The sequence below is a fragment of the Agelaius tricolor genome, unplaced genomic scaffold (genome assembly GCF_023055355.1).
Source record: "Agelaius tricolor isolate 1412-34295 unplaced genomic scaffold, bAgeTri1.0.p SCAF_18, whole genome shotgun sequence".
Taxonomy (NCBI): domain Eukaryota; kingdom Metazoa; phylum Chordata; class Aves; order Passeriformes; family Icteridae; genus Agelaius; species Agelaius tricolor.
This window is the reverse complement of record NW_027269278.1, coordinates 18,762,765-19,048,299: the sequence shown is the minus strand read 5'-3', so window position 1 is coordinate 19,048,299 and position 285,535 is coordinate 18,762,765. Positions and strand designations below refer to the sequence as shown.

Sequence of the window (285,535 nt, the reverse complement as noted above, 5' to 3'; positions counted from 1 at the left end):
AGAACAGAGACATAGGGAGAAGACAGACAAGACAGAAGGAGAGGAGACAGAGAGGAAAAGACAGAGAAGAAAATAAAACAGGAAGACAGAAAGACAGAGTGAGACAGGAAAAGGAGGGTGGGAGAACTGAAGAAGGACAGGAGTTGAGGAAAAGGAAAGTGGTTAGGATTAGAGTGAGAGTGAAAACTTAGGAGTGGGGTGAAAAAGGAAAAGACTAAGAGCAAAAAAAACACAAACCAAGGAAAAGGAGAACACAGAGAGAAAAAGAAGCAAGAAGACTGAGATTGAGATTGACAGTGATAAAGAAAACAGAAACAAGGGGTTAGAGATAGATGGAAGTTAAGTTAGAAATAGAACAGTAAAGTGAGGAGCAAAAGGAAGAAATACAGTGGAAAGAAATGACAGAACCACACCAAAAAAAGACAGGAGCCACGGTGGGGGAAGGAAGGGCAGGGGGTATCTTTATTAAGGGTGACTCAACTTTATTAAAAGAATGCTTTTATTTATACATCAGCAAATTACATGGAAACAGTGTATACAAATGCAAGTGCAGATAGATAGAATGCACAGACACACTGGTAAAAGTCTAATTTACATATAGAGCAATACAGCAAAATGCAGCAGTTAATGCAAATGCAATACAGAGCAGCAATACAGAGCAGCAATACAGAGCAGCAATACAGAGCAGCAATACAGAGCAGCAATACAGAGCAGCAATACAGAGCAGCAATACAGAGCAGCACAGCAAAATGCAGCAGGTAATGCAAATGCAATACAGAGCAATACCCATACTAACACAAAGCAATAACCTTTTTCTATTTTCATTAGATGTTGATTTATCGTTACAGGAAACCCAAAACAACAAAAGCACACAGAAAACAGCACTCATCTCCCATTAACACCCCCTTCAGCTTACACACAAACTCACCATCACTGCCATCACAACTGCTAAATTACTCCCCAGCAATCATTGGTCCTCAGGAACATGGTTCCCGGGAGCCTCCAAAAAATCCTCCTGCCTGACGAAAACCCCGGTCCCTGGACGGTCTGCGCCCAAACTTTGGTGATGAATGTTGCCTCGCAGACCGACCGGGACCCGGGAAAAAAAAAACCCAGCCGGGGGGAAAAAAAAAAAAACCCCCCGGCTGGGGATTTTTTATTCTAAATTTAAAAATTAGTTGAAAAACCTGAAAAGCAAAAGTCATACAAGGTTACAACCCTAGAACCCTTCAACACACACACACTTCCTTCAGCTTACACACAAACCCACACTGACTCACACCTCAACTGCTCTGCTAACCCCCGGCACGCATTTGCACCGCGCCTCGGGAACACGGTTCCCGGGAGCCTCCAAAAAAATCCTCCTGCCTGACGAAAACCCCGGTCCCTGGACGGTCTGCACCCAAACTTTGGTGATGAATGTTGCCTCACAGACCGACCGGGACCCGGGAAAAAAAAACCCAGCCGGGGGGAAAAAAAAAAAACCCCCCAGCTGGGGATTTTTTATTCTAAATTTAAAAATTAGTTGAAAAACCTGAAAAGCAAAAGTCATACAAGGTTACAACCCTTCAACACACACATACACACACACCTCCTTCAGCTTACACACAAACCCACCCTCGCTCACACCTCAACCTCTCTGCTAACCCCCGGCACACATTCGCACCGCGCCTCGGGAACGTGGTTCCCGGGAGCCTCCAAAAAATCCCCCTGCCTGACGAAAACCCCGGTCCCTGGACGGTCTGCGCCCAAACTTTGGTGATGAATGTTGCCTCGCAGACCGACCGGGACCCGGGAAAAAAAAAACCCAGCCGGGGGGAAAAAAAAAAAACCCCCCGGCTGGGGATTTTTTATTCTAAATTTAAAAATTAGTTGAAAAACCTGAAAAGCAAAAGTCATACAAGGTTACAACCCTAGAACCCTTCAACACACACACACTTCCTTCAGCTTACACACAAACCCACACTGACTCACACCTCAACCTCTCTGCTAACCCCCAGCACGCATTCACGCCGCTCCTCGGGAACGCGGTTCCCGGGAGCCTCCAAAAAAATCCTCCTGCCTGACGAAAACCCCGGTCCCTGGATGGTCTGTGCCCAAACTTTGGCGATGAACGTCGCCTCTCAGACCGACCGGGACCCAGGGAAAAAAAAACCCAGCCGGGGGGGAAAAAAAAAAAAAAACCCCAGCTGGGGATTTTTTATTCTAAATTTAAAAATGAATTACAAAACCTGAAAAGCAAAAGTCACATACACAAGGTTAAAACTAGTCAGCATGTACTCACACACACAGAGACAAGTAGACACAGACACACACAGTCATGTGCTCTCACACACACTCACACGCTCTTCCTGCTTACAGGCTCGCTATGGCCCTTACTCGAGACGCTGAAGAACGTGCTTCGATGCGTCTTCTGGCTGCCGCTCCTTGACGTCGAATGGTAGATTCTGGGGAAATCGGTAGCCTCGAGGACCTGTGAGATGACAGGAAGTGGTCAACGAGTGGCCGACAGCTAGGAACTTTCCCCGCTCTGGACCAATAAATTTTCTACCCAAAATCCCATAAAAGACAGATGAACAGTAAAGTTTTTACAACTGTTCTACCTAACTATGACTACATGCCAGGGCAGGGCAGCTCCAATCATAAGTGGTATAATATAAGTACATACAATATAAGCAAACGCATACAGTGCAAGTGTACATACAGTGTAAGCATATACAATATAAGCCGACACAGGTACACGCAATATAAGCATATACAATATAAGGATATACAATATAAGCCTATAGAATATAAGCCAACACAGGTACACACAATATAAGCATATACAATATAAGGATATACAATATAAGCCTATAGAATATAGGCCAACACAGGTACACACAATATAAGCATATACAATATAAGGATATACAATATAAGCCAACACAGGTACACACAATATAAGTATATACAATATAAGCCTATACAATATAAGCCAACACAGGTACACGCAATATAGGCACATACAATATAAGCCAACAAAGGTACATGCAATATAGGTACACACAATATAAGCCAACATAGGTACACGCAATATAAGCCAAGACTTGAGATAACTCTGTGGAAGATTAATTGTTGGGCCCCATACCCTTTGAGAAGATGGAACCTACAGAACAACTGCAGTCACTTGAGGAGGGTGTAAGACGCTCCCTCTAGAAGTCCAAGATAATGGCATGGAAAAAAAAGCACTACCAAAGCTGGTAGTGAGAAGGAAGATGGATGAGAAAATCTTGTAATCCTTCCTGTCTCAAAGAGTAAAAATGTAAAGATGCCAGAAAACGCTATATCTGGGAAGGAATGTGAGTAAAATACTGCCTATATGACACAAAATAGTGCCTGTAAAGCGTCAAGATGTAACAAAGGCCTATGACACGGAATAGACACAGACTACATAACACGGACGACACAACATAGACACGGATGGCATAACACAGAGACAAGAGTAAACTGCCTAGCGCTTTCAACTTATGGACCCGAGATTCGTAGCGCAAGATGAGCCAGAGGCCGATGATACCAAAGGAAAGAAAGCCCTATGACAATGGCACGTGATGATGAAATGTAACTCGTTAAAAGAAGTTAGTGCCGAAGCAGTTAAGAGGATGCTCGAGAGGCTCGGCGAGCCTAGAGAAGGAAGCCGACTGCCGGGTGACCGTGGCCGTAGCTCCGGACCTGAAGGCGAGCTCCTCGGGGGAAAGATCCGTGACGACGTCGAGTCGAGGAAGGCGGACGACGCAAAGTTCCCGAGAACGTGGAGATGGGTTGGAACTGCCCTGCCCGGCAAAGGCTCTGGCGAGGCTGAGGAGAAACCCTCTCCCTTTACTTCCAGAGAGCCTGTCCCGCTACAGACCTCTCCGCTAAGCTGACGTGAAATTGCCCCCTGTGATAGTAAAGGTTTTTCCCCTTCTCCCGACCGCTGGCCCCAACACTTAGCTTTTGGAAGAGGAGCGGACAAAATCCATCCTCGGTCGCACATGGACGTTGAGATGTTCTCCGCGTGTGCTTCGGTGTCGCCGTTTCTAAGCTTTGGCTAAGAGCCTCCTCAGGGTACCTAAGACAAAACAGAAAAGGTGACTATTGCCCTCAACAACAGTAATCCCCGGGACTCCTCCGCACCCCTGCCCCGGCTCACCTCAAATCTTTATTTGACTCCGGAGGCTGCCCAGAAGATACCTGCAAAGAGAAAAGGTACACACTTAGCATGCTGCTGTGTAATGCTCACCTATGGGTCAGCCTGCCTAAACCCCGACTCACCTGCCCTCCTCCGTTCCTTGGCGTGCCTAGGGCAGCGACAGCACCTGCAAAGAAACAAAGCAGAAAAGCATGCTGAGATACTGTGAAAACACAACCTCCCAAATCTGACAAGTATGCCACACCGATACCTTAGGCTCGCACCCACCTGGCACAGATATGCTCGGCTAGGATAGATTGCAAGCGGACCACCTAAAATAAAATAAAAAAAAAGAGATGCTTAAAGCTGCACCAGAAACTGAGACCTCAGCAATAACAATTGCTTCTGTACTGTAGTCAATGCTCACCTCGCCCACTTGGCCTTTGCTGCTCTCGGCCTTGACTTCCTGAAAAGAAAGACAAAGAACAATGCTGTAACAGCCACCATTTATGCTTCCTCTACAGAAACAAATACTGTCTCACCTGCTCGGGGGAATCCCCTCACCCGGGATGGGGCCCTCTGGCACGGATTTAATCCATCCAAATCTGAAAAAAAAGTTAGGACAAGAGTTAAACTGTTGCAGGATAACTTAAGAGCTCCAGATAGCTTGTGTCCATCTACAAATCCCATCTAGAGTCCAACTACACCCCACATTACAAACTTCAAGTCCCCGGGACTTCTCCTATTGCACCGGGCTATGCGGCAGGGCAGAGCAGCTCCGGCACAAATGTGTGCGGACACCCGTGACACGGGACGGGACAAACGACGGGGACGCGACACGGACAGAAATCTCCTGGCAAGGAAAATGGCTGCGAGGACTGAAAAGATGCAAAAGGAGATGACCGAGGTGAGACCGATGGTGAGCTGATGAGGCTCAGAGAAACCTGGACAAAAGAGATGCTAACTGAATGATTTATTCCAAGAACTGCAAAGATGGATGCCCAAGAATCATACAGCCAGAAGCCTCTACCTGCCCTCACGTTCCTTCGAGTCCTAGTCCGCCATAATGGATCCTGGCGGGGTATAGCTGTCCATACAGCTCAGAACAAGACCTGAAAAGACAGCTGATTGGATGCTTATAAAAAGAGATGAGGGTCTGATGCCTGTCTGAGCTCCCGAGTCAAAAGTTCTATGGCATGGGTGCCAGGCCAAGGAACGCTGAGAGCACAGATGCTAAGACTGGTGCCAAGGTTTCTGGTAGGCCCCTCAAAGGGCTAAGATAAAAGACATGAGACACCCAAACAAGACATAATGCACAACAGACAAGTGACACAATACACACCAGGACTGCTCTGCCCTGCTCACCTCAGCACTGTGATCAAAAGTGAGACTTTGCTTTTAGGGGGCCTAAGGGGCCACTTCTTGGCTACCCTCATCTCCAGAGCCAACTCAAAACCTCCCCCATCCCAGGAGTGCCGACCCAGCACCTCGCTTTCATCTCCTCTGTGGGTCGTGGCCCTCTACTTATCTCTCAGACATCCGGGGATGCCGGTCCGTGTCGGGTGCGAAGAAAGGCCGCCTCGCCAGCTGGGAAGTTGTGCTGTCACCGGGCTGTTGTCTCTTAGACAGCTATATTAAAGAAAACCAAACATCAACGCCTGACCTCGGCACCACATCGGCCAAAACCCCACAAGTCTGCTACTCACCATTCTCCTAAGAAGGCCTAGCACCTCCTAACCGTAACCCTCTGCCACAGATGTAATGCATTTGCACCTGAAAGAAAGTTAGAACATATGTCAAACACGTGCACGATTACTCAAAAGCTGCAAACACCTTAGGTCAATATAGGAATAGCATCTAGAGTCCAAGTACAGCCCACATTACAACTTTCAACTCCCTGAGGCTTCTCCTATTACACCAGGCTATGCGGCAGGGCAGAGCAGCTCCGGCACAAATGTGTGTGCTGACACCCGTGACACGGGACAGACGGGACACGACAAACAATGGGCACAGGACACGGACAGAAATCTCTAGGCAAGAAGGATGACTGCTAGGACTGAGAAGATGCCAAATGAGATGACTGAGGTAAGACAGACCGATGGAGAGCTGATAAGGCTCAGAGTGCCCTGGAGAAGGAAGATGCTAAACTGAATGTTTTAGTCCAAGAACTGCAAAGATGAATGCACAGGAGCCCTGCGGTCAGAAGCCTCTACCTGCCCTCACATTCTTACAAGTCCTAATCCACCATAATAGAACCTTGCAGGGTGCAGCTGTCCATACAGCTCAGAACAAGACCTGAAAAGACATGACTGGTTGCTTACAAAGAGTTGCAATTCTGATGCCTGTCTGAGCTCCCGAGTCAAAAGTTTTATGGCCTGGGTGCCAGGCTAAAGAAACGTGGAGATCATGGCTGCTAAGAATACTGCCGAGGTTTCTGATAGGCCCCTCAAAGGGCTAAGATAAAAGACATGAGACACCCAAACAAGACATAATGCACGGTAGACAAGTGACACAATACACACCAGGACTGCTCTGCCCTGTGCACCTCAGCACTGTGATCCAAAGTGAGACTTTCCTTTTAGGGGGCCTAAGGGGCCACTTCTTGGCTACCCTCATCTCCAGAGCCAACTCAAGACCTCCCCTCCCCGACCCCAGGAGTGCCGACCCAGCACCTCGCTTTCATCTCCTCTGTGGGTCGTGGCCCTCTACTTATCTCTCCGACATCTGGGGATGCCGGTCCGTGTCAGGTGCGAAGAAAGGCCGCCTCGTCGGGTGGGAAGTTCCTGCTGTCACCGGGCTGTTGTCTCTTAGACAGCTATATTAAAGAAAACCAAACATCAGTGCCTGATCTTGGCAGCCCATCGGCCAAAACCCCACAAGTCTGCTACTCACCCTTCTCCTAAGAAGGCCCGGCTCCTCGGGTCGCACGCTTCGGGCACGCTCGGAGGCCGACGCCCGTCCTCGGGGGGTACGCCTGGATTAAGAGGACAGGAGGTGATGTGGCGTTGCTGAAACCTGAGTGGACCCTCGGTCCTCCTCCCTACTTCCCTGACTCACCGCAACTCCTCGGCGGTTCCTGACTGCTACCCGGAAGACGGGGCTCTTCAGGGTGGAAAATTCGGTCCGTCGGCCGGTTGGGGACGGGAGCTTGGCGTGCTCCGAGTGGATTGCCTAAGGCACAAAAATGAGAATGGAGACTTAGACTTGCCCCCTTAGAATTCAGACCTCAGCAACAAGAAAGGCTACTGCTCACCTTGCTCTCTTGAGCTTGACTGCTGGGATCCAGCTATACTTCCTAAAAATAAAGGCAAAAAACAGCGCTGTAACAGGGTCACACTTGACACTCCCCCTGCACAGACAAATGGTGACTGACCTGCTTGTGGGAACCCCCTCACCCAGGATGGGGGGCTCTGCCATGGATACAATGCATCTGCACCTGAAAGAAAGTTAGAACATATGTCAAACACCTGCAGGATAACTCAAAAGCTACAAACACCTTAGGTCAATATAGGAATAGCATCTAGAGTCCAAGTACAGCCCACATTACAACTTTCAACTCCCCAGGGCTTGTCCTATTACACCAGGCTATGTGGCAGGGCAGAGCAGCTCCGGCACAAATACGTGCAGACACCCGTGACACAGGTAAGACGGGACGTGACAAACAATGGGCACACGACACAGACAGAAATCTCTGGGCAAGAAGGATGACTGCAAGGACTGAGAAGATGCCAAATGAGATGACTGAGGTGAGACCGATGGCAAGCTGACGAGGCTCAGAAAACACTGAAGGAAGAAGATGCTAACTGAATGATTTATTCCAAGAACTGAAAAAAATGGATGCCTGAGAATCATACAGCCAGAAGCCTCTACCTGCCCTCACGTTCCTTCGAGTCCAAGTCTGCCTTAATAGATCCTGGCGGGACATAGCTGTCCATACAGCTCAGAACAAGACCTGAAAAGACACCTGACCGGATGCCTCTAAAGAGAGAAGAGGGTCTGATGCCTGAGCTCCTGAAAGTTCTATGGCATTGGTGCCAGGCCAAGGAATGCAGAGATCACAGATGCTAACAATGATGCCAGGGTTTCTGACAGGCCCCTCCAAGGCCTAAGGTAAAAGACATGACATATGCAAACAACACATAATGCACAAAAGACAAGTGACACGATACACACCGGGACTGCTCTGCCCTGCATACCTCAGCACTGTGATGAAAAGTCAGGCTTTCCTTTTATGGAGCCTAAGGGTGTCCGCTCCATAGACACCCCCCACCTCCAAAGCGGACTCAAAAACCCCTCCCAGTGATTCCCAAACCAGCACCCTGCTTTCATCCCCTCTGTGGGTCGTGGCCCTCTACTTATCTCTCGGACATCTGGGGATGCCGGTCTCCGGTGCGAAGAAAGGCCGCTTCGTAAGCTGGGAAGGTCCTGCTGGCACCGGGCTGTTGTCTCTTAGACAGCTGCATTAAAGAAAACCAAACATCAGTGCCCGATCTTGGCAGCCCATCGGCCAAAACCCCACAAGTCTGCTACTCACCCTTCTCCTAAGAATGCTCAGCTGCTCGGGCCGCACGCTTCGGGCACGCTCGGAGACCGAGGCTGTCGTCACAGGGGGTGCCTGGGTTAAGAGGAGAGGAGGTGATTTGGCATGGCTGAAACCTGAGTGGAACCTGGCTCCTCCTCCCTACTTCCCCTACTCACCGCAACTCCTCGGCAGCTGCTGAAGGCCACCTGGATGGCACCTTTAAATAGAAGAGTTCAGGGTTTCATCGCCAGGTCCTGTAATGCATCCACAGGGCTCACACGTGCAGGGAACCCGGTGCATTGGCCGACTGGTGACGGGGGCTTGACAGGCTCCGAGTGGATTGCCTAAAGCACAAAAAAGAGAATGGAAGCTTAGAGCAGCACCAGAAACTGAGACTGGAGCAATAACAGCTACTTCTCTCCACTGCTCACCTTGACTGCTGGTATCCAGACTTAGTTCCTAAAAAGAAAGACAAAGAACAGAGCTGTAACAGAGTCACCACATACACTTCTGTTGCAGAGACAAATGGTGCCTCACCTGCTCGGGGGAAACCACTCACCCAGGATGGGGCCCTCTGGCACAGATTTAATCCATCTGAATCTGAAAAAAAAGTTAGGACAAGAGTCAAACTGTTGCAGGATAACTTAAGAGCTCCAGATAGCTTGTGTCCATCTAGGGTCCAACTACACCCCGCATTACAAACTTCAAGTCCCCGGGACTTCTCCTATTGCACCGGGCTATGCGGCAGGGCAGAGCAGCTCCGGCACAAATGTGTGCGGACACCCGTGACACGGGACGGGACGTGACAAACGACGGGGACGCGACACGGACAGAAATCTCCTGGCAAGGAAAATGGCTGCGAGGACTGAAAAGATGCAAAAGGAGATGACCGAGGTGAGACCGATGGTGAGCTGATGAGGCTCAGAGAAACCTGGACAAAAGAGATGCTAACTGAATGATTTATTCCAAGAACTGCAAAGATGGATGCCCAAGAATCATACAGCCAGAAGCCTCTACCTGCCCTCACGTTCCTTCGAGTCCTAGTCCGCCATAATGGATCCTGGCGGGACATAGCTGTCCATACAGCTCAGAACAAGACCTGAAAAGACACCTGACCGGATGCTTCTAAAGAGACACGAGAGTCTGATGCCTGTCTGAGCTCCTGAGTCGAAAGTTCTATGGCATTGGTGCCAGGCCAAGGAATGCAGAGATCACAGATGCTAACAATGATGCCAGGGTTTCTGACAGGCCCCTCCAAGGCCTAAGGTAAAAGACATGACATATCCAAACACACATAATACACAAAAGACAAGTGGCACGATACACACCGGGACTGCTCTGCCCTGCACACCTAGGCACTGTGATGAAAAGTCAGGCTTTCCTTTTATGGGGCCTAAGGGTGTCCGCTTCATGGACACCCCCATCTCCAAAGGGGACTCAAAAACCCCTCCCGGTGGGTCCCTACCCTGCGCCCCTCTTTCATCCCCTCTGTGGGTTGTAGCCCTCTACTTATCTCTCGGACATCTGGGGATGCACGTCCGTGTCAGGTGCAAAAGAAGGCAGCCTCAACATCTGGGAAGTTCCTGCTGGCACTGTTGTTCAACCACTCCCTGTTGTTTCTTAGTCGGCTACATGAAATAAATCCAAATATCAATGCATGATCTCTGCAGTACACTGGCCAAAACCCAACAATTCTGCTACTCACCGTTCTCCTAAGAATGCCCGGCTCCTGGGGCCGCACGCTTCGGCCAGGCTCCGAGGCTGATGCCATTGTCACGGGGTAAGCCTGGGTTAAAAGGAGACGAGGTCATGTGGCATTGCTGAAACCTGAGCGGACCCGAGCTCCACCTCCCTACTTCCCCTACTCACCGTGACTCCTGACTCCTCGGCCCGTGCCCAAGGCTACCCTGGTGACACCTTTAAATAGAAAAGGCAGAGGCTTCATCGACGAGTCCCGTGATTCTTCCGCAGGGCTCGGGAGAGCGGCGCACCCAGTGCGTCGGCCGGTTGGTGACTGGGGCTCGGCGTACTCCGAGTGGATTGCCTAAAGCGCAGAAACAGGAACGGATGCTTAGAGTTGCACCGGAAAGTGAGACTTGAGCAATAACAACTGCTTCTGGACGCTACTCAATGCTCACCTTGCCCACCTCATCTTGACTGCTGATATCCAGCTTTACCTCCTGAAAAGAAAAAGAACAGAGCTGTAACAAAGTCACACTTTACACTCCCCCTGCAGAGACAAACGGTGACTGACCTGCTCGGGGCAACCTCCTCACTCAGGATGGGTGGATGGATTTTGCCCTGGATTTTATCCTTCTGCATCTGAAAGAAAGTGAGGACAAAAGTCAAAGGGCTGTGGGATAACTTCACAGCTCCAAACATCTTCTTTCTATCTAGGAATATCATCTAGAGTCTGGCAACACCCCACAAACTGCAAGTCCCCGGGACTTGTCCTATTGCAGCAGGCTATGCGGCAGGGCAGGGCAGAGCAGCTCCGGCACAAATACGTGCAGACACCCGTGACACAGAACGTGACAAACAGGGGGACACCAAACACAACACATTATGCTTGCGGTGAGGGTCTCGAGGGGAAAAGGCAAAAGGGACCCAAAGACACACTAGGTAACACGGTACACCGGACAACACGACGTGGACCAGAACTGTTCTGCGCTGCCTGCCTGAAAGCTGCCATCAAAAGTAGAGCCTCTCCCTTTAGCTGTCCTAAGAGGCCCCTTGGAGAAGATTTCCTTTCCCTCTGCTAATTTTTAAATCTGTCCCAGGAACTCCCAACCCGCTACTCTCCCATCATCCCATCTCCAGGCCGTGGCCCTGACTTATCTTTTGGATGATCGGTGATGTGGGTCCGCGTTGCACCTGAAATGAGTCTGCCCCGGAGGGCCCCGTGATCGCCTGTTAGCCTCTCGGTCAGCTACAATAAAGAAAAACAAAACCAAAGTATGAGTACAGAGTTATGTGGGCCAAATCCCAGCGAGTCAGATACTTGCCCTCTCCTGAGTGTGCCTGGCTCCTTCAGGCTCCAGCTTCATCCTGATTCCAAGGCTGTGCCCATTATTATGAGTGGCACCTGGGTAAGAGAAAGGCAAATTGAAATAGCATTCCTGTGAGTGCAGTGGGTGACCTTGTGTGCTGTAAGACATGTGAATGCCTCTGCCTTCTGAAAAGCCTTGGGGTGGGGGGGGGCCTCAAATAATCACCCTTTCTCACCCTGCTGCCTTCAAAACCACCCCCCTCAACAATGACTCCTAACTGGATACCTGCTCAGCCTCCCTCTCCTAGTCACAATCCTCAACTCACCTGAAGCCTCAATCTCAAACATTTTCTTTGACACTGGGCAGATCCCTCTTGTGACATGATGAATCTGCTGAAAAGTGTTGTAGTTGACACAACCTGGAGCCTCTGGAAGCTGCGCTCTTCCTAAAAAAAAAATACAAAACAAAATACGAACAAAACCAGAAATTACAAATGCACTTTACCACCCCTAAACACAAAACCCAAAATTGTGAACTTAAATACTCCCTGTTCTATTCTATGCTGTTTTCTTCACAATATCTTCAAAGCCTCTGTTGCTTTAGATGCCCAGAAACACCTGCTGAAAACAAGCTGAGATAAGCTGAAAGAGCCTCTTCTCTGAAATGAGAGGAAAGCTCTTATCCTAGCACAGCCCAGAGAGGGAATGAACCCCCTCAGCAAAAGCTGGGGTTAATATACCCCTGATGGTGCCCGCCTCTCGTTCCCATGGCACCCAGGAAAAGGGAGGGGGCGAATCCCACCGGGCATAAAAGCCCTCAGAGAAGCTACAGCTGTTTGGCCCCTCTGACTCAAATTCAAGGGGAGCAAAGGGCTTGTTATAGAAGAAAACTCTTCAGAAAAATAACAGTGCTTTCTTTTTTGCAACAACTACTTGGAGTAAAAGGGCAGAAAACTGGTAAGAAATATAACTTTCTGTTTAGGCAGCATAACTAGATAAATTGGGTAATTTGCTGTTACCTTACGTATAATTATTCCTTAGTGGCTGCTAAGTAGTACTTCACATGTGACTAAGTCCAGTGGAGAAGAATGCTTATGATATGAATAGTCTAAGTCTCCTTGGGACCTCTAATTAGGCCTATCTACATTATAAGTACAAATAAGAAAAATAAAAGCTTCCCAGGCAGTGTAAGGGTTAAGTGTATGCCAGGCTCACCCTGCTCTGAGGTACTTGGTCCTACGGCACAGAAAGAAGGGCCCTGAAATGTAGTTTTAAACCCTTAAAATGCTGAAAAAGGCAGAGCTTCCTTCCAGTGCACCCCTTAAACAGAGGAAATGGGGCAGTTACTTCTACTGAAACTAATACAATGGTAAATAAATAGCTTCTGCCCTTTAATTTATTCTCCTTAAGTACTGGGAAAAGAGGGGTTTTCATCACTTTAAATCTCTCCAGTGATGAAAAAAGAGGGATTTTTCCCTCAGTTCAAACTCTTATAGAGGGATAGCTGGGCTTCTCCCTCAATTTAGGCCTCAGGACAACAAAAAGGGGCCAGCTACCCTAAATTCAAACCCATAAGAAACATTTTCAATATTTTTCCTTTCTACTTAAAATAATAATAGAAAATGAGGACTCCCTGTCAATTAACACCCCTGACAGCATAGAAAAGGCAGGGATTCTTTCAACTGAGACCATTAAAATTGCAGGGGAAGCAGAGTCCCTCCCAGTTTGAACACAAAAAATAAAGGAAAAGGAAGCTTTTTGCCTTTTTTCTAAACCCTTTTTCTCCTAATAACCCCTCTCCTTTCTGGCAGTGCTGTGGAGGGTCTGGGGGCTCTGGGGAGGGACTGACACAGTAAAAGGGGAAAGTCGAAAGCTCTCTCCTGGAACCCCACATGCTGCCTGGCCTGCTTGGATGCTGACCCTTGGCAAAAGGGCTCTTCCCTTGGCGTTTTCTCAAAGTGATGCTCCGTGCCGAGGTGGGTCTGGCTGCTCCCTAGTCCGTGCTGGATGCTCCGACCGTAGTTCCTGGAGGGACCCTTGGGATGCCCCCGTTAGCCCCTCTGGACTAGCGACTCCCTGTGCGGGTGTGCCTGGGTAACCCTCTGAAAGCAGCTGGGCACACGGGGGGCTGCTAGACCTTGGAGTGGGCTTGAGGTGAAGAAAGGTCCTGTGAGGAGTTCCTTCCCCTACACAGCCCTTCGTCTGCCCCTTAAACCATGGGCTGCCAGACTTTCCTTTCTAAGGAAATTAACCGTCTTTCCTCTATGTGTGCCCGTGGCCGAAACTGCGATTCGGCCTCCAAAACCGCAGAGAACGATTTCTCACGGACTGCGGCTGCTGACGCCGAGAACTCTCGCCGCCCTTGGAGTGCCACGTGCCTCCTGTGAACGGACGTCGACACGCAGCGGGGGTGAGTTTGGCTTTACGGGGAAGAGGGCCGGCGCAGGATTTCTCCAGGAGCAAAGCTGCCTCCGCCGAGAACTCGGGCTGCCCTGGCAGTGCCGAGCACCTCCTGCAAACTGGCATCGGGAGACGCGGGGGGTGAGTTTTTCTGTGCAGAAGTTCTCCCAGACCAAAGCTGAGAGCATCTAACCCTAACCACAACAGCTTAGCTGGGTCTAAAACTTACAACCTTCGGACTGGCAGCGTGGGACCCAACCCGCTGTGCCGCCGCTGGCCCCTTGCTCAAGCATTCTGCTGCAGTCCTAAAACTCTGCCTTTTTGGAGGGTGTTTTCTCTGACCCTGACCATAATCTTCCAAATATGCTAAAGACTCATAAAATGGCTTTGAAAAAGCCCCAACAATACCCTAAGTAGTCCCAGAAAAGTCCCTTCCAAAATCCCCTAAATACCTTTAAAAGTCCTGGAAAAAAAAACTCAAAAAGACATGCTCAGTCTCCAAACTCTACCTCTTGCTGTCTAGCCCACAGATGTCGTCCCTACCTTTTTGCAGTGGGTCTGTTGTCCTCTGAGGGTTCTGTCCTTGTCCTGGTGTGTGAGGGTTGCTGTCTGGTCTCGCTGTTAGGGTTGCTATGTTGTGCTGCTGTTGGGGGAAAAGGCTGTTTTTAGGGGGGCTGCTTAGGCTGAGGTTAGGGCTGGGGTGAGGGGTGGTACAGCTGTACCCTGTACCCCTGATCTCCACTGGACTGTCCAGCCCTCAAGCCCTCTCCCTTTACCCCTCAACTGGTCCCTCTGCCCCCCCAGCCCTCAGCTCCTGTGTGTCACCCTTAACCCCTCTCCTTTGCCCCTCAGCCCCCAGCTTCTCTGTGTCACCCTACAGCTGCCCCTGCCACCCTCAGCATCTCTGTGTGTCACCTGCTGTCCCCTCTCCCTGTTCCTCCCTCAGCTCCCAGCCTCTGTCACCCTCAAGCCCCCACAGTGCCCCTCAAGCTGCCCCTCAGCCTCCATGTGTTGTGCCATGAAAAACCCTAAAAAAACCTAAAAATTCCCTGAAAACCTCCTAATCTTCAAAATGTCCTAAAAACCCCATGAAAACCTAAAAACAGCCTCAGAATGCTGTTAGAATACACTGGAAATATCCTACTTTTAAAAAAACCCTAAAAATCCCCAAAGAATGTTTAGAAATCCCTAAATATACCCTAAATAGTCCAAAAAGAGCTCAAAAAATACCCCAAAAATCCTTAAAATGCCCTGATAAGACCCTAAAAAAACCTAAAAATTTCCTCAAAAACCCTAAAAGTACCCTAGCCCTAAAAAGTCCTCCACATACCCTCAATAGTCCTAAAAAACCCCCAAGAACACCCAAATCCCCCCCCAAACAATTCTTAAAAGTACTAAGAAAGCCCTTAAAATACCCTAACAAAATCTTTTAAAAGCCCTGAAAAAGCCCTAAAAGTATCCTAAACATTACCAGAAAATTCCTGGAAAACTCCTCCAAAAAAGCCCTAAAATATCCTTTTAAAGCCATGAGAAAAACCCTAAAAAAAACCCTAAAAAACTGCTCAGCACCCAACTCCTACCTGTCACTCTCTAGACCACAAACATCATTGCTACCTTTTTATTAGGGTTGCTGCCTGCAGCTGCTGGGAGAGTTCTGGGGCTGTCCCAGCATTGGGGTTATTGCCTTGTGCTGCTGTTGGGGAAAACTGGGGTCCTAGGGGTGCTCTTTAGGGTGACCTTGGGGTTAGCTTGAGGGCTGCTGCACCTGTACCCTAACCCTACCTGGTACCCTGTGTCCTTTGTACCCCTAACCCTCAGTGTGAGCTCTCCATCTGTCAAGCCTCCCCCTCCTTGCCCCTCAGCCCGCAATGTCTGCGTGCCACCCCGAGACCTCTGACATTGTCCCTTGGCGCCCTGGCCCCCACCGTGCGCTCTCCACCTGGTTAGGGGTGGTGTGAGGGGTGGTTCACCTGTCACCCTCAAGCAGCCCCCACTTTGCCCCTCAAGGCATCTGCTTCCCCTCACCCTCTTCTTGTCACCCTCAAGTTCCCCGCTCCCAGCCTCTCAGCATCTCTGTGCCACCCTGGAGCCCCCCAGTTGCTCCTAAAGCCCCCTTCTGCCTCTCAGCTCCCCCCATCCTCTGTGTCACCCTCCAGCCCCCTCCCCTCAGCCCCCAGCCCCTTGTGACACCCTGCAGCCCACAGACGTTGTCCCTGCCTGTCTCGCTTGGGTGTTGTCCTGCTGCGAGAGCCGCGCCGTCCTCCGAGGGTTCGGGCTCCTGCGTGCTGCTGCAGGGGACTCACGGGTGGGCGGTGGGTGAAGTAACGGATGGAGCGGGAAGTGTGGTGGGACGGGTTAAGGGCGGGCTGGAAAATAGAGTAGGGTTAGGGGCGGAGAAGGGGACGCAGCAGCAGGGGGCTGAGGTGAGGAGGTGAGTGTTAGGAGGAAGCGTAACTCCATAATTCCAAGACCGAGTCTGCAGCCAACGAGAACTCTGAGTGACCTGGGAGCGGTGAACGTCTTTGGCAAACTGATGTAAGGAAATTGGGGTGATGAATTTTGTTTCCCTTGGAAAAGGGATGGCATTTGTGTCCATGGGCCTGCACCCTGCCCAGGACCTTTGATCTCCAAACATCGCAGGTGTGACAGGGGGTTGGAAATTTTACTCGGGGTAGAAACCAATTTTGGATTTAGCTGAAGTCTGCTGGTGAAACTTGTGTAGTCTGTTAATTGGTGTGCTTGCAAAAAGGCCTGCAGAGAGAACAAAGGAAGTTCGAGGCTACTGCTGGAAAAAGAGAATCTGGGTTACAACTGAGTGCACAGCCTCGTCCCTGTGTGAGTAAAAGTTTGAGGTTTTGCTGGCAGTGTCACCGAGTGCTGAGGGGTCCCCTGGTCAATAGGGCAACTTGTGAGGGTTTGCTTCGGGCTTTGCTTGTGAAAGGTGTGAGAAAAGCAAGCAGCTCTGAACCAGATGAGCCCCCTCGTGCCTGTTGAAGTGTTGCATAAATCAAAGATAAACCTCAAGGTCCCTTCCCACCCAAACCATTCCGTGATTCTTTGCCCTGGAGGCAAGGGTGCACCTGTCACCCCATTTCTCTTCACAGAGCAAAGCAAGGCACAATTCTTCCCAAGAATATTTCTGGGATTCACATTCTCTGAACCTCAGAGGAAGGAAAAACAATTCTTATCTCATTTTCTGTGCCTGTCTTTGTGCCGAAGTAGAATGCAATGTGGAGATTGTTCACCCAAAGTGATGGTGTTTTGTTTCCTTGGCCTGTCAGGGCCAAGTGTGTGTATGTGTCAGGACTGTTGGGTGACAGTCACGAGTAGTGTGTGGTGTGTGCGGGGTTGAGTACTTGGCAGATTCAGTTTAGATGTAATGTAATATAGTATAATAAAGTAATTAGCCTTCTGATAAGGCAGAATGCAGATTGGAAATATTTGCACATATGATATTAAAGGACACGTGAACCACCTTTCTGTGAGACAAAGACACAAGACTTGGCCCATCCCTAACTTAGGACACAGCTAAAAAATAATATATAATTTTTAATCTATTTTTGAATAACTCTCTAAAACTAATGGCAGATGATATAGCTATTTTATCTGGCAAGCTTCCGTGCAAAATTTCCTGCTGATGCTGGCTCAGACGGATGGAGATTTGGGAGGAGGGGGAAGAACCAAGTGCCACAGGGTTTTATTGGATAAGCCTTGAAAGGTTTCTGCAAGCTTCTATTGCAAGGTTGATGAACCTTGTGTTTGTTAACTTCAGTTTTGCTCAGTGTTTTAACCCTGCTGTATCTCCTGTGGTCCAGATGACACATTTACACATCGTTAGAAAATTCAGTGGGATGCTCTTCAAACAACATGTGACTTTGCACCAGTGAGGGCAGAAACTTGATGGTTTTACCTCAATCTATAGTTTTTCAATATTGCTATAGAAAGTGCTTTTCTGTGAAATGTCTACTTTGGTTAGATCATGCAAATTGAGTGCTGGCTACTTCCATAAGTTGAAGAGTAAGAATAACTCAGGAATGTTTCATCATTTGTCTCTGCACTGGTCAGAAATGGTAATTTGAACTCCAATCTGTAGAAATTTAGCAAAAGAAGTTGGACACTTGGAGGATAAAAATAGAAAAAAATGCTTTGGAAGGATTTTTCCTTGCTAGTGAGTGAGTTTCTACCTGTACGAGCATCAGGGGGTAGCACGGTCGGGACGGACGGAGACGAGAGATCTCTGAAGCCAGGTCGTGGAACTTGGGGTTTATTGCAAAGGGCCTGGGTGCAGGGGCCTGCTGGGAGCTGCCAGCCACAGCTCAGAGCAGGCCTGAGAGAAGAGAGGGGTTGAGAGGATGAGAGGGTAAGAGCATAAAAAGGTAAGAGACCAAAAGCATAGGAGAGTAAAAAGGGGTAAGCGAGTAAAAGGTCAAGAGAGTGAAGTTCCCATTACAATACAATAAATCATCTTCTGTGTTGAATATTCTACTTCTCACTAACCAATCTAGTACAATACACAAATCCTATAGCATTTCCATACGGCCTATAAGAATCACTACATTACCATACCGTGTTACATTTTAAACCCTAAAAGCTCCTCTTTGGACCCCTTCTGCCAAGCTGGCAGGGTCTGCTCGGCCCCTTGGAGCTGTCTGCAGGCAGAGGGTGTTGTTTCATCAAAGGGGATTACCTTCAGCTGGCCACACCATTGTTTTCCTGTTGTTCAGTAACTGAGGGATCTCAAAGCTCGCTTTCATTTCAATCTTGCTTATAGAAATATTACCTCATCCCTTCCCGTTTGTCCCCCCATTCATTCGCGGCTGCACCCCCAGCCCCTGTGCCGGCTCCGGCCCGGTCCGTCTGTCCCGGTCCGTCTGTCCCGGTCCGTCTGTCCCGGTTCCGGCCGCCTGGCCCGCGGCCGCTCCGCTGGCCGTGCCGGCGGAAGGGGCGGGGGGTCCGTCCCGCCGTGTGCACCGTGGGTACCGCGCTGACCGCACCGAGGGGGGGTCCCGTCTGTCCCATCCCCGGCTGCCCTGGCTCTGCTCGGCTCCCGCCGCTGCAGCCGGGGTCAGTCGCCGGCTGTCTCTGCCGGATCAGCCGCCGTGAGCCATGTGGGGCCGATCCACGCTCCAGCTCGGTCTGCACCGGAACAGCCCCTGGGGCGATCCCCGGCTGCAGACCCCGCCTTTGGAGGACCGAGACTCTGAGCTGTGCCGAGCGCCTCGGGCGATCCCGGCTGCAGACCCCGCCTTTGGAGCATCCAGACCTGGAGCTGTGCCGAGCCCCTCGGGTGATTCCCCCTGCAGACCCCGCCTTTGGAACACCCAGACCCTGAGCTGTGCCGAGCCCCTCGGGCGATTCCCCCTGCAGACCCCGCCTTTGGAGCACCCGGACCCGGAGCTGTGCCGAGTTCCCACGTCCCGCCCTGAGCTCCGTTTTCTTGGTAACCACAACTCCGGCTGCTCAGCGGAACTCTCTAAAGGGATCACTTTATGGAAACACTAAAAGTTCAGGTAAAAGAAAGCCCTCTCCTGATTCTTCCTAAAAATACGGGAGAAAAGCTATAGAAGATAAAAATCCAAAAAGAATGGGATAAAGGGATTGGTCTATTTCCATTAAAAGAGCTTCCCATAGGAGGGGGCGGACCAGGGTTTGTAAATGCTCCTTTGACTTCGTCTGAGGTCTGAAATTTTAAGAAATAAATAAAAGGGATATTTGGAGGATCCCATAGGCATAGCTGAACAATTAGACCAATTTTTAGGTCCAAACATTTATATTTGAGAAGAGATGAGGTCTGTAATGAAAATAATATTTTTCTCAGGAAGAAAGGCAATTAATCAGAGCAGCTGAAATAAAAGCTTAGGAAAAAAGATAATCTTTGGGGACCCTCAGAGAAGACAAAATGCCAGCTGTACCTCCTGAGTGGGGTAAAAATAATGAGGGGAGTAAACACGTGAATAATTATCGTAATTACATAATCAAAGGAATAAATGAGACAGCATATCAAAGGCGAAATGCAGGGAAAAAAAGAGTTTTTAAGGGACAGCTTTTAGAGGGGAAAGAAGAAACTTCAGCTAAATAGATAAACAAACTTAAGAGAAATAGGAAAATGGTCCTAAGTAAGTGGAAGATCTGAAAATCTTTAAAGAGATGGGATCAGAGGAGGAATAGGGAGGTCATAAGTCTAATTTTTTTGGGGGGACAAATACCATCTGGAGCCTGTGATAACTTTAAAAGTGGGTCCCCAAGAAGAAGAATTGGAATTTGTAATAGACACAGGGGCAGAGAGAACCTGCCTGTTAAATATTCAAAAAAGTTATAGTGTGAGCAAACATATAGTGAAAGTAACGGGGCAAAAAGAGAAAGTTTTACATTTCTGCTCATTAAATATGTAGTAATTGAGGGAAGAAACTAGAATTTGGATGGGAGATGTCTTATTGGTCCCAGGGGCAGGTAGCAATTTATTGGGAAGAGTCTTACAAGTGCAATTAAGAATAGGAGTTATATCAGAAAATGGGAAAATGACAGCTAGAGTTTTAAAATTAGGTGAAGAGGATGAAGAAAAAAAATCAACAAAGAAGTTTGGGCTGGAGAAGGAAATAGGGGAGGATTAAATATTGACCCCATAAGGGTTACAATTGAGAGAGAAGATTGTCCCATACATGTACGTCAGTATCCTGTATCTTTAGAATGACGGGAAGATTTGAAGCCGGTAATAGAAGGACTAATAAAGGATGGGGCATTAGAACCTTGTATGTTTCCTCATAATATCCCTTTTCCCCCAGTAAAGTCTGATGGGAGTTATAGACTAGTATAAGATTAAATGGAGGTTAATAAAAGAACTCAGACTCACTACCCAGTGGTAAAATATCTTAGACACTTAATAAATAAAAGTAGCTAGAAAACCAACCATGAGAAAATTGCAAGAATTTTATTCATTCTCCCTCCCTCTTCAAAGAGAGAGATCAGAAAATTACCTAGATTATTGAAATATTATAGATTATAGATTGAGGGGTACGCACAAGTAGCAAAATTCGTGTATGAAAAAAATTGACAGAAGGAGATGATGTAAAACAGACCAAAGAAGATATTGTTAAATTAAAAGAGTTAAGTTAAAACTAGCCTAAGTACCAGCTTTAAGCTTACCTTTGTTAGAAAAATCCTTTATCATTTATACATAAATACAGAAAATGGAGTAGCTCATAAAATTTTAATTCAAGAGTAAGGAAGAGTAAAAAAATATCTAGTAGCTTATATATCAAAGATGTTAGACTCAGTAAGCCACAGCTAGCCAGTAGGTATTTAACAGCTACTGCAATCCTAGTAAAATAAAGTTGTAAGCCTACTTTTGGAAGTAATTTAGTTAGGTTCACTTCGTACCGTCTGAGGTGTGTTGAATCAAAAAAAAAAAAAAAAAAAAAAACCAAAAAAACAGGTAAGAAGAGAAGAAAGAGAGAAGTGTTGAAGTAGGGAGGTGGTTATCAAACTCTGAGATGTTAGAATGTGAAGTGATGACATCTTGGTGCTAGAAGAGAGCAGAAGTGTGAATGCGGGGTTTTTGCACGAAAGGCAGGGAAGTGTCTTAACACACAGTTGTTAGGAGGTTATTCAATGCTGAACTGAGGTCCAGAAAGGGTTTAGCAGAATGGGCTCTCCTTGACTTGAAGGGAAAAGAGGATAAGTTGACTAGAGAAAGGAAAAGAATGTCAGGAGCACGTGGGGACGCCAGGTTTGGGGTTGTCAAGGTTGGGAGGTGTCTGACCGCTCCCTACGAGCGGCGGGGTCTCGGAGGCTGCGGCAGGGACCGATCCATGGAGGTGACCCGGTGGCGGTGCTGGCAGCAGAGGACACACGGGTTTGCCGGCCAGGAGCGGGCTGGCTCCGTGGCGGAACTGCCGGGGTGGCTCCCAGACTGTCGGGGTCCCGAGTCGAGGATGGCTGCGTCGGCCCCAGTAAGTGGGCCGAGACAGAGAAGGAAAGAGAAAGAGAGAGAAGAAGAGAGAGAGGGGGCAAAAGGGACCCAAGGCTGCCCCCAGGGTCCCCATGCCCCTGGCTGCTCTCCCCTGCTCCGGCCCTGCAGCGAAGTGGCAGCACGGCATTGACAACAAGGCTGTGAAAAGAGCGGGAGGGGGGCTAGCACTAAAAGATAAAATCAAAGCAGAGATTGCTGACTCTCCAAACCTCACAAAGTGGTTTGTTTTTCTTAAGTAAGAAGGTTTTTGGTCTTTTCTTTTGTGTGTTTTGTTTTACTGTTAAAAAGAAGTTTTTTGGTTTTTGTTTTTTTTTCCTGAAGAATGGGTTTGTAAGGCTAAAACAATTAAATGCTGCCCAAAAAGTAAAAAGCAATAGATGTGATACATCTCGTGTTAAAATTGGTCTAGCTTTTCTTATTTAACTAACTGTAACTCACAAAAAGAAGAATTTGCCTCTGCAGTTATTAGCACAGCTGGATAGAAGAAGAAGAGGCTGCTGTGGAAAAAGCTTTTAGCTAAACCCAGAAAGTTTGGAAGAAAAGTGAATGGTAAAAGTTAATGCAGTATTATCTTACTTTTATTACTATGCTATTAAGAAGTCCTATCCAGGTACTACCGAAGCAACAATCAGAACCATGGAAAAAGGGTGAATTCATGCCAGCAGAATCTAAGGACTATCACATTTAAACCGGGTGATACCAAACTGACTTTCCAATGGGGACTGAGTGGTAATAGTTTGGAAAAAGCCAAATGATCCAAGAAATGTACAAAGAATAACACTGAATTCAGAAGTAAGACAATGCTTATACCACTGGTTTCAAGCACTGCCTGAATAAAACATCTCCTTAGGGGAGAAATACTCCAGATAGAAGGATGAAGACTGTTTTTGTGTTCTGACCTTAGCCTGAGAATTGTACAGGGGAGAAGGGGAATTACCATTTCCATCAGTAAACTTTATTTGATTCATTCCAATAGTGGACATGCTAGCTGGGTTATAAGTAAATGCTTGAATTGTGAGAATAATTAGTATTGTAGTTCACAACATTTATGCTCTTATTGCAAAAAGTGTTCAAGTAATAACTTAGCTTTGTGGATGGGAATTATTAGTGCCTGGTGAATGAGAGATACCTGAAGAACGGTAAGAGACCACAGTTAAAGGGTGTCCAAACCAATTTGCCTGGAAATTAGTTAAGAGAAAGTGACAAGGAAATAGAGGGCAAGACCAGATTGGCCTCTGTATTTTGCCACCGAGAAGATCAAATACACCTGCTGTGGGTTGCAACCTCACAGGCCTGGGAGGTGGGAGTACAAGGCATACTGGACCTCTGTTATTCCTGCTTCTGGCACTCATTTGTTCTCTTTTCCCTTTCGGGATACCAGCAAGATTGTGTCACAAATGCTGCAGAAAGCATCACGTGGAAAGAAACCAAAGTTCCTCTTTAATTACACACACCTATGTCAACAGCCACTGTTATAACCCATCCAAATTAAGAACCTGTAGGCAAAACGGAATAAATTATTGGATTACAAGAAACTTAGGAAAATGTGGTAATAGATTTGGAATTGAATGTCTAAAAGGAGAGAGATGGATTTGTTTTAAATTTAATCTTGAAGATATGGTTCAAGATTGGGTAAAAAAACCAAATAATAAACAAAAAAGTAAAACCAGCACAGCAATTGAACTCTGTATTGACCCCAAATTATCTATTGAGTCGTATTACAAGATTCCAAGCAGTTATGGAAATGATAGCAAATGGAGCCGCCCAGGCTTAGAGTTATTATCAAGTCAGCTAACCCAAACAAAACCTGTAGTGTATCAGAATAGGTTGGCTTTAGACTATATATTGGCCAAAGAAGGGGGTGTTTGTGGAAAGTTTAATATATCAGATTGTTGAAAATTGATGAGCACAGAAAAGTCATTCTAGAAAAAGCAAAAGAAATCAAAGAAGAAAAAAATATATATGCATATAATAACCGAGGTACCGGTCCAAAAATTAGAAAACAATGTTAAAACCTGGCTGGTAGGGTAATGTATTAGAAGAAATTAGGATCTTTCATTTTATGTGTTACAACTGTTTTTATATTTCTTCCTTGTGTAATCCCCTGTTTTATTTTGCCAGCATAGTCCAGAAGATGCAAGTAGATAAGAAATATTGCTCAAGCCAAATGATTTACAAAGAATAGGAGTGGGGATTGTGAAAAATGCATGTATTTTATGATTGGCTTTTCAGAAATAATAAAATGAATATTATATGTGTTGTGTTAGAAAGTAATGCTGTATTAATTCTCTTAAGTAGTGTGTTAAATATAGTTATAGGTTACAAAAACTGTTAAAATAGAAACAATGCTATGTAAGATACTTTTTTTAAAGAAAGGACTTGCAGTGAGATAGCGGCCACAGGACACCTGAATCTTTCAGAGAAAAAGAATTTATTGCCCTCTTATCAGAAGAAACGAACTTCTCCCCGCCTCCAAGGCACTGTTAGGATTAGAAGGAAGAAGCTGATGATGAGCAGACAGAATCCTGTGTTTGAATGGAATTTATGCATCATGTATGAAGTGTATGACTATGCAACAGGCTATTGCTTTTAAGGGTTAATCCTTTGTTAACGGGGGTCCTTTTTCGGGCCCGTGCTGCCCAGAAAAAGGTACCCTGATGTCCGTAACTCTTTGTTTTTGTTATCTCATATTGTCCTAATTCAAATTGTCCAAATTATTATTACTCTGATTGTATTACTATTTCTATAACCATTTTATTACTATTAAACTTTCAAAAATTTCAAAAACAAGTGACTGGCATTTTTCAAACCAGTCTGTTAGTTGAAAATTATCAAAAGATTGTTGTGAGTTTTCTAACTTTGGCATTAATGCTGGCGAATTTTGAGGATTTACTGTCTCATTTTGGGTTGAGAAATCTGTCCCAAACACTGGGGGGACTCTGGAGCTATTTGGGAACGGTTATTTATCAAAATTCTTTTGTGTTGGGATCAAAGGGTTGGCATTTGTAGGGGCAAAATAATTCTGTCTGTCCTACATTTATTAAAGCAGCTGTCATATTCCACCCTCCTCCTCCTCCTCCTCGTCACACGGTTTGTGTGCATGGATGTGGCTGTGCAGACGAATCATGACACAAAGTAGTCCCACTGGGTGCTAGGAGTGTGAAGGCGAAAACGCGGAGGCGCACCAGGTATCGGTTGCTCAGGATGATGCGCTTGGTGCCCAGCAGAAGGAGAGACGTGGAAGGCGCTGCAGTTTTCCCCTGCTGTGGTGCCGTGTGTAGACGCAGTGGTGGCAGAAGTGGCGTGACAGGGCACCGGGATGCCAGCTGTGGCTGGACACCGGCACGCAGCGGCTCGAAACCGGGACCGGGCTGTACCAAAGCTGCAGCAAAAGCAGTGGGCGGTGGCTGCGGGGCCGTGGAGATGGGAGGCTGGGCTGGAGCACCGCGGCGCCGGCACGGGGTGCCTTGAGTGGCTGGGGCGCCCCGGTAAGACAGTCATTAAAAAATTATTTTAAAAGCTCTGAAAAAGCCCTAAAGGTATCCTAAACATTTCCAGAGAATTCCTAAAAAACTCCCGCAAAAAAAACCCTAAAAAATCCCTAAAAATCCCTGAAAAATCACCTGAAAGACCTTAAAAAACTGTTTAACCCCTACCTGTAACACTGTGGCCTCCAAACATCATCTCTACCACCTATTAATCGGGGTAACTGCAAGACCCTCAAACACCACCACAATCACCAGCTTGAGTTGGTCTGGACAGCACCAAATAAAATTAAAAAAAAATGCTTTAAAAATTAAAAAGAAAAGGAAAAAAAAAGAAAAAAGAAAAAAAGAAAAATTAAAAGTAAAAATTTAAAAAAAAAAAAGCTTTAAAAATAGAAGAATCAAAACTAAAAATTAAATAAAAAATAAAATTTAAAAAATAAAAGAAATGCTTTAAAAATAGAAAAAGCAAAAAATAAAAATGAAATAAAAAATAAAATAAATAAAATAAAAATAAATAGTTTAAAAATAAAAAATTAAAACTAAAAATGAAATAAAAAATAAAGTTTAAAAAATAAAATAAATGCTTTAAAAATGGAAAAATTAAAAATAAAAATTAAATAAAAATAAAATTAAAAAATAAAATAAAAAGCTTTAAAAATAGAAAACTCAAAAATAAAAATTAAATAAAAAGTAATTAATAAAATAAATGCTTTAAAAATAAAAAAATCAAAACTAAAAATTAAGATAAAAATAAAATTTAAAAAATAAAATAAATGCTTTAAAAATAAAAAAATCAAAACTAAAAATTAAAAAAATAAATGCTTTAAAAATAGATAAAGCAAAAATAAAAATGAAATAAAAAATAAAATTAAAAAAATAAAATAAATATTTTGTAAGTAAAAAATGAAAACTAAAAATTAAATAAAAAATAAATTTAAAAAATTAAATGCTTTAAAAATGGAAAAATTAAAAATTAAAATTAAATAAAAAATAAAATTAAAAATTAAAATAAAAAGCTTTAAAAATAGATAAATCAAAAAAAAATTAAATAGAAAATAAAAAAATAAATGCTTTAAAAATAAAAAAATCAAAACAAAAACTAAGATAAAAAAAATAAATGCTTTAAAAATAGAAAAATTAAAACTAAAAATTAAATGAAAAAGAACATTTTAAAAATAAAATAAATGCTTTAAAAATAGAAAAATTAAAACTAAAAATTAAATAAAAAAGAAAATTAAAACAAAAAAATAAAAAGCTTTAAAAATAGAAAAAATTAAAGCTAAAAAGAAAAGATAAAAATAAGAAGCTTTAAAAATAGAAAAATTAAAACTAAAAATAAAAGATAAAAATTAAATTTAAAAGAAAAAATTAATTAAAAATTAATAAAAAACAAAACAAAATCCATAAAATGCTGTAAAGTACTGTAAAAGTTCCATAAAAGGTAGTGTCGGAAAGCGCGACCGTCGTAAAAATACACGTTTTACGACAGTCGCGCTTTACGGCACCTTTTACGACAGTCGCGCTTTACGGCACCTTTTACGACAGTCGCGCTTTACGGCACCTTTTACGACAGTCGCGCTTTACGGCACCTTTTACGACAGTCGCGCTTTACGGCAGTTTTACGACAGTCGCACTTTACGGCACATTTTACGACAGTCGCGTTTTACGGCACCTTTTACGACAGTCTCGCTTTGCGGCAGTTTTACGACAGTCGCGTTTTACGGCACCTTTTACGACAGTCGCGCTTTACGGCACCTTTTACGACAGTCGCGCTTTACGGCACCTTTTACGACAGTCTCACTTTACGGCAGTCTCGCTTTACGGCAGTTTTACGACAGTCTCGCTTTACGGCAGTTTTACGACAGTCTCGCTTTACGGCAGTTTTACGACAGTCTCGCTTTACGGCACCTTTTACGACAGTCTCGCTTTACGGCACCTTTTACGACAGTCGCGCTTTACGGCACCTTTTACGACAGTCTCGCTTTACGGCACCTTTTACGACAGTCTCGCTTTACGGCAGTTTTACGACAGTCGCGCTTTACGGCACCTTTTACGACAGTCGCGCTTTACGGCACCTTTTACGACAGTCGCGCTTTACGGCACCTTTTACGACAGTCGCGCTTTACGGCACCTTTTGCGACAGTCGCGCTTTACGGCACCTTTTACGACAGTCTCGCTTTACGGCACCTTTTACGACAGTCGCGCTTTACGGCACCTTTTACGACAGTCGCGCTTTACGGCACCTTTTACGACAGTCGCGCTTTACGGCACCTTTTACGACAGTCGCGCTTTACGGCACCTTTTGCGACAGTCGTGCATTACGGCATTACCTTTTATGGATCAGTTACGGTTTTTATTTTAGTTTTATTTTATTTTTTTAATTTTATTTTTTATTTAATCTTGATTTTTAAGTTTTCTATTTTTAAAGCTTTTTTAATTTTTTAAATTTTATATTTTATTTAATCTTTATTTTTAGGGTTTTTATTTTATTTTTAATTTTTCTTTTTATAAACCTTTTATTCTATTTTTTTTTTATTTAATTTTTATTTTTAATTGTTTTATTTTTAAAGCTTTTTATTTAATTTAATTTAATTTTTTATTTAATTTTTATTTTTAATTTTTCTATATTTAAAGCTGTTTATTTTATTTTTTATTTAATTTTTATTTTTAATTTTTCCATTTTTAAAGCTTTTTATTTTATTTTTTAAATTTTATTTTTTATTTAATTTTTATTTTTAATTTTTCTATTTTTAAAGCTTTTTATTTTATTTTTTAAATTTTATTGTTATTTACTTTTTACTTTTAATTTTTCTATTTTTAAAGCATTTTATTTTATTTTTCTAATTTCATTTTTTATTTAATTTTTATTTTTAATCTTTCTATTTTTAATCTTTCTATTTTTAAAGCTTTCTATTTTATTTTTTATCTTTTATTTAACATTTATTTTTAATTTATCTATTTTTAAAGCTTTTTATTTTATTTTTTATTTAATTTTTAACTTTTACTTTTTCTATTTTTTAAGCTTTTTATTTTATTTTTCTAATTTTATTTTTTATTGAATTTTTATTTTTAATTTTTCTATTTTTAAAGCTTTTTATTTTTCTAATTTAATTTCCTATTTAATTTTTATTTTTAATTGTTTTATTTTTAAAGCATTTATTTAATTTTTTTTGTTTAGTTTTTTTTTAATTTTTCAATTTTTATAGCTTTTTTTTTTTAGTTTTTTTTTATTTTTAATTTTTCTATTTTTTAATCTTTTTAATTTTTTATTTTATTTTTTATTTATTTTTATGCTTAATTTATCTATTTTAAAAGCTTTTTATTTTATTTTTTTTAATTTTTAATTTTTAATTTTTCTATTTTTAAAGCTCTTTATTTTTTATTTAATTTTTTTAAATTTTTTTATTTTTATAGCTTTTTATTTTATTTTTCTCGTTTTATTTTTTATTGAATTTTTATTTTTAATTGATTTATTTTTAAAGCATTTATTTAATATTTATAATTTTATTTTTTATTTAGTTTTTATTTTTAATTTTTCTATTTTTAAAGCTTTTTATTTTATTTTTCTAATTTAATTTCTTATTTAATTTGTATTTTTAATCTATTTTTAAAGCTTTCTATATTATTTTTTTAATTTTTTTAATTTAATTTTTATTTTTTATTTATCTTTTTTTAAAGCCTTTAATTTTATTTTTTTAATTTTATTTTTATTTATTCTTTATTTTTAATTTTTCTATTTTTAAGGCTTTTTATTTTATTATTTTAGTTTTATTTTTTCTTTTAGCTTTATTTTTAATTTTTCTATTTTTAAAGCTTTTTAAATTTTATTTTAATTTTTATTTTTAATTTTTCTATTTTTAAAACTTTTTTTTTTTTTTAATTTTTAAAGCTTTTTATTTTATTTGGTGTTGCCCAGACCCACTCAAGCTGGTGATTGTGGTGGTGTTTGAGGGTCTTGCATTACGGCTCTACCTTTTATGGAACTTTTACGGCACTTTACAGCACTTTACAGTTTTTATTTTGTTTTTCATTTCTTTAAAATTAATTTTGTTATTTTAATTTTATTTAATTTTTATTTTTAATTTTTCTATTTTTAAAGCATTTTATTACATTTTATTTGGTGCTGCCCAAACCTGCTGTAGTGCATTTTGATACTTTGTAATACTTTGAAGTAATTTTGTTTTGTATCCCCATATTTTTCCCAAATGGTTTATCCCAAACTGTACCCCCCTCCTTTTACCTGTGTTATCCCTCTCCCAGGATGAGATCATCCCCAAACCCCCACCCTGGCTCTCTGTCAATCACTCAGCCTCCCATCCCCTCCATCCAGAAGTTTCGGTCCAAGTCATCAAGTGATTAGCCAGAGGTTAGGGGTCAGCCCCCCGAGCCTTGCCCCATATGCTGTCCTATATGTCTATTCCCCAGCATCCATCCCTTAGGGTCACTTAATGGTTGGTAGGATGTTATCTACTTTTGGTTTCCACCTCCCTTTAAATGTAACCTTGGCACATCTCCCGGGCCTCTTGGCAGGAGGCCCACTGAGGTGCACGAGCTCCTTTGGGACTCCTAATAAAACCTTGGATTAACCCCTGCTAAGAGTTGGCCCTTTATCTACTACCGATGTCTCTGGTGTCTCTTCTGCTGCAAAGGCGACCAGCCCAGGTGCTCTCAGTACCCTCGGGGCACAGAGAGTGTCTCCCCCCAGCCCAGGTGCCCTCAGTACCCTCGGGGCACAGAGAGTGTCTCCCCGCCAGCCCAGGTGCCCTCAGTACCCCCGGGGCACAGAGAGTGTCTCCCCACTGTCGGCCGTGTTGGGGCTGCCCCCGCCCTGGTGTCTGCCGACTCAGGACTGGCCCAGGGTTACTGAGAGGCTCGCACAAACCCGCTCGGCCGCTGATTGTGGTGGTGTTTGAGGGTCCCCAGCACAAGGGAAGAGATGAGAATCTTGACTCCACCTTTCAGAAGGCTGAAATATTATTATCTCTATCATATTAAAAGAAAATGAGATATTAGAACTATACTAAAAGAGCAAGGAGACATCAGAAAGCTGGAAAGGAATGAATAATAAAAACCTGGGACTGCTCACAGCCCCGACGCAGCTGGACCATGATTGGTCATCAAGTAGAAACAATGCACAGGAGACCAGTCCATGATGCCCCTATTGCTAAACCATCTCCAGCCCACACTCCACAGCCAGCAGATCGTTATTGGTTCCATTTCTGTTCTGAGGCTTCTCAGGAGAAAAATCCCAGCGAAAGGATTTTCATCAAACACGTCAGTGCCAGGTGATGGCACAGGCAGCATCGGCCGGCCGAGGTCACTGTGTCATCCCTGCCAGCCCAGGTGTCACAGCAAGGAGGAGAGAGTTCACCCTGTGCTCACCCTGTGCTCACACAGCCCTGCAAAGGGACCGGCTGCCAAAACAGAGCCATGCCATGCATGCCAGTGTCTGCATGGCAGAGAGAGGACATGAAAAGCCACTGAGGAAGCTGCCACCTCCTCCCTGAGCTCTGCCCTGCAGGCCGGGTCATGGGCAGCCACTTTGGGAAGGCTGCATTTGCTGCCCATCAGCTGCTCTGTGTCTGACAGGAATTGAAATAGCCCAGTTTTGGGTTGGTGCTGAGCAGAGGGCAGTGAGGAGAAAGGGAGAAGGCTGTGCTGCAGGGCAGGTGGATCCAGGCAGAGCCAATTTGGGGAGCAATAATATACTATATATTATAATTTTTTGTATTTATGTATTTGTTTTCTATATTTATGTTTACCACTATAATTTTATATTTATTTTTAAATTTATATTTATTTCTATTTCAAACTATATATTAAACCATATAAATTCATTAACCTAACACATCAGAACCACAAAAATACTGTACCTTCGTCAGCACCAGTACACGCTCATCCATCACAGCATATCAAAACAAAACCTATTTCTAACAGAACAAAGATTCCACAACATTTAACCCTAATAAAAACTCAAATAAACTTAACTGTAAATAAATTTTAAATCCCACTATAACTAGCCCAAAACCTCCATACATTCTAATCATAAACTTACTCCTAAAACAATATCTCAAAAATACAAAAAACTCAAATACGCATTGAAAATGACATAACTGCTAATAAAAACAAACACCCATTAAAAATTAAATCAAACCAACTCACTAAACTCAAAACTGTACAACTGACCATAAGCATTACTAAAAAAGCCCCCAAAGCTCTACCTTTATGCTAACTCACAAATAATAACCAATAATCTAAAAAAATTATTTTAAAAATTGGAAAAAAACTAATTAAAAGCATAAAAATAAAAAATATAAACTATTAAAATACTAAAAAATATCACTACCCAAATTAAAAAGCATATTGCCTATAAAAACCCACCATATAAATGCCTGTGTCCCCAAAAATAAAACTAAAAAAAACCCCATTGAACGAGAAAGAAATCGGAACTTAGGAACACTAAAACCATAACATTCAAGAAGTTACACCATATCCCTTATCATACACCAACTACAAACAACATAAAACAATACAATCAATTCTTAAAAACCACCTTAAAACCACTACATTAAAAAACCTTTCAAAAATTAAAAACTGCAATTAACAAAAGCCATCTAATAAATTAACACCCAAAACTCCAGCAGCCCAGCTGGCCCTACCAAATCTCTCTGTTGATACATACAGTAAACAAAACCAAAATCCCAGTAATACCTATCAGAAGTCTATTAAAGAAACCTATTGAAATTAATCCTACCTCAAATACAAACCAGCCCATCCATAAAGATAGCTTCACTCAAAAAAAATTTACACAGAGTTAATAATACCAAGAAATAAAACAACACACAATATACCACCAATGAATATAATAGTGAAGGAAAAAAAACCCGTATTTTTTTCTTTTTTTTTTTTTTAACTAACTTCTTTTATTAGCTAGAACAAAAGATTTTGCCAGGACTGTAGCAACAACTTCTTCTTCTCCTTCTCCATCTGAAATGTCCCTTCTCATTCCCAAATTCCTTACAACTTCTGAGTTTAAATCCAAGCAAAAAGCAAAATTTGTGCACTCGTGCGTTCCATGCTCCTGTCAGATTCTCTGTTTCACTCCACATCTTATTACACTTTCAGTCTGAACGCTGTCCTGCCCTGATGAGTTTGACAGAATTGGCACATGGTAAGAGAGGATTTCCCTCCTTCACTCCCTCCCTCCCTCTCCAAAGCTGGTTTCCTTAGCACATTTCAATCAATCCCAAGCCTGTAATGATGCACACTCACCTCAAGGCTCACAGCAAGCATGCAGCAGCTCAGGCTTTCTTGGTTCCAGGGGTCTGTGACTTAGATAGCTGAGAAAACTTCTGATGACCCTCTGTTCCAATAAATTGGAATGCAAACTCAGCTTCATTTCAGAGCCTCAGTGACCCCAGCCAGCCCCTTCCTCACTCCCTTGTGTCACAATGACTTGCAGGCAGAAGGATGCAAAGCAGGTTTTTGTCTTTTCTCTTGAGTGTCAATAGGTAAAATATTTAGGCTTTGAAATAACTAATGACCCTCTCTATGAACTATCCCAGGGACAATTTTAAAGAAAAGACAGAAGATTGCTGGTAAATCTGTATCGGATAAGGAAGAAAGCAGCAAGGATCCGAGGCCAAGAGTGTGGCCAGGCAGTGTCACATCCCTGCCACGTTGTGACAAGGCACTACAGCTGCAAAGCCCCAAAGCCTGCAAGCCCTGGAGCTGCCACATGGATGGACCTAGTTCCCTTCCCAGGTGCCCAGAGGGACACCTGAGGGCAGGTGTCCCCCCCGAGGGTGCACCCAGAGCCCCGGGCAGGGACTGAGTCACTGACTGCTCTCTGGGGACGAGACCCTCCCTGCAGGTGACACTGGCTTGTCCTCTCCCTGTGGGACAGGACCTCCAGTGTCTATGACCAGCCTTATTTTGTCAGCATCCAGGTGCTGTGTTAGAGCCAGAGGGGTCAAGGCTTTCCAGAACCATAGGATCCTTTAGGTTGAAAAAGTCTTCTAAGGTCATCGAGCCCAGCTGTTGCCCAGCACTGCCGAGCCCCTCCCAAATCAGGTCCCTAAACACCACATTTTGACATCTTTTAAATGACTCCAGGGATGGGGACTTCCCTGGGCAGCCTGCTCCTATGCCTGACCACCCTTTCAGTGAAGAAATTTTCCCTCCAATCCAATCTAAGCCTTCCCTGCTGCAAGTTGAGGCCATTTCCTTTTGCCGTGTCACTTCTTACCTGGGAGACCTCGGTACTTCAACCTTACCTGCTCCTTCCCTAGGCGGTCTCTGGCTTGGCTGGGTGAGAGGAGAAACACTCCCCACAGGAATGGGAGCTCAGGAGGTCCCACACCAAGGCCAGGGGGAGCAGCCGTCCTCGCCAGAGCTCGCACGTCCCTTCTCAGAGATTGGCTCTGCTTTTCCTCCCGGGCAGATCTCTGCTGAGCGCTTCAAAATTGGCTGTTTGTAGGAGGGGGAAAAATAGGTTAGCCAAGTTTTTTATCTGGACTTAGCTGATGTCCTTGCCTGCTTTGCCTCTTCCTGACTTCCTTCTGCTAAGAAAACAGCTGCCTTTGGACTTCTAGGGGCAACTTGCACGTCATGCCTGAAAAGGAGCTACAGAAAAGCGCCTCATTTTTAAAGCCTCAGCCAAGAAGACAGATAATTGCAGCTTCTCCATCCCCACTGCCTGCAGAGCTGGCATGCACCAGGCCAGCCCTGCTCCTTCTTCAATTTGTTCCCAAATCTGCTGGAAGAACTGAAGGCTACTTTGAGGTTCCATTGCTCTGCTTTTCCCGAAAAGATCTTTGAGTGCTGTTATCTCTCCATGGGAAGGGCCTTTCTGTCTCACACACTCGGTGACACAAGGCTACACAAAGCTGCAGCAGCCTCTGCTCCAGGTGGAAAGGGCTTTCTTTCTCCTCTGGCACCTGGCTGGCACAGGTTGCTCAGAGACGCTGTGGCTGCTCTGAGATGAGGCTCTGAGCAACCTGGTCTAGGGAAAAATGTCCCTGCCCGCGGCAGCAGGCTTGGAATGAGGTGATCTTTAGAGCCCCTTCCAACCTGAATTATTCCATGATTCTATGAACTGAAAAAACCGGGGAAAGAAATCTGTAAAGGTCACTAAATACATAAAAGCACATCCCCATTGATCCAATACTCACCAGCCCATCCGGCCAAGGTCAGAGCTCTCTGCCCACCAAGGACACGGCAACCAGCAGGGACCTTTCTCCCACTCTCCAGCATGAACCTGTGAAGCCAGAGAGAAGTTTACAGAGACCGGGAGGCGGTGGGACGGGACGGGATGGGACGGGCAACTGGGCTGACCTTGCAAAGCTGGCGGCAGAAAGGACGGGGAGCGCCACGACCCCGCTCCGCCTCCTGCGCCGCCTGCCCGCCGCCGCCCCGCCAGGATTTTCCGGCCCGCCGTCACTTCCACCGCCTGGAGAGGGGCGTGCGCGGGCTCGGGGGGGATGCAGCCCTGTTCCGACGCCGCTCGCCCGCCCCCGCCTGCTGCCCCCGGCCTGCGGAGCACTGCGACCGCGCCTCCGCCGCCCGCCGAAAGCGGCCCCGCCGGACCGTCCTGGCCCCGGCCATTTTTCTCAGCCATCGTATCCCTTTTGCACTCCGGAATGTCCTTCACCCCTCCCGGCCACTTACCGACCCCGCCCCGCCCGCCCCTTGCTCGGCAGCCGCGTCCTTCCCCCGCCCCCCGGCAGCCAGCGGCGAGGGGCAGGGCGCTGGCTCGGGGGGACTGCAGTACCGCTCTCTGGCCACAGGGCGGCAGACTTACCGGGGTCTGAGATTTTTGCCACCACCTTGAGAAGGTCAAGCAAGTCCGCGACATCTGCAACACGCCACTCCCAAAATGGCGGCCTCTCGGCTGCCTGTCGGTGGAGGGCTGCACTTAAGCGCTCTACCCACAAGGTGGCAGCACTGCCGCCCACCCCAGCCAGGGGTGCCGCGCGCCTTGAGGCTGCAGACAGGGAAGGTGGCAAAAAAGAACAGGGGCGATCCCCCCCAAAAACTCCTCTAAAACAAATGCCAAAAAAAAAAAAAAAAAAAAGGAAAAAAAAAAAAAAACCAAAAAACTGCTTCCAGCCCATTAAAAACAAACAAAAGAAAACTAACCTTTTTTTAAATAATATTTAAATATTTTTATTTATATGTTTCTCATAATTATATCCACATTTATATTTATAATGTATATTGACGTATAATGCAATTTATATTCTATATTACATATATTCCTATTAGCTCATTTGTATTTCTTCTTTTATACATATCTTTATCTATTGATTATATATTTCTATGTTGAGATTTATATTTATATAGTGCTTATATTATTTAAAATAAAACTCCTGCTTCTACCCAAATAAAAACCAAAAAAGCCCTTTATGGAATATTAATCCCAATATTTCCGGGTGGGACTTGCCTGGCCTCATCTGACCCTTGCTACTGGGCCAAAGGCGGCAGCTGTGGTGTTTCACCTCAGAGATACATTTGGCCGGCTGGATGCTGCAGCTAGGTACTCGGAACAAATCCAGGCATAGTAGAAACTCAGTTTACCTCTGGTGGAAAAGGTTCAGGCGACGGTGAAGAGAAACAGGAGAGGATTCTAGAGTTTTATTCCACGATGATAGACCTCTGAATCTTGTAACAGCTCCCAACAGAATCCAGACCGCATGGTCCCGTCTCCTTTTAAGCCCGGGGACAGGGGGAGGGGAAGGCACAGGTGAGCCACCAACCAGGTGGGAGGAGGGGAAGGCTCAAGGGATAAAGACACTTGGACAGGCCAATGAGCCCGGACCTGAGGGGCATCTTTTGAACTTCTGCCAACCACACCACGACCCTGCTGGAATGTTAAGATTGATGGACAGCACTTAGCAGGAGGGCAAAGGGGAAAGGAGAGGTTGGCACACCTGGGGGGGTTGGGATAGGTGAAACAGGAAATGGCATCACACTGCAACAGCCCTTTCTTTTAAATATTTTAAATATAAATTTTAAAAATTAAATACTTACATTTAAAATTTAATTTTTTTAAAATTTTCATATTTATATTCACATTCACATGTAAAATGAATATTGATGCATAGTGTTATTTATATTCTATATTACATCCCTTCCTATTACTTCTATTTATTCATATTTTATATATTTTTTATATATCTTTATATATTGATTTTATATTTCTATATAAAAATATATAGAAATATAAAGTTATAGTTCTATTTAGAACTATATAACATTATTATGTATATTCATATTCTTTAAAATAAAACCCCTTCCTCTAACCAAACACAAACCAAAAAACGCCCTTTCTTTTCAACTATATTTAAATTTATTTATATTTCTATTTTTCATAATTATATTCATGTTTGTATTTATAGTTTATATTGGTGTATTATATTTATAAATGTATATAACAGACATCAGAATGTAATAATATATTTTTTTATTATATATCATATGTACTGCTAATACTTCTATTCATGTAGATTTTTAATTTTTATATATATCTTTATGATATTTCTATACTTAGATATCTACCTTTATTTATATTTATAAATTTTATAATAAAAAATCTCCTTATTACCATATAAAAAAAACAAAAACCCCCTTTATTTTAAACTATATTTAAACATTTTTATATTTATATTTTTGATATTTTACATCCCTAAGTAGTTGTATACTATATTTACTATTATATATTACTACATTCTATTATATTTACTTTTATGTGTCCTGTATTTAGATATAGAATATATATGACATATAATAAGATACATACAGTATAATTTGTAATATGTATTGTATGGATTTCTATTATTTTGTTTTGGTATATTTATATACATAGTATATATTTAAATACAATATTTTTCCCTTGCCATTTAAAACCATTTAAAATAGAACGCAGGAATTCCCTGTCAACCCTGTGATACCCCTAACAGCCTGGAAAAGGCAGGTTTTCCTTCAATCAACACCCTTGAAACCGCAAGTGAAGGGGCATCACCCCCAGTTCAAACATAGACAATAATGAAAGAGAGGAGTTACTTCCCTATGTTTAATTTCTTTTGTCCTCATAAGCTCTTTTTTTTTTTTTTTTTTTCTCCTGGAGGCACCGGGGAGTGATTGGCAAGTTGAAATTGAAAAGCGAAAGGACAAAAGTCTCCGCTCCAATCCACACGGGCTCACCTGTTCGGCTGCTGCTTCCAGGCACAAAGATTCGTCCCTCGGCACCTCCGTTAATCAATGCTCCGCGTTTTCAAGTGCGTATCCAGGTGCTCCCCCAGACCCTGTGAGAAGCTCTCGCAGTCCTTCCATGAGACAGCACCGGGAGCCCCCCATGAACCCCTCCACTCAGCATCTCCATGCAAAAGTGGGCTGAGGCACCCAGCATGACCCCCCCCCCCCCCCTCATTTGCCACCCACCTGCTCCTCCACCACAGTGTGGCTCCCTTTCCTGGAGACACTGGAGTGCCCGAAATGACATCAGTGCCCCAAGTCTTCACCCCCTTTTCCTGACCCCCAAAGAAAGCACAGAACGAGTCCGACTGCCCTGGACAGCAGCACAGCGCTTCCTTCAAGCCCTTTCCACATGCACATCCCCCCGGAAAGGGATTCTGCTGCAATAAGAAAGGGAGGGCAGCCCCCAGAAGGATTGAGGTTCCTGCCCAGCCTCGCTGTCACGGGCCAGGGGCAGCGAGAGGGAGCGGCACAGACAGCGGGGACGTCACGGCAGAGAGCAGGGGCCGATCTCAGCGCGATGCCGGGAAAGCCGCAGCTCCGGCGCTGTCGGCCGGGGTGCTTGACCGGCACGGGGGGATCCGCCGAGAGCCTCCGGCCCCGCGCGGGGACTCCTGCAAGGGCCGAGGGGCGCCGGGCTCCGGCCCTCGGGGCTTTATTCTCCGGCAGCCCGACCCCCGCGGCTGCGGGGGAAAGGAGGAAAAGGGAGACGGGAAGAGAGGAGCGATAGCAGGGGATGAGAAAGGGCAGGGAGGGAGGTCAGACTGTGGAGGAATGCGGGAGGGGAAGGGAAAGCCCGTGGTGGGGGGGGAAGAGGGACGGCAGACAGAGGAGGGAGAGAGGGGGAACAGAACGGAGTAGCGGGGTAGGGACAGGACAAGAAGAAGTGGCGGGGACAGGGAGTCGGGATTGGGAGGGAGACGAGAGCAGGGTCTCGAGGACAAAGAGGAATACGGGGAGGAGGAAAGAGAGGTAGAGGGACAGGCGGGGAAGCCTCACAGAGCCCCGGCTCCACCCCGAACCCGCCCCGCCCTGCCCGTGATGCTGCGCTCGGCGAAGCTCGGCTATTATCGGCTGCATTCGCCTCTTCGGCTCAGCTCGGCTCCGTTCGGCCGAACTCGGAGCCGCTCGCTGCGTTCGGCTCAGCTCGGCTCGCTGAGGGCGGCGGCGCCGCCTCCCGCCCAACGCGCACAGCTCGCCGTGCTCCTGCTGCCGTCCCACGGACACCCCCCACGGAAGATTAGACAAAGCAGTTTCTATGTTAAACCCTTTTTATCCTATAAGGAGAAAACTTCTCTACCTCCTTCGTTTCCTCATTTTTCTACTTTGATGTCAAAATCAGAGTTTCAAAAACCTACTCAAGTACAAGAGTTAGTAAATAGTCAATAAAGTAGTCCCGTAAATTTCATAACCTACGGAAAAAATTATACTTCTGTTTCCACAAAAAAAAAAAAAAACACGAGAGATTCCTACTCACTGTGTCAAACCTTATTTAAAACACACAAAAAAACCCAACAAAAATAGTTCTACAACCAAAACAAAACTAATAAGCAACACTAACTAAAACCACACATCCAAATACAGTGTTTATCAGTCACCAATCCTAAAAATCCATTTTCTACATAGCTTGTTAGTATACCTCTTAACAACTAACCTTACCCCCTCACAAAATTTAAATTGTAAATCAAATAATCCAAAACATAACATAAACTTAAAAAACAATTTATACACTCTTACCCAAATTAGTTAAACCACAAAAACTATAATTACTAAAAACATCACCAAAAAATACTTGTATAATATTTAGTTACCAAAAACCTCAAACAAAAAAACACAAAAAACTTACCTCAAAGTATCAAAACTATCATTTAAAACAATTAACATGATTAAGACTTAACATAATAACACATCAAAAAAAAAAAAAATACATAATCACTCAAACACAAATTTACTCCTCAATAACAATTCTCATGGAAGCGACGAACTGGGTCTGTTGGCCAGCTGCTGAGGGGGTATCAGCGTAATACTAGTGGACCACCTAAAGCACACAAACGAGAATGGAGGCTAAGAGTCGCACCAGAAATCGAGAGCTGAGCAATACCAACTGCTTCCATCCACTGCTCACTGATCACCTTGCCCACTTACCACATTCTGGTAGATAACCTGAGAGCTACACACACTGGTGCAGTCAAACAAGTGCAGTAATTACGATAAACAGATTTCAGATATTCATTATAAAACATGTTTTCATGAGCTTCTAAAGCCATCCCCAACTACCCTGGTCAGATTGAAAAACAGCCACAGACAAAAAAAGTAATGCTGAGTCTGTTTTAAAGTTTTAACTGCATCTTACCAAAAGGATGAAAGCACTCTGTGCCTTTTAACAATCAAATTGAAACTCGTTCTCCCCATCTCCAACTCTGACGTTCGCAGATCTCTTCCTGATCAACAGTTGTACTGCTACAGGAGAAGCCCACTATCACAGTAGCTGGCATAAGAGAAGTCACATCATATTACCCAGGTCTACCTAACAGAGGACACAAATAGCAGAACTTTCAACTATCAACATTTACCAGTAGTATTATTGTCTAACATCATTTGTGTTTGGAGATATAAAAAACAGGGCACGAAAAGCTCACAATAGAAAAGAATAAGCCTTTATGCTTGTTAAAAAAAAAAAAGATCAGAAAGCATACTTTGATAATGCTTTTTGTATTTACAGAAGTGAAATATACACATTGAAAATACTTCTGTATACCCACTATTTTTGTTATGACAGCAACGAAACATTATCACAAACTGAAGCCTGGAAAGTGCTAGAGATTATGTCTAAGCAACAGCCTCAGCTATTTAGAAGACAGAGTTTCATTCAAGACCATAAATCATTAGGCTATCAGTCAAGGCTGATCTTTGATTATAGCAGAGAAGCTTAACTATTTTTAAAGTTCTTGGTCTTTAGCTACCTCTCACATTTCATCCAAAAGTCTTTGTGCACTTTAAAACATGCAATCTCTTTTCTACGTTTAACTAGTACTTATTAGGGCTAAATTACGATAATGCACACAAGTAAAAACATGGGATGTTTAGCTCAACAATCACACCACCAAACCCTCTCCATAAATTTATTATCTACACTCAAAACTCTTCAGGATTCTAAAGTCTAGTGGGCCACAAACAGAAAACATTTGAAATATACAGTCACTTATAACAAAAAGTCACTAAATATGCTAGCCCTAGTTAACAGTGCAATTTGCTTTAGAAGGGGTCAATCCTAGTTACTAGTTTAGTTCAGAACGGGTCAAAGACACTCTTCATGAGCCAGCATTCAGCCGCTACACTCAGCTTTAGTCCAACCCGACAGTGGTGAGCACCTACTTGGGGGACAGCCCTTCTAAGGGCATCTGCCACAGCTCAGATCACCTTCAGTCTGCCAGCTATCAGTTTAGAGTCTACGAAGTTATTTTTCTTGGGGCTACCTGAGGTCTTGCTCAAATGCTCAAAGTCCGGACATGTACGAGTGAAAGCCCTAAAGGAAAGAAAGGCCCATGACCACATACCTCTTGACTACAAAGTCTCTGCCTACAGCTCTTTTCTTCGTGCTATCTCAACTCTCCAGTCACGGCCCGTGAGCTACTCAGTAAGTGCAGTTCGCAGTCGCAGCAGAAATATCTGTAACAGTTCATTTTACCAGCTTTACAGAAAGTCTCCAGTGGCATTTCTAGAATGCAACAGGCCACATAGCGTACCACACCAGATAATGGGCTCCGAGTATGCTCGAACTAATTTTTAGCTCCTTATTTCTAAGGGGGAAAAAAAAAAAACCGAACAATCGTTTTTCCTCTAATGCAATTAAAGTGCAAACCAGCCACCTAGTCGAGGACTATCCACACTTCCCCACGTAAAAAGTCGCTTACGGAAAGGGTCTCTGGCCTCTGCAGCACTCCCCAGGCCAGACGATATCCTACCTATTTCGGAGGCGTGTATGAAGAACGACTCAGTCCCCACTAAACGAAAACGAACAGTAACCAGCAGCGAGGAAGCGCTGATGGTCGGCCTGTGCTCCGGCGGCCTTTGGGAGCCCCACGGAAAGCCGCAGCCCGCTGCTCGGCCCACTGCGGAGCGGAGTTCCGCTGCTTGCAGGCGCGTGACCCACCGCCGGCGCGGGCCCGGCCTCCGCCGGAAAGGGCCTCCCGAGGGGAGGGGGCGGAGGGGGAGAGCTGGGGGGAAAGGGGAGGGGGAGTGCGCTGCGGCATCACGGCGGCTGCGCGGCGCAGCCCCGGAATGCCTGAGCAGGAAACTCCTTTTTTGGGCCGCGGAAGCGCCATAAAAGGCATGGAGGAAATGCCAAATATGGTCGGTGCTGTTCCGGACGGGGACAGCGGAGACGGTGCTTCAGTTTAGCCGGGGCCGCCCCCGGCGCGCTCCCGGCGCTGGCGCGGCACCGCGACCGCTGGAGGCCGGCGGGGGGGGGGGGGGAGGGGGGTGGTCTCCTTCGAGCCAAGCCAGGCGGCCGTTCCTGTCGCTAGTGGTCAGACCTGAATTGGGTTTTAAATCACAAACAGCTGAGGTTTAGTTCCGAACAAATGGGTCTTCTGCGCGTAAGCGCAAAAGCAAGAGGTTTTCGCTTCCTTCCTCGCCGCTGCACTTCCTGCAGGGGGAGGGTTTTCCCCGCCAGTGACAACACCTGCTGTTTCCTTGGGAACAAACTCCTTGAAACCGACTCATCCTACTAATTGGACTAGAAGCAAACTTTTTAAGAAACAGAAATCCTGTCTTCAGGCCAACACCAAACGAAAGATCTTGCAGAAAATGTATGGGCAATGCTTTCTCATAAGGCATTTTTCTTCCCTGAAATTTGTTTTCAATTTATGGGACAAAGGCCACGAAAGTAGTGGATGCAGAAGACCCATGCATTTATTTCCTCTGTGTTACGCTAGCAAGGGTGCACCGCCTTCATTCCTGTATAGCCAAGCATTACTCCCTTACTTGGACTGCTTTTCACACAATGCACCAAAGAGAACCTATCTTCTTTTTTCCTCTTTGGGCATGAAAATTACTCATTTCAAAATGCTCTGGAGAACCTGGGGCACCCTCAGGCTCATCAAGCATTGCTTGACAGCCTACTTGGTCAGTTTTTAGCACAATCAAAATTCCAGAAGGCTAGACCAGGAGAGAGTAATTGTGGCTACTTCAAAAGAGGTGGTGATGCACCTAATGCAAGGACATGAGTCCGCCATCCATGTTTTTTGAAAGCAACCAGACATAAGATTGATTTTGTCTCCTTTCTTTAAACAGGGCTTTTTTTTTTTTTTTCCTGGAGACAAGTGGTTACGTGTTGGCATTGAAGCAACTAAAAGAGTTGGGATTGCTGTGGTGCAGTCTTCCTAAGTAGTAATTTCAAGGAAAGTGTAAGTCTGCACAATTTGATGTTTTATTTATTTTTTTTCTGAAGGGTATTGTACACCAAATATCCCAATGGCAGAAAAGCGCATTCAATGTGTTTAGAAGCCAAACAGTCACTTTCATTTTAACAAACACAATTACAAAGTAAAAATAAACCACAAAATAATGAACTGCATGTTCATAACATACAAAAATCGCTGCCTACTCAGTAGGTAACTACAACATTCCAACTCCTGAATATATATATATATAAATTTACATTTTTGTAACAAAAATAGACTTTGAGAGGTGGAGGGGGAGAGGGTCTGGGGTTGGTTTGTTTTTTTTTTTTTGTTTGGGGTTTTTTTGTTGTTTCTCTGATTATTTGTTTTTGGGTTTTGGTTGTTTTGTTTTCTTTTTTGGGGTCTTTTTTTTTTTTTCCTTACATTCCATCCCCTGGCCCTTTCTCTTGCTCCTCTCCCCACCCATTCCCTGCTCTTCCTTACATTCTTTGAGTAACATCCCTTCCACTTTAAGGCAAGATGCAAAGCATCCACTCACACAAACGCATGACGTCAGCAAGGCTTCACAAAAAGGCACCAAGACTTGTAACTTTTAAAACAAAACTTCTGCCACATGTGAGTGTCTCATCAGATGATAATTACATAGCATCACTCCAACATGCTCGAATACAGTAAGTGCTGTTCCCAAAGAAGTTTGAAACGCATTATAGCATTGTCACTGAAATAGAATTAACATTTACAAAATATGGCCCTGCAAACTCCAAATTATACAATATGAATATGCAAAGATTTTTTCCACATCAATAGTACCTAAAGGAAAGCAAAACCATGGCACATGTACAATTTACATTAGCTAGATACTTAATCAAAAGTCCTTTCTTCCTAATAAAAGACTATTGTTTACGGGGAAAGTTATATTGAACTTATATCCACAGTTCATGCAAATTAAGTCATTCAACAGAGGTGGAAAACTTAAGCAGCAGTCGATTCAGGCAGCTGAAGTTTAAACTAAATAGCCTTGCAACGTATGGTGTTGTGGGAGTAATTGGAGACTCCACGTCTGATAATACCAATGGAAAAGGTGAATTATCCTGTTCCAGAAGGTAGTCTCAGCAGATCTCAATTGTCCTTGGAGAAAAGGCTGAGTTCATGTCTGAAAGTGCTGAGGTTACCTGTGAGCTGAAATTGTTGGTGACTCCTGGAGATGAGAAGGAAGTAGTGGCCACTTGGGTCTGAAAAGTGGCAGTGCCAGAGGGGTAAGTGGTTGCTATAGAAGGAGATGGGAATGTGGTGTGTGCAGGGGAGGGATAGGAAGAGGGAGCAGGAGAAGAATACGCTGTGCGCACTGGGGAGGGATAAGTGCTGGCGATGGAGGAAGGGTAGGATGTAGTCACAGCAGATGAATAGGCAGGAACTGGGGAAGCAGTTGAGGCCGGAGCTGCCTTTTCCACTTTCTTGTCCTTCTGCCTAAGGTGGATTTTAGTGTGCCTCTTCCTCTCATCACTTCTGGCAAACTTTCTGCCACAAATGTCACAAGCAAATGGCTTCTCTCCTGTGTGCGTGCGGATGTGTGTAGTCAAGTGATCACTCCTGCTGAAGTTCCTCATGCAAATGCGGCACTGGAAAGGTTTCTGTCCCGTGTGGATGCGTATGTGCCGTGTTAGCTCATCAGATCGTGAAAACCTCCGGTCACAGGACTCCACTGGGCAGGCATAGGGACGCTCATGAGGAGGCGTCTTGCTGGGACGGTTGGGGTATTTCCTTATCCTGCTGGGCTTGATCAGCTGGGACTGATAATTAGCATTGAGGGTCTTCAGCTCTTGGGAGCCAGTCTGCGTAGCAAATGCCTTGATGGTGGACAGTGGTGTGAGGGAAGGCTGCTGTGCTCTGGTCTCAAGAGCTGGGAAGGGCTTCTGATCAGCTGGAACAAGACTGAGCTCACCCTGTTGCTGAGGGAACAAGTAATCCGGGATCATTGGCACCTGAAAGTTGGTTTTAGCAGTCGGATAAGCTGGAGGTGGATACTGGATGGGGGCTCCAGAGGGGTTGGGGAAAGACTGGGTCTGGGATTCAGGAAAAATGTCAGAGCTGGAATTAGGGAATGTTGGTGCAGCCGAATAAATTGGATTGTTCTCGCTGGCTTGGACAGAACAGCTCAGTGGGGAGCTCTGCGAGGAGGAGGATGGTGATGATGAAGTAGGCGTAGATGTGGGAGGTGCATTAGCCATGCCCACCAGCCCACTGACGAGGCTGAAGAGGGGCTCTGGCCATAGGGGGTTGCTGCTGCTGGGGGCCGGCTCTAAGGAGAAGCGCCCCGTGTAGGTTATCGGTGGCAGTCTCGTCGTTTGGTTGGGATAGCTGGTTTCTGGCAAGGTTTTCTCGTTCAGGGAGATTTCAGGAAAAGTGTCTGCAAAGAGAGGAGTAGCGATTAATTCTAGCAGTTACTGCAGCTGCTGCCGGGGCTTCGCGAGCAATCCCTCTAACAGCGCAGCCCCAGATTCTGGTTAATTACTAATTGAGCGTAACATATTGCAGCGTCGCTGGCAGGTCTCCAGCCGCAGCTAGTCCGGAGCCGCTGACGCACGCAGGAGAATCCCCCCGCGCGGCCGCCGGGACAGAGGCGACGCTGCAGCGCGGAATTCCCGCAGGCGTCGCTGCCCCCGCTGCAGACCGGGACTCCCCGCCCGCCTGGGCGAGGTCAGCGCGCTTACCTGCCGCGAGGTGCTCGAAGTGCTGCTCTCCGGGCTCCCCGGCGGCGCCGAAGCCCCCACTCTCGGGTGCCCCGGGCGGGGCAAGGAACTGCGGACCCCCGCCGCTGAGCAGCATCATCTCCTCCAGCTTGGGATAGTGAGTGTCCATGGCAGGGGGCGAGTGCGGGAAGGCGCCAAAGGGGTCAGAGATCTGCAGCGGGGGTAGGAGCTGCATCTCTGCCTTGGCCGCGGCCATGAGGGCGCCGGGCTCCGACTCTGACGGGTGATGGCGCTGCCACCGCGGGGCCGGCGGACGGGCCGGCTGCGGCGAGGCGGCCGTCGCCTGCTCTGCGCCCTGCGCCGCTGTTGCCCCGGGTCTGCCCGCTGGAAGCGCTCGGCTCCCCGCCCGCTCCGGCACCGCCTCTATATATCGGGTCTCACTGGCCGCAGCCCGCCCCAACCCTGACGTACATGGCCATATATGGAAAGCAGGAAGCCCTTATATGGATGCGGGCCGGAGGACCCCTCCTGGCGTCAGAGCCTGGCACAGGGGAAAGCCGGGCCGGGGGGCCCCGCCCGCCCCGGGCTGAGGGCCCCACGCCCGGTGCAGGTCTGACCCCCGCCATGGGCAACGCCGCCGCAGCGCTGCCGCAGCATCGCCGGTCCCGGGAGACGGGGTCCCCGGCCCCCGCCGGCTCCGGCCAGCCCGCCGGAAGCACCCACCGTACTTTCCATATTAGGAAACAACCTTATAAGTCTCGATTCCGGCGGAGGCTTCCCGTTCCTTATATGGCGATTCCGGCCCCGGGTTGGGGGGGCGCAAAGCCCGTCTGCAGACGGGTGCGGGCCCGCCCCCTGGCAACAGAAGCGCGCGGAAGACCCGGGCCACGAAAGAGGGAGGATGCTGCCCGGGCGGGTGGCACAGGAGCCTCGGGGAGCACCCGACAGACCCCGGCGTCGCCGCCGTGTTTTCGCGGGCAGAGCTCCCCCTCGTCCCCACCCCGTGTGCTCAGCTCGCACTACTCGCCTCCCCTCCGTCTCCGCGGTGGAGCCAAGCGCTGCTCACGGCGGCTCCCGCGGCAGCCTCGGAGTTTCCTGTGGAGTTTTCTGGGTGCTGGCAGCGCGCCCAAGGCAGGAGCTGCCCGCTCCCGGAAAAGAGGAATCTCCGGGATTCCAGCGGCCTGCCGGGATGGCCCTGCTCCGCCCGCTCCAGACGGAGGTCTGCCCATAGCGCCAGACCGGGACAGACCCCGGCTCCGTGCGCCTCCTTCACGTAGCGGAGAACAGGGCGCTGATAAACAGAGAGCCCCAGGTACTAAATAGCCACAGCCACCACTGACTTCAGCGCGATGAAATGTGACAGCGCTCGGGGACTCTACTCTCGCGGCCTTAGGACTGTCCCCTGACGCGGCTACAGCTCTTTCCTGCCCACCCCGCAAAGCGCTGGCTGCACCCTGCACCGGCTCCGCATGGAACCCTCGGCCGTCTGCTCGACGCAACACGCACGCCAAGGAGCCGCGGAACATCGCTGCCCGGGCCGGGGGAGCCTCCCGCGCTATAAATAGTCGCTCGCCGCGGCCGCCGCCCCGCCCCGCCCGGGCAGCCCCACTGCCGGCGCGCGGGGCTCCCCTGGCGCCGGGCCAGGCGGCTCCGGCGACGCAGTGAGGCCGCAGTGCGCGTGCGCGGCCATCGCGGCGAGGGCTTCCCCGCAGTGTGCGGGGCTCCGGGGGCGGGGTCGGAGCCGTCGCCCGCAGCCCGGGGCTTAGGCGGGCCCGATGCCGGTGACGGCGCCTGAAGCTCCGCGGCGCACGGTCGCCCCATCGTCGGGTGCAGTGCGGAACTTGCCGGACGGCCGGCTCGCCGCTGTCTGCGGCTCCATGTTCTGTCGCGGACGGGGCTCCCTCTGCCGCAGAGACGGAGCGTAAAGGCAGGCGACTTGGTTCCTCTTCTGGTCTGGCTCGGGGCGCCGCTCGCCTCCGGGCACGTCCCGCCACTCGCGGTCGGTTGCAGGGCTGGCTCTTCCCCGCGGAAATCCCGGGCCGAGCCGGGCCGGGCCACACAGGGCTTTATGCCAGGCGGCCTTCTTTTGCCGTGGGAAGGCAGCTGCATAAACCACTAGCCTCTACAGCCTTTGAGATTTATATTCAAGTTGCGAGCCACGGCAGGCCTCTGTCTGCCCGCTTTTTTAGAATATTTAGACTTTTGCCATGCATACGGTTTTTAACTGAGTTGCTATATTTAGGACAGTGCCTTGCCAGTAACACTGTGCAGTGCCTCCTACACCGATGCATTTCCACCTTAAAATCAGTGATGTACTGTAGCACCACAATCCAGGCTTTGGAGGATAGCTTCTGCTTATCTGCAGCTGCTGTTACTCAATGGCAGCTACTACACATGTGTTCTTTGGTACTTACCCTTTATGGAGAGAAATCATACTAGTTTTCAATGCACCAGGCCAAACCTCTATTTTGAAAATGTGATTTGGAGCTTTTCCTTTTTTAATAGATACCTACTGCAGGTTTTGTGACATCCCATACATAATGATTTCAACTAGTTTGATTTTCATCAGCATGTCATGGTTTGGAGCTCTGTTAGAAAGGGATGAGTAGCAGAACTTGACTTTTTCTACCAAGCCTGTGGTTTGTTTTGGCTTCTGAACATCTTACTGACATCGCATCTGCCTTGTCCTCTTTTTTCATTCTATTCCTTTTCAAGATCAGAAGGAAGTGCCAGTTTCCTAGAGAATTTCATTCATACACTAGGAGGATGAAGAAATACCATAGACCACTCTGAATGATAGGCCCAATATTCCTTTACAGATATCGAAGTGCATCATTCAGACAAATTTGGTTTTTTGTCAAAATCCGGAATCACAGATGGAAAAATCTAATCCTCTTTTTCTTTTCAACTACCTTAATTTTAATCAATTTGTATAAGATAAAACAAGAGACCTGCTTTAATAGTTGCAGACAGAGCAGTGTAACTAGCTTGAGCTGCACCTGTGTTACAGTAATAAAGACTGTTTTGCAACGTTGCACTGTTCTGGTGAGGCTTGCTGGCTTCAGGGAAGTACTGGAGAGGCCGTGGATGACTTACAACCTGTGCACTGAGCTAGGAAAGTGCCTGTTGTTACGAGTTTTCCAAACTCCTCTTCTGTGTTCAATTTTCTTTTTCTGAATACAACACTAGGTATGTGGGAATTGCATTAAAGTTGTTACATTTTTACTATTGACATCCAAGATCTGTTTAGGTCAACTAGCCAGACATTTGGGTTTTTTTCTAGGTAGTATGATTTGAAGGTCCAAAGAATTTGCTACTATTGACTAGAATTTGAAATGTCTTTCCAAAATGGCAGTATTTTAATAAATTTGTAACACTTCCTCTTAATGTTCCTAGTGAAAGCACAGAAATGTAATAAGACACTGCCACTGGAGCAGCCACAATTTTATTTGAAAATTTAACAGTTTTGGCTCTGATTGTCTACTGAATAAACATGCGCAATACACTGGGTCTCCTTGAAAGTCCATCGTTATCAAATATATTGTCTCTCAATACATTTCAGTGACAAGAAATGTATTGACAGAACACAGAGTGCAAAATGCTATGGGGTCAGGGAACAAGAACATGGTTTCAAAGTTAAAAATTACCTGAGATGAATCCTTGGTTTTGTTTTGCTTGCTTTATTAGTAGAGGCCGGTACAAACTATTTTATAGTCAGCCTCAACATACCTTTCAATGTTTATTTTTTCACTGGTTTTTTGATTCAAACTAATCTGTTGTGAGATTGTGCCAATAAAAGAATCACTGTGCCTTTATGAAATATGTTTCCACACAGTGGAATTACATTTTTATCTCTGTTACTTTCTGTTAACTGCTGCTTTCATGATGGGCTTACTTCTAGGTTTTTCCAACTTGTACTTTAAATTATGCAAGTCACTTGCATTTCTTGTACACAATTTTCTAGGTAAGGGGATGGTATTTTTTGTCTCTAAGTATTCCTCAAATGTCCATCTGTCTTGAAATTTTTAATTTGCAAATATGGAATACAGAGCAGGGGGGACAGGGGGGCAAATCCTCCTTAGGAAGCAAGCTTTAGGGAAACTAAGCTTGCAGTTGCTGTGAGTGTCAGTGCTGCTGCTGGCTCGGTATCCATGGAAACTTGATTTCCCATCTTGCTGCAGGAATTAATTGAAGATCCCAACCCACTTGCTCAGGGAATCACCGTGATATTAACTCACATCCTGCCATAAAGCTCGCTTTAATATCTCAGATTCTCTTTTCATCAGAACAAAAGGTTCAATTAGCTTTCACCAACTTTAAAAAAAAAAAAAAAAAAGGCCATCGAAATCTTTACTGCCTCAAAACCAGGGCAGAGAACATAGAGCTACATCTTGGAGATCTACATCTTTCAAATGGAAAATGTCAACAACAGGAGAGGGCACAGAGTCAGGAATGCTCTATGCAAATCTCATGTCCGACATCATATAGTTACCTCTATTTTTCATCTATGCCAGTAGCTGTATTATCTTGTGGGAAAAATTCACTGTCCATACTTCAGTATCAGAACATAACTTTGTCTTCCACAGTACATTCTTAAGATATAGTGTGCAAAGCTTCAAAGAGAATAAGCCAAAAGGGACTTTTGCTAGGGAATATTGTTTCCAGACTTCTCTTTAAAGACTTTTCATTAATTACAAACATAAGCATGTCAAGTTCCCACAAGGTCTGCTTCTGGATCAAACATCTCTGATTATCTACCTTGTAACTTTCTTTCCTCTAATTTCATGTTGGATTCCCTAGTTGCTGCCACCATTCCCTTTCTTTTTTTCCGATCCCCAAATAATCTTATCTGCTCTGCAATCTTTTCTCTTAGGACACTGATTTTCTCCATTTTCATCTTTCTAATACTTTGTATTTAGCACCTGGTCCTTTTGTAACCATGACAACTACATCATGATATCAGCAAACAATCTCACTATTATCTGAGGAACCCAATCTCATTAAATGCCAGCTTGAACTGATGTTTAGCGTCCTCTACCCGGGGGACAAGTTTTGTTTGGAGTTTTCTATATTTTATATGTGAGCCAGGAAAGGCCAATTTCTTCTGTTAACCGGTATCCTCCTTCACACAATTGTCCTCCATCTTTCGTTTCCATTCTTGACACACTGACTCTCCCAGAAATGTGGACCACTGAAGGAATGTTACCACAGGAAAGACGTCGAGGATATTATCATAGACTGAGCATAGTCTTTGGATTAGACCAAAGAAGTTATGTTCTGTTGCTCTGTTACATCTCCAACACTGACAGTTTATAAGCAATTGGTCTCAAACTGTTAATTCCAGGTGCTGCAAAAACTGCCTATACTTGTTACAGAACAGTTTTGGATTTGTGGACATAGCTAAACACCACTGTTTTCTCTGAATGGCAAATGCAGGCAGGGGAAAAGTGAAAGTAATATTTTGAACTGACTTGGTAGTAACTCAAGACATATTAGATAAATAGCTAGGAGGATGAAGAAATACCACAGACCAGTGGAAGACTGCTGAAGTACAAGGACACCAGAAATCATTTCCCCTTCTAGCTGGACTTCCAAATTACATGCTGTGTTGTATTGTTACTCACCACCAAGACTGAGAAATCCATCTGTGGTTAATCACAACAACAATTCTATGAAATGCTGCGTTATGTAGAGTACAAATATGCAGTAATGCATCTGTAGAGTACTACATGCACGCTGGATCAGGTCTGTAGCTCAGACCAGGTAAAGTTGCTCCTAGAATTTTTGCATTTTCCAGGTGAACAGAGAAGGGAGGAAAGAGCAGTAGTTTTTGTCTTGGATTTTTTTATGCTTTACCATAGTATTTTTAGTTACCATGTATGCTATGAAACAAATCAAATACTTGAATTGAAATCTAATAAACACATTAATTTTAGACATGTCACAACAATGAATCCTACAAGCTAGCAATTATGGTGTTACAGACTCATGTCTTGGAGACAAACCTTCCGCTCTTGCAATGAAAACAGGTCAATTCACTTCTTATTCCCAGACTAAGGAAGCCCAAGGAATTGATTTTTATAGAATACAAGAATTTGACAACACCTCCTCTTGTACTTGTTAAATAAGAGGAAACATAATGTGCCTATATTGAACTCACTCTGTTAACGTTCCCATTTGCACTTCCTTTTATTTCTAGACATTCAACTTCAGTGGTATGTAAACGGGAGTTTTTTTCCATTGCACTCAATAAACATTAAATCCTTTGACAAAAAAAAGTCACAGACATATTAACTACCTAATCTCCCACCCTACCTCTTCAGTAAGTTACTGTTCCTGAACATATCTTTTTTTCCTTTTATTTCTCAAGGTTGATCTGTGACAAAAATTTAAAACTAAAGCAAAAATCTTGCTTCAAAGAAAATTTGAAGGCAAAATTTTCTTCCAAGTATTGAAAGATAAACCAATGCTTAAGTATATAGTAAGCTAAAATTCACAATCTTCCAATAGGAAAAGTCTCACAGTAGTTAAAATAGTCATAGACTTAGAGGATTTTCTTCATCTTGATTGTAAAAGCTGAGGAAAGGAGTGTGATTGTAATAACACACAAACACATCGCTAGAGGCAAGGTTCCCCTCCCACTTCATGACTGAAATAGCCCAAATCTGGATTGTATCCTTATCTTGATTTTGGATTTGCTTAAACTGTTCTATTATTGAATGCTAAGAATTGTTATTGGAAGCTGAGCAAGAACTTTAAAATCAGCATGACTGAAAACTCATTGCTGCTTCCTCATTAATATGCCAGAAGGACTGTCTGACATTTCTATGGAATGTCTGTGCTCTTGGGACTGATGATTCAGTGCAGAGCTGTTTGGAATTTCTACAAAAGTTCAGCCCTCCTCCCTTCTCAAATGGCTTAATTTTACCAATCTGTCAAGTAATGCTAAATATAATGAGTTTGTGTGCAATTACAAGGGGAAGGATGGAAATTTCACTGCAAAGTGTATTAGGTAACTCATTAGAAAGCAGAAGCTGCATTTTCAAAAGCAGTGTGAAATATATCTCCCATGCTTAATTATTTTTTTTCCACAGTTAGAAAAACAAACTATGATAAAATTTTAAGGTGCATAGTAATACTCAAACTAAAGGACGATGCAATTAAGATTTCTGTGAGGTCAATTTGATGAAAAGTGTTCCTTGGCTTGTCAGAGTTTCATGAAAGATAAGGAAAAAAGTGATTAGGGTTAGCAACTCACAAATTCAGTGGTCATTTCCACTGGAGCCTGCTAGCCCAGGAGAAGAAGCAGCTTAGCCTCAAGAACTGCCAATGATTCTAATAAACAGGTAAACTCAAAGTCCAAACCCAGTGCAGCTGTTCCTGTAATCATTCTGCACAGGTCAACTGCTGTTGGAGCAAGTGGGGATATAAAATGTCATAGACATATACAAAGAGCAAAATAACCATATAATTTTTGCATATGCCCAGAAATATAGTCAAACACTTTCTATTTACTATATAAACATTTCAGGTTTCAACTGCTGAGTTCAGGAATGGCCAATCTGAGCTGGCTGAAACAGAAGAGAATCTGCTTCCTTCACAAGGACATCCACAGAGTTGGAAGGATGGCAGTAAGGGTGGAACTATTTGATCTTTAAGGGTCCTTCTAACTCAATCCAATCTATGGATTCTTTGATTCATTGCATTGGCAGGAAAAACTGACAGCCAGGGGGTAAAAAGAGAAAGGCTGCACCTACACAAGAGTCTACTTTGGGGAGGAAAAAAACTGCTACGCTGAATTTCAAAGCCAAAAAGGATTTCAACTCAATCCAAAACAGACTCAGTCCATTACTACTGTTATGAAGTTCCAGCTAGAGACCACAGTTCATCAGCCTCAGACATATGTTACCAAAACACCAAATATAAAGATGCCACTAGAACCCTGCTAGCTGATTTCCTCTCTTATCCCAGCCACTGCAACTGCTAGCTCCCAGCTACCCACTTTACCTGCTAGCTGGGCCTGTGGAAGAACAACGGTTACTGGTAGCTACAGAAAATTCTTCTCACAGCTCATTTTTACCTCTTAATTTCACATACCCTCTGCCAGTTGTCGGTAGCACAGGTTTTCCAGTAAGTAAGCTGAGTTCTTGCAACCCGGCTCTGCAAGACAATTTTTATTTCCTGACCACTCTAATGCTTCATGCCTAGGTATAGTAGCTATGTAGTACTGATTAAACATCTGTGCTTCTGCACATAGACCGAAAAAAAGATTCTCTATTCTCTAACATTGCACACATGAATACTTTCTAACCTCTGTCCTCCCCAAAAGTTATTTGCCATTACAATTCAGGTAGGTCTCCTAGATGCTTAACAGCAACAGTATTCTGCAGGAACAAAAAGGCCACCTAACAAATACACTTGTGATAGGTATCCAAGTCCTCAGTTAACAGCTGGGAAGCGGACACAACCTGAGAGTGAGGAACATTTATGTTCCTGTATAATGCCAGGACAAACCAGATTCCCAAAATTTGCCTTATTTTTAAGGCAAATAGCAGAAATAGCAGGACTTTGTGTTCATTTTCATATATTTATTCATTCAACAATGGAGAGGGGGAAAGGCAGAAGACTAAACACATAAGACATGAAGATAAACTAAAATGATTTAGGAGCACAATTTGAAAAGACAACAAAACAGCATTTTTTAAAATAATATCCACAGGCATCAGTAGCAAGAAACTGGGGCATGAGGGGGGAGAAAGGTATGTAAACTCACTAAAAAAGAACAAAAAGCCATACTTTCAACTAATAAATCTATAAGCCTATTCTGATGACACATAGAGATTTAAATTCAAAGTGTCTGAGACATTTATCTGTCAAAATAAACTGGAAATAAAAAGTAAATAAATAACTTCCAGAATCTTTCTCCCTCACCCACATCAATAACTAAACCTTACCACAGCAACTTTTTCTTTAGAGGTGCCATCATAAACTTGTGATCAGTTGTTCCTGGGAGTACCACTTACCAGAGAGACCCACATGAGACAGTAGAAAGAAGTAGTGTTCAAAATTTAGTCTTTAGATGATGCCTTTTTAGTCTCATCAGCAATCTTCAGCAAGTTGATAAATAAGCCTAAATAGACATAGTAAAATGAGCTTTTCCAAATAATCTCTAACCCGAACAGAAGGGCTGTCTTTCCATGTGTATGGCCCCGATACGTCAGAAAGGAACTTAGCCAGGATAGCCACTTCTAGTGGAAATGTCAAAATAATTGAGAAGAGAAATAAGGACTACTTGCCACACTGTGGAACAAGAGCACATCTGCATTGATAAAACCTTTTGTATTATACTCTGGATAGAAATGGAAGATAAGCAATGGGCCCTTTAAAATAGGCACTTCAAAAAAGACTGTTAAAAGATACCTAAGAAGAGTCTGGGTATTAAAGAAAGCACAACACAAGACTTAGGTTTTGTATATTTAAGTCATTATACTGCAGAAAGTGACCAGACTTAATGACTACAAAAATTAGAGATAGATTTTCAACAACTCCTCCTCTCAGGAAAACTCTATTAACTCAGTCATTTAACACCACAGTGCTTCAGCACGTGGGTAAAAAGGTCGTAACAGTGTCGTAACAAGGCATTTTCCAATGTGTGTTTAATTCCAAACCACCCTCTGATCATCAAATAAACTGAGTAGTATCAGAGACAGGAGACTGCACTAGCTCAACTAATTCAGTTTGCGTTGGCCTTTTCTCTGCTTTCCCTTTTTGGAGGTAATAGCCTTCCTGCACTACAATGGCTCCAGGCATCAGTTACCATATTCTTGTAGTAAATACAGAATGGTCACAACAGCTGTTTACAAAATTAATTTTACAAAAATTTAACTATTAAATGCTGCTTAATTCTATTCAATTCAATGTATTCATCGCCCCAAATAAGCAAGCGATAGCAACAATGTTATAATTTCCATTCAGTTGCTAGATTCCCCAGCAGAACCTAGGAAAAAGGAAAAGGTTGGAAAAAAAAATCTGTGCTTTAGTTTTGGCTAAACTTACATCAGCACACTTCCTATAAAACCAACACTGAGTGTTGACAGTAGGGAGCCTTTATGTTAGCTCTATACAGGCAGAGATAAATACACTACATACAAGGCTTAGCCACAAAAGCCCTTTCCTACCTCCCTCAATAATAAGTTAATTTCTTATGACTCTTTAAATCATTACTAAATGTTTCGTACAATGCACTACATGCTCTTGGGATGGGGCATGTCAGGGCAATCCATAACTTGTACTTGAAATTAAGCACCTGCTCAAAAGCACTGTGTTAGTTTACCTAAGGCTGATCATATGATGGGAAAATAGAAACATACTGAATATATACATTGAAGAATCCCCAGGATTATTCTAGATTCTGTTTCTCTTTCCTACAGAAACCTCCTGGTATGTCCTGGATCCTCCTTCAGTCTGCAAGTCTCCATCTATGCTGTTGCAAATAAAAGAATTTCTCAACATTGGAAAGAATCTCATACTGTTACATTTTGTTCTAACATCAGCTTTTCCATGTAAGAATGTCAAAATCCCATGGACTCATATTATCCTGTATGGTTAACAAATATGAAAAGTCAAGTTTATTTTGTGAAATGCGTGCACCATTAATTGACTTAAAAAAAAACCAAAACAACAAAACAAACAAAAAAAAACAACCAACCAAAAAAATCAACCAAATCTGTGTCTGTTCTTCAGAATGCTAACTCTCTGTTGCCATGGTCACAAATTACCATAGTAACATTAGATACATCTGTATTTTTAGATAAAAATTGCTTCTCTTTTCAGAGAAAACAGACCCAACTAAAAGAAAATACTCATCCTTACCAGGAAATACTACTAAAATTCAGAGTATAAAGTAGCACAGCAATTGGTTAATTGCAAAAGCTGGCAGGGGGAAGAGGGCTGTGGGGAGGGAGGGAATCACAAACATTGCCATTTTCAGAGCTGCTTCCTACAGATAGAAAATGGTTTGAATATACAACAAAAATTAAAAAGTGAGGACAGTTATTCTGTAAGGCTATTGTCTCAGCAAGCCTTACTGGATAGTGGCTCAATAAGAATGCCCAGAATAGCCTTTTCAGTCAGAGGTTAATAGCAGTATTATTTCATGAAATATTTCTCCATTAGAGCCCCAGCTTGTTTTCCCCCTCACTCCCATGGAGGACCTTCACTCATACCTAGGAAATATTGCTGTTTAACTGCCATAATTGAACTAACTGTTATGAGACATGTCTCTGCTCTCTCATGTTCAGTGGTTTTATGTTATGCTTTTACCCTCTAGTGGACAAAAAGTAATTCACAACCCTCCTAGTGCCGTACTGCCTTTAGATCAGCACTGTGCTAACGGGGACTTGAGGATGTTAAAATGCTGAGTCAAACCCAAGCATCTCTAATTTGAGATTCATTACAGAAATAATCTAAGACAGGAGTCAGAAATGATGAATTAATTAATGCAGTGCTTTCCCAAATAAGGCAGCAACACAAACACAGAAAGTTTATATTCAATACTAGGTTTGACAATCAGGAAAATTTCTCTTCATTTTATAATTTTAGTCAACTTTTTTACTTCTTTCTTTTTGGTAAGTTACTAAGCACTACTTGTGATAAAAACTTAGTTCCTTGGTATGTAAAACTTTATATGCTTGCCATCCTGACTAACTTTCCTCCCAAACCTGCTACAAAGACCATGACTGAATGCCCTACCTTTGTAAGTCAGTACAGCAATGCATTTCCACTGTGGCCAGAAATGCTTTACTGCTTTACATAGTCTCAGACAGTCATATATTACAGAAGACTTGAGCTTTTGCTCCTTTAGTGTTCACTTATTTTTGCATTATTCCCATAAATGCTACTTCTAACATGATCTGGTTAAACGCTGACAGAATGCTCTTGGTCCAAAGGGTCTGCAGTAAGCACATTTCAGCCAGAATCCACTGCAAGAAAAGGGAAATATGTCAAACTATGCTATTTGCAATAGATACTTACATTCCACCTGGGAATCTAGCCTTAGGCCTTGTTGTACCAGTTACATGTATCAATCTAGGTCATAGGTTTAAATAACAAAAAAAGGCTAAATTACAGCTCTAATACAGTATATTTCAAATCTCCACAGTCAGTAAAATGGAAGCCAGCCCTTGCTTAATAAGAGTAAACATAAAAAACATAACCAATTCACAGAAGAACAGGAGCTCTGAAAGAGCAAGAAAGTAACAGATAGCCTGCAAGGGGCTTTAGGCAAAGATTTTAGGCATATAAATAGCAATGACCTAAATCTACCTGCAAAGTTGCAAAAAAAACCCAAACAAACAAACAAAAAAACCCCCAAACACCCACCAACTTGCAACTGTTTCTTTTCACTTAGTATTATTTTAATTCCTATTATCATCAGAAATAGAGCACAAGAAATTCTGACTTTGAATTGTGGGATTCTACAGATAACTGTGTATATGAGCATAGCTAAGTCCAGCATTTGGTTCACCCAAAAATGCAGGCTTTGGCAGGGGACAGAGGGTAGAATTTCCCAGGCAAACATATCCTCTGAAGCTTCCTGCTACTGCTTCTCCAGTGTAACACATCTACAAAAGTGACGAGAGATGCTTGATGTTCATCTGGTCCTCCCTGCAGATCAGCTGCCTGCTGAAGTAAAAGTAAAATTTTATTGCTCTGAAGGGATGAAAGTTTGAAGAATCTTAATGTATGTAGCTCAAGCCCAGTTTGAAAGGGATGGGGAGGCGGGGGAAAGCAAAGGGGGAAAGAGGGAGACAGACAGAGACTGACTCCAAGAGAGAAATCAGGCTCAAAAAAGAAATCAAGCTCTCATCTGTAGAATGCACAGTTAAAGTGTTGCTTGAGGCTCATAAAGTTAGCAGTATTTACTGGACAACTCTGTAACATACACAGCTCATTTTCTACCCTAATGCTATCTATCTATCTATCTATCTATCTATCTCACAGGAAAGGTTCTTAGCTGCTATGCAGTTATTGTCTCCATTTACTGTTGAAACCAACTGTTTTCACAATTTACTCTGCATACCTCAAGATCTTTTTTGAGACCTCTAGGCTTTTTAACAATATCTATAAGGAACATAAGAATGGAGTTATGTTTATAGTGTCTTGCAACAGAGCCAAATTCCAGATGAAAAGTGACCAGGAAACATTTCTCCTCAGTAACACCAGAACGCATTCCCATACAGCATACGCGTTTCTGCACATACTATCAGCACTAAAACGCATTCCCATACAGCATATGCATTTCTGCACATATTATCAGCTCTTAAACACTAAACTCAGCAGATTCCAGACCAGAAATAGCACACAGGAACTGGCAGCGGGTGGCTCTGACTGAACTGAGTTGCGAGGTTGAACCAGATGACCCCCAGAGGCCCCTTCCGACTCTGACACCTCTATGGTTCTACAAGCCCATGTAACTTTGCAGTGCTTTCCTGGTTTTTCACATCTCTGACTTTGCAAGACAACTCACAAAGCAGCACCTCAAGGTGTTTCAGCCAGCATTACAAATTCCTAGTGGCTAAAGCAAGAAAAGCTATAGTACAGACCAGTTACATAGACATGTCATTCAGCATCTGCCCAGCAAGCAGTAATGTGACAATATAGCGTCCCCATTAGAATACAACTTTTTTCCCCAGATTTCTCTCTTAGGGAGCAATCCACACTTTCCAGCATTATATGCAACTTTGGAAGACAGAAAGGAAACAGCTCAATTCAACAGCTGCTCTCAAACACACAGTGACACTTCACAGTTAACTTGTGAGCCTCCTTGATACAATGCTCTGTGTGGACCAGAGAACCAGCACAGTTCTCCATAGATATCTTACTTTTCTCCTAAGGCACTAAATTTCCTGCTGATTAAGATGGCACAGAATAAATAACCATTTCTGGAAAGTTGTGATTCTCTTGTTTTCCAAGGAAGTATATTGTGAAGGAGTCATACTTCCAAGAGCGATGTATAAAAAAAAAAAAGCCCAGCACTGCAAAAGCACAATGAGTGGAAATCAATGCACTAAAATGAGGGAAGGTGAAACTTCCCCAGAACAAGCTTTGCAATTTTAAGAACACCAGCACCCCTCTCTATATATATGCTCTACATACCAAGGAAATCATTCTAGTCTAAAGGAAATCAGTCCCAGAAATGTAAAGCTGGAGAATCACAAACTCCATTTAAAAAAAGTAGGTAACAATGTTTAGGTAAAGTGTAAAGGTCTAAAACCTGACAGTTGTCTCCCCTGTATTTTCATATTTCTTACCCACCACGGAGGATTATTGCCAAACAAGAAAACGCTTTCCCTTTTATGCAACAAATCATTAAGTTTCTTACACAGGAAACCCCATTTCAGTATTTTCTTTTCCAACAGCAAAACACTGACTCATCCTACTACAAAGCATGAAAGTAAAACATTTCTTTTCAAAAGGCAGTCATGGCTTCAACTTTGTATGTCATGGTACAGGTATTTTAGGATAACCTTTAGGCACACGACCACACATACCACCCTCTTTAGCCCCCACCTTCAAGTATCATTTTTGATTACTGCACTTCTCTCTATGGCCAGGCAGATTAGGAAAAGGCTCTAAACATTTACCAAACACAACAGGGTTCTACTGCTAGGTGAAGATTTAACCATTTGCTTAATTGCATGATGAAGCCCACAGATGATACTGAAGAGAAATTACATTCCAGCATTTCCCGCTGAGAACACCGAACAGCAGCTGATAAAAGCATTTTATCAAAACAGCACATTCAGCGTTCTCATTAACAAGAGAATTTCTGTGCAAGACAGCGCATCCAATGCAGAACTAGATCTAGAAGCTCACTAAGAGGTCACGTGGGTGGTGGGAGATCTGCAGTGGCTTTGATCAAGCAAAACACAATCTAGCAGTCACACTTGTACTACAAGAAGAAAACAGTATCCATGCTAAGACATTGGTCTTGCTCTGGGTAAGTTCTGCTCCTTGACATCATCAGCTTCATATCACACACTAGATAGTCCCTGACTCTAATGTAGACTCCCTCTTGCAACCAAAAAGCCAATTCCCTTGTATAAAGAAAACTCAAGAGTAAAACTGACCTGTATTTACCCACAAGCTAACGACATCAAGCATCAATGCTAAGTAAATGCTACTTAGCACAGACCCCAGCTCAGGAAGACAAAGACAAATCCAAATACCAGAACTGAATCTTCAGAAATTCTTCCTGTGCTTCAAAGCAGAAAAGCCATTACAAACAAATGAATTTTAGAGAAGATTCTGGAAAGTAGCTCTGTGGAAACGCAGTAATCATAGACTATCACAGTGCATGCACAAGGAAAGGGCAAGAAGAACAGCACAGGGGGAGACTTGGCTTTCAAATCAAGTCCCTCACAATGATTTACATAAATAATTTGCTATGCACAATTTTAATTTTGAAAAAAAAAAAAATCAAGAAACATGGTCATAGACATACTTGGTATCTTGGTATACAGAGAACAATGGTTCTCTCTTGCTCAGTACAGTAAAGTCTAGGACAGCAATATCTCAAAAGTGGATCTTCCACGTAACCATGAAAGATTTTATCTGTTGTCTGGAGAGAGGAATTTCCTTTGGAAACAGCAAGTATTCCTGCTTCAGGACATGCATTTGCATGTGCTAGTAAGACACGAATATGAAGTTTGCTAATAAACTTAAAAAGAACAAAATAATTGTGGTTTTTTTATGAAATGCAGAGCCAAATCAAGCATTTTCTACTGGCTTCTGGATAAGGCCTCGTGGATAATTTAGGACAAATATTTCTGACAAGACGCAAGTTTCTAACATGGACTGTAAAGTTTAAATTTTTTAAAGCTGCAAAAAATAGTAAACCCAACTTAATTGGCTTCCTGAAATAACTGGCGAATTCAACAGCAAACAATTTGCCAACAAGACAATGGAAAACAAGAAAAAAATTCAGTCCTAATCTTCAACTTTATAAACTTTTGAAAGGCTATTCTCTAGGACAGAAATACTTGTGGAGCATTAGCTGCAGAAGTGCTTCTATACCTTGTCGACAGCAAAATACTGGGCTCTGTGAAGAATTCACTGTCATTTCAGAAATGTGACAACAAAAGTATGGGATGCAAACACCTGCATGTAGGAGCCAGGTTCCTTTAATAACTAATTTCAGTGAAAATTAAGACCATCAAGTATTCATTCAGACATCCATGTCTAAAATGGTGCACCTTCATTATGGATCTTGATAACAAGAACCCTGCTCTTAAATTTTCATAGGCTCAGCCAGCATGTGTACAGGGGTTCTCCCCTTAACAACGTTCAAGGGTCTAGTATGGCTTGTCATTATGCAAATTTTCTCTCTAGCACTACAATTTCCCTCCCACAATACATATTCTACGTTCCTTGTAGTTTTCTGTCCCAAGCGTTAAGTATTGCTCGAGTCTCAGGACGCCGATAAGCACAGCACATATCAGACAGAAAATCTGTGCAAGGGCTGCAGCAGGATAAAGCAAGCGGACAGATTAATCAGTATTCACCAGTATTGTGCCCTAGTGCCCGCTTTTTATCCCCCAGAAACGAAATCCTGAAGTTAGAGGAACTCAACTTCAGGTTAATAAATCAACTGTTTCAGTTCTTATGTCCTGAGGATTGACTCTCCTAAAGCTGAGAGGTGAGGGCTTCTGAAATTCTCAAGTATGTTCGCAGACTATTTTGAGACAGATTTTCCCCAGACATCTGCTAGAATAAAAGAATTTGTCTGAAGCAACAAGCAACACAACGACATGAGTTCAACCACTAAATGGCAAAGCGAGTATGCTTGCCATGGAACTGCATGAGACTCGCCTCATTCTGATGCTCTCAGAGGAGTCAAAGTGAGCATTAGAACCTGAAATAAAATTCAAGCAGTTTAAAAAAGAGCCAAAATCTTAGAGATGTCACACTTTTCTTCTCAACAGTAACTCCTACCTACTCCATCATATAATGTGCATGTAATAGCACATTTCCTTTATCAGTTTTTCCAATGATCTCCCTTCCAGAAAAAATTATCACCTTCCAGAAAAAATAAAATTAAACACAATCTCTTCATCTTCCAGTATGAGTAGTGGGAATCTAGCATATACCTCCCATGAGCCAGTCCTTTATGTTCAAAAGCACTCAGTATACATCACTTTAGTCACTTTCTCAAAGGCAATGGACATATCAGGTATGGTCCATTCTTAAGGAATGTGACTCATGATGGGCACTTCTTAACAACACACAGCTGCAGGAGAATACCCAGAGCAAGAGAAGACATTTTTGAGAGCCACCCACCCTATGGAACTCCAGTGTCTAGTATTTTTCCAGCTTCTGTGCAATGGATGTCTCTAACCCTAGTCAGTTTTTCCAGCAAAGATTCTCAACTAGAGTTATACAGTGGGAATTCCAAAGCAACTGGCTATGTACAGACATATCAGCATTCCCTCCAACAGAGAGATGAAAAGGAGAAAATTCCTGAGGATTTGTATCCTCTTCTCTGCTTTCTGAATCCCAGCCTCCCCCTTGCCTTGGAATGAGCTCTGTAAAGCAGTATCGGTTATGTACAAGAATCTCAGCTCCCTTCCTTTGGAGAGTTTCCCCATAAAAAGCGAAAGGCAAATCCCAGGACAGAGACAGGTGCTGGGGGGGGACAGGTCGCCTTAGGATGACTCGCCAGAAGCAAGAGAGCCAGCAGCTTTCTTCTTAGGGCGGGCTTTTACACTTCTCACTGGAAGCTGAGGAGAAATAAAAAGAGGCATCTTAGGCTAGTTTATTTTAACATCTAAACGTGTAACAGAAAGATGCAAGAATGCAGAGTGAAAAATAGGACAAAACAACAACAACATGACCCTAATAATGTCATCTGTTGTCTCAAAATGTCTGTTTAACCATTCTTTTTTTTTTTTTTTCAATAAACAAATCACTCAACATATCCATCAAATAGCGACCAGAAAAAGGCATTCTAGAACAAGGTAGGTACAGTAGTAAAATCAAAGCCAGCTGTCCAAACAAAAGGTTAAACACAGATATTTCTGACTGGTAACATTCACATAACATTTCACTGCTCTAACTTTTCTGCTTCTTAACTTCCATCACCAGTGCAGTTCTCTGAAAGCTGTAGAAACAACCTGAACTAATTTGCACACTTTACTTCTGTGTCTTACATTCTAGATATTGGTAAGAAGAGCACATTTATTCATCTGTGATGCATTCAGCCCTGGCTGGCAATCTCAGAGATCTCAGTCAAAGACCTCCCACAAGTCCTGCATCTGACCCAAAGACCCAACAATCTGAGCATAAATACCAATATGCCTGCAAAGGGCTTTATCAGTACTTCCGTATTCACAACAAACAGCATAGAAGAGTTCTTTCTGTCTTTTCATAATTTCACTTTGAAAAGCCCTCACTAGGAAGCTTCCACTCAAATTTTGAGCCTCTTGTTTCCCTGCTCCTGTCTAACACAGAAGACAGGAAAGAAGAGGGGTCAACTCCAAAACAAGCCATAGAAAGATCCCAGTTAAATTAAAATGCATCTTTGGACAGAGATGTCCGTTTTTGGAGAAAATCAAAAGCCACCTGGACCTGGTCCTGGGAACTGGCTCTACACAAGCAGTGGGTTTGAACCAGGTGAATTCAGAGAACCCCTCCAACCTCAATTATTCTGTGATTCTATTACAAGGAGCACTGAAGCAAATGCAAAGGTTTCCCATACACTGTAAAATCAGGTTAACAGTACAACTTAAAATCACACCCTAAGCAATTACTTTCCTTCAAACTATTTCACATTTAGCCTGAATAGCTCGGCAATGTGAGTCAGTTATATAGCATTCTTTATCTAAGATAAAAATAATAACATTAGAAGTCCAAGTTGAATCAAGCAAATAGGACACATTTTATCATGTACAAATCAAACCATAAGAAACACGTAAGCAAGTGTCAAGACCTGGAAAGTAGCACCTCAAAAAGCATTTTCTACAAAACACACCTGAAAACACCTGGAAAAAAGATTGCTAAGCTCAAGTGATTCTTGGACACAACTGCATCTACTTTCATGTATGGTTTATTTTAATAATAAGAAATCAGGCATCTCATGTCCCACTGAATGGCTGTAAATACCTTGGATCATCATGTGAACAGAAGGAGACAACTGAGCAATCACTAGTTACTCAAACTTTGAGAACAAACTCCAGGAATGGGGTAGGTAGGACTGGTGTAATTTCCCACACCTAATGTGCAAAAGTCAAGGGAGGCCTAAGAGGGTACACAACTCCTGCATTTAGATTAAGACAAAGTGGCTGTCCCAGGGATAAATGTCACTATTATGTATTCAGACTGTAGCAGATAGGAGAGAGGATATTGTCAACAAAACATGTTAAAGATATCTAATGCTCCACCCTTCAATACAAAATCCAGATGAAAGAAAAGCTGGGTTCTGGCTTATGACAGAGGCTTACAGGCATGATAAAAATGCAAAAGCTAGAGACAAGTATAGCAAGTAGACAACAAGTCCTCTGATATAGGACTCAACTAGAAGAGACAGTCCAACAAAATTTATATATATAGCTTCTAAATGCTGAGACTATAAATCTAGAGCCTTTCAACCAAGCTCACAAATCAATGTCAGTGCTGGAAATTATTTATACACCAACTCACTTCAGCTTTCATCACCTTTTTAGGAGTTTTGAGACTCTGGGTACGTTTAGGAAGTTTGTCTCCTGCATCTTCATCTGATGGGTCTGTTCTAGTATCTGACGGGGTTCCATTAGACCGATGTGCCACACTGCTCTCCTCTCCTGAGGAGTAACATGAAGCTAAGGAACAAGAGCAGAAGTTTTAGCAAATACTTTTAAAGAATCTCATGAGGTTTAAAATGGCCCATCCTCAAGGAACACATGACAGAGAGACCATCTTGAATAATGATTATGGGATAAGTATGGAATAAGTACAGAGATGCATATTAAATGAGAAGGCTCTAGGGAAGACAATGCAACTTCTCACAGATAATTTACAATCTTGGACTCCTTTCTGAGACCCAAAGCTCAGGGAAGCCCTCCTGGCTCACAATCAGAGGTCTCATACAATGGCGAGCAGGTGCTCTGTACCTGAGTCTTCAATAGTTTCCAGAAGACTTGCACCAGAGGGGTGCAGCTGTGGATCACGGCTTCGCATATGCACAGTATCTTCATCTCGGATCAGAGTGAGATCCTGCATGCTGAAACTTCGAAGTTTCTCAGACAAAACTCCCTGGCCCTAAGAGGACATAAAATTAGGGCGAAAGGCACCTCACTCCACTCCCCCTCTACTTTTTCTAAGTCAAAGGATGGGATTATCTGCAGGGCAAACTGGAAGGAAGGAAAAGTAGGTTGCTGCCAAACAAGTACTAGTATCCCTAACAGACCCACAGCACCTAACTGCTGGTACACAAAAATAAACTGCTGGAGGATTCATGAATATTACAGAAGGCACTACATTACCTTTGCAGCTGCAGTAACCGCTGCATTGGCAGCAAGGTTTAACCCTCTCTTGCCAACTCGCATCATGGTTTCGTAGCTCTTGTCACAAGCCTGAGTAATGTATTCATCAATTTCCTAGGAATGCAACATGGAACATGGCATTTAGTTGCTCATTACAAACATGATCAAAGTTTCCCCATTGTCACCCTTAAAAACACAAAGCTCATTTCTTTTTTCAGACTATTAGCATCAGGTGTCATTGATCACATAACTTGAGCTTCTCTGCTAATTACAGAAAACATGTAAATGAAGCTTTAAAATACAGTATGCTATTTCCAAATTATAACTACTGCAACAAAGCAGTTGCTTATACCAACAATGTGAAAAAACAGACTGGCTACAGAACATGCTCCTCCTATCGTGATTCAAGAGGCTTAACTACTGACAGTGACTGTAAGGGCTCATGACACTGGGTTAGCCAAACATGCTTTCTAAGCATTAGGCAAACTATTGGCTACACTGCAGTCTTCAGTAAGCTGCAGTATGCCATCGTTGTCAGACACAGAATCATTCTACATTCACTAAGGTCAGCACAAGCAAGATTCACTGATTTCAGTTTTTATTGTGGCATAACTGAATTAGAAGTCAATCAGGTCCCAAGAGAGGTCATTATCTTCCAACAAGCAAGTACCTTCTCCTTATTGGAGAGCGTTGGGTGCACAAACTTCCTGTAGAGGACACTGGAGCCCTTGGTGTAAGGGGAGAGCAGCCAAATCACAAATGCGATTTTCAGCTCGAAATAAAAGGGAAACCTGAGAGAAAGAGGAAAAAAAAAAAAAAAGAAGAAGAAAGAGAAAGATGGAGAACTGGAATCAAGATCAGCACAGAGACAGATGGAGATAACTAGCAGAGAGCAGCACAGGCAGAAAGAGTGTAGGCAAGGTAAAGGCTCAGAAACAAGAGAATCAATTATTCAGGTCAGAAAAGCAGAACCCTTTTTAGAATCCTAGGACATACCTTCTTCGAGTATCATTTAGTCTTTCATCCATAGCCATGAAAACTCCATAAACAGGGCATCTCTCAGCCCTGCAAACACACCAAATTACAATCTGATAGCTACTCTCATCATTCTGAAGTTTCTTCAGAGAGCATCCACTGGATGTTAACATCACATTATTTTCCCTTCTCAATTTTCAAAATTTTCAACTATATATCTTAGTAATGTCACATTGCTGCTAAAGCTGATGGCTGTTTCTGAAACTTCCAACAGGTACTCCTCAGATAAGACACAAAAGCAGGGCCAGTGTAAATGAAAAAGAGCAGGCAGAACATATGCCTGTCCTCTCTAACCCTTACCCAGTAAAGTCCGAGAAGATACAATAGCAGAGATTGAAACAAGTGAATGCAAATTCTCTACTGACTCAATTAGTAGGAAGAAACTCCTGTTTTCAGAAGTCTTTTATGTGAATAAGCTGAAGTTCTTATACTTTTTCGATCTTTGTCTGCTTTTCAGATTTTATGCAGGTAAAAACAAAGCTGCTGAGCACTTTTGTATGGCATGTACAGTACTTCATGGCTCTTAAGAAGATGAAACTCTTGACTAACATTGTTTCAGAGGTGTATGCAAAGCTCAAACACTAAAGCAATGAGGCAACTGAAGATACCCTGTTTCAAAGTTGAAGCCCTGTAACAATGAATTGTCATTTTTGGAGGCCTCCATATTGCCAAGCATGACACAGAGCATTGAATGGAGTAACAATCTGCTTTCTTCTATTCCAGTCTGTCCCACCCTTCCTAGGGAAAGCCAAGTTCATCATGCAAACCACTCACAGCACTGACATGCGTGTGATCTGTTCTTCCACATAAAAGGCTGTCAAAGCAAAATAGGTCCCTTCCTTCTACCATTTTTAAGGTGTCTTTTAGACTATCATTTTTCAAACTGTACCAGTTCACATTAACAGCTTCTCAAAAATATTTCAAGTTATGAATGGATGAAGATCCTTTTACAGATACTGTGTATTTACCCTAACTTTGCAAGCAAAGGAGTTGAAACAGCTAAGATGGCAGCTGCTACCCACAGTATCTCGAAACCTGCTAACTCTTCACAGGGACTGAAAACTCCTAAAGGAGACAAGAGTTGATTTTCTTAACATCCTAACACTTCTCCTCTCTGCTTAAAAAAAAAGGCAAAAAACCAAAACAAAAACACAGCAATGACAAAAAAAACCCCACAATGTGCCACTAAGGAACTCACCAAGAAAGAACAATGTCTGTGAGTGTTTCTGCAGTGGTGAAAAAGGCAAATACAATCCAGTACATCATCCACTTCACCTGCAAAAGAGCAGTCACTCAATGGGAATACATCAGAACCCAGAAAAAAAAGTAAAATGTCTTCTCAGTATAAATGACTCATCTCCACATATTAAGACGGATTCAAAAAGAAGGCATATATAATCTGTAATGGACACATACTAAACGGTACATTTTGGTCTGAGAAAACATGTAGGATTACTGTGCTCTAAATAAACACATACAGATACATTGATGAATGCATGCCCTGGAGCAACATTATGGTGCAACAGCGTTAAGGTCCCAAATGACCTATCCAAAAGGATTTATCCATTCACTTTAAGTAAAGTTACACTCTTCCGTATTTCATGAATACCATAAAAAAATATATACACGCACATATGTAAAAGCTTAAGTTTCAGCTGCAGCCCTGTATTTTCCTGATGTAAAGATTTTCCTTAGGAAAAAAAGAAAAACAACAAACCAAGAAACATATTATTTTGTGCTAACTCACTAGTAAGCATTCTTTGCCTTAATCATTACTCCCAGAAATCACACGAGCAATTAATTTTTCTTTTTAAATAAAGGCTCACTGAGAGAGGTATAAAAGCAAAGAACATGCCACATCAACCTAATCTTCTTGTTTAAGGTTTAGAGTAGATGTATGTACTATTATGACACATTTGGACACCTTTTATCTATCTCTCTACTTCCTCACACCCTTATCTGGGGCAGTATTTCTTTCAAAGCACAAAATAATTCCCCCCTAACAAACACAGATACACACTGCTGTTTTGGTAACTGGTTTCTCAGCTACAAGCTTAGAATTCATTCAGCTTACTCCTCAAGAGGAGTCAGCTGAATTATAAGGGAAATTGCTAGTTTTCTATCCTGTTGAGAATTTAAAAAGAGCATAAGTAGCAGATAAATGAAGAGGACACCTCAATTAAAAGCAATTTAACACCCTTAGTGTCATCAAGAATGGGAAAAAAGGACTGAATCAGGGAAATGCCACATACTAAATCCATACATTAATCAATCTATAAGAATTACACGAGCAATTATGTTCATATAATAATGACTTGTTGACAATCCTTGCAAATACTATAAAAGCAGGTATTTCCCCAACCTTGCATGTGTTGGAAAATTTGGTGATCTGTTCTTGATTCTCCACAAGTTTCTCATAAAAGAAAATTAATCTGCCTCCAGCTGCTCTAACACAGTGAATGAGTAGTTAATAATCCAAATTATTTCCACTTTACTGCAAACTCTTTCAGAACAGAAAATAGCAAAAACTTGTATTGTATGGCTCTCTCCTGCCTTTTTTTTTTCTTGTATCATCAGTTTGGACAAGACTAGTAGCCATTCAGCTGATCTAAAGCAACTTTTTGGAAAGAATGATTAAGTCCTCAGTGCAGCAACACGAATCAGCTCTTGTATGAAGAAGTGTGTGAATAATGATAAATCTAAGTTTGCAAAAAGGGATCCAAAAGGGTGAGAGATTTCAGAAAGCCTATACACCAGTAAATCTTACTTCAGCATTAGGCAACATGAAGGTAATAATAGTAATAAAAGCAATTAGCAAATACCTACATATATATAACAAAACAAAGATTAAGGTCTTTTTTCAGAAAAAAAAAAAAAAAAAAAATCACAAGTATAGCAGAACTCTTAGGTTTCCATAAGACTCTGCTAGCTATCGTGCTTTCCTTACAGGGCAAGGGTATATTAAACTTCTAAATAGTTTCTAACGGGTCTATACAAACACTTAAAGAAACAAAATCGTCAGGGATAAAAATGAAGGGACGATTGAGGATTAACAATTGGTTAAAAAAAAGGAAACAAAGGATAAAAGTAAATGGCCACTTTTCACAATGAGGAAAGTTACCAGTGGAATCCCACAGGAATCTGTTGAGATCTGTGCTGCTCATCTTCATGAAACATCTGGAAAAGGCTGTGAATAGTGAGATGACAAACTGTGCAGAAGATACTTTTCTATCCAAGAGATTAGATAGGAGTTGATTAAAGAATTCAAAAAAGGATCCTGATTGATCTCCAGCTGACATTTTGTCTCTAAATGGGATTAAATACAAAGCAATGAATTTACAGTGTCTCCTTTTTCTTAGTGAAAACTATTGCATTTACATATATTAGTAGATTTCACTCAAAAGAGGTCACTGTCGGCAGCCTTAGTGTAAGCTTTGTGCTTATTTTTCACTCTCCTAACAGAATGTTTGGAGTATGAACTGAGAACAGAAAACATTGTTTTGTTACTGTTTAAATAAACTTCATGTTCACATCTTTGATATTGGACACATCTCTTGCCTCTGTCTCCTTCTGGCACCCTTCACCCTATGCTTTAAAGCCAAGGAAAAAAAAGAAGTATAGCTCCTAAACAAACTAGAAGGATTCTACTTCTAGTTTTAGAAGTCCCTGCAGATGATCAGAAACTAAAAGAGCAGAAAGCAGATGGGAAGAAGCCCTATTTTTTTTCTTACAGATTACAAACACCTTCCAAAATTGTGGGCTGAATGAGGCTGCATTTTGTTTTTCAATTTACTAAAAGCAGTCAGGAGTCATTTGCAGCTCATCCTGATGATGACTGGCTTCAGGCACATATATAGTCTCCCGAACTTGCACCAAGAACCTAAACAAATTCAGCAAATGCAAAAGCAAAACTGGAATGTAGACTTGACCAATGCTGAAGACAACATGTAAAAAGAAAGAAATTGCTTTTAGGACAATCTGAGCTACTAGAAGTAGTTTGCCACAACTGATCAAGGATTTATCCTGAATTTTTATCATGGTGGTAGAGAACAGTAAATTTGCACTGTACTCTGGTGTCACTGATGAACTGTTTGTGGTAGCTTTGTCCGTGTCAAGTCAAGCTTCACTACACCACTTAAGCACAGATACACCTCTAAGACCTTTCACCACCACCAAACCCTAACCAATGCTGGTTCTTAAGCACTATGAGCAAGCAGCAGTACATAAAAAAGCTACATTTGAAAATGGGCAGAACAGCATTCAAGTTTTCTGCTGACTTCTCACATGAAGAGCATTTTGTACAGATATTGCCCCTTCTGCTATGTTTTCTCCTGTCTTTCTACTTGTGTTGAAAAGGAAGAAGTGTTTCAAATGTAACTGAATTAGACAGATGGCAGTCCAACATCTACCTGCTTATGTCTGACGTGGTCCTCTCAAGGAAAAATAATTAATATGCAAGTTTTTGCAGTTCAAATAAATTTTCTTGAACCACTCTGCTGCAGCAATCCAGACCAACTACTTCAGGAAACCTATACCATTGAATCACTAAAAAAACCCCAAAAATTAGTGCCATACTTTTCCACATCATAGGTCTTGTCCCAAGTGATCTACTCAGAATATTGCTTCTGTAAGAAGGCAACACACTACCACAAAAAACACCTGGTGTCGTAAGTATGGTAATTGCAGCAAGGGTGTAGACGGAGAGAGGGAAACGGTTTCAGAAGGGAAGGAGAATGAAGTTTTAACCAACATAAAACACTGATTGCAAGCAAAGTTGATAGGAAGCCACAAACTAAGCAGGATTATTCAACCCTTTGGAAGAAAACAAAAGTAGTACCGAAAAAGCAGTAAAGGACACAAAGCAAGGATAAAGTTACAAGAAAGAACTTGTCCTGGACTTTCCTGTGCTTCCAGACTGCAGTGTTTCCCCCACTTTCCCCTCCTCATTTAGCATCGCCTGAGAAAATACAGCCCACATTTACGGGTTGAAACCTCCCATTTCAGAAAGCGCCCATCCTTGGCAGCTTTTCCAGAGACGACTGGAGCTGCTGCTCGGGCGGCCTGGCTGACCCGAGCCCCTGCGGAGCCGGAGTGCCATCGTCCCTGGGACAGGCCGGGGGCTTTCGAGGCGGCCGCGAAGGACGAGGCGGGCGCTGCGCCGGCACGGTGAGCCCGTACTCACATATTCCTTTACGTTTTTCGTCTTCACGGCCTTGTAGGAGGAGTACGCGGGGTAAAGGGTGCCGAAGATCAGCCTACGAGAAGAACAGACCCCTCAGCGCCTCGCGACGCCCCGCACCGTCCCCGGCCGCAGTGGCGGGCACTCCCCCTGGGATGCCGGTGCCGGCGTGATGCCGATCTCCGGGCGGGGCTCAGCCGCCCTCACCGCGGCACTGCCCGTGGGCCGCAGCAGCCCGCGCGAACCCGCCCGTCTGCGGCCGCAGCCATCCGCGAGGGCGCCCGCCCCCCAGCCGCCCCTTCCCGGGCGTGGGGTCCCGCGGGGCAGCACTGACGCCACCGCCAGAGCCCCGCTCTGGGCCGCGGCCCCCGAGGGACCACCGAGGAAGGGCCCCGCCAGCGGCCCGCACCTCCCCGCGCCCCGGCCGCACGCACTCACACCACGAGGCGGGAGATTATCCAGGAGACCATGGCGGCACCGGGCGCGGCTCAGGGCTGAGCAGCGTCGGGAGGCGGCTCTTAAAGGACAGGTTCCTGCAGCAAGCGCAGCTCCGCCCCGTGTGCTCGCATGGGAGGAGCCGACGCGGCGGAGGGAGAGGCCGCAAGGCCTCAGCATCCTCAGCCGCGCTGCGGAGCCCCGCGAGCCCGCCCCGCGCTGGGGGAACACTCCGCGTTCGCTCGCACCAGGTCGGGAGATGCGGCGGGATCCCGGGAACGGAGCCACGGCAGCGGAACGGCAGCAGCGAGGCAGACAAGTGGCGTTCTTGGAACGATGGCAGAGAAGCGATATGCGCAACGTAAGGAAAATTACAGGAGAGTGCTGAATTGAGATCACGAGCACTTGGGAGGACAGAGTAAGAGAGACAGCAGAAGAAGCCATCTTCCTTCCAGTTGCCTCCTCCAGGGAAATCAAGACAACAGCTATTACATGCTGCAAACAGGGTACTTAAGTGTAAAAGCGTTTCAGAGTTCCACGGCTCCGAGTTTCGCCCAAAACAAAACTCAACTAGCCAATACTGACGTTTACGTTATCAAACCAGAAGAATAAAGGCTGTTACTTGTAGTTTCCAGGTAATTTCAGTGTTGCCAGATACTCTTCCTCGTAAGCTGAGAGGTCAAGGATTCCTTTGCTAGCTACACAAACAAGGCTGAACAGTGTATGTGTTGGAATATCCTTAGTGCAGGGTGGGAAATGGGTATAAATGTGTATACTTAAGTATACTGGAGTACCGGAAACTGTTGTATTTTAACAGCTCACCAAGGAATACTGTTAAAAGAATCTTCCTCCTCAATCAATGCCAGAGTTCATTACTGGGTCCCTGGGAGCCTGTAGTATATTGCAGTCATGGATTGATTAGGCCCTGTACACAGATCTCTGAATCACACTGAGATAACTATTACATAAGTTGGTTTTTAATGGAAAAAAAAAATCACTAAAATCTACCATGGTTCTTCAGCTAACAAAAAAAAAAAAAACCAAACAAAACACCAACAAACAAACAAACAAAAACCCCCACAAAAAACCCCCACCACTAAAAACAAAAAAAAAAAATCAAATTTAAAACCCCTCCCCCCAAAAAAATCTCACAAAAAACCAGCCAAACAAAACAAAACAAAAACGGAAGGAAGGCACTACAGCAAAGTCTCATTAGTTACCGATGGTTGCTGAAGAGTCTTTATGAAAAGAAATGAGACCAAGGAAAGAGTCATAACAAAAACAAAGAGCTGTTTGGGAAAAAATTTCTCATGAATGCATGAAATTCAGTATAATGAGCAATGAGACAAATACAAAACATTGACAACTTCCCATTACATGCAAGAGATGAAAACACAAATGTCTCTACAGACAGCGACAAAGAACATTTTGTCACAGTCTGCTTTTGGATATGAATGGCCAGAAAATGATTGCATAAGGGACTCCACAATTTACACCACTGATGGCATAACTGACCTACTAATAGGATAAAAGGAATCTGCTTTCACATGTCCAAATAACACGCAAAACCTTCAACAAAATGACTACATTTCTAACTGCATCTGTTTCCTACTGGTGACCAACACAGCAACAGGTCTGTTACTTGCGTAATTTGTTCATGCTTGGGTGAGTGGAAGACACAAACAGGAGGGGGAAAATGCAGAGATCTGGTGAGTAACACACATGATTGTGCGAGAGCGCTAAATAACTGCAGCATGGGTAAGTTACACCTAAATAAAATGTGCCTTAGTGTTTTAAGCTATTTAATGTGCCATGGGGCATTATGAAAATCTACAGTGCATTAGACACAAATGGTGGCAAGAACAACAGAATCTCAACATCGTTAGAGAAGGTGGTGTTGTAAATGTAGTGCTAGCTCACTGTTTAGTAGCATGTTAAGCTTTAGAACAACTTCAGAAAAGGTATTTTAAGCCAGCAATTTACATTAGCAATAAGTTGTTCAATTTTTTCCATATCATAAATAAAAATGAAAGATTAATTAATTAACTGACCTTTCCACAAGAAGAAACTACTGGTAGTTTAAGGGCTATTTTTGCAATAAAAGTCAGCTGCAGGTTAAGTGAAAATAAAAATATTTATTTGTAGTCTTCTTTTTATTAAGTTATTAGTAATACTGTATAGTGCTGTGTAAATAAGACCTAACCAGGAAAGCAATTCATCACTTGTTTTCAAATTAAGGCTGTATGGGGTTTTTTTGCAGCTATGTTACTGCTGAAACAACTCATGATAAACTTGTGTTCTACAAGTAGTCCAAATAGGTCACCAAATAGCTATCAATCTGCTATGGCTAAACAACAAAGCATGGAAATCAAATAAGCTGTTCCTCGAATAAAGCAGCTTAAGCAAAGCTACATTAAGAAAAATGCCAGGTCAGATTCAGAGATCCTGCTGAAGCTGAGGTTCAGGCAGAAGCTGCAATGATGAAGAAACAACAATTCATCACGGCTCAAGAATATAGGATTCCCTCTGGAAAAGTTTAGCAGACTAAATATGGGTCTTAGGAATACAGGTGAAGTGGAAGAACACAATGGGAACCCTCTCTGAAGCATTAAAGTGCAGATTGTAGTGGAAGAGTATCAGAAGTCGAAAGAAGTAAGGAAAACAGAAAAAGTGCAAGCTGACAGCCAAAAATGACACTGGAAGAGCTGGAAATTGTTCTGAGAACATTTCTTTAACAGTTTTGCTTTGCGACTGAAAGCTGTTCTTTTAGAAGATACCTTCCTAGAGGAAACAGCTGTATTTTGTTGTATCCAGCTCTTGAAACTTATATTATCATTTTCCTATTAGACTATATAAAGGCAGAGATAAATAAAAAGCTCCCCTGCAAGGCGGGGGAATGAGGGACATAAGAGAGAAAAGTAAGATGATTTCTGCCTGGTTATTTTTCAAATACATGGTGGGAATGTGCAGCTCTTTTTCAAAAGTTGAGAATAGGAATCTTTAAGACACTGCCAATTGAGAGGAAAGAAGCTGTGGGCTGATTTTAGATTCTGAGATGCACTGGAAGATAGTAAACACAAGAAGGCATTGGCATGCATACCAGCTATTGGGGTAAGTTTGAGGAAACACTGAAGTTGACAATCAGAAGATAAGATTCATTACTGTGACCAGAACTGGGAAGATGCACTGTCAACATCTCCTTCTATGCTATGCTTCACTCACATGCTGTGTAGTTTCACAATCATTTTCCACTGAATCAATGCTTACAAGGTGTGGTTGATACATGAATAAATCACTAGTGTGTCATACACCTCAACCAATACCTCAACTGTAGAAGCTCAGAGCTATCCAAGGGCTATCAGGAGTGAGGAAGAAGGAAATTATACATACAGGGGAGCAATAGTTTTAAATAATATTCATGCCTCATAACTTCTTTTATCTTATTTGGATTGTAATTAAATTCCAGTTACTGCTTAGCATCGGATTTCACTGCTCCAATTCTGATTCCACATCTTCAGGTTTTACAAAAGGCTGTCCAAGAATCTTTCACAGAAACAACACACGGAACATAACTTTAGATGTGTTAGGTACTTATTTTTTTCCTGTATTTATGTTGCCTGGTACAGTTGCATCAGAGTAAAGATTTAGGTTTTGTAAAATTAAACCTTGCATGCTGCTACATTTTTATTCATTATCAAGAAAAGGGAGGCTTTTGGTTGAAAAGAAGTGAAATCTTCAGGCTGGGGACATTATGGGGACATTACACCTTTACACGGCTGAGGACACACCAACTTTCAGTATTGTGAATGCAATCTAAATTCACTAGGGCAGGCCAACAGCCATATATTCCTGAATTCTTGCTTCATCTTGTCTGTAGTTAGAGAGGACATTGGCTAAAAGGCATCAGAGTTTAAAGCCCATATTCAAAAATGGTGCTGCTCACTGTCCCATGCTCCTCCATTTGGTAATGGCAAGAGAGCATTAGAATAAGTGTGATGGCTGCAGCAAACTATATTAAGTCATGTAACTCAAGTTTTTATTCTCCCTCTGCTAAAGCCTCTATGATTTTATGATGTCTGCTTTAATCTGCTTACATTCTATGTAACATACCAGCTGCCCGTTAAAATCTTGATCTAGAAAATACTGTGATAAAAACTACTGAGTTTATATCTTAAGTCAATTTTATAACCACTTTGGCTGGCTACTTGTGGTATAATCTCTGTATGATACGTCAGAACAATTTTATGAACTTTGAGATCTCTTCCAAGGTAGGCCATTTTATGATTCTATGGTATTTCTTAATTTTAGTAATCCCTCTGATTTTGGCTGAATATTGCTTCAGGTTGATTGTACTCCACGATTAGTAAAAAAGAAAACTCAAGAGACAGAAGCAGTACTCAATAGACTCAAACTAAACAAAGGTTTAGAATGAGACACAAAACCCTTATTGTAGATCACTGGATTCAAAATTACTCATGCTACTGTATTAAGATATAGCTAAGTCTCTACCTTTTTGATCTTTATCCAATTCTAATGCTTATATACACACACACAGAAATGAGGGAAACATCTCAGCTATAATTAATCTGTATGCACAGAGTACAACAGATGTGCACAAGAAATTGTACACAACAATTATACAGTGAAGAATACAGTGAAGCTGAATGATTCATGCGTCTGGAATAACTCTTTTTATCTCCAGCAGATAAATTAGCCCATATTCACAGGATAGCTGCAAGGGTATGAGGCAGCAAAAGCCTGTGACTGGACTTTGCACCTAATAACCAAACTGAGAGGCTGCTAGAATGCCACATGGCAGCGAACAGAACTGCTGCTGCCATCACAACCTCCAAGGTCAGAAACCACAGAATTTTTACCACCCCATCCATATCTCCAGTGGAGAGGGCATCTCTGGACCTGCTGGGAAGATAGAGATGGGAAGCACAGTACAAGAGATGTTTTTTATGACAAGACAAATCCTCTACCCAAACTACCTTGAAGAATCAAAAATTAGCAGGCAGCTTGGTGTGCTCCCAGCACATACTTGGCACGCCAGGCTAAACGACATGAGCCTTCTGGTCAAGCACACCAGGTCAAAATTAGCAGACAGCCTACACTACCAGGGGCAGAGGCTGAGACAACCTCAAGGCAGGAAGATCAGTGTACAGGTATGAAAAAAACTGCCCAGGCTGTTACAGTAAATGACTTTTATTTTTTAAAAAATGAAATAACCGTGAACATATTAACAGGCCTGCAAGTGGCACTACAGTACAGCTGGAGATAAGGTCAATACATTTCCCCATGTACCTGGACAATGAAATCCATTGCATCAATGCTGACATTAGTAAATTTTGAATACAGTTCTATCAAGCAGGAACATTTTACTTAAAATAGTTCTGGACAAAGTTGACACCAAAAGTTAACTTTTCCTTCACTTTGGAAAGGATATATGTTTTATAGATGTTTTCAGGTAGCACTGGTATTGGGTGAATATTGCCTGCAGTCACCAGTGCAGGGAGAGATGTACAACATCTCCTTGTGAGAACAGAGTTTATACTCCTTTTTTACTTTTCATTCTGAGGAAGCAGGGTGGCGTAGAGAGAGGGGGGAAGATAGGTGAGGTAATGTGGGCAAGGGAGGTGGGATGTCAATTTCTATTCAATTCTCCTTTGGCTGTTTTTGTGCTATTTTGGACTGCTTTTTAAAAATCACTTCTTGATTTTATTGAAAGGAAGACTAAATGTAATACACCTTTCCTTGAAAATCCAGGAACAATTGTGGTACTTCAAAAATACTAAAAATATCTACTTTCATGAAATATTAACTGTTTCACTACAAACCTATTTTTTCACTAAATACACAATTCTCTTATTTCTGGAGTCTCCCTGGGGAAAAAAAAAGTGGGTTCTCCCTTTAGTTCTGCAACTCTACAGTGTATAGAGAAACAGCTAGAAGAATGGGAGTGCAGAGAATAGCTTTATCCTTTTCCTTGGCCAGTATCTCACACAGGGAGTTTTGAATTTCTGCAGTTGGGCTACTGTTGGTCACATTCTTTCAGCAGTTATCAACCAAGTCTGCAGTAGGACAACCCACCTCCAGCACGTTCTGTCTAACTTTGTGGAGACTAAGTAGGCATGAGGGAAAAAAACATCCACACTCTTTCTACCATTTTTGATCGTAATATGCAGGAACACCAAGTGGTTTCCATATTCTTTCAATTTGCAAAAGGCCACAGGAAAGGGATATGGCACCTTTTAGAATTCTGCATTTAAGAGTGCAACCTTCCATTAGACCTTCGGTGTTGAGGCAGCGTAGAAAACAGTGGCTGAAGAGTGTAATACTGACCACACCAGCTCCCAGTGAGAAGCTTTTGCTCCTGCAGAGGCAGTCATGTGCAGTCCCTGTATATACGGTGAGCAAAAGGCCTACTTGACAGGGCATTTGGAATTAGCAATTCCTACGATCTAGCTAGTTTAGATTCATGAGCTTTCAGTGTGCCAACAGCATCTTTCACTGCATGGTAGATAATGTTCTTCACCTGCAACAGGAAAAAAGAAAAATCAACTTCTACAGACTAACAAGAAGAGTATTACATAGCTATGCCATCAGCTTTGACAACTGAATTTGTAATAGTTGGCAAGTATACATAAAATATATACTATTTTGCTTCAGAATACCAACAGCACAAATTTTAATTGCCACAGATGACAAGTATCTTAGACACCTGCACTGATTTATTAACTCATTTTCTGGTCACCCAGCAACATATATTTACTTGTGTTGTTTTAAGATAATTCCTTCTCTTGTGAGAGCTAGGAGGAAGTGCAGTACAAAGTTTTATATATATATAAAAGTTTATTTTGAAAAAGTCCTTGTGATCGAAGTCACTTAGAGACTCACATGAATCAAATCTAAAAGCTGCAAGAAAATTATATGGTTTAATCCTATGAAGACTAATATGATGCAACAAATCATCTTGTTGTCTTTGCATGGAGGCTAGAAATACTTCAAATTTGTGAATCTTGCAGAAAGACAAGCCCAAGATGAGAAATCCACTAGTACTCACTGCTATCTTTTTCACAGATACCCATTTAAGAATCAAAAGTTCTGTCTAGTTTCTGATTTTTTCTGATCTAAGATTATCTGAATTCTGTTTCCAGGTGCTGAACAGAACAGTTTCACCTCCTAAGTGAGTAGCTCAATTGCACTTGCTCAACTAACTAGCAACAACTATCATCTTTTCCTGATGTACATGTGACCTCATTTTTGGTAGAGTTTATGCAGCTGTTACTGTCTCTGTGTATTTTAATATATAAAAATATAGACAGAGGTTTATATAAAAATATACATTAAAAATGACGAAGTTTTTTTAAAAAAAGATGGAGACAAATACAACCAGTATTCCTTTTCACAGGATTACTGAGTTGCACTTTTCTTGGGGTTTTTTTTTTAATAATAAGCATTATTAATTTGCAACTTTTTAATTTACAGAAACATTTCTGCATTTGTATCATCACAGCTGAAGAGGTACAGTGTTAGATGCCAGAATGAGAGTTGATACTACTTCTGCTTTCCTTTATAATCCCATGAAAATTCACATAGAAATTTATAGCAAACTTTCACTGAATTGGTATGACAGAATTAACATTGTAGATTCTGACATCCTTGGGTGACATTCTGGAGAGTGACCATAAACTGTATACTTCGATGAGGACAATCATTCTGCAGATCTCCACCCTCCTTCCTTTCACATACGTGTAATTACTGATACACAAAAAATGCTGACAACAAAATCTGCAAACAGAGCAGTTACTAAAGTTGCTTCAGAAGCATTAGACAAAATCCAACACAATATTCTATGGTCTTCTCTCTGTACAACTGACTGTCTTACATCCAATGTCCTTGTGTATCTATTATGTTCTGTGCATAATTATTAGTTGAAGCAGTCACGGTTCCTCAAACCAAATCACATTTAATTTTAGGACTAACATATGTTGGATAAGACCTTTAAGATCATCGAATCCAACCACACACCTAACACTGCCAAGTCCATCACTAAACCATATCCCTGACTTAAATAAGCCGTTCGCTTTCAGAGGAGTTTTCCTTTAGGCAATAAAGAAACAAATGTAAGAGTACTTGCTCAAAAAACCATCTCTCTTCAAAACAAAGCACTGCTCTTTCCTTTTTAAGATTTTTTTTTCTTCTGGTCTGCTCTGCTGTCATTAGGATTCAGCCATTCAAAAACTTATTAACACCAATGCGTGCATTAACCTAATGGGGGAAAGCTCTCTGGAAATGCAGAAGTCTATTACTAATTTTTGTTTACATAATACTGTAGACAGAAGTACTTAATTTTTAAATAATGTACCTATCAAATGAGAACCTCCAGATTTGTGGAAAGTCGTTACTCTTTCCTTAGAGATACATTTCTAGTACTGAAGTAAGCTGGCCAAACACAGGATGTATTTAATGTTCACTGACATAAAATGGTTACCTGCAGTTTATCCTCATGGTTTGTATGAGTATTAGACAGATGCCTGAACTCCTGGGTCAGACGGAAGCAGTGCTTCACATGTTCGGGAGATACAAAATCTTCTGCCACTTTAATGCAGCTGTACAAATTATGGACCTAAAAATCCATATCAAATGACTGATATATAAAGACAATGAACCATACAAAACAGAACAAATAAAACCCCAACACCCAAAAGAAACATCAACAACAACAAAAACCAAACCCTCAGAACCCCCTCCCCCACATATTTAGGCTCTGCTACATTTACTGATCGAAACCAGAAAGTGACAGAGTTGTATCTAATAGCAAAATGAGAACAAAATACATGACATCTAACAGGTTTCCTGTTCTCCCATATATATTAGTGTTCCCTAAAGCAAGTTCTCTTAACCTTTGAATTTGGTTTCCTTGGCTGAAGTTTCACTACACAGAAATGCTTTCCCTCCATTCATCCCAGCTTTTTTTCCCCCTGTAATTTCATCAGTTATGTACACATCGTGCAGATATTTACATAACTTTTAGTAATGTAAGAACTGCATATGTAGAAAAAGAAACCTTAAGTGTGCAATATTAATTACCAGTTATTTTAAAATAACTGTAGCTGTTGTGCCTCCAATTCAATTCTATCTGTCAATATGGCCTAGAGTTGGTATAGTTACCTGATGGGGAGCACCTGCAGGGATGAAGACGGCATCGCCAAGGAACTGCACTATTGCCCAGCCTTGCACACCATACTCATCATATAGTCTCTTACGTAAGGTCTGGTCCAAGTACCAGCTTTGGTCATGAATGGGGTCATGATCTGGAGGATTTTCTTGGCCTTGTTCTTCTCCAACCTAGGGCCAAGATATGGGGTGGAAGGAAACCATGACACAGCACCTTGATATTGCTGGCTCACAAAATGGTCTGTATCTAAAAATTTAAGAAACTATTTCAAGGTAGAACATGATTTTCATCAAGGTCATTTAGGTCTTAAACAGCAACATGCATTAGTATGAAGATTCCAGACCAGGCTGCAAACCTGTGAACATAGTAACTATCAGTGCCCTCAAAGACAGGAAGTGCAATACCTACACACTTGATGTTGATAGCAATTGGAATCAGTCAGCTGCTATAAGCAAGCTAGTCAAGGAACCCTGTAAGCTCCAGCTTTCTTTGCAACCAGCATACCTTCCGGAGAAGTTCCCGTATCTTTTCAGCATCCTTGGCAGCATAGATGTGCCACAATGCTCCAGGTTTCTCTCTTCCTTCATGGATTCGCTGCTTTGTTACATCATCAGCATCTCCCTCATCAATTGTTTTCAGAACCTCTGAAAGGGGAATCCATGTAAAAACTGCTCATTTTTTGACACAGAGAAGAGGAAGGAGCATTTTGAGCTACTAAATTCAGTCACACTGCAACTGTTGCATCATATAGTGCCCTTCCTAAGCCCATCACACTTCATCTTAACAGAATTCAGTGAATGTGTCAATTGACAGCTAATCACAAAGCTCACTCTTGAATTTAAACTAAGCTACAATTACTCAAATACAAGGAGAAGAAAGGGGAGTAATCTACTCTTTCTTCTCTTTTCTTCAGGAATGTACCTAATTTCTAGCAAAACTCTGCTGCTCACACAGTTGGAAACTAATGAAGCATTACTGCACTTTTAATTATGTGCTGCAAATGTTGCAAACTGCCTTGTATATTTGAATTATGTATCATAGAAATGACAAGCTTAAACAATAAAAGATACTCTTCTTACAAACACAATTGATTTTTAGTGTACAGAAAACAGCTTTCCTTAAGCATTACCATCGTCATGGCTCCCTTCCCCAATGGGAATCCCAACATACACCATGACGTTAACAGCATCAGACACATCCAAGTGCAGGTTTGTGGTACCAACTCGTCTGTCTTCTGCAGTAATTAGGCCTATAACAGAGTGCAAAATAAAATAAAATTCTGTGACTAATCTCTTATAGAAATAACCTAGCTGAAAAACCTGTTTAAAAAGCTAACTTTGTACGGCAATGAGAGCAGAAAACGAAGTCAAACAGCAACTGAAACAGGTATATTCATGTCATGTGTAGCGTAAGTAAAAAGTTTACTGATAACTAGTATTTTTATTTTACAGAAAAACAGAAGCAAACCTAGTTTACTCAAGTCATGAGAAAACAAGCATTTTAACACCAAAGCCATAACTTGTACTTTACAATTTTCTCTCTGAGAGTCTTTTATACAGCCTGTACTAGAGAACTTAGCTATCATAAGCACAAAGCAAGTCTTCCTATGCTTGGAGGCAAGAGAGAACTGCTTTAAATGGCATTAGCATCCTACTATGTGCAGCAAGTCAATGATCTGTTAGAAGTATAAGCCTCCAGCCATTTTTTATTTTCTCATACTAGCTGTAAAATCCATGACCAGCTGAATTCACAGCAGTTAGTGATCAACTCATCATTAACAATTCAGATTACAATTCAGTAAGGAGAAACACCTGCAGACTCAAGTGCTTGTACCTTTGCATGTTGAAGGAACTTATGTCTCTCTCAAGTGACTGTAAGTAATGGAGAAAGATTTCAAATGTTTGCTTCTTAACTCTTTGACCTTCTTATTAACATGTTCCCTTTTTTTTTCCTCTAGCCTTTCAATAGCACCCTCTCTTTTCTACCTCTGCTCAACCATCTCTAGCAAGGAACATGGCAGGGAACCAGAATATTAAAAAAAAAAAAAAAAATCTTTGTATCAGCAAACAGTAACAGAAGCGTGCGCCCACAAGAGTTTTCAGGATCACCATCGTATTTATTTTTTGTTTAAAATACAAGCTTCTGAAGGTAGGAACTCAACTCACTGAACAGTACCTATCATAAAAGACCAGAAACAGGTCAAAGTCCCCAGAAAGTGGGTAATTTTCCTCTTAAATACTTCAGTTGCTCTCAAAAACATACTAACTTTTCCTTGAACCCTGTATTGGTATTATGCCTGTTATATGTATTAATAATTGTTTGCAAACTTAATTTACTGTATGTACATCTCTTGGATACACAAGGCAGAAAAGGGCACATCTGACAGAGAGAGAGCTAATATAAGAATAGATTTGCAGGACTAAATGAAAAAAAAGAAATAGCAGGCTCTAGGATAAGCACTGTGTTTTGCCACAGCCACAGCCTTGTGTAATGCCACAGCCTTGTATTTACCCTAAGTGTAATAAAGAGTCACAAACACCAGTATCTGCAGACCTATACTCACATACCGTATGCATTGTACATTTTAGGACCCAAGTCAGGACGGACAAAGTAGCTTGGCAGCCTCGAAGCCAAATTCAGTCTGCCATCTCTCTTGGTATATTCAGGAAGAGGAAGATTTTCCATCAAGTCCTCAAACCTAGAGAATAAAGACAGACAAAGGCAGGTTATCCTCCTGTAGCACCTACAGCAGTCCTGTCAGCACTGATACTAAAGGTTACTTACCTTGTAGGCATCATATCTCTGAAGTCCTCCCCTGGAGGCCAATCCTTTAACTTTAGTACCATTGGCTGACCATCATCTGACCTGAGCCGTTCTGCAAGAAACAAATTAAGATTTCTTCATGCAGTACCTTTTTACCACAGCCCACTACCTTCTTAAAGCTGCAAGGGTTTTTGTACCTCTTACAATTCACAGCAAAATGGATCCTGGTTTTGTTTTGGGCTTCCAAGCAACATGATAGTATGATCAACAACAGTTTACCAACTATATAAGTATACATACACAGATATAATCACTGACAGCAGAAGTTTGACAGATCTTGCACAGCTGCTAAGTTTCAGAATAGTTTTTATTCAGCTTCAAAAGCCTTTCCAAAACATTGTTCCTTACTCCTTTTACCAAAGTCTATGGGAGTTTTATCATTAATTTCAAGAGAAGCGGTACTTCTATAAAATTAAAGTTATTGAAATCAATCCTAACTTCAGTGCAAAGCAAGAAACCATCGTACACTACATTCAAAAAAGCTAAAGAGCAGGTGGTCACAAAGGAAGACAGCCTTTAAGTTTCTTTAATTCTTCTTTGCTGAAGGAACTCAAATTAGCAGAGTGCCAAAACCAAACATTTGTTCTTCACTTTAGGAGTTTTACACAAGTCCTGACTGGAAACAGAAACTGAGCAGCACAGAAAGATGGCATTACATATGCAACAGTGGATGTATGCTATGACAGTACTGACCATATCAACTGCCGTTCTACCTCAGATCTTAGGGCTAAGAGAGTCTATCTGGAAGTGGTACGCAACTAGCAGAGAACTCACTGTAACATTTAGAGAAAACCATAGCTCACTCTTCTACGAGATTTTTCACAACTCTACATGAAGCCACCAATTAAAAAACTAGGTGTACAACAGTCTTAAGAATTTAGCATGCCCATTTCCCCAGAGAGTAACACCCTTCACTGCTTCCTACCTTACTGAGAATTGTCAGCCAAACTGATCTAGCAGAGCTCCTGACAGCATTGGAAGAGAAAGCATATCTAAGAAATTAGGACTTGGAGATCTGTGAATCACATCTGTGTTACATATCAACATGCTACAGAAGACAGCCCGAGTTTGCAATATAAAAAAATATTTTATTGAAATTAAAAGGAATTAAGAACTGCAGATATGTAGTGACTGAAGTGACTGATTTAAAGATAAACTTTGATAAGCTACAGATTTTAGAGAGGTGAGTGAACTGAAAAGCTCAAGGACTTGAATTTCAAGATGTTTCACAACTTCCCATATTCAAGATTTTGCATTTGTGAAGGATCTTTGATCTAAAGAAGAAGCAGTTTGTAGGGAGGCTATTCAGAAAGGAGAGAGTGAAGAAATACTTGGATGATAACACAGATCTGACAAATTACATGAAACTGGACAAACCCCAGAAAATATCAGCAAAGAAAAGCAGGTGTAAAAAGGATCAAAACAAAAAGTCAGACCTTTCAAAAGTCTACTTTGAGCCCAAAAATATTAAAAGAAACAGCAAAAGATTGAAATTAATTAAAGTATCATATAGAATAATCTCAGTAACACCTCCAAAGTCAGTGGCTGTTCTACATCTCCTTGGTAACTTAATGTGAGAGCAGGAGCCAGCCACACATTTAAAAAATTTAGAATTCATGTAGTGCAGAGAAGTCAGAGATATTAGGTAATTTACCAACAGTTTTCATAAGAATTAGAATGTGAAATATCTGGACTAGCAGCAAATAACATTTCTCTATACTAGGGACTGAACATGGCTGAAGAAACTCTAAATAAAATGTATTTAAAAGAAATTATCAAGGGTGATAAGGTTTTCCAACCTAGGTCATTAATATTTCTCATGTATAGTGCGGTAAAGGCTTTGTCTAAAAGAAAAGCCAAAGGTGATTTTGCTGAAAGAAGCATATCTGTCTGGAGACAAACTGCAAGTAACATTTCTCAAAGATAACTTGACCCATACAAATTCACTATTTTCATTCTTGACCCCAGCACAAAAGTGAAGAGTTTGTGAACTTTCCCAATTACTGTCAATACACAAAGACCACACCATTATATCCTCCAAGGCCATTTATTTCTGATTAATAACAAAACCAGTATGAAATTTAACAGTACAAAATACAACACTCTGTACTAACCATATAAAAAAAAACAAGTCAAAAGCAGGGAGTTTATTGATTGGAAAATTACTAGGAAAGGAATATTCTTGGTCTGCAAATCTATAATTTTGTTGACTGCTGAATGAACATTCCAATAAGTCATCCAACAGTTCACCATTTCTGCAATATGCACACAGCAATAAATACAGAAAACATTTTATACACAACTCTAAAATCAGCAATACTGCAATGAACTTTTACAGCTCTAACACCTGTAACTATAAGACCACTCAGATCTAGGTATATACAATCTAAAATGGAGCACTCAGCTTGTCAGAAGCTCTTTAACCTGACCTATTATGTCCTCAGAAATTTTAGTTGGTTAGTTTTCCCATCCACACTTGACAGAAGGTTTTCTCAAAGACCTTGAGCATTAAACAAAGTGTTATCATGTGAGGCACACATATAGCATTGCTATTCATAATAGATATAAATTTGCATTTGTATGTCAGATTTACTTGACTGATGTATTCCACCAAATCCAAATTTTCGTACTGAAAGTCTCCATCTGTTTTAGGAGAGCAGGTTCCCTTTAGTTTTACAATAAAACCTGAGGTTGAAAGGAGAGCAAAGGTAGACACATTACTTACTTTCTTAAAAATGGAAACTGAGGATTAATTTCACTGGGAAAAGTTAAACAAACAGGCAGTTTCCCATGAAATGGAGCACTTTTTGACACATGAAAGTTACACACACCAACACACTGCAGTAGACAGTTCTCTTGGACAGTCCTGCCCTAATCTCCACCAATAAAGCATTTTCCAGGGTGTGCTACATATAAGGAACAATAGCTTCTTTGGATGAGACTGATAGGTATTCAGATTTTTTCTTCATTTATTTTTTAGGAAAATAGGTAGAAAATTAAGAGTTGAAGATAACAAGACAGACTGCTCAGTTAAACTAGTCAGCCATAAATATTACTTACTAGATATTATCTCAAAGCCATCCCAGAAGTCACGCACTTTCACGTCTGAAATTATGGCACAGTTCCTGCAGTTCACCAAATCTACATCTTGATCTCCAAATTCCAGGCTGAAAGCTTCTGGTTTCCAAAGTTCTGACTTCAACTTCTTATGGACACCAGATACCAGCACGGGCTGAGAATACAAAGATGAATGCTTACTCCACCATAACCAATTATCTTACATATGCAGCCAAACTTTCTTAAGAGAGCCAAGACTCCTGGCTACCACCATATAAAAGACACCACAAATCTATTTTCATCATGTCTGGCTTTTGTGCATCAAGCAAATTACCAGAGTCAAAGCAAACTTCAGTTCCACGCCACGTGCAGTTGCCTTAGAAGTGGCGTTGGATTAGACTTGCCGAGGCAAGTGCATTAGGTCTCCATGGCAAGGTGTTGGCAGCAGGTATAAGCTCTGTCAGAGGAGGCTGGGAGCTGCCCCATGGTGGACACAGATGGTTCCACCGGGCTCAACAGACCCATCACTGGCAAAAGCTGAGCCCACAACTGATGCTGGTAGCATTCTCTGTAATAATGAGAAAGGGTATAATAAAGTTCTCCACAGCTGACGCATGCACGCATGTGTGTGTGTGTGAGAGAGAGAGAGAGAGAGAGAGAGAGAGAGAGAGAGAGACGGGGACACACAACACGCGGATGGCAGGCAGGAGGGAGGGAGAGACACAGTTCTGCATACACCAAGGTCAGTGATGGAGGAGGTGCTCACAGCCCATTGAAGAGCATGGTGAGGCAGGCTGTCCCCTGCAACCTGTGGAGGACCACGGTGAAGCAGAGATCCACCTGCAGTCTACTGAGGATCCACTGCAGCAGAGGGATATTTGCTGGAGGAAGTCCATGGAGAGCCCATGCTGGAGCAGGTTCTGGCAGAAGCCGTAGGGAGAATCCCACTTATAAGCAAACTTTCCAGCAAAAACTGCCCACTGGGGACCCACGCTGGAGCAGCCCATGGAGACAACTCATGTTAGAGCCATTTGTGAAGGACACTATCCTGTGAGAGGAACTCCACACAGAGGAAGTAGCAGGAAAGTGTGAGGAGGAAAGGGCAGCAGACACTGTGTTGTGAACTGACCACAACCCCCATCATCCCCCCTGCAGGAAGGAGGTAGAATAGTCAGAGATGAGAGAGTAAAGTTGAGTCTTTAGGAAAAAGTTGAAGTGGGCGGGGAGAGGTAAGGTGTTTACTCATTTGTCTTTCTTCTCTCCCAGCCTACTCTATTTTTAATTTGCAATAAATTCAACTCCTCTATCACAAATGAAACCTCTTTTGCCCATGACAGCAATCCCTAATGGATCTCCCTGGCTTTATCTTGACCCAGAAACTTCTTCACCTGATTTTCTTCCCGTGTTCTGCTGAGAAGGGGGAGTGAGAAAGCAGCTGGGTAGAGGGTCTGGCAGCTAGACAGGGTCAATCCACCTGTGGCAGTAGAGTAGGTGTAGAATCCCACCACCTGACCTTTTTCTTAGGCACACATGCAACTACCACTAGAAACAGCATTTGTAGTAAAGCCTTCTCATGTGAAATTTTTGTATTTTAATATGAATTGTTTAACTATTTCACTTGTTATTTATGTATAATCACAGATCAACATCAACTCTGTAGGACAAAACCAAGCAGTGGAAAAAAGGCTGCTCACTTGCAAAAGGGGTTTTAAGATGCTTAGGCTAATGACGTACATGTATTCCAAACAGATATTTCAGTGGCCTCTCCCCATAAAAGCATTTAAAATGCTTTAATGAATTAATTAATATAATCAACCTCAAAGCATTTGCTAAACTGACAATTGGGAAAGTTATACCAGACAAACCTCCCAACACTGCCAAAACCTTTTCAGTTCCTCTCACCCTGCTATCTCAAAAGAGAGTTACCAAACTTGAGAGAAAATGAAGAGGGTATAAAGTGAACTTGCACATGAACTATTTCCACCTGAAAAGCTTTACTTTTGTAACTGCTACCTATGTTCAAATGGCAGTTCTCATGGCTGTGCAAGTTTGAATTAATTCCAAGCTGTGCCCTATACATTAACAATGTATAGTGATGGTGGGTCTCGGTTTATTCACATGAAGAGCTCAGCACAACCCTGAGAAGCACACATGACCCTAGATGTAATATCAGCGTGCTAGGCCAAGATACCTACAGAGCTATATACAAGCGACTTCGAAGTTCTGCTGCTTAAACACACTCCAGTAACTAACTGCTGCTTCTTTTGTATTGTCCAATAGCCTCTAAAAGGTCTAGTTTTGATTTTAGTCCCTAAGTGAGGACAACTATTGACTCAGAAATGACTGTAAAAATCCCAAGTCTGGGGATAACGGAAATGGCCTTGGTTTTCAAATACAATACAACACAGCCATTAAGTTCTAGAAGGCAGCAATGAAACCTCAACTTCAGATGAGTGAGATTTAAGAAAACAAAAAGGGGTTGTTTACTTTACTCCTGTGAATTTCAGGGGAATAGGGGAATGAAAAAAAGCAAAAAAGCCCACAGAAACATTTAAACTACCTTCACACCAAAAAAGAGTATTTTCTTGTGTTGAGGCTGAACTTTCTGCACCCACTCCCACTTCTCCTGCCAGTGGGCACTGACAAGAAGAGCCTGACTCCCTCTTAAGATTTCCTCCCCACACTCTCCTGAGCCTCCTTTTCTCTAGGCTGAACAGTCCTAACTTGCTCAGCCTCTCTTCAGCTAAGTGATGCTCTAGTCCCTTCATCATCTTTGTGACCCTTCACTGGGGGTCCCCCTCCCCTCCTTCGAACTGGGGAGCCCAGAACTGAACACAGTAAGAGGAACCATGACTTCCTTTGACTTGCTGACAACCCTCTTTGTCGCGAGGACACATTCTTGGCTCATACTCACTCCCTTGCCCACTGAGACCCCAAGATTCTTCCAGGCAAAGCTACCTTCCAAATGGTTGCTTCTCAGCAGCTGCTGTAGGATGTTATTCTTCCTTGATGTACAGGACATTGCATTTTCCCCTGCTGAACATCACTAGATTCTTCTCGGTCCAATTCTCCAGCCTGTTCAGACCCTCTGAATAGCAGCAGAACCCATCTGCTGTATCAGTCATTCCTCCTAGTTTTGTATTGCCTGTAAACTTGCTAAGGGTGTATGAACCCTACCCCATCTAGGTCACTAATGACACGACAAGTACTACTCACTGCAGAAGTGACCCTCTATGATATACCACTAGTGATAGTGCTCTCACACATGGCATTTCAATCAGTTTTAAGTCCATCACCCTGTTCACTTACCAAGTCACTTTGATGACATTTTGACAGTGTAAAAAGCCTTTATTAAAGTTAAGACAAAAACAATCCACTACTTTCCTTTCATGTACCAAGCCAGTCATATCATCACAGAAGGCTACAAGGCAGTTTAAGCATGATTCAACCAGTATTCCTGAGCTCCTTTTCTCTTCATGACCATATCCCCATGGGATTCTTCCAAGCAAGTATCTGAAAAGGCAAAAGCCTGCTCTCCCAAAGCCCAAATTTGTGATCATGATTTTTTGTTTTGCTCCCTCCTCTCAGAATCTTAACCTGAATGCCACCATCTAATAGTCACTGCAGCCAAAGGTGCCCCATATCTCCACATCAACTACCAGTTCTTCCTTGTGTGAAAGCACAAGGTCCAGAACAAGTGCCCTTCCCTAGCTGTTTCCTTGATCAGCTGTCTCAGAACACTGACATCAATGCACTTCAGAAAACTTCAGGACTGCTTGTGACCTGTTGTGTTGTTCCTCTAGCAGGTATCAGGGTGGTCCCATGAGGCCCAGGAAATGTGAACACAGGGCTTCCTCCAGTTTTCTGAGGCCTTACCACATTTTTATGGTCAGTTGGTCTGTAGCAGATACTTGCCATAATGTTGTCCATAATTGCTGCTCAATAATCCTGGCCCCCTAAGTTCTTAGATGGCTCATCATCAGTTCCCACACAATTTCAAGCATTCTAGATTCTTCCTCACGAAAACAGCAATGCTCCCTGCTTACTTTCCTGGCTTGTCATTCCTGTGTTGTCCTTCCTGAACAGCCTCTACCTATTCCTTACCATGCTACAGCTGCATGAGCTATCGCACCACTTTGTCATACCAATGAGATCACAGCTGTGCAACTGCACACTAATTCCTTCTCTTTGTTTAATGTGCTGCATGCATTAGTGTACAGGTACTTCAGAAAGACATCTAGTCATGTTGATTTCCAGTGTGAGAGCTTTCTTCACAATGCTGTGATGCACACAGATCCTTACTTACATGCATATACTTGAGGTGGACATCTTTCATCCTTTGTTTCTTGAGTACGGGATTATCCCTGTTCACGTCACCTCACACTGCTTGCTTGCCAAATCAATCAATTCCTTCCTTGATATCACTGGTCATGCTCTCCATCCCTTGCTCCTGCTTATAGCTTTTCTCATAAGGTTGGCCAGCCTGTTGGCAAAGATCCTTTTTTTTTTTTTTTTTTGCTTAGATAGATCCTATCTCTTCCACACAGCCCTCAATCCTCAAAGAGGTTCCCATGATCACAAAACCCTCTTGGTTAAAAATGGCTGTGCAAACCATGGTTGACATGCAGGATCTGTCCATTCCCCTACCCTTCACTGGCAGGAGCAAGAAAACCATGAGGGCTCCATGGCCTTGATTAACACTTCCAGAGCCATACAGCCACTTTTGATACTTTCCCGGTCTCCCCAGTAGTACTCTGCGTGCCAATATGGAAAAGCAGCAGAGGGCACGTGTTTGAGGGACAGATAAGCTTTGGTAGTCTTCCCACTATGTCCCAAATGTGACACCCTGACAAGCAGCAAACCTCCCCAAGATAACAAACCAAATACAGCAATCTCAAATCTGAATATACTCCCTCATCCCAGCAAAAATGGTAGCATTAGGGCAATTAAAAAGTTTAAGCATATTCTACAACAAACACTAGGGATCACCTATGAGTGAAATAACTTTTCACAGTACCTTTCACAGGATGTGTAGAAAGCATTGCCTGGTAGACTTTAAGCTGATAGCTAAACCAGCTGCCTTCAGTGCGGAAAAATAATGACATTTTGATCCCCGCTGTATTCACTTGACCACTTGTAAACAGCAATTAAAAGAAACCCCAAAACAACCAAACTGCTTAACTTAGTAGAACCCTTCTGGCTATTAAGCAGCAAATTTGGAATGGAAGAAAAAAAATATTCTCTCTAGTGAATAACACAGATAGGGCTCCAAGATAAAATGACAGTGGACTTGCCTGGTAGACATCTCCTGCCAAATCTGCTCTCAAACTACAGGGAGATAAAAATAACAAAAAAAAAACCCCAAAAACCAAACCAAACCAAAAAGCTCCAGCACCGTACCATATTTTCAGTGTCTCAAAAAAGAGAAATCCTAACATGGAAAGTCAGAAAAAGTCAGAAAATACCAGGTTGCTATAGGATGAGGATCCTAACAGTATACCCAGATGAGCAAAAACCATTTTCAGGAGAAAAAAATGCTCTTTAAAAACAACTTCAAGAATTACTCTTACGGTCTCAGTGAATTCTGGGATAAGACGAAGTTTAACTAGTTTCTGACAATTTCTAAGATGAAGGACTCAAAACATGTTGCTCTTTTTGAGTGACACTGAAAGAGTGCCATTATTATCTAAGCATTAAGGGAAAAGAATTTTCTCTTTTAACAATTTGGGATGCCATCATATCCAACATCTTCATATGGCACAGACCTAGTGTACAGTGTGCATTTATTGTGCTGGGGAGGGTGGCTAAGGGGTTTTTTCCAAATAACCTTTCCCAAAACACAAAGCAGGAAGGGGATTTGGGGAATAGTGGTAGAATTAATGTTCTTTCACTTGACTTTTAAAGGTGCAGCTGGGATGTACAGGAGGATGTAAGCCAAGGAAGTACAGTGACAGAGAACAGTTTCTTCAGAGAGTCTCTGCTTGAAGAAATTATTTTTAAAATACTCTTGTTGAGACAGTAACACCTGCCTGGGTCACATGCTCTCTCTTATGCAGGAACAAGGGAGGTTGTTCAATTCCTTTTCTCATTTCAACAGGAAACTCCAATGACTGCAACACCACCTTGAGGACTGCTGAATGAGCAAAGGACTTGTCCAGTCTGTTCCTATTCAAGGGGTCCTCTGAATGATTAAATGATCCAGAAGCATCAATAGCATACCTTGGAGCAAAGGCTAAAATAGCAGGTCACAAAGTACCTGCTATTTTAGGTACACAAGCATGGCAATTGTAGCCAGAGCCTCAGGGTGTACACCAACTTGGATGGCGCTGCACACTGCAAGCTACACATCGGACACAAGATTCATAATCACATCTCTAGACTCCCTAAGCAGTCTCTCAAGACTCATCGCCAGTCAAGAACCACACGGTCACAAGCAGCATGTTGCACATGGTGATTAACCAGTCTCATTGGCAAAGAAACTGACAAGCACATTTTTTGTAGGCATTCCCAAGATGTTTAGGATCATCCTAGGAGAGGCAGTAGTATTTCCTGACAGAAAGTGTTGAGAAAATTATCAAAGTATGCTAACCAGAAACTAAGAAGCTCTTAGCAAAGAAAAGCAGATGATGGACACCACAGCACTGCAGAAGAATGATCTGAAATCTCTCATAAATCAGAAAAATATAACAGGACGAAAAAGAAAATAAATAATAAAAAAAAAGAGATTCCTATGTACCCCAAAAAAGTCAGGACAGGTAGGCAACTGCACTTAGTGGGAAGCTGGCAGTGAAGTTTCTAGTCAGACAAGCGAGGGTGTGCTGCACAGTACCTTCCTCCAACAATTAGGAGCTGGCCAGAGGAATCATGAACAGAAATGAGGCATGTGGCACAACAGCCATCTTTGCAGTTCTCACAGCTATGTGCTAGCTGTGCTTGTGCCCAGGCAACCCAGAGAATGTGCAATTCCATGGGACTACATTTAAATGAAAAGTACTCTACTTCTGTCAGGAGTAGACTCTGAGTGCCAAAAGAGGTATATGCAGCCTGTTCCCCCACCACACCTCAGCGTCTTGTGAAAAACCACAAAGAAGCATGGAATATGACTGCCAAGCGCACTGTAACATAAACTATCCGACAACAAGCACTTCTCCAGAAAAGATGATGACAGACCTAATGGTCGAGCACTAATGGCCTCAATTCTGAGTAGTTAGTGAAGGTAACTGTGACAGAGGCAGCTGCAGAACCAAGTGCCAAGAATACAGTTTGAACAGCAATGGCCATTATCCTCAGTTAGAGCTGTGGGTACACTTCTTTGCAGCAGCAATTACTCATCCATTTTTTAAGATTCAGGTTGTCAGACCAGGCTGATCTTACTGTCCCTCTGGAGAAGTCTAAGCTGCAGCACTACAGACTGACATCTGAAAAAGTGGCTGTGCTGAGAGCAGGTCTAAGGTATAATCTGTTGTCTGAAGGCCTAACTGCTTGATGGCACCTCAGACAATCCACGAGAGCGCTCCATGCATGAGTTGCTGAGTCCACAACAATACTTGGGTTCCCACCGGCTGTAGGGCTCAGGGTGAGACACTCTATCAAGTACATCCAAAATTCAGTAGATTACTGCATGCAGCATTTTCACTCTTGTACACACTGTAGCTGGAAGAAAACGCGTCTTTCCCTGAGGCTATATAAAGCATCGAGTGTGGGGTAGATGCCAAGGTGCACTCAGGAAATCAGAGTGGATTCTCTACTGGGCTGTAGTAGAGCAGAGGACGTTCAAAGCACACTAAGCACACTACAACTAAAAGGGTTGTCGCAGCAAACACTCTCATGATGGTAAGCTGAGAAAAGCTCAACATGCAAGAGGACATGGACCCAAATAAATATAGCATAAAGTGAACACGGCTGCTGTGTCCCCTCTTTATAAAGCTACAGTTGAAGTATTCATTCACCATATTCACTCAGGAGCCAAAGTTTGAATAGACTGTTTTTACTAATGTACAGACTGCAATTTCAGGACACTAATAAGCAGTAAAGCTTGGATACTTATCACCCACCTGGCCTTGTTTCCAGCATTCCCTGAAGATCTTCCAGTTGTTTTTATTGCTGGGATCATGAAGGCAAAGAAGTCTACCATCACACAGCCAAGAGTGGGAAGTGTGTGGATCCAGCACATTTAATCCCATTACCATTTCCTTCACCTCTTTCTGTGTGTCAGCTAAATTACTAGCTCGTTTTGCAGCATCAGACGTCTTCTTATTTTCCACCACAGAAGCAATGATATGGTCCAAGAAGTTTGGCAGGCTGGCTTTACCTTTGACCCCCTAGAAGAGGTAAATCCAGAGGTAAGTTTAGTCTTGCAACAGTATAAGTATTAAGGTATATCTGCTCTCCTTCAGACTTTAGCACAGACACCTTGCTACCAGGAAAACATGCATCAGAAACAAACTGGCTCAGAGACAGACATGTATCCAACACAACAGAACAGAGATGGCTAGGGCTCTGTTTTACAATGGTAGAGGTTAAAATAACCAGCAAAAGGCTACCTATAAAAATATTATGCAGACATAAAATAGAAAACTTTAATGATCTAAATTCAGCTACTTTGATTGTAAAAATAGTTCATAGTTTTTCCAACTTCATTAATATCTCAACTCCATTTCCCCATTTTCCTCATCCCATTACTAAGGAAGTGAATTCAACCTTGGGACACATAAGCTGTTCACGTATGTGAACACTAAGTAAACATGGACAGAGAAATGAGAAAGTGCTTCCTGTATGTTAGTGGAACCACTAGTAGAGAGACTCTCTGGTTCTGGTAGCCATGCTCCTCAAGGGACATTTAAAACTCAAGGGGTGTTTAAAATTCGTAACAGGTTATCAACACAATCTTAAAATTTCGTTTTAACTTAAAAAAATAAAAAGCCTGCCTATAGACCTTGCTTATAGCAAAATACTTAAGACATTAAATAAATGTCATATATTCAACAGAAGATAAACACTTATTGGACCTTGTTTCACACATTTGTGGGAGGAGGCAGAGCAGTGAAAGATTTCTGGTAGAAAAAACTTCTCATTCAAGTGAAAAACAAAACAAACATAGCAAACCAATCAACACCACTCTCTCCTCCCTCCCAAAAACTCCCATCATCTTAAAAACTAAAGTTCAATAGATAAAAAATTCACCATATATAGAGCTATCAATCTAAAACATAATATTATTCATTACTGAATATATAATTCAGTAAAAAATAGCTATGGAATTGTAGAAGAGTCTCGGTCCAACAGAAGTTCTAGAGATCATCTGCTGTAAATTTCTGTTGAAATTAGGTTTTGTTCCCCTGGGCTGGGTCATGCCAACTTTAACTTCACAGGAAAGGAGATTAATTCACTTCTTAGGGCAGCCTATTCCACTCCTTGAATGTAAAGGGAGAATTTTTCCTTAGATCCAGATAGAATTTCTCCTAAATGAAACTTGTATTGACCCTTGCCCTGTTAACCATGCATCTTTATGAAATGAGTACCTCCATATTCCCTACAAGCACCTTTTAGAAATGGTAAGATTGATCAGATCCCCAAAGCATTCTCTTCTCTAGGATGAAGAGAACCATTTTCTAGAGCCTTTCTAAATGTGTCAAGCTCTCCAATGCTTTAATCATTCTTTATGGCCCTTCACTGGATCCCATGCAATTTTTCACTGTCATTCTTCACCCGGGGAAATCAAAACTGGAAAGTGTTCCAGGTGTAACCGGACAGGAGCTGAATGAAATAACCACATTCCTTGATGTGCTTCGGCTGTATGCTTCCTGATACAGCCCAGGACTGTTTACCTTTGCAGCTGCAGGTGTGCAGTGCTGGCCCAGGTGCAGCTTGTTGTCCTCCAGGACCCTGGGCTCCTTTAACAGGCACTACCTCACTGCTAGTCTGATTCCACTCTCTACTGCTGCCTGGAATTATGTTAGTTTTCTACAGCCTGTCTTACCCAAATAAGACTAGATCATAACATCATCCGCTTTGGATGGTCTCAAAAATGTACCATTACTCTGACTCGCTAGAGGCTGTAAGATAGATGCAGCTTAATTATTAAAGATAATGCTTATTATTCTTCACAACAGACTATCAATGCTCCAGAAAGATCAAGATGATTCTCTCCATGAGCAGCAGTCTTACTTCTCTCAATTTGAGTAACACACCTGTTTCTCAGGTTTGTTTTGTTCATTCTATATGAAGCATCCAGACATTTAAGTCAGGAGATGGACCAGAGTTCTCCATAAGTTCTTTAAATCTAAATTACTCAGTGAAGATCAGAAGCCAGGAAAGTGAAAAAACACATTACACAATACATCTGATTAGATGTGGTGAGACAACGCGTAGAGTTGCCAGGACAGGGATACAAGTTCAGACAGGCTATCTCAAGCCTTGAAGGAATAAGTTGCTTTAAAACAAGTGACCACAATTTCTTTGCCTGTACTCAGTGATGAGAGGCAGAAGTATTCTTAGATTCACTTTCCTGGATTTAAAACAAGTGACCACAATTTCCTTGCCTGTACTCAGTGATGAGAGGCAGAAGTATTCTTGGATTCACTTTCCTGTAGCAGCATCATATTTTCACGTACAGTTCCCTCTCCCAAAACCAACCAACATGAACTATTATCAAGGTGCTAGCCAGCTGGCCTGCCTGTCAGAGAGTTAAAAGAAAATCCACTATGAGACAAGCCATTTCATCTTCCTTCTTACTCTATCTGCCTAAGCTTTTGGAGAAAGTATTCACCAAAAAGAGCTAAGTGTTGATAAATTCCACAGAATTTATCCTTCTCCTCAAACGAAATGCTTCTAACCACTCCAAACAGCATTGATTAGTTCAGGTTTTTTTTCAAAGTTATTTCTTCCAAAATCCTTATTCCAGAAAAGGCATTCAGAAATAGCAACTACACCTTAAACTCACAGAATCACAGAGCCATAGAATATGCTAAGTTGGAAGCGACCCATCAGAATCATCGAGTCCAACTCCTGGCCCTCCATAGGACACGCTAAGAATCCCACCCTGTGCCTGAGCACGTCGTCCCAATGTGGCTATTCAGCTGTCTGCTGGACATTTTGTCCAGAAGGATATTTGGAGAGACATCATCAAAAATTTACTGAAAGATGACATCTACTGGCTTTCCCCGATGAATGAGGTGGTGCCGTCATAGAAGGAAATCACATTCAACAAGTAGGACTTTCCACCCACACTGCTGGCAGTGACCAATGACTGCATTGTATTCCAGATGTTTTCAAATACTTCCCAGAATAATATTTTCCATTATTTTACTGGACACTTAAGTGAGACTGTCACGCCTGTGGTTTCCATGGTACCGCTTTTTGCCCTTTTCAGCTCTCTGAAGATTCTTGGATTAATCCCATCAGGCCCCATAGATTTGTAGTGATGCAGGTGGAGCAGCAGATCCTGGCCAAGTATATTCTAGCTCAAATGCCTTTCAAGTATACATAAGTTTAAGAAACTGGTTTACCCTGAAGTTTTTGTCTTTTTTTCTGTGGTATGCTCTTACAATATTTTTAAAGATGTGAAATTTAATGTGAACTTTGCAAGGATTCTGATTATCAAGTTATAGGCTGTATTTAAACAAAAACAAGTTATAGGCTGTATTTAACCCACTTTCTTGGTCTCTTGAAGAGAATAGCCTCTCCTCAGCAGTAGTACACTAAAACTAAAAATTAGCATGAAAATTCTCTACAAATTTGTGGGGTGGTGAGTTTTGATGAGGCATTACATTTGTTTCAACATTCAAGAGTAGAATACTATAAAAACATTTAGATGAAAATCCTTCCCTAGAACAGATATCATTGAAGGAATACAAAATTATTTACCGTAGAAGCTGCAGAAAAGACTGGAGGAAAGGGGATTCCTGTGTCTGATGGGACCTGAGGAAGCTTTCCTGGCCCTGTGTGTAGCAGATCTCTGAGGCTGGAGCCTTCAGCTTTGTTGCTAGATGTCACTGGGCCCAACAAGAGGCTATTAAACAGCTTTGGGGTTAGCGGGGAAACCTTTGTACTGGAGTTGAAGGAATCTAATCCAAAGGGTGAATGGGATTCTTTATTAAGCACTGATCTCAGTGATCCTGATTCTGCAAGATAAATATAAACATTACAGGGAGGGGAGAGAAAAAAATCCCCAAGAGGCAAAGTTAAAACGATCACAAAGTTTTCTGACATTATTTCCTCTTACATTAAATAGGATATTAACAGAATCTTGTGGTAACAGTAAATTATCACTGTAACAGTGAATGAGGAACCTCAATGAGCATCAAAGATACTTCACGTAGATTTTGCCCTTCATATGCTGCTATGGTTTTGAACAGCACAATAGATCCAATCAAAGATCTGACACATGTAAACACAACTTTTTAATGGATTCAGTTAAAAAAACATTTCCCTCACTTTCTGAATTAATGTTTTGATTTTAAATATTTAAAATTTTAATGGTAGACAAAATATTACAGTGACCTGCAAAACTTGCAAGTGATTCATCAACATTTAACATCAATATGTAAAGTAGTCCCTTCTAGACATATGGACAGGAATAAATCCTGTGTTAGTCACGTTACCTCTGACTTCTAGGAAGTGTATTCATTCCAACTACTGAGTATTAGAGATGCTCTAAGCTTTCATCTAACTCTCCAACTGGACTCTAGTCTCAGTTCCTTGGAAATACATTCTTCACATAGCACACAAAAGAGCTGTACTTACTTCAACAGTTATAAAGTGACAAAGCCAGATCTGAAATTAATTACTATCATTTTACATCAGGATATCAGCTTCTGAGACAATAAATACACAACCTGGCACAGAAATAAACTGTGAGACAGTATTGTCTGCAGCTGTATCATCTTTCCAGCTTTGCATTTTTCTAAGCCTGTAGAACAAAACTGGTTCTAAGATGCAAAGGAAGAAAACTTACCTTTTTCTTTTCTGTTTAGGGCAAGGCACTCTCACAAAGTATAGCAATCAAACAGTATGTTATCATTTATCTTTTAATTGCAACCCCAGAGGGCATTTCTTCTGCTCACCTTTTGTTTCCTCTTTCGCTTTTTGCGTTGCTAAATCTGCAAGCCAGTGTAAAGCTGATGATGGAGCTGTTTCTGGACAAAGTGGTCTGTTAGTCTTTACTTCCCCAGTGTTATTGGCTGGTAACGTCTCTGCTTTTACAGATTCTTCTATCCTACTGTCAGTTGCTTCAGATTTTGGTAGAGTGTCCATTTCTACTTGCCCTACTCCTGCTGTCCCTGCTCCAGTCGAAAAGGTGTTCTCATTTCCAGAGACTGATGCACTAGGATTTACAGTTGGAAGCTAAAACAAAAAACATTAAAAAACTGCTAAATGTTGAATAAAGGGAAGAGTTCAACTTGGAGACATTTTCGATATCCAATGCATTTGATTTTGTCAGCTGTTTTTCCATTTGCTATAAGCTCACAGTAAAATTCATTTATGCTTAGCAGAACACAGGAGCTTCTTTATCTGCGTGTATTCACCTTTGCACTGTGGTGTGAATTCTTACCATGTCATCTTTTAGACATCTTTTAACATAAGCCCAATCTTTTTGATTTCTTTCCTTTTCTTTCTGGTTTTTTTTTTAATTACAGGAGGATTTTTTGTGTTGACAGTTACAGAACTGCTCTAGATTCCTTCAGGAAGCACAACAAAATAAAAACACATGTTGCTAGCTACTCATAGTGGTTTGTTTTAAAATACAGCATCAATATTAATGGCTTCCTCCCCAATTTCTACATAAGAGTATTAGCCCAAATAATATCTTACTTGGTAGATAACAGATACAATTCATGTCCCTAAAAAGTGACCCAGATTTTGCTACCCTCAGAGTACATACAGAGAAAGCAAAATTCCTGTTTCACAACAGATTAGCTTAACAGATCTAACATCCTAATAGATCTTTAAAATGTAAATGTCGAACAAGGTAATTTCAGCTTCAAATTACATACCTGTGATATTCCATTAGTGACAGCTGGTCTCAACACTGATTTGTTCTGTCTGTTAATACATGGACAATTGGCCTTAATACCCCATTTGCCTCGTGCTGCATGAACCATGTCTCCAATATTGTAAAGTGCTGTAAATGAAGTTAGATCTTGAATATCACATGCAAAGAAATCTAAAAAAAGGCCAAAATTATATCTTCAAAGAAGTGGGGTTTTTTTAGTATTACCACAAAGTATCTTTAAGGTCACATGCTATATAACAAGACATTGTCCCTGATCAGTAGAGTGTGGCGAACAGTGCTAACACTGCCTTCACAATGTCACTGAGAGGCTGTCAAACCTGGCAAATCCTACAGATTATCATCTGCTTCTACTGTTCCATGTAGGGTCCAATGATACTGCAATGAGGTGACTTTACACCACCACAAGAAGCTATATAACCCTTGAAGCAATGCTGAAAGGATCTGGAACACAGGTGTTTACCTCTATCCTCCTGGTACACAACAGCTGTAATGAATTGACCAGATGAATACCTGGCGGCATGGCCAGTGACATATTCAACAGTTTTACCTTCTATGACCACAAATCTACTTCCGAGAAGTCAGGTCTCCTGGGAGCAGATGGGATTCACCTGCCCAAGCAGAGCAAGAAAGCCTCTGCCAACAAGTTGACCAGACTTTTATGGAGAACTTGAAAACTAGATTTAGTGGGGAAAGGGGATGCAGATTTGAGCAACAGACAAAAGCCAGGGGTTACCAACATATTAGGAAGCAACAGGGAAACACCTGTGAAATAACTCAAAGGAATTTGGCTATATTCCTATCAAGAGAGGTAAGGTTGATAGCCCAGCTGGAGGGCCTCATCATACTAATGCATGCAGATCAGGTGATGAGCAGGAGGAGACAGAAGTCATTGTGCGACTAGAAAGCGACAATCCAATCTTTATCACTGAAGCACGATACAATTAATTGTGGAACTGGCGAACTGTGGGGAGGTGCTCTTCATGTAGAACAACATACTGACCACAGAGAACGATCCTTGAAAAGCAGTGATGAACAGGTCAAGAATTTATGGGCAAAAATGAGGGACGAAGCCAACAAAGAAAACCTCACTGCTGGGGTTTACTCCAGTCCACTCAGCCAAAGGGAGCCTGTTGAAAAAGTGTTCTTATTTCAACTACAGGAAGCATCATGCTCACATGATGATTAGGGAAATTCAATCACCTTGACATCTGCTGGAAAAGCAACATAGTAAGCTGCAAGCAATAAAGGATAATTCTGGAGTGTTTTGAGGGTAACTTAATCCATGACGTAGAGACCAACCACAAAAGAAGCGTTACTGGACCTGTCGCATACCAACATGAAAGAACTAATCAGACATGCCAAGACTGGTGGCACCCTGGGCTGCAGTGATCAGGTCATGGTGGAATTCACAACCTTGAGGAGTGGAGGCCAGATCAAGAGTAGAGTCAGAAGACTGAATTTCAGCAGAGCAGACTTTCACTTGCTTAAGGAATTAGTGTATGGGAAGCTCTGGAAAACTGCCCTCAGGGACAAAGGAACAGAACAGAGCTCGCAGCTCTTTAAGAACATTTATTTTGGAGTGCAAGCACTGCCAATTCCCCCATGTAAAAAATAAAATAAGGAAGACAAGGGAAGAACATGGGTCAAGAAGGACATCCTGATCAAACTAAAATCTAAGAATGAAATGCAGAGGCAGTAGAACCAGGACACATAATCCTGGATGCTGCCTGGATGTGCAGAGATGGCATCAGGAAACCTAACACAAAGACGAAAATGGATTTGACAAGGGATGAAGAGAATAATAAGGGTTTCAACAGTTATCCTGGACAGAAAAAGAAGATTAAAGAAAATGTATACAACACATACTATCTGCACTAAATAAGATCTCCAAGCAAGTGACAACTGACATGGAGAAAGCTGACATACTCAACATTTTTATTTCCCATCAGTTTTCAGTTTTATTCCCTTTTCTCACCTCTCTTGAGACCCTGAACCTCAAAGGAGAAACTGGGAGAATAAAGTTCCTCCTCTCATTGGAGAACCATACAGAATCTCAAGCAGGAAGAGGACCATGAGGATCACTCAGAACAACTCCCTGCTCCTCACAGGAGCACCTAACACTAAACCATACAACTAAGAGCATCATCCAGATACTCCTTGAACCCAACAGGCTTGGTGCCCTGACCACGTCCCTGGAAAGTCTGTTTCAGTGCCCAACCACCTACTCAGTGAAGCAGAGTCTGAACCTCCCCTGATGCAGCTTCATTCCATTTCCTTGTGTCCTACTGCTGGTAACCAGAGAGAGGAGATCAGCACCTCCCCATCTGCTGACCCCCTTGAGGAAGCTGTAGACTGTGGTGGGGTCACCCCTCAGCCTTCTCTTCTCCAAAATAAACAAAACAAGTGACCTCAGTTGCTCCTCCTAAGCCTTGTTCCTTGACACCTTTCCCCATCTTGGTTGCCCTGCTCTGGACACACTCTCACAGCTTGGTATCTTTCTTGTACTGAGATGCCCAAAACTGCAGACAGTATTTGAGGTGGGGCTGCACCTGAGGAACCGGAACGTATAAAAGTCCATGAAACCTGGTAAGATGCATCCCAGGGTCCTGAGGGATTGGGCTGATGTAGTTGCCAAGTCACTCTCCATCACACTTGGAAAGTCCTGGCAGTCCGATGAAGTCCCTAGGGACTGGGAACAGGGAAACATTATGCCCATTTTTAAAATGGTTCAAAACGAGGACCCTGAGAATTATTGACCCGTCAGCCTCACCACAGTAACCAGGTAAGATCATGTAGCAGATGCTCCTAGAAGACATGTCAAAACATACGGAAGTCAGAGGAGATTAGAGACAGCCAGCACAGCTTTACCAAGGGCAAATCACACTTGACTAATCTAGTGGCTTTCTTCAATGGAGTGATTGCATCATTAAACAACGAAAGACAAATAGCTGCAATCTACCTATACTTCTGCAAGGCCTTCAATATAGTACCTCACAACATTCTTGTCACTAAATTGGAGAGATACATTTTAATGAATGGACTATTCTCGGGTAAGGAAGTGACTGGATGATCACATCCAAAGGTTATCATAAATGTCTCTATGCCCAAATGGAGAACAGTAACAGGAGGTGCCCCTCAAAGGTCCTTACTGGGACCCATACTATTTGCGTCTTCATCAACGACATTGACAGTGAGATTGAGCACGCCCTCAACAAACTTGTGGATGACACCAAGCTAAGGTGCGCAACAGATTCCAGCACGTCCTTGACAAGCCTAAGGAGTGGACCCACCCAAGCCTCATTAAGCGCAACAAGTCCAAGTGCAAGGTCCCGCATCTGGTTTGGGGCAACCCTCAATAACAGTACAGAGTGGGGGAGTGAAATGGATTGAGAGTAGCCCTGCAGCAAAGGACTTGGATACATGGCTAGGTGGAAAACTAGACATGACTCGGGAAAATGCACTTGCAGCCCAGAAAGCCATCCTGCAGCCTGGGCTACATAAAAAGAAGCATGGCCAGCAGGCTGAGAGGCCATTCTTCCCCTCTACCCCAGCCCACCTCCCCACCCGGAGTTCAGCATTTCAACTCTGGGGTGCCCACTACGTGACAGACATGGGCCTCTTCAAGCAGGTTCAGATGAGGCCATGAAAATTACGAGAGGGCTAGAACTCCTCTCCTGTGAAGAAAGGCCGAAACAGTTGATGTGGTTTGGCCTGGAGAAGAGAACGCTCTGTGGAGACCTTGTGGTGCCTTTTCAATACATCAGGGGGGATGATAAGCACTGAGACTTTTTTTTCAGGGTCTCTGGAACAAGATTTTTAAACTGAAAGAGGGTATGTTTAGATTGACTATTAGGAAAAAATTATTCCCTGTGAGGGTGGTGATGCACTGGCATAGATTGTCCAGAGAAGCTGCTTGCCCCATCCCTTTAAGTGTTCAAGGCCAGGTTGAATGGGGTTTGCAGCAACCTGGTCCAGTGGAAGGCAGTCCCTGCCCGTGGCATGGGGGTTGAAGCTAAATGATCTTTTAAGGTCCCTTCAAACCCAAACCATGTTATGATTCTGTGATTTTTAGGACCAGTTATGTAAATAGTCAGCATGGACCATTTAGTTTCCCTCCCTGTCCCCAGAGAAGAAGGGAAAAAAAAACCCAAACCATCATCAAAAAACTCTTTCTTGCTATTTAGACAAATTTACTTAAAATACAACTAAAAAACAGCTGACCACAACAAGTCACAGCTAATACTAGAAGGACGCACGCTTCAAATCCTTAGTTGCGTTACCTTCGCTTCAATCCCTCTGCTGTAGCAAGTGGAATTTTCCTCTAAATCCATGCTAGAAGAGGTATCAGCTACAACATCACCTATCTTTATGTTTTTTCCATTTTCTTGCTCAGAATTAGTACAAAATTTGCTATTTTTCCTTTCGTGTTTCAAGGATTACCTGTACCAGGGATGATCTGTGTTGGCATGAGATTCTCTGGTTCATGAGACTGACCCTTTGCACACTTCAGCCATGAGAAAACTTCTTCATCACCAATCTCCTCTGTATCTGGAATAAAGAAAAAAAAAAGATTTTTGTACTAAAGCTTTACAATGCAGGATATTTGTGCATTACTATTGTTTATTTAGATTCTTTACAGTGCAGGAAATTAACCTGGTGATCTCAGAAATAAACTATAAATACAGATCATTAGGACTGGATATACAGCAACTTCTGCCTCCTCAGATTATACAGCTACCACAGTAATTTCCTCTCAGTCATCTATAGCAGCTTGTTTTCAATCACCTAAAAACCTTGGCTTCTAACCTCAATTTTTAAAATATGATACTCTTGTTCTCATTATACTTTTCTAAGTTATCATAATGAATACACAGTAGTATTCACACTTATTAACATCCAGTATTTTATACATCTGCTCTACGTAATAATGTAACTGTCACTAATTAATCTCACTGGGATTACCATTTGTTTGCATCCATGCTACCAAAGTGGTCTCAGTACAGTAGAGTACACCAAAAAACCCAGCCAGGTATCTACTTTCTCATGCCTCTGCTTCTTAAAATTGAACTTACTGAACTTCTTCCTGAATTAGAAGCCCTGGTGTGTCACAGAATAAAAAAAAAAAAATAAAAAAAAAGAGGAAAACCTTCCAATCTAACACCTTATCAAAGACAGCTTTTTCTGCAGTGTCTGCTTACTAGTTCCCCATACAACAGTTCTGAACTGCTAAGATAGTACATAATTTTTCTTTTATACTTTCTGAAGAAAAGAACTATACAGCCTGAGACAGTCAACTGTCTCAGTAGACACTCTATGCTTGTGCCTGCTGATGCTGTGATTTTAATAATCCCATCCTATGCAAATAGATAAAACACAGGTACATAAGGAAATGAAGAATGGAACAGCAGCATGTAAGACAAGTTCCAATCATGCAGCCTTCCAAGCTGATACTCGGTAACTCTCCCACAAAACCTTCTACAACTTCCCAGAAACTATTACCTGACTATACTCAGCTCAAAGATGACAGTGGGAGAAAAATGCCCAGTACTCACCACTACGTGGACGATTCTTCCTCAGCCGATAACAGTCCAGACAGACGCCAAAACCACACTTCCGACAAACCCAATGAATATTGAAGAGTGTTGTCTCACATACATCACACATCTCCCTCACACCACGTACTGCTCGCTTCCATGCCACCTTCTCTATAGAAAGAAGGCATACTACGAATTATTGCTTTGACATTTCACATTTCTCCCACCTGAGAGTAGCACAGCAACATTGATAAATTCCTAGCAACATGACACGAAGGCAGTATAGAAACACATGCTTTTTACATTCATAGCCCCATTCTTTGAGTTGCTAGTCCAGTGACACTATTAGAATTCCCATTTCTAAGAATGGGTAAGGTCAGGTATCAAAACGCACACTACAAGGAAATGCAGAAATGCAGCACCTTACAGTGTTCTGTAATAACTGAATTTAATGGAGGACTAATGGAACTTACAGCAAAATCACAAATCTTCTGCTAGTTTTATCAACAAGTGATATCAATATATAAAACCATAAAGAATGTGTATTTAGTTTTAGTAATCAGATCTCTGTCAACTATTTAGATTCTAAACCAACATATTTGCCAAGGAAGGGGTTCTCCAAATGGCTGCCCTTGTACATTCCAGAAACTAACAGGAAAAAATTAGATAGTCAGTTATCCCCATGTGATAAGCTTAACTGGCTACCCTCCCCACGCACCGCCCGCACCCCCCCCCCCCCCCCCCCCCCCCCCCAAACCCTTTCCCCCTGAAATGGAAAGCTGGCAACTAGATGATCAGCTAAGTCCTTGCGGGATGAATTAAGGTACTGCTCCCTCCCTAGAAAACCCTGAGCTTTTACATGAGGTCCCTGGAGCATGAAAGGATAGGAAAACATCAGAAAAATCCGTTCATTAAAGCATAGCTGGTCAGTGTGGTAGGTGCTTGGGCTTATTTCTGTTTTCTTAGGAGCATGAGCCAGCTGATTTCTGCATTTAGTTATTAAAAGAATAATATCTGGGAAAGTTACCATTAGCTTCCTTGGTGGTAATGTTGCACCGATCCAAAAGAAAGTCTCAAATTCTGGTCCCTCAGTCACACCTCCCACCCAAGAGTGAATATAGCCTCTCTTTGGAAGAGCAGGAGAAGCATTTCAAAATGAAATTTTAAGACATTTTCAATTCTATTCCACTGTATTGTACATGCATTATACAGAAAGGGTGGGAAAAACCATGACAAAAGCCCAACGTACGATGTGGCTCCACCATCATCATTGCCTCCTTCTCTGACATAACAAGCTGGCAGAACTGGTCCCCAACATTGGCCAGGATATATTTGGAAGTTTCCAGATCGATCCCCTCTGCAGGGGAGGAAGAAGGAATCCATAGGCTCATAGCATCAGTGTCACTTTGTTGCGGGTTCAAGAAACCTTCTACTCGTAGTATACCTTTCCGGGTAAATACCAGCCTGCAGAAAGTAGGAGGGAGTAATTGAGAAACTGCTCTATCACCTTTAATTAACTTATAATGACATCTATATCAGAACATAAACCCTGAAAGGGGGGAAAAAGACTTCAGGTAGAGTGCTATATTCTACAGACAGTACACTTATTATGCAAATCCCAGTAACACCGAGAATAAGGCATACAAAGCAGTAGCTACAACACCCATTAGAATGAATCCCAAGGTCATAGTAAACATTGGTGGGAAATTCCACCTAAAAGCAATTGCTACAGTTTGCTTCATCCCACTTCTCTCATTAGTAGAAAGAGATTACAAAATTCAATTTGACCTGCTGCATGATGCTGCTTGCAAAATTCTGAATGGCTGTCATTCTCAGTTTTAATTCATGAGGAAGTTTTTCCCAACTTTTGAGAAAACGGTATTTCAGTTCTGGCTAGGGCTGCCAACACTTGGCAACTCTTCCAATAGCTCATATGACGGTATATGCAAAAATCCTTGTCCCACTGGTCTCCACATCGATGAATCACTGCTGTTTTACCAATAGCTGTTAACCCTCCCTTTACCTTGTGTGGCAAAAGGTGTAAAACCGTATGACAGAACCCTAAGCATCTCCTGTCAATATCAAAGATAACTTCATTTTTAAGCAGAAACCATCTTATCTTTAACCTCAAGCTAGATTATTTTTAACAAGTTTAGGAAAAGAAGCAGCATGTTTACTGGATGGGTGACACATACTAAAAATTCAATTCATCCTTTACATGTCAGAAAGTCATTTAACTACTTTCGGAAAAAGATGCGTAGCACTTGCTAGGATCGACAGTTAAGGAAGACAAAAAGAAACACAACAGGTCAAAGAAGAGTAAGTCATGTATATAACACAGAGGGAACACAGACATAGCGTTCTACTCCTAAAAATTAGTCCTGTGCTCTACAGAATATGGTCGAACATTAGCCTCATGCCGGCAATGTTTAATTACTTGTTGAGTGGATTAAAATTTTACCTTTGTTCTGAATGCCTTATGAAGGAGTGAGAGTTATTGTATACTAACTGCCACCCAGAAGTAAAATTCTACCCAATAAAGCAAATTCAGTTTCCTGAGGCTGTACCCAGAGGCTCACTTAGTATCTTACAGCTTTATCTTTGAAAAGAAGCTCTTACTGGGCCAGTGAGGGAATTCCCGTCAGGTGATGCAGGGAAATGCAAGACACTCAAAACCTTCATTATTGTACCCAAGCATATTTAATAAATAAAACATTGTGCTTGGACATGGCCCAAGCTCTGCACACAGACTATATATGAAGAAAGGAAGAATTTGAGCACCTCCGGAAATGGAAGAAGCGACACGCCACAGTTGAGTCATCCTGCTCTTGCTCCTTAAATTTGCGGTACCGCTCCAGACGGCACTCCCGACACTTGTGAAGATGTGGAGCTACATTGATGCAAGAGCCATCCTGGAGAAAAGGCTCACCTGACTGCTTCAGCTTCCTCACCTTACTCATATCTTTCAGCACAGACTGGCCAACTGGGTGAGGCAAAGTAGAAGTAAAAATCTATTAGTTAACTGCAACAGCAAAAGGATACTGGCTCCAACAACCATCTTTTCAGAGATCTGTATGTTCATACCCATATAAAACCAGTAAGTCTGTTCAAGCCTACAGCATACCACACTTCTGTCCTGACACACAGGCTTAAACATTTATCAAAGTGAACACCAAATTCACATACATGAAGCATTAAGCTTCAGCCTTGTAAGCATCCTGTGTGCTGCCTACTGAATATGTATGAGGTCTACAACTGTGGTTAGTTTACGCAGTTTATTACACAGGAGATAACCCAGTATCCCACCTCCTTGTGCTTCCAAAACATCATCTGCATTCAAGTCATCACCTTTTAGGGGAGCTGTGCGGGGCCGGCCCTTTGGGGCTTGCTTCCCCTTTCCTTTACCCAGCAGTAATTCTGCATTGCGCTCCACATTGGGGCCTAGCTTCGCCATCAAATGGTCTGGGATACCCTTCATACAAGCCTTAGCCTGCAACTGGTCTTCAGAGTCACTCAAATCTGACAGATCACTATTTGTACTGGAGTCAGAGTCCTGCTTGGACGTTAAGCTCCGCTCATCTAGGGAGAACCTTTTCACAGCTTCAAAAGGGGCTTTCTTCTCCTGTGGAAACTCTGCTTGTGAAGAGAAAAGGGTAGGTGCATGTCTGCCAAACACATTAGAAAAAGTTTTCAGAAGAGGATTGTCCTGCTGCCCAGGCCCAACAGCTGGTTTTTCTTCTGTTGGACTGGAGGATAGTGTGGGCATCTCAATAGGCTGTGTCAGGCTGCTGCTCGGTGAGCTGGAACGGCCATTCCCTACAGTGGAAGGGCTTTGAACACCAGCAGCAGCTGTTGAACCAGAAGCACTAGAGATCACCTTTGAGGAGTCAGTTGTTATAAACAAGGTTTTCTTCTTCGCTAAAGAGTCTGTACAGGTGAGTGATTCCGGCCAGCCAGAAGTGGCCTTATGACCCACAGGTGTTGACGGAGCACAAACGCCCGCCTGAGATGAAGATGCAAAGCCACTGAAAGGACTGAATTCTGCTTTCTCAGCAAATGCCAGGAAAGGGTTCGAGGGTTCCTCTCGTGATAGCTTTGGAGGCTGTAAAAATAGGTTTTCATGGCTATCAGAGGGACGAGTATTCAACAGACTTCGTGAGAAAGCTGGAGTAAGGGTAGGCATAGATTCCACAGGCAGCTTCCGCTCTACAGAACTACCAGACTGGGCTCCTGGCTTACAGTCCACTGAAAGAATTTTACCTTTACAAGTCCCAGCACCCACACTCTCTGTACACTGCTTGAATGAGTCTCGACTAGAGACATCTTCAGTCAAGCTCTCTGAAATGACCGTGAAATAGTTACTGGAAGGAAGATTCTGGGACATGCACTGAAAAAATAAGTTCTTGGATGAATCAGAATCTTTTTGAGCCTCTTGTCCAGTACCACAGCCAAAAGGAAATCCAGAAGGTTTGCTTTCTGGAGCCATCACTCCATTTGATTGGCTCCTTCCAGCCCCAAATATCAAGGACTGGGAAGCACTTGGGAGAGAGACTCCAAATCCAGGAGAAGCCAAAACTGAATTTCGGGAATTCTGGAACAAAATTAGTAAGCATTAGTCTATTATAAGATTGTTATTTGAAACAAGACTACTTTAGTTCATCTCGTAGTACTATCAGCATTCTCCTTACCCATCAGGAATAAAAATTTCCAGCAGACTTACAATTACTTCTTTAAAGATTCCTACCCACAAGCTATTGAAATTGAAGACACACAGAGAAAACTAATACTTAATGTCTTATCACACTTTAGAACAAAGGTGAGGCACCAGACAGGTAAACTAATTCATAGAAAAGCAAGTTAGTAAAACTGCTGATAATTTGAATTCAAATCAACAAAAAGGGAACCATAGTTGAAACTATTTTTGAATACCCTCCAATCTTTCACCCTCCCCCAAGAGCATTCTGATAAGCTTCATCTACTTAAGTAGCACCCCTGAAATAAGTATCTTAGTTTGCAAGTTAAGTAAACAAAGCAAGCCCCTAGCAGTTAGCAGACAAACTATTCCTGATCCCTACAACTCACATCTGCTGACAGGTAGACAGATGCCTAGGACGTGGAGCCTTCCAGGGAACAACTCAGTAGAGGTTAAGCACAAAATGCTTAATTTTTATGACCATTAAATACAGGAAAGTTTTGTGAATGACAGATTTCTACTAGAACCATAACTGTGATATGGAATATTCACTTGCTCTCTTCTCAATTGGTACTTGTTCAGATTCCAATTCTGACAGTCCTACTATAACTGATTATATACTGTGACTAATTCCTCATAGAATCATTTAGATCAGCTCTACTCCTTTTCTTTGAGTTTCCACTTAGAAATCTGCTCATCATTAACACAATTTTATTTCAAGGTCATGTTAAATACAACCACAGACTCTGTGCAACACATCCTACTGGTCACTAGTGTCCCTGCACACCTACCTGACTGCATACTAATGTTTAGCTGGCTCCTCATTACCAATCTACAGCTGTAATAACTTTAATAACCTATTAACAGTTCTTCCAGATATTAGAATTTTAGGTATTTCTTTTTAGAGATAAAAATAATTTTAGAAAACTGTGTTCTAATAGTTTCTAAAAGAATATGAATTTGAATGGAAACCAAGGTTGTGAAGCCATCTCAAGGACCCAGTTACACTATGATACAGTAGATAAGTCTGAAACAGTAACAAATATGAACTATCTACAACACTCTTATTGATTTATGTCAGGTTCCCTCCCTCAAAAAAAAAAATAGTTTAAAATGGACTAACGGCCTGCTTGCCAACTCTGAAGCTGAATTATTAATGTTTTAAAAAAGTGATGTGGGGTTGGAGAGAGGGAAAGAAGGAGAGGTGGTACCAAAATTTCTCAGTACAATTACACAATCTACAGTTGCTCCCAACTCTGAATTTATTTATTGGGGGGTGGAGGACAGAAGAGTTCATATTACATCATATTATGCTCATATGCAACACTCCTGTTTTCCACAATTCTATTCCTCCTTTACACCTTCCCATCCAGGAATCTTTATCCCAAGGTAAATATTTAACCTTTCCACCCATTCCATTATGTAATACAAAAGATAGGGATGATAACAATGCCTTCAACTTCCTGGCAATCACACTGGACTCTCTTAACACATCTCCCATTTTCTTCACTTTCTTTATACAGCAGATGGCGAGATTCTTTATTTTTGTTGTACTTAATTGAGGTGGGTTTCATTTTTGTTTTGTTTTTACAAACCTTCATTTGATTTATTTTAGAAGTCTTCTATTTTGCCTTTAACAGGGTTTCCCTTCTATTTTTCTACTCTTGTCCTTGTAAACAAAGGCATAACTAAAAGGCCTTCAAGTTGCTTCCAGACTGACCTCTCATCTCAAATATTTTAATTATTTCCTTGGTTTTAGTCCTAGATAGTATACAATGCAACTGGCTCCTTTTTCTACTATATAGGTAACACAGCTCTAACACACAAGACAGGCATCTTTTAAAGGTCTTCTAAATGTAGGCTCATTGTTTTTCTAGTTTTGAGGCTTTTTTCTTTATGTAACTTGAATGTTCAATTCAGTGTACATGTGCATGCAGATTTATTTATATAAAGGCAAGAGATTTTAAGAGGGCTGTCTTCTGTAAGACACAACAAAATTAATTAAGTGCAGTGCTTAGTATTATTTTAAAGCTGCATTTCTCAGATTAAGGCTGGATAAGCACAAGAGTGCTGCTGCAGTTATCTCTTACTACTCCTTCACCAATTATCTCAATTTTCTTTTGAGTAATTTTTTAGGTCAGATAACAGGTTTTCTTTGGGAGGAGATGGACTCATGAGAGAAAAAGTAGTTTTTTCAGTTCCATGGGCACACATTTTAACAGGAGTATATTGCAGAACATCTGTTGCAAACATGTAAATCTTTCTAGAACAAGTGGGATCATGAGCTACTCACCTCTCCCTGGGTTTGTGATCGGACTGTTTTCAGTTTTTCCTGTCCAGTAACAGCTGGCAAACTGGTATCAGAGATCCTCACAGTTGTCAGTGTCAAAGCAGTTGTAGTAACTGCAGTTGCAGAAGTCACTGTGCCTTGGCCAACCTGTTCCAGTGATTTTCCTGCCTCTTTACACCCAGATCCAACTTGCAATGGCTGTCCGGCCACAGAAGAAAATGGAGTGAAGGGCAATGGTGTGTCACCACCAACTGGCTCGTCTTGGACTACTAATGTTCGGCCATTCTCTTTGGTGTAAGTAGCAAAACGAATATTGCGACTAATCTGAGGAAGAAATGAAGGCAACTGCTTGGCCCTTGGATCCAGTCCTGTTTCACTACCGGAGACTCCTTTCCAGAGACCTCTGCTTGCCTCACCTCCATCACTACCATTGCTATCTGCCTCACCCCTCTCCTTTAGCTTCTTTGTTGCAGGATCACAACCAGGATCTGATACATTTTTCCTCCTCCTTCCATCCTTTCCCTCCAGGCTTTCCTTCTTCTTTTTCCCTTTAGATGATGATTTAGCTGCTTTTAGGCCCCCTCCCTATAATAGACAAAGCCATGCAATCACTAAACATAACAGTCCAGATACCCATTCAGAGAACTTTCTTCTGTTAGAACAGAATATATTACACTGCTCTGAAGTTTAGGAACACTTTATCACAAATTGAGACATCTAAAGAGAGATGATATGTGAGCACAGAACACAAGCATTAAGCACAGTCTTGTCTTTTTTGTACTAGAGTAAGAGCTGCACAAGTAATTTTTTAGCTGAGCAACCTTGCTGTAGCTTGAACCACATCCTGGCCAATTTTGAGAAATACGCAATACTCCAACAAAGCTCTTAGTAACGTATGAATACCACCTGCACACTAATTTTTGCTCCAAGCATAAACCCCATGATTCTTTTGAATGGCACACTTTCTGTTCATTACACAAAGCCTACAATATTTAACTGCAGGAGATAGCTTGCCCTTTAGCCTAGGGTAAAAATTCAGGTTCAAACATTATCATGGAACATCTCAATCGAGGCAGTGAAATGCCATAAATATATAAGCCTGCTTACAAGGCACAGCAGCCAGATGGTAATTTTTAGAAATGCCTTAAAAGGTCTGTGAAGGAGCACAGAATGATCCTATTAGAAAAAGGCAGCAACACTCCACCTTAAAATGGAGTACAACCACCATGGTTACATTGCTACTGATCATCCCTCTAAGATCCATGCTAAATTTAATAAACAGACCTGAACAAAAAGAGAAGATAGCTTAAAGAAAGCTATGACCATCAAAATGGTAAACAAATTTTTCCTGTTCAAACTTTAGGAGGAAAATTACTAAAATTATTCAAAATCCACAGTAAACACTGCATCATTTTTCAGTCCTTTCCAGATTTTACTTATTTCACATCAAAAATTTTACAAAGTTGCACACTGTGTATACAAGACCTGAATGAACTGCTGTACTACCTCGCCTGGAGAAGTGTTATCCATCACCACGTGAATCAGTCGAGGATCCACCGACTTTATCTCACCACTCTAATTTTTAGACAGATTGATAATGAGGAAATAGGAAAAAGAAAAGCAGAGGTTAATTTTAAATTCAAAGTATATAGTATCAACATAAGAGACTTAAACACACTGTTACTGCACAGGCCCTCTCCCATTTACATTTTTTTCTTTTACTTATTTACCTTTTACTATCTTTATTTACCTTTTACTATGTCACTTCCTTAGTAATACTACAGCCTTCTAGTTTACCTTCTATCCTTTTGCTCCTTCTCTATTTCAAAAACTTTCAGATTTGATTCCTACCACTGTTTGTATATTTGCTCCGTTGAGCATTTCTAAGGTATTCTTTGCATTAAATGTAACTCTTGAATTTCATTTAACATTGTTACATATATGTTTACTCCCTTAGATCTAGAAAGGACCACTGGAAGAAGCACATCGGTGTAGCCCAAGTATCCTCATCAGCGTTTCCCCAAAAGAAGCAACAAATATCCAATCTCTGTAACTGTTCTTGGAGGTTCCTTTCTATTTCACAGTAAGTACACAGGAAACTCCGTGCTTCCTAGCACGTATCTGCTGAACGCACATAACTCCACAATTTCTATGGCTCTCCAAAGTACTATACTGATTTACCATACAAAGTACACTTTTTTCCCTGTGTGCCAGCAATAGCAGCACTCAGAGTGCAGGATTACTGCTCATTCAGTGCATTCCATCTACACATGGAAAAGGCTACAAAGGCAGTGGGCGCAAGACACAAGATGGGCTCTAAAAACCAAGATGCATGCTACTGCTACACAGCACCATGGACCCGCTCCCAGTTGTTCCAGAAAACGGAAGCTATCAGGAGCAGGCCACCAGCAAGACTGAGCTACCTGTCAGACTGCACAGAGGCACATAATAAAAACCAGTAACTAGCAGTGCAGATTCTCTGTGCTGTACACAGGTTTACTGATAGGAACAGGGCAAAAGTAAATAGTCTGAGCTAAAATATATAAATCAAATTTATTTATATAAAGACTTCATCTGCTTTGCTACAATTATTTCAAACTACTTGTACAGTCTGTCAGATGGAAACCAAGAGAAGGCATAGGAAAACCACAACGTAAGGGACCCAGAAGGTAGCTTTCTATGCATCAGCATGCTTTCCCTTCTGGAGAGTAATTTCCAATATTTTTTCTTACAGCACTAATTTCCAATGAAACTCTTACAGCTTTTTTTTTTTTTTTTTTAATAGAAGTGGCCTGTGTGACATCACTTTTTCAAGAAAGTCATCCTAATAGGAAAAAAAAAAAAAACCTGTGAATCACAACACAAATAATTACTAATCTTTTAAAGCAGAAAAACAACCCAAAATAACAAGTTTTGGTGAAGCTGTCATTCTCCACATACAGATATTGAGGAATGGTATTTTAGGAACACCAAAGCAGCGCTTCATATTTTTACCTCAGTCACAGACACTTCCATAAGACGAGTTATTGGGTCTTGGTGGCTCACAACACCACAGAGCCAGCTATTTTCATCCTCTGGTTGATAAACTTTAACTCGCTGGCCTTGGACACTGTAAGGACCTGGAAAAGAAGGACTTTGAGGACATTTTCCAAACCAGCTTTGTGTCATACAATAAAATGGTTCTGTGTACTTAATTAGGGCTTGAAGTGTCATCTTCCAGGTGGAAAGAAATTAAAACACCAGGGCTTCTCCTGCAAATCCTGTGTAAGCAGGCATTTTATCCTAAAAAGTCAATAGGTCCTCATTGCTGTAACTCATGAATACAGTTTACATAAAAAAATCTAAACGTGAAAGACCAAAATTAACTCACTCCTTTGACAAAATCAAGCTACATGGGGGTTCCTTGCTAACTAAATTCTTTTTTTTCTGTTTTCTAACCTACAGGTTAGTAATTATGCACCATCAATCCAGTGAACAGTCCCAGTATTCTGACTTAGCCCAGATGTTTCAAGCCCCAGATAAAAAGCTATGCATTTCAGAGTAAAAACATGTATTTGGATATCCAACATCTCTAAACCAACCAGTCTTAGTTCTTTCACACAGATAACAGATCATCTACAGAAAGGTTTCCTCTCACCCTGCCCTTGCTCTCCAGATCAGCATGCTGAGCTTTCCTCCCACCCTAAGTCCACACAAAATAAAACCTCTGCTTATCTTGGATCATCAAAATCTACATGATGCAACAACCTGTATGTGACACAGCCAGAATTAGGCTCTTCAGAAGAAGGCTTCAAACTGGACAATTCTTAAGCTACTTGCTCATCAAAGAAGTATTGTCCTCAGAACTTCTATGAATACACATTTTATTTGACCAAAAGGCACCAAATTCCCATGAAGAACTACATCCTCCTTCAGATTTAAGACAGTGGTCTGTCTGTAGGGTGGCTCCCTGGCACATGAACTCTGGATAGAAATTATTTTAGTACTTGACCAAGATGACCCAAATCTGACAACCAAAGCCACAATCAGGCTTAACCCTAATACACAATCCAGACAACAGATATTAACTCTATGCTTACCAGCCACATCCACACATATATTCAACTTAAGCAATGGATGTATTAATTATCAAAACATCAAAATTTGAATTGCTATTACAAGGAAAGTTTCTGAGGATCAGCAGCTATAAAGGAACTTCACTTTTAAGTTCCCACAGTTACAGAACAGAACCATAGAAAAGGACCAACACTTTAAAAATTCAGAAGTAAAACTTAAAATAGGGAAGTTGTAAATACACAGACATTGCCCTACTTGAACTACACCTTACGTGACCATTCCCAGTAGGTATTTCTGGTTGTATCTAAGCAACTGCTTACCTGTACCTGTGATAAAGTTACTTTGTAAAGGATTTGCAAAATACAGAACATTGACCCCAAATGAAACAGTAACAGATACTGTTACTATCCCCCTTCACAAATTCCACCGCAGCCTTATGGCGGTTGCACAACAAAGTAGCTCTGAGAAAGAAAACACGCCTCACCTCTACTAAATATCTCCTGAAGCTTCTGGTCGCTGATCAGCGCATTGACAGATTCTCTTAGTGAAGGCTGCTCCTGTAGAATCTGATTTTGACTCTCTGTTCCCATCTGCCAAAAACAAACAGTTTTAATAGTCTTCTTGGATAATAGAAACATTAGTTTTTACAAAACAGCTCTTCTTGGACTGCAGTCAGATTGACAAAAAAAAAACAAAAAAGTAAAATTAAAGAAAAATATTACTGAACATGCCAGGAGGATATAAAGGAATTAACTATGCAAAAGCCGTATATATAAAATGTGTATTCATAGAAATTCTGAGGACAAAACTTCCACTGTAATTAACAGCTACACAATGACAGCTAGCTCTCCAATTGAACCATGTAGAGAGTGTCAGTACTTTTCGAATGCAAATGGAGGTCAGTGTAAGGACCTGGAAATTCGGGGAAACAAATACAAATATGTGACAGGGCAGTGAAAGGAGAAAGATGGGTATGTTGTTGAAACAGTAAATAAAACCCCAAAACTAATCTCACAAGCATAGCACAAGGCTAAATTTACATTTCAACTGAACATAGTTCAAATACCTGAAATAAACGTAATCCACTGGCATCAGACAGGAAACGTAAATGTCTGTCCAGAAGAAACTCCACTGGGACCACAGAGCCTAACCCCAGCTTATCTACTAGAGGAGTAAAGGTCTGTGATGAACAACAAAAAAAAGAAGTTACCAAAACGACTGAGCACACATACAGGCCAACAACAGTCGATTTCATACTACTCAGGGTTTTAAAAAATTTAAAATGGTCATTTCTCAACTTGTACTGCCCAGTGCTTGAGTTTTAATGTAAAATACTAGTCATTATGTCTAAGCCAGTAATTCTTGCATTACAAGCAGGAATTACAGACAACTGGATCCACTTTTTCAGTAAATCTTAAAGAAGAAATGAAAACACCTGTGGTGGTGTTTGGTTTTTCCTAGGTAAGCACCTTCTGATGCTCAGGTTTAAAAAAAAAAAGCTTTGGTTAAGGTTAAAAAAAAGCTTTGGTTAATAGTTCAAACTATCTAACATATTTCAGATATAGCCTCATGAAAGGAGTAGTTTTATTCTTCTACAGAAGCTAGCTGTAGGGAATTTATACACTTATCAAATGAGAGCATTTTTGGCTAGTGGTTTGCGAAAAGCTGAAGTTCCTAGCAAGTGTATTACTGATGTTCAGGATGCAGAGCAAATCACTAAAAATACCTAGTGAATTCAGAAACCTTGTAATAGTAGAATCAGACAACCTTATAACATAACTTGCTGTGGGAAGAGGAAGTTGCCAACCAGAGTCTTTGAAATGTGCTACTTGTCTCACTGCTCTCACATACATGATTTTAACACAAGTATTCACGACATTTTTCCCTTAACAGCTCTCATCAAGTTTGTTTACATTCCATTCTCCCGTACACAACAGAATAAATATAAAAATATAAAAATTTAGTCACTCAGTTTATGCAAAACTCTCTCCTGAAAGCAAACAGGATTACAAAAAAGAGACAATGAAGAATGAAAACACATTCATAAGTGATATATCTTAAACAAACAAAAAAAGAACCAAAACCCACCATCCCCCACACTCCTGAAACATACCATTCCCTTTGTAATGCTAAGCAGTTGGTTTCCCATTGCAAGCATGTACTCTGGTGCTTTGACTAACTCCAATCTGCATTCTCATGCAGTTATCTGAGTAGGCCTGTAGTACCTAGAGAAAGCTCCAATGCTCACGTGGCTGTCCAGAGTACAGAGGATGGAAACATTTTTTCAGCAAGCCTACAGATAAAGCTTGAGTTGTAGTGGAAATAGTCTGGAATTACACAGTCAGCATGCAGACTATGGTAACACCCCCGAATCACTCAGATTTTGACCAATTTGGAAATCAACTGAAAGACACTGATCCTGTGTAAAAACAGTTTCCCAGATGAAAAAATGAACTGGAGTTCATTTTTGGAGACAAGCTGGAAATACACCAACAGGAAAACTTCACCTATGGAAAAAACACTCTCTACAGAGTCACTGCTGTAAAGGCCTGGTCTTCTTCTGCCTTAGACCAAACGCAATAAAAGAAATCTTCAGAGAAAGATGCAGTGATGAACTTAGTGCTTTGAGCCTGAATGCCCATTCAAAACACTAAATTGAAATTCTACCAAGGCACATGATCCTTGACAGGAAAAAATGTTTCAATGTATCCATGTACAAAACGTATTAAAAAGCAGAGAGTAGGATACCGAGCAGTCCAAGGCCTGGTGGGAGGACAAAAGAAACAAAAGGGGCAAATAATAAAAATTAAACAGCATAAAAATGAGGTAAGGATTCCCACATATAATGATCGTTCCTCTTCAGAAGTCACTAAGAGAAGAAATATATAAGGAATGCTCTTCACTATATACTACTCATCAAGATGTTTGCAGAATGGGTATATTCAGATATGCTAGCTAAAATAAACTGGCTTTGTTTTTAAGTGTCATGACATGTAACTGCCATGTAAATAGCAATATGGTTAACCACATCAAGAAACATGAGAAAATTTTGCACGTCATGTTAGTTAATGCTGACAACAAAACAGAAATAGATTTTTTAGATTAGGAGTGGCCAATTTATGGTTTATACATCAGGCACAGCATGCATTCTCTTCCTGAAGATTGCCTTCTGGTATGCCTATTCAATTGATTCAACAGCCTTTACCATACAGAGCTCTGGAAAGTCCTTCGTAAGACCAAAAGGGTTATTCTCACAATGCAGAAAACCCTGACATACACAAGGTTTTAAAATAGGGAAAAATAATATTTTCAGATATATAACACATTTCTTCACAGACTAACTTTAAATAGTAAATATCACTTTTCTGTACAATATGTCATAGCAAGTTCTGGGGTAGGAACTGGAAGCATACTGCCTCTCCAACGCCTTCCCAAAGGCACTATTAAGTACCAGTTAAGGAACTCGTATTAGTAAAAGTCCATGCCCCAAGCAATTTTTGAACCTGCAAAACGGTGCCCTCTACAATATCCACGCATTGAGCTTCACAGTGGAGGTGATGAAAATCTCTGAGGATCTAAGGGCTTCTGGTCAAATACTCACCAGCGCAGGCCACTGCGCCTGTGAGATTCTAGTCCCCTGAAGCATAACAGGATCATTTCGAGGTGCCCAAACCAATGATCCTTCCAGCAGCAACACTATAACTTCTTCAGCATGGACTTTCACCCACGCATGTTGTTTCCAGTTACAGCCATCGAATTCCACAAAGATCTGATTTTCAAAAAAAAAAAAAAAAAAAAAAAATCTCATTTCAGACACTTAATAGAAAATAAGATTCCTACAATCCTTATGGAAAACGAGATCGCACTTTTAGTAAGAAAAATCCAGGTAAGTATTGCAATGTTATTACTGAGAATACATCTACATAGCTACAGGAATCAAATTAACAATCACTAACCTATGAAAAACTATTTAAGCCCAAACATACATCACTGGCTCCAAATGCTGTGTTTTCCTATACAAAATTAAAGACATGAAAATTGTTCATCCCAAAATACAGATGATGACCCAATGCAAGCCTCTTTCACAGCAGGATTTTTTAGAGAATCTCAACACTCTTACTTGGCACTTCAGTAGACAGCCTGTATCAGTATGGTTAACTGACATTCACAGAACTAAATTCTTCAGCCTGCAAGGTTTGTGTTTGCAAAACCCATTCTAAATCGGAAGCTTTGTCTTGTCTTGTATGTTATTAAACTCCCTGAACAAATACAAATATTTTGGATGGCATGAGATTACCCAGAATTACCTACTTGCTAGATTTTTAATAACCTTATTTACAAGTGTAATAATATAAACCACACTATACACACTACAAATCTAAATCACTATTCTATCTTTTTCTTTCCTATCACAAAGGACAACTGTTAAAATAATTTGAAATTACATGGCAAGAATGCTAAGGTCTCAAATCTCATTCCATGTCCTAACAACTGAAGCTATAATCTGTTAGAAAAGTCACATTCCAATCTCTCACCAACAGAACTTACACACTTGCCAAATATAATCAAACATGTCAGATGAACAGCAAAAAATTACTAATCGGTTAAGGAACACCTTAAGCTGGATATCAAAACAGGGTTTTGTAACCATCGCTGGGAAGCAACAAGGCTAACCAGAGACAAACGACTTTCTGCTTTACCAATACACCGTATTAAAAGAAGTACTAGAGACCACTTAACTCCTCTACCCCATTCCTCCCCCCAGACTCAAAAGCTCAAACCCCAAGGGAAGAATATGAAGTAACTCTCTTGATCAATTCTTGAACTCCATTACTGCTTAAGCTGCCCTGCTGAGAAACAGTGTCAGACCTTCCAAGATATCCTTCCACCAATTAAACAATTTTCAGCAATATAGTGGAAATTAGACTGAACATCTTTCCATTTTCAGTGGGTCTATAGCTTTCTTAATACTACATTTGTGCTATTTTGCCAACACTTTGTGTCCCAGGCCTCCTAACTTTTATGGTATTGTAGAGCTTGCCTATCAATTAAAACAATGATCTCTCATACTTCTATTCCACATAAGAAAAGCAGTACTGTCCTTCATGTGACACATTGAGTTATTTTCCCATTAGCACACACTTTTACAATATTAGGAACAGACTGAGATAAAGCTCAACAGGTCTTTAATGATCCTGTTCTAGTCATCATTTTGAGAAGGAGGGTAATACCTGTTTCCATTTAGAAGAGGCAAAGCTGTTTTCAAATGGCAGCATAATTTTTCCTCAGGATTTCTTCTAGATGCTCTGAATATGGGACGACAACTATGACTGACCTTTATGTGTATTTTTTTGAGGACTAACCACAATTAGGTTACTCCACATTATAGCAAAGTAAGAAGGTCTACGAGCTACTCTCTGTAACCAAAATTTTACAGGGGAAAAAACCCAAAGATCTTTCAGAGGCTTTCCTCTACCAGGAAAAAAAAAAACAAAAACCAACAACGAAACCCATACTTTTAAATTTTATATTTCTTTCTATTCCCAAGATTTCTGCCCTAGAAAGGTGGAGATATTCAACTGCACTTTTGTACTTCTATAAGCCCAACATGAGACTACAGGCTAGCAATTGATACCATCCTTGCAGGATACTATGAGAAAGGACAGACTTATGTAGACCAAAGAGTAGAAAATAAATTTTTCCTAGCCTTTATCACACCTAGTCCACATTGTTACCTTAGAAGAGTATTTCCTAAACAGTGGTTGACTGCTTGGTGCCTGCCAACTCATCACTTCTGACAGAATTACTTTAAAGAGAACTCTTTTCCAATAGCATATCATTGCCATTGTCACAGCAGCATTCATTATGCATGGAAGAGTCCATGAAAACACTGAAATGTCCCACATTACTCTAAATTCTGCCTCGACTATTTTACACATTTCACATTTTACAGTTCTTGCATAGATTTTTGAGAATACGCTGTTTAGAGACAGCTACACCCCTGAAACAGTATTAAGTGGAAGGCTACTGATGAAAGGAGCTGGGGAGAGAACTGCAGTGCTGAATGAAGGTAATGAATTCACACACCAATGAAAATGCAAGACTACTGATGACACACATGTCCAATGCAGTCTGCTACAAGAGCAGCTCTTCAGCTGGATCTTAGCCCCGACACACTTTCATAATTCAGATAGTTTCAAACACCTGACACATTTCCCTTTTGAAGAAACGCTTTATGCATGGGCTTTTCCTTCCTCCTCCTTGAACAAGTTAGAAGCAGCTAGAGTACACAACCGCAGCTCTCAACTGCAGACAAAGGGTGCCAGGCCCACCCGATTTGCAGAGCCAAACCTAGCACACTGCTTTCTACTGACAGCCATAGGTGAAGTTCTAGAACAAGGACAAGAAAGCAGTATCACTAGAGGACAGAGGTCAAGGTAACAGCTCAAATTTAGAACTCTGCAAACAAGGCCAAAGAACTTATGGTAACTACTAATTTTTAAAAAAATGATCATAAAGAGAACTAAAACTCTTCACAAACACAGAACATCATTCCTACTACCATGGGACACTAAATCAGACACAGCCCTCCAAAGCATGCCAGCACTTAAAACAAGTGCCTGCAGAACTGACACATGCAAAGAGACACTCCACCAATACATTTCAAGAGCTCTTTTTAGGATCTCCACCCAAACGTTTCACTGAGCTATACTAGAAATAAACCAGACAAATGCTAGAGTGCTTAAATACATTACATGAAGCCCAAATTCCTACAACTAAATACAAAACCTGAGAAAAAATCAAATGGATGAGCCTGACTCAAAAGTCAGCCCTCAATATGTATTTTCATATATAATTCACGGTAATCGAGAATACTTAACATCTTCCCGGCGGAAAAACAAAACGAAACAACCTAAAAAACCCCAAAACAACGCTTTGAGGTTATATACATACATATCCATCAGCACCAGAAATGTCCCAGACGTATTTGTTTTACACCTATGTTACTTCCAACCACCGTACCGGCGGTACCGGACCCCTCATATATCTGCCCGGTCACTCCGCCGCTGCGCTCGTCGCAGGCTGGACCCGCCGCTTCCAGCCCCGGAGCGCGTCCGGCGGGCCCGGCGCTGCAGGAGGGCTCGGGCCGCCGGCACAGTTCGGCCGCAGCACCCCGCCCGCCCCCAGTCTAGCCCGGCCCGTCCGCGGCCCTCGCGGGAGGCTCGACCCGCGGCCCCGTCCACGGTACTGTGCACCCCACTCCCGCCCCGGGCCTCACCGCCAGGTCCTGGGGCACCGCTCCGCTCATGGCCCTCACGGTGCCGCTCCGCCAGGCCCGTGCGGGCAGCGCAGGCCCCGGCTCCGACCCCGCCGTCTCGCCTTCGCCCGGCCCCGCCGCCAGCAGCAGCAGAAGCCGCTTTCCCACGGGAGAGGCCGCCGCGTCCGCCATCCCCGCCGGGCAGAGCCGCCGCCACCGCCGCCCGAGCGCTCCGGCCGCAGCCGCCGCCCGAGGCACCGAGAGGCTCCTGCCCCGCGCTGGGCCCGAGCGCCGCCCGCCGCCGTCCCGGCGTGCACTGCGCGATCGACCCGGCCCCACAAGGCCCCGCGCGGGACGGGCGGGACCCGGGCGGTCCGAGGGGCCGTCGGGAGGGACGGGCCTCGTTGCGGAGCGGGAGGGCCGGTCGGCGGGCGTAGGGCTTGCCTAGGCAGAATCCCACACGACCGCCAAATTCAAAACCTGGAATTATCGCAGAAATGAAGGAGTTTTAACCTAAATTTTGATGTAAACACATAGGAGAACCACTACCCGCGTCTCAGGCAGGATCCCACAGATAGCATGAGGAACTGCTGCCGGCCCCAGAGGACCGGCAGCACCGCACAGAGCGGGGTGCTTCACTTTCCAGCGAGGCAGATTTTGGAAAGCAGGTGCATTTAGGAAGTAATTAAGATACAAAATCAGTAGATGAATGAATTCAGCTGTCATGATTAGCTCATAAATCTGAACAGTTATCATGTAGCACAGCTCAATGTCCTAAACCTGCCCCTTTTCAACATGAACCACAAAATACTTAAGCATCCTATAGTTAGAAAAATGATATGTGGTTTTATATCTGTTTCTGCTTTTGCAGTAAAGGCACAGTAGCAGTGCTAGAAACTGTAATGAGGAGCAGATGCTATACTCCATACCAGCACAAGGATACTCTCGTGAAAGTAGGTTGCTCTTTTGCACGTATTGTTTCTTCACTCTGGCAGAGTCCCATTTGACACTGAATTAGCAACAGCAAAGACAACTTGCTTGCTTTCACTTCCATTTATTCAAATGATTGTGCCCAGTTGTTTTAAGCGGATGACATTTCCTCTTTGTTACTTTCTAGTTAAAGGGATGCAATGTACTGACTGGAACATGGGTAAGGCAATGCCCAATACCAGTTGAACAACTACACAAAACTTCAAAGTATCAGTGGCACTAGCACTCTGTGCTCTCCTCCTGTGCTGTACAGCATCTCTCAGTTTTGATTTACTACACACCATTAGATTTACTAACTCCCCTCCCCTGTTTTTAAGTACAGTACTTTCATGAAACATTACTGAATGGTAGCAGAGCCATTATGTCTTACATCTAAGTGAGTGCCATGGTAAATCCAAGATCAGTGCTACATTCTTTAAAGACCAGTCTTTGTCCTCATGTGTTCCTTCAGTTTCTTTACTGAAACAGTAATATTATCAGCTGTTTACCACAAATAGTACCACCATGTGAAAGATTCCAAGTGCTCCTATGCCCCTTCCCATTCCAGCAGTTCAGACTCCCATTGCTGTGATAAAGCAGACCAGCATTTCCCATCTCCCAAGCATGGTGCTGGATATTCCAATGGCATACAGCACCAGGTGGGCCAACAGTGATAAAATTCACCAGTACCAGGGGTTTCCTAAGTGTCATTAATAATTGACCCAGACAGCATAGGTCATAAAACATGAATTAAATTCAATTTTAAAAATACCTAACAACTTTTCTATGCTAATTCTGTTGCACCAACCTCTACTACAAGTTAGAAAAATTAGTTTCATAAGCTGTGTGTTAATTTCCAATACTATTTTACTGTGAAAGGGTAAAGACAGCTACTGCTGCTAAACTACATACTTAAATGGCTGCAAAACAGATATCACAATTTCAGCTTGTGAGAAATCAGGTAAGTAACCAGCACCCTACATCCAAAGGTGTCCCTTAGGCACTGAACATGGCTTCTTCTCCAGACTGCCACCTGCACAGCCTTGAGTGATGGTCAATGCTACAGCATACAAAGAAAGTAACTTTCCAGAGTGGCTGATCCAGGGACCGATTTTGTGGAATTTAAATAATTTGAGATGCGGACACTCACCCGTACAGGTTTTCAACCCTCCTTTTCAATACTGTATCTAAGGCTACCCCTTCCATAGACAGCAGCCATGTTCTTTGGAGAACTTTATTAAAATATATCCAAGATCAGTAATCAAACATTTTCTAATGAGCCAGGAGAGAACTGAAGTGAGGAAAACATCTGTACAGAGGACAGTGCTGTAAATTTTTGTTTACATGCTTTATTTCAATGTTTCACAGTTTAATCATTGTCTACAAAAATATATTTCTGAAACTCTGAGTCCTCTATAAAAAAAGCTGGTCAGCAGCAGTGACCCTGACAAACAGAATGTACCTTGGGATAGTGTGAGCACCTCCTGTAAGCAGATTAGTGCGGCTAGGGAACGCCTGCCTCACCCTGGGAGACTCCTGTTCTTTGGGATTAAAGCTCTGCACTAGTTCTGAAAGAAGGCATTAAAAAAAAGTCACTCCATTTCTGTATACTGCACTAAGCTTGGAAGGGGGAGCTGCAAGTTCAGTGTATCACAAAACAAAGAGTGCTGACAAAGTACTTGGCACTCGGGGAAAGAAGACCTCAGGATGCTTTAGTACCAGTAAATTTTTCTTTGAGCTATCCATTCAGAACAGCCTTTGTCTGGTGATAATAGCTTCAGGCTGTCAGCAGAGGTACAAACAGCACACAAGCAGAGTAATCCTATAAATGCAAAGAGAGTCCTTCTTTGAGGACAAGACGAGGGTTCTGTTCATTTTTACCTCAACATTTTCTGCTGTGGCTTTAACCAAGAGGAAAATTACCATCATATCCAATAACAAGTGTACATTGTGTTGGATAGAACAGAGCCACTATCAATGCTGTCAGGTTCAACTCCTTGGTACCCATAACTGGAAATATTTCTTACATCATCAATCATTTAATTCCTATGTTTACTAATCACTAGTGTATCTAGCCACCAAAAATACGAACTGAGAAACTCATGTTTCCCCCAAATGAAATTTTTCTACTCTTTCTCTGCTCAGTTATTTGACTGTCTATAGAGATACTTGCAGTAACAAAGAAAAAAAAATAAATTGCCTCTTCTAAAAAAATAAATCTATCTTGCATTGTGCTCTAGAAAAGACAAGGTCAATGTACTCTGATCCTCAAAGCTCGTAACTAGAAGCCCCTTACCACAAAATACTCTCAGTCCTGAACCCCTAAGCAGGGCAGGAATTTTCAGCAGCAAATAAAGAGTAGTTATTGACAGACTGTTTCCCTAATGTGGTAATAGAAGATGAGCTCTCTGAAAACTTTTCCACACCTGCCTGTCAGAAGACCTTTCTGAGCCAGCAGCTTGTGAAATCTTCATTTTCTAGAGATTAGAGAATTCAGGAGAGTGCTGAGTATTTTAGGTACACCTGCAATCAATGGGCTTCTGAGCTCCAGGCTTTTGTTCAGAAAAAGTTCTCCTGTAACTCATGCCTACCACCAGTCTCAGTCTGATCTGCTAGACCTGAGCAGCCAAGGAGGTATATGAATTTGAAGTAGAATCAGAATCATCCACAAAAACATAGAAGCCAAGAATCTTCACTGAGACAAATACCTTATCAAAAAAAGACACTCAGCACTAGAAAACTAGTATTATCTCAGTAATACTAAACAGCTCAAGTGTAAAATTTGTAAGAAAACACCTGAAGTTTACTTCTTGACTATTTTCCTTTCTTGAATTTCTGAGAGGAGTGGAGAAGGGGAGGAGAAAGGAATGAATCACTGTATTAGTAGTAAGTCACTATAGAGAAGGCAGTATTGGAAAAAAAATTTAAACCAGAAAAAAAATCTGAGAACTTAGTTATTCTGAAAGCTTTCCTTACCTTCCTAAACTAAACAGCCTAAACAGAAGATTTTGTCCATACTTCAAGTTCTTTTACCAGTCTGTTCTCATCTGTTCAGCTTCCAGTCACAGACACACAACAGAGAGAATAATCAAGGGAGGCAAAGAAACCCACACATAGGGTATGCCTCCCATACAGCACCTACTTTAATATATCCAAACAACATAAACAAATCAATCAGATATTGTTACATCTTGCGCGTGGAAAGACTATAACTGAAGTGTAACAAGATGAAATTAAAGGAAGATGTGAAATTAAAGAAAAATATTCTCCTGTGGAACCTCTTTGCTGAAGACTCCACACCCCTTAAAGAAGCGATTCATATTCAGTCATTTGTGAAATGAAGAAGACTTGCCAGCAACAATCCTGCCTTGGCTTCAGGTGAAAAACTGCAAGTATTAATTCCCCTTTTAGTATCACAAAGCCTATTCATGTAAAACAAACTGCTGTCTTGTGCTGCCCTGCTGCCCTGCCCTGCTATAGAGATGCAGTATATCACAAAATTATAGACTATGCTGAGTTGGAAGGGAGCCATCAGGATCATGGAGTTCATCTCCTGGCCTTGCACAAGACACCCCAAGAATCCCACAATGTACCCACAAGCATTGTCCAAACACTTTTTGAACTCAGATAGGCTTGGTGCTGTGCTAGCCTCCTTGGGGAGTCTATTCCAGTGGTTAGCCACCTTCTGGGTGGTAAACTTTATCCTGACTGTTAAAAGCTGCCTTCTCTACCAGTACAGACAAGTGGGATGTTACTTCTAGCTGATGCAATTATGCAAAAAGAAAAAAAAAAATCTGTATCTTAAAGCTTAGAATTCTAGTGTGATGGATCCCTTGTGGATAAACACTGCCATAGACTACGAGGTACTTTGTGTGAAGAACCAGCAACTGCAGCTGCACATTATTGCTACTTGCTGTCTCTCAGTGCACGCTTTTCGTATTTCAGCATTTTCTTACCTTCTCCAAGTTATAGACTCCAGGGTGAAAAATTCTGAAGCCTCACAAACATGGTTGCCACCAAAATACATTTTAATCCCTTCCAAACTATTTAAAAGGCTGGCTTTGACAGTGCTACTTTTAACTTCAGGCCTAGAACTGCATAGAGAAAACTGTGTATGGTCAAGAATTAACAGTGCCTGCACTATGCCTGTTCTCACAGGAAACGTTAATTAAAACAAGCAAAGTAACACAGAGAGCTTAGCCTGGCTGCCTTTTATCAAGGGCATAATAAAGACAATAATCACAACTTCTCCAATTCACTAATATTTTTTTCTAATATTCCCCATGGCTACACTTAAAAGAGGTTCAGCCAAATTAAATTTAAGCTACAAGTCACAACTGAAAAGTGTGCACTTAAGTTTGAACCACCAAGGACCATCCCTGATCAGGTGGCTTCACTTCCATTTTCAAGCACACAAAGACAGTTCCCTGTCACAGACAACTGAAGCAGATACATGGGAGAACTGATTCATTAAGCCAATGGGAGGCAAGGTCACTGCTGCCATGCCCCAGAGAAGGAGAAAGATTCATCAAGAAATTATAACTAAAAGGTTACAAAATAAAGGCAAGAGCTAAAGTCTGTCGGCAAGGAAATGCATTCTCCTGTCCCATGTGAACAGGAAACAGTGTCTGTAGGGTGTTAAAAAGGTCCTAGGAGGAGATGTCCTCCTACTTTTTCTGCTGCCAAAGGAGAGGAGAGAAACACGCTGCTATTGGTCAGCAGGAATCTCTCTGTCTGCATCCAGTTTGCTTGTCTCTCCTGGGGAAGGAGTACGTGGTGCAGAGTGAGAAACAGGAGGGATCCCATGAGCTACAATCCCTTCCACTACTGGTGGTTCTGGTAGCCCAGGGTTGGCTACTCCCACTACTCCTGGAGGAAACCTAAAACCAACAAAAACATAGAAATTACAAGCTTGTCCAACAGAGTTATTCAAAGGAAAAGGAGCCATGCCCTCAGACGTGCTGAAAACAAATCCCTCTTTCTAACAGAAACACTCTGAGATAGAACACAGGAAAAGTCTCCAGAACTGAGGAGTAGCAGTGGTATCCTAATGCCAAATGACACCTGTTTGCAGACAGACCCAGACAGTTTGAGGTCACATACTAAGCATTTGAAAACAGATACAAAATTTATCTCCAGTTGAAAATATTGTGAGGCACTCTATGAAGGCACCTGGAGGCCTAGGAATTCCCTCCCCATCAGCAGGAAGGGTGTAAGCTGCAGTTATCCTTCACTGGGCTCCAAGACAGAAAAATTAAGAGGCTGAACTAATAAAACAGCTAGATGCAAGATGAAAAATTGGAGAGTGACAGTCATGAATTGCTAATTAACTATTCTTCCATCACTTCCATTCTGCTTCCCTATGCCCTCTCCTATACATCTCAACTTCTCTAGATCTCTCATAGAAGGAAGGAAAATATATTTCCTACCTTTGCAGATGGGAGACAAACAGAAGGGAAGCAACCTGTCCACAATCACTTTACAGGTTTGTAACAGATAAACTCAAATGCACTCTGTTTAGACTACTGAACAAATCCACTGGAACAGTGACTCAGTAATAGTCCGTATCTGGGCTACATGTAAGAACTGTGCTTTGTTTTTATACAGGCCTAATACTATGCACAACTTCTAATGTAGAGCTGCAGACCTTTTTTAGGACATTCAGCAGGCTTTCTTATATTAAGGTATCTCTTGGGCATGTCTTCCAAGGATTTGGAAATACTGACCAATATGCAGCTGGAACTCAGTATGACCAAGTACATGTTAAATACTCATACACCTTTAGAAGTGCTACTGTTAAGTTTGGGGAAAGAACTCATATAGAGTGTACAGGAACAGAGACATACCTGTTTGCAGGTACAAGCAGTTCTCAAACACCCTGGCCTACTTCAGCAGGAAGATATGCTTGGATAACCTATGTATCTCACCTGTAAGCTGCAGCTCCGTTGAGTTCTGGGTGGACAGTTGCAGGATCAATATTGGACCACTGAGCTGCTAACAGCAAGTACTCCTTATTAACACAGTTTCTCAAAGCGTCAGGTATATGACCTGCAAGGGCACCAAGAATGACAAAAAAAACCAGAAAACAGGTAGGAGAGACTTGTTCCCTGCAGCATTTACAAAGGAAAGTAGAAAGGAAAAGCGCAAAATCTTTTCATCCACTTCCACAGGACACACTGGATATGGGAGACTCTCCTCTAATCATCTGGTGTCTGGGGATGGCAAGAAACTGATCTTTTCCTCCCACTTCTGTGATCAGGTAAAAATTATTGCCACAAACTGCAACTGCCAAGTCTCACCTTTTTCAAGAGACAACATGTACTACTCAAGGAAAAAAACATACAGTAAAACTGTCAAAGGAATTATTGCAAAGGATTTGGAAGATGTGGGTAAAAAGGCTTTTCCAGGGAAAGAGCCACTCTGGCACTAGGTACAAGAATTCTCAGAAGCCAAAGATACAATTATCAACTTACACTCCAGTCCCAGAAACCACTTAATGAGTCTAAGTTTTCAGAGCAATCAGCATAATCCTTGCAGTGAACTAACAAAATTCAGCAGCAGCTGCAAATCTTCTTCATTACCTGTAATAGCTCTACGGATCTCTTTAGCTGCATCTTCTCTGGATTCAATGGAAGCCTGTTCACTGTACCAAGCAGTGTGAGGGGTGCAGATAACATTGGGTGCATCTTTTAACGGCCCCTGAGCAAAACTGGGGGGAAGAAGAAGGTTTTTGTCCAGAAGTGATAACCCCATCTGTAAGCCAAATAACAACAAAAACCACAAAAAAACCCCAAACCCACCAAACCGCCAAAAGAACCATCCAGTTTAGGTGAACCACCAGACAGCAGCAGGCATGCAGGTACAACATTACCTGAAAGGCTCAGACTCATGCACATCCAATGCTGTTCCTCTGATTCTCCCCTCTTTCAAGGCTTGTGCTAAGGCTTTCTCATCTACCAGCCCTCCCCGGGCTGTGTTCACTAAGAAGCAGCCCTGACGCATCTGAAAGAAGAAAAATAGTACATGCATTGAGAATGAGACTTTTCATGGAAGCTAAGTGAATCTTGGGAAATCTACTGGAAATGAGCAGGAGTCTGCAGTGACTAGATGAGGTCTGGAGGAACTAGGAGTGCTTTCACTGCAAAGCTTCCACAGGGGAAATGCCTGCAAGCAATGCTTGAGAAATTTGCTCTAAAAAACAACAAACAAAACCATAAGACAACAAGGGCAAAAGTGGAACTCTCAAGTTCTGCACTCCATATTCATCCTACTACATATTAAAAAAAAAAAAAAAAAAAAAAAAAAAAAAGAGGACAGGAACCATGACTCAAGTATCCAGCTACACAAAACTGGACTACAACGTCCAAATGTCTCTCATAATAGCACTGGAAAGCATTCATAGACTGCTTAGCCTGAGACTGGCTTTGCAGTGGGCTTGGGCAGAGAGGCTTTGGCAGCACTGTGTAAAACAATGTACACAGTCCCAGCCATGCCACATCTATCTCTAACCAGTGCAGTAAATTATTTTAAAGATAATTTGAAATTATGGAATCACCTAAAATATTCTTTATAAAGGAAACTACTTTGCAAGAAGAGCCAATCCTATTCTTCTCTTAACATAAAATTCTATACAGCACAAAGCACAGGCACCCAGATCCACACGCTCCCAAGCCTCCAAAGGCAGCAGGAGGCACACAACAGAGGCAGCAGGATTCACACGCTCTCAGCCTCTGTGAAAGCAGCAGTTTTGGTTTGCATTCATTTCCACAGTGCTCTGTGGGGGAAATCAAGCTCCTGCTGCACCTGTTTAATAGTGAAGTCATTGATGAGGTGATGGTTATGTTCATTCAGGCTGCAGTGCAATGTGATGCAATCGCTGTGCATTAGTAGATCCTGCAGGGTTCCTACTCGTTGTAAACCCAAGGATCGCTCCACTCCATCCGGCAGATAGGGATCATAGAAAATCACGTTGAAGCCAAAGGACTTGGCTCGCAGAGCCACTGCCTGTCCAACTCGGCCTTCACAAAAGAAAACCCACAATCATCAAGGAAAGGTAAAACAAACTTTAAAGACAAGATACTGGGGTAGACTGGGAGCGTACACTGAAGTCTACTACCAGGGCCCAAGGTACTGCAGCCCTGGAAACCCCTAGGATTGCCATAGGGATCCAGAGGAGGCTATTCAGTGCTGCTCCTATGTAGCTAATTCTAGTTCTTCCCCATGCAATAGCCAGAGTGTAGTCAAGAAGCAGTTCTGTTTTCAAACCAAATCTAGACTCTGAGAGAGAGATAATAATCTGGCTACAAGAACTTGGAGAAGGAATTGGTAGCCACCTTTCAGGCAGTTTTGCTACTGACACAGTACTTAGCACAGAGGGAAACAGTCACTGAGAAGAGCTGTATAAATGTTCCAATTCTTCTAACCATCTGGAATCAAAAAAAGAGTAACCAATCCCTGGACATATACCCAGCTCTTGAAGATATCCAGAATAGGGCACTAGCATTCCTTAGGAGTCAGTGTGTTTCACAAAGAACAATTGTAGAATTATCACTTTTCTCAGTATGTGACTCTCAGCTTCCCAAAAACGTTCACAGTTCTTTTTTCAGTCTAACAATTCCCATCACTTACCGAGTCCAATGATGCCCAAAGTCTCCCCACGGATACGCACAGCACCTCCAGCTACCTCTCGAATCTGTTCTACGCTTGAGGCTCGATTCCCTTCCCGCAGAGCCTGATGTAGCCAAGTAACACGGCGATAGAGGTTCAAGATGTGGCAGAGGGTAGAGTCAGCAGTCTCCTCTACTGAAGAGGAAGGGATGTTGCAAACAGCAATGCCTGCAAAGCCAGAGAGGTCATATAAGATTTTTAGCATCACAGTCCTAAACCAACATAAAGCACTTTAAGCACAAATGCCGAAAGATAAGTGAGTACTCCAGAACTCAAGAAACACAGGATTCATTTCAGAACCTCATTCTACAACAACACAGATGATCAGCCATCTTTTCAGTCCCCCAGGATTTCCCCCAGGAAATACCATTCCTTCCTTATAAATATGTATTTGATTAACACACAGCAGAAAAACAAACAAACTGAAATGAGAAAACTGGGCCATACAAGTGATACAAGCAACTAACTGTTTTAGAAGACCTGCATTCAAAAAGATGCACTCCTTCCACAGATACTCCTGACAAATTAACAGGCATTCTGTAGAAGAATTGAGACAAATGGCTGAGCTCCTCATGCCTCATGGTCCAGATGCTCACTGCAAGCGTCAGCCTCCCCAGGAGAAACAATAAGTAACTAACTAATTAAATGAAGACAGAAGTCCCAGGAGCTTCTCTAAATCCACTTGAAGTTAAGCTTAAAAATAACAACACATAACACTCCCACTCTAGAATAACATACAAACACAAGGACCATAAAACCCATGGCTACAACTATCAAGTAAATTAGTAATGCAAACAGAATTGAAGTCCTAGAAGCATAAATTACTATCAGAAAGGGAAAGATGGAACTCTGTATCAAAATCTGGTTGAAGTTCTGGGCAATCTATGAAAAAAAAATAGGAGGGGGGAGGCTGGAAACATACAATTTCATTACTGCTATCCTTCGTTTGACAAAGCAGCAAAGAAATAAAAATAATTAGATGGAAAAATGGTCTATTCCCAAATATAACCCTAGTCACTTGACAAACCAAGGCAACGCTTCTACCTCAAAAGTCCACCACCTAGCCAAAAACTGGAAACAAAATCTAGGCAATGGTTGAAGGCATCATTGTTTCATAAGCCTAGTCAGAGGCTAAACTCAGACCATGCTTTCCCATTAAAATTAGGAGAGCAATGGCCACAGACAACCCCAGATATCCGACTGTTTTTCTCTATCAAACTATTTCCAATTTTGCCATAATGCCACACAGACAACTCAGAGGACATGAGTAGGGCTAATAGAAAAAAACAGTTTCTCTTAATCTCACTGGTTGCCATCTCATTCAACTCTAGTCAAGCTCCATGCATTCATCTGTTACACAGTCAGACACAGATTGTTTTAACATACAGTATTATACCTAAATGTAATAAACCACAAACACAGACAACAGCCCTTTGGTCTGAAGATTCAGAACACACAAGGAACAGTATCTTACCTCTGAATGAATAAAAAGATCAGGCTAAGCATGAAAATAACCATTAATTGCCTATTAAAAAGCAAATCTGGCCACATGTAAGGGTCATCACACTGTCACTCCACAGCAAAAGTGGCAAGCAACGGTCTGATAGTGAAGGAATTTTGACTCATTTCACCTTGGATTAATGAGTGTGCAGTGGAGGAAAAGGGAAATCTTTGAATCTGAATGAATCAAAGACATGGATGGTGACCTTAAGTAGAGAAGCATTAAGACTAGGTTAGGTTCCAAATTCAGCACAAATATGGCTGGATGAAAGCCAAGGACCTTGACAGGAACTCTTGAGACTATTCCTTTGAATCATCCAAATGAAAAGGTTCTTTTGACCTAATTCAAGCACTAGCCCAATACACACTCTTCATTTATTAGAAATTCACCTGTTCTTACAGATCTGAAAATTGCAATGCTTGCCTATTTCAATTTTATATACTAATACCTGTATTTGATTTAACCTTAACAAGACCTGCATTAGATTAAGGAAGCTTTAGAATCCCTTACACCTGTAAGACTTAAAAAAGAAGGGGAAGGATACTTGAGTGATACATCTCACCTATGAGACTAAAAGGTCCAGAAGTCTCACTACCATCTGTCTAGTAAATAACATCATCTCGTCACCTTATCCAGACACTTTTCACGTGCCTAGGATTCTAAAGGGATAACTAATAAAGTTTTGTATCAGAACCTATTTGCATATGCAAAATTAAGAAGAAAACTCATGAAGCATTTACAATGAGTTTATCCTGCATCAGCATTTGCAAGCAGCTTTTTTCAGACAACAGTTTGCTCAGGGGTCACAAAAAGGCCAAAGTCATCTCACCAAAAGTTAGCTAGACACCATATTCAGATTCCTGAATCCCAAACAACAACAAAGACATCAACATCAATAGCAGAGCAATCTGAAAACTGAGAATCTTTCTTTTAAGCCACCTAGCAGCCCCTCTATTGGTCAGCTTCCTAAAGATACCTGATGCTGAGCAGCTCCAAATCTTTGTACATAGAAGTTTTTAAACGCACTCAACTCACAAAGCACAAAAAGATGTGCAGTGTTCAATTTCACATTCAGTTCTGATCACAACAGACACCTAACAGTGTCATCATACCTAATTCTGCAGCGGATTTGATGTCAACATTGTCATAGCCACTGCCAATACGCACAATGACCCTGAGGGCTTTGAATTTCTCCAGATCCTGACGAGAAAGGGTAATGGTGTGATACATCAGAGCTCCTACTGCCTCATTCAGCACCTATAACAAAAACCAGTCCAAATCAATATCTGGTTTGGTTACCTAAGAGGCAAAGTTCTACTTCTGAATCTTGCACATCTTCTTGCCCACCTTTTCATGGATTTCCTGAGTTGACTGAGCATCACAAAATGCCACTGTAGCAACATCCTTCAAGATGGGCATCTCCACAGTGCAATCTCGTCCATCCAGGAGTGCAACCAGTGGCCGTGCTGGCATTGGGCCATTCACAATAGGAGGCCGTATGCCTATTAAGAAAGTCAGCAGGAGTGATTACATAACAGACAAGAATTCTAGAACCCTCATCTGCTAGTCCAACAAGTTGCTAATAGCATTTAGGAACAGATTAGGCAAAGCAAAAGACATGAATACAAAACACAGGGAAAAGACGCTGAGAAAAAAAGCACAACCACCACTTAGATGAAGGAAAATAAAACATGCATTATCAATAATAATATATGAGAGGTGATCTGCTCAGCAGCATGCCGTGTTACTCCTGGCTCCTGAAACAAGTGACAAAGTCGCTTCATACCTCCTCCCCAGTGACCGGCCCTCCCTCCATCCCAGCATGCCCAGATAATATTTCCCCCTTAAGTGAGCAGAACTTGTACGTCCACAGAACCTCCGACAGTCAACAGCATCCGGCCCTTCCCAGAAGGCCGTAGGCAGCGCCTCCGCGTGCGGCGGGGCCCTGCTCGCCGCCGGCCAGGCGGACGCTCAGCCCCACAGGCGCGCAGCGGGTCCCCGGGGGGGCAGGTGCCGCTGCCCGCCGCCCGCTGCTGCCGAGAGGCGCCCGCCCCGCCTCACCTTCACAGATCCGGTCCAGACGCTGCCGCTTCACTTTGTGCCGGTCCATGGGCCGGGCGGGGCCGCGCCGCCCTCGGCGCCGCGGAAGGACCCGGGACCCGTCACTCGCCGCCCGCGCCGCTCCGGCGGAACCGGAAAGACGCGGGCTGGGCCCACGCGAGCGGCATCGCCGCCACCGAGGCGCTGCGCGCTTCCGCTTCCGGTCCGCGGACTGTGGGCGTGCGAAGGGAGCGGAGCGGGGCCGGGCCGGGCCGGGCTCGCTCGGTACTCCCGGGTCAGAGCCGGCTTCGGGCCGGCTGGGGCTGCAGGGAGTGGACCAGGAGGGTGCTTACAAAAAGCTGGGAGGTGGATCCTGGGATGTAGCTGCAGGTCTTCCCTAGAAAGCTCTCTGTGCATGAGACAAAGAGGGAGTCATTCAAATCGGCTCTGCTTCTGTTTTGCCACTATTGCAGCCGGGTCTCCTGCACTTGTCCCGTGCTTCTGGGAGCGGATCAGCGCTGCAATACCCGCTCATCCCGAGAATCCACTACATAAATCATGACAAGGACGTTACTAAGCAAGTTCTGTGCGGTTTATTGAGGAACAAATTAAAGCTATTTATTACACAAATGTTCCTGGTACCTGATGTGAAGTTCATACGGTTGATCTACTTTCACACGGTCCTTTTCTGAAATACCTCCCACATTCTATTCAGATAAGCCATGGTATGTTTTAACAAATCTGTGTGCTCTGTGTTGGAGTTCGGTGGACAAAAAGCAACGTGACAATTGGAACTGCCAGCTGGCGACTATGTGTCGGTACAAATGGGTTAAAAATAGATGACTGTCTGCAGAGGAGGATTGTAAACACGAAGCTGGAAATAATCCTTACTAAACAGATGTGAACACTCCAGTGATCCTCTGGCATGACTCCAGTTTAATGGCACCTATGTCTCCCCTTGTGTGCCTCTGCTAAGGATTTGCTGTGGGAATTTCCCAGGTAGCAAAAGAAGGGAAATAAATTACTCTTTGGGGTTTAGCCATGGGTTTGTGGCTCTCCTGACTGCTGGCTGCCTGTGCTGACACTCACTCAAGCAGTTTAATACTAGCAAGGTAAGTATGTTTGGCAAAGATCGAGTGCTTAGAAAAATGTGTTTCAAGGCCCACTGGGTTAGATGACCCTTAAATATCTCAGGTTATTTCATGAACTGGTTGAAATAGTGACAAAACCATGAAGAGTGGCTCTGATACCAGGAACCTGGAAGAGGCAAAAACCCACCTGTGTGGAAAGAGACAAGAGAATAGGCTAAGGAATATGAATTCATTAATTTGCCTGTAATTAAAAAATAATCTGGCGCATGTAAGTTGTTTGTGGCAATCTGTGAGACTACTACTTGTTTCCAACAGTTTGTCAAAAATTAATTCAGTGTCTGTGCTATATGTGGCTACTAAAAAAACTGGGTAGTTTTACCCATTTGGCTTGCATGCCAAACCTCAGAGGCAAGCCTTCTAACACATTACCGAAGCAGCCCTAGTCTTCTGGAGCACAATTGCCTATGGCCCAGAGAGTCTCCCTTTACATTTATGCTGGCTGACCTTCATGTCTGTATAAAAAACCTCAGTTAAAATCTCCCTGAGTGCATTCAGGTATCCTCCTCAACTGTCAACACTCTTGCTGATAGCTCTTCAGGCAAGTACTTTGTTGGATGCTTTAAAAAAACAGAAGGAATAGGAGGCAAGAGAGGATTTTCCTGAGGACAGACAATGAAATTGGAAATCCTAGAAACCCTGTTGCCAGGGGCAAAATTAGTAAAGAAAGCCTCATCTATCTGGGTACAGCTACTCTGTGCAGTGGTCCAAAGTCCTGCTATGTATCAGAATCATAGAATAATAGCATTTGCTTAGTTGGAAGAGACCCATCACAATCATCAAGTCCGACTTCTGGCCCTGCACAGGACGTGCCAAGGATCCCATGATGTGCCTGCGAACAACGTTCAAACACTTCTTGAACTCAGGTGCTTGGCGCTGTGACCACTGTTCTGGGGAGCCTGTTCCAGTGCTCAACTGCTCTTTGGGTGAAAAACCTTTCCCTGATACCCAACCCGAAGCTCCACGACTCAGCTCCATGCCTTTTCTTCGAATCCTGTCACTGGTCACGAGAGTGAAGTGATTGGCACCTGCCCCTCTGCTGCCCCTCATAAGAATGTTGAAGACTGCAATGAGGTCTCCCCTCAGTCTCCTCCTGGTTGAACAAACCAAGTGACCTGAGCTGTACCTCATAAGCTTCCCCTCCAGTCCCTTCTCTACCCTCGTGGCCTCCTTTGGATGGTCTCTAGTAGCTTAATGTCTTCTTAATATTGTGGTGCCCAAAACTGCACACAATACTCAAGGTGGGGTTGCACCAGTGCAGAGTAAAGGAGGACAATCACCTCCCTTGACTGGCTGGCAATGTTTTGCTCGATGCACCCCAGGACATGGTTGGCCCTCCTGGCTGCCTGGGCATACTGTTGACTCAGTAGGAGCAGCTTGTACCTCAGTCTTTCCTGGTAGTCTCTAAAGCAGATAATGCTGCTGATAAGATGTAAAGTAAACAGGCCCTGTGCTGCTGCCCTGCCATGTGCCCATCTCTCTCACAAGCAAAGAGGAGATAATATACAGGAGTGATTAAAATAAGAACCCACAGGAATGATTAAAATAAGAACCTACTGGTTCGTGTTCTGTGTTCCACAGCACTGAAAGGCAGTGAAGGTGTCAGCAGAGTGGCATCACTGATCTTTGTGGCCTAATGAAACTTTGAGTCTTCTGTCTCATGGCTTGGATGAATAGAAGTCCAGTCCATTTCGCTGTGGAAAGCAGCTGCAGGACTGCTGCTGAAACAAGGGGAAATAATCTACTCCATGTTCTTTAACTTGATTGCTTTAATACCTGTTTAAGTACCTTCCAAGCCTACATGAAAGTAAAATCTTTGATTTGGTTCCTGTTCTGGTTTTGGCAGAGATCAGTGAGAGTGGGCATGGCCAATACCCTAATATTATTTGATACCACCTCAAATCATTGCTGGGGGCAGAGAAAGGAACTCTCACTTCTGAGGAGAAGAGGTTCCTTCTGGTGGGGGAAAGCATGGTTGGGAAGAGCCAGTGAGTATTGCTGGACTTTCTGTGCAAATAATTTCTTTGTCTTATACCTTTTGTTATTAATATTGTTGCTGTTACTATTCCTTATCTCATTCCCGTTTCTTATCTCCACCCATGATATTTGCCTTTTGGTCTTCCAATTGAAGGAAGGCAGGGGAGCAAGCAGCAAAGTTTTAGTGGGAGAACTAAATTGAGAAATACCCTTCCAAAACCATGACGTTATTTTTCTGACTACATTGAACAGCTATGACCCCTAAGTCCTGGGTCTGTCTTGCCTCTGCCAGATCCACTGTCCTAGAGCTAATTAAGCTTCACTTGAGACAAGGAGAGATGCATCATGGATATATCTGGATCAGAAAAATGGGCTCACAGTGCATCACTTAAATGTCTTTGGATCAAAATATATTGTAATGCACTATTAAAACTATTTATCTTGCCTCTGAAAAAAATTTAGACTTAAGGTAGTAGAGCAGCGCTGTTATAAGGTACTCCTCCTTTCTTCTCTTAAAAAAGTATTTTTGCTTTCCTTTTTTACAAATAATTTTTCTTCTGAGCTGCTCATGCCTTAAATTGCTTCTGTCATCCAAGCATGTGCACACTAACCATTGCCTTAACTAGTTGGTGAAAAGGGACTTAGAGAGTTTTTGATCCAACATCTTTGTACTAGTCAGTACAGACTCTTTTAGATAACCTGTTCTAGCACTGCACCAACGTCTTAGTGAAAAAGTTTTTCATATCACTCAGCCTGAACAACCCAAGGTGAAATTTATGGCCATCATAATTTCTTGTATCACCTGCCATTTGGGTTTATCACCTTTGCAGCTCACCTTTAAATAGCTGTAGGGTGGTAGTAGATGGTCTCTCAAAGAAGCCCAGGTCTGATAATCAATTTGTAGGTCATGTGCTACCATCTTCGTAGCCCTCCACTGGACCTTCTCTTGTTCCTCCTCATCCCCCTTGAACCTCAGGGGCAGGAAACTGCACACAGCAATCCAGGTGTGGCCACTCCACTGCTAAGCAGACATTAATAACTTCTTTCACTCTCTGGCCATGTTCTTCCTAATACAGTGTGGTGTGTGGGTTGTTTTATTCACAATCACATCTTACTGGTATCCATGGCAACTTCTAGGTCCTTCCAGCAGGACTGCTTCTCATCCACTCAGTCCTCAGTGAGGAAAGATGCATGGGGTTGCTGTGCCCTGTTTCAGAAGGGGATGGTCCTTCCTAAATATCATAAGGCATCTGTTAACTCAGTTCTTTCATTTCTCAAAGTCCTTCTGGATTGAAGCTATGTTGTTCAGCATGTCCATTGCTCATCTTGAATTTTTATCATCATAAATTTCTTAGTTCCCTTTTCCTGTAGAATGACCTACAATTATTCTCACCAAAGATATAGTCTACCCATTGAGCTGTATGACTGTACTTAATCAGACAGACACCCAAATGTCTCTGACCTTCCTGCTGTGACCCACACTGAGGGTAAAATACAAGGGCAGTTTTGAATTCTTTTCTCATAGGAACAAAGAGTAAAACTGTCTGAGCCAGAAGTGGCCAAGTGTCCCAGGGGCTGAAACACAAAACTATGGGTAGCTGCTATGGATGTCAAAGCCCTGAACCTTCTTTGGCAATGAGCAGCCAGAGCTGTTTAGGGCACTAGCACTCATGCTAGGAAATGGAGGAGGTTTTTATTTGGTTTTCCATAAATATAGACATCAACTTCTGCTGGGTTGTTTGCATTAGGTTAATATTTCTGTAGTGCACAGGTGTTACTATTAGCTGTGAATGTCTGCTGTCTGTCTCTAGCCCTGTAAAGAGCAGAGTGTGGTGGCTGTAAATATTAGCCCAGGCATAGAAGTGTTTGCTCAGCCCTCCTCTGTGCTACCTCCCCCAGTAGTTCTCTGATAGTACTCCCGACAAATGGTCAAGACTCAGCATCCTTTGCACTTCCCAGTAAAATGCTCTTGTTTTGACTGAAGAAGGGTTGTAGTGGTCAAATCCTGAAAAAAAGCAGCAGAAGCACCAGCATGCTGTAATCTTCATAAGATTAACACTATTCAAAATAAGGTACAACTAAGTAACTCAGCACCTACAGCAAACAAAATACTTCCTTGGTAAAACTCACTTTTCACTGGCCGTGGTAGTCATGTATGTCGAGAAGAAATGTCTAGTGCATCACTGGAACTGCTACTTGCTTTAATATGGTGATATACAGTAAATTCCACGCAGAAGAATTCTCTCACACCAGTTCCTTGCAGTAAGCAGGAGGACTAATCTTTCTTAAAAACTCAAGAAGAGGAGGGCACCACTGAATTAGATATTCATGTACATTGAACACTTACTGTATCTGCACAGTTATTACCCTTTCTGCTGGGGTTTTCAGGCAAATGGGGTAGGTCTCTCTATTTATGCAAACAACAGACTTACAAAAACATTTGCCCTATTTTCATATACTAATGTTTGCTGTGCATGTGTTGGACTGTAACTTTTCCACACTGGTTAATTTGATTTTAGGATGCTGACTAAATGCCATATGGGCTCTCAGAAATGCCATCTTTAGTGTGGCTGCAGACAAGCAGCTCAATCAAGACAGAGCCAGCACCAGGTAAGAAACTGAAATAACAGCCTTCACAACAAAGCCAAAAGGAAGAAGCCACAAGCTCAGTCATCCCATCCACAGACCAAAGAATCGCTTGGGGAGTCTACTCAAAAGCCAGTCTGCCTCTGTATCCTCCAAGAACAATCCCTCCAGAGTGAAGGAGACTCCCCTAAGTTGGAGACTTACTGTCCTTTACCCAAATAAGCCCCCGAGGGTGCGCAGTCACAGCTCTGCTCACGGTACTGAAGTATGCTATCAATCAATAAACAAACCCCTTGCGCAGCCCCTTCCAAAACGGCCCTTGTGAAGCGTCCCTACACTGCCCGGCCCTCGGCTCAGTGGCTTCCCGGTCGCCCTGGGGACAGCGGCCGCCGGATGACCCCCGTAACTCGCCCCACCTCACACCAACCCGCCGACCGCCCGGCCCCTTCGCCCGCTGCGGCCGCCACGCGCGGGCCGAGGACCCGCGGTGGGTCGGGCCGGGGGCGGTGCTCGCTGCCCGCACCTCGACGGGGCGGGCCGGGCTCAGCAGCGCCGAGGCGGGGCCGCGCAGCTTGCGAGCCGCAGCCCCGGCGCTCGGAGCCACTGACCGCCAGCATGGGGCCGGCGCTGCTCCTGGGGCTACTTCTCTCCCGAGCCGGTAACAGCGCCCGGGGCGCGGGGCGGGCTGGGCAGGGCGGCACGACCCCGTCCCTCTCCCGGCGGGCAGACAGCGGCACCGCTCGCACGCCGGTCCCGCCGCGGGTTGCAGGGGCGACGCCGGGGTTCGCGGTCGCCAGGGCTGACCGCTGCTCCCCCGATGCCGGGCGGGCGCGGAGCGCGTCCAGAGCACGGCACTCCCAAAAGCTGCGCGGCTCTCCTGGCCCCCGGCTCCAGCTGCCCCGCGCGCCGGCGGCGGGGAAGAATTCGGGATTCAAAGGAAAGGCGGCTGTTGCTTTGGCCCGAAACGGGGAACCTCCGGTGCGGTTGCGGTCAAACTGGAGGGACGCTCTGGGGAGGGGACCGTCTGCCCTGGAGGCAAGGCGCGAGAAGGCAAGAGGAGATGCCGGGAGCCGATCCCTGAATGCGGCCGGATAGGCACAATGCGGAGAGTCATTCGCCTGAGCTGGTCCCGGCTGCGCCGCGCTCTCGCTAGCTTCGCCCAGAGCAGTTTTTGATACTTATCCCCCATTCATTCGCCCTCTGAAATGCTTAAGGCCCCTAGTTTTCCGAGGCTAGGCTCGGTTTGCGAAGACCAATCCAAGGAACTCCTGCAGAGATGCAGTTGATTGTTCTACTCTGCCTCCAAATGACAACAGCTGAGGATTGAAATTATTCCTTTACCAAGTTCATCTCTTGTTCAGTCTTCAGGGTTGATGTGACTAGGAATAAGGAAATGAGAAACTGCTCTGAAGCATTCCTAGTTTCTGTCTAGGGGTGCTTTGCACTCAGAAAAAGCTGCAGCTTTTTACCTGCTAAAAGATGGGCTGCTGCACTTACACTACAGTAGCCACTGGCGGCAAACGATTGCAAAAGATTTCCCACAATTTGCCATGTCCAAATGCCAACGCTTCTTTGGTAACTGATAAAGGAAAGGTTCCCTTCTGTAACTGTCATCTCTTTAAATGGCATAGTGCACCAGGGGAAACAAGATAGACATATCTATATGACAGGACATTGAAAAGGGAGAATAAAGGTGTATTGTATTATCTATCCATTTTTTTCTAAGGTATAAATAATCGTCATGTGTTAATTGGTTATTACCTTTTAACTTTTTTTTTTTTAACTACAGATGGGATTCCAATACACATACATCTTTAACATGTTCTGCAACCTACACCACAGATCTAGGAAAGAATTAGCTTTCCTATTCTTTCACATTGTTACTGGACTACTAAGACAAAATTTTAAAAAATTAAACAACTTGCCAAACTTCAGGGCTTATAACAATGCACAGACAGTAAATGATGTCTTTAGAGGAGGAATGTTTTAAAGTTGAGGTTTAGAGCACCTTCACCTGAACCCACTGTGCTGGATACAAAGGATTCCTGATGAGAGATTTTTCAGGGAGTTTGAAAAGTCATCAAGTCTCTATGTAAGGGCCAGATGAATTACAAAGTACAGTAAGTTGCTGAAAAAACAAAAAAACTTGTAGAAGTGAGACAGAGGTACCTAGATAATATTACTGAGCTGTAGGGAAAGTAGAAACTTTGAGAAGCAGGCTGGCATTCTATTGCTCGCAGCAAATAAACTGAGGAAGCTAGCAAAAATGAAGGAAGTGGAAGAACAAATTACATGGGGAAGATGGTACACTGGGCAATGTGAGCTGTACCAAGATTTTCTCCTAATTTATAGTGATGGCAGACTGAAATAGTACTACTGCACCTGCTGAACAAGAGAATGATAAGTAACATGATGTATGCAAAGAACACTAAAGGCAGATGTAAGGCTCAGCACAGTCATTTCCAAAAGCCAGCCAAGAAATATTGACCTGAAGGGAAGAAACATACCAGCCTATATATTAATTTTATTAGGAAACTGTCTTGTTTCAAGACTTCATTGTAATTGTACTGTAAACATAGATTCATATACTGCAGAAATGAAGAAAGATTACAGACTGAATTCATCTACCCACGACAACATAATCATAAAATTATAGAAAGACTTGGGCAGAAAGGAACCTTAAAGATCATCTTGGTCTACCCCCCTGCCATGGACAGGGACACCTTCCACTAGACCAGGTTGCCCCAAGTCTCCTCCAACCTGGCCTTGGACACTTCCAGGAATGGGGCAGCCACAGCTGCTCTGGGCAACCTGTGCCAGGCCCTTACCACCCTTTGAGTAAATAACTTCTTCCTAACATCTAATCTAAATCTTGTCTTTTTATTTTAAAACTGTTCCCCCTTGTCCTATCACTATCTGCCTGTATAAAAAGCTATCCCTCCTCTTTTAAAAGTCCCCTTTAAGTATTGAAAGGGGATCCAGTGGAGGTCTCCCTGCAGCCTTCTTCAGGCTGAATAATACCAGCTCTCTCAATCTGTCTCATAGTGGGAGGTGCTCCAGCCCTCGGAGCATCTTTGGGCCTCCTCTGGACCCATGCTAACAGGTTAATGTCCTTCCTGTGCTGAGGGCCCCAGGGCTAGATGCAGCACAGCAGGTGGGGTCTCATAAGGGCAGAACCTACTCTCTCAATCTGCTGGCCATGCTGATTTTGATGCAGCTCAGGACTATTTGCTTTTTGGGCTGCAAGTGCACATGACCAGCTCACCCCTGAGAATCCCCAAGTCCTCCTCTGGAAGGCTGCTCTCAATTCATCTCCCAGTCTGGACTTGGGTCTGGGATTGCCCTGACCCAGGTGCAGCACCTGCACTTAGACTGGTTGAACTTCATGAGGTTCTTATAGGCCAAGCCTTTATCTGCATTTTTGGCAGGGATTTTAGGGACTGGGCTCTATGTTCTTTAATTGACTGCATATCAGCCCTTCCATATGAAGCTACTTGCATCCTTTGTTGTTAAGGATTCATTTTATTATGCAAAGAATACATATTCTTAAGTCTTCAGGCTCATTAAAGTAGTTGTTTTTTATACCCTACAAATGGTTTTCTCAGTACATCTCTTAATGACCAGCATATACTTTAGTAATTGCAGCGGTACTGACCCACAGTACATAGTATGGCGTTGCTATGTGCTTATTGCACTGTGGTTTTCAGTGGCCAGATAGAAGAGCTCTTCAAAGCAGGCCTCAGCAACCCCAAGGTTTCACAGGCATTTACTAGTCCCCAAAATACAGAGCAATCCCTGATCCCAGCCAAGTTGAACAAAATTATTATGTAGGCTTTTATTTAACCTTTTGTTCCCTCTTTCATTTATACTCATCCTTTTTTTTTTTTCTAAATGGAGACAGCTCTTGTCCCTTAACTACTCCACATGAAAGATCCCAACAAGTTCTGTTTCTTGCAAGGAGTCCTCGTTGAAGACAGAATCCCTGCAGAACAATTACAAGATGCTTGTGTGGCACTCATTTTGACTGGGGCCCTAACACTCTTTTCTCTACTTGATCAGGAGACCTCATGGCTCTGCCCAGCAGCGACTGTGTCATGGCAGAGCAGCTATGTCTCTCTGACTCCACCTGCAATGCCACATACAGGACCCTGGAAAACTGTGCCCTGGCCAAGACTCGCCTCCTTTCACTGGATCATGATAGCAGGGTCAGATGTCTGAATGCAGAGCTTGACCTCGGGAACAGCTCTTTGCTGCACTGCAAGTGTCACCGGCGCATGAAGAGACAGGAGCACTGCTTACGCATTTTCTGGACCGTTCACTCCAGCATGACAGATGGTGAGATGAAGTAATATAAATTTACAAGGTACTAGTAAGGCTTACCCCCACCCCCTAGGTGAAAACAACGGTCAATGTCCACTTCTCAGCTCTGTAGGTAATTGCTCCGGAACCGTATCTCCTAGTAAAGAGAATTCACTACTACTCTGATGAGCAGAGAAAACTGATCTGGTATGGGACCAGCCCTTCAAATACACCAGCAAACCTGATAGCTACACTGAGATAGTTAGATTTAGTGCTGTGAAAAATACCTCAAAATGGTCCTGTCTGTCCATCACTGAAAACACATGTGATTATGACACAAATTGCCATAGCATCCCTAAGTGTTCTGCTGCTTTCTTTTGTGGGATGCTTCTACTTGACCTCCCACTAGAGCCTGCCTGTGCTGCTCAGCTCCTGACACTGAAGCTGAAAAATCCAAATGACTAGATAGACCCAATTCCAGCTGGACAAAATGTAATGAGGGTTTTATACAGTAATAGCTTTGCATTTCCAGAAGAACCATTCTTGGCATTTGGCTTTGAGTGAGACAGAGCATTTCTGAAATCCAGCCTGAGGAAAGAACCAGGCATAAATAAGAAAAATATCAATTTAAGAATAAACAAACAAAACTGGTCATAAAGCATTTCTCCCATGTCCCACTGCATTAAATATCTTGTATCTTGCCTAGGTTATCTCAATTTGGAGACCTCTCCCTATGAGAATTCAGCAAATGAAGAACACTGGAAGACAGATTATAATAAACTGGCAGCTCTGGTATCAGGTAAGAATTGTAATGGTTACATGATATAATGCTGCCCTCTCTTATCTTTTCATGAGTTGAAGATTATTAAGAACAATTTGGGGTAATGGCCTATTTAATCAGAGGAATGCCTGCTCTAGCTACTTGCCTAAATTTGTCACTCCTACCACGCATAAATAAAGCCACAGATCCAGGCCCATGAAACCGGTAATAACCCACAATGATCCATATTCTGAAACAAGCACCCTATGAACCAATAAAAAAAATACTCTTTTGTAACTAGTATAATCAAGTTGTCATACAGCAGGCACATAGAAGGACAGGTTTGCTTTGTTGTTTTTGATTTTTCGAATCTGACCATCAAGAAAGGAGTGCTCCTGCTTCCATTCCAAATCTCTTCTGGAGACTTGCTTCATGGTTTTTGTGTTTCTGTTGGCTTTATAGGCTCACAGTTAGCAGGAGATGCAACAAATCCATGTCTGAGAGCAACACACATCTGTAATCTGAGCAAGAAGTGTTTTCGTCTGCGCACAGACTATGCCTCCATCTGCACCAAGGGAGCAGCAAGTGAGGATGTGTGTGACCGGCGCAAGTGCCACAGAGGGCTAAGGAATTTCTTTGAGAAAGTTCCTGAGGATTTCACCAAAAGGATCCTGTTCTGTCCATGTCAAGATGAATTTTGTGGAGAAAGACGCCGCAAAACTATTGTTCCTGATTGTTCTTTCCAGTATAACACCAAACCAAATTGCCTCTGGCTTCTGGACTCCTGCTTAGAAGACCATATCTGCAAGTAGGTCAGGCAGCAGAGGATGTTATCCAAGAGAACAACATCAAAACTGATGGTCCCATTTTCCTTCCTACAGATCCCGACTGGCTGACTTCCAACAAAATTGTCAACCTGTAGACACGTCTCCAGATGGCTGCTCTCTGCACAACCATGCTGCATGCCTGCAGGCTTACATGGGGATGATTGGTAAGTGATATCCACAGGAAGATACAGGGTAGATGCTTTCAGGCCACAAACTTGCAGGCACTCTCTGATGCTGTGAAGGACCATTCTGGTCTCCTGCAGGAGGTAGCACTCAGTATACTGGTGAATATGCCTTACTGATGGATGCTAGTGCTCTCCCTTGCCTCAGAGGTAAATGCAGTCCAAAGAGAGCTCTTCCATGGCATTTTTTGCTGTACTTTGCCCCATCCTTGCCTGAGATTTCTGTATGCCTGCATCATCTGCTGGTGCAAAGCACTCCAAGTACCTCAGCAACAGCACTCTGTGGGCTTGTGTGAACTAAGTCATTGTCATTCCTAATGCTGGAGTTACATCCCATCACAGCAGTGATTTAACACAGTGTTCCGTCAGTGCCTGACTTTTAGATTCCTGATGGCTTGTTAGTATTGTGCGCACTGTGTTCTCAGAGGCAGCCAGAACATAGGACTACCAGCTGTTAGAAGGAAGGTCATCTTTGGTTTTAGTTATTTACTATCTACCAACCTACTAAAACATTTTCAGAGTAGCTCAAAAGAGGATGTAAAGAGCAGCAGTACCTCAGAAGCTGTAAATCTAGACTATACCTTCAATTTTTCCTGATGGCTCTGCTAGTTTTGAGCTACATGAACACTGCCTGAATGGCACGCTACAGGTGTGCAGTATTTGTTTGTCAAAAGACACCTGGCTACACAGTGTTGCCAGTTACCCAAGAAGCAAGAGTACCTTTTGCTGCCATATGTCAGCTGAGTCCACGCAAGTCCTTCACATCCTAAAACAAAAATCCTTCACAGTTTAATGCTTGCACCATTAAATTGTTTTCCCCTCATCAATTTGCACTGAGCTCTGCAGGTACAGTTCTCACCATTGCGCCTGCTGTGTACACATCACAATTTAATGCTTGCACCAGCTTCAGTTATCAATACATGTCAGAGTGTCTGTGTCAGGGGTAGCAATCTCAACACTTTCTCACAGCTCAGCAGACTTCAGGTAGGTTCATCAAGCCTGACCTCGTCTGGGTAACACGCTTATCACAGTGGAAGGCTTCTGCCTCCAGGGCAGCATTTCCTTCAGCATAACATGATTCATAATGCTTCTTTCATCTGGGGGTTTGGGACAGGCACACCCATGACACCCAACTATGTCAGTAACTCCAGTGTGGAAGTTTCCTTGTGGTGTACATGTGAGAACAGCGGCAACCAGAAGGAGAAGTGTGACCAGATACTCGGCCTGTTTGAGAGCAACAAATGCCTTGGTAAGCATCAATCGCATCACAGAGAAACAGCTCAGCAGAGAGCAATTTAAATCCTGTGGTTTCAAGATTCTGTGTTGCATTGCTCTTGTGTATAGTTCTATCTTCTGCAATGATCCATCATCTCTGCAACCTATGGGACCAGCCTGGATTTGCTCTAAGAACTGTTTCTGTATCTTTTGGCAACATTTCTCTTCACCTCGAACACCCTTGAAGCTATCTCCAAACATCATTCAAATGAAGGGCACCGCAAAAACATCACCGAGGGGAGATGAGACATGCTGTATCCATAGGTTGCTGAGTAACCACATCTGTGCACCAGGATTATGGGGTCAGGATTCCCCTCCTCATCCTCTGTTTCTGTACTCACCCCCAGCCCTCATTTACTCAGTCAAGATAAGTAGCTTCTGATGCAGCCTGTTACTAGATTCAGCATAGCAGTTGCAGAAGTCCTGTTATATGCAACTGTGCAATCCTAAATCTGTATTTCTTTTATTTCCCTAGTGTTTTAGCAACATACCTTAATGAGATTTAAATATTTTATGTTTGTAAAAGCTTTAAAAGGATATAAAAGAAAGCAGCATCATTACATAAATGATTAATATTTAAACCTGCCTCCTACAGTATATAAAAGCCTTACACCCAGCACTATAGACACATCTACAATTTAATCATCTCATCCGAGATACTACAAACCTGCCCCTTACAAAATACAGAGTTGGGAAAGTCGCAGAGGGGCCCCAAAAGTCTTCAAGTACAGTTCAAACTGTTTTTGCAGTCTGCTCAATCTCACAAGTAAACTCACAAACTGACAGGCCATTTACAAAACAGAGAATATGTATTTTCTAAATCAAGACCACACAGCCTGTGAGTGCCTTTCCTAAAATAGCTTCTCTAGATTTCTGCTCACTAGACTCCAAGGTGTGCACAAGAAAAGCACAGTAAGACTCTTACTTTTCTTCTGTTTGCAGAAAATACCATTTGGTCTCAAATGCACCTGAAGCAGACAGCTCTAGAAAGACAAGAAGACTTATTTTATTCATCTTCCCTAAGCTTCCAAAGAGACAGTGCCAGCACATCTCTCTCTTCGGCAATGTCCCAGGTACGCAATGCTTTGTTGCCTTCACAAAGCAGCGAGTCAAGTAGCCTAGAGACAGTAGTTGAAAAACCTTGGATCTGGAAATATGTGACTTTGGACATCAAACCAAGGAATGCCATGTGCATGCAGAACACTGGACTACTCTACCTTAAGTTAGTCCTTCAACAGACAAGGAAAAATAGGAGGCTGTATGTCTGGCCACAGGAGTTTCAATAGTCTCACACTAGTGCTCAGAACCAGAGGTTCTGCAGCCAGAAGTTTGAGCATAAATGTGTCTAACTGGGATTCATCCCTCCTTTTTATTTCCTAGGTGGCTGAAGGGAAGACACAACGAGACAGCTCCAAACAGAGCAGTATGCCTATGGCCTCCTCTGTATTTTCTGGAGCTGTTACTTCCTGGCCTTCTTTGGCTCTGTTCCTGCCCCTGTTGCTTAGCCCACATTAATGTGGTATAAAAGGAATCTTTCCTTCCCATGTTATTAATATTATTCCATATCTAGGCATGTCCCAATACAGATTTACCTTTGGGAAACAGAAGGCTTTCAGACAAGAGGAACGGCCTTAATGCAGAATGGCAGTCACTGGAAACCTCCCACATACTTGTACCCTGCTTTCCCCTGTCAGTTTGCACTGAGCTCTGCAGGTACAGTTCTCACCATTGCTTCTGCTGTGTACACATTCTGAGTAACAGGCTAATGTTCCAGCTTAATAGGTTAAATCAAAGATCTGATTTCTTTCAGAATTTGTGCAGAGTTTGGTTTCTGACAGTAGGGATGATCTGACAGTGTCTCCGACCACCCCACCATCTGAAGCTCCTCCTCAGGCATAAAATCATTGAATGGTTTGGGTTTGAAGGGACCTTAAAAAATCATTTAGCTTCAACCCCCATGCCACGGGCAGGGACTGCCTTCCACTGGACCAGGTTGCTGCAAACCCCATTCAACCTGGCCTTGAACACTTAAAGGGATGGGGCAAGCAGCTTCTCTGGACAATCTATGCCAGTGCATCACCACCCTCACAGGGAATAATTTTTTCCTAATAGTCAATCTAAACATACCCTCTTTCAGTTTAAAAATCTTGTTCCAGAGACCCTGAAAAAAAAGTCTCAGTGCTTATCATCCCCCCTGATGTATTGAAAAGGCACCACAAGGTCTCCACAGAGCGTTCTCTTCTCCAGGCCAAACCACATCAACTGTTTCGGCCTTTCTTCACAGGAGAGGAGTTCTAGCCCTCTCGTAATTTTCATGGCCTCATCTGAACCTGCTTGAAGAGGCCCATGTCTGTCACGTAGTGGGCACCCCAGAGTTGAAATGCTGAACTCCGGGTGGGGAGGTGGGCTGGGGTAGAGGGGAAGAATGGCCTCTCAGCCTGCTGGCCATGCTTCTTTTTATGTAGCCCAGGCTGCAGGATGGCTTTCTGGGCTGCAAGTGCATTTTCCCGAGTCATGTCTAGTTTTCCACCTAGCCATGTATCCAAGTCCTTTGCTGCAGGGCTACTCTCAATCCATTTCACTCCCCCACTCTGTACTGTTATTGAGGGTTGCCCCAAACCAGATGCAGGACCTTGCACTTGGACTTGTTGCGCTTAATGAGTTTTGTTGGTATCCATTTCTCAAGCCTACAAAGGCATAGAGCATATCATCCTAAAGACTAGAAGCCTGTGCTTCAGGGTGGGTTTCAAGTAAAGCTCAATAAATATACATGTGAAGTCCTCGGTAAACACCATCTCTGGATTACTTTCAGTTCCCTTTTCAAATCCATTCTTTTAAGTATATGAAAAATACCAGTCCAGATCAAGAACACTATACTGGAGTTTATGCTCCATTCTGTTGTTCCTTCAACATACACGTAATCCATTATTGCAGCTAGCAACACACTTGGGTTTTGTTGTTCAAGATGAATGGTGCTCAACTCCAGTAGATTTAGGCTTATCCAGCAAAAGATGATGCCTGGCCTCAGGACAGACCATCTCTGTAACCCTTAGAGAATACATTTGGCTCTTTGAAGGCGCATTGATCACAAACTCTGGGACGTACAGTTGCAAGAATCTCCTTGTATCTGTCCGCATATTCAAGTTACCATTGTCACCTTCCAGCCACTTGCCTCATCTTCCTCTTCTGCCAAGCACCGTCTCATAACCTATTTATTCTGAATGTAAATGTGTGCGCTGTGTAACTGCTGTTAGTTTGTACTGCATTTGTCTGTTAAAATGTGGTGTTAAGTGAATATTGATTTCTGAGCATAGGTTAACAGTCTACAATCAGTTGTGTGCAAGAGTTGCCTCACCAGCCATACAACATTTTCAAATAGTCAGAAACTCAAAACAGCTCCTCCATGCACACATGTCGAGCCCATTGCTCATACTCAGAGAGAGGCACCAGATCTGAACAATACTATACACATCCAAACAAGATAATAATCCTGAACAGAGGCAGAGTAGCTGAGTATTTCTTTTTATCCTGTGTTTTATCTGTTGCCAAGAAAGCACAGTCGCTGTCAGACACCTTATTACACAACCTTACACCGTCATGTGTATCACAGTAATTATCCTACTACAGTGGTAATATTTTCATTTCCAATTCCAGACTTCTGTTTATTTCCTAGGCAGGTAGAGCGAAGAAAACATGCATGCAGCAGCATCATCTCCTCTGAGACACAGAGGAGCAATATATTATTTACGTGCAGTAGGAATGAATATGTTTTCTTAATACACAGGTGTACTAATGCTGATATTTCTCCTTACCTACTGAAATATGGCTATTTGGAGCAAGACACAGCACTGTTTCCACATGTTTGCCACCATTAGTTAATAAAAATAGAGTCCATGTAACCCTAATATAGTATGTACATTAGACCATCCTCCATATTGTGGGACTCAGAAATGTATCAAGATTCTTGACTGTAATGTAATAGCATCTGTCATCTCTAGAAGTTAATGGAGAATGACAGGGAAGAAGAAAATGTTAGTCTTTTCACTATTCCACACAACAGAGAGAATACTTGTGAGAAAAATGGAGTAGATTTCTGAGTGATCTGTACCACACACACTGGTACACAATGTACTGCATTGATCTCCCACTCATCTGTGCTGTGATCTTTCCTCTTTCCCAAATTTAGTGCTGTAAAACAGATTGATATGGAAAAAGGGATTAGAAATTTCTTGTTCATGTTTAGGGCACTAAATTCCTACTAAGAGGATTATTGATTACAATTGCAGTCTTCTGTCATATCCTGGATTATATAGGAAAATGCTTAACACTTGGACAAATCATACTCTAGGCTGAAATTGAAACAAAACATGTCAGTTTGTTGGGTTTTCTTTTCCAAGTGTCCCGTGTCCTTTTTTCATGCACCTTTATATACACAGCTGCCTCTTAGCTTGTTCATCAATAACTGCAAGCAAAATTCACTTCTAACTACCCCTTCATTCATAGGTACTCACATTGTTGTGAGTACAAACCCATTTTCACTAAGACTTTTCTAACACCTGGTCTCCATATATCAGAGTTTTTCAACTACACAGCATATATGCATGCAGAACTTAACTGCCACTAGAAATGTCATGCCAGTATCACTATCAATTCAGTTCTGTCAGCACCATCAATGTTCCAAGACTGGCAGACTTCCTAAACCCATTCAGAACAGCTTACTAACCATACTACAGGGCAATTAAGAACCCCCCTTCAGCTTCTGTTCCCAGGAAGTGGAAAACAACATCCTGTGAGCACCTATGGTCTCACAAAAGATAATCCACAAAACACAAAATTAATCCAATAAAAATTGTCTATCCAGACAGTCTTAAAAATGAGCATTCAGCAAGCATATAGGAGGAGGGAACCTTCTAATTACTGTAATGCAGATTATTTTTTAAAGAGTAAAATAATGTGAGGTCTGACTAATAAAATTTATCTTGCAACTCTAGAAGTCTCCTGCCTTCCTTTCCATTTCATAGAAGCTACACTCCTTATCTCCAGTGCTGGAGGCATTATGGAACAGAAATGTTAAGAACAGAGTTAGAATCTCTTACAAAGCAATCTTAACTTTTACTTTAGATATCACTCACTGTCAGGTACTTCAGATGGGGCTTCTAGAACTCTGATAGAGCCTTAGGTCTCTTGTAGCATTTACAAAGGGCATTCATATAGTCCTCCAGCAGTGAGCTCAGCCAACTGTTAGATAAGCGGTTTCTTGTGACAAGTGGGAGAACCAATTCACATTTCCTGTCCGAGGTCATAAGCAAGATGATGCCAGAGATAAACCTTGATTTTGCAAGTCAAAAAATAGTGTCCTTGCCTCATTCAAATAATTCCCACTGCCTCCAAGAAATGTCTATGTTTTAGTAAGAATCAAATGGCTGCAGTTTTCCTTTCAGAAGGGTGAACAACATGTTATTGCAGATGACGAAAAGCTAAAGCACTTTTGGTTTCAAACAGTGATTCCTGGACAGGTCTCCAGCACACCTCTCAAAATCAGCTGACAATAAAAGGTAACTTTCAATTGATAGGAAAGGGCTACAAGTTCAGCATCTATAAGGAATGAAAATATCTTTTTCAGTACATCCTAAAAATCATGTCACTCCATTTGCCAAAATGGTAGGCAACTTCACACAATAAACTACACAGAATAAAAAAGAGAATTGTCAAAGCAATCTTTGAGGTGTCCACGAACCACGCAAAGCTTTTGGGGACAGCAGTGGAGAAAGAGGAAGCCAATCAGCACTGCTGAGCTCCACAAGATAGTTCCCCACTGCTATGGAATCACAACTCGCAGCTATTCCACAGCTGCCTCCCCCACTGAAACAGATCCTGGTAAATACAATCAGAGGCTAATCACTCCTACTCCAGGGACTTTGTGGCTGAACCTTTTTTCATTTGAGGCAGGGTCGGTTGAGCCTGAGCTTGGTTAGTCTCTAATGGAAGCTCTTCTGATAGGTGATTAGCTCTCCTCCAGGAAGTGACTTGGTGTTTGGGTTTCTTGCAAACCCCAGGGTTAGCAGAGGTCAGGGGATGCTGCACTTTCTCCAAGTGCCTCCATGAAAATAGCCACACATACTTTCCATTTACAGATGATCACCTCCATTATCCCCAAGCCAGGAGGAGATGATCAGCAATTGTTAAGTGCTTGAATCAGACTAATAGCTCGCTGCTAATTCCGCCAGTAATGGGAATCTAAATTCCTGGTAAACAAACGGACTGCTTTTCACACACAGGGATGAATGCCAAAAACCTAATATTAGAGCTCTGGAACTAAAGCTTTTAGAGCAATCCTGTCCACTAGAAGATGTTTAATGACATTACCTACTAAATAATTAGAAAATGAAGGCCCACTTGGAATCAATGGCTTACTGTCTAATTAAAATGACAAAGGGGCTCTACCCTTTTTTAAACAAGTTTATACTAAAATGGTATACCTGATAAATGGCTCTGATAACTATGTCTTTACCTTTGGGCAGAACAAGCAGACATTAAGCTAGCACAAAATAATTGTGTGATTTTTGGCTCATCTTTCTTCCCATTGGTCCCACCTGTTTTCCTGTAAGGCATGTGATTCAGCTGTTCCCCCCCCCCCCCCCCCCGCCATCAGATGACCAAATTTATTAAGCAACACTGCAATCACTTACCCTGATGCAGAGAAAATAATCTTTGCCTTTGCTTTACTGTATGGCCAGAATCACAGAGTTCACACCATGAGATGCTTGAAGAGCTAAGCGGTATGGACTGGACCCTCTAGAAGCACTTTGCAAGAAGAATTGCTAGTGAGCCTGAGAGCACAAGAGAAGATTATTTATATACAGAGATAACTGTAAAAAGACTGAGAAATGTCCTGCTGATAATATGGCTGAATCAAAATTGATTAGTAAATCACATGACATCCTTATCTCCAAATTGAAGAGAAAGAGGTTTGAAGGGTGGACAAACTGGTGGATAAGGAATTGGCTGGATGGATGGAACCTGAGAGTTGTGGTCAATGCCTCTATGTCCATACAAGCTGAGCAAAGTGCCACTGCACTCTCCCCCCTTTCACCTTTTTCCCCACACCAGTCTAGTACTTAAATGACTTTATCATCAATATAAGTTTGCCCATTAGATACTGATATTATAGGTCACTGAGCTTCACCACAAGAAACTGGAATATCTTTAAACATCTGCACAGTTACTTGTTCTCCAGCTTTCCAAACCACCAGCTTCTTCCTTCCCCCCCGCCCCGCCCCCCCCCCCCCCCCCCCCGCCAAAGAATCTTTTGATTAACTGAAGTCAATTTTGCTAAGTGCTAGTGGCTCTGAGAAGCTTGTTTTGTCAATGATCCCCAGGGCTCCATTATGTTTTCAGGGCTACAAAACAGGAATTGCTCAGTCTTTCTGTAGAAATGTGAGATTAGCAGCTAATTCTTCCAGCCACAAGCTCTTTGGATTTCACACCCATCATTCCAAATCAGAGTATGTGATATGTTATGATGGTTCTACCAGAAACCAGCTAAGATATTTCCCATCTTTTTTTCTCAATTTCAATCCATTATTGTGCAAAAATTTTAATGCACAAGGAATCCAGTTCTACCAATACACTACACAACCAATTGCTATGCTACTCCCCACTAGGAGCTGCAGAGGCATCACAACAGAAGTTCTGTTGTGCACTGAACACTTCATTTTTAATATACAAATACAAATCACAGTCTAAATGGAACTAATACAGAACTACAAATGACAGTGAAAATGTCAGTTTTATATACATTTTGAACACAGAAAGGCTCTGAGAGAAAGACCATGACTTGGCATGAAGCAATTTACTAAAATATTTGGAGTAATATCTGAGCCGTTTTATTCATACTTGTAGGACATAATAGTCCCTCTACAAGCTTGAAATGCTAACACTAAGAGCTCAAGGCTGGCCTGTCTTCTCAAGCATCACTGAGTTACATCTTCCACCTGGTAAATCAGACACAATAAAATGGTAATGAAATGGACAAGATGATGAGTTGATTGATTTACTAGTCTATTTTTCATTTGTTTTTGGCTGATCTCAGTTAACAGATGTCACCAGGAGTCCTGCTATTACGATAGCATAGTGTTGCTTAGGTAGCTACTTGAGCCTGTATTTAATTCAGATTTTCAAGCATGAACTTTTCAATTCAGATTCCAGTTGCCTATGCCAAGATATTTCCGAGACTGAGTCTAACGCCCTGTTTTAATTTTTCTTTCTCAGATATCATAAGAGAGATGCTCCAGTCCCCACAACAAGAGAAAGCAAGAAGCAATTTCCTGCAGCACCTGCACCGGGTTTGAAACTTCTACAAAGATAAAAATGTGAAAGAATCTTGACTTCACATAATTTTTCCTGAGACTCCCAATCTTCTCCTAGAGAAAAACGGGCGAACACATAAGTGACAACAGCACACATAATGAACCTAAACAGCTGCTCGTGATGAGCTTTCTGCAAACTAGCATCTTTAATTTATTAAATGATATAAAAAAACCTGTGTTTTATTTTTTTCATATGTTAAATCAAAATTTCCCAAACTGAGAACTAATTTAATTTTGGCAACATGGATTCATAAGCAGATTGCCTATTCCAACCTAGCAATGTTTTCTGCCTGATTTAAGTCCCTTACATCTCAGTTGTTTCTTAACCTAAACTATACAAAATGGCCCATTATCCTCAGGTCTTCATAGCCCATCTTTATCTCAATTTACACCTTTCTTGGCAGCCTCAAATCAGTCAAAGGAGCTAATAGTCCATGGGGAAGGAAGGTTTAGAAAAGCACCCAGTCAGTGAACCAGCTCTGGACAGGCTTCCCAGCAACGTATGCCCTGGAAAAACAGGCAGAAATGGAGACAGCAGAAAGATAAACTTGTTTTACAAGGTATTTAAAAGGAAAGTCAATCCTTTAGATGGTCTATTTTGCACAGACTGACCTAATCTGGGTAAAATGTAACAGAAGGACACATTTCATAAAACAAACAAGTAGACAGCTTCAAGCAGGGGGGTCTTATTCAGCCTAATGCAGATGTCAGTTAATTAGAGTAGAAGGTTATATCATTAGCAGCCAAATCAATATAAAAGGAATTAAGAGCTTGAAAAGCAAGCTTTCCTGCTTTCCAGCACAGCACCCGGGGCTGTATTTAGCTAAAATTCAATACACATTAGCGGACAATCAGTGTAGTCTTGTATGGGGATGTCTTCTTGAAATATTTTAATTGGACTCTCTAGCTTTATCAGTGCTAAACAAGATGTCAGATTATTGTAGATGCCTTCCCAAATGGGACTGGCAGCCCACAGGCTGGAGAAGCATATTTACTTCTATTAAAACCTCACTGGTTTTCCAACATGTATTAATAGTACTATTTTCACAGCTACCTTAAGAGTGGCTGAAAAGCATCTTTACATACAGCTGCTCCATCCTGTAAAACTCAACAGCCCCCATACTGGCAGCAGCAGATTCATCCCTTTTTGCCATTTCAGTGACAGAAATTACTCAAGAGCCCATCAGTCATATCAGACTGACAATTTTTACTCTGTATTTAACAACTCTGCAGAGAATACATACCTAAATTGAAATCAGCAAATGTAAAATACTCAACTGAGAACTCCTGTAGCTGGTATGAGATTTGACATGGCAATGTTACATGTTTCGGCCTACACTTCTCATGACAAAAATTGAAACCGCTTCCCATTCTGCAGCAACACTATCGTGGTCCCCTAACCAGGAAGTTATTTTTACTGTGTTGAATTTTATCTTTAAAGGCAGCATACAGCAGCTACACTACAAATTTTCTGCATTGTAGAGTGGATGTTGCAAGTTTGAAAGTCAAATCTTTCCTCTGAGATGTTTTATCTAACAAGATCAGAAACAAGTAGATTTACAGAAGGATAGTACTCAGCTTAGCGAAAATTCTTAAGTTTATATCAATGCAATCTGTGTAGCTTTAAAATGTCACATCACTTTCATTCTGTGTCCTGGAAAAAACATGAAGCCATTATTTCTCCCCAGTAATAAATCATCAAAGCAATCTAGTACTTTCTGTAATGGAAGAACTATACACTGTATCTTCCAATTACCTTCCAGTTTAATGAAATATTCCTTGAATAAATGTTGTGCTTACACTCTTGTGACATGCTACCAGTGCTTCTCCATTTATATACCAGCTGCATTCAGTCCAATCTGGACACCGTCACTCACCTATTGTACCTGTCGCTCACTGAAAACTCAGACTCAGTCCTCCTTGGACCCTGCTTTCCTAGTTACTGATTTGATATGGGTGTAGAATTGAATTAATCATACAAGCTAGGTACCAACATACCTCTTGTAGCTCACTTCTTTAGAGTGGCCAAGAGGTTGAAGGAGGACAGGACACCAACATTTTTTGAAGTGAAACTACTAGAAGAAACTCAATTTATAAGCAGCAACACAGGCACCTGATTTAGGTTCCATTTTCAGTTAGGCAGAAAGCATTGATTCAGTGAGCATGAAAAGCCTCCTCTTTGCCTTTGAATACAGAATTTTCTTACTCATCTCCCTTAACAGTGCAATGACAGTGTGAGATGATGAGTTCTGACAAATATTGAGCAATTTTAAAAGGATTTGAGTATCCTTCAAATGGCTATACATTTCTAGCCCACTGAAAGGCCATGGTGATGTAAGCTAACCTGCTTTCCCTTTAGTGATAACAGATGAGAATTTATGTTCAGCTGCCTTCCTTCAGCAGATAAAGGGATATCTTTCAGAGAGGATGTAGTTGTAGTAGTAGTAGTATAAATCACTATTAACTTAATGATTTCAGTCATCTGACCAAATGACACTATGCAACCTTGGAAGAGGTGGCCTCAAGTGCCATAGAAGTTATTCCAGATCATGTCAACACAGAATAAGGATAAGCAGTAAATCATGTGCCACTGGGAGCAAACCTACATAAAGTGGTATTTTTCTTTCCTGAACCAAAGCAGTTACCAGGAATTGCTGTAATGTTGTATTTTGATATACAATTACAAAAGTTGTACAAATATATTACAAATATAAAGTTATATGGGGATTCATCCTAACTTTTAATGGTGATAAAACCATAAAAAACTTTTATCAAAAACATCCCTACAAATTCCCTTATATTGCATCTCCATTATGGAGATGCAGTCTAGTGGGCTTTTTGGGGATTTTATATTTCCTGCTCTTAAAAGGGAGGGAAAAAGATATAATCCATACACATGTTTACCTGGGCAGCTAGACAAAATCCACAACACTCTCTCAGAAATAGTTTAAAAGCATGAATTACAGAAAATAAATACTTCAATGGCTAGAGGTAGCACTGAACATATCAGTGTCAGAGTTGAACTGGAAGTCTCTATTACCTCAATTTCTGTTGACCTGTGGAAAATTCATAGGAAACAAGCTGTCACCAAAGTGGCTATTGGGTTTTTTGGACTTTCTAATCCATCATAACGCAGCTAGCACCAGACAATTTAGATATACTTAATTATGTTTCAGAACAGCATCACCCTCAAATAACTAAAATAAAGTCAATTATATGCAGAACATACTTTAGAAATACTTAACATAATTTTCCTCAGGATGTCTAGCATGATACACTGATACACCAAGAAAATAAGTTTTGCACTTCTCTCAGATCCAGTGACAACAGAAAATATTTTTGCATCAACTTATCAACATGGTAGAAGCCTACATGCACACTACTTTATCTTCCATCCAAATCAGTACACTCAGTTAACAAGCTAGGAACGTTAATCTAATTAGCACAGGTTAAAAAAAGCCTTGTAATCTAACACTGCTATTTACCTGGATACTCACTATGTCCTCAAAAATTCTTCACTTGAGCAAGGCTTGCAAATCATTATGTTCCAAAAGAACTGGTAAAATTTTAGGAGTCATCACAACTATATTGAAAAGTCTATTAAAATTCATTTTACCACCACAACAGTAGAAAATAACCTGCTAAAAACCATTTTAAACTTCATTCTGACAGCAGACCTATGAAGCAGAAAGAAAATTACTTACTTAATACATGTATCAATTTATGCTGGAGGCCACCCACCTAGGAAGCTGCGGCAGCAGCTCTCTGGCCACAGAGAGCACAGACACAGCTTTCCTGGGCCTGTCCTGGGGAAGGCTGTGAGAAGATCAGAGAAAAGAATGAAAACAATTCTTATCTTGCTGCACCTGTTGTTGTGAGCATGTGGAATGTGTTAGGGAGATTTGTTTACCCAAGGGTGATTTCTTGATTGGCCACTGGTGATGGTGTTTGGATCCAAGGACCAATTGGGTGCCCCTGTATTGGACTGTCTGTAAGGGTGATGGGTTTCTCATTGAGTACAGTATAATAAAGTGATTGATCAGCCCTCTGGAATCATGGAGTCAGTGCTAATTGCTGCTCCTTTGGGGATGCCTGGTTACAATAGGAAGCTGCTTTGCCCGAAAGGACCTGGATATCCTGGAGGCGCCGGGCTGCACCCAAGCTGCAGATGGAGTGGGATGCATTAGGAGAGCATTGTCAGCAGGTTGAGGGAGGTGATCCTGTCCCTCTACTCAGCACTGCTGAAGCCACACCCGGAGTGCTTTGTCTAGCTTTGGTCTCCCCAGTACAGGAGAGACACAGACCTACTGCAAAGAGTCCTACAAAGGGCCACGAAGATGATGAAACAGAAATATTTCACGAATGAAGAAAGTTTCTGTAGTAGTCCTAAAAGCCTTCTAAAGTACCATGTTTTATACAAGTTTCTTCCTAACACATACTATTTTTTTCCCGTAGGAGTAAAGGACAACACACAACCCAAGAGTTCTGTTTCATAAACTCCTCAACTATCATTCATTTACTCACCTGCTGAACTTCTACTTACTCTGGCTATTAAAAAACCCCTCAAACATACAAAACCAAAAGCAACCAACCAAAGAAAAAAGCAAAATCAAATCAAAAGCAAACCTAGGTGACTCCCTTTACTTCATCATCTTGCTCAGACATTAGTTAGGGTTTCTGCTCTTGAGCAGTGATGATGATATTCATCAACTTTCATAAGCTGCCCATAGCTGCCAAGACAAGCTATTCTTCAAGGTAAATTCTACAAAGCTATCCAGAGTACCAACATCTTCAGAATATTCGTGAAGATGTCAGCCACACCCTTTTGACAACCATCCACCTTTGTTTTGCTTTTGTTCTCCAGTACATAGAGCTCTACTTTGCACTGTGCCTTCATTTGCCTCACAGGAACTTATATGCAGAAAACAGAACATTCTTTTCTGGAGATTCACTGGTTTTATAGCAGGTATTTAAAGAATTGCTTTTTCATTGATGCAGTATGCAGAAAATGTTAAATGCTAAGGTTCAAAAGAACATCAAAGAAACACTGTGTTTTATTTGAAAAGATCAAGTTGATGATGACATCCTTCCTATTAAATATATATCCTCTCAGTAACACTCATGCTAAATGGAAATGCTACCTAGCATTCTGATTTTGTGTAGCATTGAGCAACTGTAAATCCCCTCCTACAATCAGGAAGAGCTGTGGGTACCAGGCATTTAGTTATTTTGCAAGGTCAAAACTGTATAAAATGGTACTGCCTTAAAACATAGCAATGGATTGCTGTTCACCATGAAATATCCTCCTCTTTTCTCAAATGGAGAATAAGTATAATGAAAAGGGGGGGGAAAGTGCCTGGACACACCAAATATAAATAAGGATTTTCAGAAAGAATTTGTAAGTTTCCTGACTAGAAATCTGTTCTTACTTGCTCAGTAACAAAGCTCACACATAAAGAAACTAGCAGCAGCTTTTTTACACTTTTTTTTTTTTTTTTTTTTTTTTTTTTTTTTTTTTTTTTTTTTACCAGCAGCACTATTTACTTCCCTCCTTCAGGGAGGTTAGGGGAAAAAAAAATCATTGCATATCAATGACTTCTACTTCTTCCAGCATAAGCTTTCATCAATAACAAAAGGGGCAGTTCTGCCTTCCCAAATTCACTTGCCTCACTCTTGACTTCAGTGGTCACAAGAAAAAACAGCAATGGATTTGAAACCAAATTAGTTTTTCATTACTGCCTGGGTACATAGTCATTAGCACTGAAGGGAGGATGACAGATGTAGGACCAACCTTCTCACCGCACGCTTGTGTCAGACAGCAGTGCCAGTAGAGCCACAGGCTGCAGGATCTCAGCAGTGCCCAGGCTGCTCAGCAATTGTAGATTCCAGCTGCACGTGTGGCAAAATGATCACTACTCCTTGTGTTGTATGCAGACTCCCTTCTCCTCCACGACTTCAAGGATGCACAGCAGCACACTAAATACAACCCAATTAAACAAATTCCTAGTTCCTAATGTTCAGCCTAACCATAATTTTGACAACTGGTTAAAACAAATTTCTTGGTCTCCTGAAAAGGAAGCAAGTCCATGCTCCATTACATAGGGAACTGCAGTTTAGCAACAACATGAAGGTTCTTGAATAACAGTATATTAAGTGTCTGCATGATTCTTTAGAATCTCACTGTGATATCCAGAGGTCTTAGTGGGCAATATGCTAAGCAAATGGTACATGCTGGTTTTCTCAGAGCATATGGGCTAGATATGCACGCCTAACTGCCACTACTTCCAAGCTCATCAAAAGCTGCAATTAAACCAAATCTCCTAAAACTAGAAAATACATGTCATGAGTCAATGAATTTTTCAGATATGGAGAAGTGATTCAGACATAATAAACACTTTTGCTGCATTAGTCCACAGCTCTCAAAGGCATTCAGAGGCATTTTATATCACTTCATCTCAATTAACCTCCCAAGAAAACAACTGAGATCTGAACAAGAGGGAGAGGGGGGAAAATGACATTATTGACTACACAATAGCCTACTGTGATGTCACAATGCTATATTAACTGAGTCATAGGCAGATTTCCTGGAATTCAGGTCTCCTACCCTTTGAAACTATCCCCAGTTGGTGCAAATTTATTATTTCGTCTCAATTTAAATCAAGTATAAATGCTTTCCCTCATACTTTAGAGTCACGTGGTTTCCAAGTTTTAACATGAATGATGTCCCAACAGACTACAAAAAGCAAAAGTGGGAATTGTGTTAACTATGCTAAATGGGGAATACAACCAATAGTAGAAAATAAGTTCTTATAACATCAGACTTCTCAGTGTAAAATTATACAGGAAACTGTAATCATGGTTGATCTTCTAAAAAGTTAAAAACCACAGTTTTACAGCATCATAATAAAGAAGTTCAATTCTCTAACTGCCAACAGATGAAATGAACTGTATTAGCAAGACACTTCACTCGGTAAAGACCACTTAACAGGACTTCATCGAGATTTACTGTAGATTTGAAAAAAAAATTCCTTTTAAAGCACCTACACAACCCATTGGGATGATGGACACAATTCCCACCCTTCCATCACCGACATTCCTTGTTTTTGTCAGTATGTTTCTCGGAGGGACTACAGACAATCTCATCCAGGTAGCTGTGGAATAACAAGGGGCACAAGGTCCCCGCTTCCTAGAGCACCCAGTCAGTACTGCTCAGTTAATCTGCATTTCCCCAAGATGCTATCTGTCTGTTTTCACGCACAGAGGATTTAATTAGTCTCCTGGCTCTAAATGCCAGCCTCGGGTGTTACTTCAGAGCCATCTATCAGAGGATGGGACGGCGGAGAGTCGCGGGTTGCCCGTTACGGAGACGCGGAACCGCCGGGCCCGGCCGAGCGCTCCTCGCCCGCCCCGCTGCTCGCGAGCGCGCAGCGCCCTCTGCTGCCGCGCAGCGGAACCACAGGGACCGCCTCCGGCCGCGGGAGCGGCCCCGGGACCCAAACCCGCTTTAGGGACCGAAACACGAATTGCCACGGGCAGCGCCGTGTGTCACCGCTGCCAGAAACGCTTTTCTTCCAGAGGAGCAGGCGCGTGAAAAGCTGGGTCGCAGTTGCCCAGGGCTCACACACAGGAACGTGACTCAAAGGGTATTTTGCTTAGATTTCTGCAAGAAGAGAAGTAGCACTTCGTGCATTTTTGCAGCAGGTTCAGTATTTTGTATTGAAATCTCACTTCAAACATATTGTCACAGTTTCCATTGGGAAAACAGCACACAATACCCAGTGGGCCCAAAACTGAAGATAAACAGACCTTAATAAAATTACTTCATACACCTCACACACACATACAGATTTCTTTAAATATTTTTTTTTGTATTCATGTAAAAACTGAACATCCTTATATTAAAACCAGCAGAGAATCACAGAATCATTTTGATTGGATAAGATCATTGAGTCCAACTAATGGACTCAAACAAATACCAAATATAATGTTTAGGAGCATAGAGCACTAACAGCTGATCCCTACATATGGAGAACATAAAAGAGATGGGAAGTACAACAAAAATGTGTCATCGAAAAAAATTCTGAAGCTCTTTTCACATGTGTTCTGAAATGAGGCAAAGAGAGAGAGAATGAGGTATAAGTTAGGATTTGTGTTGACTAGACCCATCTGTGTAGTAACAACAATAACAAAGAAGTTTTTATTTGTGTTTTGGACATATGGGCCGGCAGAGTAATAGAAGTATTTTCTGTCAAAGCTACAACTGAACTTGCAAAACATTTGGCTAAAATTAAGAAAGGGAAAAACCCATGTAACGCTAAAATTATACTTCAAATAATGGTCTAATTTGCTTTGTCTATTTGAAAAACCATTGAAGACTAAAAATAACTCATGATTTCCCACTTTAACGACAAACTGGGCATTTCCTATCTCTGTAAACCTTTCTGGAGCAATCTTAATTTCAGTAGGTGACTCCAGATGAAACCGTTCCAGATCAACGCACCCTTGAAATTTTCATAGTAGTCATCACTACAGTGAAGGCCAGTGGTAGCCTTAGACTCTATACTGGAGTCAGTGTAAAAATTAGTGTCATTCACAGCTCATCAAAAAACCAGAAATCTTTTACGATGCGACGCTTTTCTCTCCATCAGTGAACTTGCTGCCAGTTCAAACACAACCGGCCAATCAGGAGGCACGGCTCCTGCGCGCGGCCGCCACAATCGGCCAATCAGGCGGCACGGCTCCTGCGCGCGCCTAGGATTGGTCACGAGGCCTCTCGCACTCGCCCAAGCAGACGACTCCGTATAGGGGCGGGGGAGCGCAGTGCTCGAGGCTTTGATTGGCCAGGCCGGCAGGCGGGCACGCAGTGTGCGGGGTTGTGATTGGCCAGAATGGCGGAAGGGACTGTGATTGGCCTGGCTGGCGAGTTGGCACGCAGTGTGCGGGGCTGTGATTGGCCGGGCTGGCGCGATGGCGGCGACGGGCGGCGGCGACTTCTCGGATCTGCGGGAGATCAAGAAGCAGCTGCTGAGTGTGGCGGAGCGGAGCCGCGAGCGCGGGCTGCAGCACAGCGGGAAGTGGTGAGCGGGGCCGGGCACAGCTCGGCGGACCCCGGGCTAACATGTTCTGTGCCGGGAGGGAGGATGGGACGGAGCTAGGTTTGTTTAGTCTCGACAAGAGGAGGCTTGTGGGTACCTCATCATTTTTTGCAGCTCCCTGAAAGGAGTTTTTAGTGAGGTGGGAGCCAGTCTCTTCTGCTGTGCCTGCGGGGAGGGGACCAGAGGAAATGGCCCTGAGTTGAGATAGGGGAGATTCGATAAGATATTGGAAAATGTTTTTTGAATGTTCAGGTGGTCAGGCACTGAAATAGGTTTCCCAGGGAGGTGGTGGAGTCACTGGAGGTTCTTAAGAGGTGTCTGCATCTGGCGCTAGATGATGTGGTTTAGGGATTACGCTGGTAGTGCTGGGCCGACGGTTGGACTTGATGATCTCACAGGTCTCCTCCAACCTCGATGATTCAATAATCCTAATGCTCTCTTTCCCTCAGGGCTGCTGAACTTGCATTCGCCCTGGAGCCACTGCCACTGAGCGAGCTGCCGCCTCCCCCCGTGCTCACCGAGGTACGGGCCCAGGCTGTGCTCAGGGGGAAGTGGCTGTGAGCCCTAGAAGGTGCTGCAGCTCATGTGGGTGGGCTGTTTAATCTTAACTATGGAGGAAAATATGCGACTGCAATCTCCCAAATCCCACGGGCAGGAGTCAGCGGTGGGCTCTGATCTTGCCATAATGCTGGGAGCATCTTTCCATAGTGTGCTCAACAGGGCCAGAGAGCTCAATGTGCTTTCCCAGATGAAAGCATTATCTGTTGCTGTGTCCTAAATGAAGCACTCTGTAAGCCAAATTTGAAATCACATGCCTGCTAGTTTATTTTTATTCCTCTTTACTGAGGTCAAAATTTATTTTAATACAAATTATGTTTTGCCATTAAACTTGTGCTTGTTAGGACACAAGAGAAACAAGTTGTGTCTCCATCCCCACCTCTGCAGGAATACAGTAGAACTCATAGGTGCGTGTCCTGGTGTGTTATAGAAGTGTAACAAGTCATAAATGCATTTCAAGGTATAATTACCAAGGAAGTGTTCTCTTGTACGTTAGCAGATTAATATTCTCTTATATGGAATTCCTGAGCAGATTTCTTGTTTATGGTTTTTCATACTAATTAAACAGCTAAGCATTGCCTTCTGGCAGCTTGCCACAATTTGTTTCTGAAATCTCACCATTTATTTTAAATGTTCTTAAATAGTCTGTACTCGTTATTTGAGAACTCTAGAATCAGATCATGCAAGGGAGCGGAGGAACTTTTCTGATACTGCTCAAACCATCTCTAAAGATGGACAAACTACATTTTTAGCTTTTGGAGCAATTTCACTGCTATGTTTGTAACCATGATTTTCCTAAAGTATGTCAGAGCTTCTTGGGTCTTAAAACTCTTGTGTGTCCCTGCAGGAGGATGCTCGTGATCTGGATGCCTACACATTGGCCAAGTCTTACTTCGATCTGAAGGAATATGACAGGGCTGCCTACTTTTTACAGGGCTGCAAGAGCCAGAAAGCTTACTTCTTGTACATGTACTCCAGATACCTGGTAAGGTAGAAAAAGGGTTGCCTCCTAGCACTGAACTCCTCTGCTTCTGACCCCTCCCTGGCGTATATTATTTTTTTGCTTATTCTTTTGCTTGGTTCCTAATGACCACCTTGAAGTCAAAATTCTGTGGTGGGGTAAAGAAAGATAGGGCTGTTCTTTTCAGAACTGTGCTGTCTGTGAAAACTCCGTTTAAACACTGCTGCAAGTGCTGCAGCAAACACAAGAAAAACACTATTATAATATAATCTTGGATTTTATTTCTTTTCCACAGTCGGGGGAAAAGAAAAAGGACGATGAGACGGTTGATAGTTTGGGTAAGTCTCTGGTGTCAAGAAATGCTTGATGAGATAATGAAGCTTTTGCTGTTGACTCTTCTTGTAACTCATCTTGGGTCTATGGCTTTCCCCTCAATTTTTTGGATAATAGGTACTGTAACATGATTTCTTTCATTCTCTTTAGATTCATTGGCTAAATTACAGGTTGCAGATTTTCATCTCTTAGGGGTCCTCTTTTAAACTGGACAACCAGACTAAGCAATTTTCTTTAAAATGGGGAACATAAACACAGGCTGGGAAGCCGTCATGCCAGTGATAATTCTGACTGTACCCTAGACTTGGCATTGCTGTGGTGAGACTCCTTATTGAAAGCTAGCTGTGTGACTTTCTCTTCATGTAGGACCTCTGGAAAAAGGACAGGTGAAAAATGAAGCTCTACGAGAATTGAGAGTTGAGCTCAGCAAGAAACACAAGGCACAGGAACTGGATGGATTTGGCCTTTATCTGTAAGTGTTTGCATGTATTTCTTATATATTTGTGTGGATATGCAGAATTACATGATTCTTGTCAACCTGATACTTTTTTTTTGCAGGTATGGTGTTGTGCTGCGGAAACTGGACCTCGTGAAAGAAGCAATAGATGTGTTTGTTGAAGCTGCTCATGTTCTGCCTTTGCACTGGGGAGCTTGGCTGGAACTTTGCAACTTGATTACAGATAAAGAGATGGTAAAACTTTGGAGATACCAAGATGTGGTAACAAATCTCAAGAGTTTAGCCTGATGCAGTGAACAGTGTTTCTGTTTCCACAAGATTGATGTTGCCCACTGCTTCATTCTGTGAGACACTGTCAGACAAGGCAATCCATGACTGTAAATTATGTTGTAAAAGCCTCTTTATCTTCAATAGCTTGTCGTGCTGTAGCTTGAAAATCTTTATACAGGCACGGCTAATTTCTTATCATTCCCCCACAAAGTGGTTTAAGAAATTTCCAATTCATGTATTTTTGGAAGCAGTTGTCACTGTCAGGAGTTATCATCTTGTCACATGAAGGAGATCCTCCTAAGAGGTACCCCTTTTTTATTTTTTGTTAATCTGGTTCTAATTCCTCAGTTATTGAGCACTTCTCATTGCTTGAAAGGATATATAGAATTGCTATTTTCAAAGCTGAAAAGATAATGTACAAAGCCACATAGGAGGTGAATTGTATCAGCGAAACGAACTTCAGATATAAAACCAAAATAGATTATTTTTCTTTCTGTATAGAATTTGGGTCCACTTCTGGAATTCTTCAGTAAATTCTGGTTGATAAAGTATTTAAAACAGTACTTAAAAAACGTTTTAAAAAGTGATACAGAAGAGTGTTACCAATTTGTGGAAATAGGGAAGTGCAGTTTTGTTATATAATTTTGAGTCTGCTTACATGGTTCATTGAAATTAGTGTTATGATATTGATGTATAAACATAGGAAGAAAGTCTGAATTTAATAGCTGCAGCAAGAGCCAGGTAATGTCATATTTGAAGGCAATTTCTTCCCTGATTGACCAAATGGGTTTAAGAAAGCGACTGCAGGAAGGCCTCCTACCTCAGGACCATCTACTAAGTCATTGGAGGGAAGATAATGGATTCTTTGCAATGTGTACCTTGTAGAATACTACTGATTGTTATCTTTTCTGATTGTCATCTCTTTTCTTTGATTCTTGCTAGCTGAAGTTCCTGTCCTTGCCAGATACATGGATGAAAGAGTTCTTTCTTGCACACATTTATACAGAGCTGCAGCTGATAGAGGAAGCTCTACAGAAGTATCAGTCTCTCATTGATGCAGGATTTTCCAAAAGCACTTATATCATCTCTCAGATTGCAGTTGCCTACCACAATATAAGAGGTCAGTGACACTAAGTAGGAATGACCTCCTTAATGCAAACTGGGCTTTTATAGTTGTTGATGTCCCATACGCTGTTCTTTCATCAGATATTGACAAAGCTTTATCGATCTTTAATGAGCTGAGGAAACAAGATCCTTACAGGATAGAAAACATGGACACTTTCTCCAACTTGCTCTATGTAAGGGTAAGCATTCTTCCTGTGGCCTGTCCATAGTGATGGTGTTTGTTGGAGGTATGTTAAACACTGGTAAAGCAGCTGGTGCTGTCTGGCCTCTCTGAATACTTGCTCTCCTCTTCCCAACTCCATGGAAGAGAGGCACTGTATGCATTGCCATTTGCTTACTGCAATTTCTTTCAAAGCATAATGTACTCTCTCATTACTTGATTCTTTTGTTCCACTAGAGCATGAAGCCTGAGTTGAGCTACCTGGCTCATAATCTCTGTGAGATAGACAAGTACCGTGTTGAGACCTGCTGTGTAATTGGTGAGAGCCAATTCTTTAACATGTTATTTTTACATCTTATTTTGCTGTGTGTAGGCTGTGTGAGGGAATCTTGGAAACACTTGAGGAAGTGATAAGCTGGGAAGGCAATTAAAATCACCACTTTTTGAATTTGGATTCAGGCAGCCTGAAAATTAGACAAAATGAGAGAGTACCCTTTTCCCTCATTTCTCTCTGAAAGCTGCTGTAATAGTACTAGGGTAGAAAGTAGACCCATGTACCTAAAAATCTGTGTATAGTCTTCAAACTCCAGTAGAAATAGTTGTGTGTCAAGAGCAGGAAATTGATTTGTTAGATCATGACACGCCAAGGCAATGGAATCATAAATGGATTGGTACAACTGGAAAAGGATTGACCAGAAGACTGGTGAACAGAATGCTATTAGGTCTCTTGAGGTTTGAGTTAGTTCTCTCTTTATTAGGACTCTTTTTAATTTCTTAGTAGATAATGCACATTACATCATTTTTTCTACTTCTCTATTGGTGTTGGCTTTTTTCGTTAATTGGTTGTGGGTTTTAAAAAATTATTTAAATATTATGCCTTTTACTTTAGGAAATTATTATAGCTTGCGTTCCCAGCATGAAAAAGCAGCACTCTATTTCCAGAGGGCCTTGAAACTGAATCCTCGTTATCTGGGAGCCTGGACACTTATGGGACATGAGTATATGGAGATGAAGAACACATCTGCAGCTATCCAGGCTTATAGGTACCGCTCATGTACTGCACAAAATTGTGTTTGCTTCTGAAGTAGTATCTTCTATTTTTCCTTAGTGTTTTGCTGGACTTGGCTTTGATCCTGACTTTCTGCCTATTTCATCTCCTTTTCATTGACAGGCATGCAATAGAGGTGAACAAAAGGGACTACAGAGCATGGTATGGCTTGGGGCAAACCTATGAAATCCTCAAAATGCCGTTTTACTGTCTCTACTACTACCGACGGGCCCACCAGCTCAGGTAGGGTTGAGAATGGAGCCATGTTTATCGGTCTTCATTCTGACCTGGTTGATACTGGCTAAGGAGTTTACATGCAAGAACTAAGTTGGGGAAGGAAAAAAACATCTGTGCTTTGTGATGTGTGCAGTCCCACTGTTCCAAATCCTCTTAGTTGTGTCAGTTAACTGTTAACAAAAGCTTTGTCAGTTAAATGTTGAGGGTGACTGGTTGGGAGTGAGAGTGATGCTTTATGCAAAAGACATGACAGACTGCCGGGTGTAGATTATTTTTTTCCCTTGACCACCCCCCATCTTCTCCTCACCCTGAGATCAGCTGGCAGTCCATTAAACTACCTGAAGAATTGCTCTTTTACAGACCAAATGACTCTCGTATGCTGGTTGCTCTAGGAGAATGCTATGAGAAACTCAATCAGTTGGTGGAAGCTAAGAAGGTGAGAACTGATGTGTAAGACTAGGGTGTCTTCCAGAACACTGGGTGAAATTGCAGCAAAATTACATAGCTAGTGCTACCTAAACTCATTGGCAGTTACAGCTGGGGAAGTACTGCTGCAGTATAACTAGAGCAGCTGATAAATAAGGAGTTGTCTACAGATACATGCCCCTTTTGCTGACAATCCCTGTAATTTTTTGTTTCTGATTTGCATGCTGGATTCATGAGCTGGACTAATTTTTGTGGCATGCTTCACTGACTTTCCTTCCTTGACAGTGCTATTGGAGAGCTTATGCTGTGGGAGATGTGGAGAAAATGGCACTTGTGAAACTCGCCAAGTGAGTATGTACCCTCACTGAACTGTCACGGTTGTGTTAAATGCAAGTCACACTTTGATACCCAATGATAAAATGTAGAATGTAAACAAGTGGAATTGCTGTTAGCTAATGTTACTTTTGGAGCTGTGTAAGAATTGGTATCTTTAGGGCTGTAGTGACTGCAAATTTTGGTGTCCAGCTTTATCTTTGTTTCCATCGGGATAACTAGAGAGAATGATAGCATTATGTGGGTTGCAAATGACTTCTGAATCCTGAGGTGTTTTGAGCATGTCGTACTAGCAATTTTATTTGTTGTATTGCAACTTAAAAGCAGACCATGACAGTACATGATGTATAAAATTGTAGTTTGGTTTTATTTTTCCTTTCTAGTATATAGCTGTGACATTGAAAGAGGTCTAATGTGAATACTGTGACATCAGCACTAATTTTTTTTTGGTGGGGATAAAGTAGTATAAAGTGGGAAAAGTGAAGAGGGGAAAAAAAGGGGCAGATGAAAAGTGAAACTGCTGTACAAATTTGGATTGTAGCAGGGGAAGAAGGAGCACTGGAGGAAATAGTGAGTAAGTAGAATGGCAAAGGTCTGTTAAGTTTTAAAATGCAACAGAATATACCAAGGCCCGTGCTTTGGTTGTCACTGCTTCTAGCTGTCTAGTCACTGTCTGACTGCCTCTCTGTCTGTCAGCATGAATGCAAACTGGACCATCTCCTTCCACAAGGGGTAGTACATGTTGCATGTCCTGCAAATTCTGAAGGAAAGGACCTGGCTTTAGTCCAGGTCAGGGTGAGCATGTACATTCTCATAGACCGAGAAGGTCTTCAACAGGGCAGCCATGTTCCAGTGACCCACTTTTTTCCTTTTGTAGGTTGCATGAACAGCTGAATGAATCTGAACAGGCAGCTCAATGCTACATCAAATACATCCAGGATATCTATTCCTGTGGGGTAAGAAGATAGCTTGGGAATAAAAGGAGAAGTAAACATGGTGTACAGCTACTTTGGAAGGCACTTACAAATGATGTTTTTTACCCCACTCACTGTAGGAGGTAGTGGAGCACCTGGAGGTCAGCACTGCATTTCGTTACCTGGCCCAGTATTACTTCAAATGTAAGCTTTGGGATGAAGCCTCAGCATGTGCTCAGAAATGCTGTGCCTTCAATGATGTGAGTACCTGCGCAGTCTTTGGTGCTTCTTCCTTAAGGGATCTATGACCTTGACCTTGGCTCCCCTCAGAGTAGAAGGAGTCTTCTATGAAGGAATAAGGGCTGTCTGCCATACAAGTTACATCCTGAATGGTGGTTGTCATCTATGCCTGATCAGTTATGCTGAGTATGGTTGATAAAAGTCATGGAATGTGGTGTAGATAGTGAAACTGAACCATTCCTCATTGGAATTCACTAAGTAAAAGAATTTGAAGCTTCACATGGCAGTCTTAAAGCTGCTAAAAATCTTGGTGTTAGTGAAATGGTCTCAAACTCCCACACACTGTGTAGTGGTGGTACTTTTAAAACCTTTTTCCTCATCTTCTGTGTGTAGACGGCGCAGAGAGCATAATAGTACTTGGGTTTTGTGTGCAGCTTCATACTCTGTGATGTTATGTATCTGTAAGTGGGCAGTTCGGGATTTTTAATTTCAGCCTAGTGGTAGACACTAACCATGAGTGCAGGGTGTTTGGCCTGTCCTTGACAAAGCTGCCTGGACCTCTCTACAACCTGAATTCACCTTATTTGAAGTTTTCCCAATCTACTTCTTGCTGGAATATTTAGACAGCTTCAGTGGTTGGTGGTTCTGTTCTCTGAAATACGCAGGAAACACACCAATCAGGAGTAAAAGGAGGAAAGACTAAAATGAAAAAAGTGACTTACCTTAACATTTCTAAGGAGCAGAAGAAAAAAGAGTTGAGAATGGCTTTTATAGCTTGTAGCCTTACAGAATACTTACTACACAAGCTACTTTAAGTTACACTGCTTACATACTGAATTTGACCCAGAAACCATCCATTCATAGTTGTATTGTTCTGTTTTCTACAAATTAATTTCAGACTAGAGAAGAAGGAAAAGCCCTGCTGCGCCAGATCTTACAGCTTCGCAACCAAGGAGAAACATCATCCACAGATGTTGCTGCTCCCTTTTTCCTTCCGGCATCATTGTCAGCCAACAACACTCCCACACGTCGTGTTTCCCCTCTCAATCTGTCTTCTGTAACACCATGAACAATTCTGATACTTCTAACTTGTGCATTGGATGTGACATTGCAAGTGGGAGATGCAACCACTTCTTTCTAGGGAAATGCCTCCTTTTGTTGTTGCCCTCCCATAAAGGGAAGGAGTTAGCAGAGTCCACAGCTGAAGAGAGATGGGCCCCAACAGGGAAAGGGGAGCCTGATGTGAAAGTGCCTGAACTGCAATGTGAGAACCTGCTCTACTTCTCACCAAGTCATTCCAGTCAGAGGGCAGACACAGGACTGCTAAGTGAGGCATTGGGAAGAGCTGTCTGCTTGAGTTAAAATACATTTTAAGTTTGATTCTGCTAAGTTACCTCTGGTCTTTACTGCACTTCTTTGGAGGACCTCTTAGTGGTATCACTGCTGTCCTCATCAGAAACTGTTACCTACCTATCTACGTAATGACTTTTGCTTGTCTTGAACTACACAGCAGTAGAATAGGCACTTAGAGATAGTCCCATGGGTATGTTAAAGGATTGGCAAATGTCAGAGGAATCCCAAATAGCTACAGGTGACAGCTGTCTGAATTCTCACTGTAGATCTGATGGATAGTTTTGTCTTTCAGTAGAAAAGCAGTTGGGATAGCACAATTCAAAAATAATGAAGTTACAGTTCTTGGGCTTTATGGTTCAGGTTCCATGTGTACTGTAGCAATGGAATCAAATGAACTATAATGGATCATTTTGTCAAGGAGGCAGAAAGATAATTATGCCTTTGTTTCAGAATTTACAGCCTATAGATTTTCAGAATTTACAGCCTGTAAATTTACAGCCACACCCCTGTGTCTGTGGCATGACTTTAAATCAAGGACAAAGCATTTATAAACCCTTCCCATTTAGCCATAGCTTCCTGTGTTTCATGAGACCAGTTGTACAGGTGGGCACATCAGGAAACCTGTGTCACAGCCCTGGGCTCTCTGTCCATGGAGCAGAGGGAACCCATGTTCTTAGTTCTGGGCATCTCTAGAAATTACTGTCCTATGTCCCATAGTATCCATTCAACAACCATTTCTACTGCAGATGGTTTTAAACAGTAAAACTGGATCTTGATGTATTTTCCAAGAGCTCCGAATTCCATGCAAACCTGAGGATATCAATGAGACCATTTATAAAATTGTTGTCACTAGGGTACTGGAATAATCAAGCAAATTGTGCTTGATAAACTTGGTACTGGCTCTCTGCGTGGGGATTAATGTGCTGGTGGATAAGCGAAGAGTGACTCTTGTCATTTACTTGCGCTTGTGCAAAGCATTTGATACTGTGGCTTCCAGACAGTGTCCTTGTCTCTAAGCTGGAAAGACATGGATTGGATAGGTCGACCCCAGGGTGACGAAGGTCACACTCCCAAATATAGTGGCCATTGACGTGCTGTCCAAATGGAGACTGGTGATGAGGTGTGTCCCTCGGAAGTCGCAAGGCTTGGGGCGAGCTCCAGCTTGAGGCCACGGAGACGCCGGACAGCTCGAGTCACTGCGGTCCGAGGGCTGCGGCCCTTCGCCCTCAGAGGCTGGTTTGTTCGGGCCCCGCCGGCAGGGAGTCCTGAGGGAGCCGGGCGCCGCGGGCCCCCCTCAGCCGGGTCGGCCCGCGCTCCCCGCCGCGCTGCCGGGGCGCTGCTGCGGCGGGGCGGGCGGGGCTGCCGCAGCCCCGGACCGGCAGCGCAGCCTCGGCCGCGGGGCGGCGGCGGCGGGGCGGGCGCGCGCCCTCAGCGCCGGCGCGCAGGAGGCGGCGGGGCCGGTGCGGGCGCTGGAGCCGCCGCGGCGGCAGGAAGATGGATGCGCCGTGCTCATCCCTCGCCGCTCGGCGTCTTTCCTTGGCGGCACGGTGAGCGGCGGCAGCGGCCGAGAGGGTCGCCCGGTGCCCGCGGCGGTAGAACAATGACCGGCCGGCTGCGGGGGCCGGGGCGGCGGCGCGGATGGAGGTGATGGACGGGAGGGGAGCGCGAGCGGGAGCCAGCGGTGATGGAGAGGAGATGGCGGGAGAGGTGTGGCAGGCGCAGCCCGCAGCCGCCTCAGGCTCCCGCCGGCCCTGCACCATTGTATGCCCGCCGGTCATTGTCCGCCCGAAGCGGGCGCGGCGCGCTGGGTGCGGCGGCTGGTGCAGGGAAGGGAAGGGATGCTTCAGGGCTGGGGGCGTTCGGCGGCGCCCGGGCTGGGCCTCGGCGCCGCGGGGAAGCCCGAGCGGAGCGAGGCCAGCGCGGCCCTTCAGGCGCTCTCTGCGCTCATTTCCACTCGCGATGCCTCTGTGCCCGCTCCACCGTTCCCACGGCGGTACGCAAGGTTTCCAGCCCAGCAGAATGTTCATAATTGCACCTGTACGTGTCCTGGGCTGTCAGGGCTAGCGTGTCTATGTGTGAGAAGGCATTCTGTCTTGCAAACACAGACCCCGCAGAGTGCATCTCTTTGTACATGCAACGCATGCCTTTTTCACTGCTACTGATGGAGGAAACCTGCCTCTTGGACTGGTGTGCAATTTATGCTTAAATTACTGGATTGCCATTCCTCAGTTTCATTTTGGCCACTTACGACAGATCTAGATCCTACATTTGAGTTACCTTATGGCACTGAATACTCATTTTATACTCATTTCTGGTTTTTGCTGAGAATGCAAATAAAAGATGCTACTCATACCTTATAGGTTGGGAACATAGAAACATATTTTTAAAAATTTTTTTGACCTCTTGCAAGAAAAAAAATGCAGAGGTGCATTTTTATAAAACATTTGTATTCTGATGCTGTCCTGTGCCTAACCTGTAAAGTGACATGTTGGACTCCCATTCTCAACATCTCTGATTTGCTGGGTCAGATTCTGCCGTGGTGCAGGTATCATGCTTGATCTAAGCATCGAGGTAGCCTATCAGGAGAATGTTTTGTTCCTTTTCAGGCAGTAATATGAGGTTTATTACTTCTGCTCTGACTCGGGTTTTGTTTCTATTGATCTGGCCTACTGCTCTGCATAGGAATTTCAAACCCAGCGCTGCTGTGCTGTAAATGGTACTCAACCTGGCTCAGACAGAACACTTGCTGATTTTGAAAGGTTTTCTAGGAATGGGTATGATTTTGGTGAAATCTGGGAGTGGTGAGACAGTCATTGTTGAACAGGGAGCAAGACACAAGTACGCTGTCAGTAGTTCTGTGTCAATCAAAAGGTGCCATGGGCACCGCGATACAAGGACATCAGACTATTGAGAGTGGATCCAGAGCAGGCATGGGGAAAAATCTTCAGGACAAGGATTAGGAGGAGCAGCTGAGGTCACTTGTTTTATTCAGCTTGGGGAAGAGAAGATGAGGGGTGACCTCATCACAGTCTATAGCTTCCTCAAGGGGGTCAGCAGATGGGGAGGTGCTGATCTCCTCTCTCTGGTGACTCAGTAGGACACAAGGAAATGGAATGAAGCTGCATCAGGGGAGGTTCAGACTGTACAGTAGGAAAATCTGCTTCATTGGGAGGGTGGCTGGGTACTGGAACAGACTTTCCAGGGAAGTGGTCAGGGCACTAAACCTGTCAAAGACCATCTGAATGATGCTCTTAGTTGTGTGGTTCAGTATTAAGTGGTCCTGTGAGAAGCAGGGAATTGGACTCAGTGGTTCTTATGGGTACCTTCCAATTTGAGATACTCTGTGATTCTACTCAAGCTGTGTGATTTGAGCCAGTTCCACCTTTGCTTCTACAGGAAGCAAAATCCCAAGGAGAAGCCTCAGGGAGGAAAGGCTGGAAAGTTTTTGCTGGGATTTCCATAGTAGTTACCCAATGGAGGTGGCTGCCAGAAGCTGTTGATGGATTGCCCCTTTGACTTTGTTTCCCAGAACTGTGGCAATTTGGTGGTCTGCTGGGATTCCCTGCTTTGTCAGCAGAACTCCTAGCAGAAAGGAGTAGACTGTCAGTGACATACTGCAACCTTTCTGACTTCCTGCTCTCTGACTGTTTTGGTAGTGCCTAAGATAGGGAAATACGGCTCTCACCTTGGAGATGATTTTGAGCCAGGTATTTCCAGTGTCCTCTCCAAGCCTAAGTTCAAGCTCTGTGATACTGCTAATGCATTGACTCTGCCTCCGTTCTGAGAACCTTGCCACTGTCACCTTTCAGTGGCTTTTGATAATCCTTCTGCTTTCAGAGGCCATTCCCAGCTAAATAATCTTCTGTGTAAGAACTTTGGTATCCTGCACATTAAGAATTGAACATAAGGTAGGGCTTATGTATGTATGGTTATGTATGGTTGTGTATGGTTGTATTTTAAGGAGGTGATTGGCTATTTTCATTGGTAAATATATGCTGGGTTCTGGTAGACTTTTTACTTTCAAGACTTCAATGTAGCTGGAAAGATGCTGCATAAGTTCTCTGTCATTACAAAGCATAAGTGACCTCAGGGTATTCAAGTCAGGGAAATGCTGTGAAATGTAACTGTAGAATGATGCCCAGAATAATTTTCAATGTTGATCTCTAATAATTCATTTAATAGTTGATATTGTGGTTTTGAAAGTTACAAAAATAGTCCTCCAACTATAACAAAGGTGTGGGGATGGATTTCACTGCTGTAATGCTGGTATAACTCAGATGTAGCTTGAGCACTTGAAATCCAAGTAGTTTGTTAATTATAACCTCTGGGGTTTTCCTCTCTTCTTTTTAACCAAACTGTGAGAGCCTGAAGATGCTTTCACTACTCAGTCATGGTAATTTTTAATAGTGGTAAATATTTTGCTTTCTATTGGCTTTATGAAGTTGTGAGGCAGCAAAATAACCCTTGCCAGATGCCCGAATTTTGAATCACTTTCCAGTGATGTTGTATCTTCTACATCCATCAGATTTCTCTTTAATCTTTGTGCATGGCAGTGCAATATTTGTACTACAAGACTGCAAAACAAATGTTCTTGTTTTAAAAACCAAATTTAAAAATATTTATGTTAATATTATTTACTTGAATTTATAATTACATGTTTGCATTATGTGTTTTCAAATCAATAGCCTCCAAGCAGGTAACATCTTCAAAGCTCCTCTATGAATCTATATCCCTTCAAGGTCAGGTCTTTATCAGATTATAGCAAATTTATCTTCCCATCTTCAGAGATGGATTCCCTGCTACCTTCTCTTTATAGGTCTGTGCAAAGCATCTGTACAGTTCTCTGTCATCAGCTCTCAAAATCCAGAATCTATGAGGGTAGAAAAATGTAATTTTGGTAGTACTTCTAGTTTCTGTATCTTTAAAGTTTGTTTGAATTTCTCCTTTAAAATACGAGGACTAGAAATCTTTGCTCCAGGAGGTAGGGCTCTAAATAGAAAATTCAACAGCATGCTAGAAGAACCTTGAGCAAGCTCTGTGGTGTGGCCACACTGAACGCTGTCAGGTCAAATGAGCGTAAACACAGCTTCTTTGGAAATGACACAGCAGAGTGGATCATAGTCTGCAGTTTGGTTCTCTGAAACATCCAATGAAGTGGAAAGGAAAAATAAAACATGAAGTATTTTCAGGAGCATGGGCTTTCAGTTCTTCTTGCTAGAAGTAGTGATGCTGTATGGTTTGCTTGCCATGCATTTGGATCACTGTGGGTTGCTGAGAAACCATCACTCATCCTGTAAACTTTAGGATCTGTGCTTTCTCTAGAAGATCATTCTTGGACATCACATTTTCCTGTGTTGAACAGTGTGCATCAGCCATGGTCACAAGAGAAGCAAAGTGAACTGATGTATGTGACCATCCACACAGTGGCATTCCACAAGAGGCACACAAGTGCAGCACACACTTTAGTACACAGCTGTGCAGTGAAACCTTCTTAGTTAAAAGTTTAACAAATACCAACAAATAAGGAATGTAAATGAAGATTAGATAGACTACAGTTCTTTTTCTAACTTTGGATTAAATGTACTCTAATAAATAATAAAGCAGACTGATTACTTGAGAAAATTGACTTGACACAGTGCTTGAGAAAATTGTTAGGCTAGAAGAGCTAGTCTGGTATAGCTAGTATGGCAGATCTTCTTTTATGTTAAAAATGATAATGCAAAGTATAACAGCATCTCAGATTATTTTATAAAAAATAATGAATTTTTTGAATTAATTGAGAGCAGCTGATGCTAAAATGCATGTTGGCTCACATTTTTATTTTGTGCATTTCTTCCATCTCCATCCAGAAGGTAATATCTTCATCCCATACTCCATTTCTCAAGCTATTAGTTTATTTTTTTTGAAATTGGATATTACAATACTTCTCAAAGTGCTTAAGGGAAAGACCTGTTAAACCTTATGTTACATGGATTGTAAACAAAGGGCCTAAATAACATGGAAATTAAAACTGAAAAGAAGAAAAAACAGTTGTTGAAAAATCGCATTGAGGTACCAGGTGGTTTAGGGTAACAGTAATGAGTGAGCGTATAAAGTTGTGAGAAATGGTGGTGTTAGGGCTTCTGGATTTTTTTTTCCCCTGTATGTGCACTGGTTTGCTAATATTCACTAAGCTGATTTTTTTAATGGGTGCAGAAATACTTTTAATTTTTCATTTCTATAATGTAAGCAAAATACTAAGAACTCTAAATGTTACACGTGATAGAAATTAATTAGAATCAATACTGTACTGTTTGGCATGTATTTGGGGTAGGCTTGGTATACAAAAATTATGAAAAGACTTATAATGATGTTAATACATAACATACACTTAGATTTTCATGAACGTGAATGTGATTTTTGTTTTATGTTCTGTGATTTGTAGGTAAGTCCTTGGGGTTTCTTTTCCCTGTATTTATTTGTACTTAATATTTAGGGTTCTGTAAGATGCTCTATTCCATCTCTGTGCATTGGTGAGGAACAAAATGAGATGCAGTCATTTTTTTGAGAATCTGTCTTATTTAATATAGCCCTTAATAATATCCCCTTTTCATGTCCCCTCTCTGACAGGAAATTGTGCTCAGTTACAGTAAGTCTTAGGCAAACAAAGAGTATGTGGGGACTGTTGCACTGGAAAAAGATTGGATTATTTACATCTGAAAGAATAATTGTGCTGGTTACTGTTTGGTAGCTTATAACTTAAGGAAAGACTCTGTAATTAATTAGGAAGCGCTTTCAGGAATAAACCTGTAAGTTTTGTGTGTGTCCAGTACCTGTTTCAGAGGCGCACTGGACAGCTGACAAACATCTGTGCCTTTGCTGTGGTTGGATCACTGCCCCAGCCATGTCCAGCAAGGCTGCTTGCAGATCCCTTCTGCATTATGTCACGGATTTTTGTGGGTTGCAGCATGACCTACATGTTGCTGTTTCCTTGGAATATGCGGTGGGTATCTGTGACCAGCATGGTAGCCTATGTTGGGTGAACTCAATGAGGATTTAAGCATTGTCCTTGGAAATTTATTTGAAATTAGATACAATAGCTTAATGCTTATTCAAATCTCTCTGAAATTACCATAGAATATTTTTCTGGTTTCAGCCTTAATGAAAAACTGCACGTTCTCCTGAATGCCTTATAATTGAAATGTCTTAATTTTTTTTGTGCTTTATCACATCATGCATCTCAGCTGGATCTAGTGGGTGGTGTTTCATGCTTACACCTTTTCCAGCTCAGAAATCAGTTCATCACCTACTTACATGGGAGGAGAGTGCTGCTGCCATGGTCATCATAATACAAATGGAAGGTGGTGCTTTCATTTATAAAGCAGCAGAGTTCAGTTAAATATCATCCTGTAAATTTTCAGGGGTACTTTTTAAATAGTAAAGTGTAAGGATAATGCTACATTTAACATGAGTTTCACTTAATTCTAGTTGTTTATTTGTCAAGTTCTGTTCTTCCCATTATGAGCAGAGCTACCTAAGTCAGCATGTATGGTACTATATGGTATGTTTTAATTTGGATTGTTTTGTTGGGAAACAGGCAAAGCATGACGGGTATTTTTTTCTCAGCTGAGCTGTGACACTGGTGGAAAAGATTTCTGTTGTTTCAGACCATTCTTAAAGAGTTCACAGCCTGTAGGGATGACAAAGGAACATATCTTTCCTCATATGATAGAAGGGTAAGATTCACAGCAATTTGCAAATGCGAAAAAACTATTGCTTGTAATGTTTTTATTTTTAGAGCTATTTTGAGTCTAAACGATGTATAGAAATGACTAATTAAAAGATGTGTTTACATTTCTGCTAGAAAGTTAATGTGAAGAGATAAACTGCTAGTTTTGACTTTGCTGAACTTCCCTGGTAATGGGAACATCCATACTCTTTTCACAGAAAATGGAAGAAAAAGGCAAGAGGGATACAGGACACGTGAAATTAGAGCAATGTGTACATGAGGTTCTTTAAGGCATTGATAGATAGCAATAGAGTGGGAGAAGAAAATACATTTTTTAAGCTATATTGAACTGCAAGTTGATAAGAAACTGCAAGAAGGTAGCAATCTAGTTGGAAGTAAGGTATTCAAAAAAAGAAAACAGTTCATTGTAGAGATCATTGTATTGTTAAAAGTGAATGTGGGAGGCCAGAGTACAGATTTTTTTAAAAATCTGTTCTGAAACCAATGTCTGTCTTTAGTGGCTGTATCAAGACCTGAGGTAAAAATGGCAAAAACTTCCAAAGTTAACCTTATTCCTTTAAGTAGAGAAATTACTTAAATATCTGACAATTTTTAGTAGTGAATGTAAGATACCTTCCTCTGGTATCTGTAAGACAAGAGGTAATCATTCATATAGCTTTAGAAGGAAAAGGAAGGGATTTCAGGAGAAGGATCTGGGACATGGGCTTTCCCTCTCTGTTGTTTTCTTGTTTATATGCATTTCAATTAAATAAAACAAGGTTTTGTTGGGTTGTTAAAATCGAATCAAGGAGAGGCTGATACAATGAACTCCATGAATTGAAGTATTTCTCTTCTAGGTGGTGCATGTTGTCTGTTGGTTGAATGTGATCCATTTGCATAAAATAATGCGCAAAGTACAAAACCACTAAAATGTTTTGTTAGGCCCCCATCTTGCAGTGAGCGGAGCAGGTTGTTAGCGCTTGTCCTTGTTCTGACAATCCTGCCATTCTTAAGTAGAGCCTCCAGTCAGTATGCATTCGCATCTTATGGCAAAAAGTACTGATTCTGAAAAATGTTCACTTGCTTTTAGGATAGGGCAGGATTTTCTTTATCACTGTTAGTGTTCTCTGTGTGCATTGTGTTATGCCAGCTTCTAGGAAAATAACTGTGAGAAAGAGACAGATGGTATTTTAGCCACAAAATACTAGAATATTGTTTTAACAAATCTGCTTAGCTTTGCTGCGGGTAACAATAATGCTTCTGTACCCTTTTTACTGTTTCCATGGAGTCATCAGCTTGGATAGGGCTTTTTTGGTTCATGTTTTAGAGCAAGGGCCAATGGTAATTTTAGCATGAGCAGCCTAGCAGCACCAGATTCATCCTGTATTCCTTGTATAGAGCCTCATATCCAAGGGATATTGTGAGCTCAGTTCAGAAGGTACTTTAATATTCCTGAAAATTATTATGGTATTGATTAGAAATCTAACTACAATACAGTGATTTTTGTGCAGTCAAAATCAGAGGGTGGTTAGGATTTGTCCTGAAGAGCTGTTTGTCAAGTCTGAGCTGAGTTTTTGAGTTGATGTTGACATGCTGAATTATGATGAAATACTAAAATAATGTAACTCATGCTTTTAATCACAGTTTTCATTAATTATGTATTTTGTTATGTGTCGTAACACACACAGAATGGTATGCAGTAATTAGGGGTTGAATTTTATTCTGAAAAATGCAAAACATAGATGAAACCTGGTAAATAAAATCCAAAGCAAAGACTTCATTTAGGATTCATTCAAATCCCACTAGGCAAATGAGACAGATTTTGGAGGCACAGGGAGTTGTGTATTCCCATTGTTGCAGTAATGGGATTTAGCTTATGTTGAAATACTATTTCCTTAGAGTATTGCCTAAGGCCGGATCAATCAACAAGTGTGAATCCAGTCTGGCTACTGGAATTTCCAGCAGGTAAGCATTTTAACTGCTCCTCTAGTTCCAAGGGATTTTCACCATTTTGCGGGAGTAGAAAATGCCTCTCTCAGAATTGTTGCAGATTGTTGGCAGAGATGGTGAAGCTCAGAAAGGTCATGAGAATTTGCCAAGGATGAAAAAGTTTCCCATAATACTCTCATCATGCTTGCCACATTCTGAAGTTCTGGTTCTAGAGTGAGGATTGGGATCTAGAGCCAGGGTGCTTGGATCAGCAGTTGTGATTTGGAGCATCCCCTCATGTTAGAGTTACCTAACCTGAATCACAGCTCTCTTTTTCTGATCGAGAGTTGGGTCAGTGGGTTTCCAAATTAGCATGTTAATTGTTGTCTTGGCAAGAGCTGAAATGCTGGCTCTGGGCTCAGAGAAAAACAAGTTTAGATCGGAGTTTTTGCTTGTTCACATAGGTAAATTCTCTTCACAGTGGAGCCACTCTTTGAGCAGAACCAACTGTCTGAGAGCAAGATGTTGGGAGGAGCACATGTACGAGTTAGGGTTTCTGTCTGTTCTTGCCCTCAGAAAGCAGAAAATTATAACTGATGTGTGCAAGTTTTTGTTGAGTTAAACAGTCTTTCATATTTGGAGGTCTCTTCTGTTTTAACATGGGAGATGATAATTCTATTTATGTTTTGTACCCAAAGCAAATAAAATATAAAAAATTAATGTGCAACTTGACAATAATGGAGGAAAGCTTACCTGGAATCTAGCACTGGAGCACTAATTATTATTGCTGGGAAATTTCATCACTACCACTACTACAATGTGCTCTGTCCCGTTCTTTGCAGTCTTAATGTTTCAGCACTTTGCCTATCTCCAAACTGATATACCACATCTCCAAACATTATTTCAGCTAGGGGCCACAAATGGGAATAATAATGCTATAAAATTAAAATGAATACAGGGATAATGATGATGTTTGTCCAGAATTTTATTTTTTACTGTTCATAACCAGATGTTAAAACCTCAGTTGCTAGACTACAGTGTGATACTGTCATTTCTTGCCTCATTTGTAAATTAGGATCTTAATCCTCCAAAAGGCATAGGCATTAATTTCTCACTCCATGGGGACAATTTCTAGTGTAAACAGGCCCTTGCATGTTAGTAGTTTTCTGCTTCCATAGAGACCTGGAATGCTGATTGAGGACTTCACTTGCCTATTCCTCTTGTGACAGATGGTAGCAGTGTTGTGGAGAGTCTTTGAGTTTGGCACAGGATCTTGAAGAGGATCAGGGGTTGAGAAGGGGAAGAGAATGATATTGTTGGTAGATTCTTGAGATTAAAGCATCTGGTTTGTGGTTACCTCAGACTGCAAGGATTGGAGTAAATAACCTGTCCCTTCCAGTCTCGCACTCTCAGTAGCACTAATCTTTATGGTAAATGAACACCTGTCTTCAATGCATGGTGCCCCTTTCTGAGAACAGGAAAGGGCAAGCATGGAATTCCCAAAAGTGTGGCAGGCTGGTGTTCAGAAGCATGATTGTGCTGGGATCTGCCTTGTAGGTTTTCAGGCAAAGATTGCAGTGTTTTGGAGATGGGAGTGCTCTGTTGTGTTCTGTAAGCATGTGAGCTGTCCAGATGCAGCATCCGCTGACAGATAATAGTACGTCTTATTTCTTAACAGGGCTTCCAAAGCAGCTGAGTCAAGGACCTTAAGGAATGTCACGCAGTAGTTGCTGACCTAACTGACACTGAAAGGAACAGAAGAAGATGGCAATCCATATTTGAAATAAACGTGTGGACTCTCTGATAAAAAAACCATGTCAAAAAAAGGACGGAGCAAGGGCGAAAAGCCTGAGGCACTGATTGTTGCCCTACAGGCTGCCAATGAGGACCTCAGGACTAAGCTAACAGACATTCAAATTGAGCTGCATCAGGAGAAATCTAAGGTAAGTGACAGTTCAGTTTTAAATAAAAGTGTCTGCTGAAGAAGGCAAACACGTGGAAAAAATAGTAGCACAGAATTCAACAGAGGCCACACAACTCTTTCCTAAAAAAAGTGGTCTGATTCTTTCCCAACTTAAAACATTTACTATGGATGTCCTATGACTTCCCTGGAAAAGACTCCATTTTACTGAGCTACAAGTTGGAGAAACCTCTGGCCCTCAAATGGAGCAGTATGTGAAAGTTGTAGGAATTTTGCTTTTTCTGAGCCCTCCAATTTTCTGGTGAATTTGACTTCTGGGTTAAAAAGCTTTTACACAAATGCACACATATACGTGGAGTCTTACTTCTGAAGGAAATATTAAAAGTACATGTAGCATCATTGTGTGAGGCAGGACACCTGGAGAAGAGAGAGGTTTTTGTTTGAGTAAAGACAATATAATCTATGTGAATACCTCAGGAGCTGGCCTATATTTCGTTTTAGGAATATGGAGGATTGTATAGGGTCTCAGTGGGGTTTTTTCTCAATTTGACATGGATGTGTCTGGGTGGACTTGTTTTGATAATGTCACGTTGGCAGCAGATGACTTTCATTTTATCTTAATGTAGGTTGCTAAGCTCGAAAGAGAAAAGACTCAAGAAACGAAGCGTATCCGTGAAGTGGAGCAACGCAAGCAGACCGTGCAGATCACAGAGCTAAAAGCCAAACTCCATGAAGAGAAAATGAAGGAGCTGCAGGCTGTGAGGGAGAACCTCATCAAACAGCATGAGCAGGAGATGACGAGAATGGTGAAAGTCCGAGACAGTGAAATCCAGCGCCTGAAGTCGGCGCTGTGCGCACTGCGGGATGGGAGCAGTGATAAAGTACGGACAGCCCTGACTATTGAGGCTCGTGAAGAGGCCAGGAAACAGTTTGACTCTGAGCGCCTTAAGCTTCTGCAGGAAATTACTGAACTGAAGTCTGCCAAAAAGCAGGTAGATGAGGCCCTTAACAATATGATCCAGGCTGACAAGATCAAGGCAGGCGATCTTCGGAGTGAGCATCAGTCCCACCAAGAGGCCATTTCCAAGATCAAATGGGAGAGTGAAAGGGATATTCGACGCCTGGTCAGTAATCAAAACAGTTCATGTGTTCTCTTAGGCTGCACTGAGTTTACATTTTTTGTCTCAGCTCTTTCTGCGTGACAGATCTCTTGCAATGCAACTCACTTTGAAAAAGTTTTACAGATTTCGCACTGTCATTTGTCAGAAATAAATAGATCACAATGAGTCAGCTATAACACTGTTATGGCAGTTAACAGCTTAAATTAGGAGAGTGATTGGTCTAATCCATGAGGATCTGGCTCTCTGATTTGTTAATACATGCAAGGTGCAAAGGGTTAGATAAAGAGCATTTGCATCTGCACTTGCAGCTTTTTGGTTTCTCCAGTCTGTGTTATAGTATCCTAAACACAATAAAACATAGCAGGAGAGGAGAAATCTTTTAGGTTGGCCTTGGTGTAACCTTCAGTAATTTTTGTGGAAAATGAACAAAAGGAAGCTCACACCAGCAAAGGTGCATTGTTTCCCTGTGTCATGGTTTAGAAACTTCCCAATTTGTGCTCCCACTTTGACTTTCCAAACCATACTGACACTTGCTCACCCCCCATTCCCTGCAGTGGGCTAGAGAGGAGAATTGGAGGTACAAAAGGTAAAGATGAGATCATGAATTGAAGTAAGACCACTTGGCTGGAAACAGCAATGAAATATGTACATGAGAGAGGAGAGTGAATTTAGGTGCAAAATACTCATCGTGGAGCCTGTGACCTGACCACAGCCATGCTACCCTCATCCAGAAGGGAGTCCTTCCCCCATCCCCAGAAAATGACATGAGATGATATAGAATAACCTCTGGCTATTGCAAAAATTAACCTTGTCCTGCCCAGAACCACAACACACTGTCGTGTGGAGAGCTGGACCTGCTTGTAACGGTAGAAAGTTGAGCTTGAAAATTGGAATTCGAGAATTTACAATTTAAGTAAAATAAATGGGAATTTAAACTGTCAAGAATGATACCACTGCCCCCCCCCCCCCCCCCGCCCCCCAAATTCACAGTCTGCATCCTAGAGGTGTATTCTTGTGTTGCCAAAATGCTCAATGAATGTGCTCCTGTGCCAAATTATGGGTATGGCTCAGACTGTGCTGTTTTACAGGCCTGGTGCAGTATGGTAGAGCAGATTTGAGGGGTGATCACTGCTCTTAAGTAAATCACACAATACAAATTGGAGAAATGTGTTGCCTTCACATGGTAATATTGTTCTGGTGTTTCTTTCATTCAGATGGATGAGATCAAGGCTAAAGACAGGATCATATTTTCATTGGAGAAAGAACTGGAGACACAGACAGGCTATGTGCAGAAGCTGCAGCTGCAAAAGGAAGCTCTGGATGAACAGCTCTTTTTGGTGAAGGAGGCAGAGTGTAACATGAGCAGTCCCAAGAGAGAGATCCCAGGAAGGGCTGGAGATGGTTCGGAGCACTGCAGCAGCCCTGTATGCAGGTTTTACTGGTCTCTGCAAAACAGTAGCATGGATGTGTGTTTCTTTCTGACATACCTTCTCAGGCCCTAGGAAAACATTCCCAGTCATTCACTACAGACAAGTTAATGTCCATAGAGTCTTCAGAGAGCATGCTAGTTGGACAAAACTTTGTACTGCTGGTTTTCATCAGTTGTTCTAGTCACAAGTATAACACATCCTAAATAATCAGTGCCCTTTTGAAAGAATCATCGATGAACCTAACTACCTAGAACATGCATCCTCATAACCAGATAGAATTACAAGGATGAGCAGGGAGGGGCAAGGAAAACGCTGGGTGTGGAGAATCTGTGAGACCCTTAGGAGATCCTCCTCTTTGTCTGTTTCCCACAGACAGCCCTTGGGTGTCATTCACAAAGCACACAAGTCACCCATTGTGTGACTAAACAGAAGATGTCTACACAACCAATGCATATTTAAAAGCATATTTTCATATATACAAATGAGAAATAAGAAAGTAAATGTAATTGATACAGAAAGGGTTGTCCTAGCTTTTTCACCTGAGGCAGTGGCTCAGCTAATAGAAGCAATAGGAAAAGGGAAGAAAAATTAGAATCTTTTAGCTTTTTTATCTGTCATAAAAATTTATCATCTGTTTGGTTGTTTTCTCTTAATTTTTTTAATAGCTTAAAATTTTCAATTAAAGTATCCCCTAACCAGATGCTTTCTCCTAAATATATATATATATATTTGCTAACATATTCAGTACTCTGAAAGTCCGTAAAGGTAATTTGTTGGTGATGACAGCTTAGGTTGACTGTTTTTTTAAGGATTCTTTTCCCAAGCATGTATTTTGAAGAGAATCAGTAACTGTGTGACATTGTTGCCCGTGCACAGGACTTGCGCAGAAACCAGAAGAGGATAGCAGAGCTGAATGCCACCATACGGAAGCTGGAAGACCGGAACACGTTGCTTGTTGATGAACGAAATGAGCTGGTATGTGAGCTTTTGCACTGCAGACAGAGGAGGTTGAGAGCCATGGGGAAAGGCAAAGAGGGGGAGGATCCAAGGGTAAAGCTGGTGATGAACATGCCTTGTCCATCCAACAGGCCTGTCACTCAGGAGGCTGAGGAGGACTTTTTATCCTAGAATAAAATAGTAATTTAACAATAAAACGTAATTGAAATTACGTGAATACAAAATCACAGCAGAGGTTGAGGCAGCAAGGCTTGTAGGATTCTGTGTAATGCTTCTGTTCCCTCCTTTGAGCACACAACATGTGCTTGGTGACTTACCTTATACACAGTGAGACTTACCTTGTAAATGAAATAATGTCTGTTAGGTCTGTAGTCCAGTATTTGACCAGGTTGAAAATAGTGAAGTACTGAGTCTAGGAAGAATTGGCAACTTTGAATTGATCCCTTTATCTGATTGTCTACTCTGTGGTGATATCTGTGTGTTGAATCAGGACCCTGGCTATTTAACCTGTTTATATTCCTACTTCTCTGCTTAAGGATGAGGGTGATAAATTGAACTCTTGATGGGTTTTTTTATTCCTGAGCTAGAAATCTTAATGCACTCCTTTCATACCAGTTTAGCCAGCTTCAATGTTCTTTATGTCATAATTGCAAAATAGATGTCAAGATTGCAAATTACAAGTATATTCATGTGTCTCTCATGACAATTATTAATTGCTATTATCAATCCAGTTGAAGCGTGTCCGAGAAGCTGAGAAACAATGTAAACCTCTTCTGGAAAAGAACAAGTGCCTCACGAAGAGAAATGATGAACTTATGCAGTCTTTGCAGCGCATGGAGGATAAACTCAAAGCAGTCACTAAAGAAAATATAGAAATGGTTGGTACTGAAGAGCAAAATGATTATTACTGGGGGATCTGTGTGTTGGTGGCCACATCTGCATAATGCATGATGTATATGAATAGAGAATATGCATTATATATAATGTGTAATACTATTGCTAAGATAGAGCCATGTTTTGGTCTGTATTATTACAGATTTACATACTATAACATTGTGTATTATGCATACATGGGCAATATATTTACATGAATGTATAATCCCAGTTAATTATATTTTCAAAGTTAGAATATTGAGTGTCAATCATTTCAAAAAAACGAAAGAGGAAAATGTTATATCATTGAGGCATGTCCTACTGTGCTATTTTTTATCTGGAACTCAAAAAGGAAGCTGTTAAGATGTTTTCAGCCGGAATGATGTTCTTACATCATGTACACGTTCCTTTTAGAGCTGATGATGACAAAGTAAATTTAAGGTATGGCACTAAGCACATAGAATCTTTCCATAAAATATATGCGTGGTAGGTGGATATGAGAAAGGAAGAATGGTGGTGTTTAAATTTAGTTAGGGCTATACGTTTCCCATGTCAGGGCCAAATGAAGTGGGGTCAAAACAGTTATGTTTGTATATCCTTCAGATGGGATTGCCTTGATTATCAGTCTGCTTCCAGGCCCTATATTCCGACACACGCACTGATGTGGCTTTGGCATTAATGAAAAAGGAGGTGGATGTTCTAGGTTGCCGGATGTAAGCTGGCAGACTGAGACGACTTGTGTCCATGGACCTTGCCCTGACCTGTAGTAGCCACTGTTCTGAGCAGGCAAGTGCCCTGCAATGGGAGCAGCTTTCCTGCTGATTAGGCGGAGGTGATCAGATTAACTTTCCTGTCCCACAGAAAACAGACTTTAGTGTTACACAGTTAATCGACTTAAGGACTCTGCAATTTACCCGTGCCTAGAAGACAGATAAACTTATTGCAGGTGTCATGGGTCAGAATCATTCTCCCACAGCTGTGGCAGTGCAGATCACAGTCGCTTGAAGTCTCCCACAGTAAAGAGAAAGGACTCGGGAATCTGCATGCATTAGGCATCAGTGGGCAGCACCACTGGTGCATATCTGTGGACACAGTGTATACGCGCTCAGTTAGCTCCCTGACATCTGCTCTTCACACTATGGATGCCCAAATCACGAAAGCTGTTGGTGGCTAGAGCAGTTCTCACAGGTTTTAGCCATCTTCTTTCCCACAGGAGCAGGCAGGATATTGAGCTGTGATTAAAATAGATCTGTTATCACAGTTTTTGCCTTTCCTCCTGGTGTGACTGGATGCATGTCTTTAACATGAGTAAAGCAGCTCCATTGCCTCACTGTGTACAGTCCTACATTGAATATCAGTAAGGACATGAGGTCGTGAGAGTAGATACTATCTGCCTACCCACTGGACAGGTTCAACTCTGTTTGCCACACGTGGTGGCATCTTGATGCATGGCCAAGGAAGGGCTACGATATGTGACCTTTAAGGGCTGGAGAGGTGTGTTGCCACATGGTAACTAAACAGCTAAAGCTTTGTTGTTCTGGTTGAAGAACTCAGCCATGCTGTGTTATTTTATTGTTAAGAAGTGCTGATGGACATGAATGAAAAAATGGTATAGCTGAAGCATATTTAAAGGTCTGTATAGCTTAAATGAAAGGTGATGTTTAGTTTTTAACTGAAAGGTGGTCTTTTAATTGCTGGATCTTATTTTATCTCTTTTATCTTTTCTTTTTACCACAGAGAGAAAAAATAACATCACATCCTCCTCTAAAGAAATTAAGATCTCTCAATGACCTGGATCAGGCTAATGAGGAACAAGAAACGGAATTTTTAAAGCTTCAGGTCATAGAACAGCAGAACATAATTGATGAGTTAACAAGGGTATGTCCAGAGCACAAGGAAATCAGGAATGATTGCTGTGTACAGTTTACCGCTGATAGTATTTTTTCTTATAACTAGAGGTCTGAGCATTAATACCTTACGTGCTTTTAACATCTGCAGATGTTTAGCTGTAGGTGTGCATATCTGTAGTTTACTGAATTTGTCAGTGGAGCATCAGCCCCTACAACTCAACCATAACATTGTGAATTGAGCTCCAGAAAGGAATGCAGACTAAGAGCTGTGGAGCTTGGGAAGGTACCTACATGTTCACAAGGCAGGACTGTGCGGAGGTGTTTTACCATTATAACTAAGTCATGCTTAAAAAGTTCCCTTAACAGGAGGCTGGCCCACAGTGCCATATCATGTGCTGGAAAATCTTGTACAGCTAGACAGTAGGTTTCCAGTTCTTCTGTCATTTAATGCTGACAATTCCTTTGTCAGTGAACTTTGCATTATGATACTGAGGAGAAGGAGAAGGATTCCAAAACAGGCTGTTGTCTCTTCCGAGATGTCATTGCTAGGAATGGTGAGATCGCCACTCCCATCATTTAATGACTTCGAGACAGGGGCAGCATCTCCTCATCATGGAAGGCAGACAGCCTCTTATACAGTGCCCAAATCCATGCACCAGGCGTCCCAGTGATTTTAGAGGGTAATCCATCAGCTCCTATTGTTTGACAGCTGCTCAAGGCAAATGCACAAAGGCGTTTTTCAGGTGGTTTTTAGGTGACACACTTACAGATTTGGATATGAATCCTCCCTTCTACCTGCAATCAGATTCCTGTTTGAACATATGGAGAGAGTCACTGGAACTTCTATTATTTATTTCCTCCATGTATTTGGCCATCTGTCAGCTTTAAAGAAGAGAAGAGAGAGTAACTTGTTAATCTTACTTTCTAGGACAGGGAGAAACTCATTCGTCGGAGAAAGCATAAAAGGAGCTCAAAACCAATCAAGGTAAGATGAAAAACTGTTTCTTATTTACAGTATTCAAGTTGGCTGTATAGGAAAACACACTTTAGCAATCTGATTAAACAGAGCTTTGTGGATTATAACATCTGCTTTAGTGATCGGGTTTATAAATTCCTTAGTTACTTTGGGAGAGCTTTTAAAATCCACTTTGAAATTCTGTTAAGAGCGTGCAGCTATTTTATTTTCAGCAAAATGGGGCTCCTGTCCAATTCATTGTCCTTCCCATGCCCACCCCCCCACTCAGTAGTAATAATGGTCTTTCCATTTGGTATCTATAAGTATGTTCTCAGGGTCTGTTATGCTGAGAGGTATTAGTATTATCAGAGACCTTCCCATTTTTTTTCAGCAATCTATTTTTCACAGCACATATGGGCTAAAGCCAAATCCTTGTGCATCTCTATTCTTCAGGTGGAAATTTCTGCCTGAGATACTGTGTCATTCTCTCCTGCTCAGTTCCACATGCCTTTCACTAACCTTTGTATCACTCTGAATTAGGTTAAGTCCAAAGCTGGTACAATTTACAACAATTTTAGAGCTGAGTAGTCAGGAGTGGTTTGCATAGCTCCTTTATCAGCTAGATGTGAAGCATGACTTTGCAGAACTTATGTCCCACCTCCAAAAAGTGGAAATATGGGTTACTTGGTTGCACTCAGTCCTCCAAGGACATCCCTTAGTGTGTCAGGCATGTTCTTTGAAAGTCACACAGCATTGTCTATACACTGGGAATTTCAGACCAGTAAATCCTAGCTGTGTCATCACATTGTTTCTATGTGGATTGTGAAATGGTGTACAGCAGACACAGCAAGGACCAAATAGTATTTTCATCAGTAAATTTTATTTCTAAACCAGAGATTATAACATTGGAGAATATGGCAACTGTTTTCACTTGACAACACAATGAGCAAAAATTATAATATATGCAAAAGTTAATTGACATCTTCAGTACATGTTTTTTTTTTGTGATTCAAACTCCAGGTTTGGAAGGTTTTAACCTGTCAGCAAAGTGAAAGATGTTGCTAAGAAGAAGAGCATCTTAATTGCTCATTGATCAGTTTGTCTTCAGAATTATCCATAAGCCGAGTATTTAAATGCTCAAATTGGTACCCTGAAACCAAGCCTTCAGGGTCAAGCATCTGTGTCTTCACAGGACACATCTCACAGTTTTCATTTAATTTAATTCAGCTACGAAATTGGCAATAGGGAGGTGTCAGACATACAGCCAAACTGTGGAGCATGAGCAATTGTTTATAATGGGTGCCAGTTACTGTAGTCCTGGAAAGATGCAATAAAAGTTCCTTCACGTTAGTTTTATATTAGCATAGCTTTCACTCATATGATCCAACAGCAATATCAGCAGGAGAAGCACCTGGACATTAAAAGTATCAGCAGTGTCTGTGAGAGAAGAAGGAGGGCTGCCTATTCTACATGTGTTTCTAGCCCTTAGGGTGTAACCTTTGCACACTACACTACACTTTGCATGTTGATAGATGTCTTCTGAAGAGCTTCTTGGTTTGCAAACAATTTTCCTGCCTTCCTGCAAGGGCAGAGACTTTTCCTCTGGCATGTTGCTGCTCACATTAGGTTTTCCAAATAGACTGAGACAGACCCTTAGAAAAATTAGTCAGCAAACTTATTCTCCACCAGCACAAGAACTGATCTTCAATGGGTTTCCTTTGAGTTTGCGTGAAGATGGTAATTGCAGGGGTAGCCCACTGTTCACTTTTCACACCTCATCTTTTAAGTAACTAGCAACTCCCCCCTCTGTTTACATGAAGGTTCAGAAATCACACTTTTCCTTCTATAGAGGCATGTGGTCGATACGGTTTTTGGGTATGATGATGATTCTATGGACTCTGAAACATCCTCTGTGGCCTCATATAGAACAGACAGGACACCAGCAACCCCAGATGATGATCTGGATGAGGTAAGATCTGACTCTTTCCACAGACAAGTTACAGGTTTTTAAGAGACAACTTTGAAAACAAGCGCTCAGGCTCTCAAGAACACTTGGGTTTTTATAGTGCATACTGAGTGATAAATACTTTTTAAGTTTGACTTTAATTTTGATTACTCATATACTAAAATGCTGAGAATTTCTTCCACAGTATAGTCTGTAGAGTCTTTGGTATGACTACCCTGCAATTTGAGGTGGTTTTTTTTCCTCTCCTCTTTCAAGGAAACATATCACATTTCTTGTAGCTTAAAGACATATCAACGAGTTATAGTGAATGGGATGACATCATACTGGTGACCTGTCACTAGTGGGTTTTTGCAGGGCTCCATCTTAAGCCCTGTGTCCTCTAATTTCATCATAAATTACTTGGACACAGGACTGGAAGGGATACTGAGCACGTTCTGCAATGATACAAAATAGGGAGGAGCTGTTTACTCCATCAAAGGCTGGGAGGCCCTGCAGAGAGACCTCGATGAATCAAGAGGGCTGGGCCATCACCAACCAGATGAAGTTCAGCAAGGGAAAGTGCCAAATTCTGCACCTGGGATGGGGCAACCCTAGATCTACAGATGGACTGGAGAATGAGATGCTGGAAAGCAATGCCTGGAAAGAGACCCAGGGGTTGACAGAAAATTGAATATGAGTCAGCAGTGGCCTGGCAGCCAGGGGGGCCACCCATGTCCTGGGGGCATCAGGCCCAGCATTGCCAGTCAGTCAAGGGAGGGGATTGTCTGTTGTTCTGCTCTGCTCTGTGGTGGTCTCACCTTGACTATTGTGTGCAGTTTTGGGTGCCGCAATATAAGAAAAATACTAAATTGCTAGAGAGTGTTCAAAGGAGAGCAACAAGGATGGTGAAGGGCTTTGGGGGGAAGCTGTATGAGGAGCAACTGAGGTCACCTGGTCTATTCAGCCTGGAGAAGAGACTAAGGGGCGACCTCATTGCAGTCTACAACTTCCTCATGAGGGGAGGAGGAGAGACAGACACTGATGTCTTCTCTGTGGTGACCAGTGACAGGGCCTGAGGGAATGGCCTGAAGTTGTGTCAGAGGAGGTTTAGGTTGGATATTAGAAAAAGGTTCTTCACCCAGAGCGTGACTGGGCATTGGAATGACCCCAGGGAAGGGGTCACAGCACCAAGCTTGACAGAGTTCAAGAAGTGTTTAGACAGCACTCTCAGTGACTCTTGGGGATGGTGCTTTGCAGGGCCAGGAGTTGGTCTCAATGATCCTTGTAGGTCCCTTCCAACTCAGCTGATACTGTGAAATAAATGCTGTATAATCTCCCCATTTTTTAATTTCAGATCACAGCAAGCTCACTGTGATCCAAAACACTATTTGAATCAAGACCTGTAAAGCAACTACTGTGCTTAACAAATCACTTTTGCTTTCTTTGCTTTGACAGTGCTTTACTCTCCATGGCTTAGACATGTCCCTTCTTATTCTTCAGGGTTTAGCAGCAGAAGAGTCAGAGCTGCGGTTTCGACAGCTGACAAAGGAGTACCAGGCCCTGCAGAGAGCGTATGCACTGCTGCAGGAACAAACAGGAGGGGTCATAGATGCTGAAAGAGAAGCCAGGGTCAGTATTTGTTTGTGAGTAACAGTATTTCATTGCTGTCAGGACAAGGAACCCCTCAAAGGGACATACAATGGAATGGTGCTACATACAGCATCCATAACACTGAGAAATGTCTGTTCACTCATTTACTGAGTACATTTTGAAAGAGAGTGACCATTAAGAATGGACACAATCACTCGGCTTACAGGAAGCTGTCCTCCACCTGAACCTGAAAACTCTGCAATCAGGCAGGCATGCCAAAGCAGACAACTCTGCAGCCTGACACAGAATCACAAGAGTTTTCTCATCATTTGCCTAGGTGTGATGGGAGTTGGGTTTTAAAGGCAAATGAAGGCCTGTGGGTTTTCACAAAGGCATACATTGCACCAACTTTAGGAACATCTGAATGTTTCTAACAGATAAGTGCAAATTACATTTAAATTTTAATATGAGGCAGGCTACAGTAAAACTTCCAAGGCTAAAAATATTGTCCCTCTAATAAAACAGTAGAATCATTCAGGCTGGAAGGAACGTCAGGCAGTCTCCAGCCCAAAAATCTTGCTCAAAGCAGTTAGCTGTGAGATCATACCAGTTTTTTTAGTATTTAGTTGAGTCAGCTCTTGAAGAACCCCCTGGCAGTTAAATTTGCCTCTTCCCACTACCTGTTGCCACTCTTATCTGCTAAGCACTTTTTTTGTAATTTAGGGATTGCCCCTTATGAGGGTCTTGGAGCAGAGCACCCCAAATACCTGAGCTTCTGTTTTGCTGCTCCAGAGCAATCCGATGCAATGGTGGAACAGGCTTGGGTGGGGAGTTGGGGCAGATCCACTGCTCTGTTCTCTTGTGTCATCTGTGTGCCAGTCTAAGGGGTGGCACAAAACATCACCAAGTCAGAATCTTTCTAATGGTTGCTCACTCAGTGGAACTGACAGCATGAACCTTGGCTCTGCTGGTTTTGGTTTCCTTTCAATACCAGTCACATTGCTGGTTTTGTTACTTTTAATGTGGTGTTTGACTTCAGGCTCAGGAGCAACTTCAAGCTGAAGTCCAGAGGTATAAAGCCAAAATTGAAGATCTGGAGAAAACTTTGGCTCAGAAAGGGCAGGTAAGTAATTCTTGTGTGTTTTTTCCCCTATTCTGTATCTTACCCACTCTGCTTACAAAATACCAAGCACAATTTCAGTATAAACTTCCATGAGATGTAATGTTGCCAGTCAGTAAACATGCAGATCTGGCAAGTTCAGAAGCCTTGCTACACCTTGGTAAACTTAAAATGTTGTTCTGTAAAAGACAGCTTGTTCCTGTAGGATGTTAAAGCCTGAATATTGTGGCTCCAATGTTCAATAAATGTGCACAGCCTTATGGAATTTGATTATTCTGTAATACTACTGCTTCATTCAACAGGACTCACACTGGGTGGAAGACAAGCAGCTTTTTATTAAGAGGAACCAAGAGCTTTTAGACAAGGTACATTCCAAAGGCTTGCATGTTCACTCTGAAGGGTTATCTGGATGCTGTGAGACATCTTAAGGGTTTAGATTTTGCACAGCCTATGCTACCTCAACTACTACTCACCAAATACTTTATGATTCTTGTAATAGTCACACAGGTCATGATTTTACATATTTCTGTTAGATAGAGAAAACGGAAGCAGAAAACAACCGTCTGCAACAGGAGCTGCAGGATGCGCGAGACCAGAACGAGCTGCTGGAGTTCCGCAACCTTGAGCTGGAGGTGATGGATGCGCTTCTTACAGTAGAGCTGGTAGAAAATTAAATGACTGCACTTGCACTGGACACCGGCTTTAATCAAGGATTTACACAAGTGTTGTAGCAATAAAACAGAGTAACAAATCAGGCCTAGCATTTTTAATTGTGAGCTGAACTATGTCAGCTCTAATATCCTGGAAATAGTAAGCACCATACCCAGCTGGTTCACTTTAGCCTGAGCCAGGTGCCCAGTGTGCACAGGTATGCTTAACTGATTAACATGAGTGTGCCTCTTAGCTGCCACACCTGTGGGTATGATTTTTCTAATACTTGGAGATGCCTGTCTGCCCATGTATGAGTGCTGTTCCTTTTGCGGGCACTGGACACATTCCCTGTTGAGCAGCTCTTCCATGACCTGCAGTGGGTGCAAACAGTCTCTCAGGTGACACTGGACATTGGTGCAGGAGCTTTAGAAGCCTCTGCAGGACCTCAAGCTCCCTCTTCCCAGACTGCCTCTAGTTCCAGACTCTTCTTTGGAGCTCCAGCCAACCAAAATTTCACCTGCTCTCTTCCCCAGTGTAAGATGGTTTATTTTTTATTTGTTCTTTTCAGTTGCTGTCCAAGGGCAAATACATTTGCCACACAGAGCCCTTCCTGGTTCTCATAACTTAATGCTGTTCAGACTTGCCCCTTATTCATAGAACTGTCCTACAGTTTTACCTGACAGCTGTGTTTCCATATGGCAGGGAACTGAATTGATCAAATGAATTACATATTCATAAACCAAAAATGTGTGTGAAAGTAAAGTCTAATCTTTACTTCCATGCTTGCCTGAATACCCGAAAGGAATGAGAAATAGCATCTTAAATTTTTTTCTTGTCTTTGGTCCTTTAAAACTGGACAAATATTTGTAAATTTTAAGCAATAAAGGTCTATAAATAGCTATGTTGATCAGGTTTTTTTTAACACATGGTTTTCCACAGATGTTAGAATGTACAGCATACCAGGATGAGGAAAATATGTAATCTGAGTCTCCCAATATCTGAAGTCAAACACCTGTTTCTAAAGGGAGTATTTACAATCATGTAGAGTTGTTCAACACTTAATAAAGCAAATCACTTGAATCTCAGCTAGGTAACAGCCTTTCCACAGCCAGTTTGCAAATTGACATAATTTATCAAATAATTTCCTGTTGAGCAGTTACCTTGGATTTAGGATCCTGTCCCACTTGGCTCACTTTTTCAGACTAGGTGTACATGATTCTTTCCTTGGCTTATAGAATGAAGAGCTTGGCTTTGCAAGCCAAGCATGATATAAGCAGCAGCTATGGCATTCTCTATGTGCATCTCCTTCATTCTAATAGATTCTCTAGCATCTTTTCAATTAATTTGCAGGAAAGAGAGAGACGGTCGCCACCATTTAATCTCCAGATTCACCCATTCTCAGATGGTGTGAGTGCTCTACAGATCTACTGCATGAAGGAAGGGGTTAAGGTAGGTCAGTTGTATAAAGGAGTGCTTCTCCCTAAGGAGAAGTGGGAGGAGTGGTGGGTGCTGCCCATATAATCCATTACAAATAATTCCACTAGACTTTAGGTATTTAAAAATGGTCTAATGTAAGAGTGTAGTGACAGACACAGTTCAATTAGACCCAAAATTCTCTCCATAATGATAAAATCTGGTTCAAAGGCAATTGAAATCAATGTGTGATGCATTTCCATAGGATAAAACAAAATGGCTGACTTCCATGTTGTTCATAGGATAGATGGATATTGCAGCCATGATAAAAGGTGGATGCCATGCCTTTACCTTACTCTCTCTTTGCAGGATGTCAGCATCCCAGACCTTATAAAGCAGTTAGACATCCTAGGTGATAATGGGGTAAGTTGAAATGGGAGATATTTTGTCTTTACAAGCTGCATTTTGTACAGTGCAGTGTGTTATGTATAGTTATGACTGTTTTCAAAGATACTTGTTAAATTATGCATCTGTTCCATACGGTTTAGCAGACTGGGAAGAATGTCCAAAGACTACTAATATTTGGGACTGGGCCCAGCTGCACCCTGTTCACTCGGGAAAACACATGAAGGAGTGTGGCAGTCTGAGTAAACCACTCTTCATCAGGACTAGGATTCTTTCTTACAGTTTCATAAATAGGCAAGAATTATCAAATTCCCTGTGGCTTTCTAAGAAGGCATAGCTGCCCATGTAAAAGAGATGCTGTATCTCTGGCCAACATTAGATAGTCTTAAAAAAGTTTATAAGAAATAAAAACAAAGGATCATTATTGTCTATTCATGTGCTGATGTAGATCAGCACTATTTTTACAAAAGCTTTAATGGAAATTCAGCTTTGTAAAACTAGCATGAAGACAAACAAATGGGTCTAATTTTAGTTTACATTTCTCTTAAGGTGTAATGGAATGAATGATACAATTAATCCATATCATGTAAAAAGGTAAAACTAGTGGTCTTCTTAAAATAATATGTGAACAGAGACTGAATGTTTCAATGGAAACCAAATACTCAGTAGTACAGGTATCCTCTGAAAACTGTAGACCTTGTTTGTAGTCTGGATTGTCTTTGTTCATGAAGGAAACTGCTGCCAATTTTCCTCTTTCCTGTCTTTCTCTTCACAGAATTTAAGGAATGAAGAACAAGTGGCCATAATTCAGGCTTCCACGGTATTGTCCTTGGCAGAAAAGGTAAATCACATCCTTGCTTTTCTCACATGTTATCTAAAGCCTCATCTAACACATTTTCTGCCCTGTTGTTGTCATTAATATCATTAAACTTTCTGCTGTTGGGAGTATTCCCCAAATAAAATAAACTGTGCCAGCACAGTCCCAAACACCTTGCTGAAGCAGCAAAAATAATAAACTGAGCTGGCCCAAGCTGTGCAATAGAAAAAACTACAAATACAAAAAGAATATGAAACAAAACTTGCAATTGAAAACCGAATGAGAAATCATCAGAAATTTAAGCTGTAACTAGATAAAGTTTGGGATTTACAGTCCTGAGATTTCTAAAGCTTCCAAAAGCATCTGTAGGCCAAAATATCACTGAAAGTATGTGTCTATATTTCTTGTTCCAAAAATTAGGAAGAAAGTGGGGGGTGGTTAAAATTGCTTTCTAAGGCTCAAATGCAGCACACAGATTTCAACATGACAGCTTCCAAGGGTTCTGCACAACAATGCCTCTGCTTCAAACAGAACTGCCATAAAGCCAACTAAGGTATTTTTGAGATGCTATAGACCCATTGTGGGCCTTTATGCATGGGGTGGAATGGGTTCCTTGTCCATCAAAGGGTGTGTGCTTTTCCATCTTCTGGTGACCCAGCAGTGGTGATCCTCTTGCTTGCTTCCCTGCCTAGTGCTACATGCAGACATCATGGCCTCTGTCACAAACAGCCTCAAGATGAGCCCAGCAGCAATAGGCTGCTAAAAACAGACCAACAAGATGCTGTACATAGCCCATTTGCCACTGCTTGTGTGCTAGAAAACACAGCAGGTTACAGGTCTCATTGTCTTCTCTCCAGTGGATCCAGCAGATTGAGGGAGCTGAAGCTGCTCTGCATCAGAAGATGATGGAACTGGAAAGTGATATGGTAAGAAAACTTTCCTTATTACACGTTTTAGGGACACTGATTGTGTCACACTTACTTGATGTGCCAAAAAATAACTAGGAAAGTGTATTGACAAATGAACTATGCAGCTTTTGTCTGATTATTGGTGAATCCATAAAATTGTTCCTGGTCCAGTTCACATGCAGAATAACAGTAACAGAAATAGTAAAAGTTTAAAAAATGCCTCTCTCTTTCTACGAGGATGACTGTTTATTAACAAGTACAGAGGGTTCAAAGGTTTCTCAATAATTTTCAGAGATGCATGCATTGTTTGTCTCATAAGATTCACAGCCTAAACATCAGCTGTTGTATTGCATTTTTTTCAGGACCAGCATGTGAGAAATTGTTGAACTGAATCATAACACTGTTGGCTTTCATTACACACTAAGTGTGTAAAGTTAGTACCTTACCCTGTTCTTATTCTAGTTAATGGCAGCAGCCTACAAGATGAACAAACATAACTACAAGAATTAGACAGCAGTAGTGGCTTGTTTTGTTCCTGTGATATGTCTGTACTTAAGTCTGTTCAGCTTAAGGTGGACTGATAAGATAAAGCACAGCAGCTGCTCCCAAGGAATGTGAATGTGAATGTATAGTTAGTTCCTCTTTAGTTCCATCCACTTTTACACCTCTTCAAAAATAAGAGAAGGCACAAGAAGAGTAATTCCTGATGCCAGAGGAAGTATCTTTAGAAAAATCACACAGAACACCCTAAATTTCACTACTGAAATGCCAAGCAGTACGACTGAAGCCAACAGAGAGGATAGATTTAGTTCCATGTATATCAGATATATTCACTTACAAGAGCAATCTACAGCTATTTGCCCTTCCTTCTGTTCTAGCTGAGTCAGGTATTAATAACTCTGCTGAGTATCAGTCGAAAACCAGTCTTCTTGTCCTGCTGAATTAGATATCTGTAAATGATTTGATAGTATTTGGAGTAAAGTATTTGGAGTAACTAATTTGTTTTTCTGTCCAAATGATCCTTCATTGTAGGAGCAATTTTGCAAAATAAAAGGTTATTTGGAGGAAGAATTAGACTACAGAAAGCAAGCTCTTGACCAAGCGTACATGGTATGTACAAAGGAAATTCTGCAGCACATACTGGCCAACTCTACAATAGCACACAGACTTTTCTTGAATCAGCAGAAGAGATTTTTGCTTTTTTGTTAGTACTGGGTTTTTTAAAATTTGTTCTTTCCTCATTCTTCTGAGTACTAGCATGCAATCTGCACAGCTTCAACACAATAGCTCACCTTTTCATGTCATAAAAGGGCACATCTGCTGAAGTCTGGAACTCCTGTCAGTTTCAGGCAGATATTGCTCATTAATATCGGCTTGTCTAGCTGGAGTTTTTTAGCGCAACAGGTGGAAATTTTACAATTGGTGAAATAATTTACACTTCAGATAGGAACATTCTGTCCAACTCTTAACTCCATAAAAAAGAGTAGAAGGATATCAGTGAAAGTTAATATTAAAATACTTTAAAAATAAAAGTTCCTATCCTTTTTTCAGAACATAGAACCATTTTCTGAGTTCAGTTTTTCACATTTTTGCACACTTGAGCACAGGGACTGCCTCTCATGCAGGGGTCTGAATCTGCCACCAATCCCCCAGTTTCCAATGTGGTTTAAACCATGTTTCATCTCTAACTGACTTTTGGTATTGCATCAACCAGAGGATCCAGGAGCTTGAAGCCACCTTGTACAATGCTTTGCAGCAAGAAACAGTGATAAAATTTGGGGAGCTACTCACTGAAAAACAGCAGGAAGAGCTGAGGACAGCAGTAGAAAAGCTAAGACGTCAGATGCTGAGGAAGAGCAGAGAATATGATTGCCAGATTCTTCAGGAGAGGATGGAGCTGCTCCAGCAGGCTCATCAGGTAAGAAGAGGAAACCACACACATGTGGTATCTTCTCAGCCTTTCTTTGTAAGAACACAATCTGAGCTCAAATCTAAGCAAGCTGCAGGCCATGAGGGAGCCTGGCATCCAGCTTTTTGAATTGTCTCTTACTTTGTCTTTTCTGTGCATGCAAGCACACATGATACTAGCTTGTGCAAGATTGTTTTGGCATATTGTGAGTTTTAAAATTCTAGCCTTAAGTTTTCATCCAGAATTCTGTCTGCACAGTTCTAGCTTTGTAATAAAAATGGTCATCCCTAGTTACTGGACTGGGCATGAGAGAAACAGAGTGAATACTGCTGGCTCGTATGGCACAGGACAGCTGTCTGTTTTTCCAGATACTACTTGTCCCTCCCAAGTGAGCATTTGTACTTTTCACTGCTGAGATAAGGTACTGCATTTTACCTTAAAAGACTGATGTTTGCTGCTCTGCAAGCTGTGAGGTCCCAGAGCAAAACGGCAAACTGTCACAGCACATTGAATAACATGAAAGCTGCACCATGAAACAGATCTGACTCAGACATTTATGGGAGTAAGAGAAGAAGCACATCCCCAGTGGTTACGGGGAATTGGCTCACAGGAAGGCTCTCACAGTTTTGCCTGATCCTGAGTTGGGCACTTGAGACTGGGTCCACCTTTTGATACCAGGCCTTTGCCACATAAGAAGCTTTTTGATTTTAAACATGCCAGCTGCCCCGAGGGACACTGCCCTGAGGGACACTGCCACAGCAGTTTTGGCTTCTCAGAATGACTCTGAGCCAGCCTCAGTTGGAAGTGGCTGAGAGGCAAAGGAAGGAGGAGGTAGCCAAGCAATAGGACAGGAGGCTGTGGGCAGAAACTGTTGTACAAGAGGTTCCACCTGAACATGAAAAAGAATTTCTTCATTGTGCGAGTAACCAACCACTGCTCAGATTACCCAGGGAGGATGGATAGTTTCCTTCCCTGGAGATATTACTTATCAATCATTGATACTAATTTCTAGCATTTAAGGATCCAGTTACATACATGCAGGATCATATTTTGAGCAGTTGCACACATGGTAAAGCTGTGGTTTGGCGGGATGAGTGGATCGAGTCACAGTATGACACAAGATTGTCCCTGCCACAGAAATGGATTTGTTGATTTCTAGGGTTTTGGCCCTTGGAACATTAAGCTACTTCTTCAGCGGGATAGATTTACTGAGAATTTAGTGTATATGCTTTCTTTTGTGATTTCCAGAGGATCCGAGATTTAGAAGATAAAACTGACATCCAAAAGAGACAAATTAAGGATCTGGAGGAAAAGGTTGGTTCTGTTAGCCTCTGAAGCATGCTGATTAACTTTGTTTTGAAAGTAGTCATCCAGTTCTCTTGAACTATATGACCTTTTTGTTCTGCTCAGTCAGCTGCACCTGCTGGTGTTGGTCCACTGCCCTTTTTTTTTAATTTGTGTCAGTAGATACAGAGTTTAATCTTAAAACACTACATTACATTATGAAACATGTAATGGTGAGTGTTTGATATAGGTGTGTGTCGGTACTATAAACATACATGTGTACATATATATAAGTTTATATTTATGTATTTATAATCCAGGCTATTTCTAGCATGGATTGCAGCCACTGTCTTTTAACATGCTTAAAAATACCACACATGCTATTCTTGTTATCTAGCTTTATGACTTGTCAACCCATGGGGTTATCATGACGTGATAGTTACACCTCAGGCTTTCAATATGGTGCCAATTGTAATCCATCACCAAAATTATTTGGATCTGTTTTCTAAGCCTGGGAGGTGGTGTGGTACTTACAGAAGTAATGAGGAAAATAACAGTGTTTTCTGGATTAATAAATATTCTGTTCTACAGAGTGCAAAAATAATTCTGATGCTTACAATGCCATTATCTTTCATTTTTACACAGTCTTATTTTTCTTCTGCAGTTTCTATTTCTGTTCTTGTTCTTCTCTCTTGCCTTTATTCTTTGGCCTTGATGTCAATGTGCCTCTTGGAAAGGTAAGACTGTTTTATTTATTTCCTCAAAGCTAGCACTTCTTGCACAGACCGGAGGATCACATCCTTGTGTGTTCTTGTGGATGTTTGGAGTCAGCGAATACAGCAGGTTGTTGTCGATTTGCAATAGTTCACAGTAGGGGATTGTTGTACTGCCAAGCTGCTGGTGATATTGTGCTATTCATAATTGTAAAAATAAAAGCTAACAAGGAATTTTACAGTATCAAAAAGCCAAGGGAATTGCAGGGGAAATTTAATGTTGATGTTTACAAAGGGATGCAGATGGAAAACAGTTAAAATAACCTCAACTGTAAACACATTCTGAACTAACACTCAGGAAGGAGATCAGGATTTTAAACAAGTGTCCAGCAGCAGGAAAAATACAAAGAAGGACAAGGAAGAGTGATCAACTGCTGAAAGACAGGAAGGGAGAGATAGAGAAATGGAAGGATTTTTCTGGCTCAGGAAGTGACACTGCTAATAGGAGGTATTGGAGAGGTCTAAAAAATTTGTCATAGAACGGATGGACGGACGGACGGACAACTTGCTATTGTTCACTGTCTAATACAAACAATTACCGTGTGATAAGCTTAAAGAAACAAAAATTCATAGTTAAGGGTGCAGGTGGTAAAGAAGTCTGTCACGGTATGCTTAGCAGCTGAAAGTTCAGAATTCAAAAGGTAATGTGAAGATGGGGAAATAAATCAGAGAGCTGTAATGGTCCCATTTTTATCTGTGAGCCACTTCCAGAACAAGGATGCTGGGCTAGGACAATTTTTCTTTTGATCCAGGATAACAAAGTAGAACATAGCATAGAAAACATGATGTTAAAGTCTCAAGAACATGTAATGACAGCATAATTTTCTGATTTGAGGAGAGACACATACCATTAAATTTCTCAGTCTCTCTTGGCTCTGGCTTCAGCTGTGTTAATGAATAATTCCTCTGCTCTCCACTTGATACAAGCTGAGATACAGTTGTGTGAAAGATGTTCTGCCATGCCCTTCCACCATTTGTACCAGCTCATTCTTTGTTTCCAGATACAATTCAATGTATTGATTATAATTAAGTGGCATGGGTATGTTTGGTGGGTTTTCCTTTTCCCTTTAAGGAAAAGCCCCTGCTTTGTGTTTTGTTTCAGCTAGATCAAAGCTTTCATTTGCAGTTTTGTGCTGATGCAGAGACAACTCTCAGAATTATCCACATCAACTGGAATCCACTGTGTCCTTTTTTGGCCAAACCTCAAAATGAATGTTTCCATGGGCTGAGGCAGCAATTTACATGGAGGTTGGCTTGAACGGGGAACAACCCATAGAGAAGAATAGGAGAAACGCAGACAGATCAGTGATCACAGCTCTTGTGAACAGGAGTCAGTATCATTATCAAGTTGCTGCTGTTTCAAACATACTGCCTTGATCCAGTGATTATGAAACACAATAACTTATGACTGCATACTTAATTGTGTTCCTCCTGCAGGATTTCTGAGAACCATGGTACAGCATAGTATGGCTGTGAGATGTTTTAGGTGTCTCTGACTGGTGGTAGTTTGACCACAGAATCATGAGTCTAGAACAAGCAGTCAACCTAGCGGAAGATTCCAAATAAAGAAAAATATTGGATTTAAGGTGCACCTTGAAAAATCACAGGAACCTCTAGTGATATTTATGAGAACCTGCCTGCATGATTTTTTTCCATTTGCCTGTACTGTTGTCCTTTTTTCGTTCCTGTCACAACTAAAATAATGTCCTTGTGCAGCATATGAGAAAAACTTGGGCAATAAGAGGTTCAAGAGTTTTCTATATATACAGTTTGCACCTACATTTTCCACCAGTGTGGGTACGGCATTGGTTGTCTAATGAGTATTTGCCTCTTCTAGTACAGCTACAGAATTGGTGAGAAGCTTTTATGTCCTAGTATTACCAATACAAATCTGCTAATACCATTTGCTGATAACACTTAGGTCCTTTTGGCCTAATTTGAGGGCAAGTATTGGCTGGTTAGAAAAACTAATAAGATGCTTGAGGTCAGAACTCCATATTTTTCCTAAGTTCTAGGAGGTTTGCTATTTTTCACTTGGAGTCATCCTGCCTCCATGGGCTGCTGGGTCCTGTTCAGCTCTTGCTCTTCACGGAGCTGATGCACACCTTGCTGTCATGTTCATTGAACAGGACTAATAGTCAAAACAACATAAACATTTCTGTGCTGTCTTTAAGGCATACATGACTGTCCCAGCTGCACAATTGACTGATGTCTTTGCAGGGGAATTTACGTGGATCCGTTAGGAACTGTGTCAAGAATTCACTTCCCTCCTCACACCCTTTCTCTCTCCACCCTCCACCCCCCATTCTGGCCCAATCTCCTTCAATGGGTTTTTCTCTTGTTTTACATAACATCTAAGGTTTAGCAGGTGTAAATCCCTTCGAGATCACTTTGTTGAGCCCAGGAATGCTGCTCTAAGTACAATGCCAAGATGAGTTTCACTCATTGAAGTCACTGTTGCTCCATAATGGCTGGTCCTGGAGCACACAGGGTTCTAGTTCCCCATAGAGAAGATGAGAAGCATCAGCAGGGGCTGAAATGTGGGTTACAGCTCCATAAAGCCTTCCTAGGACCACCCAGGAGGTGAAGGGTTCTTTTGCCTTTCCCATCCTTCTTTCACATATTTGGCTTGATGAACATCAGGTAGGGATCAACAGGACAGATTACGGTGAGCTGAGTGACAGAGGAAAAGAGCCGTGACAGTGGTGGAGATACAGTGATTTAGAGAATCGACATTGACTATGAAGGTGGAAAAATCTTACGGGTGAGGTGTGTGTGGGGGATATATAAACTCAATGCTTTTCCAGAGGATCTGCACTGCTGTGAACTCCCTTGAACTGTAAAGACAGCTGCAGCAGGCCCAGCATCACAGCACGCATGATACCTGTAGAGTGTTTTACCAAGGCCAGTCACTCCACAGGTGCAAAGCATCAAGTCTTGTAGCAGTTCCTCAAAAACAAGGTAATGGTAAGCTCCTCATCCCCTGCCTTCACCCCTGCATTTTCCTCTATGGGATCCTCTCCCTTCAGTACCTGAGGGGAAATCTCCAGACACAGGCAATTTGGGAATGGTGTTGGCAAGATGGAGAGGGATTTTAGCAAAGTCATATTCTCCAAGGCTGGAATACATGGAATCGGAGAGAATAACTAACATTGATTTGTGTTGCCCATTTGCGTTAAAAAACACCTGCCTACCCGGGTGATTTAATTCAGCAAAGGTGAGCATGGCATGGGGAGTGTGCCATCAGCATTTCTTCTTACAACTATTGAGCTGTATGTTTTGTCATATGTATAGTATACTATATATATATATACTACAAAATTGCTTTACTTCTACTGGATGCAAGTGAACTGTCGTAGCCTTATCATAAGGGACTTCATACAGATAGATCCCTGACAAAACAAACAAAAAGCCCAGCTCATCCTGGGGAGCCACTTGATGGTGAAAAGTCTTTGGTTTTGTTCATGCCTTGGTGCAGGTTTTTCTTTGCCAGAGAGAAACCAGGAGAGAGAAATCCACAATGTGGTCACAGATGATACCTTCTGGTTTCCTTCTCACCCAGAGTGAACACTTGACTCAGTGCTGTACTGCAATAACAAAGGACAAGAATGTGCAAATGAAGGAAGCCATGTGCAGTAGATACAGTATCCGGACCAGAAGCTCTCTGATTCCTGTTTATATGGGATTTTCCTACCTGCATTTTCTCTGTGCTTGTGAACATATGTATTCATTTATTTGTGATCACATAAGGAAGTGTGGTCTGTGTGGATTTTGCACACAGTGAATTTTACTATGTAGGCTTAAATGCTGAGATAACAGACAAAATATGCCTTTTTTTCCCTGGTCTCAAACCTGAGAACCAAAGTTACTTTCTATAGGTAGGGTAGGCTTTCTCAGAACATCAGCAGTTTCTGTTTGCCTTGGTGCTGCATTAGCCAAAATTCCGGGCTTGCTCTGACACCCCAAGGATATTGCCTGCTGCCATGGCTCTTGTTATGGGTGAATTGTAGGCAGCTTTGGTTCAAGAGTCATTGAAACTTATGCATACTACTCATGTGAACATGCCCATGGGGACTTTTATGCACCACAGGGTTGAACTTCGTGGGGTTTAAATGGACAAGCTTATCAAAATGCACAGAATTCTCACAAGTGCTTTTCATGCAGACAAAACCAGTTTCACACTGATAGCTACAAGAACTAGCCTTTTCAGCTTCCTGATTGATATATTGATTCTATCTTGGCAAATCTGGGATAGGTAGGTAGAGGAACTTAGAAACTTGTACCTTATCTGATACAGATGTTCTTCTTTTTTTTTTTTTTTAACTTTTAGAGTGCCCGACCACACAGATAAGTCCTTATAAAGGCAAATGCTTCCACCCCTCGATGAAGAGAATATTGTTTACACCTATTTTCAAAAGTATAAAAATGAACAACCTGTAGCCAAGACTGCAACCACCTTGTATTTTAAAGCCATCACTCAAAATTTGTTACCTGACAATTCCTGTCTAAAGCTATGATATATGCTGCATCTAATGAAATCCTGTATGTTGAAATTACAAAAGGGGAAGAAAAATAAACTGACAACCCACATCACCTAGGAAGAACTTAAAGGGAAGGGACCACTTTCAGCTGATCAAGTCAGTGTGTCTTGGGCATGGAACCAAAGTTACAATTGAAAAATCTATTCCTGCTGTGCAGGGCAATCATTTAAATGTTACCCTGTCATCTGACAAATGGATCAAAAATGAACAGATGAGAGTAGGAGAAACTCAAGAGAATGTTGACAACAAAGTGTTCAATTTGAAGTATGTGGCTTTCTCGCTGCAGGGACTCCTGCTCTCCTTCTTTGGTTTTAACCTCAGGAACAAATGACAGCTGCAATGTGGAAGGAAGAAAGGAAAAAAACCCCAGTCTGTGTTACTGCAGGGTGGGCAGGACAGGTCACCATGTTTTGTGCTTGAGATCGTTACACAGCACCTCCTGCCTTGGCCAAGGAATGGAAGAAGAGGGTGAATGGCATAAGGAAGGTTTCCAGTGGAGTTGAAGCCTTATCTCTTTTCACCATCCCTCCATGAAGAACAGCCTGTCTATTATCAGATACTTTTCATACTCTTTAAAGCCTGCCATTGAGATAATAATGACTATACTTGTTTCACTATAGAGTAACCACTGAATTGGACCTACAGAGTAGCTTCTGAGAAAGAAAAGAGACGTTGGAGGACAGGGCAGGGAGGAAAGCTAATCCCCTTATCCATGTGACATGATTCACAAAGCATCAGCTTCCAACTGTTTTGTCCCAGCTTGGAAAAAATGTTTTGGTTCAGCTTGTCAACTGACTTTGTTGGCTTCCTGATCAATGATACGTAGACCAAAAATGGGGAAAAATATTGTGAACACAACCTTATTAGAGATAAGAAATATTGCTAGTCTGTTTAGATTTTTCCACAGTTAAGAGTAACTAAAAGCAGTTTTCATTTGAAAGCATTACTTACCTCTGTAATCATGAAGCCTGGAATCCAGCTGTGGTGCCTCCCTGAGGTCATAGGTCCATGCACCCATTACTTTGTCAGAAATGTAGGTCCATGCACCCCAGCAGTCTTTCAGAAGAGTACTCCCTGAGGAGCATAATGCCTGCAGCAATCACTGTGAGAGTCCTGTGCTGAGGGAAGGAGTGCAGCCAGCTGCACCCACCCTCCCTTTCTCACTGGTGGGCTGACAGTACACTTCTCAGTGCCTCTGGTTTCATTTTCTGGGGAATGGAGTCCCCGCCTGTTCAGACTTTGGATTCCTGTGGCCAGGCTCTGTCTGCAATGGAGCCTTAATTTTAACTGGAAGAAATGGATTTCTGTACTAAAGACTAGAAAATTAAGGGCCAGAATACAGCTTGTGCATTACTTACACCTTCAAAGCAGGGATCACATGTACCAACATCTTACGCACATCAGAAACTTTTAAAGAGCTTTCGAAGAGTTTTTCAAAGATCTCCTTTGGTTGCTTGTTTACTTTTACAGACAAAGCAGCTGAGGCACAAAGCAGTAAGGTTACTTGCCAGAGCAACTCAGCACATCAAAAGCAGTTCCTTAGCCATAGGAGGGAGGAAGTTTCTCTAGTATCAAGGATGCCTGCCCCTCAGAGGTACCTTTTTTTTTTTTTTGGCCAGAATAGCTTTTAATCAGTAATGTCCATTTGACTAACTGCATTGCAATTCTGGGCTCAGTTTCTCCACAAAGACTGCTAACATCCTTATTTCTTGAGTGCCAGGAGATAGTGTTAAACCTTCCATGGAAGATTAGAAGTTATTAGCAAGTGATTTCTTTCCTGCTCCTTAAAATTAATTTAAATTATAGAATGACCACATCTTCTTGAAACACTGGTTCAGCCAAGGGGTTTACTGAGTTCTGGCACCAAGCTGTATGTTTGCTGGCTCATTTTAAAGAAATATGCTTGTAGGTAGATACACTACATGACTGCAGGCACATTGCGTGGTTTTTTTTTCAAATTCCTTTCTCTAGCAGAAGACTGTGAATAAGGTTGTGCTTTCCATGAGCTAGCAGTTCAGTCCTGAAGCTCTGGAGTTAGGCCCTGAAGAGTGGTCCCACTCCTGTGACAGCTGGAGATTACTGAGCAGCTTAACAGCAGCTCGTTAGCTACAGAGGGAGCTTTCTCTCTGGTTGTTCCTTCCCACCTCACTCTTTTCTCCTCTGTTGCAGCATCAGGTAATTTCACACCTTCAGGTGGCTTTCCTCAGTGTTAGGGCTGGCAGTTAAAGCACTGAGTTCTTGCAGAAGAATTAGCAGGTCTTGGTTTCAGTGATGGTGCAATAACTTCCACCACTGGTTTGGTTTTAAAAAAAAAATCCCTAGAAACATTTATTTCAGGCAATCATACAGAAGGTTTATGGCACAGTTAGAAATACACACTTTTACAACATACCTAACTGGTCTTGTGGCAGGCTTCATTATTTAGACTCCCTAAGTCATGTTATCTTATTTAATTTCTCTTTTTTTTGTCTAATTTGCCCTCCCTTACTCCTGTGTGTATACATATGCATGCAGGTATTGCATTCCCAAGGGTTCAGGGTGGGATGGGGGCTGGTAGTCTGACTGCAGCAGACCTGGATCTGCAAACTTTTCAAAGATTGTTCTTCCCTCCAGGGAGCTGAACTACCACTACTTTACTCTCCTTGCAGCATAACACATGCCATGCTGAAAACACACATGCTGATGCGAGTTAATGCGAACTTTCTGCTATCAGCTAGATAAAAATGAGTTTCATGTCTGTGTGTATATATATATATATATATATACACATGTATCTATATGTATATGAACATATATATACATATATATGCATATACTTAGCAATTCCCTGTTGTATATAGAAATTATTGCTGTAGTTTACAAAAGTATACTTTAATCTAGGCATGGGGAACTGAATCCAGATTATTCCTCCAGGTTTAGTTTCACATCTCATGGGCAGCTAATTTTTTGATTCTTTTTTTCTGGACCCTTCACTCTCCTTGGACTGTTAATCCTGGGCTTTCTGCTGATGTTCATTGAAGCAAAGGATTGAGAATCCTCCCTCAGATTAGTTACTGTAGCCAACCTCACCTCCCCAAAGCCAACAACAAAAATAAAAATCAATTTATTGCAGCCTTTGAGGGCAGCGAATACAGCCCTGGATCCCTCCCGTGCATCCCTTCAAGGCTGTTCAGGAGTGGCAGCACTCCAGGCTATCCATCCTGCCAAAGCAGGAGGTGAGCCACAGAAGGTAGTACAAATCAGCTTGACCACAATTTGACTTGCTTTTTTTTCCCCCAGTGACCAAGTTATGAGACTTTGAAGACTGTTTTTTGAATTTAAACACTTCAGATGAGGGTCTGGTTACGTGAGATGAATTTAGGCAATTGGGGTTGCAGTAAGGAAATGGTACTTCTTGCAGTGCTACCAGCCTGGCTCACAGGTCCATCCTTTCTTACTGATGTGCCTGGAGGACAACGGAGAAATTTTTTTTAGGTGTTGTTAATCTTCCAACCACCTACCATTATGTCAGTGGGAAACATTCTCTGAAACCCGAAGCTTTCAGTTCTATGGCATCCCATGAGGACTGTCCAGGCCAGGCCCTCCTGACATGAGCAGGGCTCAGAGAACACACAAATGCTGCTGGTGATCCAAAGGGTTTTTTCTTCCCCTGCCCTCTCTCACATCAGCACCTCTGTGGTTTTATATATATACTTTTTGTTCCAGATTTTTTTGGTGTCTATTCCAGAACAAAATTGTAAATTACTTGCAGAATGACCCTTTGATAAACACTGGACATGTACCTGTACTATATGTATTAACGTGTAGGAGAGAATCCTTATTGTATGTAAAGTTTTATGAATGGTTATTTTTTAATTTATGTATTTAATATAGGATTCAATGACCTCTGGTGTTTTAGTTTGTATAAAAATAAAACAGCAGCATTTTTAAAAAAAAAAAAAGCAACCAACACTGTACGTTCACGGAGATATTCAGCATATCTGGAGCTGGTTCAGAGGAATCACGTTCAAGCTGAGTTACGAAGGCACATGCTGGGGCGCGGGGGCTGGGACACAGCAGGGCTGGGGGTACGTGGGGTGGGGAGCACACCGATTAAAGAGTGAGCGAGATCCTGGCGCGATCACTAGGAAAAGGGACGGCAGGTAGCGGTCCCTGCGGGGGCCAAGGGTGAATTTACTGCTGTTTGCCAGGCCTGTGCAGAAACCAAAACATAACAGCAAGCTGCTGCCTTTCTGGAGTCCGCGGCGCACGGCCTGGGAGCTCTTGAAGGCTCTTGCCGCAGGTTGAAATACAAAACAGCCGCCGCTCGCCGCCTTCCGCTGGGCCCGGGCTGAGGCGGGGCCGGGGCGGGGCCGAGGCGGGGGCGGGGCGGGGCTGAGGCGGGGCCGGGGCGGGGCCGAGGCGGGGCCGAGGCGGGGCCGGGACGGGGCCGAGGCGGGGGCGGGGCGGGGCTGAGGCGGGGCCGAGGCGGGGCCGGGACGGGGCCGAGGCGGGGCCGGGGCGGGGCTGAGGAGGGGCCGGGGCGGGGCCGAGGCGGGCCGGGGGCCGGGGGCCGGGGGCCGGGGGCCGGGGGCCGGGGGCCGGGGGCCGGGGGCCGGGGGCCGGGGGCCGGGGGCCGGGGGCCGGGGGCCGGGGGCCGGGGCTGAGCCGGGGCCGCGGCCGCGGCCGCTCTCCGCGCGTGCCGCCAGAGGGCAGCGCGGGAACACCGGGCCGGGACGGACCGAGCGCTTTAGGAAGGCTCGGTAGAAGCGCAGGGACGTGAGCGTAACCCTTGGAAGTGACGGTGATCCCAGAGCCGTAACGGCGGTGACCGGCTATAGGGGCGCAGCTGGCTCCCGCTTCTGTTCGCGGGGGCCAGCGCTGCACCTTCGGACCTTGAGAGGCTCAGATTCTGGATTTGCCAAACAGCCCTTTGGGAAGAGAATTGTCAAGAAAATCTTAGAAAGTAAATGGGAAGCACATTTGGAAGTGCAAACTTGTAGCCAGGTATTTATACCTCTCTCATCCTTTTTGCACTCAAGAAATCTAAGCTGAAGAATATCAGATTGTTACAGAATAGCCCAGTACACTAATGTATTCTTTACTAAAAAAATCCCAAACATTATCTTTCGCAAGATCCAGTCATCAAGAACTACTGTTCGTATCTTTAAAGTGCTCTTAGAAGACTGAAACGCATTAAATGAGTCTGAAACACAGAAATTTGGATCTAGATTTAGTTATCTACTATTAGAGAGTTCAAATATCAGAGAGTTCATTTCCCTTGCACAATAATCTTTAAATAATGAATGAAGCAAAGAACTTGAGCCAAGCAGTCTTGTTTCCTTTGACTGGAAAAAAAAAAAATGGAAGGAGCATTTAATATTACAATACACTAACTTAGAATTAAAGATACACAATATAAAATAGATGTGTGCTACAGGGCCTGTGGAATGAGCTCAGCTCAGAAGGACTTTGAGGATCCTCTCTGGATAAGGCTGTGCAGCTCATTTGCCTATACAAACATCCCTTACACCAAATGATGCGCAACACAGTAGTTGCTCAGTGCCCAGACTAGGAGGCATTCACTTTTCTAAAAATCTCCAATAAAATTAGAAATGTATTTCAGGGAAACTGCTGGTAATGGAAGTTGGATCAGTAGGGGTGTAGAAAAGCTCCTGCATGAGCTCCTAGACTGAACACCTGCTGGAGTAGAGGAGGAGTACTTTGCCATTGGAATGAAGACACTGTCGGGTCCGGCTGTCTGTCTCTGCCCCGACACGGGTAGGGTGGTTCTTGGGTGGCACGCGATGCAAAGGACGAGTCTGGACTCTTCAGCTTTTCGGTCTTCTGATTGTTTATTATTTCTTATCTACAAAATTTTCTGTCTGCCCAACAGAGGTCTGATCTGCAAGCAGTCACAGGCACTCTCTGACCACCCACGGGGCGGTCATGTCTTTTTATACTAAAATCTACGTACACAATATTTACCTTCATTTCCCAATGCTTTTCACCCATGTTAGCAAGTGCACCTTCACCAGAAACCAATCCCCAAGTGCCAACATCATCACAGGAGATGGAGGACAAGAAGAAGAAAGAAGAAGGACGAGACACGCCCTGATCCCTCCATCTTGTCTCCATAACCCCCCTGTACCAAAAACTTTAAAGTCTGTATTTCACCCTCTAAATGTGTCTCTTTTACACCTTTTACTCTGAAGTGATTCTCTTGTCCTCAAACTCTTGTTACTTCTGTGGATGGATCAAAATCAAGCCACCAAACACTCTTGGCAACATTCCAGGATTTTCGAGACCCCCAAGGGTTCTCCTGGCATCTCTGGACATCAGGAACGATGTGCTGAGATCCCACAGACACAATGCAAGAAAACCCACATCCTGTAGAGATACAGCTCAGAATGGTAAGCCTAGGTGTTATAACATCTGTTATGTCTGATTTTGCCATCTCCTGTATACACACGGAAGCATGGCCATCCTAGGTATCCTTTTTTTGACAATAACAAGAACTCTGCACCAGATTTTCAGTCCAAAATGCTCTGGGTGTTTCTCTGGGACAGCTGCAAGGTATCTTCAGCTACAAGACAATAATATGATGGGACAATGCAAGGGAGATGCAAACTGTCCTGGGACAAGCCATGGGCAGGCCTGGTGTGAGTCTGTCCCTGGTACATGACAGTACATGTCACTACTACCCCAGGCAGGCTGTAGGGTAATCATTTGAGGCCCATGGTTGCAGCCATCCTTGAGGCATCGCTATTTTGTCTGCTATTTGCTCATAAAATACTTTGGCAAGCAAGGGACTAAGCCCTGTCCCTGGCTGTGCTTTTGCCAGAGCAGGCATGGTGAGTGCTCATGGCTAGACTGAAGTCTGACTGTGCATTGGAAGGTCTCTGGCTTGTCTCTGTAACCCCTTTGGATGGCAACAGTTTTCCATTGTTTGGGATATCATCTAAACATAGTAAAAGCCCTAAAAACTGGCAGTGGGCCCTCTGCTTTGTGTTGAAGGGGGCTAAGTCTGAACATGACCAAAATATACATTTCAAAGCCCTGTTCCTGCTTGGGCAGAGATGCATCCCATAGCTTGTGCTAAACTGACAAGAGGCCATTGTGCTACATCTGCTCCAGTGCCTGAACAGCAAGTGCCAGCCACGAACAAGCTGCTTTGCACAACAAAGAAAATCCTGTGAAAACCATTTTAGAAGCCTGAAACAGGACTGAGACTAGAGATATAATGATTTCAGTGTGTGGAACAGATGGAGACTTTAGAGTACGGAGCTACTAATCCATGGATTACAGACTCCCTAATTATAGACTAACATTTACCATTTATGAGGCACTTCTGCCAAGGGAGGGATCTTGCAGGTCAGTGCTCAACAGCTGAATGCCATTTTAGGGATAACTAGGGAAAGCATGAAGATTGGAAAATGTCACTGTACCATTTTCTTGGTCCTTTTTATCTTCAAATGCTGCATGGAGTTCTGGTCCACTGCAGATCTTGAAGCTGAAACATGCGCAGTGGGCTTGACATGCACTCAAAGGCAGGACCCCAGCTGCATGAAACAGGCTCCTCCACACCAGGCTCCCTTGGGGATGGACTGGCAGTCCCATTTCTCAGTATAAAGAGGGAGCCTCCAAAAACCAGTTACAAATCTCCAGGACCTCCAAATACAATCCTGAACATTGACCATAATACTAATCCCTGTATGGTCCCATCTTACTGAGTTCTGGCCTTGGAGAAGATGAAAACACTCTTCCCACTCCTTTGTGCCTTATTTTGTCCCAGTCAGTTACATAACAAACAATATAGTGAGATGTACAGAGCCCACAAAACTAGCACTACACTCAATTGATACCTTTGAGTCCTGGGACAAAAGAACTAAAAGCAATCAGCAACCAAGCAGGTGACCCCATTGTCATGGGCCAGACAAAGGTCATCTATTAACTAAGGTCAACAACACTTTTACTCCAGATCCCTAACCCTAATAATTCTAATCCACACGGTCAGCTTATCCCTGTGTAATTTGTTGTTTCCAGACCTAGCTACATGATAATGACTGGGAGAGAAAACAGCTTTGGCATTGATGCACCTGGAGTGCCTGGCTGGAGCCAGCAGGGCTTTGAGTCCAGAGCCATAACTGAGACCCTGTCACCAACACTGCTTCCTGTTGTACCTAAATTAATGGTAACTCTTTGGTTTACTTCTGGCCTTATACTACACCAACCTACCAGGTAAAATGCAGAAATTAACCTACAGAATTAGCCCAATGCAGAAATTAATGCTACAAATTGCCCAAATTCCCCAACTGCCTCAGACACAGGAAAACCATGCATATTTGAGCCATGTAGGGCACAATCAGAGAAACAAACCCACTCAGCAAGTGAGACAAACTCTCTCATGTGCTGGGATATCAGCTGCTGACTCAAGTGCTTTAAATGCTCTGGTCTTGAGCTGACCATTTCCTTTAACAACAAACTGTGATGAAAATGCAGTAAGGATCATCTTCAGGAAGATCCTTCTGCTATAAGGATCAGTGACTCATTAATTCTGATTTTTTTACAATAGCCATGGTTATGTGCATTCAGAGATTTGAATGGAACTGGAAGTCTTTTGTTTGTACATTCTTTGTATGTTTTCAACTGTCCCAGAAGTTAAGTCATGTTAACATGACACAAAACATACTTTATAAAAAAAGATTATTATTCTGCTTTGCATGGTCCAGGGGAAACATAATGAACTTCACTTCCTAGAGACAGATAAAGGAGGTCTGAGACCTGGCAGAAGACAGCATATTTCAACAGCAGTTTCCAAGTTAATGATCTGAACTCCTGTACAGGCATGCAGAGAACACAAGTGGATAGTTTTTAGGATTAATGGAGAGACTACACTGAAAAGAAAATGGGAAAATTACAGATTTGGAAGTGCTTAGCACACAGGAAAATCAGTGTGTTTTCATTAGTCATCTAAAATAGGTTTTTATGAATGGAAGCCAAGGAAATTCTACATAATCATTCTGACAAGTGGCACTGGATGCAGTTACATTTTAGTCCTGAGTTTGTAAGCTGTGATAGTTTCCTTAATTTAAATCCAGAGAATTATTCTAAACTACAAAAATATCATTAGTCATCAGTGTAGAATGTGTGAAACAGTTTTTCATGAGGAGAACCTGTCATGGTTTAACCCCAGCCAGCAACAAAGTACCACGCAGCCACTTGCTCACTCCTCCACCAGCAGGATGGGGAAGAAAATCAGAAGGGTAAAAGACAGAGAACTCATGGATTGAGAAAAAGATACTTTAGTAGGTAAAGCAAAAGCTGCACACACAAGCAAAACAAACCAAGGAATTAATTCCCTGTTTCCCAATGGCAGGCAGGGGTTCAGGTACCTCTAGGAGAGCAGCGCCCCATCCCACATGATTCTAAATGTCTCACCTTCCTCCTTCTTCCCCCCATGTTACATATGAGCATGGCACCATCTAGGATGGAATATTCCTTTGGTCATTTCATGTCACCTGTCCTGCCTGTGTCTCCTCCCAGCCTCCCATGCACCCCTAACTTCCTTGCCATTGTGGCTGTACAAAAAGCAGAAAAGGCTTTGGCTCTGTGTAAGTCCTGTTCAGCAATAACAAAAATGCCTCTATATCATCAACTCTATGTTCAGCAGAAATCCAAAGCATAGCCCCATACTAGCCACTGTGAAGAAAATTAACTCTGCCCCAGCTGAGACCAGCACAGAACCACAGCAGCTTAGAACCACAGGAATTCTCTCAGTCAGTGTGCTTTAGGACTTTCCTTGCCGTGTTCCCAGAAATGCTTCCTCAGTTGCAGACCGCCCACGGATGCCTGCACTGTCCCCAGCACTCCACTTGGGGTTGTTCCATAGCTGCCCTTGTTGTTAGACTCTGCCAGGAAAATCTGGTCCTTTCTTTATTGCTGTGGAAAGTGCTAGTGATACTCAAAGGAAAAATGTGAATGCATTAGAAACTATTACTAAGCAAGTTTCAATGTAAAGTACAGAAAAAATTACAGAAATGGTACACACTCCTTAACACAATTAATGCATACATATTACATGTCTATAAGACAAGCCAGAGGAGAGCAGTGGGCAGCTGTATGAGCTGTAGGTCAGACCCCCTGCAGCATTAGGAGTTCCAGAGGTGATGCTGGAAAAGCCCTCTGTGTAAACCTCTTCATCCAGAACCAACACACTCTCTCAAACCATTCTCTTGGTTTTGAATACAGATAGAAAGCATTGGTGCTAAACTTTCACTTGTGAGAATTATGAAGAGATAAGAAGAGTAAAATCAACCAAGAATATAGTAAAAACCTGCAGAAGTTTGGGCTTCTTTGTATACAAAACAGAGAACTTTTAAAGTGGCCAGTTCCCTCAAGATCCTTCTTTAAGCCCCAGGTAAGCCGGCCAGTAGTTACAATTGCTTAACTGATGGGGGCTGTGAAAAGAATTCAAGCATTCCAGCTTGGCAAGAAAGACAAACCTCTGTTTTTACATTCTCAGCACAGAAACTTCAGAAGTTACTGTGGTATCTATTACTTGGATTTTTATCAGCTAGCCTAGTCACTGAATGAAGGATTTGAATATTTTGAGGAACAGCCACTTAGTCTAAACCTGTAAGAACAAACAATGGATATGGTACCTAACACTGTTGAACCTGCACCTAACCTGCACAAATGTGTGGGTTACACACAGGTTCCCACTTCTGTATCAACGTATACATCAAAAATTATGGAAAGGTAAATCACTAACAGTGAATCAGAAGGGGCACAATGCAAAAGTAACCTGCCATGTTCTTAGCCATGTTCTATCAAGAGAAATCTCTTGCTCCATAGCGATGGAACAAGTGCAGGGAAAGGGAAAAGGATTTTAGCTTCACAGAATGTGAGTGGTTCATTTGGCAGTTATGGGTCTGAAATTCTTAGAATTATATATGCTTTTTGGATGCATAAAAGCTGCATTGCAGGTAAGGCATTAGCACATCGGGACGCAGATTGATTTCAGTCTCAGGCATTCAAAGCTTATAATAAAAGATGCAAGATTTATATGCTATCATAGGGAAATGACTAACAAGCTGCCTTTCACCTTTTCCCAATCCAAAATACCTTACTGTGATTCAAAAGTTCACAGCAATTGATGCTGATAACTCGCCTATGCTCAGGAAAGGACCAACATTAAAATGCTGCAATTTGACCTTGGGTTCCAGCCTCTCCATCAAGATAGCATCTGGCTCACTATCTGTTCTCTCTTTCATCTTCATTTTTTCATATTTACTAAAATTCATAAAGCAGTGACACTCAGCACAATGGAATTTTGTGATGCACAATTCCCTGTTAGACAGCTTGCAGTCTGATGAGTCATCTCAGCTCTTTCCACCACTGTCTGCCCAAGGTGAGGCACTCACTGTCCACTGGTTTAGAAGTAAAAAGCAGCTGAGATGAAAGAAGCAAGGCAGAAGTTAGGAAGCTAGGAAAAGCAAGGAACAAAGGTGGTTATGAGCACACAGACAAAACCTTGATCTTAATTTAATGTCTGTGCAACACAGTAATCCCATAAGGTAAGGTAAGGACTTCCCTGGGAAATAGCAATGAAAGGTAGTCTGCAACTGGCACAATCTGCTCTTCTCAACCCTTGGGTCTGTCACGGGCTGACTCTGACCTTGATGTAGCAGGCTTTATTTGGGATGAAGTCCCCCTTTTTCATGCGATTTCTTCCAGGTGTATTTGATGTAGCTGAGATTGGATTCTGGCCTTCAGACAGAGTCTTGGGTTTCACATGAGCAGCTGAAAAAGAGTTGAAGGAACAACCAATCCCAAGACTGCTTGCAAAAGAGTGGTCGTACAAAGGAGTGGAGGGCAGGCTATGTTTGGGTGATGGATTTTGGTAGTATAGAAGCCTTTTTCTTCTATACCCTGAAAAGTGGGGACTGTAAGCTTTTCCCTAGGACATACTTAGTGAGCAGCATAGATGGACATCTATTTTTACCTATTTTAACATCTGTGTGGAAGGGATAGCCCACCAGTCCTTAATGGTAGGACAGTTTAACACTGATTTCAAAGGAGAATTTGGTTGGACAGTAAATACAGACTGAACACAATTTCTAACATAACTCGATCAGCTGGAGGTATGAAAATTAAGTGAAAAATTAAGAAGTAGTCCCAGCCATGGCAAGCACAGGTTAGAGCTTCTGCATGGCATCAGTCACTCCAATTTACAGAATACAGTTTTCCTCCAAAACAGCAGCAAACAGACTGACAGGCAAGCAGACTAGGATCTTCTGTCTCAGCCTGGTTTCTGCAGTACTTCTAGAGCTACTTCTGTGCATTATCCAGGCTGTGCAGGGCCATGACAAAAAATGCACAAATGGCAGCTCTGTTTGCCTCACCAGCCTGGCAAAAGTATATTTGACTGCTTGCTTCCTCACAGTCACATGGAGCCATATAAACAAACAAGCAAACATAGTACCTTTAAATCCACTGTGATTCTACTCTGCCTACATCTAATTATTTGTTACAGGCTTGTAATCACTGGCACATAATCACTAATTATCTCTAGATACACCACCCATTTTTGCATCAGTGTGCTCCCCTGAAGCTACAGGTTGAAGGAGAGAGAGGTTGAAAGAAAGGACACTTTAGGTCTGCAATGGTTGATTAGGTCAAGTGCAACACCATGGAAACAAGGAAATCTCAGCTTAATCCTCCAACTCATTTCTGGGAGTAAAAGCAGGCACAGAGGAGAGTAGCTGGTGATCCCTAAGGTAAGCTGGAATGAGAGGTAGTCACAACAACAGATATGACTGGAAGCAAGTCAGCATTTGCCATCACAAGAGAGGCCAAACACACAGTGAGACCAGCCAAACCAGGCTTCACAGCTTAGGGAAGATGCTAGACAATGCCATACAAGAAGCAGGGAACAAACAGGATCGGGTGGAAAGAGACTGATTTTGAGATGCAGAACATGAGCTCAGAGGAAGTGGGCTGACTGCTCTTGAAGTGAATCTGGTGGCACGTGTCTGTCAGAATATCCTGGGCTTCAAACTTATATGGAATGTGTGCTTCCTTACATAAATCCATCTCATCCAGGCCCTAACAGCCCGCACCACACCAAGCCAGACAGATGTTACAGTGGCTAAAATCTCACCATTCCTGAAACTGTGATCCTGAAGGTACCTATTGACATGCAAACAACAGAAGTGTCTACAAGTTTACTTGGCTGTTCCTAGAAATCTGGCGTGACATCTCTGGGTGTGTCCATCTTAATAGAAGGTGGCTGGAGCTCACCTGATGTGCAGAACCTCCAGGGTCACCACCTTTTCCTCCTTGTTGGTTCAGGTGGGCCGAGCACACTCTAGGCAGGTTGGAATATTTGGGGTTTCATACTGATGCCAGATCTGTGCTTCTGATCCTCTTGAAAACGTTACTTATCTCTGGTGCCTTTTGTCCCAAACAACTTCGTAACTCACTCAGTTTGCATCTGACTGCAAGGCCTGCAGTGCCACGGGAGTCCTTCGGCACTGAGAAGACAGTAATCTTTCCTTGGAGGACTTGGTGAGGGAGAAGGAGAGTCTGGATTCCCCACAGAAAATTTTTCAGAACTCTTTTTCCACTATTACAATTTCTTAATATTTTGTCTAGCAACTCATTTTAGGAGGAAAAAAATACCCCATGTGTGGAAATACTGGAATTTTCCACAGGGTTTTGCTCAGCACTAAAAAAATCTGTGAGCAAAAGGATTACTGCATTTCAGAAATATTCTTGGAATAACCAAGCACAGAAGATTATAACTTCCAGCTGCTTATCAGATTTGTGGTCTCTGTTAGTATGACACATGCTGAAGTCAGGCTGTGTGTGTTGCTTGAAGTTACTCCCTCCAACAATACAATAGCATTCTGCAGTAGAAATAACCACACTATTAACCCACTCTCCCTGTGGTTTTGGCATGAAATACTGAACAAGCTTTTGACAGAGTCAAATGCTTTGGCTTTCTGACTCTGCAGTGGTTTGGCTTTGGTAAAGGATTTCAGCAAGGACAACACCCTGTGCACAGCAGTTCCCCAGGGACCAATGTGCAGAGCAGGCTGGAGGATCACAAAGGTCTGTCTCATCTTCTAACATGCCTATGTCTGAAAGTTTAGAAACTGGAGTGTGGTGATGCAGGCATCAGCCACTGGCCCTCCCCAGCTGATTGAGATAGCAGGCTCATCAGTCACCTGCCCGTCCTAAACCTGCCTTTTTTGAGTGAACAAAGAAGCCCACCCATCTCTGACCTCTGCTTCTAAATGTAAGTGGGACAATCAGATTTTCTTAACTCCTTCACTGTTTCTTCTGCATTTGTACTTAGCCTGACTTTCCCTGAGACACATGAAAGGCAGTGCCAGGGGCTGTCCTGACATTGCTGCAAGAATGATAATAGAACAACCCTGTTTATCTGTCAGCCTCCAGAAACAGGACACACTTGTAAATCACGATTGCAGAGTATGAGAAGGCAGCTCTAACTTTGCATGAAACAAGACAACTAGGACTTACTTCATCATTGCAACTTATCATGCATGTAATAAAGGGATGCAGTTTTATCAAATCCTGTAGGAATCAGAAGAAATCAGTGTTAACCTGCTACTACCACTGTCCTGCTGCTTCTCCAGCTGAACCCACAGGCATTAGAAGAAAACAAGCTACGAAAGCTGATGTGCATTTATCCTGCTCACAATGCTATGCAGTCATTACATCACATCCTTTTCGCATGCAATCAAAGATATGCTGCCTCCAGACTCACAGGAAAATCAGTGTAAGACCATTCTGTATAGAACTGACATCAAGGAAGGAAATGTCCTCACTCAGGACACAGCTCAGGCTTGTCAGCTTTGGTGAAGGAAGGGGTCAAATCCCAGCTAATGTCAACAGTCTATTTCCTTCAAATAACACAATATTCTGAGTCTAGTGAGCATTGTAGTCACAGCTATGGAGCCTGAGATGCTTCCTGGTGTAACGAGCAACTTCCAGTGACACAGGCGGCATTATGTGAACAACGTGTCACAATCTGGGACATGCTTCACTCTTTTAAACCATTTTCTATTTTAAACCATTTTTAATTTTTATTACAGATAGAATGATGTTGCACAAAGCATCTGGGAGCTGGGAAAAGGCGCAGAAGTTTGCTAGCAGAGGATGTAGAGTTTTTCCAAATAAGAAACTACCCACTGCCCTGACAAATGGAAAATAAATTAGCAAAGTCATCAGAAAATACGTATTGGAGGACAAGAGTGTCTTGGCAGTGGCAAGCAAAATGACCTAATTTGACTTCTCTGTCAAATTTGAATGATTCAGTTGGCAATTTGAATTCCTCTTCAAAGATTTAAAAGATAACCGTAAGCCTGACAGCCCCATGAAGAAAATGCTTGAGAACGTGACACGCTACGTTGTGCCTCTCACTGGGTACTCCGAGGCTCGGCGTTTAGAGCCTGCGGTTCCTGCACAGGCTCTGACCGGAACCCAGCCTGTGCTCTGGCAGCAGCCAGTGAGGACAAAGAAAACCAGCACTGGGGTTTTGAGAGCACAGAACAAGAAAATGCACACCCCAAATGGGGTGATTATGTCCCATCTTATTAACTAATCCTTTTGCAGAAAGGGATTTGCTTAAAGACCACTTCCCAGAAGGCTGCACCATTCCCCCATTCATAACCAGTGCACCTCACCTTGTAACATGACTGATTTCCATTTCTCAGTGTGCCTTAGACAGTTCTTACTCAACTAGAAAGACATGAATTAGAAGCTTGCCACTACAGAATTTCCCTTAAAATAAATGCTGCTCCCTAGATCAGAAAAGCAGCCTATTTCTATTCCTTCATGAGACAACCAGGGGTGCCCATCTGTCAGGCTCAGCTCAGATTCCTGACCCAGGAGGAACAGCACTTCTGTTTTGGGGTCAGGATGGGAACCCAGCCCTTGAGCCAAGGAAACCTTTCCAGGACTGATGGCTGGCTCTGGTGAGTCCGTGGCAGCACAAAGCACGTGAGCTCACATGCCTACCATCTCCATCCTCCCTGGGCTCAGGCAGGGGAAGCAGCCTTCCCACTGGATCCCTCCCTGATTTCTATCTTCAATCTACTTCGTACAGAGAAGCGAGAGGAGAGCTGCTTTGCCAGCAGGATTTGAGGTTGCACCACTCATGACCGTTTGCCTGACAAACATTTTTGTCCATGAGCATATAAACATGTGATTTAAAGAAGAGAACATTTACTTAACTACAGGAGGCAGACATTTTGGCACTGTATAATTAAAAGCTTTACATCTGATCCAAGGCATACATATACAGAAATATAAATAATGCCTTCTGCTGGGCTCAAAAGCAACTATGCAGTGAACACACACTGAAAACAAACTTCAATTTTCATGGTATTCTTGAACTAGTAGCCTTACAACACCTAACAAAAAAGATATTAGAAGTGAATGGCAATTTGAAAAGTATAAATCAAGAACTGTCTTTTATACAGGGAATGATTTTCATTAAAAGTCAGGTTTTAAAGCCTTCACTCCCCAGAAGAGCCCTGTACTCCTTTACTGTTGCAGATAATTTCAGTGCAACCATCTATGCAGCAAGGCACTAGGAAAGATAAACATTGGAATCAGGATTTAAATAAATATTGCTATTAAAGTACAATGCTGAAATTTTTGCATGTTTGCAGAATCAGACAAAGGCCAGGCCCTGTTCCAGAGAATTTTAACTCCCCATGAAGTTGCAGAGCTATACGGAGGTGTCCCAGCCAAAACAAGGGGTTCACTCTAACTCCACTGTGGTTAGCGCACGCAGGCCCAGGGCAGCCGGCAGTGCTGCTCCTCCCGGGAGAGGCTCACTCCTCGCATGCCATTGCTCAGCCACGAGGAGGCAGGGGCTCCGCTCGCCGTGTGAAGCGTGCCAGCCGCCGGCTCCAGCATCAGCACATCCCTCTCACGGGGGCAGAAGCTGTCTGAGAGGGGGCTTCATCCTCTGTGCAGTGGATCCCACTTGCAGCAGGAGGATTAATTCCTTTATGCTAAGGCAGTCCCTTAGGAAGGTAGAGACCTGGTGGGCAGCCACTTTGTGTGCATTTGCTTGGCCAGTACTGGTGGTCTTGCTGCTAAACATCCGTTACAGAGGAGGGGCATTTGCCAGGAGAATAGGAGTAGAAAAAACTCCGGAACAAACGTTTTCTGGCTATTTGAAGGGATACTTCCTTCTCTAGCTGCCAGCCACTGCTGCTGCCCCTGCATCTGAGATGTCACAGTGCTGGGCTCTTCTCCTGGCACATCCTGGTGAGGCGGCAGCGCGGCTCTGGTGCAGACATTACACTCATGGTGCTGAGCACCTTGAAGCCACAATGCTGGGGCAGCTGCATATTAAAGTTGACGTAAGAGCCCAAGAACTACCAAATGCAACCCTCTCTGGTGTTGCTTTAGAGAAAGTAAGGGCAGACAATGATCAGTATTTCACTGTGCTGTGTAACACAAGGCTTTTAAAGTAACTCTTCCAAGTTTACAGACACAGTCTGTTTATATTTAGTCCATCCTCTCTTCTCCTAACCCTTTAGACCTGAATAATTGTTCAGAAATTCAAGTTACTGTAGATTATTCCACTTAGATGGAGAAAAAAAATGATTCAGTTAATGACACTGGTACAAGTCCAGTTAGAAAAGCAGACTGCTTCCCAGCGTTGAAAAGGAGGGAAATGATCCCAAACCATTTCCTCCCACACAGCCTCAAGCCTCAGTCAGCCAGTGCCCCCAGACTGCCTCTCCAGGCTTAATCACAGGGTCATTTTTCTGACCCATGATGGGTCAGGCTCCATGTGGATTTTCCTTAAGAACCACCAGCCCTTGGGGGACTGGCAGAGATAATGGCACTGTTTTGTTTTTGCAGAAAAGGTTGAAAAAAACATGACTGACAATATCTCATAACACAAAAATGTGGTGTGAGAAATCACTTGACAGTATGTCGAGCCCAGGTACCATGCACACTTGTTCTAGATAAAGAAATGAGCACTTAACAAAACGATTTTAGTCAAAGCTCCAGTTTTGGGGCTCACGATCGATTTCACAGGTTACTACTGTTACACAGCTATTAGCATTTGTAAGACCCAGTCTTGGCTGTCTGTCTGCTCTTCGGGCCTCCAGTACTTTTGAAATGAAGTCGCAATGGAGCTCTCCAAGCAACACCTTGAAGTAGCCAAGACACGGAGCTTGTTTGTGCAGTCAGTCAGGAGCAGCCGTGGTCGCGTTTGGGAGCAGCGAAGCCTTTGTGCAGGGGACATTGCCTCCGTCCGGCTGTCGCGTCCGCCTACCCGCAGTGGGTCTGCAGGAACCACGGCCCGAGCAGAGCGAGGTACGGCGCCGGGCTTGCGAGCGAACGCTGGTTTGCGGGCTGCACCGCGTACCGGCGGCGGAAAACCGACACGCGGCTGTCGGGGCCGCTGCCGGTGCGCCCGGGCACAGCCCGTCTGCCAAGCGCCCCGCACGGTCAGAGGCGAGGCGCTCCCGTGCTCCGCTCCGTCCTCACGGCTGGAGCGTCCCAGGAGGGCGGCCGGCGGCAGCTCCGCACAGCAACGGCCGGCCCGAGGCACACCGGAGCAGCCGACCCCGGTTCCGACCGAGCACCACCCACCCGGGTCCCGCCGCCCCTCAGCCTCCCGTCGGGTCTGCCCCGCCCTGCGGCCCAGTCCCGCCCCATCCCGCCCCGTCCGTCCCGTCCTGGCGGCGCGGCGGGGATGGCGGCGGACGGGCGGCGCGACGACGAGGAGCTGCCGGTGTACCTGGCGCGGCCCGGCTCGGCGGCGGCGCCTCGTCCGAAGCGCGGGGGCCTGTTCTGCAACGTCGAGGGCGCCTTCGAGAGCAAGACCCTCGACTTCGGGGCACTGCGCGTTGGGCAGCGCCGCGCCCCACCGCCGACCGGCCCCGACCCTCCGCCCGGCGCGGCCCCCGTTCCCGGTCAGACCGCTGGCGGCCTCCGCGCCACCTCCGGTGAAGAGCGGCTCCAGGACCCAGCCGCCGCGGACGACAGGGTAGGGCCGGCGGCGCGGCGGGGCCGGGCCGGGGCCGGGACAGCGGGCGCGGGCCCCGGGGCGGGGTCTCGGGGGGCGGTGTGGGGCCGCGGGTGGGTCCGGCCGCCGCTCGCCCCCCTCCGGGCGCCGGCCCTGGAGGAGCCGCTGGTGGTGCTGCGGTGGCTCCTCCGCCCCGGCCGGCCGCAGCTCCCCCGCCGCCCCCGCGGCAAGGCGCCGTCGCGGCCGTCCCCGGTGCGCGGAGCTCCGCCCGCCGAGCGGGATGTCGGCGGTCTCGCCGCGGCACCGGCACAGTCGGAGTCGCTGGCTCGGTTTGCTGCAGGAACTCTTTTATACTTTTATGAAAGAATAGCTACTCCCGCGGCACCGAACATGGAAGAAAAACAAAAACAGCGGGGATTTTGGAGCTGCTACTTCAAACCAGGCAGATCCTTACCTCTCATGGACACAAACTAGAAGTACCACACCAGCGTGGGGGGGGGCTGCACATTGATCTGGAACGGACAGCGTTGAAGGTATCACTAGGCACAAAGTTTCTCAATTTACACCAAAGTGAAAGTGATAAATTAATCCATGCGGCTCCACGGTGTAGTCCTCCTGCTGGAGGGTGAGATGGCTTGCTGTGCTGGTTCTGGTCCTATTTGCACTAGCAGTTGGGCAAGAAGATGATTAAGCTAATAGTGTTGCGTGAATATCTTGTTTGGGATTTCAGTGGTCCTGTGGCTGATTTTTGCATCAGGCAAGTAAGGCTATTCGCTGTTGTTGGTCAATAAGTTTGTTAGGAGCTGAACTTTTTAATAGCCATCTTAAAGTCACTCTTTTTCAACTGTGAGCAGGGGCAAACCTCCTCCCACCTCCCCATTTTTGAAGATGGAATAAAAAATCACCTGCATCGTAGCACAGAGAGGTGTAGTGGTTGTCTTGGCATTCTGCAGAAACCTCCACTTGGGTCTGGAGTGCAAACCCTGATAAACAGCAGACACTGGTGATCTGGAAGCCTAACCTCACTAGCATGAGCCTAGTGGAAGCACAGCAGTGAACTGTGGTAACTTGAGCTGTCTCGATTTTGGGAAAAAGCATCAGGCTGTCCTAAGTGTCCATTGTCTTCTATAGGAATGTCTAGCTAGGCAATGCTTAATTTGAGCTTTTTTCATTGCACTTTAATTTCTTCAACCTCTGCTTTTTGGTTTCTTACTGGCATGCTTTGGCATGTTTCTCAATTCATGTTCTCGAGCTTTGCAGCTGTTTTACAAAGTCTGGAACAAAATTAACATTATTTCTGTCAGTATCAACCTTGTCTACGTGGTTTAAGTAGCAGCTGCAGAACTAACCACTGCATTAACAATTTTATGCTGTTGCTTGTTGGAAAAGGAGCTGAAGCTCCTGACAGCCTGTCTGCATGCTTTGCTGTGAGCTTTTCTTTATTAGCTGTGCCAAAAATTCAAAAAGAGCCTTGTTCCCTTTTAAGGTCTTATGTAGACCCTTATCTCCGGTGTTTTGTAGCTGAGGATTTCCTTCAGCAGCTCCTCTCTTCCTGATGATTTCTGCCTCTAGATTTCTTCCTCTCAGGCCTTCAGCTGATAAGCATCAGAAGAGTAAGGGTCACTAAGTAAGTAACCCCTTTTATCTGTACATCTTGCCTAAGAGGGTGGGCACCTTCATGCATGTGTTTTTGTGTGTGCCTGGCTAGAAGGAATTGTATGACTTGGTATTGTGGCTTTCAAGCTTTGAGGTGACCCAGTATAGGACAGTGCAATGGGAAATGAACTGTGCATGCTGAGCCCCATTGCCTGCACAGCCATGGGGAGTTTCCCTGTGTTGGACTCTACAGATTCAGGGCACACAAAGGCACTTTTGTCAAGGCAAATTGAACTTTGAATAATTTCACAGATTAAGAAACAGTGAGAGAGCTCAAGTCATCTACTCTTGCCCAAGCAACTTGTTTATTAGAGAAGCTGAAAGTAAGAGACTTGCCTGTGCCCAGGACAGCAGACAGATCTGTCTTCTAATTTTTGCAGTGAACAGTTTACTGGAAGTACAACAGACCAACACACCTTGTTTGTTTGTTTTCCTATAATGATAGTAATCACAATTAAAGCCACAACATTTCTACAGGGAGACAACTCCGGTGAATAAATGCCGAGTGATGACATGTGGTGTCATGCAACTGGGCAGCATAATATAGACTCAGGCACATGGTCCAACCTTATTTTGTTTTATCACAAAGTCTATTGGAAGGACAAAAGCTCGGCTGTATATTGAAGTGTACTGAAGTCATAGTGGGGATATAGCTCAAAGCAGTTGGGAGCTATGCCTTTGCTCTGTCAGTGGGGGTTTGAGCTTTGCCAGTGGATTTAGGGACAGAGAGCGACAGGGACAGAGAGTGACAGTCATTAGCGTGGTGGCCCAGGGGACTACTACTGTGTGGTTATGGAGAGCTGCCTCTGTGGGCTGGTGGGCTTCCTGGGGAACAAGAGCTCTTTGCTCAAAGCAGGAGGTTAGTTTTCCCTGCTACTGAGTTCTGCTGCAGCAAGAGTTTTTGCCACACAAGACTTAAGATTTGGAGGAACAACACTGCGGGGCCAGTTTCAATGCTGATCTGGGATATTTGTTATTTTTAATAAGAGTGATTTAACTCGGTGCAGGTTTTCATCAGTAATAGCCATGTGGACTCTACCCTTCTGAAGTGTCTTGTAGTTTTCTCTGAGAGCTGTCAAGCATTTGTTAGCCAGAATGGATTACTGTGTTCACTTTGCTATCATGAAGTAAAAAGAGAGTTTCTCTGTAGGTCACAGACAGCACCCTGTGAATTCCTTTGGCCAGGATGTTCATGGAAGGTGGGTGATACCTGTACAGGTACTGGAGAGCTGCAATCCTGGGCATCTGCAGAGGCAACAGGGCTTTGAGGAGAGGGGAAGGAGCCTTGCACCTGGTGCCTGGGAAGGTCAACCAGAAGCCTGTGGAGGCATCCTCCACATTTCTCCTCAGTGCTCAGCCATGCAGAGACCCTGCATTTTCACCCTCCTGTGCAGTCACACAGGTAGGAGCACATGGTGCTAACCCCCAGACACTTGGTCCTTCCTGCTGCATGGTTCTGCAGCTTAAGTTGTCATTTCCAATGCAACTGGCTGTGGTTCCACAAACATGGGATTGTGGCTTCACCTCAGGCTGGGGCAGCTCTATTGGCTGGAGAGGAAGGGGAAAAGAAATGCAGGGGAAACTAGTGGGCAGTGAAAGCAGGCAAAAAGTTCGTCCCCTCCAGAAGACTGGGAGGAGCCAGTCCTTTGCTTTTTCCTGGTGTGCGTGATATCTAACTTGTGATACACCCTGGAAATACAGGCAGGGCTGCCTCAAATGGAGATCAAAGCTTGGACTAACTTGATCCTCTCTTCGTTTTTCTGACACTTGTAAAATGTGCTCTGACTTTAGCATTCAGCTTTTTGGTTTCCAATGCCAGCAATTTATAGCAGGAATACCAAGCCAACAGCAGTCTGTGCCTCATGAGGCAGCTTGGCACAACCTGAAGTTGCAGTTGTGCACTGCCTTTAGCAGTTTAAAATCCTGAATTTGTGGAAGGGATCCTAAAGCACTTCGATAGCATTAACACCTCAATATCACCCCATTCAGCATCTGTGTTTTGGTTTTACTTGTTCTTTTTATAAGAGAATAATTTGGATGTCTGTTACTTTTACAAACAATAGGAACAAATCCAACCCACTGAACTAGTTCCTACATAACAAATGCAACAGTTAAACTTGCATTACAGTTTGTGGAGTTGAATACTAAATATTCAGGTCTTTATTGAAAAAAATCCCACATATATGTGTTTGTGTTTTTTTAAGAAATCTGATGCCTGAAGCACAGCAATAAGAGTCAGTTCTTTGGCTGCTTGTGCTAGGACAGAGGTTATTGCCAGCACTTAAGCAAAACTGTTGAGTTTGTTATCCCACTCTCCTGTTTAAGAAGACAGATATTGGATTCCATGGGAGTTATGCAGCAGGGCTAGATTTCCAGAGAAATTGGGGATTCAGTTAAAGAGTTCCTGCTTGCTGCAAAGAGCTTATGTTTTACCACAAAACTTACCCTAGCATGGAAGTAGTTTGATTTTTCACATTAGCTTGTGGCAATGGTCCTTGGTTTCCTTCTGTCCTCACTCTCTGGGCTCTGGCAGTGGCTGGCCCCGGTGTGTGGGCAGTGCAGGGGTGGCAGGGATCTGGCTGGCAGGAGTGGCCTCTGGGGTACCTGGCCTCTGGGCACTGAGGTGCCAGGCCAATCTTGCTCTGCCAGGGTTTTGATATGATGGTGCCAGTGTTATTTGGGCTGATGTGGTCTTGAAAACATCATGCTCTTCTCAGGACATGTTGTTCACTATGGAATTTGTAAGCAGAAAAGAAACTGGGTTTTGCAGTCAGGTATAAAACAGATAGCCAGCTCCACATTGACACAGCCTGTTTTCAGCCTGCTTGAAGCAGATATTTCCAGGAACATGGCAGGGGCTCTGGGTGTGGTGTGCAGGAACTGTTCTGGGGGCACAGGACACCCCACTTTGGTGAAAGGATGGTGTTTCTGTCCCTTGGATTCACTGCCTCTGAAGTAAGTTAACCCCTGAAAACTCATCTGCTAGGAGAGCAGAGGGGATGGTTTCATGCAAAGAATATGTATGGGAGGAGGAGATTGTGTGCATGGGGACAGGCTGGCCTGGCAAATCTGCTGAACATTATGACATCTGAGCCCAGATAGTTCCATGGTGATATCCACTGAATGTTGGTCGTGCTGTATAAGAGTCATTGGTCATGGACTCAGGGTGGTGGGATCTGCTTTTTCCCTTTGCACTAGAGTTGGGTCAGAAGCCTCCTGGTCCCCACAGAGGGGGTTGAGCCAGGCTGCTGAGCTTTGGTGGGCCACAGTCGGAGCTGCATTTGTTTAGGTGCCAAAGTCCTTGCAGCAGCACGCGCCTTCTATTCAGTGTTCACACCACTAGTGCCCCTCACCCTGCTCTTCTCTTTTGTGGCTCTCCACAAACACCTGGAGCCATGAGGAGCTTTTGAGCTCTGAGGATTGCCATTTTAAGTAACTTTCAGATTGACCATGCTTCTCATAGTGGATATTTTAAAGTGTGTGAGTAGCGCCTCATACACTGCACCTGGAAGAGATCCTATGGAAAAAGTTTTTTTCTGTTTTGAATGTTTTGGGCCCAGGGCAGGGTGTTTGATTGTATTTGTGTGAGTGTCACATAGCAACCATGAGGAAAGCACATCTCTTCAAACTAGGGATCTGAAGTCACTGTGGCTGGCCAGCATCCAGGGGGCTGATTCAAGCTTGACTCTTGAAACTGTCCAAGTGTTGAAGTCAGCAGCATCTGTATAGTCATTTATCTATTATTAACTAATTAACTGCTGCTCTTTCTGAGTCTAGACAAAGTTAATGTGGCACCACCAGGCATGGGAATACTGATAAACTTTCCAGAAAATGTGTGAGTGAAGTTTTGAGAGGTTTGGTGATGGGAGTTGAGGCTGTTTCTCACCTCCCAGACCCAGCCAGTCTAATTTCAGTAGAGACCAGGACCCATTCTTGATGCATTGCAGTGTTGTGACAAGAACAGTGTGGTCTGGTACCTGATCTCCCCACAGGCTTTTGGTTGCAGAGGCTCTGGCACAGCCCTGCTCCCCCATTCACTGCCTGGTGCTTGCAGACATCCCCTGCCCATGGATCTGCCATAGAGGGGAAGGTTTCCAGCCATCTCTTGCTGACTACAGGGGTGCAGCAGCTCACCAGCAGTGGCATAGTAGCTGGGACAGGGAAACAGGAGGGCCAAGCAGCCCTTACAATTTTGTCAGTATTCTCACAGTCCAGGTAGTAATAAGTAAGTTGTTGAGCCTCTGCTGACTTTGACTTCAAACTGGTGAAAGGTTTTTGAGTTTAGAATAAACACAAATTCAGTAAAACTAGTGTGCAGAAGCACACAGAGTAACAGACTCAGTGGGTAGTAAAAGCTTTAGGCTGGGTTACTGCAGAGCACATGGTACTGACAGTCCACGCTGCTGTCACTCACTTCTCTCAGTCAAAGTTGGCTGCAGTGTCGGGGTTGTGCTGTGAGATGGCTCTGCCTGGGCACACACTGGTGAGCAGGGTGCTTGTCAGGCCCCTGATGCCATTGTTAGGTTCTAGTTCAGAAAGCAAACTGGAGGGAGGGTTTGGGTGTTGGTCACCCAGGCTTGTCAGATGGCTTGTTTTTCTGCCAGGAAGTAGAATTGGATTTACAGCAATGTCCTTGCCAGGTGTGGCTGTAAAATTTTCCTAGTGGAGCTGCCTGGCAGCAGAATCTGTAGGAGCATCTTTTGCTGATGGTGTTCAAAGCTCTGTGCAAGAGTGGAATTGCAGCTGGCCTGGAAGAGAAAGCAAGGTTCAGGGTGGCCATGGGTCTTACGACCTGCTGGCAACACAGTGGATTGTGGCAAGCAGGAAAGAGTAGAAGATTTGTCCCATTGTGGTACAGCTCTTGCTGGCATGGTCCTGGCCAGCTGTGGGCCAGGCTCAGCATCGTCTGTTTCAGTTGTTTGCTGAGTACTTGCAAACAATTCCACCATTTAAACCTTCTACCAAAGTCACAGCAGAGAAAAGGGAAAAAGTCCTTGGAAGAGTCCTTGCCAGCACTTGTAGTGTTTGCGTCGTATGTAGGATTCCTGGAGCCCGATGTGTGGTGTATTTTATTGTTTTTTAATGCTTCCAATTCTTGTGCATGTGAAAGAAGGGCGAGATGATGCAGGTGCATTCCAGCAGCCCAAGACAGCCTGTTCTGTTACAGACCATGTTCATTCTACTTGCCAGTGCTACATGGAGAGTCTTGGCCAGCACAGAGCCCTGATTGTGGCCGCTCCCGTGGGCCATCCCTGCAGGCTGGGTTGAGACGCAGACTGGACGCCGTTGGTGCCTGGGCTGGTATCGGTGCTCGTTGCCGGTGCTTGTTGCTGGTGCTGGTGCGTGGTGTCAGTGCTCGTAGCCAGTGCCCGGTGTTGGTGTCAATGCCTGGTGTCAGTGCTCATTTCTGATGCCCAGGGCCAGTGTCGGTACTTGTTGCCGGTGCCCAGGGCCAGTGTCAGTGCCCAGTGTCGGTGCTCGTTGCCGGTGCCCGGTGTTGGTGCTCGTTGCTGGTGCCCGGTGTTGGTGCTCGTTGCTGGTGCCCGGTGTCGGTGCTGGTTGCTGGTGCCCAGGGTCGGTGTCAGTGCCCGGTGTCGGTGCCCGGGGTCGGTGCTCATTGCCGGTGCCCGGTGTCGGTGCTCATTGCCGGTGCCCGTTGCCGGTGCCCGGGGTCGGTGCTCGTTGCTGGTGCCCAGGGTCGGTGTGGGTGCTCATTGCCGGTGCCCGTTGCCGGTGCCCGGGGTCGATGCCGGCACCTGCCGGGCCGGGCGGGGCGGGGCGGGCGCGCCCTGCGCGGGGCCAGGCCCGGGCGCCCCCTGGCGGCGGCGGGCGGCGCGGTGGGCGGGGCGGGCGGCGGCCGTCCCGGTGCGGCGGGTGCGGACTCGGTCTCGCCTTTGTGAGAAGCGGCGCGGAGGCAGAACGGGTGGCGGCGGCGGGTCGGGCCGGACCGGCGGTACCATGTCGTACCAGGGCAAGAAAAACATTCCGCGCATCACGGTGGGTGCGGCGGGCGGGGCAGGGCGGCCCGTGGGGCGGTGGGGAAACTCGGCGCCGGCGTCCGGCGTTGCGGGTCGGAGCGGGGCGGCGGCGGCGGCGTGCAGACAAAGAGCCGCCGCCCGCGCAGGTGTCCCGGCCCCGCTGGTGACCTGTGCTGGGCAGGACCCGCGCCCCCGCGGGCGCAGTGCGGGCTGGAGCGTCTGCGGTGGTCGGTGCCCGGCAGTGCCCGGTGCCGGTGGGGTGTTCCCCCGTGCGGGGCCAGCCTCCCGCCGCAGGGCGCTCCCCGTGCTCGATGCCCCCGCCGAGCAGCTCCTCGGTCTCGCCGTGTCAGGTGCGGCGGTGCCGCTGCAGCGCTCCGGGACCCGCCCGCCCGGGAGAGGCGGCGGCCGGTGGGTTGGCCCTGGAGCTGCGGGAGCCCCGGTGCCAGCGGTGCCCTGCCGTGGCGCTCCCGCTGCGGCTCTCCTGCTCTGATCTCTGCCTGGCAGCTCTGCTCCGGGCGCGCCCTGCGGAGGCCGCCGAGGGCTTGCTTCTGGGAAGGCAGTCTGGTCTTTCATCTTGTTGGCTTTTCGCTGGCTTCATTGTAGCTCCTGGTTTTTCTATTGAGGACAGTTCTGGCTCTCTGAAGAAAAAGGAAAAGCAAAGCACTCGACTTCCATTATTCTTTTTACAAATGTGAACAAAATGCTCTTAAAGAAGCATTAAGATCTTGACCACTGTAAAGAGAAATTCCTTTGTCAGCCTAGATTCAGATGCTTTCACAAGCTTTACACATGGCTTTATGGCTTTACACATACTGCCTTTTCTGTATCCTTAGACCACAATGGAGACACCCCAACTGCTGCTGCAGGTGGGATTTCTCCCATTCTCTGGGGCTTTTTCTTTATGATAAGCCTAATCAATATGCAGGGCTTGTGCCTGCTCCTCTGGGATCCAATGGCAGCTTTCTCCCCTCAGTGGTAACAAAATCTTCCAAGCTGCTTGATTTATCCCTATTAAATCCTTTGCTTTTTTCCTGAAGCTGAAAATGCTGCACTTCTGTCACCTGAGCAATGGGCAGGTTGGGCTTTCATGAAGGATGTATTGGAAAACTGGGTATTTGTACTTCCCACCAGCTATGTTTCAACTGCCTAGTGTTTCTGGAGATGCAGAAACAATCCCTTCTGGTTCCTCTTGTACTCAACAGTGCTGCAGTCAGTATTTGTAGTCGGTTTCTGCCAGTAACATCTGAAAAATCAGAGTTTGCCTATTGTATCTGTTTGCAGCAGTTTCTCATCTTTTCCAGGACAGCCATTTTAGTGGAGAGGCCAGGAGCACGAGTGAGTGGTGCATGTGTTAGTGCGAGATAAATTTCTGTGCAAATTATTCCCAACATGAGTTGTAAAAGCCTGGTCAAAAGCTGTATGTGACAGGCAAGACTGTAGTCATTGATGGAAGGCTGGGAAGTACAGGCACGGCTGTCAGTTGCGCCATGGAGGAAACACAGGGAGGGGAGGTGAGCCAAAGCTTTGGCTTTCTCAGTGATGGCTCCATCAGCCTGGTATGGATGTGTTGCTCCTCCCTGTCTCGTGTTGTGCACCATGCATCAGAGACCACTAAACATCCTATTACTTTTTACATGTGTGCTGATTCTAGGGTGCCCAGCTCAGGAGAATAGCAATTTCAGATCTTGTGTGTCTGTTGAGAGACTTTTTATTGGTTCCTTTTCTTTAGCTGTTTGGAAAGGTGATCAAAATATTTCCCCTCTTGCAGTATGTTTTTCTGCAGGAAGAGAGGTGGAAGACTAAAATCTTGTCCTGATTTTACAAAATACCTGTTAACAGAACTGTTGGTTGAATCAAAATTACTCAGTCTTTGTGCTTTTGTCATAAAATCCTTTCCTAGGCCAGGTAGACTGGAGATCCCATATTTTTTCTTGGTGTGAGCCATGCCCACCCCAATTCCCCTGCTGGAGCCCACAAATATCATCTGTGTGATGTCTCTGCCACCTCTGAAAACAAGGAGGTGTGTATGGTGTTGGCCAATATGGTGTGTCAGGTACACATGGGGCAGAAGGCCTCAGTTACTGACTAGACGGGTTTTGTGAACTGGTAGCTGTCAGTATGTCATTTCTAAGCCACAAGCCATAGGGAATCACAGTGTAGCTGGCAGCTATCTCTCCCTATGACACTAGCCAGGGCTTCTTCCATGCTGTTGTGTGGTGCATTAGTAAGGAGGAACCATAAGCTTCTGATGAAACACCTCTGCAATTAGTGTCTCTGCTTCTACCAGGGAAAAAGCAGTAAAACTGTACACCTGCTTCTGTGCTCCCCTAATTATGCCCTTGTGCTTTGTAAATGAGGTGAGCACTGTTCTTGGCTGGGTTCAGCAGCCTTCTGGAAGTGCTGCCTACCTTTTTTTCTGCAGCATCACTCTGAAGACCACCTGATACTTTGGGATCTCAACATGACCAGATGATGCTTAAGGGCATCAGGAGCAGAGTGTGGGCATGAGGGAATGGATAATGGGTTTGAAAGCTTGATCCCAAATGCAAACGGGCAGAGAGACAGGGAGAGTTCTGCATAAAGGCTTACCAGCATGGAGAGGTGTTGAGGGCTGGTGGCGAATCCGGCAGATTTTGGCAGAGCTGTGCTGGAGGGAAAGCTCCAGGCTTGGCCTCGTAGGCATCTCTTGTGCCTGAAGGCACCAGAAGGCACCACACCGGTGGCAGAGGAGCTGTCCCTGGCTGCTTTGGAGGCAGTGTCAGCAGTGAGGTCAGGCCAAGGGGCCTGGCAGGTCAGTGCCAGGGTGAGGCAGGGCTGTGTACAGCACAGCATCTCGTGCTCACGGCTGCTTTGGTGCCCTGTGCCCGAAGGCTGTGCTGGCACTGGCTGCTCCCTCCCTGGCCAGGCCCCATGGCTCCTGCTGCAGGAGGGCTTTTCCCTCTGCTCAGAGGCTGATGACACAGCCTGACACTGGCTGGCAGGAGCTGTGGTGGGTGTACAGAGCACAGTGAGCCCTGATATGGGAACAGTGCATTTATTGTGGTCTGGGGCTGCTCTGCTAGCATGCACTGAAGAAGCCTGGCTATTAAGTCAGACTCATTTCCTCATAACTGCTTCATTCTCTTCCTTTCTTCTTTCCCTGCCTCTTGTCACCTGGGTGCACTCCTGAACAGTGCCAGAGCCTGTAGGCATGTCATTTGGATTTTCTTCATTCAATTTAGTTGCCTTTTTTTCTTTGCAGTCAGTGGTTGGTGCTGGTGCAGTCCCTTCGCTGTCGGGTGGGCACGGTGGGTTCTAGCAGTGCCTGATCTCCTGAATGGATGCCTTGTTTGTGCCTCAGCCACTGTGGATCTCTCAATTTTGTGTACTGACAGTTAGCACTGAGCAGCCCTTCACATCTACCGCAGAATGACCTCTTGTGAGTGTGGAGCAGGCATATTTCTTGAGCTCATATTAACCCTTTATTCAGTAATTGTCAATGGGACAGTCTCCTGCACCTGTGCTGCCTCTGCCTGACTCCCTTGGCTTCCTCCAGTCTGATGTGCAGGGAAGGGCAGGCCAGCATCAGTATTTGCTGATGTTCCCGCACTCTAGTGAGAACCAGCTCCAGGAATTCAAGAAAGCAAGTTGGAGAGGGCAAGACAAAAAAAAATGGAGGGCTGTTAGTACATTTGGGCAGGGAGATTTTTTTGTTATCGTGTGTGTGCTCAGGGCCCTCAGCCCCAAAGCTGAGCATCGCCCAGCATGTGCCCCATGGGCAGAGGCGTAGCACAGCTGTGCTCTGGCCCAAGCACCTGGGGCTGCCAAGCCAGTGCACACCAGCTGTCCTTGTGCCCCAGCTGCTCCTGAGACGCGTCTGTGCTGCCCAGGGACACCTGGCTGTGGTCCCCAGGTCGCTGGTCAAGATCAGGATCTCTGTGTGCTCATGGAGTGCAGGATGTCGAAGGGGCTGTGACGTGCCCTTGCTTCCAGGCCCCCGTTAGCGCAGTTTGGGCACGCCTCTGCCCGATGTGTTACTGGGGTCAGGGGAGAAGCGGGGCTGCCCGCGGGTCTGCTTGCTGGGGAACCGGAGCAGCTCAGCGGAGCGCTTTTCCTGGGGGAGGAGAGGCTCCCTTGGGCTGTGCTGGCGGGGAGGGTAGGAGCCCCCTCGCCCGGGTGCCGGCCGTGTGCGGGCAGCCCGCGGCCGCTCCCCGGCCCTGTGCGGGGGCTGCGCTGCGGCGGCTGAGCAGGCGCCGGCATTCCCCTCCTTTCCCCACCCAGTTCCTTTGTCTCCGCTGCGTGTGCATGAGATTGCTGTGAAAACGCACGCGGGGCTCTGGGCTTTGGCTACTGCCGGGATGCAGGAGTATTCTTTGCATCCTTCTGTTGACAGAGGGATGCAAATTCCCACTATGGTGGCGATACTTAAGAAATGGCCCCAGGGGTGGTGGGTGGAGAGCAAACCCATTTCCCTGCGGAGCAATTAACCATGCCACAGCGTCACAGGGTGAGGCTGGCATGTGAGCGCTGCTGAAGGCTCTGGTCGGCTCTTGTCCAGGCTCAGACTGTGGAAAGGGAGTGTATTTACGTGCCAAAACCTGGGCTGTGAGCAGCAGGGGTAACAGAGAGGAACAGTAGGGTGTCATTAACAGCTGAAGAGTTGTTGGAGGTGTTTTAAGCAGTCAGGTAGACAACATGTTCTCTGGCACAGCAGTTAGCCAATGTCACCTGAATCCACGGCAGGCATATGTGAGATCAGGTGGTTTGCCCCTCTACTGCCTGCAGCTGCTTGTGCAGACTTGTGCAGGTAGAGGAAGGTAGGAGAGCAGGACCTCAGCCATCCCAGTTCCTCTGGACAGGGTCTGTTTCCCACAGGACAGTGCCCATCCCCTCCCATCAGTGTATGCTGAGTTGTCTGGTCCAAAAGTGTGAATGCAGGAAGAGCATAAGGACAATTCTGGTTGGGGTGTTCCTCTGGTGTCTGGCTGTGCTCCTATGGAGAAGGCTGCTGGCCATTTTGGTCAATAGAAAGGAGAACAGAAGAGGTGGTAAATCATGAGATTGGAATGCAGTCTAGTGCCTTCTGGTTTTTGTATAGACCTGTGAAATGCCTCAGAAGCATTACCCCAAGCACAGCAGGAGAGTGACAGATTAACAGCTGGTTGCTTGTCCTGTTGGTGGTTTTTGCAAGGTGGTAACAGAGGAGAGAGTAACTTGTCTTCTTTAATGCAACTTACTTTACATGGTGTCATTAGAGACATGCCCTTAGTACAAACTTGCTCTAACTGCTGATGTGTGGCTCATGCTGGCTGCCAAGTAATGTGCATAATGTCCCAGCGTAGGAAGCTTTTGACTTCTCTCTATATTTTAGGGAAGCATATTTGCTGTGTCCCCAGTGACTCTCCCCTGTGCTCAGTCTGCCTCGTCGGTGTTTCTGGCAGCCCTTCTCCCCCTTAGAAACATCTGTAGGAGTACGACATTTTCAATCCTTGCTCTCGTAGTGTTGTTTGGAGTGTTGACACAGGTCCAGTGGCCCTTCTGCAGCATCAGTGGTTGAGGTGAGCAGTGGGAGAGCACCTGTACAGCGTGCTGAGAATCATAAAATCATAATATATTAAGGGGTTGGAATGGACCTTAACAGATCATGTAGTCCAAACCCCCTCTAGTGGGACACTTCCCACTAGATCAGGTTGCTCAAGGACTTAACCAACCCGGCTTTGAATACCACCAGCATTGGGGCATCCATAACCTCCCTGGGCAACCTGTTCCAGTGTCTAACCACCCTCTCAGTCAAAAGTGAATGAAGCATGTGTGGTATGTGCTACTGACAGCTGCTGTGCTCTTCCCTTTTCAGAGTGATCGTCTCCTTATTAAAGGAGGGCGAATAGTCAATGATGACCAGTCATTCTATGCTGACATTTACGTGGAGGATGGCCTCATAAAGTAAGTATTTGATTTCTATTATCTTCATCTCCTTTTAAACCAGCTTCAGGTTGGGTGGTTATTGGCTTTTTGTGGGTGTGGTATGTGCCCAACTTGCCAAGCAGTAAAACCTGATAACCCTCTCTATTCAGAGGCTCAACTCTCTGCAGTGTGTGTAAGCACATGCGTGATTGTCTCATGTGTTCTCAGAGGAGCTCCAGCGACTGAATTGCAGTCAGGCTTGTGGGATTGTGATACTGCGTCCATTGTACAGCAAAGTTGTTTCTGATTGCACCAGAACAAGGTTTATCTTTGACTTCTCTTTTGCCCTGTGCTAACTGTATTAGCATGAATGACCCCACACAGGATGCTGTTTGTTAGTGCTTACAAGGATAGTGCTGTGCTGCAAGTCATCTGCATCCTTGAGATTTCCAGGAATTGCAGGGAAACCTCTGGGTTCCCCTGGCTTCTCCGTGTATGTCTCAGAGCTGCAGGAATAGCTCAGTTCTTTGAAGTTTGCCATTCAAACTTGGCAAAGGAATTGTGCTGGGGCCAGCTCCACACTGGGTGAAGTGAAAGAGCCATGATAGTTTATAGCCCTGAGATTTGAAAAGGCATTGCTTGCTCTATGGTAACAGTTAAATATCCAACCTTACCAGGGTGGTAGATGCTAAATATCCAGCAGCAGATAAATACTTCAAGAAGTGTGATTGTATTTTTATCTGGTGGACAAGACCATTTGTGATTGACAAGTGCTTGTACACAGGCAGGGATCAGAGCCAGCTTCTGGTGTTGCTGTGGTGCATGCTTTCTGAGTATTCATGGGCAAATCACTGAGCCTCATCTGCAGCCTGGAGGCCACAGAATTTCACTGCCTTGGGAGCTAAATGCTCTTACAAGTGAATTCTGCGAAGAATACAGTAAGCAATTAAAAACCTTTTGTGATGGATTCATCTCCATAAAAGCAATAGGAAGAGCTGCTGATTTATTGCTGTGAGGACAGTAAAGTGAGCAGTTCTGTCCACAGAAATTTTGTTACACTAGGGAAAAAAAACCTGCAAAGTAACTCAGCTTGAATGAAATGCAAAAATGGAATTTGTTTCTCATTTTTACCTCCCCAGTGTGCCAAGGAAATCAGAAGTTTTCCACTAAAACCAACTTACCTTTAATCTTGATTTATCAAGGAGCACTGAGAAAGGCTTGATGAAAGTAGGATTTCTGAAGGAAAATATTTGAAGGCTGAGTTGAACATATGGACACATAAAGGGCTTGAGGGAACAGGGGCTGAAAAAGGGAATGCTGAGGTTCAGGTAACTTGGCCTGCAGGAGGGCTGGATACGTCAAGCTGTGCTCGAACAGGACAGGATCCAGAGCACTGTAGTTGTGTATTAGGTTACTAGTGCATTTTTGCTGGAACTCTCTAGATTTCCTGTTTTCAGAAGACATTTTTAGGTACTTGTGATTTTAGCTGCCTTAACTACAGTGAGGCCCTGATGATAGCAAAGCTGTTCTTCAGGGTTGCAGAAGAGACAAGGTGAGAGGGGGAGGACTGTGCACTTCTTGGGAAGATGGTGAGCCCGGAGCTTGCAGGTTGTGCCATGAGCCCAGCAGGCTGCAGCCAGTCTATCTGGGCACTTGCTGAGCTATTTCCCAGCTCCCAGGAGTCCCTTCACTCTTGGGACTTCGTGCTGTGAGCAGCATTACAAGTCCCTGATAAGCCCTGAGCTGGTCTAGCAGCTGTGGCATTACAGTGGAAATCATCTTTATCTGTAAGTAAGCTCAGACTTGATCCTTACTTAAGGTGGGCAGAAGGACGGGAGACAGGAAAGATTAGGGGTGTAGCTCACTTGGCAGCAGGGCTGGTGTTGGGTTTTGTGAGCGTGCACCCTGGGTGAGCAGTTAGAGCTGCTATGCTGAAATGTGTGCCTGTTTCCTGAGCCTGAATGGGATGAGGTGTCCTAGGCAGGTTCTCGCCACGCACTGCAGAGATCACCATGAGACCAGGCTCCCCAGCTACCCCAACCCAGTGTGTGCCCCAGGCAGCAGGTGCCATCCGAGTCACCCGCAGAGCGGCTGGACAGATGGCAGCCACCCCTGAACTAAGCACAGCATAGGTGTAAGCAAGCCAGACAATCCTGAATGGGGTGTTCCTGTTGGCAGGGAGCTGCCCTGGCCGTCCCTGTTCGGAGGTTAAGGGAGCTGTTCAGAGGTTAAGTTGTGGCAGGTTTTCCTTTGTGACAGTATCTTGGTGTGATCTTATCAGGCAGATCGGAGACAACCTGATTGTTCCTGGAGGGGTCAAAACCATAGAAGCCAATGGGAAGATGGTGATCCCTGGAGGAATTGATGTCCACACTCGCCTGCAGATGCCATACAAGGGAATGACCTCTGTGGATGATTTCTTCCAAGGAACAAAAGCAGCTCTGGCTGGTGGAACCACCATGATTAGTAAGTGCAGTAGGCATGGCCTGTGCATGACACCTCCCAGTATTCCTGCAAGATCACCCAGTTCTTTATTTCTTAATGTACTTTTCTCAGTCTTCTGTGTTTTCAAAGCCCATGACAGTGTGTTCATATTTTCTGTGATCTCTGTCAATGCAGTCTAGGGAGTAAGGATTGGGATGAATCTTTTGATCCTTAGTAATGATGAAATGATAGGACAGGAGATGTGCATAGGACCCCTTGGCCTTGGGGATCCTGTGTTCTGCAGTGCTTGTCTGCAGCCACTCTTGCCTCTGGGAGCCTCAAAAAGGAGCAATGGCATAACTTCTCTGTTAAATAACAGTAGGGCAGCATGGTGCTCAGATGGCTCTGAGCAGAGGAACAGAGCAGTGTGTTGGCATCCCACACTGCTCAAAAATAAACAGTGCTAATGAAAAAGGAGAGGGAATTCTGAGGTCCTTTCCTGGAGGATGCTATGGCTGTGCACTGGTTTGAGGTCCAGGTGTTGTCCTGTGCAGTGGTTACAGTTGTGTGCACTGCAGGGTTTCTTGGGATGCAGGAGCAAGTGTTGATCCTTCCAATAAAGGGCTGAGTTCCTTGTCCTCCCCCCACCATTTTTCCTTCCTCTATGCCAAAACCAAAAATGTTTTATGAAATGGTCTGTGGCGAAGTGTGGAGATTCCATGCTGTGCAATTAAAGGTGCATTAGTGTTGCAGTGTGGCAGGAGGCTGTGTGCTAATGGGGTGGGATAGGGGATGGGGAAGGACAAGGCTCTCCAGCTTTCAGACAATTTCTCCGCAGAAGCATGTAAAAACCCCAGATCCTATGCCAGAGGCCATTAAACAAAGGCTCTGTGCACTTCCCTGCCAATAAATGCACTTGAGGAGGCAGGCATGTTGTGCAGGCGAGCTGCCCTGAAGCGGTTGAAGAGGCCAGCCTGGGGCGGTGAGCTGCCAGGCCACGGGGCAAGGGGAGCCCTTGGCCATCCCTTGCTGTGCTGTCCCTGCAGTGGATCACGTGGTGCCAGAGCCGGAGTCCAGCCTGGCCGAGGCGCTGGAGCGGTGGCGGGAGTGGGCTGATGGCAAGGCCTGCTGCGACTACGCCCTGCACGTGGACATCCCTCGCTGGAGCGACCACGTCCGGCAGGAGCTGCACACCATGGTCCAGGAGAAAGGTTTGTGCCTTGTGGCTCCCTGCCTGGCCTTAGCCAGCCCTGTCCCCTGGCCAGGGAGGGCAAGAGGTGGCTGCGCTGTTGGGCGCCTGCAGGGTTTTGTGCCCCACAGGGCGGCTGGTGGGGAGGGTGGCCAGAGCAGGCAGCCTAACCTACCCAGCTCACCTCTCTCTCCTCTCTGCCCTGCCCCAGGTGTTAACTCCTTCATGGTGTACATGGCCTACAAGGATTTGTACCAGATGTCCAACACTGAGGTGAGACCCCCCTGCACCGCCATGGTTGTGTTGATTCAAGGAGCAGTGCAGGGTGACAGCCATGGCGGGCATGGGGCAGCTCATAAGGCTGGTACCTATTGCCCCTGGCCAGTCCTTGCTGCTGCTCACCTCTACCCTGGCTGCCTGTGCAGGGCTGCTCCAGGCTGTGCTGTGGGCTGGCTGGGCTCCTGCACTGCAGGTGAGGCACAGGTCGTGTGTGGAGATCACCAAGAGCATCTGCTGGTGACTGCGTTCTTCAGAGAGCTGGTCCCTGCACAGCCAGAGCTCTGCCTGGCATGGCTACACTGGGTCCTGCTGCTGCCAGGGCTATGGGTGGAAGGGCCATGAGGGGTGCCAGGGCCGTGGGCAGCCTGCTCACTAATAATTTCTTCTTGTCTCTCTTTTAGCTGTATGAGATTTTCAGCTGCCTGGCAGAGCTGGGTGCCATAGCTCAAGTTCATGCAGAAAACGGGGATATAATTGCACAGGTAACTAACTACTTCTGGTATACAAGAACTAAAAATTTGTATCAGGCAGATTTGGTGTGGGGCATTAGTAAAATGGCTCTGAAGCTGGACATCTTGTGCAAGGTGATATCTTTGCTCTTCAGCAGCAATATCAAAGTTAGCAAGATTTTTTGTTGTGAATACCATGTGCATAAGCGAATGTGAAATAGTGCATTAGCAATTACCTAAATGGAAGTGAGTGTCCATCAAGTAGGATATGTTTGCTGTAGCTGCCTTCAGTGAGGAGAGGCAGAGACCTTTGCTTTGCACATAACAAACCAGGAGAGGTAAAGTCCATTGAGAACTGCCTTGGCAAGAGAGATTTTCTCCCTGTAAACAAACAGGTAGCTAATGAAGCTGGATTTACAAGGCAGATGTTCTGAGGGACATGGTTGAGTGATCAAGTGGGTAGTGTGTATTGGCCTGCTGTGCTGTAATTGGTGCTGGGTGACAGAAGGTCCAAATGTTTTCAGTTCTCATTAAGACGCAGAAGACATTGCTCAGTTAAGCTCTACAACTATTTGTTTTTTTCTCTCTCTTGTTCTTGGGAGTTGAAGGAGCGTGAACCAAGAGGTCATTCTTTGAGCATCTTTTCAGACTACAAGAATTAGTTCTTGTTTGGACTTTTTAGAGCTGCAGTGCACAGTTGGATGGCTCCTTCACATGAGAACCGAGTGGTCAGAGGAATTGTATTTGCCAGAGCTTATCTCTGTTTTAGCACCTGCCTAATCATAAAATGCCCCAAAATTACTAATTAGTAGCACTTCACAGACCTGGGAACTGGAGAGGATTGAGAGTTTTGTAGGCCTGTTTTGTTGCCACATTGTTCTTGTTTCACTGAAGTGGTTTAACTCAGTGCCTGCCCTCCCACTGCCCCATGTTCCCTCCTTCTCTTTCAAATCCCTTGAGGGTACAGCAGCCTCTCCCCATGCTTGGTGGTCCCACAGGACATAGGGTGTTGATGGTCCTGAGGGAAGGGCTTGACACAGAAGGGATCTGCTTTTTTGTGGTTGATAGTTCCAGTCCTGTAATATCCCTCTGTTCTTCTGATGTCCTAGGAACAAGCCAGGATGTTGGAGATGGGAATAACAGGCCCTGAAGGCCACGTGCTGAGCAGACCTGAGGAGGTAAGATGCAGAGGACAGCTCAGCCTTGCTTCACTGAAGAGCTTTCCCAGTCACAGTAGGGCTCAGTGTGTTCAATGGGGCCAAGCAAGCATCAGGGCAGGGGAGAGTGTGTGTACATCCAGGGGTATCCATTTGTACAGGCACTGCTGCCTTTTTCATCAGCAGCCCAGGAAAGAGCAAGATGCATGTTTGTGACAGACATTTCTTAGTTGTGCTTGAGTTGCCCAGCAGAGACAGAAGCCCTTGTTCTGAGTCTCACAGAGAGGAATCAATCAACCAAAGTGTCTGTATGGCTGTAGCAGTCTTTGAGGCTGTTTTGGCAGCATTTGTCTTATATAGGTGACTCCACAGGTGTGAGAAGCCTAAGAAGAATCTACTGACGAGTTTTAGAATTCACTGTTCACATCTAAGTGCTGACAGATTCCAGCCTTTTCCTCCTTTATATCTGCTTAGTCTCTAAATTGTGCTTCAGAAGCAGACGGATGAAGACATTGTTTGAAGGAGTGGGAGGGAAAGAGAAGGGGAATTCTCTGGTTACAATTCATTGTCAGAACACTAATGAGATTACTTCTAATTTTAGCTTGTATGGATTTTTCTGTTTGGTCCATTAATATGAGTTGAGTCTAATTTTAGATAGGTTCCCTTCACATAACTCCCTGCTGAGAGGTGCTTTGACTTCCCACAGCATGTGAAAGAAGAAAACAATAGGAATTTGGTACAGTAGCAAAGTTGAGCAGGGAAGAACAGGGAGAGATTTGTACTTCAGGTCCTTCTGAAATAAAATCAGTTGGCTTAAATTAAAAGTGTAGGAAGTTGGCTGTATTTGGGCTGGTAACAACATAAATGGCCTAGTGTAACAATAGTATTTACTCTCTTTGAAATGCAAGAGTATAAAGCATTTTCCTGCACAGGGAAGAGTCTCAGTGTCAAACACAGTGGCTCAGAGTCCCTCTTATTTTTATGATTCCAACCTGTTGCCACTAGTTGGCAAGCTGAAGTGCAATTACGGGAAGCTGTGGTTGTGCCCAGATTTGAGAACTGTCCTGTTACCATAAGCAGTGCAGATCTCATCCAAAGCCAATAAAACATTGTTAGGTGTTTGATCTTGAAATGCCATTAAAGTATAAGGCAAGTGAGAATAGTGCAAGGCTGTAGATATTATGCATTCAGCCAAATTCAGATCTCATTGCCTTTGAAAATAAACAGTGTCTTTCTTCCAGAACATACTCTTCCTTGGAAAGTGTTAGGCGGAGCACAAATGACCCTGCTACTGCATAAAACCTGCAGACAGATGGCAAAGCATTAGGAGAGTGCTCTGTGGCTGTTCTCTGTCCTGGAGGGACCTCAGTGGGGGTTAAAGGCATGTTCTTCTGTCAGGTGATGGTGGTGCCTTGGTAGGGCAGAATGATGCAGCTCCAGATGGTAACCTGCTCTGAGGGTATGCAGTGATGGCTGTTTGCTCCTGTCCACATGCTAAACCCCATCAACTACTACAGCCCTAAGTATGGTGATAAAAAATCACTTCTTGCTTAAATTTCTGTTTAAAGAGTCTTTAAGAAGAGAAAAAGCTCTTTTCACTGTACAGCAAATAGATCTGCAGAAGTATGAGAGAAGTGCATGTGTGTCTGGATGCAGTGCTCTGCTTCTCTGCCCTGGGACGTTGCAGCTGGCATGGTCCCAGGCATTGCCCTGGGGGCTGGATAATTGTGTCTTTTTAAGGCTTCTGTTTTGAACTTTCTCAAGCCAACACTTGAAGCCAAATGGAGCTAACACTTGGAGAACTCTGGGGCTGAGCTCAGGCTGAGCACAGGCTGATGTAATAGTCCAAAGATATCCCTCCTGGTGGAAATCTACCCTCCACTAACAGCAGGACAGTGAGATGGGGCGGCTGTCAGCAGGCTGGGGCAAGCAGAAGCTGCACTACAGGATGGCCAGGCCTCAAACACAAATTGCCTGCCAGCGTGCAGCCCTCTGCACCCTGCCATGGGGGTGACAGGGGACATCTGGTTAAACCTGCTGCAGCTGTAGGACAGCCTGGAGCAGGGGAGTGCTGTGACAGGGTGGACCTTGCCACTGCCTGGCAGCAGCCTGCAAGCTGGGCTGGGCAGCAGTCCCTGGGCTCCTTGGGCTGTCGTGAGAGCTGGAACCAGGCAGTGGAAAAAACAGCAGATGCAGCTCTGCTGCCCCCTGAGCAGGGTTCAGACAGTGCTCCTGTGCCAGGCATTGTGCTGCTGTAGCCTGCCTTTGGGCCAGGCCCTGGGGAGATGGAAACTTCCCCCCTCAGGTCTCCCTGATGGAACTGCCCTGGGGGAGTCAAGGGTAAAAGCGAGGGCACAGGGTGTCCGCAGCAATCAGTGATGTGTTGGGAGTAACAGGGCCTTGTCCCTGCCCAGCCAGTGCTCCTCTGCAGCTGTGTGCCATCCTCTTTTCCAGCTGGAAGCAGAAGCTGTCTTCCGGGCCATCACTATTGCCAGCCAGACCAACTGTCCTCTCTACGTGACTAAAGTGATGAGTAAAAGTGCAGCTGACCTCATCTCACAAGCCCGAAAAAAAGGTGAGTGGCAGCTGGTGCTACACTCAGCCCTGCTGCTGCCACCAGGATGTTGGATTATGCGGTCCTCATGTCCTTGTGGTTGTTTTGCCAAGATCAGCACCGTGCTTCAAGTGCTGTCTAGCGCTTCCCCTTCTGCTAGGGAGCAGTTAGCTTAGGAGCCTGCCTGACTTGTGAAGGGCAGGGTGACACTGCAGCAGGCCACATGGAGACACCTCCTGTTGACAGTCAGGTAACATCAATATGTGGGGCACAGGTAGGAGCAATGTTTTAAACACCACAGTTTGTCTGCAGCTGTGAAGGGCTCAATGAGGGTACTTGTTCAGTGCATGTGGGTTGAGCTGCTGTGTATAGCTCTGGCCTCCCTTTGAATTGCTCGCCCCTTGGAAGTGCTTGGGTGCCTTTTCGGGCGGCTGGGAGCTCCATTTGTCAGTGGTGCTGGAGCACAGAGATGCCCCACAAGTGCAGGCATGTGCATGGCTCTATTCAGTGGGCTCTGTGCCCCTGCCCCTGGAGGTGTGAAGGGGGATTCTGGTGCATGAAGGATTTGTGCCCTTGAGCAGGAGGACCCTATGGTGATGGCGTGGGTCTGGGCATTCTCAGGATATTGCAGGCTGTTGGTAGTGCTGTGGAGCAGAGCCTGCCACCAGGCTCCACCTAAACACTGCTCTTTCTGTGCCCTTCTGCAGGCATTGTGGTGTTTGGTGAGCCCATCACGGCCAGTCTGGGCACTGATGGAACACACTACTGGAGCAAGAACTGGGCAAAGGCTGCAGCATTTGTGGTCTCTCCGCCACTGAGCCCAGACCCAACCACTCCTGACTACCTTAACTCCCTCCTGGCCAGGTGAGTGACAGCTCTGCTGGGGGTACTGCTAGGAGAAAGTGGACTCTGGATAGGGAAGAAAGAGGTTGGTCCAGCCTGAACCACTTCACTGTAGGTATGTAATTAACTCAGCAGTGAAATGGCTCTGACCCCAAGCCATGTTGGTTTGTCCTTAAGAGTGGAGGGAGGACATGTTAAGCTTAACATCACTAATGAGAAAAATACCAGTAGTCATGAACCATTTTAAAAGCCCTGAAGAAGACAGAGAAATGAGGACAAGCTAAAACAGACTTGTCAACGGAAGGATTCACTGAGCTGGAGAAGTGGGGAATGGATGCTTGAATTGGGATGCTGCACCAGCATGGAGAGCATTACAGGTTAGACAGGCTGCTAGGAACCCCAGTCAAATACAAAGCAGATATATTCACACACCTATACAGCTGAGCAGTAGCAGAGCCTGCAGAGTGCAGGAGACCTTCAGGAGCAGCTCCTGCACATCTGGCTGGGATGGCAGGTTGTTTTTTCATCCTGAATGCAAGAGGGTAAAGAAAGGATTTTGTGAAAACAAAGACAAACCAAAAAAGCACTTAAGCAATTTGCAATGACCTTTCACAGTTACACTCCATTCTCTCACTGGCAAGGCCAGCGCAGCAGCTGAGGACACTGAATGTTTCTGCCCTGTCTGTGTGCCATGTGTCCATCCCCCTCCACTCTCAGCCCATGTTTGTACATCAGTTGTGCCTGTGCTGCCTGATCTGTTAGCCAGGGGAATGGCTGACACTGAGAGGGCTGTAAATGGAAATGTCCTTTGAGGTAATGCTGGAAACATCTCTACCAAGATGAACAAGGGATGAGGGGTCACTAAGAGGTGTCTCCAGCAGGGCATGTTAGGATAAACCTGGGTTGTGCCAGAGTGGAGATGGTGTGTCTGGGTGTAAGAGAAGTGCCAGTGCATTTGCAGTCTGAGTATGCAGTTTACTCTGCATTTTCCATGAGGTGTTCATTTGTCAATGAACAAGAGACACCTCAGCGCATGCTGGATGTATTATATAGGTGCAGGTCTTCACAAGTGGCAAGGAAATGTGAGCCGAGCTCCTGAACTGGTTTTCTACTCCTTACCTTCCACTTCCAATGTAGCCCAGTACTCAAAGAAGACACAAGCAATTCTTGGTCCCTGCAGCTCATAGGTGTCTGTCCTGACACCTCTGCCATACCGTTTTCTGTGAGGCTGCAGCAGGAGGAGAGACTGTGAGGTTCCAGCTGGGCTGGATGGCTTGTTTGTCTCCAGCAGGAATCATGTTGTCTCATCGTTCTGGGCCTCTGTCTGTACAGTTCATCAGACATATGGCAGAAATGGTCAGAGGAAGGTGGAGATTACCAGTGGATTAGAGCAGATTTGCAGCCTCAAGGAGAGTCACTGTCTGCACTGTTGAGGTGCTTGAGCCCCCTTGCCTCATGCAGGCAGTGCTGGGAGCTGGCCTGCCTTGGTCTGCTTCCTTTTGCCTGGCAGCAATGACTTTCCAATTACTGCCTGTCCAATGTTTCCTGAGGACCGAGCAGCAGCTGGATGACTTCAGGGAGCCATGGACAGCTGCTTGCCCTGCCTTGTCTGTGGGCAGCTCAGTTGTCTTCCTCATACCCTGACCCATCCCACTCCTAGGAATCTCCTCCGTCCAGGTACCCCTTTGGGCAGAGGGTGGCGAGGCCTCAGTGAAGCAGAGAGCTGCTTCTGGGCACTCCCAACTCCCTCCATCCCAGTGCAGCAGGCTTTCATAGGGTGGGGGAGGACTGTGCTAGCCCTCAGCATGCAGGAGCTGTCAGTGCACAATGCAAGGGCTGGATTGTGCAACTGGGAGACAGCCCTGGAGCAGGGAGGCCTCTTCCTCCCTGTGTGGCAGAAGGGTTCTCTCAAGCAGACCTGACAAACTGCCAGAAATGGAGTCCAGTAGGAAAGGACATCTTCTGGCCTGACAAAAGACCACCATGTTCCCGAGGACCTGAGCTGTTGGCTTTTCCTTTGTGCAGGATGCTGTCCATGCTCGGGTGGGTGGCACAGCATGGCAGAGGTCTCTTGCCCCCATGTGACACAGCTGCCCCAGGGGCTGGGTCAGGTGGAAGTCTTCAGGCTGAGGGACTGTGGAAATGAGGGTGCAGAGTAAAAAAACTGAGCTGGGGGCTGCTTGTGGCCAGAGGAAATCCATATCTGTCATGTCTCTGTTGCTGTCTGACTGCAAACGACTGACAGTGGGTTTGTTCCACCCCTCTGCAGTGGTGATCTGCAGGTGTCAGGAAGCGCCCACTGTACCTTCAGCACTGCGCAGAAAGCCATTGGGAAAGACAACTTCACAGCAATCCCAGAAGGAACCAATGGCATAGAGGAACGAATGTCTGTCATCTGGGACAAGGCCGTGGTGAGAGTCCAACCAGGGAAGGGGCAGAGTGGGAAGAGGTGGTTGCCATCTCACACACCCATGCTGCTGCCCCATAGAGCTGGGCACCCAGCTTGTTCCCTCTCTGGCTTTGAGAGTCAAATCAAGCTGGGGCAGGAGAGGTGGCTGTTGCAGGCTTGGGGTGAACATCCAGAAGCTGTAACTGTGCCCCCAGTTCTTGGTCTGTCTGGCACTAGCTAGTAAGATCAGCCTCAGAAGCTTGGGCCCAGCCAGCCAGCGCCTTGTGTGGGAGTGAGGAAGGTGCTTCCCAGGGCTCTTACTCAGCCTTTCCCCATAGATGGACTTAGTTCTCTTTGTGTGTGTGCAGGCCACTGGAAAGATGGATGAAAACCAGTTTGTGGCTGTGACAAGCACTAATGCTGCCAAAATCTTCAACCTGTATCCACGAAAAGGGAGAATAGCAGTGGGCTCGGACAGCGATCTGGTTATATGGGATCCTGATGCAGTAAAAATCATCACAGCAAAAACCCATCAGTCTGTAAGTCCTCTGCTCTTCTGTGTGAACCCTGGAGGGTGGCGGGTGAGTAGTTTTGTGCCTGGCTGCTGGGAGCCTGGAACTGTCCTGCTTGGCTCTGAGGAGGAGGGACTGAGCCCAGGCTCTAGGCAGTGCCTGTTGTGACTAGGGATTGAATGTCCATGAGCCCTAGGCACATGGGGCTTTTTTCCCCCTGCTTGAGTATTCTTCTCCTGACCCTGGCCTATGCAGGTGGAAAGACACACATTTCTCCTTACCTTGGTTCCTCTTCCAGGACAAATACTTTTCCTGGCATTGCCACAGTGCTTTGTTTGTGCCTTACCTCAAGCCTAGGTCCTGCTTTGTCTGCTCTGGGAGTTCTTCCTCATGCTGAGCTTCAAACCAGCAGGTCCTGGTTCATGTTGGGGATTCTGGTGGGCTTTTACTGTGATGGGCTAGTGAGCTACAGGAGGCCTCTGAGCATGCAAGGCTTTAGGGGTGTCTTCTGCCTGCATTGGTGACTCCAGCAGTGAGGTGTGGGGACTGACCCACCCTGAGTGGGCAGGCAGTGCTCTTGTCCCTCTTGACCATCATCCTGGGGTTGCTGCAGGTGGCTGAATACAACATCTTTGAGGGGATGGAGCTCCGTGGGGCCCCACTGGTTGTCATATGCCAGGGGAAGATCATGCTGGAGGATGGCAACCTGCATGTGACCCAGGGGACTGGACGATTCCTGCCCAGCAGCCCTTTCCCTGACTACGTCTACAAGCGCATCAAAGCCAGGAGGAAGGTGAGGAGGTGGGGATGCCAGGAGACAGAGTTGGGTTATTGGTAGCCCAAATTGCTCTTAGTAACTGGTTGGTTTTCATTTGCTGTTCTTGCTGGACCCTGTAAGCAGTGCTGCAAATTCCTGGTGTATTTTGAATATACAAAATAACTGAGGCTTGATTAGGGAGCCCTTTGTGTTAGTGATGTGCCATGGTGGAGACAGATGCTCCTTAAGGTTAGCAGTGGTAATGTCTCTCTTCATCCTATCCTGCTGCATCAGGAGTCTGGAGGGAAACACTGTTTAAAATGAAGAGATTGGCCAAAATCGCCTTCTCCTCCCTGATTTGTGCAGCATAAATCCCATCTGGGGGATAGCCTCTTGCACTGGCTCTGCACACCTTACAGGGCAGTGGGGCTGTGCCAGCCCTCAGTGCTGCAGGACTATAGCAATGTGACATCCTTCTGCAGGGGGACTAAGGAGCGGGTGGATGGCTGGAGCTTGACGTTCCCTGGGCTCAGAAAAGTGTCATTGTCCTCTTCTCTCTGGTGACAGATGGCAGAGGTGCATGCTGTGCCCCGGGGCTTGTACGACGGACCCGTGTTTGACCTGACCACCACCCCCAAGGGGGGTACCCCTGCGGGGTCAACTAGGGGGTCCCCCACACGGCAGACCCCGCCCGTCAGGAATCTCCATCAGTCTGGATTCAGCCTGTCAGGTGAGTCCGTGTTGTGGCTGGGCTGGGAGAGGGCAGAGCCACTGGCCATATGTTCCTGTCCCTGGCCTGGGGCAAGGGGCTGTTAGAGGTGGCCTGCGGCAAGGTAAGCACGAGAGTGGATCATGGCAGGGCAAGATCCCGTGTGTCCCTTAAAGGACATGGCTGGAGCTGCACCTTGCAGGAGTAGCCAGTCAGACTGCCTGGAGGCCACCGTGGCCGTGGAGGCCAGCACAGCATCCGATGCTGTTCCTGCTGTGTGGGTCTGTTCACAAAGAATCTGCAGAGACTTTAAAGCCACTGCGGCTCTGAGTTGCTGCTGGAGTTGGAGTGGGTTGCAGTAGATAGCCTCTGGAGGGCCTTGGCAGGACTCCAGGCTGCCTGACTGCTCAGTCTGTGAAGAAGATGCTCTTAACTTTACTTTCCCCGTTCCCTTTGTACTGTCTCATCCTATCCCAGGTACCCAGGTTGATGAAGGCATGCGCTCGGCAAGCAAGCGCATTGTCGCGCCCCCGGGAGGCCGCTCCAACATCACCTCCCTGAGCTAAATGTCCCGGCTGAGGAGGAAACAAAACCCCTGTTCAAGCAAAGGAGGAAAAATGGTACATTGGTGTTGAAGAATGAAAAGAAATAAACCTGTTCTGAAGAATCAATAAGCCTCAAGCCTTATGTTTCACAAATGCTACTTGCTACCTAGCTTTAAAGATGTTGCTTCATTTTGTTTTTGCATAGCCTTAAAGTTCTGTTGTTGTTACTGTTGTGGGTTTGGTTGGGTTGTGTTTTGCTCTTCCTCTCTGTATGCATGCTGCTCGGACAGGTTGCTCGGTTCAATGTTATTGGTGTTGAACGTGTGTGGGATGCCGTGGTGTGGGACAGTGGGAATGGCCCACAGGGCGACCCGGCCAGGCAGGTGAGGGGCAGGGTCTGGCCGGAGGCAGGATGTCAGATGGGGAGGGCAGGTGCACTGAGCTCGTAGGGAGAGGTGGGTCTGTCACATTCATCTCCTTCATCTCCACCCAATGCTCTGGCGTTTCATCATGAGGCCTGTGGGGGAGCTCGAATCATCTCTGTAACAGCTGTCACAGCACCTTGTGTAAGGAGTTTTACTACTTTGTACACTTTATTAAAAAAACAGTTGTTCCTTCAAACAGCTCGTGTTGTCGGTTGGCTCTTCTCTTCCTCGGGCCCCTGCTGCTTGGCAGGGGCAGTGCCCAGCTGCCCCCGCAGGGAGTGGGCTGGGGCAGCAGAGGGGTTTGGGTGCTGTTGGGGCTGGAGGGGCTGCAGCAACAGGCTATCAGGGCTACAGCATGCAGTGCTCTCTGCTACACCTGCCAGGGTGTTGGTGTAGCTTCTCAGGCAAAGGTAAAGGTATTGGCAGAACAGCACAATGCAAGTATTTGTAACAGCTGTTCAGTTTGTCCGTGCAGTCTCTGAGCCTGGCCTGGCCACCATGGGCTGTGACTGCCTGGCAAGAGCTGTGCCTGTCTTCTGTGTGTTGACAGGGACCAGCTCCACATGGCACTGCCTGGGCACGGCTTTGGGGTCATCCTGGCCAGACAGCCTTGGAGGCTGTTTTCTGTGGACTCCTGTCAGTGAAATGCTCCCCTTCCATCAGGCATTGTCTGAATGAAAGGCACTGTCCTTTAAAGCTTGCAAAGCATGTAAAAAAAAGTGATTGTTGTTTAAAGACTACAAAATTAAGGGTCAGTTTCAGCTATGCTAAACAAATAACACTTTTTTCCCCTCTTCTTTAGTATTTGACCTTGAAATATTTTTTTTACATGTCTGCAACTCAGGCAGGGCAAGCTGTCTCTGCCGCAGTCCTTAAGGGGCCAGGCCATAATAGTTGTGCCAGGGTAGGGAAGGCTGTGCTTACAAGCATTGTGAAGTTCTTCCATCAAGTAATTTAGGCTTTTTCCTGTTGCCTGGTAGAAATTAAGCTGAGACTGTGCCTCTGTGTACAGAGGAAGAGGGGAAGAGAGAGATGGTTGTAGAAATCTTTAAATTTCTACCTTTTAAAATTTTTAAATATGCAATGTTCTTTCCATTTAAGGACTTCAGTTGTGTTGGGGCTTTTCTGACCAGCCAGTGGAGAGGTATTTCTGCAGCAGCAGATTTTTCCCTAGTGAGGAGCAGAGCTGGGATTTCAGATAAATACACTTATGGTATGTGAACCTCTGCCTGCCCCAGAGCAAGGCAGCGATGGCGATGTGCTGTGCAGGAGACAGGGACAGCTGTCAGCACGGTCTTGCCTGGTGCCAGACCTGCTGGAGGACTGGGCAGAGAGCAGAGGATCCATGGGGAAGGCTGGAGGTGCTCTGGATAGCCTTCCTGGGAATGATGAGTCCAAGGCAGAGAGACAGGGAGTCTCCACCCCACTGTGAAGTCCTGCTGCTTGAAAGCCAGCAGGGCTGGGGAGGGGGAGAGCAAGCACACCATGACATAACTGGGGTTATAACTGCTCTCTATGGAGCGGGGAAAGGTGTGTTGTGAGTAAGCAGGAAAAGGTGACTTTCCCATGGCAATGACACTCACTGGGGACGCCCATACCCTCTCCCTGATGAATTAATTCCGCTCCAGCTTTACAGCTCCCTGCGCTCGCCTTCCCGGGGCTGTTCCACAGGCAGGGCGATGCGGAGGGAGGTGGTGAGGCTGCAGACACAGAGTGGGCAGCCTTGCCCTCACCCCTGAGGGGCTGGGCAGCAGCTGGCCGAGGGACCCCACCACTGCAGGAGGGACCAGAGCATGGAAGACACCAAACTAAAGCTTGTTTTCAGACACAAACTGCACTGCAAGCCGCTGCACAGACACACGGGGCAGAGAGGACATTTACCTTCAGGTTAATGGAAGGCAAACTCTTCATCACACGTTCACTACATTGCTAAGAATGGGAAAAATGTCAAATAAAGAATGAAACCTCAGGCCTGCCAAAGCATTTAAATAAAAGCATTATTCCTGGCATTACCACAGTAGCAATGCTTTTGTCAATCTCAGTCTTGGAAAGACCACACCAGCAGTGCAGTTGTTCCTGAAGACAGTTCCTGCTTAAATCAAGTGTGATTTCAGTGGTAGAGGCATTCAAAATACACATTTAAATTCCCATCTGGTTTTGGAAGCCAAACTCCATCAGATTCAGTGAGCTGCAGCAGTTTTAACATGATGGTGAATGTATTTTTCAGGCCAGACTGGTAAAGCATCTGGATTCACCAGCACCTGGTTGTTACAGCTTGGTGTCCACATCTGTCTGCACACTGGCCACCAACCATGCCAGCCCTGCTGGGTACATGGAGAGAGCACTAAATGGGCAGGAAACCTTTGCTGCCTCCTCCCAGCTAAGGAAGGAGCTCATCTCCAGTCTCCTGTGCCCACCCTCACAGGATGTTTGCAGGAGCTGTCTGTAAGCAAAGGCCACTTTTGTCACAATGCATTGGTGAAGACCCTGCATCTGGGAGCCACCTCTTCTCCCTGGGGAACCAGCCATGAGCCCTTCCATGCGGGAATGCCAACATCTGCAGAGCCCTGTGGCACAGCTCTGGGCACCTCTCAGCACAGCGCAGCGCAGCTGCATGGTGGCACCAAGGGCTGTGGCACCTGCCAGCCAAGCCAAAATAGTGAAAACTGTCTTATCCATTGTCTTGTGGTCCCATTCCTGGCCTCAGGAAAGGCAACACGATAGGATCTGAGTCTAACCAACTGTGGCCAATTGCAAGGCGACCTCCACAGCCTCTCCCCCCATGCTCAGCACCCTAGGGCTGTGGGGATGAGCTGAGGGAGTGGTGCCCCAGCTCTCCTCTGTGCCCTGGGCTGCTGGCAGGGTCCCAGCAACAGAGGACAAGTCCACGGCCTGACATTGCGAAGGTGGATGGGTGGGTGAGCCCCAGTGCCATGAGGAGGTCCCCTGCAGGGGCTGAGCTGCTCTCAGAGGTTGATGTTCTGATTGTCCTCCCTGTGTGGGCCTCCACTTTTTGTCGTGGTCTCTTGGATGCTGTCATGGTGGGGTCTTACCCTTGGGGATAGAAAAGGATGATTGAACTGTGAGGAAAAGCCCAGGCAGTGCCAAGGCCCCATAGAAGTACAGCTGCCTTGGAGCTCCCCACTGCCTGGCATGAGCTGCCACTCACTGCACAGCTCCTCCAGCCCTGAGTGCCCCAAGCTCCTCCAACACAGCCCCCCCGGCCCTGCCCTGGGTCCCCAAAAACTGTCAAAGGCTTTGCCAAGGGCCAGTGCCTCTTCTGCTGCCTCTGGATCAAAACTTACTTTTCTCTGTTGAAAACAATGAAGTCTCTCTGGAGCATTTCCAGGTGCTTCTGGAGGTGGCTGGCCTTTCATATTGGAATGGAAAAATAAAAGATATAGGGGATAAATTCACAGTTTACACAGAAGAACATTGCAAGGACAATTTCAATGACACATGGCAATATGCTTAGGCACAGAGCATCTTTAGCCCTGCAGTGGGAAGAATGGCATTAAGGCTCTCCTCTTGCAGTAAAGCAGTGCATACAGATTCTGCCCTTCACCACAGAGAAGATGGAGAGAGTTTTAGGAATAAAGTTGGTCACAATGGAAAAAAATATTCTGTTCAGTTTACTGTGGTCTTGCTAGATGGCAGTCATTGAAAAATGAAAGGCCTACCATGCTTGTACCTGTTTGCTCTCACCTGGGATGAATTGTTTTTGCTTGTGTCTTTCTCCTTCTTAGCCAAGCGCTTTTTTTTTTTGTGAAGAGGTTTGGATTCCAGGATCATTTCTTCCAGTTCAAAGGCTGGGTCACAGTTCAGTCTGCCTTTCTGGAGGGGAGAGAGAAATGGCCTTAAGCGATCAGAGCCTGTCTTAAGGAGTCTCTTATAAACTGGACTGCATTTGGGAGCTGAATTTTGTAAAAAAAATGCACTAATTATAATTGCACATGCAGCCAAGAGCACTGGCTATACTTCTGATATACTTTATCAGTCCTTTCAGATATGGACGATATTCAAGGTGTCACAGTGGCTCCTTTTGTGCTCCTGCTTCTACTCTGCCCTTTGCCTGCTTTGGAGTGGCAATGAGGATGAGTACAGTGTCCTGGCTGGGTTGTGCCTTTTTGAGAGTAGCACAACAGCCCAGTGGAACTGGTCTTCAAGCAATAGAGAATCATACCCACTACAGAGAAACCCAGCAACAAGGGCAGATTTACAATTAACAAATATACATAGTTTAGCTCAACTTCTGCTGAAAACCAGTTGGAGTAGTTGGACTATTCTTTATAAGGGTTATGTTACTTATGTGCTGTTTTAATTCAATTTAAAAAGGCCCATAAATACAACTCTAGTGCATGTGCTATTTACTGTTAACATTGAGCTTGTTGGGGAAGCATTGCAGGAGAAAACAATTCCCATAAGATGGTGGGTGATCTCCAGGCTGCTGCTGAGTCCATCCTGGTGCACCAGGATTTTGGATATGGGAGCAGCATTGCTCAGAGCCTGGGTCAGCACGAGAGGGCTCACAGGCACTATCCCTCCCACACAGATGCACAGCCCAGTGGGCTGTAACACCAGTTCTGCACCCAGAAATTCCGGGAACATTACAAACAGGGCGGATCATTTTGGGGCACCCGCACTATAGTCTCCCTCCATGACTCTTTGTGACACACTCACGGAAGAGACAGCTCTGCCTGGGTCTCTCTTTTCTCCTTGGGACACCTGACGCTTCAGTGGAAATTTGTCAGAATGTCCCAGTACTGGGTGTGAGGAACCTTTACACTCCAATGGCCTTACCACAGGAATGAATTCTGGTAGTGTTCTTTTCTGGAGAACAGCATCCCAGTTCACATCAGACAGGTAGGGGACGGACTGGATATCCTTCAGCTGAGAAAAACGTTTCTCGGGGTTCAGCTCGAGCAACTGCAGCAAGAGTTAAAGGGGAGAGATGAGACCATCCCACAGGGCACACGTTCTGTGGAGCACGGCTGAGGACATGTGGTGCCAGAGACACTGCATCGAGGCTGGCGTTTGGAGCAGTGCCTCTCCTGCTCTGGCTCAGAGTCCCTTCACCAGGGTATGCGACAGGCTCACAAGCTCTGCCTCTGCTTATTCCCATTTTTACAAATTGCTTTTATCCCCACTGTAGGAGCAGGCAATGAGGCAGTACAGTGGCATTAAACAAATTGTCCAATGTTAAAAATAAGCGTTTGTTTGGAATGGGAAGTTCCACTCACGTGTTTGTGCTCTGCTTTCAGTACTGGATCAGTAAAACATCCTCTTTTCTCACTCTACTAAAGTAATATTCTTATTCCAGTGTGAAAGTATGCCTTCACACTGCTCATTTTCATAATTTTTTAACCTTGCTGTAGGGATTACTTGTGTGGAAGGAAAGGGTTGAGGTGGTCTCTGTTCAAGGATTATACATTACATAAACTCCTGATACCTTATGCTCCTAAAACTCAGCAGGAAAACCAGATGATCCAAACGCTTTGGGGAATTTACAGGCAAGGTGACCTGCACAGCCCTGCCCTGGTGTGCAGCCAGGCACAAGCACTGTCCCCAGAGCCCAGCTCCCTCTGCAGAGCCCTGGGCTCCAGCTCAGCCCAGCGCTGCAGCTCCGCAGCACAAACACAGAAATCCACAGGGCACGGCAGAGCCAGGAAGGAGCCACAGCTGGCGCCATATATAATACATATGGCTGCTAAACCAGATGCAAAGGAGCACTGGGACATTTAAATAATTGCGACATTGTATTATTTATTCACAAGGGAGCCTCCATGACTTGCGGCCTGCTGTGGTTCAGGTTCTCCTGCTGGAAAATCAGCAGGAAACACACTGTCAGCATAGGAACACACAGGACATCTGCAGCAAATATTCCTGTATTACTGTTAGGCTTAATGAAATACTGGCTTAATTGAATTTTCAGCAAATGGAGATATTCTGCAATTTTCTTCCTTGACAGCCTCTTTTTGTTAAAATGTTTGATAATCTATTTCATTAGAAATTACAGAATACATATATATATATTATTTGGAACAAAAACCAGTTGAAAGCTACATGAAGTACTACTTCATTGCCCACACTTATTTGAGATTAAAAAACTATTTACATACTTCCTTAAAATTTGCTGCCAGTGCTGCTATGCAGGGTGTAAGTGCTCAGCTTTGCTGCCACTGCTAAGCCCAAGTCTTGTTTATTGAAGCTATGGCTCGCTGCCATCGCCTTCCTGCAGCTGACGTGTGTCCCACAGTGGGCTCTGCAGGGACCTGGCCCCGGCCATTTGCAAGCGCTCCCCACCGTGCAGGGCTGAGAGTGGCAGGAGCACTGGCCCTGCCGCCCCCTCACCTTCCTGATCAGCCCCACCATGCCCGGGCTCCACGCTGCCGGGAACGCCACCGCAGCTGTCTTGAGCACGCGAGCGATTTCACTTGGGGACGTGTTGGACCGAATGTGGTATGGCCTCTGTGGAAAACACCACAAGACAAGCATGAATTTATCTGCTTTTCAGACTTCTTGAGAAATCTGGTTAGAGCACAGAAGCTTCATACAGTCTCACTGTCCGGTCCCCAGCCTCCTGTGGGACATCTCTCCCTGTGTGACCATGGCTCAGTCAAAAAACCAAAATGTCAGCAAGAACTACACTAATAACTGGACATTTAACAGCAGGACAGGCAGGAGCAAATCCCAGAAGTCAGAGTTATCAGCCAGTGGGAATTTGCTTGGTCTTTTCACTGTTTTTATCTTATAAGGCTGTGACACATAGTGCTGTGGTTAGACCGCTCCTGATACTGCCTGTAAAACGTTTTTCACTCATGCTGGGGACAATGCCAGTGAAAAGAAGACAAATATCCCCCAACAATAAAATCAGCTCAGAAAGGGATGTCCCAGGAAGGGTCATCAGGACTCAGGGTGACAGTCCCTTTTGCTCTGTGGCTACTGTCATGTCACTGGGACAGGTGAGCCACTGCAGAGGAGCACATGGCCCACTGGAGCACCAGGGACCCCTCCACGTGCAGTGCACAGCCAGTGAGTGACACGGGGACACATGCAGTGTAGAGTGCAGGTGAGGTCACCTCCCTGTTTATTTTCCATCTACAATTCTGCCAATTTATCTGGAGAGAGAACTTGAAATGGCAGTGTTTCCATCTTGAAAGTTTTGATTCACAGATTTTTACCTTATTTTGTGGGGAAGAAGGCAGGAGTGTATTAAAGGTACATTTAAAGAATAGTAGCTATAAATAGTGAGATCAGATCAGGTGCAGTGTGCTTGAAGTGTGCCAATGCTAGATGGACCTCAAGGCCCCCTTCCCTTCCCCTGGGTGGCAGCATCCAGGTGCCACCATCTCGCCACAGCTGTGCCATCAAGCATGAGCACAAGACAGCATTTCCTCTCCTGCCTTTAGAAACAAGTCAAAACCCAATGTGATTCACAGTCCTGCCATTCATTTAGCATTATAGGTGGAAAACTCAAATATTACATTGAGATGTTTATTGCTTCAGTTACCCAACAGGTCAGACAGCCACATCTCTTCAATGTCTGCTAAACTGATCTCTTGCAACTGAGACACACAGATTCAAATGAAAAAATCTGTTCATCAAAATGTTTTCTGCAAAGACTGCTGATAAGAGGTTTTAAAAACCATGTTTTGCATACTTATACTGAAAGAAGCTTCCAAGTTTCCCAAGATCTTAAATGTTCCTCTTTAAATTACATTCTTTTGTTTAGAATACTGTAATTTTAAAATTTTTGTCCCACTTTTTTTCACAACACTTTCAAAACACTCATGCATTTGTCTATCTACAAAGCTCTCAACCTTGCCTGCGTCAGCAGCAGAGCCCTGACGGCACAGGCAGGGATTGGGCTTTTCCCATCATTTGCTCCAACTGCTCAGTCTTGTTACAACAGCAGCAAGTTTTTTTTCAAGTTTTATTTTTCCTTGGAGAATAGAAGCTCCAAGTAAAGGATATTGCACCCCAAACTTCAGGAGCTGTTGCTTGTTTGCCTTGGCCCCTTATATCAACCCAGAGGGCCTCAGCTGCACAGGGAACTGCCACAAGATGCTGTTCTGTATTGCAGCAGCTTCTCTGAGCTCTCAGCCATGATCACAAGAGCCCTGGTGAAGATGTGATCTCTGCTTCCTCTGCTGTAATAAGTCCTAAAGCCTTGAATTCAGCTTGGCCATCTCATCTCATCTCTGCTGTAAAGCATTAACCCTCCCAACAGCGTGTCCAAGGGCAGAGCGAGCCAGGCCATGAGCCACACACATACCCGAGTTCTGAGCAGCTCGTAGGCAGTGACTCCCAGTGACCACCAGTCCACGGCAAAGGAGTAGCTGGTGGGTTTTGTGGAGCTAAACATTTCAGGTGCTGTGAAATACAGGGGGGAAAAATTGCCTTGCTGCAGTCCCCAATGGAAATGAGCAACAGAGAACCCCTGACCCCTGCCCTTCCCGTGCTGCCATGCTCCTGCACCAGGGCCACCCAGCAGCCCACAGCCCTCTCCACATGAAACTCTCTGTGCTTCTCTGCCCCAAAGCCCAGAAAGAGCAAATTCCTTTTACTGACGCAGGAGCTGCCCACCATTCACAGTAAATGTGCTCCAGAACAACCACATTCACTCAACCTAGGCATAAGGTGGCCTAAGTGTCTCTTCACCCCCCTGAGAAGTAGGGCACACGTTCCCCAGCTGCACTGAGGCATTTCTGGGGAGGGACTCCTGTCCCCACCCTGCATCCCCTCCCCAGGGTGCTCCTCACTTCAAACTCTGTGTGTTTTGATGTGGATTGGGAAGAAAAGAGTCCCAGCTCTAACCAAAACTGTCTTCACCTGTGTCCCACCACAGCACTCCCCCCAAGCCCACAAAATGGAGATTCCAGAACATGGAACTGCCATTGGTTCTCACCCATGTAGGGCTTGGTGCCAGCGATGGTGGTGACAGGGCTGTCCTTGGTCAGCATGGTGGCAATATTGAAATCAGTGATGTGCACGTGTCCTGAAAGACAGAGGCCAACGTGTAACAGGCTTGGCTTTAATTTCACACAAGAAATAGCTCTGAATCAGAAACATAAAGTAAAATACCCAATGGAAAGGAGTTTCCAGGTAAAAAAATCTGGTGGGAGAACTGATAGAAAATATTTCAGCTTGCAGGCTGCTTGCAGATGTCTCTTGTTTCAAATACCCCCTTATTTTCCCTTTGGGGAACTAGAAAATACAAGAGCTCTCCAAAAAGTAATTTAGCAGTGATTGTTTTGAGTCTTCCTATATTTCAGGATCAGTCTGGGAAAAAAAATGAACTCTGTGTGTGTCCAAAGCTTTCTTAGCTTTTCTAAGTTTGTTGGAAGACAAACCTTTGCTGTCATGGATGAAGAAAAAGAATACTACAAGTCACAGTCAAAAGGACACTGGAGCCAAGGGTATATACCCAGAAAAAACACTCTGAAACCTCTGCAAGAGAGAATTTAAAAAAATCACAGTGAGCAGAGAATAGACTCAAAATTCATCCCAAACTGTAGCATCATTATAAAAGTTAGTAGGTTGTGTTTTCCTGTGCTGAATGCAGCTGTAGCGACTAACAGAGCCTTTTCCTCTTTTTTTTCCCTCTTCAGGGAGTGCTGATCCACATTCCCATGGCCATGGTGATCCCAGCTCCTCTCAGGAAGCTGTGTCATCCCCGTCTGAGCAGCACAGAGCTCTGGGACAATGGTGATGGGTCCCCAAAGCACCCAGCAGTGAGGACTGACCAAAAGCAGCCCCCCATGGGATGGGCAGTGCCAGGCCCTCGACGTGGCAGGGAGGACAGGGCTCTGCAGAGTCCGTGCAGGGAGCAACAGCCGGAGAGAGACGGAGCAGGGCGGGACAGGGGCTCCAGCACCGGGAGGCAAAGCCACTTTGCTGCCAGCTCCTAAATAAATAATCAACCCCTGCTCTGAAATGAGAGGTCACATGCAAACGGATCGAGTCTGGGCTCGGTGCTGCCAGGCAACCTTGGTCACACACACCCAGGCAGGGCCTCCCTCGGGAGCTGCAGCATCTCTGAAGTCATAACAAATGCAGGTATGCCTCCTCCCTGCACTGACTTTTCAAGCACCTTGCTCTAGCTACTAATGAAGATTTCTCACAACAATACAGTTACTTGAATTTTAAAAAAAATATGACCTAACAAAATGTTTCTCTTTACAAACTAAAAAATATCAGACAACTCTTCACTGTGAGATCTTTGCTGGGAAAAAATGTGACTGAAGAGCCATGCAAGAATATAGTCAAGAGTTTTGCCTATGAAAAACTATAGAAAAACCAATAGCAACATTTATAACATACCTAGCCCCTAATCCTCCTCCGAGCTCCCTCCCCATGCCAAATGCTCAAGGAAAAATTAAATATGTGACCAAGGCTTATCCATTGCACCATAATTAATTCTGTTTGTGCACAAACCCTGCAGTGACACAAGCATTGCCCTTCAAATGATGCATTTTGAATAAGTTTTAAACAAGAACCAAGAAAATGTTAAAATCAGGCTCCTGATCCCAAGCAGCACCAAACATAAGGTACCTGCAGGTGTCTTGTAGGGACCATCAAGTCAGTGAGCCACAGAAGGTGTTGGCTAAAACACCAAGGCAACCCCAGAAACACCACAGCATCACAGGCTGCCCAGTGCCCTGAAGGTACAAGACACTGTTGCTCCAAAGGCAAGAGACAGCAAGTGAGCACAAAAGGATGGGAAGATCCTGCTCCCAGCTGGGCAGAGCAGGAGAGCCCAACACAAAAGGATGGCAGCAGCAAGCAGCGAGAGTGCAGCTTGTCTCCTGCTGTACATTTATGTAAAGATATACAGGCTCCTGACTGCTGCTAAATAGTGGCATGACCACAGAGCACCTGGCACTTACCGTGCTCATCCAGTAAAATGTTGTCGGGCTTGATATCTCTGAGAAACAAAGCAGAGAAGGAGAGACAGCCATTAGCCTGGAGAAGGGGCAGGAAGCAGGGCTGCTGGCACCCCAGGAAAGCAGCTCTGGGACACTGGCAGGGCCACTGCACCCTCACAGCCTGGGCTTCCCAGAGCTGATGCTCCCCCTTGGCTCGGGTGTAAGAGGGTGACCAAGGAATCAGCAGCAGCAGCAGCAGTGGCTGCAGGGGTCTGGGTGAGCAGCACTCAGCTAAGTGCACCCACAGCTCAGTTAGGAGGCTTCTTGTTGTTTTCCTCCTGTCACTTTTCAATCTATTTCAATACTGTATGAGAAGGGGTGCCCAGTACAAATTAAAGTATTTTAACATCATTGTTCTAGATACAAATAGGTTACCCACAGGTTTTATTCCTAAGTTAAAGGACCCCAAAAAATAATACCTATAGCAATGCTGTAGGGAAACACTTTAACTGAAGGCAGAAAGCATACACCTGATACTCTGATACAGCCACAGTGTCACCTGAGTGGCTTTACAAGCCATTACCTGGCTTTAATGAGCTCATTACACCAGTCCCCATTGAGCACCTGGCCAGCTGATGCCCCAGAGAGAAGGTGCCAGCCAGCAGGTGCAGTGACCTGTGCCAGCTGGTGCTCCCCACCAGGCACAGGAGGTCCAAGTGAAGAAATGAACACGTTTAGGATTTTATCTTTAAAAATTCAATCATTAGGATACAGTTTGAGTTCTCCAAGCCACCTGGAATCAAAGCCCCACAATATAACTAATTGTCATCTAATAGCTTACAGTTTTCTGGCATCTTGTTACCCAACAACTTCCAGTGGGTTATTATAAGCACTGGTTCCCTTCCTGGTGCCATCCCATCATACAGGTGGGTACAGGGACAGGTGTCATTAGCAGAGCAGGACAGCATCAGGTAAGCAGCTGATTTTCCCCCTAAGCACAGTGGAACTGTTTACTTTTTTTTTTTTTTCAAAGTTATTACTTTTTAATTTCTATTGTGTCTGTTTCTGATCTCCCTCAGTCTGGCATACAGCCTCTGAAATTACACTAGCACAGTAAGATCATTCTCAGGATGCAAACAAATACCAGAGATAATTCTTGTTATTGCTCATTTATATATTTCTTTTTTATAAGCTGGTTCTATAATTTCCTAACTTAAAAGATATTAATATTTCCCATTCTTTAACATCTAGGTGGGAAATAATTGCAGCCTGAGTTTGGTGTCTCTGCACAGTTTTGTTCAGCCAAACAAAACCATTGCTTCCCTGTCTCCTGATGTTCCCAATTACAGCTGTTGCAGTGTAATTGCCTCAGACGAATCACTTTATCAATCAAACACTATCCCACTGGGTTACAGTGTTAATTAAACAACTCGCATTACAGTGTTAATTAAATAACTTGCAAATTTTACAACCTGCCATACATGTTTTGTTGTACTTGATTTAGCTTAAACACATGCAGCTGTGTGAAAAGCACACTGCAGCCCCACCTGCAGTTTCTCCCACTCCTATTGACACTGGGGCAAAGATCCATGCAGGTAAAGCACGAAAGCAGCAGCGTGAAAGAGGAGACCCTGAGGGGGTGGGAGCTGTCCCCGGGCCTGGCCCCTGGTGGAGCAGAGCAGGGCAGAGCTGCTCTGGGCTCTTGTGGTGGTGCAGGGACAGGCAAGGGTCATTGTGCCCTCACAGCCTGGGCATGGCAGCTGGGCCCTGAGGACAGGACAGGCACTCACCCTCACCAGCTCCTCACCAGTGTGTGCCTTCCCCACTACCTACCAGCACCACTTCAATTTTACACTTTCCATGCTTAATTCTTGTACTGCTCAAGAATGCTCATCTGGAGTGGTATTTCTAAATGAAATGTGCTCATCTGGAGTGGTATTTCTAAATGAAAGTATTTCCCTACAGCATCCCTGCAATTACTGACCCTGACAGACCCTCTCTGATTATCCTCCCTGACAGCAGCTAACTTGGCTAAACTCTTGGGCCCCTGAGCTTTGTGCTGCCCACGACAGCAGCAGAAGAGCCATGTGTCTATCCATCCACAGCCAAACCCTGCTTCCCAGCCAGGGAAACCTCTGCCTCCTCTGCTATTCTGCAGGTCTTCAAAGGTATGGGAAGAGCTCAGGCATTTTTTTCACTGGCCATGAGAAATTGTGGTAGCCAAAAAGAAACTCTCAGCATTTCTAAAAAGGGATTTACCTCATCCAGGAAAAAGTTGTGTTTGGGCCCAGTCCTCGTATTTTGGTGCAATACAGAGGGGGGCAAAGGGAGACATCTTCAAGCATGAACACAGGAGTTCTGAGTGCTGACACCTACTCTCCCTGGATGAGGATGGACATTAATGAGTTACAGCTAATTAAAACCTATCAGAGACATATTTTTGCAGGATCAGTGAGCAATCAAATATGCTATTTCACAGCTATCCCAGAGGGACAAATCAGATGGTTTCTGCTGTATTTGAAATACTTTTCTGGGGGAAGCCTTGTGTTTCATAGAAAAGCAAATACACATAGGAGAAGATGTTGTTTATCACTTCAGCTTCTATTTGTTGTTTCACATAAAGGAGTAACAAGCCTGCCTGTGGCCTGGCTGACCTGTGGATGATGTGCCTGCTCTGCAAGTAGTCAAGGGCCAGCACCAGCTCACAGATGAAGAGTTTCACAGTTGCCTCTTGGAACCGCACGTTTTGCTGGAGGTGGTAGCGCAGGTCCCCTCCAAGCAGCAGGTCAACCACCATGAACATATCCTCCTCATCCTGGAACGAGTACCTAAAACAGCACACGCGTGCTTCAAGGACAGCAGCATTGAAAAATGACAGGTAGTAAAGGAACATGTGGTACCTCTGGGAATACTCATAATGTCTTGGAATATTTCACTCCAAATTTCACGACCTTTCCATGCTTTGTTTCCCACTATTGTCACACTTGTGACAACAATAATTCAGTCTCAGGTCCGAACAGAGTCAGAGCAGATTGTATGAACAGCTCAGGATGGGCATTCTGCCTTCTCTGAGCACCAGCAGGAGGTGACCACAGGAGCCAGGCAGAGGAGCCTGGACCTGCACCCCTGGCCAGACCCAGCACTGAGGGCCCTGTGCCAGGGCAGCATCTGCTCAACACCACAGGGTGCAGCTGCTCTCTGCTGGTCCTCTGTGAGTGATCTCATCTGATGGACTGTGTCTCTCTGAGAGGGGCTGACAACCAGCCATGAGCCCTTTTCTCATGGACTTTTCCTTATCAGCACACTGCTGGATGTGCTGACCAGCGCCACGAGCCAGACCACTGCTCCACACAGAGCTTGTAGGTTTTGAATCACCCGGAGTGCAGGAAAGACACAGGAATGCTAAAGGCATCCTGAAGCCAGGGCTGGCAGGGCAAGAACAGCAGCAGGGATGGCTTGCTCTGTACAGATCTCTACACAGACACACTGGTCAGCTTTCAGCTGCTGAGAGAGCTTTACCTGGAGCTTTGTGTTCAAGTAGGAAAGACAAGGTTGGAGATATTATATGGGAGGTGCAGCTGCACCTTTGCCATTCATACCCCAATAAGAACCACTCGAAATGGCAACAGCAGCAAAATACCAAGAGTTCACTGAACTGCACTCAGGTTTCAGGAGATTTTAAAAAGGAAGAATTATTCAAAGATTTTTGATCTTCAGTGTCTTTTAGACTATTTTGTGTGTGTGTGTGTGTTATTAGCATTGATAATTTCTACTTTATTCTAAAAAGAAATCCAATTTCCAATAAATGAAATTACCCACAACCCTAGAGGAATGCTGAAACTACAGGATATTCACCACTTTATCATGCAATATGTGACCTCACACCCTTGGAACATTACTGCTGTCCTCATAAAAATTAAGAAAGAAATGTCAAGGGATAACCAGCAAAGAGCTCTGCTTGGCCATCAATCCCACGCTGCCAGAAGTTGCTGGTGATTGCAAAGAGCTCCTTTAAATACAGGTGGGGTTGTGGTGACAGCCAATACCTGCCTGGGGGACACTGCAAAAGGACACATGAATAAACTCTCTTGTGCTGTCTGAGAGGAGAAGGGTGATAACTGCTTAACCAAACAGGATTCCCCTGAAACAAGAGCCCCAGTCAGCAGAACACACCAGCTGCTCCCAGGACAGGCTTGAAGCAGATGAGGAGGGTCTGATCTCCAAAGTGTCTGCAATTGACTCAACCAGTGAGCCAAGGCACCACCTCTTACCATAAATTAACCAAGAAAGGGTGTTCCAGGCCCTGCATAATCTGCAGCTCCTTGAAAACATTTCTCACTTCATTTCGCTCCACACACTTCTGTTTGTTCATGTATTTCATGGCATACATTTTCTTGGTGTCAGTCTTCTGCACCACACAGACCTAGGAGAGCAGACAGGGGATAAAACAGAGATGATTTGTCAGCAAATTTGGGCAGGTAAAGCCCAGTGACATGAGTGTTTTCCAGCAGCTCTGGCAGTGCCGACACTGCCAGGGCACAACTCCATCCACCAATGCTGCAACACTGACACTGCCTGGGAATTTCTTGGGAATTTCACCCAATGAGAAATTTTGGGGGGAAGATAAGAGGAAGGAATTTATCATGAACAACATGGGAGACAGGGAATCACAGAGAAGTCAACATTTTATTTAATGCCATTCACTAACCACCATGTCCATTCCTCCCACACTGATGCTGCTGGGAAGAGCCCCCTCCACCACAGAGCTACGGGTCAAACACTGGGACCAGCACCTGATCCTCACTTTCCTGAGAAGTGTTACTCAGTCCACAGGTAATCTTGGGCTTTGTTTAAGGGCCACTGGGCTTTGGTTTGTGGCTACAGAATGGGAAAGTATTCAGGCTCTGGTTCCTTTCTGATTACCAGGAATTGAAGGTCAAGGCTCACTGATAGTGCATGGGCTTTGGTTCTGTACTCTCATGTGAGTCTCCAACTCATCTATTTCCACCCAGTTACATCTCCAGCTGCCCACATGGTGATTAATTTCCAAAACACTCACTTTTCCAAAGCTGCCCTTCCCAATAGCTCGCAAAATCTCAAAATGGTCGAAGGTAACTGCAAGAAAGAGCAACATTTCAATATTAAATGGCTGAGAAAGCATTTGATGAAATTATTTTATTTCTACTTTTTATCCCTATGAGCTTTTGCCCTTCAGGGACAAAACTCACATGCTCAGATCAAAATTCACCAGCTCAGATGAACTGGTTTAAGACATGCAAAGAAAGATAATACAACTGCCATAAAGAAGCAACTGGTGTATAATCACAAAACACTGTTTTGTAAACAGGGGTCATATTTCTAAACCAAGGTTTAAGGAACAATGTTTAGATAAAAAATACTGACCTAACCAGCCACAAAAAACATCTTTAGCAAAGAGCAGCCAACGCTGCTGAGGTCCCCAGGCTCATCTGCCAGGCAAAGTCAATGCTTGGAGCTCAGGTTCCCTCATCCCTGCTGCTCACCCCAGCACAGCCAGCACAGCACCACATGGTCTGTTACAACTCATCTCCCTTTTCTCGCGGTGATTTCCCCAATTTTTATTATATTCCCTCCCCCCCTCTCCCCTCCTCTGCTCTGCAGCTTCAGGAAAACTCGGCCACACGACTGGGAGCAACCATGCCAGTCCCTCCCCACCAGGCAGAGGAGCAATGACACAGCTGATGCTCTGCTTGGTCCAAGGGTGATTTAACCCCAACAGCTGCTGGTGGGCTGGAGAGGACACTGGCAAAGGCCCACGACTGATGAGCATCCTTCTCAACCCACCACTGTCCTCACCTTTACCTATTTCTTCTTTATCTTGCAGCAAACTCGGCCAGCTGGGGGAACATCTGGCTGCCATCCCCAGGACACTTCCCACACCCTTCTGCCCAGGAGCAGCACAAACAAAATCTGGCTTCTTGAATGGTCTCATCTTGACTACACTGGGAATCAGATCACCTCGTAGCCTTGAATCTTCTGTCTGGTTATTACATTTTCATTTCACTTGCTTATTATCCACACCTGTCTGCTCAGAGGAAATGCTGAGAGAAAAATAATCCTGTAACCCTACTTCAGCTGAAGGTAAACAGTGCCCTTCAAGAAGTTCAAACAGAAATTGTGGTGCTACAGAAAATAGTGAAATTATAGCAACAGCAATTTGGGAAAATATGCTAGAATTGTTAGGACTGTCACTGGAGCACCTACACAACACCAAAGGAAAAGTCTCCCTGTGCCACAGCTGCAGAGATGGGATTGGTGCCCACCACCTGCTGCCCGGGGGAGGAACCTGCCTGTGCCATGGAGCAGTGTGCTGTTTCCTACTGTACCTAGAAGCTCTTAATTAATTACAGTTTTAATTGAAATCAGAATGAGGACAAGATTGTGACATCTAAGGTGAGATAGCCTCTGGTTACCAATTTGCAAGATAATGGAAAATTCCCTAGGGGGCATCTCTGTTTCAGCTGGGTTTCTCTCCCCTCTGTATATTAAAACATGACTTATTAGAGAAAAAATGCAGTACCACTTTTTAAATTTGTGCAGGGCCATGGAAACAGAACTGCACTGGTCTGCACACTGTGTCAGCATGCAAGAATGGCCCTGAGCTCACTGAAACCCAACAAACTGACAGCAAACCACCGACAGGTCAGGACAGGGCCTTTCCTGGCACTGCATTTCTCAGTCACAGAAGCTGGTGCTGTATGAACACTGAAGCCAGAGACAGACCCAGCAGAGACCAGCCAGGAAAATCCCACAGCCAGAGCACACCACCCTGAGGAAGGTGCTTAGGAACACAACTGCTCATTAACCCAAGCAAGCATAAGTGGTTGCTTATGAGAAATGCCAATAATGAGCATTTAGATGCAGCAGGAACAAAATCTTTAGGAAAACTTCACAGCACAGATTTCTTTTGAACTACAGAAATGGAAAAAAATATGAAAACCAAAGAAAAACTGTAAGCAGTTGCATTAATAATTTGGAAACTGAAGCTGGTTTTGCTGAGCAGCTGCAGACAGGCAGTGGCACTACAGGGCACATTGGAACAGCATTGATGGGTTACCCAGCTCTTTGTATGCTTTATGTTCATTACTATGTATTTGTATTTATCCACATATGCATTTTGTTGTTGTACCTAGGTGAAAGCCCATATGGCAGTCAGCAAGCTGACTCATGCAACAGCAAATACATTTATGGAGCAATCTTTTAATGACTGTCTCTGTAATCTTGGCAGCACAGGGAGCCTGGCCTCCAATACTGCTCCCAGCAGTAGTTTTCCAGCTCCTTTTCCAGCCAACCCGACTTGCAGGCTTGGCCTCCCAGTGCCTGCAGGCAGTCCTGCCCAGCTGGGCAGCCACAGTAGCAACCATGGGAACATCCATTGCTCCAGCCACCTTCCCACCACACTTCTGCCACTGCTCCCTGCACTGGGACCCCAGAACAGACCTCTCCAGGCCCCAGAGCAGCAGCATTTTGTCCCTGCCCTCGAGGTGCCTGGCAGTGTCCCAGGGACTCCTCAACACCAAACCTCTGCTGACAGTTTTACTTTCAGAGCTGCTGGGAGGGGAGGCAAAAGGGACCCCAACACCGGAGCACAGCTCTGCAGGGACCAGGGGCACACTGCTGCTGAGCCCACAGCCCTCTGCTCACCTGGGGCACCCAGGAGTGTGCAGCCTCAGCACAGGAGCTGGCTGCACCCCCACAGTCAGTCTGCACTGGAGAACTCCGCAGCCCCAGACAGCAACAGGAAAAGTTCTTACCATCCTCATTCCCATCAAAGGGGGGTGACCTGCTGGAGGTGCTTGCCCCCATGGTGTGCTCGGCCCGGGCTCAGCACTCTCCACTCCTCTGGGTTCTGCTCCCACACCCGAAGCCTCTGGGACAGTTCTGCTGGGGGTCAGTCCTGCCAGACCTTGGCAATGTCCTGCTGACGCATCCTGCAGAAGGCAGGAAGCAAAAGTTCATCATTTACAGCTTGCAAATGTCTCACTGGGGGTTCTCTGCTCTGAGGACAAGCCTGACTGTCAGGGAAAAGCACATTGCAATGGAGCTCACTAGAGAAACCAGCAACACACAACCTTGCACCTCAGAGCAGGACTGCTGCCCACTGCAGGAAGGGCAGGAACAGACCAGCAGACCCAAAGATCTGGCTCGTGTTTTCTGTGTCATTCAGCATGTATTTTGTAGCTTCGGGGGTGACTAATTGTAGTGAGACCAATATCCAAAATAAATGGACATACTGACTTGGCTAGATAAAACCAAAAAGCACTTTTGACTGATGAGGTCATGTGGAGGGGTAAAAACTGTGGAAGAAGAAAATCACAGAATTCACCTTTTGATTTAAGCAGTTACACAAGTCTTTCATTTGAGAAAAAACCATACCATTCTGGTATTTCTAACAAAAAGATTCCATGTAAAATCAAGGTATAGTTTCCACTCAGGTTCTTCAGAGGTTTTTTTTGGATACGAACTATGAACAGAACAGCAAACCTGATTTCTGGCTTGATGCTGGCTGCAGTGACTGGATTTCCTCTCCCACTGCAATGGGACAGGTCTGTTCATTAGCAGGGAGTACAGGAGTTTTCCAATCTTTCCTGACATGTCTGTAGAGTTTACTGACAGCTGAGAGAGCTTGAACACTCTGTAAGTTACAGCAGCCACTATATTTTTTAAGCATTCACATGCAATGCACCTTTATGTGCTTGTTTTTGATAAACCTCCCTGTGACATACAACTTTATACCTTGTTGCAAGTACGAAGCCTTAAAAGAACAAAATGAGGGAGTACCAGTGCAGCAAGATCTGGACCGGGTCCAGCCCAGAGCATTCTCCAGGGCATCTGTATGTTCACCGAACATTTCCTCAGATCTACATTTTGGAAACTACTAACTAACTTCACTTCTTTAAATTAACAAAATTATGGTTAATTTAAGCAGAAGCAGAAAAGCATCTAAGAAAGATGTTGGAGAAAAGAGAATTACTGGAAACTGGGTCTGTCATGGGATACAATGAGTTACCCCACCAGCATATGCTAACCAATACAAAATCTTAATTTCCCATCTCAGAACTGAAACAAGATCCAGCAAGAAAACAAATGAAGCAGCAAATGCTTACGATTCCCATCAGTGCTTCTGAACAGATCGAGCCTTCAGTCTCAAACAAACCAACAGCAGTAACTCTTTTTGAGCCCCAAAACGTACTCTTCAGAATAAAAATAGACCTTCAGATGCAACAGCCATAAATCAGGTTCCCATATCCCGGGTTCCCAAGGAAACTTCCTTGCACAGCAGTTTGGAGCCAAGTTCATTTTTGAAAATACATCAATACATACAAGCTCTGAGGAAGGAGTGCAGATATTCCTTGAAGTTAAGCTAGCCTGAGTAATAGTTACAAGGATTTGCACATTTACAAAGTGTAGCCGGGGGATGGAAATGATAAATCTTTTACTGTTTCACGCTGCAAAACTATTAAAATCATTACTTTTCCTCTGGCCGAATTTACTAGGTCTCCCACGCTAACGTCGTGCTCAGTCGGACCCTCGCTCCCTCAGCAGCGAGACAGCAGCTCCGCTCCGCAGCGCCCGGGGCTCCTCGGTCACCGGCGGATTTTACCGGCGGGACGGCACTGCCGGGGCGTCCCAGCTCACAGCCCCGGAGCCGCAGCACCCGCACACGGCCCAGCACGCCTTAGATGAACGGAAACCCCGAGCAGAACTGAGGAATGCAGCCACCGGCGCGGGGTGCGCTCCGAGGGGACGGGAGCGCAGCGGGACCGAGGGAAGGGCTGGAGGCTCAGCCGAGGATGGGCACCGGTCGCACGGGCGGAGTCACCCCTGTGGGGCTGCCGAAACCCTGGAGGGGACGGCTGCCTCCGAGGGCTCACAGACAATTTCTGTCAGCACCTCTGCACTACCCGAGCGCTGCTCCGCCGAGGAGCTGGGACTGGGCGGCGACACAGCCCGGAGGGACATCACCCTGAGCTTCGGTCCCAGAGGAACTAACGATGAGCCTGAACTCCCCCGCAGCCACAGCGGCGTTCAGCAAGAACGAGGGGAGGCGCCCTGAGCTCCACCATCGGTGCGCTGGGCGTCTCCCACGGAGCTACGGGTGTCTCTGCGGTTCTCCCCGCCGCAGCCGGGTCTCGGGCAGGACCCCCGGCCCAAACGCCGCGGGCAGCGGCGGAGCTGCCGCCGGCGAACCCCGCGCGTCCCGAGCCTGCAGTGAGCGCCGTCCCCCTCTCGCCCCCCGCCCAACCCCGCGGCCAGAGCCCGCTCCGGGCAGCGGCACCGGGGAGGCGCCTACCTGGGGCAGCGGAGCGCAGGGACCGGCGCAGCCTGCGGGAGGAGCGGAGCGGGAGCCGGGGCGGCGGAGCGAGGGAGCGGCCGGGCCGGGCCGGGCGCCGGTGGCGGCGGGAGGAGCCTGCGGCACCGAGAGCGACACTCGCGTGGGGCCGCGCCGCCAGGAAGGTGTCCCTGTCCCTGTCCCTGTCCCTGTCCCCGCCCTGCGGCGAGGAACGAGAGTCCGTCCGGCGACCCCACCGCCCGGACCGCTCCGCCGCCCCTCGCTGCGGGGTTATCCTCCCCCTTCTCTGAGCCCCGCGCCCGGCCCTCTGCTGTTTTCGGGAAGGGGGATGCGGGCTCCGGGTGCATCCAGCCCCGCAGCCGCCTCGGGGCAGCTCACAGAGGGCGGTCCCGTCGCAGCCTCGGTCACTGATCTTGGCAAGGCCGAGCGCCGGGGTCACGCTGCCTCCCCTGCCCGTTCGCATTCCCCCTGGAAGGACCCCACAAGAAGAGAGACACCACATTTATTGAGTAGGCCAGAGATACAGCAGATGAGAGGACAAAAGGCAGACCTGCAACAGCTCCTGTGAAACAGCCAACTCTGTTCCCCACCGGGCAATGGGAAAACACCATTCTGCTTGCAGCAGAGGGATTAATTTTCCATGGGAAACAGAGAGCCTCCTGTCCCAGAGCTGGGGCTTCGGTCTGCAATAAAAAGAGGGCACACTTAGAAAAAAAACCAAACAGTTAAACATGTCTCGCAGTTTTCTCAAGAAATGGAGCTTTTCTACTGTGTCAGCTCAGAAAGAGGAGGCGTGTCCCAAGCTGGGGAATTTTTTCATTCGTACTCGAAAAGGAAACTCAGGGGAGCGCAGTGGTCTTTCTGTCACGCGTCATGCACAACAGCCACCACGGCTTTCCTGGCTTGAGAAATGGGAGCGCTGTGGTGGATCTCTGGTGCCTTCTAATGGACAGGAGGCACGGCTTATCCCTCTCGTCCAAGAGGCTCCTGCCACCAGCCCCTACACTCCTCCAGCACATAAACCCCACCTCTCCCCCGGCCTGGGCACACAAGGCAAACCCCTGGGGTCTGCAAAGGTCAGAGGGGCAAAGCCCCTAATGGCTGCCACTGACTTAAGAAATAAGTTTTTAAAGTTTTATTCACCTTTACAATTTTAACTATTTAGCTAACTGTACTTTTGGTTCAATTATCAAACTAACTTTTATCAATGGCTTGCAAAAACAGAGAAGTTTTGCTATACTTATTCTATGTATTTTCTGGAACCACAAGTGTTTAAAGAAGTTAAATTATACTGAGCAGTCATAACTCAGCTGTAATCTTCCATCAAACTTTAACGTTATGGTATGCCTGTAATGTGCTAGATTTCAATACCCATTGCTGGCATCTCCTGTGATTAAAGTGGGCTTACCTTCACACACTGCCCACAGCTCCTTCTGAATGTCTTGTATGCTGTGCAGGTGGCTGCCAGTCCCAAAGTGTAGGTATTGATATACATACTTAATCAAGGTTAAAACTCACTGCAGGCTGTGCGGAGGTGGGGACCACCCAGGGCTCCCCTCCTGTAGCAGGGGCTCTCCCATGATCAGGGATTAAGTGTTTTCTGGATGGGCAAATCTGTCCCTGGTGCCTTATCCCATCCACAGCTTCCCCAGCCCCTGACTCAGCACAGATGATGGCACCTGCACCCACTCTGGTATATGCTGTGAGGTGGCTGCTTCTGAAAGCAGCTTGGACATCCTTTTCACAATGCAAACCACAGCGTTCCAGAACCTGCAATTTAAACACACCAATCCCAGCAAGATTTCTGTGGAGTCTGAGCTCCATTTCAGAGAACACACTGAGGAATGTCTTTTCCTGGCTGCAGGATGTGAAGCACTAGGATTCCTCAGCTAGAGGTCACTAGAATTTAAGGCAGGACAGGACTTCAGAATCCAAAGCGACAGCTCTCCTCCAGCAAGCTGGGTTGTTAACAGAGACTAACAACTTTTCATTTCAGAGAAATGGAACTTGTTAGTTAACACTGGTTCATTGTCACACAAGGTGTCAATAGGTGTATGTACTTCATTAGTGAAATTCCATCCTTAAAGCAAGAACTGGTGTGCCAAGAGAAAGAACTCCAAGAATTACAGGGGTGGTCTGCACGGTCCAGGCAGAAATTTCACAAATTAAGCTAGCAATAAACCTTAAAAACCACCACAACTTTCTTTAAATCACTCATCTCCAACATAGGAAAAGAGGGCTCAGTTACTACAGGCTCTTCCCAGCCTGGTGTCTGCAACAGTGGAGTGTCTGTGCTCGGGAAGTCTGGGGGTACAAAGGCCTGAGAAACCCCATCTGCTGCTGCCAGCACTTCCAGTGCAAAGCAGGAATAAGCCTCCCTGGTGTCAGTGGGAGAACACAGTGGTGAGGACAGAGCAAATCCCGTCAGAGACTGCTGGGCAAAAAATATATTGATCAGCAGTGTTTATGAGAGTGAGGATGTGAGACAGAGCCCTGCAAACTGCCCAGAGGTTAGACTCACTGTCACTCTTATCAGTTTCTGCCCAAGCTGCAGGAAGCACCACAGAGCCTCTGGAAAATGGCCATCTCCTCATTGCTTAGATGCAGCATTTAATCCTCACCCTCCCCCTTTCATACCCTTAAAACTCTATCTTTTCCTTGTATTTGGCTTGAATAATCCAATAAAGCTCACTCTTGACTTTGTACCTTTTGTGTATTCCAGATGATTACGTTACTTTTAATACATACCTGTATTAATATACAAAAACCTAAATAAAATCAGACAGAAATCTCACAAAGACATCCAGTTAGGCAACAGCATAGTCCATATAGCTTGGTCATATCCCCTGCTGGACATTGTCTCCCAACCCCATCTTTTCCTCTTCTTCCGTAGAGAAGTCACAAGTCTGTGTCTCCATGGCATGACCCCAGACTGAGCCCAGTATCACACCTGCCAACTGTGAAATACCTGCATTTTCTGTTACACATTTCACCTGTGTGTGAAACAGATGAGATGAAATTTACTGGTCCTTGTGGCTCCATTTTCCTGCTTTCCTCATGCCTGGAAATTCATTGAGGTAAAATGCGTGTTAGGATGAAAGGAAACAAGTTGGCCTTTGAGGCAGTGGATTTTTTGTGGAACAGTGAAAACGGTGTTACAGAAAGGGAAATTTTGCTGAGTTGTCAAGAAACAAGGAGCATTGGTAGATGAAATCCTAAATTCTCTCAGAGAGTCTTAACACAGGGCATTGCTGCAGCAGCAAACACAGTTGAAAGCACTACAGCTTAATAATGTGCCTTTCAATGGAAATGTCTGTAGTAATCATTTAAGTGCAGCTATCAGGCACTTGTGATTGCAGGCAGATTTTGAGGAAAGCGTTATAATGTATTGTAAAGCAGCTCCATGCTGCTTGGGTTC

General features: G+C 43.9%; 11 protein-coding genes and 1 long non-coding RNA gene across 33 annotated transcripts; 5 read left to right on the top strand and 7 right to left on the bottom strand.

The window, feature by feature from the left end:
• Positions 1–481: 481 nt before the first annotated feature.
• On the bottom strand, positions 482–9,282 carry LOC139597900 (uncharacterized). The gene is made up of 14 exons (XR_011681774.1): positions 9,232–9,282; positions 9,104–9,131; positions 8,849–9,016; positions 8,685–8,765; positions 7,524–8,607; positions 7,404–7,445; positions 7,208–7,321; positions 7,043–7,124; positions 5,857–6,965; positions 4,294–5,779; positions 4,172–4,212; positions 4,014–4,090; positions 2,380–2,473; positions 482–1,881 (listed from the first exon to the last, which is right to left on the bottom strand). It is a non-coding gene; the product is annotated as an uncharacterized lncRNA (long non-coding RNA).
• Positions 9,283–29,264: 19,982 nt separating this feature from the next.
• LOC139597899 (uncharacterized) lies at positions 29,265–42,058 on the bottom strand. 11 transcript variants are annotated; one of them, XR_011681772.1, is made up of 7 exons: positions 41,739–42,043; positions 37,960–41,491; positions 35,963–37,844; positions 34,692–34,777; positions 33,795–33,987; positions 32,791–32,881; positions 29,265–32,661 (listed from the first exon to the last, which is right to left on the bottom strand). XR_011681772.1 is itself a non-coding variant. In XM_071443719.1 (7 exons), the coding sequence occupies exons 4-5, from the start codon at positions 35,372–35,374 to the stop codon at positions 33,978–33,980; spliced, it is 693 nt and encodes a 230-aa protein (XP_071299820.1). In that variant the 5' UTR covers positions 35,375–37,844; positions 37,960–41,442; positions 41,520–41,573; positions 41,739–42,049; the 3' UTR covers positions 29,265–32,661; positions 32,791–32,881; positions 33,795–33,977. The 11 variants fall into 11 exon arrangements, 9 of the variants coding, with proteins under 9 accessions (XP_071299820.1, XP_071299823.1, XP_071299815.1 ...); XR_011681773.1 differs by having other exon boundaries at positions 36,097–37,844; XM_071443719.1 differs by adding an exon at positions 41,520–41,573 and having other exon boundaries at positions 34,692–37,844; positions 37,960–41,442; positions 41,739–42,049.
• A 1,124-nt stretch (positions 42,059–43,182) lies between these two features.
• On the bottom strand, positions 43,183–46,124 carry EGR1 (early growth response 1). Its single transcript, XM_071443705.1, has 2 exons — positions 45,890–46,124; positions 43,183–45,585 (listed from the first exon to the last, which is right to left on the bottom strand). Exons 1-2 carry the CDS (start codon positions 46,122–46,124, stop codon positions 44,288–44,290), a joined length of 1,533 nt encoding a protein of 510 aa, XP_071299806.1. The 3' UTR covers positions 43,183–44,287.
• A 10,336-nt stretch (positions 46,125–56,460) lies between these two features.
• Positions 56,461–73,163, bottom strand: REEP2 (receptor accessory protein 2). Of its 5 annotated transcripts, none has more exons than XM_071443710.1 (9): positions 73,040–73,092; positions 72,605–72,677; positions 70,544–70,728; positions 68,621–68,697; positions 67,058–67,178; positions 66,388–66,501; positions 66,016–66,163; positions 65,567–65,724; positions 56,461–63,648 (listed from the first exon to the last, which is right to left on the bottom strand). In XM_071443710.1, the coding sequence occupies exons 4-9, from the start codon at positions 68,686–68,688 to the stop codon at positions 63,574–63,576; spliced, it is 684 nt and encodes a 227-aa protein (XP_071299811.1). In that variant the 5' UTR covers positions 68,689–68,697; positions 70,544–70,728; positions 72,605–72,677; positions 73,040–73,092; the 3' UTR covers positions 56,461–63,573. The 5 variants fall into 5 exon arrangements, with proteins under 5 accessions (XP_071299811.1, XP_071299812.1, XP_071299808.1 ...); XM_071443711.1 differs by having other exon boundaries at positions 70,544–70,609; positions 73,040–73,079; XM_071443707.1 differs by lacking the exon at positions 70,544–70,728 and having other exon boundaries at positions 73,040–73,163.
• Positions 72,448–81,568, top strand: LOC139597898 (uncharacterized). Its single transcript, XM_071443712.1, has 3 exons — positions 72,448–74,669; positions 80,197–80,225; positions 80,528–81,568. The coding sequence occupies exon 1, from the start codon at positions 72,774–72,776 to the stop codon at positions 73,422–73,424; it is 651 nt and encodes a 216-aa protein (XP_071299813.1). The 5' UTR covers positions 72,448–72,773; the 3' UTR covers positions 73,425–74,669; positions 80,197–80,225; positions 80,528–81,568.
• KDM3B (lysine demethylase 3B) lies at positions 78,229–126,285 on the bottom strand. 5 transcript variants are annotated; one of them, XM_071443700.1, is made up of 24 exons: positions 125,967–126,285; positions 122,289–122,456; positions 119,754–119,867; positions 119,172–119,277; positions 117,626–117,750; positions 116,117–116,206; positions 114,635–115,216; positions 110,955–112,239; positions 110,430–110,631; positions 108,898–109,112; positions 107,667–107,819; positions 106,555–106,662; positions 102,095–102,222; positions 101,165–101,444; positions 99,966–100,222; positions 96,155–96,421; positions 88,104–88,275; positions 85,005–85,095; positions 84,788–84,918; positions 83,350–83,469; positions 82,725–82,864; positions 82,214–82,390; positions 81,534–81,668; positions 78,229–79,574 (listed from the first exon to the last, which is right to left on the bottom strand). In XM_071443700.1, the coding sequence occupies exons 1-24, from the start codon at positions 126,135–126,137 to the stop codon at positions 79,494–79,496; spliced, it is 5,298 nt and encodes a 1,765-aa protein (XP_071299801.1). In that variant the 5' UTR covers positions 126,138–126,285; the 3' UTR covers positions 78,229–79,493. The 5 variants fall into 5 exon arrangements, with proteins under 5 accessions (XP_071299801.1, XP_071299803.1, XP_071299802.1 ...); XM_071443702.1 differs by having other exon boundaries at positions 110,997–112,239; positions 125,967–126,284; XM_071443701.1 differs by having other exon boundaries at positions 116,138–116,206; positions 125,967–126,284.
• Positions 126,286–128,132: 1,847 nt separating this feature from the next.
• Positions 128,133–139,310, bottom strand: LOC139597894 (C-terminal-binding protein 2-like). Its single transcript, XM_071443699.1, is given in 10 exon segments — positions 128,133–131,794; positions 132,842–132,962; positions 133,496–133,623; positions 133,786–133,916; positions 134,718–134,932; positions 135,543–135,749; positions 138,195–138,339; positions 138,430–138,584; positions 139,144–139,288; positions 139,290–139,310. Coding segments are annotated over 10 exon segments (1,440 nt in total). The 3' UTR covers positions 128,133–131,622.
• A 5,901-nt stretch (positions 139,311–145,211) lies between these two features.
• On the top strand, positions 145,212–160,734 carry GFRA3 (GDNF family receptor alpha 3). Of its 2 annotated transcripts, none has more exons than XM_071443698.1 (8): positions 145,212–145,491; positions 148,893–149,168; positions 149,839–149,931; positions 150,355–150,700; positions 150,774–150,883; positions 152,016–152,150; positions 153,119–153,249; positions 160,448–160,734. In XM_071443698.1, exons 1-8 carry the CDS (start codon positions 145,227–145,229, stop codon positions 160,454–160,456), a joined length of 1,365 nt encoding a protein of 454 aa, XP_071299799.1. In that variant the 5' UTR covers positions 145,212–145,226; the 3' UTR covers positions 160,457–160,734. The 2 variants fall into 2 exon arrangements, with proteins under 2 accessions (XP_071299799.1, XP_071299797.1); XM_071443696.1 differs by lacking the exon at positions 160,448–160,734 and adding an exon at positions 153,557–154,965.
• An 8,750-nt stretch (positions 160,735–169,484) lies between these two features.
• On the top strand, positions 169,485–178,095 carry CDC23 (cell division cycle 23). The gene is made up of 16 exons (XM_071443695.1): positions 169,485–169,622; positions 170,090–170,162; positions 171,046–171,183; positions 171,455–171,497; positions 171,859–171,964; positions 172,051–172,183; positions 173,162–173,339; positions 173,426–173,523; positions 173,742–173,823; positions 174,394–174,547; positions 174,676–174,795; positions 175,150–175,225; positions 175,501–175,562; positions 176,426–176,504; positions 176,603–176,722; positions 177,601–178,095. The coding sequence occupies exons 1-16, from the start codon at positions 169,513–169,515 to the stop codon at positions 177,769–177,771; spliced, it is 1,743 nt and encodes a 580-aa protein (XP_071299796.1). The 5' UTR covers positions 169,485–169,512; the 3' UTR covers positions 177,772–178,095.
• Positions 178,096–179,447: 1,352 nt separating this feature from the next.
• Positions 179,448–218,096, top strand: JAKMIP2 (janus kinase and microtubule interacting protein 2). Of its 2 annotated transcripts, XM_071443694.1 has the most exons (23): positions 179,477–179,602; positions 187,663–187,728; positions 189,371–189,635; positions 190,240–190,737; positions 191,949–192,158; positions 193,041–193,139; positions 193,853–193,999; positions 195,732–195,872; positions 196,773–196,829; positions 198,649–198,768; positions 200,245–200,373; positions 201,374–201,457; positions 201,757–201,819; positions 201,988–202,086; positions 203,456–203,554; positions 203,888–203,941; positions 204,699–204,764; positions 205,598–205,666; positions 206,681–206,758; positions 207,363–207,566; positions 208,806–208,871; positions 209,506–209,578; positions 213,945–218,096. In XM_071443694.1, the coding sequence occupies exons 3-22, from the start codon at positions 189,507–189,509 to the stop codon at positions 209,554–209,556; spliced, it is 2,463 nt and encodes an 820-aa protein (XP_071299795.1). In that variant the 5' UTR covers positions 179,477–179,602; positions 187,663–187,728; positions 189,371–189,506; the 3' UTR covers positions 209,557–209,578; positions 213,945–218,096. The 2 variants fall into 2 exon arrangements, with proteins under 2 accessions (XP_071299794.1, XP_071299795.1); XM_071443693.1 differs by lacking the exon at positions 187,663–187,728 and having other exon boundaries at positions 179,448–179,602.
• A 14,775-nt stretch (positions 218,097–232,871) lies between these two features.
• Positions 232,872–261,114, top strand: DPYSL3 (dihydropyrimidinase like 3). 2 transcript variants are annotated; one of them, XM_071443691.1, is made up of 14 exons: positions 232,872–233,188; positions 246,635–246,723; positions 248,966–249,150; positions 250,155–250,319; positions 250,509–250,570; positions 250,978–251,058; positions 252,135–252,203; positions 254,637–254,757; positions 255,444–255,600; positions 257,849–257,990; positions 258,337–258,507; positions 259,094–259,273; positions 259,805–259,967; positions 260,424–261,114. In XM_071443691.1, exons 1-14 carry the CDS (start codon positions 232,895–232,897, stop codon positions 260,510–260,512), a joined length of 1,968 nt encoding a protein of 655 aa, XP_071299792.1. In that variant the 5' UTR covers positions 232,872–232,894; the 3' UTR covers positions 260,513–261,114. The 2 variants fall into 2 exon arrangements, with proteins under 2 accessions (XP_071299792.1, XP_071299793.1); XM_071443692.1 differs by lacking the exon at positions 232,872–233,188 and adding an exon at positions 240,660–240,820.
• A 2,699-nt stretch (positions 261,115–263,813) lies between these two features.
• On the bottom strand, positions 263,814–279,743 carry STK32A (serine/threonine kinase 32A). Its single transcript, XM_071443762.1, has 12 exons — positions 279,578–279,743; positions 276,844–276,899; positions 276,056–276,207; positions 274,439–274,612; positions 271,806–271,843; positions 269,825–269,914; positions 269,192–269,289; positions 267,268–267,384; positions 265,717–265,842; positions 264,622–264,750; positions 264,222–264,286; positions 263,814–263,970 (listed from the first exon to the last, which is right to left on the bottom strand). Exons 1-12 carry the CDS (start codon positions 279,627–279,629, stop codon positions 263,883–263,885), a joined length of 1,185 nt encoding a protein of 394 aa, XP_071299863.1. The 5' UTR covers positions 279,630–279,743; the 3' UTR covers positions 263,814–263,882.
• Positions 279,744–285,535: the final 5,792 nt, after the last annotated feature.

Bases quoted from the DNA above. Each gene is read 5' to 3' on its own strand.
- LOC139597899 (XM_071443720.1), bottom strand. From the start codon at position 35,374: ATGTCGCGGACTTGCTTGACCTTCTCAAGGTGGTGGCAAAAATCTCAG.
- EGR1 (XM_071443705.1), bottom strand. From the start codon at position 46,124: ATGGCCGCGGCCAAGGCAGAGATGCAGCTCCTACCCCCGCTGCAGATC. The intron at 45,586-45,889 runs GTAAGCGCGCTG...CTCTCTTTGCAG, and splicing joins CTTCGAGCACCTCGCGGCAG to ACACTTTTCCTGAAATCTCC.
- LOC139597898 (XM_071443712.1), top strand. From the start codon at position 72,774: ATGCCGATCTCCGGGCGGGGCTCAGCCGCCCTCACCGCGGCACTGCCC.
- REEP2 (XM_071443707.1), bottom strand. From the start codon at position 73,071: ATGGTCTCCTGGATAATCTCCCGCCTCGTGGT. The intron at 67,179-68,620 runs GTGAGTTCCTTA...TCTTTCTCTCAG, and splicing joins ACAGACATTGTTCTTTCTTG to GTTTCCCTTTTATTTCGAGC. The intron at 66,502-67,057 runs GTACTTGCTTGT...TTGCATTCCTAG, and splicing joins CGCTCTCCAATAAGGAGAAG to GAAATTGATGAATACATTAC.
- KDM3B (XM_071443700.1), bottom strand. From the start codon at position 126,137: ATGGCGGACGCGGCGGCCTCTCCCGTGGGAAAGCGGCTTCTGCTGCTG. The intron at 110,632-110,954 runs GTGGGATACTGG...TGCCTCACCCAG, and splicing joins TGTTTTGGAAGCACAAGGAG to TTGGCCAGTCTGTGCTGAAA. The intron at 83,470-84,787 runs GTATGTGAGTAT...ACTCTGTTATAG, and splicing joins TAAAATGTACAATGCATACG to GCCTAATTACTGCAGAAGAC.
- GFRA3 (XM_071443696.1), top strand. From the start codon at position 145,227: ATGACCCCCGTAACTCGCCCCACCTCACACCAACCCGCCGACCGCCCG. The intron at 150,701-150,773 runs GTAGGTCAGGCA...TCCTTCCTACAG, and splicing joins TTAGAAGACCATATCTGCAA to ATCCCGACTGGCTGACTTCC. The intron at 150,884-152,015 runs GTAAGTGATATC...GGTTTGGGACAG, and splicing joins GGCTTACATGGGGATGATTG to GCACACCCATGACACCCAAC.
- CDC23 (XM_071443695.1), top strand. From the start codon at position 169,513: ATGGCGGCGACGGGCGGCGGCGACTTCTCGGATCTGCGGGAGATCAAG. The intron at 169,623-170,089 runs GTGAGCGGGGCC...TCTTTCCCTCAG, and splicing joins CTGCAGCACAGCGGGAAGTG to GGCTGCTGAACTTGCATTCG. The intron at 173,524-173,741 runs GTAAGCATTCTT...TTGTTCCACTAG, and splicing joins CCAACTTGCTCTATGTAAGG to AGCATGAAGCCTGAGTTGAG.
- JAKMIP2 (XM_071443693.1), top strand. From the start codon at position 189,507: ATGTCAAAAAAAGGACGGAGCAAGGGCGAAAAGCCTGAGGCACTGATT. The intron at 192,159-193,040 runs GTATGCAGGTTT...GCCCGTGCACAG, and splicing joins CGGAGCACTGCAGCAGCCCT to GACTTGCGCAGAAACCAGAA. The intron at 196,830-198,648 runs GTAAGATGAAAA...TTCCTTCTATAG, and splicing joins GGAGCTCAAAACCAATCAAG to AGGCATGTGGTCGATACGGT.
- DPYSL3 (XM_071443691.1), top strand. From the start codon at position 232,895: ATGGCGGCGGACGGGCGGCGCGACGACGAGGAGCTGCCGGTGTACCTG. The intron at 251,059-252,134 runs GTAACTAACTAC...CTGATGTCCTAG, and splicing joins ACGGGGATATAATTGCACAG to GAACAAGCCAGGATGTTGGA. The intron at 257,991-258,336 runs GTGAGAGTCCAA...GTGTGTGTGCAG, and splicing joins TCATCTGGGACAAGGCCGTG to GCCACTGGAAAGATGGATGA.
- STK32A (XM_071443762.1), bottom strand. From the start codon at position 279,629: ATGGGGGCAAGCACCTCCAGCAGGTCACCCCCCTTTGATGGGAATGAG. The intron at 276,208-276,843 runs GTGAGTGTTTTG...CTGCTCTCCTAG, and splicing joins GGAAGGGCAGCTTTGGAAAA to GTCTGTGTGGTGCAGAAGAC. The intron at 265,843-267,267 runs GTGAGGGGGCGG...CTCTTGCTGCAG, and splicing joins TGGTGGGGCTGATCAGGAAG to TTGCTCGAGCTGAACCCCGA.